Source organism: Fringilla coelebs, assembly GCF_963513975.1.
Source record: "Fringilla coelebs genome assembly, chromosome: 5".
Taxonomy (NCBI): domain Eukaryota; kingdom Metazoa; phylum Chordata; class Aves; order Passeriformes; family Fringillidae; genus Fringilla; species Fringilla coelebs.
The window spans coordinates 63,943,743-64,227,566 of NC_140033.1; the positions used below are offsets into that span (position 1 = coordinate 63,943,743).

The 283,824-nt window shown below is 40.2% G+C and overlaps 2 protein-coding genes across 5 annotated transcripts; one reads left to right on the forward strand and one right to left on the reverse strand.

The window, feature by feature from the left end:
• Positions 1-31,157: 31,157 nt before the first annotated feature.
• Positions 31,158-145,550, reverse strand: CCDC91 (coiled-coil domain containing 91). Of its 4 annotated transcripts, none has more exons than XM_084206022.1 (13): positions 145,440-145,550; positions 123,823-123,865; positions 123,639-123,717; positions 118,957-119,114; positions 115,854-116,021; positions 113,748-113,852; positions 94,152-94,229; positions 84,401-84,508; positions 71,332-71,424; positions 71,086-71,154; positions 69,213-69,389; positions 57,056-57,169; positions 31,158-32,535 (listed from the first exon to the last, which is right to left on the reverse strand). In XM_084206022.1, the coding sequence occupies exons 2-13, from the start codon at positions 123,850-123,852 to the stop codon at positions 32,416-32,418; spliced, it is 1,299 nt and encodes a 432-aa protein (XP_084062148.1). In that variant the 5' UTR covers positions 123,853-123,865; positions 145,440-145,550; the 3' UTR covers positions 31,158-32,415. The 4 variants fall into 4 exon arrangements, with proteins under 4 accessions (XP_084062148.1, XP_084062147.1, XP_084062149.1 ...); XM_084206021.1 differs by lacking the exon at positions 145,440-145,550 and adding an exon at positions 144,919-144,983; XM_084206023.1 differs by lacking the exons at positions 31,158-32,535; positions 145,440-145,550 and adding exons at positions 42,746-42,806; positions 144,919-144,983.
• Positions 145,551-233,317: 87,767 nt separating this feature from the next.
• On the forward strand, positions 233,318-244,032 carry PTHLH (parathyroid hormone like hormone). Its single transcript, XM_084206160.1, has 3 exons — positions 233,318-233,617; positions 239,116-239,538; positions 243,573-244,032. Exons 1-3 carry the CDS (start codon positions 233,517-233,519, stop codon positions 243,580-243,582), a joined length of 534 nt encoding a protein of 177 aa, XP_084062286.1. The 5' UTR covers positions 233,318-233,516; the 3' UTR covers positions 243,583-244,032.
• Positions 244,033-283,824: the final 39,792 nt, after the last annotated feature.

Sequence of the window (283,824 nt, forward strand, 5' to 3'; positions counted from 1 at the left end):
ATTCCATTCCATAGAGGGTTATGCTTTAGTAGTATTTTGAAAAGTAAGTGACAGAGAAAGTTTTTCCTCTTCTAAGAAAAAATAAAAGGATATTGCATCTTATGTTAGGGAGAGCTAACTCATGTGAAATAATCAAACAGTTGTTAAAATACTGGAAGTCCACCTCATATATGAGTTGAAAGAGAGTGACAACTAAAGGAGCATTTCGGTAGACCAGAATTTGGGCTGTATCCAAAGGTTTCTGCTCAGCAAAATGAGCTAAAGGGATCCTGCTCAGCCCTGTTCTTCCCCATAGGAGAGACAGCATCTTCCTCTTACACCCCCAAGCTGTTAAAATCAGCTGTTAAAATCCTGGCTGTGAGATTCATTGGCCCAGAATAAAGGGAAGTGGTGGTACAGTTACGCAATGACAGTTTTCCTTGGGAAATTTTTGGTCCTTTTGATTAAACAACTCAGTATTCGTCTGTCTCCTGGATTTATTGCAACAACTGTCTTTTAAGAAAGACTTCAGGGTGATGGGATATTGCTCACAGGATGCAGGTGAGATAAGTGGGTCTTTGTTGGGGAAAAGGTGTGGGAGAGGGACAGTTTCTAAATGCTCTGTTTTGGTCTCAAATCGCTTGGCAGCTGGAATTATTGGTGTGCAGAAATAAGACTTTAATCTTTAATCTTTGACATGAAATTGATAGTTTGGGAGAGACGTCCTTTTCAGCTGATTTGCTATAAATCAAATATTCCTATATGGAAATAGAATTATTTTAGAAACTGCCTTCTTTTCTTCAGCAGACATAAGAGCTCTGGTTTCAGAGCATCCGTCTTAATATGTTTATCTTCAGAGAAATCCAGAAAGTTTTACCACAGAAAAGTGATATGCAGAGATTAAATGACTCTCCCAAAGTCATGTAAGAAGTCTGTGGCAGAGCAAGGAAATGAATCCACATCTCCTGAATCCTTGGCTCCTATCTTAGCCACTTCTTTTCTTCCCTGCAAAACAAATTTTATGTTAGAATTTAAATTTCTGGGTGTACCTCAAGTCTCGTTGGGAGCCTGGCTCCATACATTTAGTAGGGTCACTGTAAATTTTATCCAAAGCTCTTCTGACTCAGAAAGTGGAAAAATAAAGTAGGTCTTTTATGTAACTGTGTCAGAGGCAACTTAGACAGCAGCCAAGCCTTTCAAGGAAAGTGGATTTCCCTTGTGTGTTCTGGCTTATAAATCCTGCCTCTTTTATTTTAGGAATATAATTGTTGCACCTTCCAAAACAACACACAAGGAGCCAACTGCAACAGTCAGTGTCTTGTGTGCCTGTAATGGTCTTGGCCAATGGAAGGGAAGAGATATAAAATTAATGAAAAGGAAAGAGAAAAACCAAAACAAGCAGGTTTAATCGCTACAAATAACTCACTTTTGGCAAGACATCATCTGTTGGGTGTACATAGATGAGTCATTTTGTCTCTTGTGATCACTCTAATCCAAGAGGAGGACTGGACCCTTCCTGATACAGATTCAGTCCTCCTGAGACAGGTTTCTAAAATAAGTGAGATGAATCATTTTCTAGCAGCTCCCGTCTCCCTTCACTGACTGCAGAGCACCTTACAGTGCTTGTGTCCATGACTTGGACACAAGAGAAAAGCCAGACATTATTTCTGTCATGTAGGTGCCAGTTGCAAAGCTTGTCCTAAGTTGTAGGTAAAGCGATTAAGGCGTCTTTGTATTTTTCACTCTGATTTGCTCCAGTCACAAGTTCATCTGTAGACATTGCCTAAGAGGAAAAAAAAACCAAAACAAAACACGGTGAATGAAAAATGTCCAAAATCTTTAAATTATGCAGAAGACATTTTCTTGTACTTAAATATCACTTCCAGACTGACGTGCACTTAAAATTCCTCGTGAGAGCAAAATCTGTTTAATCACTTAGTTGTATTTCCTCTTCAGTCAAAGCAGAATGAAATGACACTGTGCTGTAGAATCTTTTATTTCTCCAGGAAATCCTGTTTGTCACTTGCCCATACAGAGAAAGAACATCAAAACTCATGGACAGATGAGCTGTTGCATCCTTTTACGAGGACATCAGTGACCAACTGCTTCTTCTGCCTAAGGTAAATAAGTTCTTTTAGGGAAATGAAAAGAAGTAGCTTCCTCTAATTTCCTTTCACTTTCCAGGCTAGCCTTCACCCAACATTATCTTTTTTAAGGTATCCATTTAGGGCATTTTTCAGTTTAGAATCTTTCTTCAACCATTTGATTTGAGGAGAAATATCTTACCATTTATACTGCCTAACATCTAGCACAACAGCACTTTGATATTGCTACACATTTATGAATAATTATTACAAATATAAAATAATATACTGGAATGGATTTAACAAATATAAATGTTACTATTAATAAATATGCTCATAATGAATATTTTAATAAAATACAGACTTAAAGTAAATGAAAAATCCAACCCACAATGCAAAAGCCCAGTGCAACACCAGAACCCAGTTTCAGTCCCATGATGTTAGGAGTCTCCTTCCTGCTTTGAAAGTCTGTAGGTTTCTGTAGGGATTTAACATAACATGAACCTTTGAGAAAACTTCTGCAGAAATGCACTAAGGGCAAATGTGATTCTTTCCCTTTAAATTCTAGGGACAAAATGGGGAAAAAAATAATACTTTTTCTGTAATGATTGTGCAACTGCAGAACAATCACATAGTTCTTTGCTAACTGTTGTTTAATTACCCTGTTTTCCTAGGGAGCTCTTTCTGCCCTTTTATTTTGCATTGTTTACATTTTTGTGCTTCCTTTCCTAGCTGTTCTGCTGGTGCAGGTTCTTGCACCTGAGCAGCACTGGGAACCACCCACGCTGCCTCTGATGAGCTCACCAGTCAAGCTGTTGACTCCAGAACATCCTCTGGCCTCAGGATTCCCTTCTGGCAGCACAGGACCTGAGCTCACATTGTTGGGCAAAGACAAAACAAGAACCCAGCTTAAATTAGCAGATGATGCCATACAGATTGTCTGTGTTTTATTTTTAACTGGTCCAACCGTGTGCCAGTGGAAGTGATGACTGAGATCTCCATTTAAAGTCACAAAGTGATCTGGGCTTGCTGGTGAGGACCATCTCCTGCCAGGCTGTGCCAGGGTAACCCAGCCCAGAGCTCCTTCCAAGCCTGACCTTCCATTCTTTCTCTTAATATCTCTCTGTACCTTTGACCATACCTGCTATAACCTTTGCAGGGTGCCTCAGCCCCAGCTCACCCCTTCTGCCTGCTCTTCCTGTCCTGTCTGTCTCCCAAATCCCCTCTTCTCCCTCCTGCTAATTCTTCATAGCACTCTGACACAACAGCAGGAAGGCACTTCCCATCCCACTTGGGAATAAATAATTCCCAGTGATTTTGTCCGCAGCACTGTGGGTTGCTTGGAGATGAAACCGAAACATTCTAATCCTCAATGGGAAATTATCCAGCCTGGAGAAGGAAAAGCAGATGTGTACAGCACTCACAGTGCACCTGGGTTCTCTTCATTAGGAAAGGCTTATGCTCTTTTTCAATGAAAATAAAGTAGGTATCCATTCTTCAGACAACAGATATTAAACTGTGGTGATTGAAGGAAATCATAGTTTTTACTTGCAGGAATAGATAATTTGCACTAAAGAGTATTGAAATAATTGTCCAAGGATATCTCAGAAGCCTAATCAATATTGTTTTTAAGAGAAAGTGGGACACCAAGAAACTCTAGAGGTTTGATAAGAAAATGTTAACAGTTTAAAATTCAGGTGGGACAGGACAAGATGAGCCTGACACTGATGTTACCAAAGTCACAGAGAGGCTGCTATGCGACACTATCCAAGAGAAATGAGGAAATTGTAACATTAAGATGAAAATTATGCTGCCATAAAAAGCTTCTGATTGTTTTCTGATTATTTCCTTTCTTTTCAAGACTACAGGGTGGATGGTTAGAGATAATTGTGTAGACATAATTCTTTTAGTACTCCCCAAAAAATGTAATCCTGTGTGACCTGTTTTTATATCTGAAAATCAATTAGCACAATTAACAATGCTAGCAAAAGTGAACATCAATGTAGCTCATGCAAACATAGAAAAAGTTAACAGATTACAGCAGTTTTGTATGAAAATAGGATCACCATCCACTGCTGCTAATGCTGGTATCCCATGGGCTCCTTTTCCTGGCTGACTGCTACTCAGTGTTTTTATCAGAGTTCTCAAAGGCTACAGGCAAAATAAAAAATATGTACATTAACGGGTGTTGGAACTGCAAGTGATGCCATATTAACCTGGGTACAAATAAACAGAGATCACAGAGTAGAGTGATCTTACTAAAACAGGTGCATTCTAAACCCTGTGAACAAAGAGAGGTGATCATGCCTTTGGAACACCCAAATCAGTAGCTCTGAAAAACACAAGGATTCTAAAAAATGGTTATTTGTGAGTTCTAGTGATGTGCTGAGACTGCCTTTGCTGATATAAATTTTGGTTACAAAAGGAGCAGACAACTGAGTACAAAAATAAATGGAATATTTCTCTTCCATCTGGCACCAGGGAGAGCTTTTTGAGAGTCATCCATCTGGTTGGATGTCTACCCTGGCAAAAGAACATAAAACTGGGAAGTGTTTAGAAAGAGCTGTGACAATGACCTGAGATTACAAAACTGCTTTAGAAATGCCACAGCCTGAAAGCAATTTCATATAATAGATAGCTTTCTAATCCAGGACAGGACTTAAACAAGATTCAGTGACTGGAAGCTGCAGTTAGACATAATCCAGACTAGAAATTTGCCTTTTTAACAGGGTGACAACTCAGCCATTGGGATTATGGCGCTTGTCTCTCAGCTGAGAGCTTGAAATACAGCCCAGGCCTGGACACTTGGCCTCAGCCTGAACTCTGGGCTTGAAGCAGAAATTTTTGGGAGGGATGCTGTAGCCTGTACCATGTAATAGTCAGTATAATCTATAATTTTCCTGTGCAGCATTTGAGAACTCTGAGAAACGCTGTTTATTTGTTGTGGAAAACAGGACCCGAATTCTTGTCTCTTCAGAAGATAAGTGGCCATCCACTGAAGTGCACTCTGCAGAGCCAGAGAAGGGCAGGAATTTTATGTGGAATGTGCCCCACTGGATTGTTGAAACTCACTGCATCTGTGGCAGACCTGAATGAGGTTTTAATATACATTAAAATGATTCCGTAGGCAGTTATATACTGTGAAGCCAAAACATTTCCTTTCCTCCCCCTTTCCCTCCTCCTAAGCCCTAAGGCTTTTGATTTACAGTAGAAAAATGGAGCCAGTAAATCTATACTGTTCTATAAACAGGGCAGCACAATGTGTGTTAAAATTCTGGGCAATTTCTTGTAATTGTATGTACTTAAGTAAAATTTACATGACCATTATGGGCTGCTCTTGGGCAATGGCTCTTTGTCAGCCTATAGTGATTAGCACATTGGTGCTGCCAGGACAAAATTCTGTCAGCACCACAAGAAGTAATTTCATCAGGTTTCTTTTTTCACAGGCTTGCAGCTTGCACTGGCCCTGCAACCTACTAGAATTTTTTTTTTTTTTCCCTAGCCATGCAGTCTGACTCTTGGGATGGAAATTAAAACAATTTCAAGAATGAGGAGTTCTATCCCGTTCCTAAAAATAGCCCTGATCTTCAGCAGGGGGTGTGATTCCTCAGCCATGTGCAACAAAGATGACCTCTTTGTCAGGTCTAGCCTGCAGCAGGAAGTGTCTGCTCCTGGTCTACTTTTACATGGGTTCAAAAATAAACAGGCAGTTCCTCTGGCTGGCCTCCCTCTCTGAAGGCAGGCAAGGAACATTCTGTACAAGCAAGCACTCACAATCATCCGAGGGGCCAAGCCTAATGAAGTTAATTGATGCACCAAGGACGTGTGTTAATCATTTAACTACCATGTTCATGGGCTGCACAGCTACATATTGATCAGGGCACAGTAAACAAGGGGCTGTACATTTGGGATACCCTACGGACGTGGGTTGAAAGAGAATGCGTTTATTTTTGCAAAATGGAGTCTTTGTGCTCAGATCTGAAACTTATGTAACATGCCAGGGACACCAGAATATATCACTTTTCTAAAAACAGTTGAGTAAACCAGAAATGTGTGTGATATTTTACAGAAAAACAACAAAAAAAAAAAGGGTCACTTGAGTTCTATATGAATTACATCTTTTAGAAAAACATAACAGGGAAGGGAAAATTTTAAAGTTAAAGCAACATGAAAGTCATTGCAATGTGAACATGGTGGAAAATTAACCCCTCTTTTAACAATCTTTAGTATCCAGGAATTAGAAAACTACATTACAGCAGCAGAAGAGCAAAATTTGAAGTGAAGGATGGGTGTCCACTGCCCCATTCTGGCAATGCAAAAAAATTAGCTGGAATAAAAGAAGAATGTACATTAAAGCATGAGAGAGACACTCAGTACTGTTAGAACAGGAATCTGGGCGGGTCACTGACAATTAGCTCCATTAAAACGATTGGTGGCACCCATAAAAATATATTGATACGTTTAAATGTGATCAAAGTTCATCTCCACACAGATAGAGGTGCACCAGGAGGAAAAGGCAAGGAGGGGAGCCCTGGAAAAGCCCTGACATGGATACTATCCCAGGAGACATCAACCCCTCAGAGCCTCACCTCCACACACAGGGAGGAACAGAGAACCTCACCAACCTCCTCAGAGAAATGAAGCCTCAGGCTGAGCCCTGCAAGGGCTGCCACAGGGGACTGCCAGCCCCAGCACCCTCCCGGGACACCAGGAGAGGTAAAATCACCCAGAGCATCTCCCCAGGACACCTCACAAACAGGGGGGTCACAGCCTGGGGGAAGGGGATGCTTCACAGGATGCAGGGGAAGGGCATCTCGGGTCTGTACCAAACTTATGGGGTGCTCTGTGAAGGAAACAAAAGCTGGGAAAAGGAGAAATGGAGGTGGTTTGGGAAGGAGGAAGTGTGGGAATTAGGGAGGAAGTGGACAAAAGGGGCTGATGTATATGGTTTCTTGCCCATATCCTTTTCCAGCTGTGCCCTCTGCCTGGCCATCCCAGTCTGTCCTGCCTTCCCAGTACACACATCGCTCCTGAGGGCTTCCCTGTGTTTGGAGATCTGAGTGGCAACCACGGAGAGGACAGCACTGGCCCGGGTCAGAGGCACTGCTCGGTGCTTCTGATGATGAGAAGCAAAATCTGCTTTCCCTGTGAGGAAAGTAGATTTTCTTTCAACATCTTTCTTCCAGCAGTGTTAAAATTTAATTCAAATAATTGCAGAATTTCGTTTTTTGGAGTAATGATTGAATAAAGAACTTCAGCTGAAGAGACATAATACCCAGAAGAGTGAGTGTGACTGTAGGTACATTATTCAACGATTTTCTGTGTCTCTCTAAGTATATATATTTTTTAATCATCCCCAAAAAACCAAACAACCCAGTGATTCTGGGTCACTTGGCACATCATATGGAGAGCAGTTAGCAATAAATGTTGGTGTCATCCTATAGACATTTGAACAGAGGGTGGGAGAGTGAGTCCCTCCCCTGCCGCAGTCTTCAAGCGTGAGCTTAGATCTGCTGTTTAAATTCTTCCCACTGTGGTTCTCTCATTTGTAAAAGTGAGATGTAACTGCCCTTCCTTAACTCACAGTCATTTCATTTGAGGCTAAAAGTTGGTGTGGGGTGAGGTGCTGAAAGCTGTGCCACTGCAAAAGACACAAGCGGGTCGGTAAAATGACGGTCTGCATAAAAAGCCAAAATCTTCACTAGTGAACTTTGTAGAGGGAGGTGCTTGGATGAGCTGGACAGATAGAAAACTAGGTTCTCAATACTGATTGTTATTTTATAAAGTTTTTAATTGGTTTTTCTCCACTTGAGCATTCTATTTATCTCCACGTTTCCCGTTTTCTCTTTCTCATTTTTTTTTCTGGCACTGAAGCCACCATTTGAGCCAGAGAATCACAGATCTAAACTGTTTCAAAGGCTGGAAGATGAGGGATGAAAACAGAGTTTTGGCTCCTAAAATGTAAGGTCAGCTGGGGATTCAAATTCCACTGAGTTTCGGATTGTGTGATTGTGAGATTCCAGTTCAAGCCCATCTCTCCAGTCATAAGGTGGAATTCATGACATTAAAATTCTTTCCACAGCACGAAAGGGATGTCATCATAAACACTACATTATGACTTCCCTACAGGTTGCTGCAGAAGAGGAAACTAACCCAGGAACAGCAGAGACATTTAAAAAACATCATGACCTTTGAGTAACAGAAAACATGGGAAAATCTAAGTCTTAAAGAAACTAATTTGATTCTGGTTTGGCACTCTGTACAAATCCCTGCATAAAGAGAAGTTTAGGCCAGGGATTTCTACTCTGCTGCCTCTTTAAACTTCATGCACAGTTTTGCATATAAATGTTCTAAATCTGAGGTCTTAATTTACCCTAAACCAAGCACTGATGCTTCTAAAGTGTAGCAATTAATTGTGAGAAAGGCAACCACAGCAACACTCAAGCTCTGAATCTGGACATGGAAAAAATAACAAAGCAGAAACAAAAACAAAGAAAAGAAACAGAGTCTGTGTTGGAGCCTTTCTAAAAATCATATGCAAGAATCCAGATGGAGAGAGTGCTGGCTGCTGTTCATGTCTAACATGATCAGCAGATAGATGAGTGGCTTGGAGACGTGAGAAGCGGGCTAGAGAAAGTGCCAGACTGCTAGCTGGGATTTCAAGGAGTGTTTGTGGTAAGCCACAGCTCAGATCTTTTTTTTTTGCTGTGGCCTGAGTGCTGTCTTAGAGACCATGAATGGAAACTTAAGGACCAAATATTTTGGGGCTGGTCATGATTTCAAGATAGTGATCCCATTTTCCAACCTGTAAGCCATTTCGCTTTTAAATCTTGTGAGCACCCCTGAATCAAAAAAACAAGCCAGTCTCACTTCACCAAAATGCTTGTAGCACACAGGCCACAGTATTAATAAAGAAAAGGTTTGCATAGGTATTCTCCTCTTCCCAAGTTCTAGAATTTTCTTGTAATTATCTTTCAATTCTCCTCAGCCTTAACTGCCCCAGAGTTTGGGCTGGGGAAAGTCTCCTTTTTGCATCTCCCTACTCTGCTGCTGTTGGAAATGCCCTCAGCCTCCCAGCTTCTTCTCCCAGGGGACATTTTATGTTTTAGTGGTCACTTTCAGTCTGTGAGATTCTGTCCAGGCTTGCCCAAGTGGTTTAGACGCCTTTCTTTCCCCTTTCACCACTGCTGTTACATAAAGAAGCAGTGAAAGACAAACCTGGTAAAATTCCTGCTGTGAGTATGTGTGGTCAGGCTTTTGTGGACAAAAGTGGTGGTTTCCTATTCCCAGACTTGCTAGAGTGCAGAATTAAAAGGATGAGAGCCAAAAAGGACATGCAGTGTTTATGCCATCCAAAGTATCTCAGCCCTTTGGTCGGTGTCAGGTCCACCGACTCAGCCACAGAATTTTATTATTTGCTCAAAGAGAGAAGCTGCAATTACAATTTGACAGGTGACAATGTTTTCTTCCTTGCTTTCTGTATTCTCTGGAATATCCAATACTGCTTGCTTAGACCAACCCAGGTTCTCAGCACAAGAGCATGATCTGGAAAGGATTATTTGACATTCTGATTTGCAGCACAACCTGAACTAACCCAGAAAGTGAGGAACCAATCGGCCTACAGCTTATGCTTTTTAATCTGCTAAAAATTCTCTACCAAACGGGAAACACTGGGAAAGGCAAGGTTCCCAGATGTTGGAATGATGTTCCAAAACCCCAGGGAAAAATAGTCATTAAGGCCTCAGCATTTACTGCAGATGTCAGGTTGTTTTATAGGCTTGATTCAAAGCCCATTAAAGTCAGCAAGCATCTTTATCTTGACAGGTTCTGGATGAAGTCTATGCATGTGAAGGGGTCTAAAGCGACAGCTGGCCTGAGCAGGACTGATAAAAACTCTTTAGAAAGCATCATGGAAAGGGATTTCCAAGCAGAACACCCATGGAGTATTTCTGTCTCTAAACTCATGCCATGGGTTACACTGCTCCAGAAGAGGGCCCAGCACTCTGTGTCTCAGTGCTCCAGCACCATCTACGAGCTGGATAGGGAGAAAAGCCCTTTTCCGGTTGGATTTCCCCTTCAGCACAGCTTTATGTGCTTGTGTAATAGGAAACAGCCCTTTCTATTTCTGTTCAAGCTCCAGAGGCTTGGATTTTCCCCAGAATTTTTGATTAACAGCTGAGCCTAAATCAGATCTGCCTGGGGTCTCCTTTGCCTTACTTGACACATCATAACATCCTTTCATCTGCTATTCCAAGCCAGTCCCTGGTTCTGTCGAGCAGCTCACTCTCTCCAAGAGAGACCACATCAGTCCCTCTCTCTTTCTTAGACCTTCCTGAGCTGTTTCAAAGCAGGATTTCCATCACAACAGGGGAAAGCTCTTTGTTTGACTGCCTCTGAACCAGACTCCAAAGAACACCGGGTGTCCTATGCAGGCTGAGAGATGGATTTTGATAAAGACAATCAGCTTCTGGATGCTCAGCTGCGCTTCAAGTTTACCTGGGTGACTCAGGGGCCAGCATAGTAAAGCCCCAGCAGTGGATTTTCACAGTGTCTCATGTAAATTACAGCACTTCTGCAGGACTAGCTGGGATCTGTACATTATTCTTCACCATCAGTCATACAGAGAAAACCCCTCTGTGTGGTTTGAACTCGAATAGATTCATTTCTTGGAGGTGGAGGAGACAAGGCTAAACCAAATAAAACTCATTTGCAGTTTTATATGGGCTGCCATTTAATCATCCCTGAATTAAATGAGTCACATAGGATTTTTCTGTTCTATTTCTGTAAACTTGGTACGGCTTGATAGGACTGGCAATGTAAACAGTAAAAACTGTAAAAGGGGAATGGCAAAATGGTAGGATTACTCATGTGTGAATTGCACAAGGAGGAATGCAGCCAGGGCAAAGCCAAAGCTCAGATGGAGTTGAAACTATCAAGGAAGGTAAGAATTGGAAGGTTTTGTGTGTACATTGGTGGAAGAAAGGGCAAAGACGGCGTGAATCCATTGCTCAGTGGGTTCGGGGTCCTAGTGACAAACTACAGGGAAAAAAATGTAATTCACAGCTCACATTTCATGTGTGAGACTTGTCCTCAGGCCTCCTGAATTTCTGAGCCTCCTATTACAGTCTGCCAGTACCAACAGGAAAAAGAGCTGGAGATCCTCTCACCCAACAGAGGCGTGCAGGTCCATCAGGGGGACAGCACATCAGGGTCGTCCCAGGCTGCTAAAGGAGCTGGCTGATGTCACTGAGGAGCTAATTTCTATCCCCTTTGACAGGTTCTGTCAATGAGGGAAAATTCTTAATGTCTGGCAAAAGGCAGGTGTTGCACTGACCCCAAAAAAGGGTAAGAATGATCCAGGGTGTTTGTAGTTGGCCATCATAACTTGTATCCTTGGGAAAACTGGGGAGCAAATGCTCTGAGAAGCTACTTTTTAAACCCATGAAGGATGAGAAAGTACCTAGAGGGAGCCAGAATGTGTTTACCAAGGGAATGTGTTGCCTGCCCAGCTTGATTGCTTTCTACAACAGGGCCTAACATTGTGGACAATGGGAAGGAGAGGGATGCTGGATGCCCTGATTTTCATCAGGCCCTCAAAACAGCCCCTTGTAGAATCATGATGAGTTATGAGATATTGTGAGATACAACTGAATAGGAAAACTGAGTGAGCTTTTACTATTACTCTTTACCCTGAGAACTCAGCATATCAGACCCTGAGGCATTCTCTAAATGACATGAATAGTCCCTTTGCACTATTCTTCATTGAGGGACAGGATAGACAGTGGCTGTTCTAAGACCTTCCCAAACACAGAACCTGCTGCCTGACTGGAGCCATGTGGAGACAGCAGTAGATGGGACTAGAAAGACAAGAGTGTTTAAAATGCTTTGCCCTCTGGTTAGCCTCAGAGAAGACTGCAGTTAAAAAGGAAATTTGGGCCAAAATAATTTAACAAAGCACTTATTTAAGCTGCACAAATGTCACCCAAACTCATTCCTACCTCCAAGTAAGCACCAGTTAAAGCCAGAGGAACATAATGATGACAGAAAACCATCTTCTTCCCACTCTATCAACCCAAGTCCAGCATTGAGGAAAGCTCAGCCAACCCCTAAGCATTTTTCCCCACTGAATATTCTTCCAGAATGTCACATTTATGCTTTAAATGATGCTGGCCACGTTTTCTGACTTTTTCCCCCAAGGATACACATCTGTCCATCCTGCCTCCTAATGACTCATGGAAGTTCCAGATGTTTCATTAAAAAAATCCATAACTGACAATTACATTGCTCCTTCTTGCACAAGAAAAGGACACTCAGGTAATGACGTCAGCCATAAGCTCGCTCAAATTGACAGGAATGTAAACAGAGGCGTGGAACAAAACTATGGAAAGGAAAAGAGGAGGAGGACATTACTCTAGTGTTAAATTTTGTCTGGTTATTTAAACAAAAAATAGGGGGTTTTCTTCCAAAAAAATGTGTCTTCTCACTTCACATTCAACACTTTCATTACATAATGTCAAATATGTCAAAACATCTCCAAATTCCTTCATGCTGACAATCAAGTTATACTTACACAAAGTTTGTGTGTGTCCTTCTCTGGCAGATATCAATTAAACATCACTGTTTTAAATGCTGTTTTTAGAACTGGCTTTTATTTGTTGCCAGATGAGGTCACAAACTGCTTCCTGTCAGTTGTTAGACATTTTCCTAAAACTCAGAACTGACGGCAGACCCGCTTTCTGTTGTTTGCTTGATTGCTTTAGGTAAAAGGAAGGGTTTGGGGAGATGAGAAGCCATGGCACACTGGTTAAGAGGTTGGGAAATATTCATCCTCTCAGCAGTCCTTGCAGCCCAGGAATGTAGCTGCATTTCTCCTCACAGAGAAAAACAAGGCACAACTTCCCAAGGATATCTCTGGGATTCACATTCTCTGAACCTCAGAGAAAGGAAAAACAATTCTTATCTCATTTACTGCGCCTGTGTTGTTCACAAGTAGAATGCATTGCAGAAAATTGTTTACCTGAAGGGAATTAGTAATTAGATTCTAGTGAAAGTGTTTTGATTCGCTGACCAATAGAACCCATGTGTGTGTGTCAGGACTGTCTGCTGACAGTCACGAAATTCTGAGCAGTTAAGTTTAAATGTAGTGTAATATAGTATAGAATCTTATAGTAAAATAAAGTAATTGATAAACCTTTTGATAAAATAGAGTCAAATGCATCACCTTCTCTCCCCTCATCATGGATTTCCTTTTTCCTGATTTCAGCCACTCCAGGTTCCAAGCAGACAGCTGTCTCACTCCAAGTGTGCATCTTTCAGGATGTCAGGGTGCTTTATCACTGCTTGCCACAGCACAACCTTCTTACCTCACCCAAGCTCCTCACCCAGAATAAGCCTTCTCTATAATGCCCAATTTTTGTCCAGAGGCAAAGTACCAGAGAAAGTTCACAGTCCTGTGCTGCAAGTACGGCCTGATGACGTGACCCTGGGATACTTCCAAGGAACTCACTTCTCCCCATCCCAGCAAGACTGTAGCACCCCATTGCTCTCAAGGTGGCTGTCAGGATACATCCCAGCATTTTCCCACTCATACCTTCCATGGGCTGTTCATCTGAGGACCTTCTGTTTCATCCCCAGGGTCCCTGTGTAAACTAACCCTAACTCTTGATCCCCTGAGGTACAGGCAGCCCATAACTCTCCCAGGCCTCATGGAAGGGAAGGCTGTGGGAACATCTGCCAGCTGAACCAGAGGATATCCCCTGTCACACCCGCTCTAGGACTCTGACAGACCAGGCTAGGTGTGATATTGGCATCCACTACATCTGCACAGGCTGACACAGTGCTTTAAAATGTCTGAGACATCAAGATGAGACCCTAGCTGACAGCATGAAAAAAAAAAGCATTTTAGAAAAACACAAGAAAAATTAATTCTTCGGTGAATTACATTCTATTCACTGGGAAAGGGAAAGTTTTTCCCCAGTACTTTACCATCTGAAAAAACCAGTTAATCAAACACAGCTCCTGGTATAAAGCACAAATCAAAGCTTCTCTGAAGCAACATTTACCAGATTGATTCCATATACAAAACAAATTCTCAATGAAAATGACTGAAGACAGCAAGTGAATGGATGTAGTACAAACTAGTCGGGTGACCACCTGATTGCAATCAACTCATCCAGATGAGATTTTGTGGGATGCTGTAGTGAAGACAGAGGGTTTTCTATTTAGTCTCTTTGGAGAGTATGTGATCTTGAAAAAAACTCTCATTGCTCAGCATGTGTCTCTGAGCAGGAGGGCTTAGATGGCATTGTTCTTCACTCCTGCCACAACAGCGGTCTCTGCAAGAATGAAGCTGAGGAGCTTTCAAGAAACCAAAAGAATAAAGTGCTATTTATGCCATGAGAGATGGCAATGCAGTACTTTCCTTCAGAGTCCCATGCACACCTTTGCAGACAATTCACCTTTTTCCCAAAACAGCTATCATACCCAAGTCCATGAATTGAAGAGGACATGATGAATCCAACCTCACGGAGGACAGAGAGGAGGGAGATCCGGAGGGATTGCAGCAGCTGTGAGGAGTGTATGCTAATCCTCACAGGTGGAGTCAGATTCTCAGAAGCTGCCAGCTGATTCCAGCATCCAAAGGAGGCTTATGAAGATGGTGAAGGGCTAGAGGAGAAGCAGTATGAGGAGTATCTGAGGTGACTTGGTTTGTTCAGATGGATGAGACTGAGATCAGAGCTCACAACTGTTCTGCAGCTTCCTCATAAGGGGAAGAGGAGGGGCAGGCATTGAGCTCTGCTCTGGGACCAGGGGACAGGAGCCCAGGGAACGGCTGGAGCTGGGTCAGGGGAGGGTCAGACTGGATAGCAGGGAAAGGTTCTTCCCCCAGAGGGTGTCGGGCACTGCCCAGGCTCCCCAGGGAATGGGCACGGCCCCAAGGCTGCCAGAGCTGCGGGAGCGTTTGACACCGCTCTCAGGGATGCACAGGGTGGGATTGCTGGGGTGTCTGTGCAGGGATTGCTGGGGTGTCTGTGCGGGGATTGCTGGGGTGTCTGTGCGGGCATTGCTGGGGTGTCTGTGCGGGCATTGCTGGGGTGTCTGTGCAGGGATTGCCGGGGTGTCTGTGCGGGGATTGCTGGGGTGTCTGTGCAGGCATTGCTGGGGTGTCTGTGCAGGCATTGCTGGGGTGTCTGTGCAGGGATTGCCGGGGTGTCTGTGCAGGGATTGCTGGGGTGTCTGTGCAGGGATTGCTGGGGTGTCTGTGCAGGGATTGCCGGAGTGTCTGTGCGGGCATTGCTGGGGTGTCTGTGCGGGGATTGCTGGGGTGTCTGTGCGGGGATTGCCGGGGTGTCTGTGCGGGCATTGCTGGGGTGTCTGTGCAGGCATTGCTGGGGTGTCTGTGCGGGCATTGCTGGGGTGTCTGTGCAGGGATTGCTGGGGTGTCTGAGCGGGCATTGCTGGGGTGTCTGTGCAGGCATTGCTGGGGTGTCTGTGCAGGGATTGCTGGGGTGTCTGTGCGGGCATTGCTGGGGTGTCTGTGCAGGCATTGCCGGGGTGTCTGTGCAGGCATTGCTGGGGTGTCTGTGCAGGGCCAGAGGCTGGACTGGATGATGCTTGTCTGTGCCTTCCAACACAGGGTATTCTACATTCTGATTCTGTGAACTCACTACAACACCCAGCTCTGTGTATGCCAAAGCACATCCCATGGTTTGGTGCCTGCCATGCTGCTGAAGCTCTTTGTTCCAACCAGCACTGTGCACCAGCACAAGCCCCAGCTCACAGTTCCCCACCAAAAGGATTTGGCAGAGTGCACACCCCAAAGTTTTAGGTCAAACACACGCTTCCCACATTCCTTGCAGCTCCCCTTTGGTTCCAGGCTGTGTGGAGTTTGTGACAGGAGTACATCAGTTGTTTGTGGACCACAGTGGATAGCTGCATAAAGATAAACCACATAGAGCTTCCTTTGTCTCACACACATACCAGGCTTTTCAAAAAATCCACTAAAACACACTCACACATCATGAATTCATGATTTTAGGAGTAGTGGGGATTATTATGTTAATGCTCTTCACTCACTGACTCCCACAACATCTCAGGATCTGGTTCTCTCACCGAAACCTCCCCATAACCAGAAATTAATCTTTTCACTTTTCCCCAAGCACTTTAGTTGTACTGGAAATATTTTTTAATTACGAATATACTTGACTTAAAGTTGTCTTTCTGCTTATTCCAATCACTTTTAAATCTGTCCCCGAATTCCCCTTGGAAGTGCATGTGCAGCGACAGGGTGACTGAAGGAAACAGCCGTGCTGGTCTGAACATCTGCGGGATGGGAGCGAAAAGAAAAAGAGTTCAAGTTACCCCTCCCAAAAAAAGTGACAGATGTGAGTAAGAGGTACCGCTCATGAGACACCTCTGTGGAGTAAACATTTTGGAATAATATTCCAGGCAACAACTACAGAGGCTCTAACAACAGATTGACCAGCCATTTATTACATTTCAAACAAAATGACTCAAAGGAAAATGTTCCAAACAGGCACCACTGGGCATTTGACTCAGCCCAAGCAGTGTTTTAACTATTTCTCTGCCACACAGCATGCATGTGTCTCCTGTAACCCCCGCCCTTCTACACAGGCACAGCACATCTGACTAGTTTTCCCACCAACTTTCTAAGCCTGTAGCCATCACAGGGTGCTGTTGTTTCCTCTCAGTGTGGGATGCCAGGTCAAAACGAATTATTTAGCTATTTTAAACTTTTTCTTATTTTGTTTCTTTTCTTTTTCCCCCCCCTTTCTTAAATAACATTAGCATGCTGGGTTAGCTGAAGAACTAAAACCTGGTTTTAATTTAAATATAAATAAAACCAGAAGTGACTATGTGATTGTACTAAAAATAAATTGGTTTCTGTTCTAAATGTTTCACTGATCTCAAAACTGGGGGAGGAGGGAAACAGGACAGGATGTCCAACTCTTTTTTAGTCTGAGGGTGCCTCAAATCCCTGGCATTCTGTCTCTGGAGAAGTGGGTCATTTCTGAGATACTATCACTTTATCTGGAAATGTATTTACCTCACTTTACCAGCACATCTATTCAGAATGTGGTTCAGAAGTCATGAGGGGAAATCACAGACTGTTAAGATGGAGCATTCTTGAGTGAGCCCCAGTTATGGCAAACCCAGCAGCAGAAAGAGAGGCTGTGGTGAGCGCAGTGACTGAAATTTTCCAAATAAATACAGCAAACAAGTTGCTCCAGGAACAAACTCGTACCTATATGATTTATAACAGCAGGAGCTGGGCCGTGCAGGCAGGATGAACCCAATGAACCAGCAGACACAGGCCACCCGTGGGCTGCAGGGCTGCCTGCACTCCTTGTACCCAGCCTGTGACAGACCTCATCTGCTCCCAGGTGTGTGTGGCTTCTAGCAGTGCTCAGCAACTTCCACTGCCTTGCAGGCTGCTGATGAGCTCCTGTGTGGGTTAGTATCAACAGGGAAAAATATAGGGATCCTATTTACAGCCTGCTGGCAGCAGATAGGTTAAAAAAAAAAAAAATTTCCTTCTCCAAAATCAATGTTTGCTTTACTGAGGGCCTCCTTAGGTGTACATTGGAAACAATTCTGTCTGTCTTCCACCACAGTTCAGTCACCCTACAGTTTAGTGTGCCAGCCAGTAGTAGTTAGCAGTCCAGAATCAACAGGTTTCTGCTGTTTAGCAGTACCAGACCATACTGGCCAAAAGCAAATGGAAAATATTAAATGTGACATAGCACCTGATGAATGGTGATAAAGAACAAAAAGTAAAGTAGGGACTGTGGGCACCTTGGTTTTTTTTTTACCCCATTTGTGGCATGACACACTGGCCCACACCTCTGATGTGAGGAGAACTCTTCCCTGCAGCATAAATCAGCCCCTCCCCTCATTCCTTCTCATCAGCCACTCCAAGCTCAAAGGACGTCACAGGACTGATTGTCTGGGGCTGTCACTGTCCCCCTGTGCAATCATTTCATCCCAGGCAAAAAAAAAAAAAAAAAAAAAAAGAAATCAGTGTGAACTCTCAGTGAATGCCCTTTGATTTTAACCTTTAAATTTTTTTCTTTCCCAGTGTAAGTCACGTTAGGGGGTTCAAGTGCTACATACTCCATGTCCATTCTGACCTCATTCTCTGGATTCTAGGTGCTAATGGAAAGGTACTATTAAGGCCCTTGCTAAGGGGTATCTGTTTTCTCTCAACAAGTCAGTGGAGTGACCTTTCAGAACCACAAACTCTGTCCTGTTAGATTTGCTGCCTGCTTTTCCAAGTGGCAGATGCTCCTCAGACACTGCATTCCATTATAGGAATGTGCCCCTTGTTGACAGAGTGACAAAACTGTCTTTTGTCCCTTAAAAAGGAAAGAAGCCCAGAAGCTTCTCTCCTCAATTAGGTGAAAAGCCACCTCATAGGCCTAGGGGACTTCACCTGAAATTAAGGAGAGCTAATTGGACAGGAGCCAAAAAGTCCTGCTTGGGCAATTTACTAGAAAAAGAAGAGAACAAAGAAACGAATCGCTTTTGTAAGGTGTTTTACCAGGAGCAAGAACCTCTCGCACCTAAATCAGTTTTTCTGTGTAAGGAGTTTGTTATTTTGCCTTGATTAAAACCTTTTTGTTTCCAACACTGCAACAGAAGCCATCTTGCTGATTTTACACCTCCAAAGGTAGCTGAGCTGTCTTGGTTGAGAAATAGACCTCCAAGAGCTTATGAGACCTGGCTGGAGAAGGCTCCGATTACTTTCCCTGACGAAGGGTTTTGTGCAGGCATGGCAATCTCTGTGTCTGCAAAGAGCCTGAGAACCAAACAGCTCTGACCCTGCTGGAGATGTGGTGCTGTTTGGGGAGGCTCTGACCCTGCTGGAGATGTGGTGTGGTTGGTGAGGCTGCCTGCTGTAAGCAGCCAGGTGCATACACGGAGTGGAACAGGCGATGGATTTCTGGAGCTGGTCGTGAAGCCAAGCAGCGCCGGGCAGTGAAGGCAGGGATGGACTTTGCTCGCTGTGATTTCATTAGAGACAGAAGGAAAAGCAGTTACTTGCTACCTAAAAGCTATTTTCCAGCATTAGGTCCCCTGCTGCACGGCCTGGTCTGGGGCCAGTGGGTAAAAGTGCCATCCCAGAGACCGAGTGAAGCCAAAGGGACTCGACCCTGCGCCTCTCAGGTAGAGCTGATTGCAAGCTCAGGCTGCCAGTGTGGGAGGGTTTTTGTGCCACTGGAATCTCGGTGTGGGAGGCTGGAACTCCAGTCCCTTGAGCAAGGAACAACCCATGCAGTGCAAGTTGACTACAGGAGAAGAGTGTTTGGAAAAACTCCTCCCTTTCTGTGCGCCACCAAAGAAGCAAAACTGCCGGCCAGTGGACAGAGATGCTGCGTTGTTAAAATAGTTATTTCATCTCCAGCTCACTGGTGGCACTGCACACACCTTCCCCTTGGTGTTCTGCTAACAAACAACACACTCCTCAGGGCTGACCTTCTCCAGGCTGGCCAGCTCTGCCAGGGCTTCGTTTATGCACCTGGCACCAACTCCAGTGAGCCACACTGGAGCAGGCAGCTAAAACAGGCTTTTTTTCTCCCCAGAAAGAGAAGAAAGGGTTTGTTGCAAATCATTCCAGTACTATCAGAACCCCTTTTCCTACCCACCCCCATGTCTTACTAAAAGGAATGTGCATGGCTATTGTACCGATTCCATGTTGTCACAATTAGATCCTGAAAGGAGTGTCAAATGTGCTTTTCCACATAATTTACTGTTTCCCCGTGATTCATGAAGCCTCTTCTCACATGAATAATTGGTCACTTCTTGTTTATGTATTACCATGGTACACAGCTCCTAGCAGGCAAAAAAAATAGGCACAAAACTGACATTTAATCATGAGAGCCACATGCAACCTTCCCCCCACCCTCACTCCCAGCTCCTTGCTTTTTACCTCCTCCCATAAAAAGAAAGCACAGATTTTTTTTTATGGAGCAAATAGTTCCTAAAAAAAAAATCCCAAAAGTTTTACCTTCCTTAGCACTCATTAGCAATTTTTTTGTTCCATGCTTATTTTGCATTTCACATTTTCCAGTGTAAAGAAAACAACTGAAGAGTCCCTTACAAACAAAGTGAGAAGGTGGAGAAGGAGGAATGTTCTGAGTACATGGCTGTTGGGACTGGCAGCTTTCCAAGTACACATTTGTTTATTCCTCAGGGGAGATACAGTCAGGACATCAATTACCAATGGTCACCTGAATTAGAAAGTACCTGAGCATGTTCTCAGAATAGCATTTCAGCCTCTAGATACTTTAATGACACTTAGTTTTTACAGTGCAGTAAACTGAGGTACAAATTAATTTATTTATAGTGAGTCACTGTTCAAGCAACTCTGCAGTCAAGCTTTGATTTGCAGAGCTCCTCCTCTGCCTTCAACTACAGCTTCTTAAACAAGCCTGCATGATTAGCTCACTGTGACAACATCTGTGATGGGTAAGTGTGGATCTCTGTGTGTGTGTGGATATTGGTGCTTCCTGCCTGGAAAGTTGAGGACCACCTTGCGCAGTATTTTGACAGTATTTAAAAAAAAAATCAAAGAAACAAGTCTATTTATCTTGACAGCATCATACCATGGCAGGCCAAAAACACATCAGAAAACAGAAGTCAGCAGGGACACTTGACAGCATAGGAAAAAAACATATTGGCTTAAGACTGGGTATCAATCCAGCCCAGTAGGTCATGTGATTCCACAGAATGAATGCAAAAAAACTGAATGCAAAAGAAAAGAGAATATTTTTTGAGAATACACAAGGACATTAATCTCCTTTTAACCACAAACCAAAGCAACATCAGGTTTTAAGGCTGGAGAAAAAACAAAAAAGCTAAGTGGTTTTTACCTCATATAGACACGAGACAAAACCAAAGCCTCGAGATCTGATCTTGTTAAAAAACAGAAGGGTGAGCTGTGAGTTTTTGTTCTGCTTTTTTTTTTTGGCAGCTCGGCAGAAACAGAAGGGAGTGAAATTTTCATGAGTGTTGGGGGTTAGGACATGGGAGGAGAGAAAAGGACAAAGGAGAGAGAAAAACAACTGCTCAGAGTTGACTTTTCTGATTCAAATACACCTTAGCAGCACTCAGTGGAAAGCAGACTCAGAAGTGGAAAGAATTTCTGGATCCAGATCAAGACAGCAGAAATATCTTAATCTTTTCTGGGCCATAATCTCCTGAGAAGGCTTGTGAGAATTTGATCCTGTCATTCCCAAACTAGAATCTTAAAACTGATTTGGACCAGAACTACAGTTGGTTTGAAAATATTATTACTTCTTCCTGTGGAAAAAAAAAAAGGAACAAAAATGGAAAATAATTCAGCCAAACCCAAAGTGCATGGACTCATTACAAGCTCAGGAAATCAACTCTATTTAAATCCCTTTCAGCACCACTCTCCAACTGCAATAGTGCGTGAGTGGAAGCAAACATCGCACAGAAGTTCATCCCGGTCTCCTCCTCTCTGTCCCCACCCCAACCCGAGTTCTGCATTTCAATGGCCACTATTTGTTTCTTCCTTCTGATTAGCCTTGTCAAGACTTTCTCTCAGCAGCCACCATTTTCATTCTCTTCGGTAGTGCTCACTCCAAGGTTTCTGTGATCTTCAGTGTCTCACCCTTGCACTCTTGTCTTCGTTCCACTCCCAGCTTGGCTGATTTCTCTGGTGCCAGCCCCCAGTGCTGCGTGCTCCTTTCTTAGGAGCTGCTTTGCTGCTCCCTTATTTTGTCCTCTCTCACCCCATGTTCTGACCTTCAGGATGGAATATCTCAATGCTGGCTGAGTTCACCCAACTTTCTGTTTGCCGTTCTCCTGTGCTGCTGGGACCCTCATCAGGAAATGTGTGCCTAGGAAGGAAGGACTTGGGAAGAAGGAGCAGTCTTTCCTCTGGCACTGGCACTGCATGCCAACCCCTTCCTCTTTGCTTTCTTATTTTCCCTATGCCCCTTCCTCCCTGCTTCCCCTGTTCTCATTCTCCCAGCTTCTGATGGCAATAGAACAACAGTGTAGATGATAAAAGAGTTGTGGGAGACTCACATTGGTTTTCCAGCCCTGTTGACACCACTGTAGTGGGGATCCACTAAAAGGAGCTGTCACTGAGGTTCCAGCATCAATGAATGGCTGGTGGGTTGTCCTTGGCTGGCTCTGGATGCCCACCCAGCTGCTTGCCCACTGTCCTTCCTCAATAGAACAGAGGGAGAAAAACAAGAAGAAAAAGATCATGGGTTGGGGTACAGGGAACTCATCTTACTGTCAACAAATCAGATTCCTCTTGTGGAAAATGTATTTAATTTAATGTCAACTAAAATCGAGTTGGATGATGAGAAACAAGTTTTAAAATCTTCTCTTCCTTGCCCAGTTTTTTCCCCCGGGTTCAAATTCCCCTGTGGAGACAGGCAGGCTGTGTCTGGCACAAGGCAGCCTCAGCACCTCCCCTTCACCAAAATCTTGACACCAACACCCAGTACAATATGTATTTTACTATTTTATTATTTTGTTATTATAAAGGTCCAGGTTCCAGCATCCAGAAGTTCACCTTTTGCTCTGAATCAGCTCTAACTTCTGCAGGTGGATCCACTGATCTATGCCTCTGCATGTTGTTGAAAAGATTGAGGAGAACTTGTATAACTGCAAATTAGTAAATTTGTTCCTTTTCAAAGACTAGCAGCATGTTTCCTATTTTGGTTATAAATGTGTAGCCTTGTTAGTTTAATTTCATGCTCAGTGCAGTTTTTGCCTGCGACATTTTTTGGCCTTGGACGGTCTTTATGTTTAGGCAAATTTTTCTCAGATGCTCTTCATTTCTCTTTAGTGTTTGATACTACTTTCTTTAGGGAAATAAACAGTTTAAACTAGCCCTGAAAGTTGATAACCCCTGTATGCTGATAACTCAAAATCTCTTTTTGCAATAATTGCTTTTTTTCCCCTGTGCCTGACAGGTAACTCTCAGATACAGAATTCACGTGTATGAGGTTATCTCTCCAATGAGAAGAGCAAACCTCATACACGAGTAGAATCCACATGGCTCAGAATTATCCACAGCAATCCATGGTCAGATCTGGAAGTGGTGAAATCACCTTTCCCAGGGAACACTAAAAACCTACCCTGAGCAAGTTTACCTAGTTGTTTTTTAATTTTCCTCTAAGCTAATGATGATGAGCCATTTGCTCCACCTTCCTTTTGCTCCCTGCTGTGTTGCTGTCCTTGGGAAATGCATAGCAGCAGACCAACTTCAAAGGACAAGAAGAATGACTTTCCAGCATGACCATTTATTCATGTTTTCCATTATCTTACATGTCAAATATTGCAGCATTGGAAAAAAGAATGTTCATATTTCACATAATTAACTCGGTCTTAGTCCAGTATTAAACCATTATTTACTTCCAGTACTAAATTAAATCTTCTTACACTGCTGATGGATCATTATTTTTCCACAATTCTTCCCTTTTTTCCATTGAAAGACACAAGCTGCCTTTTGGTATTGATTTGTACAATGTACCGTCTAATTGTTTAAATTGTAATTTTCTACTACTTTTCCAGTCAATTCAGGGTGTGAATTGAATGCTCTGTGTGCTCTAATGAGCCAAAGTCCATTGCATTGTCTTTGCCTTAAGGAACTTTAGGAGGACACAGTAAGCTTGAAAATTTCTGTCTAAGTCTGCTGAGAACCTGTGATTAGCCACTTTTATTTATGTTCTTTGTTTTTAACTTTAGTTTAGATATCCATAGGGTAACCAACAGGGAAAAGGATTACTGCTTTTCCTCAGCAGTACCAAGCTTTCCTTCTATTCATTGCCAATCATATTTGAAACACAACTGCTGAGATTTAAGTCATAGATCCTGCAAATATATGTTTTGACCACTCTATCTCTGCACATTTTATCTTGTTTTATTGTGTACTGCAATGAGGTAAGACTTGGAATTTTTAATGTGTGGAAACCTTCCCTTAAGCAGGACCATTGACAGAAATCTGACACATGGAGCACATGACAGTTCCCACATTTTTGCTTTATCTGCATCCAAGCTGCCTAGCAGCCTGTCAGCTTTGTATGGAATGAGCTAAACAATATGGGAGTGATTAATTCAGGGTCTGCATGATTTTATTCACATTTGTGGCCAACCATCAACTGGTACTAGTGAGGACTCCACACTCCAAACACACAGGCTGCTGCTCTGGGAGCTGCAGCAGAGGTAGTTGGACAATTTTTTACACAAAGTCCCTCTGTTTTCTAGTGTATCCTACAGCAGTGACATTTGTGACATTTTCTTCTGCATAATCTTAGTAAAAAAAATGTTTTCCCAGAGTTTTGAGGTTGTTTGATGTAGGACAACTTGACAGAGTGTCACATTGCTTATGTTGTCTCATCAGTACCAGAAGACTGCCGGATCTGAAAAGAAGATGTTGTTAGTGGAAAGCCACTGTGCAAATTAGCCCCAAGCCCTCAGCCTGAGGGGGAAGTGAAGTTATGACCACATAAATAAAAGACAGGAGAAGCAGAAGTGTGACAGCTTCCTTCAGGAGAGCCACATTCCAGCCATGGCTACTCACCTGGTGATTTTATCACAGAATTTATAATATGTGATGTTTTCTTTAACACCATATCTCTTGCAATCCTGGACGTCTCAGATCCCATTAAGAGGGAAAAAGACTTTACAGCACTTGCATTTCCAGTGGAAAGCTTGAATCTTAAGGAGTTTAAAACCACAAAGCACAATAAAAAAGCAAGATTATTTAATTATTTAAATGACTAATGCCACTCTGTGACTTTTAAAAAATACATTAAGATCTTGGCATATTTGATGATAATGTTTGACTAGGATTTTCTAGCATTTTCAAGTAAGTATATATTGGGGCACGAGTTTACAGGCTGTTTAATGAGAGAAAAACACAAGGGTAGAAAGTGAGCAATTCCTCAAATCTGTCAAAAGAACTCCACTAATATACAACATTGCTACCGAATCTGAACCTAAAGTTGAATGATATGTGATACCATTTCTGCAAAAAATCACAAATTCCTAAATTGAGGAGGAAGCACTCTGTCCCATCAGCCAATTTTAAGCACTAAGGACAAAGGACTTGTGTTTGAAGATGTGCAGTAAGATCCACACCATACCTGTCACTACAAGAATGCCAAAAGTCTTGCAGTACTGACAAGCCCCACCTTCTCTGTGCAAAGACATATCAGAAATTTTTACTAATAAAAAAGAACAGAAAATTCGTGATCTTTCCAAGCTTTTTTTTCAGTATAGTATCTGAAGTGAGTTTAACACAATGCACAAGAGGCAGCTACAGAAAATTCAACATTAAAAGGCCAAGACAGTAGCACAGCATCTCAGGAGGCACTGCTGAGTACCAGATGTATCCTCACTGTGCAATTGTGCTAAAACAATTCCCTCTGAGACTCAGAACACCATAACCTATGCAAAGTGGGGGAGTTCCCCCTGCAAATTTGGAGTACAATGACAGATTTGGCGAGAGAAGTTGACAGAATTGTGTCTTTGGAGATGGAAGCACCATGTTCCCAGCTGGACTCTAGGCTCCAATACTTTTCAGTGTCTTTCTTCATCAGAGAGTCCTTTCTGAGGGTGGTATAGCTGACTTTCCCTCAAAGCTCCATTGTGAAGAAGGCCAAACATTAGCTAGAAACAATGAGCAAAATCCTGGCCTTGGTATTTAACAGCAGGAGTAAAATCCACTAGCAAACTTTGACTTGCAGAGTCAGCATACACATCTGTTCTGGCTGATTTCTGGATGCTTTCATAACAGTATGTATTCTTTTCAGAGCACTGTGAGAAACACAACTGACCAACAGGCTTTCTTGATTAATAAAACCAAACCAGTTGGCGCTTCAGTTTTGCCTTCTCTAAAGGAAAAATATGTTCATTTCATGGAGCTCAATAACAGAAAGTGTGGATCAACTCTTGCTATAACAAAGAAAACCTTTTTGGAAGTTGTTAACTGACATTTCTAAGCTTTGTCCAGGAGATGGTCGTGAGTAAATTTTGCATAATACCAAGAGTATACAAGGGATAAAAAAGACTTTAATCCACTTAGCAGTTTAACCAAGAGGAAAAATTTGATCAAAACATGTAATTGCTACAGACAACTGAGTTATATGATTCCTCTGTAAAAAACAAGACAAAATTCTGGATGCTTGTAATTCAAAATAAATATTAACATTTGGTCCCAACAATCAATCAATCAATCAATCAATCAATCAATCAATCATCCTTTTGAATATTTCTTAACTGTTGTGGAGAATGACTGTGTCACCCATGCCTTCAACTCACCTGGTCTTTGTAAAGTTTGTTGAAGAAAAATCATGTTGAAAATGTGCACACACATTGTGGCTATGACATTTATATTACAGATTGGTACAGCCAAATTGAGTGCAACTTGATGCTCACCTTGCTTGTGATAATCTCTATTCTTCTGAGTAGTCTTGTCATTCCTGTGCAACCATCAGTCCTTTGTAGACCTTCTGCACTTGCTGCCTGGAGCTTACAGGAATTTTTGTTCCAATCTGTGCAATTGAAAAATTATTTAATCTGAGAAGCAAACCCATTTCTAATTCCCAAGAAGATGATTAGACAATACATTATCTTATGACACAACATCTGGATCCTCTTCCATTTTATTTGGCAGACACATAAAGACTTCTCCATTGTGTATATAACTTTGTTTTCAATACTATTGTAGCAATCAAGCAAGATTATTCATCATCCTGATTCTAAATTGTTCTGCTCAGGATGCTCAGGAAACATTAATATTTGTCACATTGATGTATTTGAGCATCAACTTTGCAATGCTTCCAAGTTTTAAAAAGCATACTTTCATTTTTATAATTGATTTAATTTAATTCAAATTATTTTATTTTATTTGGGGGTTTTGGATATAATTTTGAAGTACATATTCTCATGTCATATTATTTTATGAGCAGTAGTGTAGTAATAATGACACACAAGTTTTTCCCTCACCAACATCTCCAGCCAACACCACCATCAGAAAAAGTGCTGACATTTTCTTCAAAGAACTGATCACAAAATCTGCCCTTAATTTCTTGGTATATTTCTAGAACCATACAAAGACAGAACTGTATGCATTATATCAATCAAGGTCACAATTGCAAGAAACGTGGAAGACTTTTTGAGCTGTAAATAACCACCAGCAGAATTCCTGCTGACTTCCTGGGAGCCAGTGCTTCCCAATCATGCTCTAAATATGCAATCTATGATCATAATAAAGGACTGAGATGTTCAAGTAATGGAATATTTAAAATTATTGCCACAAAAATAGAGACTGACCATGTATCACCATGACCAGCCATCTTCTGGAAAATTTATGCAGCAACATTGACGTGAACACTTAACCAGTGCCCTAATTTGGTAGTAGTACAAGAACTGGAATATCTTTCAAAGTTCATTGAGCAAAAACAGCTCTGTTTCTCCCTGGGTTAAAGAGCCTCCTACAGCATTGTGTAAAGGGGCCAGTTAGGACAAGTTTCATTTTAAATGCAGAGAGGCATTTGATGACCACCAATGGACCACTGTTGAAAACAGAATGCCATTTGCTTTGGCTTTTGAGAGAAGACAAAATATTTTAACATGAAGAAAGAGACCAAATGCCAATTATTTGACTTCTGATAGTGTTCTATACCTATTACTACAGATTCAAGATCAAATTTGAAAAAAAAAAAAAGATAAATTTCTAGCATTTTGTTGGAAATAATATTTTTAGGATATGTGTATTTATAAACATCTCATTGTTTTACTAGTGTACACTGCTGCACTGTTTAAAATTGTCATCTGAAAAAAAAAGAATAGTTTGAGTGTTTATTCAGTGATAGTTTGGGCATTGTGTTATTCATTCCAGACAATGGAAAGCATCTAAAAAATGCTGGTTGTGTAAGTCTGAAATGTGAGGGATTACAGGCAATATAAGCAAATGTGTATCTTTGATGTATATTAAATTGGTTACAACTACACAGCATTTAAGACATGGATAAAACATCAATACCACATCTACTACAGAAAAATATTGTTGCTATTATTGCTAGTATAATTGGATAATAACTATAATTATAATTATTATCACAAGAATGATGTATCACTGAATGGTGAAACAAATATAAGACCTGAGCAACTCAGCAAACACAAAACTTGATAGTGCAACTTGGGTGGTTTTTCTGTGAGGTTCTACTGTTCAAATATGACTCTAATTCAGCAGTAGGACTATTAGCTTTATGTGGGCTTTAAAATTAATAAACAATGAAAACAATGGTAGCAGATGAATCTTCTTGAAGCCTCAAAAGAACAATATTCTTGGACAGAGCACAGAAAAGAAAACATTTTTTTTTGTCAATTCCCACAAGAACATTAAATTGAATGCAAGGCATGAATTGTACCCATGTAAAAAGTGTTTTCCAGTGTTTCTTTGGCACATTTATGGACCATTGACAAAAAAAGAATGCCACAGATGTTATAAAATCTTTCTATACAGTGTTCAGGATGTCCATGTAAAAAAAATTTAAGACAATCTCATCCACACATTACGTCACTCCTGCAATGGAGCTTCCAGTACCTAAACTAATTCCATTTGATAACTGCAATGACACTGTATGTGATCTGAAAATGAGCATAAATTATATGAGTTCCCCTGATAAGCAATTTATATTGGTGGCTGAGTCCTTCCAGGAAAAAAGACAAAATCTCACTCATATTCCCTTCATCAAAGGGGTGAGAAAAATCTCTAAGCTCAAACGTGGGCACAGGAAGCAGAGGAAGAGCAGAGTCTCTAGTGCTGTATGGGAGTTTTGGTTTGAAAAGAAATTAGGCTCTCTAAAGTCATGTCTGCATGGATGATTCCAGACAGTCAGGAATTAACCTCACCATTTACTGAGCTGGCAGGACATGACACACTTCTGATCAGAAGCCAATGTAAAGATGCACAAAAAATTCAAAATACTAAAGTGATCTCAGCCTCTGGAATGACTACTGCTTCTTCCTTGTTCTGCCACCTAATGATGGCAGTGAGGGAATTCAATGCTTCAAGGAATTCAAGGGTAATTTGTTAATGAGATTCTTTGAGCAAGGCAAAAATTGAAATATTCCTGTATTGACAGTACACAGAAAACGTTGCCCATTGTTCCCTGACTTGCACACACGTGGTCTCAGAGCCAGTCTGGAATCCTGCAGTGGAAGCAGATAAGAATCCAACAGAAATCTACAGAAATACAACACAAATGTGTTGGACTGTATGATGCCACAATGTTCAGTATTAACTCTGTGTCATCTATTGGCTACAAATCACACAAATCACAAGGTCCAGAACTGCTCAGTTCCAGACCGTGGAGTAAAAGTGTTAAAACAGAGTGACCCTGCTAACACCAAGGAAAGACAGCATCCTAAACACTACATCTACTGCTGCCCTGCTTTTTGAGTCACTTCTAATACACCCTGTCCAACCCATGTCTTTATGGTTTATTATGGTGCTTTATCTCAATAAACCAAGATTTATGGTTTATTTCTAATATGAAGTATATGACCATAGAGATAAAATGTTTATTATATGAGCTTTGTTGATGTTCTGGTTCTTGCCTTTTGATTCTGAGGATTAGTTCCAGGGTTTCCTTCCAGTACAGTCTTGCCAATATTTAATACTACCAGCCAGGACTCGGAGGTGGATAAAGTTCTACCCCACAGACACACAACATGTATTTTTCCTTTTTTGTCATTCTCCAGTCCGTATGTAGGAATAAAAGAAGAATTTTAAAAAAAAGATTGAATTTTGCAAACTTGTCCCTGGCTTTAAACTGAAAGTGAAGGGGTTCAGATTGGATATTAGGAAAGAATTCCTTCCTGAGAGGGTGGTGAAGCCCTGGCACAGGTTGCACAGAGAAGCTGTGGCTGCCCCATCCCTGGAAGTGTCCAAGGCCAGGTTGAACACAGCTTGGAGCAATCTGGGATAGAGGAAGGTGTCCCTGCCCATGGCAGGGGGGTGGAATTCGACGATCTTTAAGGCCTCTTCCAATCCAGGCCATTCTGTGATTCTGATTCCCCTCTCCCAAATTTCCACACACTGCACTCTCCTATGGTTAGATAGAAGTGCTGAAAAATATCCCTAAGCTTTAAAGCTTTAGATGAGGTACAGAGAAGGTGGAAGTTATTGGATGCTGCAAAGCTCACCTACTGAATAGGTCTGGTTTTGCTGTACAAGTAAATCTCCTCTCTTAGAGTTTTGAATGTAACCCCAGCTCCCAATCTGGTCTTGCATGTCTGTGGTCCAGTCTGTAATTTTGCTTGCAGGATAGAGAGCAAGATAAAAGGACTAAAACTGTCAGAGGTAAGGAAAAAATACGTGCAGTTCTTTGTGACCATCACAATATTCATGAGCTGAAATTCAATAACTCGTGATCTAATGGGAAAGATACACCACAGTTCCCCATGAAATCTTACTGACTCCAATCATAAGCTTCTTCAAAAAGTGCTTTTACATAGTGTTGCAAGTCAGAATACAAATCTCTCCTAGTTAGGAAAAGGCTGATAAACAGGCTCTGGCTTTGAAGGGGAACACTTGGATGTGTTCAGTAAAAAAGGAATATTGTTTCCTGTGCAGGCCTAGAACAAAACCAAGAAATTCATTTAGGAACCTGCTCATATCACATTTCCACAACTAAACACACATTTGGAGAAAGCACCAGTCAATCAATTTCCTTTTACAGTACCTCAACATTCAAAAAATCCCATGGGGACATCTATGTCATCTTTGGTGCAGTTACAGAGACAGAGATACAAACAGGCTTAGGAACAGAAAATGAGTAGAAAACTTGTTAACACTACAAGATTTTCTTGTCAGCCAGAAAAAATGGAACGTGATCAGTCAATCAAGTATCAAATAGAAGACTGGATTTTAATCCATTGGCAGGGTAAGGTCATAATCTAGTAAAACCAGCACTGTTTACTTCTTCAGTGAACCTTTGTGTATACAAAAGACAAAACCATTGTGTTTGATTAGAAAAATGAAGCACAAAAAAAGATTTAAATAACAACCTTACCTTTCTGCAATACATATTTTATACTGCCAATACATGTGCAACCATTTGGTGTTCCTTATTACTTACTACAAGATAGCGATTTATGAAAAGTGCTGATGAAAAAAAAATCAGCTTAACAAAAAAACCCAAAACATCTCCAAATAAGAAGAGCCACACTTAAAAAACGTCCATAAGTAAGAGAGATCATTCTTAGTTTATTTACGTACCTAAGCATGAACACTAATTTTCCCTTATTTCATTCAGAGTTCTTTTACAGCTAAGGCCCCAGTTCTACAATCAATAGAGTGTAGGCACAGAAATTCCATTCCATCTGCTGTTAGCAAGACTAGAAAGGGCTATGAGTGATCCACAGCCCAGTAATGTCAGTGGGGAGTTTTTCTACTTCCTTCGATGCACTTAGAAAGGGCATGTGAGGTCAGCAGGCTGCACTCCTTGTTCTGTCAGAAATTCCACTGAGGCAGTGCAGTATCAGTCTCCACATAATTACATACATCTTCTTCCTGAAACTGAGGTCAGTCACATTAATCGTAATTCCATGAGAAAATGACTTTTGGATTGAACTAGCTCTGTGAAACAGAAATAAAATACATACTATACATTGGTCATGGCGATGTTTTACGCTACCCTAAACAGATGTACCGTTTAGTTTTTAAATTTTTCTGTTCCTAGAGCTGGATTTGTTTATAAATGACTTAAGAAAGGCCTGACAACACTCTTATGTTTCAGTACTGATTCTTCTGTTCTACATCAAAAGCAGTTAGAAATAATAAGCTACTCAGGTTCACCTGAGGCAATGGACTTGGGTAGATATTTTGGAAATAGAGATGGATTTGTACCTATAATCAACTAAATGTTTGTCTCCATTTTTTAAAATATCAAAAATAATGGTGAATCACATTAACACATGGTGCCAAATTTAAAACAGACATAACAGGGAAATGTTATAATTTCAGACATAACGTGGAAACTTTTGACATGGGCTACTGGAAAATATAATGGAAGCAAAATCCTAAATAAAACAAATCCTAAACAAACAAATATTTTTTTCCAAGGATTTTTCCCTCTCATATTTGCTATCTGGTAATAGTAGTAAAATAAATAAATAAATAGAAGAACATGATCCACAAACATTTCTATCAAGAATTTCAGATCAATCTTGACTCAATGATACGATCCAAAAAGATTGGAATATATTCCTCATTTGCTAGATGGAGATTTGCAGCCTCATAAATCACATTGTATCACCAGCACTAAGAATGTCAATCTCTGTCTTCTGCTGGGGCTGGCTCTTCCTTTAATAAAACATTTAATTGTTTCTGTGCACATGAAAGGAAGAGTTCCAAACTATGCAGATTTCTCTGACGGACAACTTCATCAAGCTGTTGAAATAAAAGATGAAAACAAAAAATCAATCAACTTCAAGAAAACTTGAAAACAAATGCCAGGGTTTGTCAGCAAAAATACAACCATATTAAACAAAAAAACCTCAATAACTAAAAAACCTAAGTAATTTCAATGTGTATTATTTAATAACAACTTCTCAATGGAGTATTTGACTTTCTCCAAAATAAAATGTACAGAAGGCTAAAGATAACTTTAAAGCTGTCAAATTCTATACAATCTATTTGAGAATGCTAAACAGTCTAACTGCCATGCTGGGTAAATCCCCATGGAAATTACAGCTGTTGCTTTTATAAAAACACTGCTTCAGGTTTAAAGTGACCATACATATGACAGCATATTCAAAATTTCAAAGCCTACTTGTAAATTAAAGGGGAGCATATTATAGTAGTTCCCAGAGAAAAAATTCTACATACTTGCTATTTTCTTTGCTTGTTCCTACATTTTATCCCCTAATGCCAAACAATGTGAACTAGATAGATAGATAGATAGATAGATAGATAGATAGATAGATATATCATTGCTGTATAGATAATCTTCCCCACCAAAAAAGATAAGATTTGGCAGGGTTGATAATATAAATGACAAAAATATGGTTTACTGAAAAGCATTTGAATTTTTTAAACATTAATTAATAAATAAAATGCACTGCAAAATTCCTTCCATTTGAATATTGAAGTTCAGATGTCAAACAAATATTATCACAACCGAGAGATGTTTTTCAATCTGACTATCCTTTAATCAGCCCAAATTCAACTAAATCTATTGAGGACACAGGGTGAGACTGAAAAGTAGTGGTACAAGGCTAATATGGCACAAAAATTATGCCCCTCAAGGGAAAGGAAGTAATGGAATTTTGAAGAAGTCAGCACTTCAGCCAGATTCTTGTGCACAGATTCATATGCAATGGAAAATGGAAGGTTTTTCAAAAAATGTATCCTGACTCATATATTTCGAACTCACAGCTTTAATTACAGCTTTCAACTAAAACTGATCTGCTTATCAATCAGCAGTCCAGTTAATTGCTCTAACAGACACTTGAATGCCCATTTTGTTTCATAACAGATAGCCTTTTTAAAAAAATATCAACACAGAATGCAAGGCAAGGATAGCGACAGCTTCCCACTTCACTTTGAAAATGCACTCAGGAAAAACTTGCAGCGCTGTGATTTAATACACAAATGAAAACATTTTTATCACCCTGTGCTTTTCTGTTCCATAAGTTCCTCTAATTTATGCAAAACTGGGTAGTTAGAATATTTTGGCAATTTGTTTCAACAGAGATGAATGTATCAAATCTAGCCACCAGCAGAAAACACACGTATTTTCTAAACACCCACAATCATAAAACTCTCCTTTAATAATAGAAGCACAGAATCACAGGATGGTTTGGTTTGGAAGGGACTTTAAAGATCATCCAGTTGCAATCCCCTGCCATGGGCAGGGGCATCTCCCACTGGACCAGGTTGCTCAGAGCCCCATCCCACCCAGTCTGCCTCTCTTTCTACTTCTGCAAACCTTCAGCTGTTCAAAATGTTGCATCTCTCTGCAAAAGCAGGCATTAGGGCTCCATACACGGCCTGATGAGAACCTGGCCCACTGATTTACAACAGATTTTAAAGCAGATCTAGTTCAAATAAATGTCAGAAAAGTCTGTTCTTCATATATTCAAGTAACAGCTGCTACTGACAAGAAAATGGAAGGAACAGCAAACTAATCTCTAAAGAAGTTGTTTCTGGAAGAGTGTGGAACAATGTAACAAAAAAACCCCTACTTTGTTGTGCTGATGCATTTTCTCTGATTTGAAAAGTATCTTGCCTCCTTTGTTATCTTCTGGGCCAAAACATTTTGCTTGGGAAAGCTTGCTTTTTTTTTTTTTTTTTTTTTTGCTTGTGATCCATATTTCTTTGGGGAATGAATGGCCAGACAGAGCACAGTTCACATAATATCATCTGTTGCATGCTAAGAAAGAACATGAGATACCTCTTTCTCTAATTAATATAATTCTCACATTATGTCATTATGCTTCTAGTAGGTATAGTAATTGGAGAAGCTCAGCATGAAAGTGAATTTTGGTGATTTCCTTTTATTGCATGTTATATCATTATACTCCTAGACAATTCTGTATTGAGCTTTGACCATAAGCTTTGGCTAAACTCTCCATTTTCTTTTCATGCAGCCTTTCCTTGCAAATTATGCTTTAAAGGCACCAGGGTAGCTCACCAGATGTGTGCTCTGATGTGCTGCTGCTCAATTTCTTTACCAAGGCTGCAATCTCAAATTGTATAGGATTAAATTTATTTCACCAAGTACTAAAGTAAATGTTTAATGTGTGTAGTGATTGGCTGCAGCACAAAAAACCCAGAATTTCTTCAGGCTTGAGCAAGATTTTAAAAGTCTCAAATGAATTAAGTACACATTTGAGGAGTCTTTGTTGAACTCAAGTGGTTAGTTGGTAGTCTCCATTTGTGCATAAGTAAAGTTTATTGCTTGTTAAACATTTATGTAAATACAATAACATAAAACTTGAGAATTCAGTTCCCCCTTGTTTGCTCAGTTTATGAATATGCATTGCCTTGAGCAGGACATTCTAAAAATCTTCAATGCTGCAGTAAATGACAAAAAGATGACAAACCAGAAAGACTTGGGATCTTCATATAATACAAAAAGAGAAGCAATGATGCTGTCTTTGAAAATGGTACTTTTGAATGTATTCAGAAGGAGAACATGCTTGTTAATGGGAAAATTGGCTTGGCTGGGAAATAGAAACAAATGAAGCTTTGTTATATAATATATTGCTTAATAAACTGTTAGCAATAGACAGAGCTTTCTTGAAGAGTGCCTCCACATTGCTGTGCTCCTGCTTGCATAATATACAACAAAATAGGAAAATTTATAAGATATTTTAAATCTCACTTTTCCAAACAGCCTTCTCTCTATATTTCTAGGTCCTGTTAATTTCATGGAATGACCTCATGATTTAAACAAACATAAACAGACATTTGGCAAATTTAAATGTGACTTTCATGCAAATGTAATTGGTATGAATCACATATTTGGGCTGGAGCATTCACACAACCAACCCAACCCAACTGCTCTTATTCTATAGATGCTGAAAAATGCATCAAGTTGGTTCAGATCTGCCAAGGGCATTTTCCTACACCCTACTGTCACTGGTGTGATTGCTAGTCATCAACATTTCTCTCTCATTTCATGAAATCTATTAGTTCAAAGTTCCCAAATTCTTTAAACTGTGTCTAGTTGGTGGAGCTTTAATTTTATCAAAGCTTTAATGTTCCAGAACTTCATCATTTTAAGTTACCCAACAGCATATTTTTACTCTGTACAGATTTTATTTTTTTCCTTAAGAACCAGAGGTTGTTCCTCTATGCATTTGTATGCATCCTGCTGAGAAAGTGGATATATGAGATTTGAAAAAAACACTTCTTGAATTCCACTCCTTAAATTCCCACTATCCTTCAGACATTTCATTCACCAAAAATGACCAGAGTCTTGCAGGACCGTCCAACACACTCAGTGCTGTTTGTTCTCCTCTCTTTAAAGCCTCAGTCCACTTTTCAGCTCTAAGTGCATTTCCACACTGTTCCTGGCCAAAGATGCCTGGATGACACACCCTCAGAAGTGGGGTCTCACCTCAGTCACACCCACAGGCCAGCCAGGATGCAAGGCATGACCTGAAGGCACAAACCCCAGCAGAACTGCTGAGCAGATGCAAGAATTTGACTTGGGAAATGGAAAAAAAAGGAAAATAAAAGGCACTGTATTACCACCAGGAGAATGTTTCTACCCCAGCCTGCTCTATTTCACTTTAAGTCAAACCATCACTTTAAGTTCCCCCCTGCATCACTTCAGCCACCCACAGCTCAAACCAAACCAAAGTTAACCACCATTCTTAGCTCTACGTTGTCCTAGATTTATCTTACCTTTCAAATTCTCTGTGAAATGGGGAGAAAGTCTACATGAGTGATGCCTGAAGTAGAAATTAGTTTCTTACACAAACAACTCAGCATGCACATCTTTCATACCTTCCCCTTGCAATATCTACTTGCAAATAGGTTTGTTTACATGGCATTCATACTCATCTTCCTCTAATAAATACTCACCAGCTTATTTAAATACTTAAATTACTAGAGGAGAAACCCAGCCAGAACTCTATAAATAATTGTTGTATGTCAGAATTATACTCTCCCTTTCTAGTAACTAACAAAATAGCACATGGAAAATATAATTTTAGGTTGAGCACTGAAACATATGAGATGAAATCCTGATCTCACCATAGATTTATGGTGAGATCAGGATTTCATCTCGTATGTTTCAGTGCTTAACCTAAAATTCAGATACACCAAAGGTGTATTTTCTTATTAATCTCACTATGGCCTGAAGTTCACCCAGGAAAGTGAAGAAAACAAAATTCATGTTAAATATGGCTGTTCAGTTTTCCCATCTGTATAAATATGACTGTTTAAAAGTGTATTTTTCAAAATTATCTCTCAGATAACACAACTTCCCAATACCTAATGTATTTTCAGCTGTAGGAATAATAGCTACATTTATTCAAACACATATTGAAAAATTTACCTGTACTTTGAATGATAATTGGAGGATTAATGTATTTAGTAGCAGTTCAGCTCATTACACTGGCTCTGTGATACTAACATGAGTAAAAACTGCAATCTTTTTATTATGAAATCCAACAAATACAATGACCAGAGATAAAAAAAAAGAAAAAGAGCAAAGATGTTGAGGAAGAAAGCTTTTAATTGGACTTTTATTACTGGTGTTTTTGTAGTTGATCACACATAAAAGAAATAAAAAATAATGCCACATATGTGAAGCAGAGCAATTTCCCTAACATCATAAAATCAAAAATAAGGGTTTGAGTCCTGTTATGTTTTCAGGAAAAATGCAAAGAAGTTCATATAGGAACTATCCCAGCTGTGATATTTACACTTAAGTTCATCCATACAGGAGGAAGGGGCAGTGGGAGAAGACTTAAAATCCTCAAAAGGATCCTTGTTACTCAAAGAAAACCATGTTAATGCAAAGACAGGAAAATTTCAAATGCAAAATGAATGTTTTGGAGAACTGAAAACACAGAGATGGGTGTGTGAAGAGAATGGGTTCTGAAGGTGGATTTAAGGGACTGATTATAAGGATTTCCATTTATTTAGTGTTTACAAGTAGCTGCTGGTTGGCTCTTGAATAGGATTCATCACCAAGGCATTTCTTTGAAGTTAAATATTTATTAGCCACAGGTAATTATTCACAGACATCCATCTGGCATAATTTCATATTTTTCAAAGGACTTGCAGTATAAGCATTTTTATACATTTCCTGTCCCCTCTCTGATGAATGTTCAATAGAAAGGGGACATTTTGACACCAGAGGTAAAACAATTGAAGCTTTGTTTTAATAACTGGTAAAGTAGTTTGCCCTAGTTAATTTAGTCTTAATTGCTCTTTGTATTTTAATTGCTGATAAATATACTAAAGCTTTGTCGGTTTGCTGTTTGCAAACAAACTGATTTCCATTTTCTATTTGTCTGAATGGTTTTGTATTATATAAATTTACTAACTAAAAAACCTTTCTCTTTCTGAGAAAGAAAATAGAAATTGAAGAATGATGACAGGCCTACTTCAGGCTACATTTTTTTATAATTTAGTTAAACATCTTTTTGGAAGTAAATGAATATAAGACTAAACTGAAAATTCCTATTTCTACTTGAAAAGACTGGAATAATTTTTCATTTTATTCTATAGCTCTGACTTAGCACTGTTTGATCAACACTTAGATGGATGTGTCCATGGAGAGCAGCACACCAGTAAAAACACTGATGATGACAGATAGCTTTTCTAAATACTTCTATACTTACTTATTAGGGACTAGAGGAGCAAATTTAAGTCCCTTTGAAATCAGTGGAATCAGGAATATACATTACTTAAGTGTAAGGCAGAAATTAGAGTGATGCTCGATTTGTTCATGTATATAAATAATTTGCTAAAAAATTTTGTCAGTGGCACTTCCTCCTCTGTGCAGGGACTTGTCTGAAAACAACAACATGTTAAAAACACACTGGGTTGCTCCTGGAGCAGGGAATCCAGATATAACACATCTTCTTGCTTAGAGTCAGCCATTGATGTTGCAACTGAATTTGCCTTTAGGTATTTCTGTTTCTCCCAATTACCTGTACATCTGTACCTAACAATAATTACCTAACAATAGGTAATTATTTTTAAATGATTTTGGCATCAGTCTGAGCTATAAATTACAGCTATGGTCTTTCTGAGCAATGGTCTGAACTTCAATTCTAAGTGAATAAATTGTTTTGCATTTTAAATACATGATACTTTCTAAATATTTTTGGAGGCAAAGTGTTTTGGAAAAATAATGGCTTTTAATGTATGATCAAAACCTTAACTTTTGCAGGCTCCTGCTGGCCCAATTGATGGTGAAAAGCACTATTGCACCTTAGTGCAAAGATTCCACTGTACTGGATATCATCCAACAAACACAGCCCAACAGACCCTTGCAGTGTAATTAAACACTCATCAATCTCTTTTCAGGGCTTGATTGGCCAATGTTCCTCTTTGAGGAAAATTCAAAGACAAGGGCTTTGCTTTGTACAATTTCTATGATATATAGACAGGTTTTGTTTGGGTTTTTGTCCCCCCACAACTAACCCACTCCAGTGAATGAGCCTGACACGATCCTGAAAGGTTCTGTAGCTGCAGAAATTCAGCCACATCCTAATATTTTCTAGTAAAACTATGGGTTCAGAACTCTTTCTTGGTGCACTAACATGAACTACTTCCCACAGATTCAACAGAAGGCATTAAAAAATTCCCTAGCACATTAAACAAGCCATATAGAAAAATTATTACCTTGAGGAACCTGCAAATCTGAGAGTTGGATGAAGAAACAATGAACTACTTCCTCTCATATCTATAATGGATGAGAAGGAAAACAGATCCATATGGTACATATGTGCAGCAGAGCTTATTTTAGAGTTAATCCCAGGACAGGACATTTTTGTCTGTCCACCTGTGAATTTCTGCTATTGATAACACTTACTAAGTATATAAAAACAAGGTTCTTCATGGCTGTAATTTATACAGTATCTCCTACACATTAGAAAGTCATCAGTGTTGAAGACAACCTCTAGGAAAGAGTGATGTTTAATAAATTATATTGCCATGTGAAAATGTTTGGGTTTTTTCCCCCTTTAAATAAATAATGCTGCAACTTCTAAACCTTAAGGATTTTATGCTCAGAATTTGATCATTAAAATAATACCATATGTTGGACACATCTTTAAAACAGATTTGCCTGGTTTGCTGAAGGTGGTGGGAAAACAGCCTGTCAAACCTCTCAGAATCTCCACTGTCTCCCAGCTGGACCCAGGAATGTAAGAAAACACTAACTTTTCTTTATATAATAACAAGAAAGAAATTTGCTTTCAATCAAGGAAATTAGATCAAGTGCAAAAAGAACTAAAATCCGTTGCAGCATCTGCTCAGACTACTGCAGAAGGTGGAAAATAGGAATTTTCTAAGCCCACAGAAAGAATAATGAGTATTTATATGCATTAGCACATGAGAAATCTCTGCAGCGACCTACCTACTTAACAGGTTACAAACCTGGGGCTTCTTCTTTTTTTAAAATTATTTATAGACTATAGCCATACACTAAAAATAGGAGTTTCCATAATTGCAGCTGTAATTGCTGATTGGTCCAGCAATCTGATTGTTGTGGTTTTAAGTCACGGGATCAAGCTTCTTAAAACAAACATACAGAAACACATGCAAACAGTGTCTTCAAAATCTCTGACTGACAAACAGTTTATATTTGGCCCTGGCAAATGCCTAAACAGCTTCTGAAACACAATGGATTACAGTTTCCACAAGGCAGGCACAAGCAGAATAACCACAATGTGGTCAAATTCATCAGATCACTTCCTCTGATATGAAAAAAGAGAACTAGAACTTTACAACAGCACCTAAACAAAGGATTTATAAGTGGCTCAGACTGATTTCTATCCAGGCTTGTCAGAGCCTGAATGCTCACAGAGTGTAGAAGTCCTTAATAGCTTTCTCCTAATCTCCAACTGCTTTAAGTAACCAAATCAGTCTTGGGCACTATCACATCCTGATTTAATACAGCTACAAATGACTTGGCAGAGATTACACAGGGCTTCTGTGGAGCTTCATAAGCCCAAATTGCCACCTTTCCAGGAAAATGCCTGAAGACTATCAGACTATGCTTCCTGAAAAGCCCTGAGTGCAGGGCTGGGTGACAGATCTGGTATCACAGATCTGTTTCATTTGTCAGTATGCAAACATGTTCCAAATTAATCCACAGTAACCACGCTTGGTTAAAAGCAGCAACAACCTTCCTACACATAAAAATTGCTATTGTTATCCAGCCAAATAAAAATAATGTTATCTGATGGGCTCATGTTGAGTCATGCTCACAGAATTGCCTTACAGTGCCCAGATGATATCTACAGAACTGGATTCATTAAGCCTAACTGAAAAGCAAACAGCAAACACAGACATTAATCAGAACAATATTTTTTTATTACTGTGAATATGTATTTTGCATTATCTGTGAATAAGTATGTAAAACAGAAATAATAATTGCATCATAAGTGTTTGCAGTGCATACAAATTGGAAAAAAAAATACCCTTATAATGTGCATGACTGTGAAACCACAGTTGTATGACTGCTGCTCCATTGCCATGGGTGCTTTCTGAACATCTATATCTAATATCATCCTTCAAACAGAAGGCTCAGCAGGTGCACAGCTGCCTTCCCTCTAAGAAAGGTAACAGCTGGTTGATAACACATGGCAGAGAATCACTGCTTTAGGCTGGGAGGTGAAAAAACTGTGTTCTATGGAAAGCTGAAGCTACAAATAACATAATGAGTCAGACTGTAATTAATCTACCTAGATATCAAGGAGACTGCAGTTGCACCATGATTATCTAGAGGTTCCTGTGAAATTTTGACACTGTCACAACCTCTAAAGCCAAGTGTCCCCTAACAACACACTGGAATTTGGTAAATAGAAGCAGCAGGAGAAAAATCCCACCTCTTGGTTTTGAGGAACACTTGATTCAACAGCCAGGTTTTCATTTCAAGGAAACTTTAAGATGTGACAGGATGAAAAAGGACATTCTAGAAGTCATGGGCAGAGGTGATAATACATGAAATACAGGTATCTTTCTAAAATTACCATTGTAAGTTACAGTTGATGGATTCACACAAAGAAATTAAATGAGGAAAACCAGCCTGCAGCAAATCTGTGATAAATTTAGCATTAAATCTGTGGCAATATATATGCATTAGGATAAGCATTTATACATTAAGGTTCAGGGAATACAAAATTAACGTCCTACTATTCAGACAGAAAATTTTGAGCCCACATTTACTACTGGACTTCTTCAGTATTGACAAGATTGAACTCAATGTCTTTTCTGGCAGTAACATTTTACTGAAAAACCTCAAGTTTGGTGTTTGAAGCCAAGCTACCACAGCAAAATTCAGGGCAGCTGCTGGTAAAACAGTTCATAAAGCTGCAGCTGCAACACTGTCATCAAAGGCAAGACCTCCTTGTTTCAAAACACACACAGATTGAGTGCCCACAGCTCTCAGCATGTCATCACTTACAACACCACAGGCAGGAAGATTCTAAAGGAGGAGGGAGAAATAACCAGCAGGACACAATAATCTGCAGGTTTTCTGCTCCATGCTACTCCAAATCCTTCCTGCCACTGCCAGCCAGTGGAGACTCCTCAACAGCAGGGATAGAGTGCATTCCCCAAAGCAAGGCTTCCTTTGGGTACCTGCCTGGCTATTCTTCTGCTTTTCCAGATGCAAATCTGTGTCAAGGCTTTGGTGAGAAATTACACCCAGAACAAACAATTTACTAGTTGAGATGGTGACAATACAAAGCAATGCTCCACTTTCAGAAGGCTTCAAACCCTGTTTTATTATAGCATGCATGCTTTTTATACATTCCTACAAAACTCCTGAGTTTGGAGTTTACTCATTGGCCAGGAAGGACAAACAGAGTGTTTATTGGAATAGACAGCTGCAGGTTTCTCTTATTTATCCTTCTTTCTTTCTTTGTTTCTAAGTCAATGACCTTGGTAGAAAATTCTTTCAGGTGTAAATGTGGATCCTCTTATCAAACTTGTCTCTGGCTCACAGAAGTTGCTGTAAAACTCTTTGACATACAACCACAAAGAGAACAGCAGTTTTTCACATTAGCAATACCTTGTTTCATATTAATTAAAAAAAACCAAAAAAACAAACCACAAGAAACTGTTGCTTAGCAGGGTGTGGTGGAGGGAAAGGGCAAGGGAGAGAAAAATATACTTGACCAAATTATATGAGTCAGTAGCCTGCAGCCAAAGCAGAAAAATAACATATATACTTATTAACTATAAGTCATTGAAGCATCTTGCTGAACTTCTAACACACAGCTAAATATTTGAATGTAAAAATTAAACAGGAAACCACATCCCATTGCTTCATCTATCTAATCTTGCTACTGCTGTAGGTAAGAAAATTTATTTCTTTACACGTTTCTCTTGCTTCACAGACAACTTGATTAAGTCTCAAATTTTGATCTGACTGGCTTTGCTGCAGGAATCCAATTGCAGGAAATAATTGTAGGAAAGATTCATCAAAACACATATGGTAAGGCAAACTTTCCCATTTACTTTTAAAAGATCTGAGTTCAGCAAAAAGCATACCTGATAAAAACAGGATAAAAACAGCAAAAAACATACCTGAAAAGAAAAGAGCAAAGAAGCTGCAAAATTTGGGGTAAAAATACTCTGAATTTTCCTGCATATGACCAACTACAAAAAGTCTCAAAATAATTCCCCAGCTAAAAGAATAAGCAGATAAAACTACTGAGGTTCAAGTACCTCCACATAAAAGACTTGGGTGTTAATGAGAAGCAGCACAAAAACCCCAAACAAACCCTGAACTAGGAATATTCCTCAGCTGTAGGAAAACACAGCTCAGAACAGAATAAACCATCCTTATACACAAAGTTATCTGCTCATTTTACTTGTGCAGTGAACAAGAGAAAAAAATAATACAGCCAAGACAATCTGCCAAGTAATGTGACTTTGTGGTGGTTCTGCAAGAACTCTGGGCTTATCCCATCCTGGTACAAGGACAGAGAAATTCTACAGAGCACCTCATTAAAATGACTGTGATTCCTGGATCTTTGCAACACAAACACAGAGACCACAAAACTGCCCCTGCTTGTCATGGAAACAATGGAGAAAAGGGGCTTCTGTGCTCTGCCTTTGTCTCTCTGGGCCTCAATTCCAGCGTAATTAAAATGGTATCACAAGAATCTAGGGATGAAAGAGACAGTGACCCAACTTCTGATCTCTGCACTGGGAACTCATAACAAAATCAATCAGAGTGGAACAATTGCCTCTTCTCTTCTGCACTGTGGCAGCCTTGCAGGTGCATGCCAAAAAGCCTTTGCTGAGCACAGCCGTCATTAACTCTCTAAGACTCTTTAGGATCCCCTTGGTGCTACAAGAATGGTACAGCAGGGACTTGGAAAAAGCCAAGAAGTTGACCTATGACTAAGAAAATAAAACTGCAGATGATATTCTTAGCTTTAATTAATCCAAGTGATCATATTGAAATGATTAAACTTTCCATCTAGTACAAAGCAATGTGGATTACACCAACTTAAAGATCAAATTTATGACTGCTGTTATGTTACAAAAATACCTAGTTGTACATTCTCATAAATTCTGAACCAAGAAATGACAGTGAAAAACAAATATAGTTACAAGCATATAGATGAATTTCAAAGAAAAAAACAGCAAATAATTAAGGTTTTATTTTAATAGGAATGACAAAAAAATCCCAAAAGTCCTCCTCCCCCATCTTCCAAACATTCAATTACTCAGTCTAATAGAATATTAAATGTTTAAACTTCAAAATTCAGCTGACCTAACTTTCTCACTAGTATGGCAAGATATTAATGCTCATTTGCACACATGGATGCATAGATTTTTTGGGGGTTTGTTGTTCTTGTTCTTTTTTTTAATACTTTAAATTACCTACTCTTGGTTAATCAAAATGTCTCTTGAAAATGCCCCTGGATGAGAGTCACAAGTTGTATTAAAAATGGTTAATCCCACACGCACCTAATCAAGAACTCTGATTTTTTTTTTCTCTACTCAATAGCAAAACATATTTTGAGAAAGTAATACAGAACACAAAACAACCAATCTCCAAGCAGATGATCTGGTTACAATTCTCACACTTCCAGAAGTACACCACGAAATCCTGACACTGAGGGATGTATCAGGAGTAAGACAGGAGAGCCTCCCTTGCAGGAGCCAGAGGTGTGTAAGGATGCCTCGCTTCCTCCTGTCACACACAGCCCTCCTGATGGACAACAGAGACATCTGGGAGCCTCCTCTGCCTTCTCATCAAATACCTGCAGAATGGAGGAACCCTGGATGACAGATCCTGCCTTTCCCAGGTGGTGCCCAATCACCTGATGATGAGAAAACCACACCACTCTCCCCTGACAGAGAGATCTGGGTGACATCAGTCCAGTGCACACTGCAAGTCTTTATTCCTGTGAACACTCTGTATCCACAGAGCCAGCTGAATAATTATGTGTTGGCAGAGCAAATCCAAAGTTACTCTTACAGTAATTAAAATGATACACATTGGATTAAAAACACAATACATCTCAATCACAAGAGTAGCTTTGGAATAGTGGAGTATCCAGTCATCTCATTGCTGAACATTGTAATTCCTCCTGCTATTTTTTTCCCTTTTTGGCTTTGATAGCACAATATTTTCTCAGTAATAATACCGCTTGATTTCAGTTTCAGCTGGAATCTCGCCTGACAAAAGAGTACAGGCATAATCTCAGCCTTTGTAGATTAATACACTGTGGCACAAAAGGATATATGAAACAGTTTTAACTTAAGTAAAGAATTTCAAACTCTGGCAATTTTACACTGAAGTAATTGCAGAAAACCCTACAATAGGCTATGTATGTAGTTCCAACTAAATCGCTTTCATCAGCATAAATGATCACTCAAAGAGTTTGGAAATTATAATTTTGGTTATTTAACAATTTTCTTTATTTTTCAATGAAACTAAGTGGCAGAGAATTGTATTTTCCCCTTTCCATTTGTTAAAAACAGAGCACTATAATTTCCAGGAAAATAAAAATTTTCTTGAATGCGTGTCGTTTTGCTATTGAAAAGTGGCAGAAAAATGCCAAAATGTCCTCTGAAGAAAAATACCTGATAGGATCAATTGACAGAAATACTACATTCCTCCACAGGAGACTATAATTTCCTTTTAATATTTGGAAACAATAATTTCAAAGCTTCTAGAGACCTAAAAGTTCAGGAAGGAATGCCAGGCTCACTTCTGTATCCCCTGTATCACACCGCTTCAGGATCCTTATCCACAGAGGAGAAAAGGAGAGCCAGGTGCACCAAACTCATCTTACACTACAACTTCCCATAAATCCCTGGCTTAATCCTCTGGATTTATGCTGCTCTTTGAGCTGGGTAAAGGAGCAGTGTGAAAATGCTCCTAAAACATCAATGTAAATGTTTCCTTAATCCTATCAAAGCCACAAAACAGGCCCAGCTGAAGGAGCAGGAAACTGAGCTAAGGAACTCTCAGTGACCCTACCACTGGAGTCTCTCGTGGTCACAAGCTCAGCCTGGGCATGGCACAGATGTCCTGACATCAGGTGGGTTCAGGACATCACCGTGGGGACCCCCAGGACACACTGGATGGAGGTCTGGAGTAACACCAAATTTTGCACTGGTAACTCGCAGCAGCTGAGTTATTTAAAGAGCTGATGCAGAAACAGAAGATAGGACTAAATATTTTTGAGTGCCCCTTTGTTGCATTACACAGAAATTTATGTTCTCCAAACACAACACTGAATTCAGCCCAGAATGATACGACTTCATTGATTTTCTTTAAAAGTCAGAAGAAGGGGGAAAAGTTGAAAGAAAAGTACTCAAGGTGACACCACACTTTAAAAACTGGGAAACTGGTCTGTTAAAATGTGTTGGTGGTAACGTTTAGGGTTTGGACTCCCATTAATGGGGCCCCAGGGAAAATATAAACACTCTTTCTGAAATTAAATCTTGAGTTTGCCCACCGCAGTCTTGTTTTCAGCTTCAGCTGCTGGCACGTCAGCCTGCAATTGAGGCCTTGCATCAAATGCCAAGCCAAACATTCAGCAACAAGAATGGTAATGACACCCTATTTTGTTCTAAGGCACATTAAAATATAGCAAGTATTATAAAAAAAAAAAAGGCAAAAAAATCACTCATTTGAGATTAATAACATAAAAGAAACTGATTTTCGTAACCTCTCTCACTAGCACTTGTCTTCAAATAATAAACCTTCAGAAGAAAGCTGTGCTTGACTCTTGAAATCAAGCACATTTGCAAAACAGTAACACATATCAAAGTTCTGATAATAACTGCCTAAGGGCATTAGCTTTACCTACCAGAGCTCAAAACTAAATTCCCTGGTTTTCATACACGATTTTGCAAGTGACTTGACAGGAATGGATCAATAAATGGAAGTCACTAATGTGTAACATAAGTTTCTCAGGTGGGATCCTTCCTATTCACAGAGATATGACACACTAATATCAGAACTCTGTTACTGGAACACCTCCTACCAGCATCTCTTTAAGCTATCCCTTGTATTCCCACATTCTTCTCCTAAACACTGTGTTCAAGGTAAGTGTGTTGCTCCAGCTATTAGTTTTTCCCTCTCTCTCTCTCCCTTCTGTAATCTCTCCATGTAGACAGATCTCGAGAAAGGGATGCAATGTAAGATACAGGATTGGGATCTCTCGTCCCAGAAGGGAATAGTCAGCCCTGCCCATCCTAGTCCCAGCTTCTGTGATGTCTCATGATGCACAGGAACTATCCCCTATGTGGGAAAATTGCAGTCTGGATCTACATGGGATGTATGGAGCTTCTGATAAAAACACAGCTCTAAGGCACTCAGTCCCTGATGTGAATCTGGGTTGAAAACTGATCTGACTGAGAGAGCAGACTGTACCCATGACTCAAACCAGGGATTAACAAAAATTTACCTGTCATGGGTAGGCAATTTGAAGAAGCTGCCAATTTACCAAGGAGACAGAGGAAAGGGTGCACCAAGAATCGGTACAGGGATTTGTTCCACCACTAACACACAATGTTAACTTGAATAATATAAGATACAACATACTCTAGCCTGCTACCCAATAAATGGAGCGAATTCCAAGCTTCATCTTTAAAATCAGCCCCTCAATGTGAATACCAAAGTGAGACCAAGCAGGTGTCAATTCATGGCCAACCCACAGCACTGGTATTTGCAGACTGAATGCATTCCTTTAACCAGAGGGTGGTGAGACACTGGAGCACGTTGCCCAGAAAATCTCTGGATGCTCCATGCCTGGAAGTGTTCAAGGCAGGGTTGGATGGTTCCCTGGGTCATCTAGTGAGAGATGTCCCTGACCATGGTGGGGGGGTTGGAACCCAGCATCACCTTCCAGGTGCCTTCCAAACCACACCATTGTGATTCCATGATCCAGCTCTGAAAGCAGCAGATTTGTGTGTTTGTCGTGCCTCCCCTGGAGTAAGGAATTACAAAGAGGGTAGAGTGCTGGATGTGTATTATTGTTCTAAGCTAGAGCCAAAAATGGTTGCAGCAGACACATTTTAACCACACAAGCACATCAGTCCTCAACAGGAATCACATCAGCACCCCTGCTGGAACCATAAAGTCAACCATAAATTTTAAAAATCTGAATATTAGATGTAATAACCTGCAGTAACTACAATACCAGTCTAGTTACTAAAGTTAATGTAGTACTATATGGGAACAGTTCTTTCCTGTTCAAGACATTTGTAGGTAATTTAGAAGCCTTTCAGAGCAATAGTTTCACATTCACATGGAATACTTTTCTGAAAGGCAGGTATAGAGGTTTCTTATTTTTTTTCCATTCATCATCATATCAGTTGTGTAACTATCTACTTTATTAGAAATAAAATAATTGAGCAAACTTACTTAAAAGAAAATAAATACTGGATGTGCACAGTTGAAAAAAATTGGGCAATTTAAGTAAAGCCAAAGCAGTAATTTCTAATCCAAATGAAATTAGCACTCGAAGAATCTGAGCTCTTGGGTCTAAAGCTACATTAGGATTCACGTTTCAGGAGGAGGTTTTGTGGAGTTGCAATGGTTACTGCCAGTAGATGTATCACAAAAGGAGTCACCACCATGCATGGAAGCACAGAGAGGAAAGCAAAGGTGCAGTCAACAACAGAAGGTGAAGGACTTCTCATCTAAATAGAGATGTTACCCATATAATGAAAGTCTAGAAAGCATCCAATTCAATAATTTCAGGAAAGACAAAATAGAGATAACCAGTAGTTGAACCCTATGTCAATTCTTAGTTGGACAGAAAGCCAAACTGCTTTTAAAACTGCTTTTTAATTTAAAAAATTTCCTATGATTGCAGTTAGGACAATAAGCATGAGGACTGGTGTATGGGAAAATGAAAATGGGCCCAGCCTCCTGACACTTCCTCAGGGGCAGAAACACCAATTACATATAGAGATTTTTCTACAACGATAAAGTCACCTTTGAAAGTAGGAAATTAAAAATCAATTGCAAGAAAAAACAGGTTGTTTTTTTTTTCTGTCTGATAAGAGGGGCCAAGAAGCCACAGTTATTTCCAATTAAATTGATGTTTGAAGGTGTTTTCTGGTAGTAATATTGTTTTCAAATCTTTTTTTACAATCACAGCAAGTTTCAGCCACCAGACAGACATCTGATTTCTCTTCCGCTGTACTGACCTTCCTCTTTAGTTTGATCTAATTCTTACTACTAAAAGGTTTATAAATTATAAGGTCTTTATAATGACTATATGCCCTATATGATAACTAAGGCATTTATACCAATATTGTGAAGTGCTAAAATGTTTTTTTCAATGGCAGCACTTGAAATGTAAGGGGAGAACATTTAGTCAGGTTTGTTTAAGAAAAATTTAAGAAAATTGACCATTTTCTGTGACAGTTCTGATGGATGAATAACAGAGTAACTATGCAGAGGTGCACATATCTTCTCATAATGTCAGATTTCAGGAGCAAATTACAGACAATACCTCAGACAATTTGAAAACCCAAATGAATTTGCAGCAGCCTCTCCTCCACAAGGTGGATAAATCTAATTAAACTTGAGCTTCACGCATTCTTTTTCAGTCTTTACCTTAAATAACTAAATGTAAGACATTAGTTTTCACCATAAAATCTTCTCCTAAAATATTAAAGGATGAGGAAACTGCACAGAAAGTACTTCACATTTTAGGGAAAAAGAAGTATTTATATTAATTATAAAATAGATCACCTGCCACAATCTGTACTGGTAAAGGCGCTTTCACAACAGATTTATGTAGCCTTTGCTGCTAAACGACAAAATCAAACATAAAACCCTCAAGAAGTTCTAAAAGTGCATTCATGATAAATCAGATCTGTATAAATCCATTTAATTATGAAACATAGCTCATGCCACTTAAAAAAAACCTGAAATGGGATTTTGTACCATAACCAACCCCAAAAGTCAGTGTATCAGTTAGAAGCCTACTCAAAAGGTGGAAACAAAGGTTTACTTGTTTCCTTCAGACAAAATAAGCATACAAAATACACTCCATAAACACAGTATGCTATTATAAATAACCCTGAAAAACAAGGATAACCATGGAGCAAATCAGCAGTTTTAATCTGATTTACTGTCAGATTATGTCAGATGTGTCCTGCTTTCTTGGATATAACTGCATCACTATTTTTCTTCCCTTCAAAAGCATTGTGACTACACTGCATCTCTGCACAGAATGAAATGCACAATTCCCCTTTCAAGTGGTAAATACTTGTTGCACTGCAGAATAATCCCACTGAAAGTGGGAAAAGGTATGACTTGCTCTTGCCTGGAATAAACTGACATTCTATAAAGGTGTTTTATCAGGGCAAAACAGTATTTTCCAAATATTCCGAGTCTTTTTCAGAAAAGAGCAAGAATAACTCTGGTTCTTCTGGTTATGTGGCAAAGAGCCAAGCTGCCTGTCCTGGCACATCCCACTCATCCTTGGGATGAGCCTGGAATTCTGTTTTCCAAAAGCACCTGCATTGTTAGCAAACTAAAGGGGTAATTCCTCTATGCAAAATGAGAAGAGAAACTTGCTGGCTTTTTTTTTTTTTGCTTTACTGTGAGACAGACATGGCTTACATCAGCTTGCTGGAGATTCTTAAATACAAATATTGTGGTTGAAATAGGCCCTTATTTTCTGTAGTATCAAAAAAAAAATTACCTATTAAACACAAAAACCCCAGAAGTATCTCTCTGGCTATGCTCAATTCTGCAGTATTTTGGTAAACATTAGTCAGAGAAATGTTTAGTTCTGTTTTCTTCTAAAGGTTATGAGGCACAGCTGCACAAATCATATGGGAGCACACAGTAGTACAGGGAGTTTTGTTATAATGGTGACATCTCTGCTCTCAGAATCCGACCCTTAAATCAGGATGGGAGTGCATTTATGGCAAGTGTCTGACCTTCAGGGAAACAGGGGCTGCATTAAAAACAGATCTGCCATTCCAGTGATTACTCAAGCCCTAACACGTAGTTTTTTCCTGACAGGCCAAAATATGATCTCTAAGCCAACAAGAGCTGTGTACAATTAGCAGACAAAAGGTGACTGATTAATGTCCTCAGCTTTGCTGTCAGAAAACAAGCAGCAGATTTTCCTGAGGGGAGATGAATGTAAACGTAAATAGGAAAAATTAAAATTTGCTTGTTGGCTAGCTACTCACCTCATGAAGTGAATCTTTGTGATTTAGAGAAGTTCTTTAAATAACTTATTCAGCACAAGATTTATTTGGTTGAAAACTTTTCCTCTTGTAACTTACTCTCTCCTTTGTATACCAACTTCAAGAACTATTTTTTATCTCTATATAGCTAATGGTCACAAAAAATAATTAGGCACAATAGTACTAGATCGCTTTTTTTTGACTGTTATAAATACATAATAAATAAATAAAACATATTGAATTAATATTTTTAAGCATTCAATTGGAGTGAATAGGCAGTAAATTACTGAACTATGACATTTATAAACAATTTGCAATCTGCACCACAGGCCAAATACCTGAATATTACAACAGAATACTTTTGTAAACCTCTCTTCTACAAGACTTCCTAAGATTTATGTGATTTTAGAATTAACTAAGGCTTAATTTTAACAAAAGGTTTTATTGAAAGTTTTTAACATTTGCAGATTATGTTCTAGAAGGCAGAATACTGTCCAAGTATGAAAAAATAAGAAGCAGAGCACAGAATTTCCTGACTTTTCTAAAAACAAATAATTGGATACAGATCTTGGTTTGAAGTACAGTAGTGATCAATCAATTGCCTTGATCATCAGAATTTTTATGAGACACCTGGAAATATGAAGCTCCACCAGAATTTTCTGGGTGACATTCTGGTCTGTATAGGTGTCCCCTGACAAACAGAAATACTTGCTTAAGTCAGTATTACATAGCTTTCAATATTTTCATTCAGTTATTAAAAAAAAAGTATCAAGTTTGTTTGTGTCTTTTACTTCATATCTGTCAATTAATTTTAAAAATAGTCTCAGCCAGTCATATAAAATATAAATATATTTCAGGAATTGTCTTCATAGAATAGCAGGAGTTACAGAAAACTGCACAACACCTGTATGTTCAAAGTATGAATGCAAAGAAAAGGCCAACACACAGCCTCAAAATAAGATTAAGAAACAAGGAGATTAATATACTGAAATACTGATTATATTATTCTATTCAGATATTGCTTATCTGCTACTTTGCTATTTCAAGCTTATTTTCAGTTCAGAGAGGAAACATTGCTCTCTGAAGTCAGCTGGCTTGGCTTCTCTCAGACCAGTGGATTCTGAGAATTCACCTTGCTACCTTAAACAATTCTTGTCTTCCACTCTTCATCTCCCTGGGCCATGGGGTGCAGGCAGCACCTCCTTCACACCCTGGACCAGGGAGAGGACACAAAGTGCAAGCAGGGGATGAGGGAAAAGCTGTGATCTGGACCCCACTTTGCACAGGGCATTATCACACTTCTCTTTTGCTCACATATCTGGAATGCTCGCAACACACCTCCAAAATTTCAGTCGACCTTGGAACTGCATCGCGTTTGGGAGCAAACAGCAAATGGGAAAGCTCCTTGGAGCTCTTACAAACTGCACTTTGGGAAAAAGCTTTGTTTATATCCACTTACCTCAGCATCAGCCTGCTCAAGCAAACTGTTCAGTAAATGGGCCAAAGCCCCATGTGAAGTCCATAAAAAGTGGAGCAGGGATGGGCCCAGCCTGTCTTTTTACTCCTAACAGAGCAGCGTGTACCCATTAATCAGATTTTACCCAAAAATATTGCAGAAGCAATGCAGTTGTACAGGTCAGGGAAGGGCACTGCCATGCTTCTGTTGTGTAGTCCAGGGATCAGGGTTTGGGAGCTCTAATCCTAAAACAGGATTTACAGGACATTAGGCTCTACTCCTTGCTCTGATGCCCAGGTAACAAACACAAACATGGATGCACACACCTACATGTGAGAGCCTATGTACAGACATGTACATATATTCCACCACATCGGCAAGATGTTTGAGCAAAATAAAACTATTAATCCTTTAAAAATTCTAGTGTTTATTTTATGCTGAATGCTTATGGAGGTATTTCCTTGTATGAGGTAGTACAGCTCTGGGGTTTTTTTTAAGGATTAATAGCTAACAATTAATGCAAAAAGCTGGCAAACACTTCCTGCACTCACTAAGGCAGGCACAGCCTGAGGGGCTGGAATGTGTCAATTAGTGCATCTTGGGGCAATTAATGTGCTGGGCTCCTCACAGGGCTGGGTGCTTCCAGAGCACTCAGGTGATCAGAAACCACAATGCAGAGCCAGAGGTTACAGCATGGTGAACATCAGGCAACAAAAGACAATACTGATAAATAGGTCTGTGAATCTTGAGCTTGCACCAAAACAGCTGGACTTTGGATACTCAAGGACAAGAGCTTCTTTACTCAATTCTAACCAAATTGAAAGATTTTGCTTCACTCTGCATCTGTGGCTCAGACAGAGCTCTATGGCACATGATATGCATTGAATCCAAACCAAAAATAACATTTGTTTGTACAACAGAAGTGAAAGCAGCGGCTTTCCACTTATCCCTACTTCAGTGCTGTCCTGGATTGCCAAGTGAATTGTATTCTATTTGCCATCTGTATGGCAGCTGTCTTCTGTTAATTGGGCAGGTTTCCTTATCTCTTCCACACCCACTCCTCCCTCTGGGGAGTCATCTGCTGATTAGGGGCTATTGAATGTCACTGCATGGCTGATAAGAACTACAGCATCCCACTGTGAGATGCTCTGCCCAGAGGGAGGAGCTAAGCATTCCTACCTGAATATAATCTGGAGATTCTGGGACACCAGCACAGTTTCTGCACTGGATTCCCAGAGAACCACCCCTGACACTCCAGGAGGGCTGCAGCCACCATTCCAATTGGACTGCCACCAACACCCTGACCCACAGGGTGCCAGGTTCTGTTCTGACTCTGTCAGTGTTGTTTTGGTTTACTGCATTGTTTATTTTATCCTTTTATTTTCTTCCCTAATAAAGAACTGTTATTCCTGCTCCCATATTTTTGCCTGAGAGCCCCTTAATTTCAGATTTATAACAATTTGGAGGGAGAGGGTTTACATTTTTCATTTCAGGGGAGGCTCCTGCCTTCCTTAGCAGACACCTGTCTTTCCAAACCAAGCCAAGTGCCTTTTTATCTGTGTGCTACCCTTCACCTCTGTCCCCTCACTGTCCACCCCACCAGCAATAAGTTGAAGCATTGTTTTGCTCTCCTGGTATTTATTGCAGATTAAGGCAAAGCAAGGCTACACAGCCAAATACACCTTCAGGCAATTAATAAAGATAACTTTCTGGACATAGTGTGGATGGACCTTTGCTGGGGAAAACAATTCTGGCTAACATGTGCATTTGAATTTGACTCAGACGGATTCTTCAAGGTGTTACAAATGTTGAAATAAATCTCTACAAGTTGGGTAGCTATGAAAAATGTCTTTGAACAGACAGGACAGCCTGACTCCAGTTCATTTTAATGTGCCTGCTTTGGAATGGTGGTGGCTATGAGATAAACATGACATAACAAAGAGTTAAATTCCTGATTGAAATTTCCTTCACATCTTAGATATCCACATTCTTAAGGTGTTAGCTGTGGCAGCATTAAAAAAACCCCACATTTTTACTATAAAAATCTTCATTTATTATAGAACAGAGAAAAGAAAACTAAGGCTGCAGTATGTAATTAGAACAGCTGACAACACAGTGCTATATATCTGTAAAAACCTGGGTTCATATGGCATAATTACAATACATGCCACATCTTCCTTTTTTGTATGAAAATACCTGCTTCAATCAGGTTTTTTTTTTCTTTTTTTTAGCTTCAGTGTTCTTTTTCTGAAGGTGAAAAAAAAGGCCAACAAAATTTTCCCGAGCTGAGGTGACTTTTTTTGACTTCAATACAGAGGAAGTTACATTTATTCTTGTCAGCATTTTAGCATGTTGCTATTGTTGCCTTTTGTTAGGCCACTTTCTGCTAATTCAACTAATCCCCTGCTAACCAAGTACAAATACTGCTGTGCCCATGGTTTGAAGGGTTCTACAAACAGATTTTCAAAACAGTCATGACACAGAGTGCCCACTATCTTTGCAAGTTGGTACCTGGGACGCCCCTGTCAATCAAAAATTCAAAAAAACACTCCAAATCCTAGACAAGGCATTTTCCCTGAGTTCTTTCTAGGAATTCCTTAAATAAGCTGCTACTTCTTAGCACAGTCCATAAAGTATATTTATAGGTGTATGAGTTTTGACCATTTCCTCTGCCTCTTATGTAATTACATAAAAGCTATTATGCTACATGATTTGGAGTTAAAAAAGTCTTTCACTTCCAACCTGAACACAGGCAGACTTTATAAATCTTATGCCAGAAAAATCTAGTTCTTCTTATGTATGGTTTTTTAAAAAATTAATGGATATGTGTCAACTGATCAAAAAAAGAAAAAGGCTGAAAATTTTGAATATGCTCTATAAAATGAAAGGAATTGATGCTCCTACCAGATAGACCAAAGATTTTGTTTCTTTGGAGGTGATATTTTCATACAGACCTGCACGGGAGGCCTTACTGACCCATTTATTTATGACATTTATGATAAGTTATGATAAGTTATTTTAATAGTAGACCTACTTTCACCTTCCCCACAGCTTATCCTTCATAAACTGACTTCAGATATGCTCAAACATCCTTATGGATCATGTTTTGCACTGGATTCTGTTTAAATTGTCTTTCCAAATCAAACAAATCCTGCTAAAAGGAAATGTCTCCACACACAGCATAATGGAAGGAACTCACCCAACTGCAATCTAAACTAACAGCAGAGTGAAACTTCTGAAGGTAAATCCTATTTCCCATAGTACTATTTAACCTATAAAAGCAGGTAATATAGAAGCAGAGGCCAAACTCATTATTTCCACCTCCTTCTCAGGACAACATTCCCCATTAGATTCAAGCTGAGCTATTTTATTTATTGAGATTACTGAAATTTGATCTCAGGCTGCTACTGCCATATGAAAGAGGTTTTTAAAAATTATTTTTTGCTTATGTTTGTATAAAGAGCTTCAAAGGGGAGAAGTGTGTTATTTTTTTCTCCTCCTACTGAAAGCAAATCAAAGTCCCTTGAGCTACATTTTACTGTTTATACACAAGCATGAAACTGCCAGGATATAGCATGAATAGAACATCTGAAAACAACTTTCAGAACATTGCAACATTTCATAACAAGGCCAATGCACTGGCTATAAATCACATTTAATAGAATACCAGTATATTTTCAGGTTCTCAAATAATATGGGTTGAGAGGAAAAAATTAATGGCCTTTGTGTGCATAAAAACTGCACAGTAAAGTTCATTTGTGAACATAAAATAGCACCTGTTATTTGTACTGAAATGTTTTCTATGATCTGAGCTCAGATCACAATTTAAATCTGATAGCATCTATGCCACATCTTTATGCTACTTTATGTAATAAGAAATGCTATAAATTTTAACTGAACTATTAATGTCTGCTTTTCAGCTTGTGATGGACTTAAAAGTCTACAAATATATCTGAAGAAAGGTATCATAATAACAAATTGTTTGAAAAAATGAGTGAAAGATCTGAAGGCCTAACTCCTGATTCTGTTTTCCTGTGAGTTTTAAGAGAGGTCTGAGATTTAGCAAACTTTATCAATTTCTCAGTTCAGGATAAAACCCATTGTCCACTGGTAACTCACCCTCTTCTGCTCTTTCATATATTCCATCAGTTCCTCTGTTGTCCTTTTTACTGCTTCTTCAATTGCCTTTTCACTTCGTTTCTGCTCCTCCATTAATGCTTCCTTGACAATTTCCTTTCCAAAAGAAAAGCAAGTAAATGTATATGAAAAAAAAAGTCACAAATGTGATAAAACTTCGTCCCTTTTCCTCCTGCTAATTTTATTGCCCCATGCTCTTTTCCCAGCTATAGTTATCCTAAATGTATGCAGTATCTTTATAAAAATCAGTAAGTTCATTACTAAAGGGTAAATAAGACAGAGAAAAAAAGAGAGAGATAATTACTTTAAAGCTATATTAATAGAAATACGATGTTCCCTGTGAGCAGAAAACAATAAAGCAATTCAGGTTTTACCTTCCATCAGGAGCAGGGGTGGCAGGGATTTACCAGCTGCTGTTATCAGGCCAGACAACTTCAGCTGGAAGAGACCTACAAGATCATCTGCTCCAGCCACCTGAGCCCTTCAGGGCTGCCCAAGAATTCAGTTATTAAGGGATTCTGCAAAAGGCTCTGAAACACTGACAGCCTTAGGGCATGACCAGCTTCCTGGAAGCCTCTGCCAGCATCTGACCACCCTGTTCTAAAGAAGAGCTTCACAATGTCCAGTCTGAGCCTCCCCTGGTGCAGTTTGGAGCCACTGCCACAACACCAAAGTCAGTTTCTAACCTGTGATACAAATTATCAAAGCTTTGTCTAAACTTATACGAAAGCTTATCAAAATCTTCATTTACTTCCAAACTTTGGGAATTGCCAGGGACAATCTGTGCACAGGAGTAAAAGGCAGCAAAAGATACCCAAACCCCCCCACCCCCTAAATCAGCATTACCCTGCATCAAATGCATTACAGCAGAGAAAGCCAGGAGCCACTTCTTGAAACATCCCTGTCACCTGCAGCACTTGGTTAGGGAAACAAATTGCTGAGCTAAAGTCACAAAACTGCCCAAAAATGAAGTCCCAGCTTCCCAAAGCCACTCATGGAATAAGTAATGACATTCTTAATCCATGTGCTCTGTTTCCAAGATTCAGGAGAATGAAATGACAAGACTCAGATTCCTATAAATCCTGCAAAAGTAACATTTTCAGAAAGCAAAAAAAAAAAAACAAAACACCCAGTAAAAGTAATCACATGACCTTAAATGATTTTTCAGGGAGATCAAGAGGAAGATGGAGAGTGCCTCAGAAATCAGAGAGAAATTGGCAATTCCTATGCCTTTGTTCAAGACATTGCAAATTGGAAGAAACAGAAGCACTAGTGGTGCACCTGAAGAATTAAGCAGGAAACGGAAAAAACCTCAGTGGTTCAAACAGGAACACAACATGACTTCTAGTTATTTATTCACGTACATGATTTATGATTTTTTTTAATTTTTAAATCAAAACTTTTAGAAAATCAAAGGTAAATATAAATGGATTCCTTATTACTCTTCACTGGTTAGAAATAACACTGCACTACCCACAGATTTGTTTACAGGTTTGCTTGACTGCAGAGCAATACAGACATTTTATGATACATATTTACAACTTGGATTTGGAGGAGTGGGGAAGGTTGGCTGGAGGACAGGTGGAGTTCCAAGGTTTTGGAAATACAAGATATTTATGAAGTTGCATAATTCATCTGTATATTTAAGGGTTGCGTTTTACAATAAGCTATTAGTGTACAAAATGAATAATCCACCAAATTGGATCAAACTAATTTTTGAAAAAAAAAAAAATGCCCCTTCAGTGGAAGTTATTCATCTGAAAAAGAAAGCTCTATTTCTTACCTTTAGTTGTTTGCTCTATTTCAGCCAAAATGGAATAGTTTCTGCACAACTACACTTTTGCTATTTTTATAGCAGAAAAAGTCTAAAATCCCAAATTTAAAATGTGTAACTATGTAGTCCCTAGTGTTCTGGAATGCAGTACACATGAAAATCAGTTGTGAAAAGTAATTATGATTTTTTTCTATTTTAATTCAGTTTACCAAAGAAAAATCCTGAGAAAAAGGTTTCTTTCACTACAGAACTCTGGCAAGACTAACAGAAAAAGTAGCAGAAAATTACATATTACAGAAATATGCTGTTCTTATAATTATATTCTCATGCCAGTTTAATTTGTCAAAAGGTCCCAAAACACTGCCTTGTGTTAGAATGGAAAAAAACCTCGGAATCTATCCCATTAAACTCTTCAAGCAAATTACAGAACTGATAAACTGCTATATCTTAATATCTGGAAAGTTTTACACCCACAAAATGCTTACAACCAATTGAAGTATGTTAAGTATCCTTGATACGATACTTGAAACACTACACAGTCCAGATAAAAACACAATTAAATTCTACAAGTCTAATAATAAAATGCAAGAAAACAGAAACCACTAGCAATATGGAACACTAGTTTATTACACTGACATTAAAACAGAAAAAGTAAAATTGGTAAGAATTCTTTTTCATTTCTGCTGGTATTGGAACAAGTCCCCAGGGCTGTGGTTAAATCACCATCCCTGGAAGAATTTTAAAAATGTGTAGGCTTTAAAAATTTTAAATTTGTGGCACTTGGGGACATGAGCTGGTGGTGGCCTTGGCAGTGTGAGGTTAACAGAGGGACTCAAATGATCTTAAGAGTCTTTTCCAACCTAAGTGATTCTATGATTCATCTACCACATTCTAGTTAACCAAATTAAGCACTGGTGTATCTTCCCAATTTATAAACAATTCTCTGTTTCAGACTCTGATCACCTCCTGTTACCACCTGAAAATCATCTCAACACTTACTGTCACCAGACAGATCCTGTGGCCACCAGACTGGACCATCTCATGTGACTGCACAAAAAGACTCCTGCTTCAGTGGGCTTCATCCCAGCCTTTGGATTTACCAGACTGCTGGCAGCTGTCCACAGCACTTTTGATTTGTTGAGGTTTTTCTGTGATTATTCACAGGATGAATCATACAGATCTGTTTCTCTGAGATCCCAGTATCTGTTTCTCATCTGAGCTGAAATGTTACCCTGCTGACTGGATTCAGGAGAAATGAAATAGTTCCATAAAACACACAGCTTTCTTCACAGGTTATGTCTTTAAAAACATAGTTCCATAAAACACACAGCTTTCTTCACAGGTTATGTCTTTAAAAACATAGTTCCATAAAACACACAGCTTTCTTCACAGGTTATGTCTTTAAAAACATAGTTCCATAAAACACACAGCTTTCTTCACAGGTTATGTCTTTAAAAACATAACCCTACAATGCTCCTGAGCTGGCTGATCTGGTTTGCACTGTCCCATGCCTGCAGTTCAAAATGGGCAGAGTCCTGTGAAACAATGACACTCCAGACTATCAAAAGACAGGTCTGCTGTGATATCAATAAATGGAAAGAAAACTCTTTTATCCCTTTCACCCAGTTCAGAAGTCTTCAAAGAACAAACACTGCACAATAGCTCCCTAGTCAACTCAGCCATATCCTTTTGATCTTAATCATCAATATTAGTTTTTCCTTCTGTGACAAGAATCCTCACTTCTTTTATACAACCTTCCACTAAGTGTTCTCCTCTAGGTACTAGGTCACTCTGTCTTTGCTCTATTTCTGTCATTAGAGTAAATTAGTAACTAATATAAAGGAATTTAAATTCAGATATTACCTATTACTGTTGAACCTGCAGGTACATTCTCTCAGAATGTGTCTATTTTTCCTTCATCTCTTTGCTCTTTCCTCTCATGCTATATCTACCTTTAGAGTCTATCCTAACTTAGAGTTTGGTTGCAAAGGTAAAAATTTGCCCTTATTTCATCTTTAACTAGAAAGGGTAGAGGGTTATTTGAGCCTCCTAGTGCTATTTTAATAGACTCAAGAAAATGGAAAAACCCAGTTTCCTGTAAGAAGGTAAGGAAGAACACTCCACAAAATGGCATTTGAGGTGCAATTCTTCTCTCTCCTCCCTTTATTTTTTTTTACATGTTTGATCAGTGGCTGGAGTACCAAATTATAGTCACAAAGTCAGCTTCATTACATGACTCTCTATACATGTGCTTGACATGACAGCAGTTTGAAGATTAAAATACCCAATCAAAAATAAAATACAGATATTCAAATACTCAATTGACAAATCACAGTCAACCATGTATCAGAAATGACAACCACACAATCACAACATATAAATTTGTATGAAGACAGAAAGAAAAAGCAGTGTACTTGATACACCAGAGAACTCCAGACAGTATTTAAAAAATAAAACAAGCCATATGTTGCTTTGCAATTTTATAGGAAAATTCTTTTGTTTCCCCACAAGGATCAGGTGGCAGCACTAAACTTTATCTAGGAAATGCAACCACAGACTGCAATGTTAGTGGTTTTTCAGAAAACAGTAACCCTCAAATTATAATGTCTGTGGTTACAAACTACTACAATCTGCTTCTGAACTCAGACATGGTTAAGGTCTGTAAGCTGTGAACTATTCCTTTTCCAGACTTTGCAAGCATATTAAAAATAAACTCATCTAATGGCAGGGATCTCTTTCCACCCAGCCCTACTGAGTTGTGTCCCTCCTCACACATTCAAGATTACATGGAATTTTCTTCTAACGTGTCTCTACAAACACTGGCCACACCATCCTGCAAGATGGTGGAAAAACAAGAAGAAAGTAAAACTAAAAATAATGGTTTGCTACCTTCCTGAGAGAAATGTAAGCACACACTCCCACTGGAAGCTGAGCAATAAAGGCAAGAGGAAGAAGAAAAGAGGTCCTTTGAAGAGCAAGTTCTTCTCCTGCACATTGTGTGATACCAGGTTATCAACAGACTATTTAGCTAGGAATTGGGAAATAGAGGAAAAAACCCCAACAACTTCTTGTATGAGTCCACAAAATGCTGAACATGAAGAGCAATGTTACCACAGTCCAGGCCTGCTACTGAAAAACTATTTTATCTTCCAAAGATTTGCACTGACCCACCCAATCAAAAACCTATGGGATCATAAAAAGTTATTCCTGAAATTACATTAAAAAATATGCCACTTTGCTAAGTACTCCAGAAACAGAATAGAGGGAATATTTCAAATTCTGACTCTACAGGACTCTGCAACCCTTGCAAATGATGAAAAAAATAACAAGTGGACAAAGAGATATTGATAAACAATACAGTTTGTATTCCCTTAACTGGCAATGTCCTCAAAGCTCTATATATCATAAACACAAAGCGTTTTGAGGATAAAGAAATTAAATTTCATGGAAGTTAAATTATTATTGCATCCTGTTAAAATCCTCCCTGGTAAAAAAAAAAAAAAATCATAGAAAAGGGCAAGCTATGCCAATACAGGTAAAAGTTGATCTTCTAGTAACAAATACTATAAACAGAATGATTAATGAGGAAAAAGAGACAACAACAAACCCTGAAACAGAGGCAAAAAGCAGTTTATAGCCTATTTAAGGGAGTAAAGGGCTGGGAAGCTGCAACAGTAATTACAGCAGTATTTACAAAGGAGAGAAAAAATGCATTAATAAAAATACAGGAAAAGTAGGAGCTTTGAAGATTGAACCTTGTTTGAAGAGTGTACCTTTCTTTTTAGATATGATATTTTATCTCCTACAGATATGATGCCAACTGCATGCTGTAAACAAAAAATTATATTTACTATTAGATCTGACACAAAACTATGATTTAGTTCAGAGCAACAAGCAACAGGGTTGGTCTTGAGGATGCAAAAAGTACTTGGGAAGTGGGAAAGGAAAAAAGAAAGACTAAGAAACCTTTGAGTGATAGTGGTACATTTATAAAGAGACATCACAGAGATTTATCAGGGTATTCATTGTATACAGAAATAGCTCACAAAAGGGCCATGGAGGAAAAAGTGAGTTAGGCTTCCAAATTTGATATGAACCAAGAGGCAACCTTGCACAGAACAAATTTACTGGACAATGAAATAACAAGGCAGATGTATAATCCCCATATATTTCCTCTTTTCCCCTCATAATGTCCACCAAAAAATTCCTTCAATACCTACTCATTTGATGCATGAGAAAAAGTGAATTGGTTTTTTACAGATTACAGGGCTAAGAAAGGGCCATTTAAAAGCTAATAAATCTGACTGAAAGCTAGAGTGGGAAATAACTTTTAAGAAAACCTTTTTGCCTTCTTAGTCCTTACAACATTCTCAAATGCAGGGCAGTGGGGAAAAATATTTAGACAAACAGTAATTTTCAACAAGAATTTAACAGCTAGTTTTAACACTTGTAGAAAAGAAACAAAAGCCAGATCCTTAGGAACAAAGGCAACAGCTCCATGTTTTTATTTACATATCTTTTATTCCCTTACACATCACTGGGCATGGAAATCCTTGAGAATTTCAATACCTTCAATTCCTTCAGGATTGCCAAACTACCAGCAAAAGCACTCCCTCAAGTAGATGAGAACCAAAAAAGTTTTGATAATGTAGCAGGTAAGAAGCCACTCATTCTTTAGGTGTTAGGTGATCTATACATTTTTATTTTAGGATTTATGTATTCTATACATTTTTATTATACCTTCTAAGCAATGGCATATGCTGATATCCATAAATCCATGGAAATTCATTAAACACCATTTAAATAACAAATTATTTTTCAACTATTCAGATGTTTTCCAGTAAGATTGTATTAATGCTTTCTAAGACCATAGATTACAAATTTATTGCTCTGCAAAGAACACCACAATATGAACCTTCAGAAATGTGAACATATTCAATCGCCTTTAATTCCTAAAGATTTACTCAGCAAAGACCACTGAAAAGTTCCTTTTTTTTCTTTTTTTTTTTTTTTTAATAAGTGTTTCAGCTAGCTTCTCTTGCAAAAATATTTTTTCTTTGTATATCTCAGTATATCTCAGTTGTGGCTTGGCTGAATGAGACACCACAGCCTCGGTTTTCCTGAAATACTTTCCCGTTGGTAAGATAATTTTGCCTTACTGCTTTTCCTCGTGTCCAAGAGGAAGCAGAGTTTATGTTAGTTCTTTTAATAAATTAAAGGGGTTTTTTTTTTCTTTTATTTCCTAAATATTTTCAGCTTTCAGAACACTTGAGCACTTGAGTCTCTAATGGATCTGCTGTGTGGATTATGGCAGAGATGAACTCGGGCTCTTTTTCCCTGGAGAATTAGGGTAAACTACACTAGAATATATACAGCGTTTTAAATTTAAGCCTTCAGGAAATGACAAAGGTGATTCTTTGCTTCAAATGCCTTCACAGAATTATTTATTTCAAGCTATGAGATGAACTTAAATTTCCAGGGCTCACCCTGCAGCTGCTAGCTTTCCTTTTACTTTTAATAAATTTATTTTTAAAACAAAAATAGTGGTGCATAAATTCTCTTCAGTCTCTTTTGCTAATTCACTTCCACACCCCCGTGGATTTCACCTCCTTTGTGTAGCTGATTATTTGGCTCTGTAAAATGATAACTGCCATGCAGAGAGCTCTGTGCATTACAGCTATGGGAGCTACTCTTCATTCCCCACTACTGATTAATTTAATACAGCAGCCTTCATTCAGAATTGTATGGATATCATCATCCTATATCCCCAAAGAACTTTTGGCCTTCAGTTTTTTCAGTGAGTAAAAATAAATGTAAAGAAAGATAGAGAGAACTGTCCATTGTTTTTTCAGTTTTAGAGTTGTACCCCAGGAGTTTCACTGCAATTTTGGATTCTGGGGTAAAAAGCTTCTGCCTCAGCCAAACTACCTCTTACACTTTCTCCTTATCTAGAGGATGCCCACTTTTTATTTAAATAGGTGCTCTAGAAAAAAAAATTCTAGTGGAGGAATTTCACCACTCTCAACACTGACAACAACCAGACATTAAACTCTTCTTCTGGGGAAGATGCCACTGAAAAAACACCAGAAAAAATAGAAAAGAAAATACTGGAGACATGCCAAGCTACATCTAGCCTGTTAAATAGATGAGTTCTAATCTATGATGACTTTTCAATGTGTTGAAAGAGGATCACGAGGTTCCTGTGCAAATGAATACTATCTTTAATCAAAAGACTACTAGCTCTTTTCAAGGAGAGCTTGTTCTTCCTGATTTAAAATGCAAGCCTGCTCTTTCCCCAAACTAAGAATGCTCTTCAGAAGTAAAAAAAAAAAATAAGAAACAACCAAAAACCCACAAAAAACTATTATAAAAGCATGAAGCACCTGAAAAACACAATTATAAAATCTGAAGATGCTGCCAGTCTCAACCAAAATGGAAGTCATCTGGACTTTTACTACTTCACAACCTCAAGAGCATGCTCTAAAAAACATTTTTCCATTTCCTTAGTGATGTAAAATATCTCATTTATCCCTTTAGACTTAGAAGGTTTCAAAAAGTAATAGCTTTACTTTATGTACAAATACTATGTCTCCAAAAAAAGACCCCAAGTCATTGGAACAGTCAAAGTTTTCATAAAAAGTTTTTAATAAAAATTTTTTCACAAAACAATATTCATATTACTGTAATCCCTTAATTTCTTAAAGAAAAAGCAAAGAAGGTGGCATGTCAAGTTGCTCCATCAAGTTGAAATATTAACTCAGTATGTTTTAGTTCCTACTTTCACTGGAAGTTTATCTTTACTTGGCTGTTTCATATTTGGTAACAAAATATTTGATATTAAATATGATTTATTTATTAAACTGACTCTAAGTCTCCCAATTTTTCTCTGGCAATGTTAAATTAGTACAATAAATTTTAAATGGAAGTAGTATTTCTTTATCTGCAGACTTGACAACAATTTGACGGAGGACAAACATTTTTTTTAGGACAAAGTTTTGTCAAGCATGGATTTCTCACAAATAGAAGGCATCTACATAAACCTTCCAGATTTGGATCCCCTCTGGTTCTCCTTCCTGGCCACTCTGCAACAACACCACCAAAAAAGTCTGAAACAACTAAAACCATACCTGTATCATCCCTGCATCTTTTCTTCTTCTAAACAAATTATTTAGGTGATGAAGGAAAATTTCACCGCCTGATTCAGCACAAGTGTGATCCTCAAACCTTTATTGTTCTTCTGCTAAAACTGCCTAACCAATGAAGTGCAAACAACATTAATGGGTCTTTTTCCATTTGCTTTCTCGTATATAGTCACATAACTTCTAGAGCATGTGTTTAAAAACTGGTGGAAAAAACCAACATATTTTATTCTAATAAAGAAAATTAATGGGTGGCAAATTAGTCTTTTAAACCAACGAATCAAAACTCCTAATCATGTTTCTCTGGTCTAGAGGGTAAAGGAGAAGCCAACAAATTCATTCCACTTTTACACGGAAATTAATTTTCCCTCATTTTCATAACCTAAATGTTTTACAGATACACAGTGATGCTACAGTTTTTAAAATACATCTTTTATAAACTCTTGCACCCTGCAGATGAAAACGCCTTTTTCTCTATGGGTTTGCATCTTGAAGAAAAAAATAAAATTTTCAATGTTTTTGAATTCTTCCATTAATTATTCCTAGAGTTATTTGTGAGCACTTTGACTGTAAGCCATTCTGCCTCACCTATTTGCAGAAGACCAGACTGACCCTTTGTGATCTTCCAATTTCACAGATTTACTGCACCAGTGAAGGAAAACTCCTTCCCTTTAATACTGTGCTGAATTTCTTTTTCAGTTCAAATCAATAAAGCAAATCTCTTTAAATAATTTACAGCAAAATAAAATTTTATTCGAGGATTTTTTATATTTCATTGTCTAAAATGTTAGACTCTGTGTTTCCATTTTGGCCTTTACAGAGCTGACTTAATATATTGCCTAAACAATAACTAGAAGAGAGTCAAGACTGCAGTTGTAGCTTTTGTAAGACAAATCTTACAGAAAATAAAACATAAATAAAAAACAACTCTGTGTGGAAGGCTCTACGCAGAAAAAATTACTGCCCACACACTAAGTGCCTTGTAGGCCCAAGTGTTTTTCATTGTTAAACAAAAGCTGTAGCTCACACCACATATAAGTTATCATTTGGCACATCAGCTCTGCAGGACTTCTTTCATTGACAGAAAATTTTTATGCTTTGTGTATGCTTATAATTGCAACGGCCTAAAGGAAATATGCAAGTTCTTGGCATAGGAAGAAGGGAAAATTTCTCCAAGAAACCAATTTCTCTGTGAAAGTCCATCCTCCCCAAGGAATTTTTACTCATTAATTAGAGAATAGAGAGTGTAACTTCATATATACCATAGATATATTTGATAGAATTTTTGAAATCTCAAGAAAAATCTGCATTTTTCCTTAATTAAAAATAGATCAGGTGTTTGAAAAATGAACCAGACATGAAGGAGAAATAATCATGTTATAACCAAATCAGAGAAATTATTCCTGTTACAATTAAAGCTGTCAGAGCTGTTTGGTATGAAAAGAAATGGAATTAACCAATGACACTACTAAAGGGTATTTACAACAGAATTAATCTCAAGAGCCTCCAACACCTCTGTGCTGCTCACCATCCCAACAAGTACATCACCAGGTACTTCCACACTAGGAACTACCTGATCTGAAAGAAGTTTGAGTGGAAAAACCTGGCCCTTGGAGAGAACTGAATCACTTCCTTAGGGAAACACAGACATAGCAGCAGATTTAGGATTTATCAAAGAATATATCCATCCATATTAAACTACTTCTAATGCCATCCTGTCTTGTGACAACTTCAAGGGCCACATCAACCATGAGAGAGTCTGCAGCACCCTGCAGAGTGAAGGCAAACCTGCCTCAAGTCGCTGGCCCAGCTCAGCCCACATCTCTCCCACAGCCAGGACACCCAGTGCCCCCAAATCCATGGATACAGAAGCCTGGCTGAACTCCAGCACCCAGACATGGGAATCTTCCCCCCAAAATCTTCAGCAGCCATCTAAACCCTTCTCAAACTTCATTACCATAGTCTTCCTCCTCCCCATCTCTTCATGTTCCACAAGCTACCATTAATTCCATTTCTTTATTCCAGTTAATGAACACTTAACCACTCTCCCTTCCAGGAAGAGATTCTCTACACCACTGGCACCAATTCTCCTTCTGGACAGTCTGAATTATTTATATCTAATTAAAGCCCAAGGAATTGTTCTCAGCTTGAATTCAGCTTTGAACTCAGCTGTTAATCCTGTCCTGAGGAGTTTGACTGTCTGAAGGCTCGCTGAAAGTCTTGAAAAGTGACATTTCAGCATTTGATACTTTACATTTGGAAGAAGTGAAGAAGATATAAAAAATAAAATCATTCTATTTACATTAAGAATTTAGGCAATACAGAGTATGATAATGGCATAGCATCAAAACTTTTTTTTTGTAGCTGATTAGGTATTTGAGGTTATTACCGCTGTTTAACACTGGAAAGGAAAATGGCATCTGTTTCAAAAGAGTACTTTTATTTTACTTCAAATTCTTACATTTTGGGTTTTATTTTCTTATGCGGCACATAAAAAAATCCTGCAATATCAAATTACAACACAGCAATGAAATATATATTGCTTAAATTTCTGAAGACTATAACATTCAAATATGCCACTAAAGTATCAGTGAATTCACAGGCTGCCCCTCCAAATATTTCCAGCATCACAGACCACAAAATGCAACTTTTGGAAGAATAATTTACTTGCAATTTTAACATACTTAATTTGGAATTTGCAGAAATGCTAAAAGCACTATTGGGAATGCCCCTCTCAATTTGTGTTAAGGGGCATCGATTTATTGTTATAGAAGCACCTCTCCAACCATTAGAAACATTTCTGGTTCATTACTGGTTTAGGTTTCCAGTTTTTATAACCCTCTCTCTATTTTGTACCTGTTCTGTAAGGAACAAATGTGACATCTTTAGTCTCCCACAGGTATGGAAGTCATCTGAACTGTTTACAGCATAAATACCACTCCCTGAGCTGCTCATCCTGGGCTCCTTTTGAAGTCAGAGGACAAAACCAGGCCTGACTTACATCATTTCAATATATGTAGCTTTAAAGGTCACAGGAATTTTGTTCTGTATGTGCCAGCCTCTCTCCATACACACAGTCTAGGTGAAGATAAACCGCTTGCTGTGCATTGCAAATATCAACTAAGTGACAGATGACACAGGAAAATCTACCACGACAACAGAGGACATACAAAAGTAAAACAAAAAACACACAAAGCAGGTGCATGGAAGGGCAAAACACACTAACCTGATTCTGCTTTCTTTGCTCTTGCATGGCTTCTGAAACAGCCTGGGCTATCTTCTCTCTGTGACTATCACGTTCTGCTTCCCACAGTTTTCTTTCTTCTGCATGAATCTTCTCCATATTTCTCCTCTCCTCCTCTACTGCTTTCAGAACAGCTTCCTGCACTACTTCTTGTTCAGCCTTTGAAACAGACCAGGCACAATTAGATGAGCAACACACCTAACCTGAATGACTCATATATATCATGGTCACAAGATATGGGATGTGAATATTTTCACTTCTGAACTATCTTACAGCGCTTGATTTATATTGCAGTGTAATACCAAGCTGGCATTACCTCTGGGCAATGACTTGTGTAGTTACAGAAAGCAAAAGGAAGTTACAGGAAGGCTCTTAAATTCCCCCTGCTGAAAAGACAGGCATTCATAACTACTTTGCTTAGTTAAAAAAACCAAACAAACAAAAAAATAAAAGAGCAGCAAAACCTGTGCAAGAGTACGCACATCATGGGCTTCCCTTGATATCCCCATGTCAGAGATATTCCTGCTCTTATCTACAAATATCTGAAGTGCAAAAACTCTCCGAGTCTTTTCTGTAGAAAATCAGCCAATATACATTTGTTAAAACAAATGTGTCTTCCCTCCCAAAGCTCCTTAGCCATGCTACAAGAAGTACTGTTTTATTCTTATTATTTATTATTTAGTATTGGTTATTTCATTATTTTATTTTTTACTATTTTATACTGTTTTCTTCCCAATCATTATATTCAACCATTATCTGAAATCACTGAGAATTTGAAGCCAGCAGCTCCATTCATGAGTAGTCACATTAATACATTTATCAGCAAGACAACCACTGCATAATATCTACAAATAAAAACTGTCAAACTGAAGTTCAAAATAAGCAAACATGGACTAACAAAACTTAATCACAAATCCTGCAGCTTAAAAACACTGTATTCATCAGATACCTACAGTTCCAACTAAAGCTGTTTCTTTCAATTCACTAGGACTTGATTTTTCTACTTAGATATTAAAAATACAATAATTAAATTAGGATGCTTTATTATACACACATTTTCCTGTAGATATCAACCATGTAAGAAATGTTTGTGGTACTACTGAATGCTATTCAGTGAGGTGTTCAGCCAGTGTTCATATACTACACAAGAAAGACATACAGAAAATTATAATATAGCCTGATTCCAGGGAATACACACTACTAGCTTCCCCAGATCATTACATGAAACTGACCTTTTGTACTGCATTCTACACCAGTATTAGAAATTAATTCCAGCTTAAAATTTACAAAATTATTGTCCAAACACAAATGCACTTAATAATGAAATAGACAGGAGAAATCATATTTAAAAACTGAATAGTCACTTTTAGCCAAACATCAGCTTATATAAAATAATTCAAAGCCTGTTAAACTGCCCCTGTTTGTATATTATTTTAATGTTAGTTCTCTCCTCATTGAAGATGACCATATTCAATTAAAGTTGAATAGGACATGATTGTTTTATTAAGATCATCAGTTGACCTGAGACCTAGCTCTTCAAATCAAGATGCACTGATGTCAAAGGACCACAAAAATAAATATTTAGGTAACAGCAGCAACTGAAGTGCAATTTTGTGACTTCTTGTTATAAACAATTCAGAGGCTATTGTCCAAGAGAAGGCAGATACATCTCTGCATCAAGGCATGGGGTATAGCAGACAGGTTCATCTTCAGTAGAACCAGCTTCTTCTAAGCACAGATGAGAATGCAGAGCTTGATAAATACATTTATGAAACAAAAGTGAGTGTCTGAGCTTGGCATTTCTAATGACACACATGGAATCCACATGGCATGTCCACTAATTGATGAGAGATACCTTTGCAGCAGCTGCCAGAGCCTCCTTGCTTCTCTGCCTTTCTTCATCCAAACACTTGTCCAGTACTTCCTGCAAATGTTATGAAAAATTAAACTGCAATAGACAATAAAAGAGTGGCTAAAACTAATTTCAAACAGCCAAAGTGTTTAAGAAAGCTTCCTCTTCCTGTCAGTAACTGTGACAGGACCATTCCCAATAAACTCCATGATGCTGGTGTCTCATTTTTTTGATAAACAAAAGCAGTACCTTGTGCTTCTGCGACTGCTGCATCATAGCTTCTTCTATCTTTTGTGATAACACTTCCTTTTCTGCTTCCAAAATGTCAAGAAGTCGTTGATGCTATTGGGAGAAAACATTAATATTTTGCTAACCATGGCCAGTGAGTAAAACAGACAAAAAGAATTCATCCAAGACACTTAGACTTGTCAGTTACTCACAAAATTACTTCAAATGTAGATTCGGTTAAATTACATTCACAGCACTCCTTTAAGTGATTTCATGTCACGGAAAAATTCCAATAGTAAGAAATATTTTGTTTCCTGAATAATTAATATTTCCTTTCAGTCTAAAAAGTATTGTGAAAGAAGTTGAAAAATGAATCACTATGTAAAAGCAACACTCACACAATTGATAAAGATGGTCTAAGCAGCACCACATTTTATTTAATTTAAACAGCTGCAGAATTTAAATTAGTCTTGCACTACCTCAGTTGTATGTACAGAGAATAGAAGTCAAACATATTTCTTTCAACCATTTGTGATATCATGACCCTGAAGAACCAGGAAATGTGAACAAATGAGAATTCTGCTTTTTTTGTCAATTTCTTGTCATCCCAAACATTTTTAAAGGAGAAAATGAACTCTGAAGTGACCACATATTCTATATGCAGATATAGAACTGTTTATAATCACATTTTTTTTTATTCTGTATCAAGTAAAGAATTTGCAGGATGTGGGTTTTCTCTCTAAGAGCTAAGCTGTTCCCCAAAACCAAAAATTATTGCTGGAAATTATTGATGCTACAAATTTGTCATATAATAGCTAGCAAGTCATTACATTCTTTTACAAGTTATTTGATATGATAGATGATTATATAAAAGATGATCTATTATAACCTGAAAGTACAGTATCAATGCAATAACATTTTACAAGATCACCAAGAGGAAAGTTACAGTAGAGTTTTATTTTAGTTTAAATGTATATAACAAACATAAATTTTTTACACATACAGTTAAGCAGGCAAATCCCCCTTTCACCAGCATATCTAAGAAACAGTCATTTCACAAATTTAATTATGTTTTAATTTCAAGAGTCTCTAATGGCAGCTAGAAATACATTACCAAACTGCAATACTATGTTCTGAAAAATATTTTTTCATTTGAAGAATAGAAAATTTTAGACTGTTTTATAAAGTAAAACGCCTATCTGCCCTTCCAGGATAAACACGTAAAGAGGCATTTCCTTGTGAATTTACTTAAAATAGGTCTGAATGTGGCAGACATATTCTAATGGAAAACACCTGTGGAAGGAGTAGCAAAATTCACATCATGTTTATACTTAATGATGTGCAACTCACTTTTCTTGTGTTTTCAGACATCAGCTTTAACTATCAGGACACTCACAGAAATTACATTTTCCCCGTAACTCAAAGATGAAACAATAAATGGGTTTTATTAGTTAAATGCTCTCCATGACTCCTCACTTGACTAACTGCACAGGTTACTAATATGTTATTTCACACTGACACAATATAAAACAAAAACATGCAAATATTTTCACAGACATATGCCACAAATCCAAGCTCACTACTCATGCCAAGCAAAATACTGAATCTTTATTTTGCTTGTTGAGAATCGGCACAGGAGACCCTAAGGAGAGTTCCTAAGAGAAAACCACCTCTATCTATAAAACACCTGCAATAAAATGGAAGCCAGCTTGTTCAGTGAGATGAGACTTTCCAGTTTACACCTGGCAGGCAGTGAATTCCAGCTTGACTCTGACCATCTGATTTCCAGGTTTTACATGAAGACTCTCCATCAGATTTCGGGGTTACCTGTATCCACATTTCAAGTTGCCACAACAGGCCAGCTATCAGATGTATTTCACACCATTCTCAATGGGACCAAAAATTTTCAGCATCTAAACTCCAGAAGAATTTTAAAATTTTATTTTCTATCTACATATAAAAAAGCATTCAAACCCATCCTGGAAGTCCAGGAATGCAGATATATGCAAAAATACAATATAGAAATTGTGGAGAAAATCAGTGTCAGTCCCCCTGATGATGAAACAGTTTGATGACCAGAGTCCTTCACATAATCTAAACCTCCATGCAGAGGTAACTTCTCATTAACCTGTCAGGAACCTGCAATCCTGAAAATACAGATATCACAACCAAAACTCTAACTACAAAAAGTAGTTCCTAGTAAGTGAACAATTCCAAAAACCTGAAGGCTGCTGTGACTGAAGTGATTACTTTGATTAAGCTAGGCTCTCCTGTTTCCTTGGTAGACTAGAAAATCTATATGGTATTGCATTTGGAGTTTTATGGAATTCACAGAAATTCAGCAAGAACTCCAAGAAGAATTGCATCTATTCATAAAAACATGTTAGTTCATATTTTTCAAGATACCAGAGGCAAGTATTTGTAAGGGCATTTAGAATGCTTTCTAAATGTCCTTACAAATAAAAACCCTAAATACAAACCCTATTAGCTTTCAAAATAAAAGCTAATAACTTCTGTCATAATTCAATACAACCTTTTTTACATTAAATAGTATCACTACTTCTCATGGAAATACAGAATTTATAATTTCAATACTCTAAGTCTCTTGTGAATAGTTTGGTAGGTCCTTTCCTGTTGTAATATAAATGCTTATTCATGTGGAATAATCCTTCCATAGATGATTACCTTCATATCTGAACTTCCAAAAGATCATTTATCATCACAAATGTTGCAACAGCTGTCCATACAACCCAGTAAAGCAAATTCTCTTGTATTAGTCCCAGAGAAATACCTTGGAGAACTGTTTATTTGGCTTCAGAATCTATATTGGGTCACCTCTTGTTTTTCAGAGAGAAACATACCTTAAGCTATTGCATTACATAAATTATATGGAAAAAAAAGTGAATGGAAATGGAAAAAACAGAATAAAATATTATGTTAATTGCTTCTCCCTCACACAGATCTTAAGTCCAGAAAAGCCATATGACATAATTAGTATGGATACAACATGAAAGCTTCCATTCTGCATGTAATTAATATGCAATTTTTTTACTAATAAAGAATGTCTTGGTTTTCTCCACAGTACTGTGCCCCACAGCAGTGTTAGTCCTCATAGAGAGACACAGAATGTCCCAGAAAACTGGGCTTATTAAAATGATGTGGAGTGATCTTGGTGGAATTATTAATCCATTTTCTAGACAAGACTGTACCCAAATTCTGAATTCCTCATTTCAGAAGCACAGATCTTTCAAAGGCATATTCAGGGATCTTGGTTATGCATATCACTTGAGTAGGAAATCTTGGAAGTTATGGATAGTAAAGGCTTCTGTCAAGAAAGAAGTTTTAGCTCTTTCTGTGTAATAACAGTGTTCAGACAGACTTTGGACAAAAAAAAAAAAAAAGGCAGTAATGCAAAGGAAGTTATTAACAATTGTATCAACAGAATTCCAAGCTGTTAGTTTCAACAGATCTGCATCACAAGCTATTCTAAGCCTTTTGGAACTATTCTTTAGTTTGGGCAGCTAGGTTTGTATTTCAGATTTTAAAACAATCCATACACCCTCTTAAGCAGAAATTATTATAGAGAAGCGTTTGGTACACTGAATTTCTAGACATGCAGAATGACTTTGGAGTCTGGTACTAAATGCTCACAGTGAACTTTACATACAATCAGTGCTTCCTCAGCTGGTCTTTCAGACAAATTTATTAAAGAGGGTTGAAGGTTAAAAACAAACAGAAGGTAAAAGTTTCACTTCAGCACTTCCACATTTGAGAGCTTTCAAGTGTCCTTGAAATTTCAGCTCACAGGAGATTACAAGTTTTAGGTTCATTTACTTGGCTTGAAGATTTTTGTTCTGCTATAGTAAAGGTCTCTGAACAATAGACCACTGCAGAAGTAAAGATCTTTTCTCTTGAGTTATATGGCTACAGCTAAGCAGCTTTATGTCACAAACCCTCCCTTTCTCACCAGGAATTAAAGCCAGACAAAGGGTGGGAGTTGAATCAATCACATTCAGCATCTGCAGTTTCCACAGGTAAGAATTATGAACATTCCTTCCTCTCTCAGACAGTATTAAAGGAATAAAGGAAGAGTTTTGAGACTTCAGGTACCACTCTGAGCTATATACACCCTGAACTCTAATTCCCAAGAATGGAGAGGCCACTTGCTCCTGGTAATTGTACCTGTCAAGAGCACAGTGCCCATGTTTCAAACAGTAAACCTAATAAAAGCTTCCAAGGCAGAGTGATCTGTCTCCTGTAAGTAGGATAATGAGTTCATCAGACCTAATAGTCCTGTGAAAAGTAACCAAGTGTCTTCCAGGTTTCCTGTGGAAGTTAGGATGGTGATTTACAAAGGAAGCCTTAAATTTGGAAAAAAGCAATTAACCCCTGCAAAGGTCCATGAAGTTTTTAAACAGAAGTTGAGGTGATGGTTTCTTTTAATAACCAGCAACCTAAGAAGCAGAAAAAAGGTAAAAAACCAATCTAAATATGTTGGAACTTTGAATCCAATTATTCAACTGTTAATAAACAAAAATACCTTACTGACTTTCTGGAATGAAGAGCAAAGATGGAAACTGATAAAAAGTGATGGCTACAGAACTGGAAATATGGTGAGGGACAAAAATAAATGGCAGTGAAAGCTGCACTTTGGAGCACCAGGGAACTTTTCACCCAGTTTTCCCCCAGTGTAAGTTTCCTAGGCTGCACATTCACACTGTGTGTGTTATTGATAAGGCAGAGAGATCTAAAGAACCTTTAGCTTAGGTACAACAAATACTACAGCTCTTCAATCCATCACTTTATCTGGTTTCCATAGCCCAGCACTCACTTCTTTCCAACAAAGCTATAATTTACCTTCTTTTATTCCTTAGATAGGGAGTATAGGGTTAAGAGTGCAAAATTCTGAGTTGCAAAAATTCTGAAGAGCAAATTGTCTCATGACATGATGGCCCAGTAAAACATAGGAAAGAGATTTCCAAAAAAAATAGAAGAAAACCCCAAACTTTTCTAAGACTTGGTATTCCACAGTGGAGAGAAATACTTGTACTTCTACCCTACCCTCTGGAAAGTAGCATGAGAGGGTCAAGAAGAGTCTTGTGAAAATCAGCTTAAAACAAAAGGCATTCAAAAATAGGTTATAATGTTTTCCTCCCTGCAAGAACTTCTCTAGGCAATGGTTCCAAATGAAAATCGTTTGATGTAGATTCAACTATAAATACAGAGGTCCTGTGGTTTTTCTTGATTCCTGTAAAAAAGAAATCAAAAAAATATTTCTTTTTTTTCCTGGAATGTGAGTCAGAGAAGACATTGTAAACAGATTTAATCACAATAGCAACTAGTCAGTCTTTTTTGTTATTTTTATATATTAAATGTATTTCTGAAGAATCGTGAAATTTTTCTTTCAGATGAGCATAATTTGAAGGATTACATAGAAGATATTTCACTAATTTATGGGGTGAATGAAATAATGCATGAGATGAGCTCCTTTACAGCTAAAAAGATGCATTAAAGCTATCAATAACTAATTCTAACTTAGTTAGATATGCAGTTATAATTCCTTGCATATTCCTATTATTCCTAAGCTCCAAATTTGAAGTAAAAAAAAAAATAATTGGGTTTCTTGCATGAACTGGAATGCTTTTTTAAAAAAATAGTTTCTTTCTGAGTCCTGTACTGTTTCATTTAAAATGAAATCTATTCAGGATTTCATCCATAAATAAAAATGTACTTTTTTTGCTATAGTAACAGACATCCAAATTATGTTTCTGCAGACTGGTTCCTTCTCAATATTGACTAAGTCATCATGCAAGGATCACCAAACTCGGTAGGGATTAATTAATTTTGTCAGCTGCTATTCATAGCTTATGGAAAGGTAGTCAGTTAGATAATAATCCAAAACTAAAGCAGCAAAGAACATCACAGAACAACCAAAGTCAATATGACTATCCTAAAACTTAACAGGAAAAAGAGTCCTTGCATTAATTGGTTCATCAATACAGTTATTCCTGTTTCCTTCTTCCACAGATCTTTCATCTGAGGAAACAACTGTCATACACTGAAGAAATGACACTTTTTGAAACTTCTTTGAATGCCATCATTACCAACACCAGTATATTGAGACATTCATATGTCTAATTCACCCTCAGGGAAAGTCCAGTTTTCCTTTTAACAAGTATCTACTGAATTTTTTAATCTAATGAGACTGCATTGCAGTTAATTGTTTAATAGAGAAAAACAAAAGAATGTCATCTGCAATACTGGGGCTTTTTTGTACCTTCATAATATATGGACATAGAACCATCCTCCTCCTTCAAGACTTGGGGAAAATTATCTTCAGGAATATTTAGTAAATGTTTCAGCACCTCTTTCACCAGCATGGAAAATAAAACACTGGGTGAGGCTTTTTAAGAATTCAACACTTCAAATCCGTTCACCTATTTTAAAAGAAACCTTAACTCACTAAGTTCTGCTTTTATTTCTGTCTCTCATGAAGGGATCTAACAGTAGGAAGAAATAACACAGGTCATGGGAAACATTATTATCTGTGTGAGAGGAAGGTGATGTAATGAAAACACATCATGATTTTGTAATGTTATCAAAATATTCCCATTTCTACACCCTATTCAAAATGTTATCCTGAGGAAAAAGGATTAAAACACTAGTAATGGTTTTCTGCTCCTTTAAACAAGGCTGTCTACATTTAACAACATTTTCTTTTATACTGCACCTTTTCTTCAGCACTGCTAAGCTCTGCCTAAGTCAAATGACAAGGACTGGTAATTGTAACTGGTTTCTTACACTGTCCTCACTATCTGTGGCATCTCAAGTGTTTGGCAGTGCAAGGTGGAAAATCTGTCTGGAGAATTCCAACATCTGGTACATATTTCCACTTCCTCAAATTATAACTTATTACTGCATGGTTGAACTGTATCTTTTTGCCAGTTTGAGGTCCCAGTGTCTAACAAAGCAGCAGAGCTTTTCCAAGAGACAGCTCAGGAAGCAGCAAAATGTTATTACGTGAGAAAAGCTAAAACAATGTAAATATAAAGGAAAAGTGTAATAGAGGTAATAAAATAACTAAGATAGGCTTCTACTCAGGGTTCCACTCAGCAGCATACAGTGAGTGCACAAACTGTATCATTTGAGCCACCTCAGAGGATGAAATTGGGTTTGAAACATTTTGCTGCACAAGTACTTCATTGTTTTTATAAATAACGTAGGAAGATATATAAAGACATCTAATAATGAAAATACTTTTCTTGGAAAGCATACATAGTAATAGAGATCATTAAAAACTCAACACACTTCAAGCTCCTGGGGATACAGAGATAAGCAACTTCATAAAAATGTGACAATAATGAAAAAGTATCAATGACTTCTTCTATTTTGTGATCTAATTCATTTCCCAAATGAGTTCTCCACAAATTGCTCAATTTATCAGGAAGAAATAAAGGAAATGAACTCCAAAAACATGACCAATGTAAACAGCAAAATATTCAATAATGAAAGACAGCAAAAAAGAACAAACCCCATTTTTTTTTTCAACTACAGCTGACAGAAAAATAACTGAGGAGAAAAATCATTCTGTATTGCTTAGCTGTTCAGAGTATACACAAGAATTGAGGGTGCAAATTCCTAACAAATAATGAATGCTTGAAGGTAACAAGTTATATAAGCCAAGGAGAGAAAGAAAAAAAAATCACCCTAAAGAGCTACTTTCAAGTGCCACTTGATAAATTCAAGGAAGCAAATGTAATTTTCAGATAAGATTTTTGGTGGGGACTCTAAAAGTGTCCTGGCTGAATTAACAGTGCACAGGGACTGCAAAATCAACTTCCAGCTAGCATGTGAGAGTGGGTGTACTGAAATTGGGTTAGTAAACTCTGGTAAGGGTTGATGTTTAAAAAAAAGCTACTAAACAGTTCTGCCTGTTACCAGGTTTTTTCAGGACAGAATCTCAGAATTGGTCAAGCTGGAAGGGATCACAGTGGGTCATCTGGTCCCACTTCCCTGCTCAAGCAGGATAAATCCTGAAAAAATTTCAGAATTTGGAAAAAACAAGCAAGCAAGCAAACAAACAAAAAGTCATCCCAGCACAGGAAAATATTATTCTTGCCCTTTTCATTTTGATTCTCCCTATATACATGGAAATCAAGGAGGCATCAGGAATTCAGGAATACATTTCTCAAATTTGCCACAGGATTTTAATCCATCCTTGTTTTTTGCTCCTTTAAGTTCTGAGAAAGTGTAACTTCACTCTTGGCAAAAGAGCAGCAAACCTGAAAACACACAACTAGATGAATTATGTGAAGGTGAATTACATGAAAATGTAACAGGAAGGACTGATTGGAAGTACTTGGTTTTGAAGGGAATGAATAAACAAATATTTCTATGGCAGCAAATGACAAGATTTCTGGGAATCGAGAGGAAATGCTCAAAGAAGGGGACATGGCAAATACTCTAAATAATTTCCAAACCTATCATAGTTGGAATTATTGAACTAGAAAGGTTATGCCCACCGCAGTGTTAGTATTTTCAGTCTGTAAGTCTTTAGCATTACTACTCTCACTGCAAAAATTTGGCCAATGTCTCCTAAAAATGCAAATATATTTACAAGACTCTCAGAATCTAGTTTGCATACGGCCCCTTCAAGATCAGGCATTAAAAAAAATTCACTATTACTACCATCAGATGGAAAAAACACAGAGCCTCTTTCAAGAGAAGAAAAACATAATCAAAGTTCATAAAATAAGCATTATTAGGGAAACATGAGGCACATTTTGAGTAGTTATAAAAGCAATTATGTGGAATGAAAGAAAATTATATCTCCTGTGAAACTAAGTTTCCAATGGAAGTAAACATTTTCCCTGGCATACAAACAATTGCTGTAAAAGAATAGTAATTCCTACATTCTCCATTCTAGGAGTTGTTGGGAGACATACTGGTACTTTTCACAAAAAGTTATGCAAAACACACCAAAATGAATCATCCAAATACTAAACAAAATAAGATACCTATCACCTTCCAGCAGTTCATGACTATTGTCACACCAGCCTCCTGATGGTCCACAGGCTGTTCCTAAAAGCATCATAAACTTTAAAAGAAGAGCTCCAGCCAGTGGAATTTTTATTCTGACTGACCCTTCAGCAATTGTTTTCATATTGAAGATAAACCAGTACTTCTCTGAGTGAGTCTCAAAGAGACAAAAGATTTCATGCAGAGATTTTGAACTTCTATTTATCATACAAATGACAGCCAACATCATGGTGGAGTGGAAAAAGCATTAAAGACATGGGAGTAATTCTAGTTGTCTTAAATGCTGCTGCATTTACAAATGTGAGATGTTTCAGACACAAAAAAACATAATGAAAAATAACTGCTGTGGGTATTTAAGATTAAATTTGATACACAGATCATTGACTGTTTTAAGAAGAATAAAAAAATGTACCTTGCTATAGACACATTTTAACACCATCTGCTTTGATTGAATAGTATGAAAAATTTCTGAGTATTAAAAAAAAAAACTATTCAGAAATTTGTTGATTATGTTTTTCACCGTGTATTTTTACACAGCACATGAGTAAAACCACAAGATCACAGCTGATGTTCATTTTCAGAAGGCATCAAAGGTTTGTGTCTCAGAAAAAGCTGAGGATGAAATTTGTGATTTTCCAACTTGTAAAGAACTGATATGTTTTCTACTGGCATTTTCTGATATCATCAAACTCTAGAAAAGTAAAACTGACAAGCACAGCTTTCCTAAATATTCAGTATATGACATGACTGATTTCTGGCACAGATAAAAAGAATTCTCTTTGCCCTGTTCATTGATGGAGGACACCATGACACTGGTGTCCTTGAATGTGCCCCAAGAATGTGCCTGATTTGCTTTGTGAAATGTTGGCATGATGGAATCACAGAATGGCCTGGGCTGGAAGGGACCTTGGATGTCACTGGGCTCCATGCCACTGGCAGGGACACCTTCCACTATCCCAGGCTGCTCCCAGCCCCATCCAGCCTGGCCCTGGGCACTGCCAGGGATGGGGCAGCCACAGCTGCTCTGGGCACCCTGTGCCAGGGACTCAGCACCCTCACAGGGAAACATTTCTTCCTGATATCCACCCTAAACCTGCTCTCTGTCAGTGTGAAGCCATTCCCCCTGGTCCTGTACAACATCCCAGTAGTGTCAAGAGTCTCTCCCCATCTTTCCTGTGGGCTCCCTTCAGGCACTGCAAGGCCACAGTTGGGTCACCCCAAAGATTCTCTTCTCCAGGCTGAACAATCCCAATTCCCTCAGCCTTTCCTCCCAGCAGAGCTGCTCCATCCCTCTGATCCCCTGGGTGTCCCTGCTCTGGCCTGGCTCCAGCAGCTCCCTGTCCTTCCTGCTGGGATCCCAGGGCTGGGGGCAGCTCTACAGAGCAGAGAGGGGCAGAATCCCCCCTCCCCTGCTCCCCACACCACTCTGGATATGGGGATGAATTATGTGAAGGTGAATTCCTTGGGAAAACCAGCAGCTCTAGAGGCCGGCACCTGGGAAGGAACCATTCCAGTGATCACCACCCAGGATGCCACCTACAGAGAGCCAGTTTGCTGACAAGCCTGGCACATAATGATCAAATAACAACTGCAGGTATTTTTCCAGCTGGAAAATTGGGATAGGACCATGCAATGAGGTCATTCACTTCTTTCCCCATCCTGGCAAACACAACCTCGTACATTGAACATTATCAGCAGGATAGTTCCTCTCTGGGCAGGATTTTAACCTGCACCTCCACCTGATATAAGTAAGCCTCAAAATCAGAAACTTCAATAAACTCTAACAAAAGGTTAAAGACAAACAGAGAAAAACAGCCTTTCTTCTATCTCAAAGAGACTTTTGTGAGAGAGGGGCACAGGAATTTAGGGGGGAAACGAGAGTAAGTCGAAGGCATGACAAAGGCATTATCATGAGATACTCTTGTTTGTGTGGAACTAGAAATAAAACAGCAGAAAATTTAAAAGGAATGGCAAATGAGCCCAAAAAACTATGTGGTTTGACAGTTTCACACAGGCTTAAAACTTTGAAGGCAAAATACTGCTTGTAAGGCACGAATATTAGAAGAGAACAAAAAAAGGAAGCGTTTTTTATGTTGAGTGAATACCTGCACTGTGGGATTACTGCTGCAGCAAAGAAGTTCTTTACAGTGATACAAACACTCACAGATCACCATGTAAAGGTGGCTATGAATGAAGAATCCCCTAACATAAAACAACAATGAAATCTGTGTATAAATATCAGCAGTAATTTTATCAAACTCAACTTTTGTTATGTTAGCACATAACAAATTCATTTGAAGAAAAATAAGTGTGAAAATAAGCAGGAAAATATACATTTAAGAATAGATGTGTTCAAAAAGAAAAAAAAAATATACCTCCTATTTCTCAGCTCTTTCAACAAAGTTTTATGAGTGAATAAAATCTGCCAGTATAAATCACATTTAATTAAACCTGATAGCTCAACCACAAGCACCCACACTTGTCTATTTGATTAGGCTTCAAAATCCCAGTGTTACATTACAATGAGAGGTGAAAAACCTCAATTGTATTGAATGAGAAATGTCTTGGAAGTTAGTGAACAAAATTTACACTTTTTCTGGGATCCAAAGGGGTGTTAAATGCAGATATGATGTGAACTGAGCAATGTGTTTTGTCATAACCACTCCCTGTCCTATGACCAAGAACAGTTTTTTACTTTGTTGGGTTCTCCCCAAGTAAATCTGAACCTCTTCAGCATGTTTCCACACTTCTGCCCCATTTTTGGGGTTTTGATGCAAATCTGACTGATCACAGGTGCAAGTTATTGCTCAGTCTGTAAGAACAATCTCAAAACATCTTCCTGTGAAATTTCTGTATTTCATGAGGCTCGTTCCTTTTTAACATTTAGAAAGTGATATCAAGTTAGCAAACGATGTGTTCATTTCAAAAACACAAAACATTTTTTTAAAAGAAATCATTTTTACTTGCTCTTAGACAGAGCTTTATAGCAAGCATTAAATAATTGCAATTCTGTGCAATAACCTCACCCATGATACAATCAATTTCACCACATTATGACATCTTTCCTTCTTACTGTTTACACAGATGCTTTTGTTTTTAACACACATTTGCACTAGATGTTAATTGATATGGTTAGCACAGTCAAATGGTCATAAAACACTTCTGGAAATAGTGGAGTCCTTCAAGGGGACTTTTGTAAGTATTCAGGACTAAGATACTCCAAGGAAATTTGAAAAAATTATCCTTGGTATTTTTTTGCAGAATTGTTGCTAACAGTACTTAAAAGGTAACTTAGTTGTAATATAAATTACTCCAGGGGGCTACAAACAAATTAACTTCTTGGTTTTTAAACTTCCACATGGTCATGAATAGTTTGATTCAAGTGCTGCACTTCAGTGATCTTATTGATAACAAACCAGGTTGACACTGTTGAGAGACTCATCTCTAATTGCTCTGACCTCAAATACTTGCTGTGCAGTGTGCTTTGACTCCAGTCATGCTAAATGAGCCAATTTTAGGCACTAATGTATGTATATATTTCTGGATATTATATAACTCCTCATAGCTTCTTATTTTTAGGTAAGATTTCTATGAAATAAAAATAGGTGTGGACAACACATGTTTTCATCTACCATCAAAAAACCATCTCAAAATTTGGACCAAAAATTCATAGAAATCCCACACAATCAAATCCTCCATTACTCTACATAAATGAAAAATAATTCAATGGTTTTTCCAAGACCACAGAAAATGGCAGCTGTTAAGAAGTATTAAGTTGCTCTGAGACTTTTTCTCAGTGCTACACTCTCCTTGAATCTGTTCCAAGCAGGCTCCAGTGTTATAGAACATTTTTGATCCCAACAGATGAAGAGTTTCTATTTATATAGCATTTTTAAATACTTATGTTTAGTGGCATTCTGAGGAGACAAGGTGAGAGATGGATCATTTTCTTTGGGGTGTTTATATTTTTACGCGTTAATATTTTTTTCAAACAGGAAAGAATTGACACTAAAAGAAAATAATGTAAATTCTTGCACGTGCACATCCATACCTGAGCATCAAGGAGCTCTTGACATTTGTGAGAATGCTTTTCAATGGTTAATATATACTGCTTTTCAATAGCTGCTTCTTGCTGCTGAACTGTAGATTGTAGCAGTGCCTGCAAAAAAAAAAGGCACAAAATACTCAACAAAGATATAACTGGGATGTTCATTGGTAACTGCAGATCCACTAAGACTCATCTAAAACCAGAATGTGGAATGCTGTTATAAATTTGGAATGTGCAATGATTAAAGTACCTTTCTATGTAACACTACCTTGTTTTCAGTCATGACTAACATTTTTTGTATCTCAGATTTCTTATACAGTCTGCCTAAAAGACAGCAGCGCACAGAAGATAGAGAGGGAGAGTATTTCTGTTAAATATACTCAGTTTAGTGGGACCACACAAGAAGAGGAGCATATGAAAGCTGCTGAAGAGAAGAAAAAAAAAAAAAAAAAGAAAAAGCCAGACATATTTCCCTGGCTGACAAAACTCCACATCCTCTCGGCACTGTGTAAGATCCCATGGGCCAAGCATGATCTTCACAACCACAAGTCAAGTAAAAGCAGATGGAAATTCTGAGTAACATAAAACATGAAAGAATGCCCCCCAGGATGTTCACACTTGAATGTGAAGCAGTGGAAGTCGAAGTGTGGAAAGTCAAAGTACCAAGGCAGTAACAAACAGCTGATGGGAGCAGGAGCTGTGAGTGTGTGAGCATGTGTTTGTGCACATGCCTGAACTCACACACGCTTGGCTGAGCCCTGCAAAACCTCCAGCATCTGAATGCAGAAACAGAAACAAAAAACTCGAAGATACATGAAGAAACAAATTATCATTTGGAGAATTACGCTCAGGCTTCCCTAAACAATGATGGTAGCTAAACATTTACCTGAATCATGTGATTTAAGCCTTTTTCCCTGATAGTATAAAGTCTTTTTGCCACTTTTCAAATATTCATTGGGTTATTTATACACAGTGTACCAAACTATTCTTAACTAGTAATCAATATACTGAAGTAGTCAAAATGACTGGGTAAGTTAAAACAGACATGACTTTTACAGAAAACAGACCTTTGGCCCAAATGCAGACAAAGAAAAAAAAATCCCCATCTTTCAAACAGTTTTTATTTTAGAGATACATTTACTTCATGGAACATAACACACACATCAAATAAAATTTTGAATACTTCAAAAAAAAAAAGCCCAAGAATGTATAAAAAAGATAAAATCTTCTGACAATTTTTCAATTACCTTTCCAAATTTTTCACTAACTATCCTCTTATGCCAAAATCACTGTTCTTCAGTAATGCTGCACCATCTTAGCAGTTCTTGAAAGTTTTGAAAGTTTACTTTCAAAAAAGCCAATTTCTTTCTTACGAAATTAAATTCTTTCATTCATAGAAATTTGAGCACTCAGAAATACTGAACTCTCAGAGAAGTGTAGCCTCTGTACATGAATCTTTATACTCTGCCTAAATTAGAACAGCCACATAACACTGGCAAAAATTAAGCCTGGACCTTGGGGTTTGGGTTCTTTCTTTGGCCTAAATTATTGTAGCAAGGAATGCTTCATGCAACCAGTACAAAAGAAAACAAAATCTGTTCTTAGGGAACACAGCACCAGAAGGGTCATTAGGCTGCCATGGCATTTCTCAGACAGTTTCTTGCTCATGCCAAGGGTTGGGTCACCTTATGCACTTTGCTGTGCAGACTTCACTGGCAACTGCTAAAATCCTATTAAATGGTATAAAGAGCTTTCAGTGTTCAATGAAATAAATATTATTCATTGGATGGCATGTAGAGGCTGTTAAATTTTTTAAATTAACCTATTATTACTATTTTTCTTTGGAAAATGAATAAAATTCCACATTTATAAACAAAAGCCTTCCTTTTATGTTGTACTCACTCTTAATACAGTTTAAATAGTACCACAGGGTTGATGCTGTATCTGACTGTTCCACTAGTTGGCCAACTGATGAGAAAGAGAGAAAAATCTCCTTACGTAGCACAGTACTACAGGTTTCTCAATGGGAAATACAGCACAGATGTGATACCCATCCAAATCTCTGGCAAATTTCAAGATAATAAACTACTCAAATTTAATAATTTAAATTAAAAAAAAATTACCAATTAGCTCATTTGCTAAACTGAAACACACATTTGGCTACTTGATGATCAGCATCTCTAATCTTAGAGTGACAATGACAGCGACACTAAAAGTCTTTTGATTAATTGGGCAAATACTCTTATCACTGCTGAAACACCCTTAATTAATTCAGGAGGAGTTATTAATTATGCTGCTGGGCTGACATTCCATAAATCTACGGCCAGTGACCCAACACCAAGCTGGCATTCTTGAAACACTCTCCTTTTAATGGAATCATTTCAAGCAAAGTTACAGCAGGATGTAGCCTATGGCACCTGACATGAAGTCAAGGGTAGGACTTCAATATGAGTGCTCTTGTTAATTAATTTTTCCTTCTATATATTGTGAAATGAATTTCCTTGACACTGGTTGGGAAGGATCATCACAGAATCACAGGGTCATAGGATTTTAAGGGTTGGAAGGGATTTTAAAGATGATGTAGCTCCATCTCCTTGCTACAGGCAGAGACACCTTCCACCAGACCAGGTGGCCCAGAGCCCCATCCAACCTTGGCTTCTTCCCCACTTGCTGATCTCTTTACTAACCCCAAAAAACTGGCAGAGAATTGATGCTGTTTTCCTTCAATAATCAAAAGTCAATGGTGGCTTCTGACATAACAAATAGAGTGAAACCCCTTAAGTTCTCTATAGAGTCTTCATTTTAGTTTGATACACGAAGCATTATCAAAATCACAGAAAAAACATTATTTCCTCAAACCATCATAAAAATCTTCACACATCTAAATGACTGAAAATAACATTCTTAAATTAAATTAGGGAAACTAAGTAAATTAGTCTGAACCCCTTGTTTGAGCTCAGATAAAGAACTAACCTTAGCTTTAAGTTTCATACATTGAAACAATTTTAGAAGACCTTGAGCTGAAAGTAAATTCAAATATCATAATAAGATCCATGATCACCCTGGGAGGTTCTTAAGGGAATACACATCTATTTGATGTCTCAGCACTGGTCAGAGTATTTAGTCCTGGAACTGACAGCACACTACCTGTGTGGTGGGAATCCTGGAGAATGGCATTCCTGCACACACACCAGGGACTGAAAAACTGCACTGTGCCCAATAGGAGAAGAAAAGCTTAAAATCACAAATGATCACAACACTTCATCCTGTATTTCTACAATGTGTTATGTACTGAGTACCAGATTGTGGCTAAAGTTTCTCCTCATACTTAAAAAGGCAAAAGTGCAGCAACTACAGTTTTGCCAAAAGCGGACACCCCTGCCTATTTTTAATACAATTTTTAATACTTGCACAGCCCTGGTGAATAATGTGTTCATTCTACTGGCAATAGAAACCACAGCTACTTGCCCAGACAGAATTTATTGTAAGGCCAGAAGCTAGAATTTATGAGAAACCCTCTTGAATTAAATAGCCAAAATAAAACCATTATCCCAATTCTTCCCAAATTCCCTAAAAGTAACAAATTACCAAACCCCTTTCTTTCAACTCCTTCTTTTTATTATAGGAAAAAGCTAGAAAGAATAAAGGCAACAGGAAAAACAAAGCAGAGGTCATTATCCTCTCCTATCTCTTCTGAAGAAAATAAAATTAAAAGCAATTCTGACACATGCAAAACACAGGCTTCCCAGACACACAGCATTGTGTGAAAATGTCAAACCTACTCATATGTAACATCAGTATGAAATACAAATCATGGGGTACACATTGCTGGGTTATGTTTTAGAATGTTTCTTGAAAGCACTGTATCAAAAGCCATAGTCCACCCAAAAGAATATCCTGCTCAAGCATCACTGGCTTGTTTAAGTAGCTAAATGGAAGGCAGGACATCAAACCACTTCTTTACCTCAAAATTGCTGAGTCAGGATGACCAAAACAAGTCATCTTTAAAAAAAAAGTTCCTAATGGGAAGTTACCACACTGCTTCAAACATGCGAACTGCATTAAATACAGCAATAGTACTTTGGAATTTTCATGCTTTATAGCATTAGACAATGATTCATCTAATTCAGCATCCTGTCTCCACCATTTAATAACTTACTGCTACTTAATTTAAGGGTGAAATGCAATTAAGCAATTGCTGAATGATAGAGCAGAGGACACAATGCAAATTCTTTCTTGACCCATGGAAAAGATGCATTAACTCAAAAAAATGCAGTATACGACTAGATGGGTTTTAATTCTAATTTGTTTTTAATTAGCTAAGACAAAGAGGATACAAATAAAACTATTTAGAAGATTTCTGAAAATGTCTTTTTCAAAAGAATTCAACTTATCTACTTCGGCCCAAAATACTGATTTGGGCAGATTTTCATGACTGGGCTATTTCCTGGTGAGTCTGTCTTTTTAATCAAAATGAAACATGTCCATTTAGATGCTGTGGAATAAGGGAGGTTAAATTAAAAAAAAAAAAAAAAAAGAAGTAATGTAGTTTTTGCAGTGATATAAAAAAATTGAATTTTTTGTATGTCAAATATTTGTGGATATTTGTTGAATATCCACAAGCTTATTCAACTGCTTGTGGTTGAAACTGTTGATCCATACCAGTAAGGATCAACAACTTACAGTTTGAATACCATGCTGGGTTTATCTAGATAGCTCAGTTTTACTGGTATGCAAGGGCAAAGGATTTATTTCCCACAAAACAATGTTCTCACAGACTCCTGCCAGAAACAAACTGCAAACTCACTCCTAATCTTCCATTAACCTTCCAATTTTTATAATATTTAACACTCTCTTTATTATTTGATAGTCAGAAGCACATACAAAATTCATCCTTACTAGAAGGAGTGGAAGAGATTCCTTGCAATTTTCATAATTGCTTTCAAAAGGTCATTTAATCAATGATAAAATATTTTTGATATTCAGATCTCTGAAATCATGAGACTTGATTGCACCTGGCTTTTATTAGAATTCTGTAGAGAGACTTCCATGGTAGCATCACTGTTATACAGAAGTACTCTTATAATGTAAAATGCCAAGGAATCTCTCCTTTTCCAGCCACCAGCTCTCCATGAGAAAAAACAATGTTGTTTTATGTTCTAGGCTCACTTGAATTCTAGTGCGACTTGCACATAAAAAAGCACAGAAGTTGGAAGTGAAACACAAGCCCTTGCAACAATTTTGGATTTGTCCTTTTATTCGTGTGTCAGGCCTTTCTGAGCCAGGATGTCAACTTGGAAACTTAATAAGCTAAGCTGATGTTTAAAAGAGCTGAGAACTGGCCACATTTCAGAGCTTTCCCTCACTAGGGATTAACTATGTCTAAAAAAAGATATCCTGATTCTAGATTAACTTCTTTTGTAATGAAATCCTTTAAAATTTCCTTCGTTTATTAGAGGGTAACCTTTCAGTTCAGAGGTGTATTATTGGCACAAATATTTTTGAAAGAAAATCTTATGGCCCCCACATATTCCATGCTTTTAAAATCTGTCTGCTCTTACTTTCTGAAAATCTGAAAAAAAACCACCACCTTACACTGAAAACTGGTGGACAAAACTCTTACTGCAGCAAGGGCTGGGAAGAACTTTGCACCTTGAAGTTCATTTCTATAAAGGGAACACACTTCTGATTCATGCAGGTTGTCTTTTAGAACACTATTAATTGCATAAAATAATCAAAGGAAATAAAACCCATCAAATAAATACACCTGCCTGTAACCTCATATTCTTTAAAGCTTACATTAGAGGATAGTTCACAGGATGAGAAATAAAACAGATTAAAACTATTAACTCATCTATTTACAGAACTGTGACAATTTCAGAACAAAAGCTTGACTAAACAAGCACAGGAGAAATTCTTATGTTGCTTGTGGTAAATATCTTAAGATGTGATGTGATCCCACAAGCAAAACTTCCAAGATCTACATTTACTTTTCTTTACCGTGGTTAATTACCAGGGATAAAAGTTTAAAATAACAATGACATGAAAGACAGAAATTAAATAAAATTAGGTAAACATGAGAAGGGGAAACTTGGCCTACCCAGAACACTGAGTTAATTTTTAATTTGTTTTCCTGTGGTTTTTAATACAAATTTCGTGACTGTGTTGTGGATGGTTTATTTGTTGTAAGGAAGATTAGAATGTGAGATGCTTAACAATGGCCAAGGCTTTTGAGGGTTTGTGATACAAAGCATCTAATGGTCTCTATTAATGGATTCCCAAACACATTCAACAAGTGAACATTCCAAAGATAACTGAATTTAATTCTAAGGGCTTTGTAATATCCAGGTCCTTGAAAATAGGTCATTCAATATTTGACTTCTTGTGTAAGCTGCATTTTCAGCACTGCTGCCATATTAAGGACCAGTCAGGAGCAGGAATTGAGGGGGTTTGTCCTCAAACTTGAGTACCTGGTGTGCCCAAGGATACCACATTAGTGAAAGATGCATGTGGAGAAATACTGTCCCTTTCACAACAAATAAGTGCCCAAAATGCAGGAAAGGGACTAGAAGGAAGTGCAAGCCATTTGGAAGTACAGGAAGAAACATCAACAACAACAGAGGTCTGCAGCTGTACATCTGGAAGGAGTGGACTTAAGGACTGAATGAAAGAAAACTCTGGCTTTCTGGTGACCAGCTTGGCAGCCTTGGACACAGAAGTTACAAAATGGCAACTCTCTTTTCCTTTGTAAACCAAAAGGAAGGCACATCCACAAATCCACCAACAATAACACATACCTATGCCAGGAATACAGAAAAGACAAGTCAGTCAACGTTCTTCCACTGTTGTTCCACTCAAGGTTTCAATAACCAAGTTGCAGGATTTGGGGTTGGAGGCATTCTGGGGGTTGTTTCCTGGGGCTGAGGATGAACTGCTCATACTTTCACAAGCTATCCTTAAACAACCCACGTTGGGCATTGTAAGTTGTGCTGTGGCTCTGCTTGGAGCAGCACCACAGGATTGTAACTGACTGGTTTCAGAGAGGATTAGTCAGAATTCCAACACTCCTGACTGCTACACAACCTAATTAGGGCCTGAGCAATCCTCTGATTGGAATAACCCTCTTCAGTTCACTTTATTAAATCCCCAGGAATGCAAAATGGGCCTGTTTTCATCACAAACAAGGTTTTCCTTCTCGTGCCTTTTTAAATGACCCATAGAGTTGTTTAGGTGAATTTCCACACCCAAGGTAACTCGGGGATTAATTAGGTATTATTTACAAGAAACCTACTGAAAATGGAAGTTACTTCTGCATATAAACCATATGTATTAGAGTAACACAGTCTAAATTCCAAAGAAGACATATTTCAGCACAATATTAACTCTGGCGAATCATGAGCAAATTAAAAGAGTTAATGAATCTCACGATTCTGTCTTTTACTAAAGGGACTAATCATATTTACTCTACATTCCTAAACAAATGCTACATTAGGAACCCTTGTTTGGTTATCTAATTGCCACCATATCTGAAAAATAGAATAAACTGCTAAGGATCTGAGCAGTTAAAAAGCCCCAAGAATGCAAGACACTACTTTTATAGTTACAAAACCACATTTGAAATGCTTACTTAAGAAAAAATAAATCTTAGCCCTTTTTCATATTGAAATATTAACAATGAAATAACATTTTAAAAGAATCCATAAGATAATTTTCTCAAACAAAACTACAGAACTGATTTTGTCTCCACTGATGATATAGTGTTACTCTTTCATTTAAAGTACATGGCAAAGGAATACAAGAAAGGTATTAAACAACTAACCAAAAAATGCTTGGGTTTTTTTAAAAACCCTGATGAATAAGTAACCTCATGTTTGCAGACAGGACTGATTGCAGTAATTTACTCAGAGCTTAGCAGATCTGATATTATTTCTCATCAGAGTGTTCAACTAACCACACGAGGCAACGGGAAGGCTTCTATGAGGTATATTCATGTCATGGTTCCATGGTATTAAAAAGTGACTTTATGTAACTTGAATATAAACATTCTATGAGAAATAATACACTAAATATAAACATGGTTTAGAAACACAGGGTTCAATTAACTCCCTAATCTTTTGTGCCAAATCACGGAAAATGATAAACATAAATCTTATTTTCCAGAAGGCATGTCAGATCTACCCAGCTGCTGCTGACTGGTAAAACAGCTTTCAAAAATTCTTATGGCACATAAATGTATCCCTTTACCCAACTACACAGGAAGAAATTATTCCTTTAAAGGACCAATATAACCCATGCAGAGCTCTCCTTTAGTTCACACAAATCCATTAAAATGGTGAAAAATTACACGTCAAAAACATTCAAAACTTTCATTCAATACCATAAAATTGTTGGATTTCACAATTTGCTTATATTTTCAGAGCTAAGAAGGAAATGTAAGTGCAGCAATTACCAAAAGCTTTTTCAAGCGTAAGTCCACACAGGAACAGACATTTTACACATATCTAGAACAAAACAGAAACTAAAAATGCTGCCACTGAAGATGTTCAGTGGCACATCCAAAGCTGCACACTCCAAATAAAATTCCCTTTTGAGAACTTCTCAGGCAAAGGGGTCCTCAAAGAGTTAAGGGAAGAGGAGCAAAATTCTCCCCCAGAAGTGAAATGAGGGAGGCATGGAGAAGTGGGACACCACCAATGGCCATGTTTAAGTGTTCTCAGGAATGGAAACTTTTGAAATATTTTCCTGGAGAGGTTCAGAATGAAATTAGTATATTGATGGAGACAGACATATTTCTACAGAGAGCCAATTTCAATATTAGTTAGAACACTACCAACAGTTACTAGCAATATTATTAAAAGGCTTTCTTATTATCATAAAATCATTAATATTGGAAATCATTGCTAAAATCCATGAGTCCAACCTCTAACCCAGCACTGCCAAGCCCACCACTATATCTTCCTGCCCTCCATGCCAGATCATTCTTTGGTTACAAATTACTGCTACCAAACAGTTAAAATCTGAAATTACCCTCCACTAACTACATTCCTAGTTCACAGTTGCCTACCAGGTCTTAATTTTCCCTTTTCATTTTCAAAACCAGCCTTAATTTCCATTTCCTATTATGAGTTTTGAGTCTAATTAGAATTCTTAGCTTTACCTTCTCCTCCTAACTTGATTCAGTTTTTGTCCTTTGTGAGTTTCCTACCCAATAGTTTCCATAACAAAACAAAAGACACAGATTTATGCTCCATGGTAACGTCTAGCTCTTCCATTTCTCAAGCTGACAGGAACTAAAACAGCATGAATGAAGAACTACAGATTCAGCTTTATTTCATCCATAACTCCCTCCCTTAGTGCTGTGGGGATAAAAACCTGCTGAACTGCTCCATGATGCTGCTTTCCTGCAAGTGCAGCTCTGGAGACTGAAGAGGTCCAAAATGTGGATTTGTGATAAACAATCCAACCCAAAGTTTACCACAACTGACTGAGAATTTTGGGTTTGTTCTGGTTTTAAGTTTCCTTACTGAAAATGGCTAACCAACTCTATCTGCAGTTTTCCAAAGTGCAGACTGGGAAAACATGTCATGCAAAATTTCAGACCAAACAATCTAAATTGAAAGCAACAGAAAAGACAGTGAGAGAGGTTGAGCAATCAGCACAAGAAATACTAATAATTGTGCACTGCAGGCAGTCGTCCTGTTCACTACTACAACAACACCATTTGGAAATTGTGTTAGCTTGGCAACTCATTTACCTTGAATTCTTCAACAATAATAGTTAAGGCTTCATGTCCAGCTTTTCTCATGTCTTCTAATTCCTGCTTATGCTTTTCCTGTACAAAATACAGAAAACATTAGGCACATGACATAATAATTTTAAATCAGGAGAATAAATAAATAAATAAACAAATAAATACCAATTATTTTCCTGTTTTGGTATCTTTCATGAAGAAATGCACACAGCTGGATCCTTTAGATATTTTATATATATATAAAATGTATGTGAATATATATGCATATATATATATGTATGCTAAATTCAAGTAGGTACTGAATTAAACTTATTAAACTTATTTTTATTTCTTATTAAACTTATTTTTATTTCTAAATTTTACTTTATAGACCCCAGATGGTTCTAAATGGTTCTTCTATACTTTTTTTCAGAAATTTTTTTTGTTTTTGGTATACCTGTGAATGGCAGGACTCCCAAATCACCTTCTTAGTAAATGTTATTTACTGCCTCTACCAATAAAAATGTTAAGATAAAGTAGTATCAGATTGAGTTTCCTCAGAAATGCACATTTTCTACTACTTATTATGTGGCTCCTCTTTTATAATTTGTTTTATTCTTAAGATTCCAGGGAAAATCTTCTTGCAAAAGAAAACCTGAATAGATTTTTCAAAAGAAGCTGAATTGTTCACATTTTATTTTCTGCACAGTTATGTGAAAGGAACCTGGACAGAAACATTCTAGCATTTTTTCCTTTACCTAATAGTTTGCTAAGGCTGCAATGTGAACACCTCATTGGATTTTCACCAGCATTTCCCCCTTATCAAGGAGCAGCACCACTTTTTCCAATCACCAATTAGTAAGAAGATGAAAAACATTCCCTCCCTCCTTGTTCTTTGCTTCAGGGTCTGTTCTTGTATCAGCTCATATAGCAGGATGCAGTTGCTTTAAGTCATTCAAGATTTAAATAATTGGATTTTCTTGGGGCAGAAAGCAGAAACACATTAATCCCAAATCTTACTTTGCAGTGATCATAGGACAAAACCATACACATCTCACATATATAAATACATAATATAAAAAATAATTTATTTTTTTTTTTTGCTTTTTGGGTCATATTAAAGTTGAAATTAATTAATACAACTCTATGTTTCCTAAGACCTGTGTGTTTGGAATAAGAAAAACCTAGTGTCTAACAAAGCATGTAAGACCTTTAAAAATTAATTAATCAGACTGTAACTGTATTTAACTAAAGATTTCTGCTCTGTCACTCAATTCCTTTCTCCTGAAAGAGCCATTCTTAGTAAAAACTAGGAAACTATAGCTGCACAATCTACCTCTGACCCAAATCTAATGAGACATTTGGACTTTCTTTAATAAAACTGTGGATTTTTGTGAAGCCCAGCAAGAACAACTGCTAAGCAGAAGAAGAATCAAAGATGGAAATATTTTGCTGTGCACATTAAAAACTACATCAGCCAACAACACACAACCTGTGGCTACTTCATTTCAATCCTACTGTGATGCAATAATGTATCACTGCCAACACAAATCGTTCAAACTCTGATAGTATACAGGTTAAAAAGCCCCAATTGTTTGGACTGAGGAAGTAAGACATCCCATTCTGGTAGAAAGCACAGTGCCTCTCACTCACAATACCAGGAAAAACACAGAGCAAAACATGCCATTTGTCCCTTTACAATCAATTCCTCAAGTTTTCAGAACCAGTGGCTCGTTCAAGGCCATGTCCTAAAGGTGAGCTGGTAACACAAGTAGAAGTGCCGACACCAAGGCATCCCTGTGACACCTGTACACCTCCTCCTGCTCCTGGAGGGAATGCTCAGGGCAGGAACCTGAGCTGCTGCTGGCTCCTGTCTTCTGTCAGGCTGTGGTACCCTCAGAGGGGGCTGCCAGTCTGAGCCAGTATCTCAGACAGTAAGGCACTCTCTTCCCTCTTCATTTCTGTTCTCACACAAGGAGGCAAACTGGAGCTCCCTGCAGGGAACTGAAGTGGAAGATAAATTTCAAGTCCATCTTATGCAGCTTTGCTTTACGCAATTACATCATTTAAAGTCCTCATAGTGGAGTCCAGTGCACTGAGATTTTTGTCTCCATAAAATCAACTCTTAAGACCACCATTTAAAAAAAATACAAATAACATTTAGCATCATAATGATTCTGTTAAGAATCAGGTACGTTCTTATTTGAAGATATAAATATTTCCTTCAATTCACCCAAGTACAGTGAAAAAATACTGAATGCAAAATGCAAAGGAGAAATTGAGGTAAACATGATGAGAATCAGTCCACAATGGCTAATTAACATACACACTAGAGTGTGCTATTGTGTATAAAATAGAGATTGGTCACTATTTCTGTTCATGTGAAATAAGAATGTGAGCTCTAAAAACTAAGACACGGGAGCATCTCCAGGTCTCTAGCAAAGCAAGTATTTTCACTTTGGTCCTATCATCAACATCCTAGTGAAAGATACAGCTAAGAACCTAAAGATAAGGAAAAAAATTCATGGAGGAGAGAAAGATTTCAGATACCCCAAGATAACCAAAACCCCCACATTATACACAACCTGAAGCTCACCACAGGAAGCAAGGAGACACTGATTTATTTCATACAAGTAAACATAATTTGTATCTGAAGCATAACAATGGAAGACTCTGAGGTGAAAAATGAAGTGAGGTAGCAAATAAACTTTCACAAGCAACTGCCTAACATGGTGGTGGTGAGGACATTTCCTGCTGAGTTAGAAATGAGTTGAGCCAGAGTTGAGTGAGTGTGAACAGAGCAGCCTGCTGGGAATATTATGACTGATTAAATGTGAAAAACTATGCAAAGGAAATAGTATGGAAGAGCCTGCACACGCCCCACACTGAAACATAATTATAGTTCCCACACCACACTCTGAGTATTTGAGGGGTATAACAAGGATCTCTACCCTGTCACATTTAAGACATTAATATTTTGTGACGAACAATTACAGTTTATATCTGCTCTTTCTTCTTCCCTACAGGATGTGCATACAGAGACCCTCCACTGAAGAGGACATTAAACAATAAAAAGAAGTGCTAATGCTAAAGTGTTGTTAGTATGAAAGCACATTTTACTACCAAAACTGTGTGATATGGTAAATAGCACCTACGCTTGGCTCAGGAAGCCCTCTCTGGCTGCCTGGAGGTTTTTAAAATATTACACAGATAGTTCTTTGGGAGGAAGCTACAAATGTGCCAGGGCAACTTTTGTCCTGGATATTTTCCTACTTCCCCCACATAATCTAAGTGGTGGGACAGGATAGCAAGAGGAAGCAAGGAAGGAGGAGTGAACAGGAGAACAGTGCCAGGGAAGCTGACAAGAAGAGAGCATTTCCATTAAACAACACAGTAAGCAGAAAAGGAAGTCTGAGCTTCATTAGGATATTTTTATGCCTCTTATCTCAAAAGCATCAGTCTTCAGATCAAATTAAATTCCACCATTGTCTGTAAAGAACAAAATATTAATTTGGAAAGGGCTGCCAGCTGTTATCAATGGCTACTGATACTGAAGCCAGTTGTAACACCCAACACAACTTTACATTGTGCATGTATTTAAAAATATATCAGTATTTATGTAATTCTTTACTGTAGTACACTTCATGACACATACAGATATGTATGAAAAAACTACACTAGGAGAGTTTTCCTTCTTTCTATAGACAGGAGACTGACACATTGCAAGGGTCTGGAAAAAGGGCAGCTTAAGGGAAGAGGATCATGATAGGAAATATTTCAGCAAGCAGGACCTAATTAAGTCTAGGATGACCCCCCAAGTGCTGAGGGAGCTAGAAAATGTAATTGTGAGGCTACACTCAATACCTGTGGGCTGATCACAATGACTGGAGAAGTGTCTGAAAACTGGAGGTAGTAAATGTCATCCCTGTCTTCAAGAAATGACAAAAAACCACAAGGAGCTACAGGCTAGACAGTCCCAACTCAGGACCTGGGAAGGTAACTGTGCCAGTTTTTCCTGTGACAGAGGGGAGTTTTTCAAATAGGAGGCTATGCTTTGGATTTGTGCTGGAAAAAGTATCCATAACTCATGGGTATTTCAGTTTCTGCTGGCTTTCGACACTTCCCTAAAATCCTCATGAAAAATAAGTGTGGTCAGGAGAAGCTGCAAGAGAGGTGGACTGAAATCTGGCTGAACTGCCACATCCAAAAAGAAGCTGAACATCAGGCCATCAATCCTGGACTGCACTAGGCTAAACAATGCCCCCAGGTCACAAGAGGTGATCCCACCCCAACACTCAGCACTGTTAGGGCCATTCCTCTGTCCAGCTCTGGGCTCCCCACTAAAAAAAAAACCATATGGGCACACAGTAGAGAGACCAGCAAAGGGACACAAAGATGATGATGGGCCTGGATCCTCCTTCACATGAAGAGAGACTGAGAGAGTTCAGACTGTTAAGTCTGGAGAAGGCTCAGGGGGACCTTATCAATGTACATAAATACCTGAAGGGATGATAGAGCAGAGTCAGGCTCTGGAATGGGCTGCCCAGGGAGGTGGTGGAATCTCTGTCCCTGTGGGTGTTTGAAGGAAGACTGCATGTGGCACTCAGTTTAATTGATAAGGTGGTTAGGCTGGACTTGACTATCTCCAAGGTCTTTGCCAATTTAGCTGACTCTGTTTTCACCAAGTCCTAATACACTAGGTATGAATTCTGAGGTTTTTCTCAAAACTTTTCCACAGAAAGCACTAAAAAAGATCTTACAAAGCAAACAAGAATGGAGTGCTGCATATTTATCACAGGTGAGCCCCTCCAAAGGACCCACTGCATACAGCTCACTACAGTACAAATGTTGTTTTCCAATATTCATTCTGGATACAATCTTTTATTACCAGTTTCAAACATATGAAATGTCAAATGTCAAAACTAATAGTAATCAAACCCACAATTTATATCAAAAAAATTTTAAGTTGCACCAAAAATTGGTAACAGTTATGCACCAAAAATTGGTAACAGTTCCATCTACAGCTCTGTTAACCTTTAAGAAGTAACTAACACATGCTTTAAAAATATAACTAATTGAAAGAATGTATATTGAATTTTCAAAGAGCTGTACTATTTGTAACACATAATGATGTTCACAGCACATTCCTAGAGGATACCTTCAGTCTTTTCATGGATGTTTAAAAACCCAAGACGACTACAAAGAAACTTGACACTCAGTCAAGTAGCTTCAAAAGCTACTTGACTGGAATAAATTTCACTTAAGCATTAATAAAAACTCTCCAAGATTTACTTCCAGAAGATATAAAAGAAGAACTCATAGAATCATTATATGTAAATACTCTAATAATTTTATGTCGAGCTGTAAGACTACCATATCTTTGAAATTTTTCCAATGCAATAAAAAACCTAATTGTTTTCTTCCTTGTTTTTGAAGCATAGAAAATAAGTTTCATTATAACATAAACAATCACACCTAGCAGAAAATCAGCAGAAAGATAAGTTACATCTTTACATTTGAATCTCCTTTTCAGTTACAGTATGTGGAATACATTTCAGTATGCATTTCCTTTGTCTGTCTTTTAATTAAAACCCTGGGAGCAAACAATAGTGATGCACTTATCTCTTCTTTCAATCTTAACTCTTTTTCTGATTTGTAAAGACATTTTGGAGCACTAAAAGCATTCCAAAGCAGACATACTATATGAAAGCCAATCACCAGTTATTTTCCCATCAAAGAACAAGCAAAGCAGCCTCAACACAAATTGTTACCATGCTCATTCCGGGCTACAAACATATTGTTTGTTGGTTTCCAGAAGACAATGATGATGTACAAGTTGAACAAAACTCAGAGAATTCTCCAGAAAACCAGAGACACAAGTATCTATCTTTGCATCAACTTGCTGTATTTGTTTCAAAAGAAAATTGACAAGAATTTAGATCGAAGATAAAATAACCATCAGCTTGGGAAATTGGGCATCAAATCAAAGAGTGTGGGATAAAGCAAGAAATACAGGCACTGAAGATGACAATACAGCCTTTTAAATTCTTTTTTAGCTGAAGATCTGCATGAAAAGCTTCTCCTGACCCTGTTTCAGAGAAAAGAGGGATATGAAATAAAATCAGATGCTCATCAGTTAGACCATATTGTACAAACCAGAACACAAACATCATCTGCAACTGAACTCCCGAAATTTTCTTCCATCAGAGAACTATCAAGCTGAAAACTTCAAGATTAACTTGTTGGTTATTTGTTTTACTTCCTGAAAAAGTCATTAACAGTATAAGCATGAAGGGGGGAAAAAAAATCCAAAGAGATAGAAGTTACACCTTTACCAGAGAAAACAAAGAAGTACATAAAGAAAAAAGAAAAACTAACTACCACTCACTTATTTTAAGATACTGCTATGAGTCCTGCAAGAAAGGGATGTTTGCCTAACCTCAGAAATATTCCAGCTGGAAGGAAGCATCTCCCACAGTCTAGAAAATGGTATCCAAATCACAGATACACAGATTTTATAAGAAGTCCATTACACTTCCATTGTATCTTAGGGAACTTGTAATGCAGCTGAACGACTCTATTTTGCTTCCTGTAAAACCTCACACTGAACATGGATAGGTTTCATAGTACAAGCTCCTATTCTTACATGGCAGATACACTGAAAACCACCAAAAACGTTATATTCCATAGAACAATTATTTAAGTTTACAGTAACTGATACTTTGACTAGTTTACCATTTCAAATACTGCATTAATCAGATTTTTGGTTCAGGCATTCCTGACCCTGCCCTTAATTGGCAATGAGGTAGGCCAGATTGGAGTAAAATATTCCAAATAATTCAGCCTGGGGAATATCCCCTGGACTAGAATTATAACTTTAGTGACTGGGAGTAGGCTATTTATTTTTCTCAGTTTGTGACCAAAGTATTAAATCACAAAATCACACAATCATTCAGGTTGGAAGGAACCTCTGGAGGTCATCGAGCTTAACCTCCTGCTGAAAGCAAGATCAACACTGAATTCAAACCAGATTGTTCAGATCCTTGTCCAGTGCGATCTTGAAAAACTCTGAAGATGGGGATTTCACAACACCACTGGCTAAGACATCCTAACACTTATCTTCATCACAAAACACTTTTTTCCTTATAACAAGTTGCAACTTCCCATGCTTCAATCTATCACAATTTCCTGCTACACACCTCTGCAGAACGTGCCTGGCTCCATTTTTCTGACAATTTTGTAGGTATCGAGAGCCTGCTATTGGGTTTCCTCTAAGCCTTCTCTTCTCCAGACTGAGTCAGTGTAGACCTCAATCCTCTCATCCAAAATCTAGGAGTTTCATCACAGAGGGCAATCACCTTGGTCAAGCATAATTTGTCTTTTGGTAAATCCATGTTGGCTGTTTGCAAATCACCCTGTGCCTGGAAATGGCTGCCAAGAGCACCTACACCTTGATATTCCAAAAGACCAAGAGGCTGGTGTGCCTGGATCCATCCATCCATCCATCCATCCATCCATCCATCCATCCATCCATCATCCTTCCTGTCTCTTTCCAACAACCAGCAGCTTCCCCCAGCCTGTGAGTGGATGCAGAACTCTCTCACAGTGACAGCCAACTCTCTCATCACTCCTGAGCTCTGTGGGCTGAAGCTGCTCGTTTTTGCAAACGACACCTCTTCTCTCCCATTCCTTTTTGCTGAGCTGGTGAGGCTCAGGTTCTGCTTGCTGCCCAGACACCGTGCATTTGTGTGTGTATGTTTGGCATGGGTCCCCAGAATCCAGTCACTTGTTGTGCTGGTTGAAGCATGAGAGCCTGTTTTGGGTTATTTCTTTCACCACCTCCCACCTCCGAGGTGACTAAACCCCCACGTACAAACAGATGTCAAATTCACACGTGGGAGGAGAAAGAAAGCCTTGCTTTGCTCTTTTACAAGCAAACACATGAGATGGACAAATCAAGATGACAGTATTTAATTCTCAAGAATGTGTTAAAGAACTTGGGCTTGATTAGCAAAGATGATAACAACATCCTGACATCATCAAATTGCCTGACATCAGTGAAGTTCCAATTCTACAGTATTTGTAACAAACAAACAAACAGCACCCTGACCTCTCCCACAAAATTCTCTTATACTTTGGAGCCTAGGTATAAACCTGGGCATCTAAAAAAGCAACCCCAGGTGAAAACTATAAGATGCAATTATTGCTGTCTCTATTTTAATTACTGTGAAACACTAATGGTACTGAACTAACTGCAAAACTAATTACTTCAGAGGAGAAAAGTTATGTTTGAGGATGTGGGGTAAGTAGTAAATCTAATCAACCTCTTAAAAAAAGATAAATTAAACCTAAGCTCTTCCTCAAAGCAAAGTAGTCTCACTAAAATCACTAAACCAAAGTCAAAATCAATTTTTATTTTCTAAATTAAGCCAGAAAACATCAGATGGAACATTCGGAAAGAGTCGGCAATGACTGATGCCACATTCAGTTTCTTAGAGGTAACTAAAAGCTATGTTGGGTTTTAATTGGTTTTTGGTGTTTTGGATTTTTTTTTAAATTAAACTGTGATTTAAAAAAAAACACAGAGCTATTAATTTTTAAAAATGACATATCATTAAGCTACGTCAACTAATCTTTTTTTAATATGTATTACTATTGACCACAAAAAGCAACTGGATACATACAGAAAAATATTCAGAATTCTAAAGGTACAGTGAAATTAACAAAAATAGACATATACCTGTGCTTTTCAAAATTTAGTCTAAGAATAATATAACTCAAGATTCCTGATCTTTTTATACACTCCATTTACTTCTTCATCTTGATGATATTAACAACAGTTAAACAAAATTGAAAGAAATATTCTTTGACAAGTGCATAAATATGAGGAAGGGACTGACTTTCCCATTACTGCATCTGACAGTCATTCACCCTCCAGATCTTTTCCTTCTTGCCTTTTCCCTGTTTCTAGAACACCCTTCATTTTCTTCCACCCCTCACTCTGTCTTTCCCTCCAACGATGTTAAAACCACAATTCTCATATTTTAATTTTTTATTTTGAATTACAGAAATTCCACAACTCCCTCTTTATCTATTCAATATGCTGCAGTTAAGAACAAAAAAGCAATCTCCCCCTTTCCCCCCTAAAAAAAACCCCAAACCAAAAAACCCCACCAAATATCCCACAGCAGCCAAAACCTTCCCTCCCCAGTAAGAACCCTGTTGTTACTGAAAGAATGAGAGGGAGAAGCAGAGGGATTCTAATTTGGACACAAATATTGTTACCTCTAACTCTACAAACCCAGACCATAAAAACGCTGCCCCTTTCAAAGTCCCTCAGTTCCTTTCTCCAAGCCAACTGGCAAAGAGGCAAAAACAAGCTCACTCTTCCTTTGTTGCACATGAGAAATTAAAATGTAAATACATTTTTAAAAAGCTGTAGCATTAGGACTGAATTTGATAGAAATCTTGAGCTGTGTTTTAGCTTGGTTTGAAACTTCTTGGTATTTTACACTACGTCAGACCTCCCACAAATTGGCTTACCCAGATGAGAAAAATCATGATTAAGACACGTTCTTGTTCTGAGCAGCTCCCCTCTTCAGAGGGGCACAAACATTGCTTACAGTAAGGCTCTTGGCTAAAAGCATTTGCAAAAAGGGAAAGCAAATCCTGCTGTAATATAGCCTTCTCAACTGGGTATATGCAGATTTATTAAGCATGTGTAAAGGTATTTAAAGGACTGGAGGCCACATTTAAAAATGTAAAGTAGTGCAGCACCAGTTAAAAATACAAAATATGGTAAAAATGAATAAAAATTTCATTCTTCCTTAAAAAATGCTACTGTGTTTCTGTTGTGCAATGGAAGATTCATCAGCCATGTCAGTGATTGGTCCAGGAGAAGATAATTTAATTGGTGGTGACAGAATGGGACTGTGCTGAAAGTTGATAAAATATTGTCACAAGAGTTGCAACACGCTTCAAAGAGCTGCTATTTTTATTTAACAAATAATCATTTCGCAAAAAAATGTGAAAGTAAAGACAGACAAATCTGATGTAAACAGGATGGCAAGTGCCACTAGACCCCCATTCATGAGAGAACGCTCTAATAAAAATATTATGAGAAATATGAGACCTTTTTAAACTATTCCTGTAGTCTTTGTTAGCTACAATATCCCCTTTCTTCTGGCATGGGAGATGTCCACTGCATTTCTGGCTGAATTCCATAAAGCCCTGAATCCTTTTCCTCAGCTGACAACTGTGACCACATTTATAGAAAATAACAGCATAGGACATCTAAGACTAATCTATCTTAAAGCACCACTGAACGTGTTAGAGAGACACAGAGCTGAAAAGTGTCTTTATAAGCAGTGAGTCCAAGTCCCAGGGACTGGGGAACTCCCCAACAGCCCAGCTGAATGCAGCTGTTTCCCACTGGGAATTCTGTGCAGGTAACAGAACCCCCAGGGGGCAGATGGAATCACACTCCATATGAAACCCCAGAATTGTTCCCTCTACTGACCCTTCTCAGTTTGCTTTTTTTTTCCTTTATTTACTGTTTTAAACAAATTACTTCACAAAAGTATTTCACAAAGTATTTTCTCAAAAGGAGGCATCACACACTGTGTGGAATTAGGTTTTAGCTCAAAAAGATGAAAATGGATCTCCTCTTCTGCTTATCGCTAAGAAGGCTCTTCAAGCAGAAAAATTACCTTTCCAGTTATAAAGTTTGAATAAAAGGGAGCAGGACATTTTACATTCCTCGTTGCTTATGAGCTCAGTAGGTGTTTTCCTTCTGAGCTTCCCTGAAGTTATCAAGACTTACTGCAAATTCTCTGCCTAGCAAGTCTATGGAAATTTGCTTGTCCATGACACACTCACTTCTCACTTATCTCAAAAGGCAGACAAACTCAGCCCTGTGAAAACCTAGCACGGAAACTTTACGTTCTCCCTACATAAACAGGAAGCACATTAAGCACAGATTTACTGGCTGAAATTATTCTTAGAATAGATTTTAAAAATTATAACTGAAGAAATTCAGAATTTCTCTCAGTCCTTCATCGCCATGCCTTAGATTGTTTTTTAAGCATTATTCAGACCTTCATTTTCATAATTTCATTTTATCATTATGGTACTCACTTCTGGAAATTAATGTTGATCACCCTAACTAATTATTTGCCTGAGAATGGTTTAATTTGTAATACATATCCAAAACCAAAACACTGCATTGTGTTTAAAAATACCTTCAAGTAAGGTAGGTTTATTTTTAAGGAATTGCATAGAACTGGGAAAATCTGTTTTATCTCAATATCCTCCAGGTTTAAGAACAGATGTTCTGGTTCTCATTAATATCAGCTTTCTTTCAGTGATAAAAGTTTTGCCAAGAATAGTAAAAAAGTTCTCAGTAGTTTAAGTACATGATTATTTTAAATGTCACATGCCCTTCTGGACCTTTTAAACCTTTAGTGAGGAAAAAACCTTATCCTCAAGTCTCAGCAGCAAAATGTTATTTATTTATATAAGGGCAGCAACAATAAAGTAACCAATACTTTGTCTCTAGAACTGCTTTCTTAATATCAGGAGTTATATAGAAGTGACCTGTTACACACCTTTAGTAGTTTAAAATATTAGTTATTTGTTGAGACTTTGCTTACATATTAACATTTTGGCAGTTCACTCAAATAAAAAAATGTATAGCCATAATTCATAAGGAAGTTTCCAAGGGAACTTAGAAGGGATGAATAAATTCAACTTTGATATGTAAATCACTTGAGTTTCTTGGCTATAACTTCCAGTGTGTGAATTAGTTAGATTAGAATACATGTAAACAAATAAATTTGCTTAATGCTTGGCAAATTACACATTTCAGCTGGGTTTAGAAACACAGGTAAACTGTGTTTCAACACCATGTGTATACTGTAGATGAATAACATTCAATACAGACTGAAAAAGTAAATTTAAAGGTGTAGCAGGTTAATTTAGCAATAAAAGTTTCAGTAATGTATTAAGCTGCATTCTGCAGTCATTCATAGTTTATTAATGAATTATAAACCAAATAAGATGATTTAACAGGTGAAGACAATGAAGGGACAATCCTTCTAATTTCTCCCCAAAACATCATCCTGGTATTTGCTGTGCATTTTATGCCTCCAATGTATAAACAGGAAGTACAAATTTTTTAAAAAATATTGACTAATTTTGGCTAATATTGGCTAGGATTTACTATTTTGAGGGTGAATAATGCTCAGGTACAATAATTGCCCCGTCTCAGATGCCTCACACTGAACACAAACAGGACAAGAGTGGACCCAGGGACATGGAGATGCTTTGGCACCATTCCCCACATTTTTTAAGGAGGTGCATGCCAAGTAACAGGCAACTGTCCTGCAAGCATTGCAACATTTCCCTTTAACTGCTAAATCACCTTGTCTGGTTCACAGTTTGTTAATAAACTATGAGCAGCTGCAGATTGCTGAAAATTTTATAGTTCATTAACCTGCTACACCTTCAAACTTTTTCCATCTCTATTAAATTTTATTCATGTAACAAATAACTGGCCTTAAGTATTGTCTTAGCAATACAGCTACCCAAGTTCCTTTCTATTCTTTTTAGACAAATTTTGCACATTTTCATTATTCCCTCAAAAATCCAACAAGATACTACTCCTACCTAAAAAAGAAAAATCTTGATGTGAAAATCTTGGTGAGACAAGACTGGTGGTAAAGAACTCCAACCAACCAGCGCTAAATATATCTGGGCATTTCACAACCTTCTTAAGTAGAATTTCCATATCAAGTAGGAGAAAAAGTAAAAGATGAATCCCTCTGAATGCACTCACTGTGAATGTGCAAATGAAGATGTGCAGCAGCTGTCACAGATTTTAACACACTGAACATAAATCAGTAAACTCAAATCCAGGATGCGTTGGCAAAAAGCAGATCAGGACACCTACAAAGCAGTCAGGACACAACACTTGGTTTTAAAAAAAACCTGTTTTGCTAGCACCTACTTGCACACTAAGAAAATGATCATTTAAGCCCAATTTTTGGAATGCTTTTAAAATCGGGGAGGCAAAGGAGGCACATAAGTGAAAAAAAAATGTTTGTCATGCCCTATGACTGAGTATCAGACTATAAGGCAAGTTGGGCATCTCAAAGCAGTTAAATAACAGCACAACAGCATAAGAGAGGTATATTTTTAAAACAAAATTAGAATGCTTAGTCTTAGATCCACTCTTCTAATTCATAACCCTGAAAAAAGACAATAAAACAATTAATAAAAGAATTGAAGTCTAAAAGGAAAGCATAAAGCAAAAGAGCAGAATCTTTCTGTAATACAAATAAAAAGTTATTTTTCCTCATGAATGGAAAAATAATTTAGAGGAAATAAGACATCAAAACTGGGGGGGAAGTGAAGGCAGGGGGGAAATGGGCCAAAATGTAAACAGCTCTGAAATGATTAATAAATAAAGACTTTGAATAAAAATGAATGTCTGAAAGAAGAGTACAGAGAGTAACATTAAAAAAAATTAAAGGTGAATAAATAAACGTGAGGTATCTGGCACTCACTTGAAAAAGAGGTGGGCAAGGGATTGTTGCCATATCCAGAAATACCTTTAGCAGTCCAGCAAAAAGATGCACTGCTATCTGTTAAAGTGTCTTTTCTGAAATTCCCCCTTTTTTTCCATATTCCATAATTTTAAACCCTGCTGTGACCCATGAAATTTCCTGGAATCTCATTTATAAATTTGTTTGCAGGTACAGTACATAAACTTTTTTTTCACACCTATTTTTTTTTTTTTGTTATTAACATTCTGTCTCCTCTATGTCTGCACCTAAAACCAACCTAAATATTTTCTTAGAAGATAGTGTTTAACAGGATGTAAGTCATATATTAGTTTTGTAAGAAAACATACATTTTCTAGTACTCCAGCCATAAAAACCACCTACCTCCAAGACCTGTTTCCAGCCTCCTGCAGAACACCTTTTCCAGGATCATAAATGCACTCTCCTGGAAGGAAAGGCCGGGAAGGCGATGACAGGGCATCGCCTCGTGCGCGAGGGAGGAGCTGGAATGTGTGGAGCTCTGTCCTGGGGTAGGGGATCAGTGAAGGATTTGGGGGTCAGGATTAGCAGCAAAGTGGGAATTGCTGTGCCAGCCAGTCTCCAGATGGATGAGGGCAGGTGGGACCTTCTCCAGACAACAGGAGGGAGCCTCCTGCGATTCCTCACAAGGAACACGTCCAACCCTGTAGCATCCCATGAGCTCTGCTGCCTCAGCCAGTTCCCAAGCCCTCAGCCCTGGAAACAGCAGTGACTACTTACCCTAGAGTCAGCCCTCCTGGGGAGAAAAACAGACTCCCCCATGGACTTCTGTGCCACATCTTCCCCCAGTTTCTCCTTTCCCCGTCCCCTCACTGGCTTAGCATCCCTGGTGGCTGCCCCCTTTCCCCTGGAGGCCAGTCCCCTCTGCCCAGCCCTTAGCTCTGCCTCCCACCCTGTCCTAAGTCAACTCTATGATGCTTTTATCCCCAGTCATCCGTTCTGTTTATTGCACCTTTAAGACTTGTGGGTGGCATATAGAGGCAGGGGGGCAGGGGGACAAATCAGCAGCTACCCCAGTCCCTCAGGCTGCAGCCAACACCCCAGCTGCTGAGGTTGTAGCTAAATCAGTGATCCTAAGCCACTGGCAGTTGTCTCCCAAATTTGCCCTAAACCAAAACAAATACACACCCATTCCCCTTCTTAAACTGCCTGCTCCATGCAGTTCTTCCTCTTTTTCCCCGGGTTCCCCTTCAGCTATATGAGACCCTGCTGGAATAAAACTTTGCACAAGAGCCTTTCTTGCCTCTGTTGCTGAGCCAGTTGCAGTGAGTGTTGAGTTTTGACTGCGTTGCCTGAATGTTCACTCAGCTTCAGCTGGCTTTTCACCAGGAGAGGTTTGCTGGGGACAAGAAATAGGCAGCAGCACCTACCATTCTAACACCTGCATTTTTACACCCCCAGAATGTGCCAGTGGGACAAGGCAGCGATCCTGGGGGCTCCTGGGGCACATACATAACAAGCCCTGGAACACAGGGCAGCTGAGGAACAATCCACAAGGCACTCTGCTGGAGCCAAGCCTTAAAAACACAGGAGGACTCTCTGAGGATGTGAAGATCTGCCCTGACTGCAGTGACTATGAGATGGTGAGTTCAGGAGAAGGACAAAACCAAGGATCACAACACTGGGCTGGAGGGAAGAAAGCCTTGGCCTCTTTGGGATCTGCCTGGGACATGGGACACCAGCCTAAAGAGAAAGCTCCAAAGGAGCTGGTTCCTGCTCAGGGATTATCTCCTCCAAACCCAAGAATGGTCCATAGGGACAAGCTGGAAGTCAAGCACAGGCAGCAGGAGGCGTGCATGGATGAACATCACTAAACTCTGACATTAAAAGGGAAGTGGAAGTACTAACCTCTAAAATAAGGAGACAGACACCACCAAATATGCATCCTGGTTCATGTGAATTTGTGTGATATATGGGTCCAATATATAAAAACCTCCAAAATAACAAGAGATATTAATCCAAATAAAAATAAAGTCATCCTGCAGAGTTAAGAGGGAACAAACTGGCCCAAAATTGCAGGTTTACCATTTTCTATCTTTATGTAACTGCATTTAAAGACTATTCCTCATAATTTGAAGCTGTATAATTTAAATGTGACATTTGTACAGGTACTCAAATGAAAAATCTCCCAAAACACCAACAGCCATGGAAATAAATGAAACGCCTAACACCTGAAATGACTGAATTTAGGTTATTGCTACTTTTAATCCCAGCTAGGTGTTACTGCAAGACCTAGTGAACTTCCTTTGGATCATTCTGTACTGTTCTGTCAATGTTTTCCTTAGGATAATCTTCCTCCCCTGCCCTTCTGAAAAACCACTCAAACAAGGAGTCTATCTGACCTTCTTTCTTACACACAAAAATGTTACATAAAGTGAAGTCACACTAGCAACCAATTCATTTCCAATCATGATTCTTTGCAATAAGAGTAATATAATACTGCTACATAAAATAAGCATAATTAAGTCCCTTTTTAAATAAAAATGGGATGTTCCTAAGATGTTCCCTAAAGAAAGATGGAACAGAAACAATGGTTTCCAAAAGAAAAAAAAAACTGTCGGTGTTTTCATAACTACTACAGGTTTGAGAAGTTGGAAGAACAGAAAGTCTGTTGTTAAAAGATAAAAAAGAAGTTTATTTCAAAAAGAAAGGTCACACCACAGCAACTATATTGTTCTTTAGAAAAACAGCCTGCTTAACTTCCAGAAAGGGATGATGATGGGAAAAAATGTGTATAACCGCAACGAGAATTTTCCAGTGCCAATGCAGCACTTCTTCAAATGGGAGTGTGTGGTAAATCAAACAAATAGCAGTGAAAAGAATGATCCAGTTCTCAGTGAATCATCAAAACCAGTTGTCTGTAGACAGACCAAACATCAGGGCCCTTATCAGTTAAACAATCTGTCCCAAGAATTAAGCTCCTGTTCAGAGCAGTGGAAACCAGGCACTACTTTCCCTTCTCAAATGAAGTGTTCCCTCGGTGATTTGTGAGCATGAGAACATCACCTGCTGAACAAGAATGTTAATTTTGCTATTGGTGGTTTTCACTGTGTTACAGATTGGAGTTTGGTAGTTTTACAATGCAGCCTTTGCTTATCTCTACAACTTCTTGTAATGTGGCTACAACCAAATTTTAGATTTCTAGGATTAAGTGACCACTAAATCTGCATTATTTCCAAAACCTTGCATGACTTACTAGCCCCAAATGACTTAAAAATATGTAGCAAGTAACACCTAAGGAAGAGCTGAAGTTAAAAGTTGACATGAATAGATATACTCTGATCAAAAAAGTGAAAAATATAAAACTGACATACCAACCAAGAAAATATAAAAAACAGACAAACACTTGCACCTGTTTCTCTGCTGCCTAAAATAAGCAAGGAATTATAAGGGAAGATTGCAGCTTTATAGTTGCAACACTGCACACAAGTCAAAACACCTAAAATTACACTTCCCACAGCAATTTTAACTCAGTTCAAACTTGCAAGTAAAGAAGTTAGAAATATACTATATTATTCTGCCTCTTAATAGTACAAACACTGAAGCAGGAATGTGGGAGTCATAACTCTAATTTTATTAGCTTATATGAATTCAAGATCTCAAAGAGACCATTGCATTGAATATCCAAGCAACTCTATAATACCAGTTAATAGAAATTTGTTTATTCTGTTTATGAACCCACTGCTGCCCCTTTACTGTCTCTGGTTGTTGCAGTTACATATGGAAATAATGTTAAGAATATGAATATACTACATGGTCTGTTCAATCTTGATTTCTTTTAAAGCTGATTTTATTTAGATGAAACACAGAACTTTTTACTTTTTGGTTTTACACAATGATAGATGTGGTATGATAACTCTATTGTCATCCATTGGTCAAATGTTAACACATAACATAGATTTGGATGTCTGCCTCCATGCTTAGGAACAGTTACTATCACTAGCCTTCAATTCTTCAATTTTTCAGAACTACTAAATTCAGTTTTGGGCTTTTTTGCACACCTATGATGAAGAAAGTTTGTGACTAGTCCAGAACAAAACTTGCTTCATTAGAATGGTAACCCAGCTTAGAGAAAATACTTTTATGTTCCTGCCTTGTCTTTCAGAGTTATTTTTTTCTATATCAAAAAAACTAAAGCATATTTAATTGATGCAATTTTCTAAGAACAAAACTGTGGTAACATAACTGTCACCCTTGCCTGAGGCAGAAACCAATAGGAAAATATGTAAAAAAAATTAGATTAGTGACTCAGTTGACCAAGATCATTGAAATCTTCTCTCAGAACTAAGCACAGTAACTTCTTCTTCTTCTTCAAAAAAAGGGTCTTATCGAAACACCACTTTGTAAAAACAAGGTTTTAACAGATTAACTGACTGACTTTGTTATATCTAGAGCAGCTTTTGAGAATTCCCTGCCACAAGTCCCAGAAGCCAGTTAATTAGTAAATATAAAGGTGCATGAAAAAGTGCATGTTCATGCAAAAGACAGTGAGAAAAGTCTCCAGAGGCATTGGTTTTATACTTTTTACTCAAACATTAACACAGCAATTTCATTTAAAAGGAATTAAGCCAATGCACACCTACAGCTTTGGATGCTGGCATGGGTTCCATTGGAAATCTCATCCTGAGAGTTCCCAAAGCTGTGCCAGAGGCACCACTGCAGTCTGCTTTAAAGCTTTTCAGGTCAACAGCACTGATAGCCAGCACTAATAACCAGTGGAAAAGGCAGAGCCAGGGACAGACATCTGTCCTCAGGAGCTGCCAGCTCTGCTCCGTGTGTGGCCACAGGTGGTGACCCCCGTGTTGCAGAGGAGAAAGACAAAAGGAACTAAAAGCTGCAGTAACAGAAGGCATCCACAATTCAAGTCTCATGGAAGTAACTTTACCAGGCAGCTCTTAGAAGCATGACTCACTTTCCTCCTCTGGTTTGATTCTGGTTTACCCAGAAGATATCAAGAGGAATCACATGAGCATTTCTGCCAAGTTAGAGGTCATGACCCTTTTATTGCCATTTTTGAAAACTGCAGTACCTGACTCAAAGAGCTATGATATAGGCTGATAGCTGCAAACCTCAGCAGCATTTCCACTATTCAGATTCACAGTGATCTCCAAGCAGAAGTATTAGCAACATGAAATCCACCCATTCTATTGTTTAGGATAACCAACAACTTTAACGACTGTGGTACTCCATAAATCATGAGGGTTTTAAGTTAAAATTCCTTTTCTGTCATGGTTAAGCAACATTTATTTCATTGAGTCAAGTGTTGCCATAAAAAAGGGGAAAAAACCATTATTAGATTATTAGATTACTGTAAATTCCAGAATGCACTGCTATCAGGAATTTAAAACAAATTACTACAGCAACCCCTTAAATAAAAATGAGAAACAATGCAATAGCTATTAAAGATCATCCACAACAGCAAAAAAATTAAGTGAAGCTGAGTTACAGACAAAAGCTTCTGAAATGCTGAAACATAGTTTGCTTTGCTCAGTCATCTGGAAGATGACTGAAAACTTCAATGAAAATTTTGTCTGGAATGTGAAACTTTACACATGTATTTAATGGAAGATGTTATCTTTTACAATGGAAACAATTCTAATTCTACTGTCCATCATCTAATTACACCTAGCAGATTTTTGTTGTGCAGCATGAATTATTCCATACTGAAGTTAGGTGAAACAGCACAAAGAGTTGGCCACAGCACCCTAGAACATGCTAAGTCATGCTGTTAAACACAACCACTGAGCAAAGGGGTTTTCTTTTCATCTGTTTAATGAAATAGGTCCTAACAAGGAAGAGTGTTCTGAGTTACAAAAATGTAGTTAGGCAAGTGGGATATTAAACTTACATTCCTGCTAATGTAAAAAATCAGGCTCTGATCTAAAAACCTTAGAAATTCTTGAAATTCAAAATGCTTTGGAGCAGGCCCACAGATGCTGGAAAGAATATTTGTTGGGACATAAATATACTCCATAAAAAACCCTCCTGAAAAACAAAGATACTAGAAGAAGGAAATTACCTGGAGTGTCTTGTAATGATCTTGATGTGGAAGCACTTTGTCTTTTTTTTCCTTCAAGAAATCCATTTCTAGCATACTATGTTTTTCCAGCAAATATTCCAATTCCTATAAAGTTTGTAAAACAAACACATGAAATTACATTTGCAAATTGTGAAAATACAGATTCATTAAACCATTCCAACTAATTTAATTTCTGATAAATGTGATGATTCCTCTATTAACTATCGCAGAGATAAAGTCTGACTGCAGTCTTTAAATTGGCAGAGTATTCTCACATGTGAGGTATTTCAAACCCAAGGCATGTCTCATGTATAAGGAATGACCTATGTGAAATGGCCAAGGTGCCCTTAATAACATCTCTAACTTCTTCTGAACCCTGAAGGGCTCAGGCAGCTGGACCTGTTGTTACAGGTCCCTCCCAACTGGAACTATTCTATTCTGTTCCAATCATTTTTATATTTTTAGTATCTTGCTCTGCCTTCCTGTACTTGAAAAGCAGCATATTAAATGTACTGTCAGCAAATGTTTTCACTGAAAAGGCAGGAATCCTATGACATTTATGCATGTATGCAATGATCTCTATCTACATCTCCAAAATGAATAAAATCTTAAAATATTCTGGGATCTTGCAGAGAGCCACTCTGGAAGCCTGCTCAACATGAGAGGAAGGAGAATAACACCACTGACAATAAAATTCAAAATTATTTGCTGCACAAAGAGCTAAAGATTTTTACTTTTCCTTAATGCAGCCATTGCTGTTGTACATAAGCTGCTGGCACCCTTTCAGTTGCTCAAGAGCAACTATTTCTCCAAGCCATGCAGGAAGCCAGTATAGAAACAAATGACCTGCCAGGTCACTGCACAGCTATTCAAACAAAGGCAGACTGAGAGGGTCATGAGGAGGACAGAAAGAGTAGGTCTTCTTAGTTCAACCCTGCTTTTGGACAAAATAGTCAAAACAGTTTGAGAGACTTCACTGATGAGACAGAAACAGAGTGTGGAACAGCAACCTAAAGCCTCTCTCTCAACCTGTCTCCTCTTCCAGCTTGTATTCCTGCTTCCCTTCAACCTTTCCTTCACACCTGTAGCCAAACCAGCCCATTGCAGACCCCCTCATCCTTGGCTCGAGTTATTCACCCTCATTTTCATTTCCAAAAAGCTGATTTCTCCTTCCCCAGCACAGCTTGAGGCCTCCCAAGAAACAGTATTAAGAAAAACAGAAGTTAAACTCACTCTCCCACGCCTCAGTGACCTTTTGCTAACTCAAATGTGTAACTGCAGGCACAGCCCTGCTTGGTGCCCATACTGTTCAGGTCAGAAGGAATATGAAGAATTTAGCTACTAGAACCCCCAAAAAATCAAAACAAAGCTCATGCTGAGAAAGCTTGTATCTTCTTGTTTTGGTGTTTTTTTTTTTTTTTTTTTGTCCCTTTTTTTTATCAGTCAGGCTAAAAAAGTTCTGGGGTTTTGTTTTTTTTTTTTTTCCTGACAGTTTACAAAAATTCAGCTTAAAATAGACACCAGACCTAAAAAAAAGTTTTTCAGCTAAATTGAGTGGTGTGCCCAGTTCTGGCCAGTCTCTAGAGAGCATCCAGAAAAGGACAATGGAGATGGGGAAGGGCTTGGAGCACAAATCTGATGAGAAGAGGCTGAGGAAAAACAAAGATTCAGAGGGACTTTATCTCTTGCAGCCAGGTGGGAGTCAGGCTCTGGTCCCAGGACAAAGGGACAGGACAAGAGGAAATGGCCTCAAGCTGTGCCAGGGGAGGTTCAGGTTGGACATCAAGAGGAATTTCTCCATGGAAACGGGAGTCAGGCACTGGCCGGGGAGATGGTGGAGTCCCCATCCCTGGAAGTGTCCAGGGAATGCCTGGATGTGGCACTCAGTGCTCTCTGCTGGTGACAAGGTAGGGATCTGGCACAGGTTGAACTTGATAGTCTTGGTAGTCTTGGAAGTCTATGATTCTAAATTTGGCCAGTTTCTCTGGAATTTGGCTAATTTCTATGAAAAAAAAATTCAAATTAATTTTAAACCTCTGCCAGCTCCGCCTATATTTAATTCCTATATAAATGCCAAATGTTTTCCTTCAAAATGACTATTCATACCTTTTTGATTTTTAGTTTTTCTTCTTCAGCACTGCAGAGCTTGATTTCGAGGTTTGCAACAGCTTGTTGAAGGCAGCTCTTGGGTTCGTTTGTTCTCTTTGTCTCAACATCAGCTAAAGTCTTGTCTTCAATTACATTTGAAGAGGCAATTGGAATATCTGCTTGAGCCTGGTTCATAGGAGAAAAGTGGAGCTGAATCATCTCTCTCAATGCCTCAAGGAAACAAACTCTGCTTGGATTAGTCATTCCATGTTTTCACCAAGTGCACACTGCAATCAGTGGTAACAGGGAGGGAATACAAAGGGCTTGTGCTAAAATAAATTTCTCATCCTTAGGCTAACAGAATAAAAGTAATCCAGACATCTCTAAACATTTAAGGACTGCTATTTCAGTAAACTGTGGAAGTACAGAACACAGGTGAAACACTCATAGTAAGCCCACACTTTCAGAAAAGAACACAAAAACCTTTGTTTAAGATCTTTTAAACATTTTGTGGTATAGATAACAAAATTCAAAGCTTTATTTTCCCCCTTTTAAATAAATAAAGGAAGGGGCAAAAACTTGTCCTTTTCACCACAAAACAACTCCAAGGAAAAAACTGGTACATTAATTCAGCTGCCACTTTTTCAACAACCTGAAAGCCAAGCAGGTGGCTTTGAGATTTGGGTGGTGAAAGGAACATCTCAGTGTCTTTATTAAAGAGAGGCTTGACTGATCTGACCTAATCCACCCCCGAACACCTTTTATTCCAAACATACATTTAGATAATGCTCTGACTTTCCCATAAACATCTCTCAAATTATTCAAATAAAGTAACAAACAAAACCAGCTGAGATCTTGACTGTATATATATGTACAATATATATAAAATACAGCAGACAAAACACAGAGAGAAAACTGCAGTTTGTGCTCTGAATTCTCCTGTAAGAAGCAAAGAGAAGTCATATGTGCCAATTCCATTTCTGAGTACTACTCAAGGTGAGAGTCTGGCATCACCAAAAACTGTGAGTATGGAACCTGTAGTAGGGAAGGATTTTTTTACCTGAAACCTCAAGAGGCTCTGGAGATAGAAGTATAAAATACATTTCTACTAACACCACCCTCTAATAGGTATGAGAATATTTTATTTTAGTTTTCTGCCCACCATTTTCCTTTTCTTTACTCCTTAGTGCAAAGTCATCTTCATCTCAAAATAATGTTAAAGGATCTGCTCTCAACTCCCTTCAACAGGACTTGTTAATTAAGTTTTTCAATTTGAACTATTTCCTGCTTTACAGAGAATTTATAGAATGATGGGTCTCTCAGTAGCTGAACAGAACAAGACGAGAAAAACTGAAACAACTAGAATTTGCACACACACTTAGTCTGAAGTAACAAAGTGTATTTTTGATTCTTCTGTAAGATTACCTAGCTAAATGACTTTATAGTTTTAAAAAATACCCCTAAGCCTAAGTGTTCTGGAATAACCCAAGTGCTCTTTCCAGAGAACACAAAAGCTAAAATTGCTGGCCTAGCTCAAACAAGAAAGGTTGAAGGTTATTCACTGTTAGCCAAAATTTAAAAAGGCAGGATCTGTGGTGGATGAAGAAAATCACTTTTTGATCATGCTTCCAGTAAAAGAAATTTACTTATCAAAACTTTGTCAAAGAGCCAGATGAAGAGCCTTCAACACAGAAAATTACTATGGTTGGCATCAGTCAAAAAAGAAAACAAACACTCCTCCCTCTCAAGAAAAAAAAAACCATAGCTTTTGGATTTATACATTTCTTTGTTCTCATTTGCATCTGGGCACATCTCTTCTTCACTTTTTATAGGCTTTCCACAGTACATGAGCCTGGGTACAAACAAAATGGTAACTTATAAATAAATTAATTCACAATTTGTGCCATACTCTTTCTGGAAGTGTGAACCTACAGATGCCCCTCAAAGGAAAAAGATAAGGCTCAGTTAAACCAAAACCTGTATTTTGTGAATTTTGTTTAAATAGCTCTTAAGACATGCATTTAACTGATCAGAAAATGAAAATCTGACTTAATCATGAAATTCAGCTTTCACCAGGAGCAGCCTTAAGACTTGATAAATCTACCTGAAGAAGAAAAAACCCAGGAAGTGCTGAAAACAGGAGGGTTAACAAATAGCCCAAAACACTGACTGCTTCACAGTGAGGCAAGAGCTTTTTCTAATGGATGTACTACCCCACATCCTGAAATAAGGAAGTTTACAGTGAATTAACATGTCCAAATGGACGTCACTGCAATTAATGGCAGTAAAAAAAACTCAGAAGGGTAAGTCTATTTAAGTCTCATCTGCAGCAGCTCTTGTGATTCTGATAGAATTCTTATGATAATCTAAGCAGAAAGGCTTTTTCCTTCCATGCTCACCTAGATGTTTAGTTAAAAACTAAACATTTTCACACCCCAGAAAGAAACAAAGCTCAGTTCTCAGCAGCACTGCAGCCACCTGAGATTAAAAACCTACAACTAGACCACCAAAAAAAAAAAATCAACTTAAAAGTAATGGGGAGAAAAACAAAGTAAAGCAAAGTACAATTTAACCCTCCCTAAAATTAATTTAATTATAATTAGGTAAAGATTAAATGTTAATTCTTTAATCATAGAATGGTTTGGATTGGAAGGGACCTTGAAGATCATCTTGTTCCAATGCCCTGGCATGGGCAGGGATGGGATGCCTTTCACTACTCCAGGTTGCTCAGAGCCCCATCCTTGAAAATCCTAAAAACCTAGTTGAGAAAACATACAAGTGTGACAAGCTTTAACAGTAGCCAGTTTTTTTTTGAGAGAACTTTCCTGCTGATATTTCCTTCATGCAAGGAAAGAAATCAGCATGGAAATCACCATCAGCGTGCCTTTAACTTTTAATAACACCAATAGAGTTATCTCTCTTGCAGTTCAGATCAAAGTAGTATGGTTTTTATCAGTTATAGGTTTCATAAACAATCTAAAAATCATTTTACTTCAAAGTCTGCATCACAGAAATCCAAGGACCTTTTGCCCTTAAAAAGCATTTCAACATAAATGTGCACAGAAAAGATGCAGCACTGATATTTAATACATTGAGATCTCACTGAAGATCAAAAATTTACCTGTTCTTCAGGAACAGCTGGATTTATCACACTCTTGCCTGTTTGAATAACTGTTGCCACATTATCACTTGATAAAATGAAAGGGTCAGAAGGAAGCAGGCAGGATGAAGACACAGAGTGCTCCAGAAGAACATCAGAAGATCTATGGACTTCGGGTACTGGAAACAGAAAACACACACAATATGAAGAAATACCCAAAAAACCAGTTTTGTTTCTGGAGTCCATGCCTAGAAAAAACCATCACAAGTCTAGTCATACCACTGTAAGCTTATCTACCTCTTATAATTCAATTGCACTGAAAAGTGATTCCACTCAAAGTGCCTGTGTTTTACAGTAGTATTGACTTAAGGACAATCAAAATCACAGTCACAGTAAATTTAGACTTTTAATTTACACAGAAGTTTTACAGCTCTCAAAAAGGATCAGTTTTAACTTTGTCTCTTTTGATTCATACAGCCTTACAGCTTCAGCATGATCTTTAATCAGTTTCAGTCAATGGGAAAACTATACTCATAGTTTCCCAAGTTTTATACATTTTTAAGTTTAAAAAATCCACAACTGTCTTAGAAGCCACATACAAACAGCTTGCCAAGAGACACAATAAAACAGCTTTTTATTTTTTAAGAGATAAAAAGACAACAAAGTAAATAACTCTCTAGCTAATTAAATTGAAGAGGAATCAACTCTGGACTGAGAGCTCTCCTATACCAAATTACAGTTATACCATAAAAAGCTTCAACAGTGGATCAGCATTACCAACCCAGCACAACAAAAAAATCTTGGTTTTAAAAAAAGACATAAACTAAACAAACTAATAAAAAGAAAGAAAAAGAGAAAGTTTTGCATACATTGTTAATTCAACAGCAAAGTCCTGCAAGCTTTGACACAGTCAGCTCCAGGTGTGTCTTTGCAATAGGCCAAAAAGCACATCCAATTGTTTCAGAAAAAGCAGCTCCCGCTATTATTACAACTCTGGCAACAAGTAAAAGATGCCACTAGCCTGGAGCAAGGCTCAGCCTCTGGATATCCCTGTTTCACACTGCACAAGTACTCAGCACACACCAGAGGGTGTAAATGGCCCGGAGGCATTCAAAAGGACACACTAATCCTTGAATCCAGGCACTGTCTGTCCCATCTCCTTCAGCTGCCAGCTCTAGGAGTCAGGTATAACACAGAGGAACACGCAAACCACACTGAATGAAAGGAAGAAAGAAAATAGACCATGAGGCAGAAAAGTATCAGTAGGGTAACTGCAATGATGGTAGATCTGGATGTGGCCAAAAAAATAGAAAAAAAAAAATCACAGTTCAGCAGAAGATGGAAACTTGGCTAAAAAGCCTAGAGGAGATTATTTCAGCAAACCCAATAGCAACCAGTTTAAGTAACTGCATTTTAATAGTTAACTCTTCTCCAGAACTAGAAACAGGACTTCTTTGGCTTTCTTTTAAATACCTTAAGATAAATACCTTAAGATAGAACTCCTTTCAAATGCAGCTTCCTATAGCAATTACCTACTCTGTTACTTAAGTGACAGTGAAGTGACATAGAAGATGACCTTTTGTATCTAAACAAACCTCAAACTCTCAGCTTTATGCTATCACTTAATACCCTGAGTCTCCGTTTTAAATCAATTTCAATCTGATGGAAAAACAGCTAAAATAATGTACCAGGCAATTTCTGACCAAGCAGGCAAGTGGCTTTCTTACTAAAACTGTCAGCTCACATGGAAAAACTGACCATGATCCTTGTGATGAGAGTGTTCAACCTTTGGTGAGGATTACCATGGCACAGGCATAGTTCACATATAAATGATTTATCACAGAAGTAAAAACAGCCATGGAGACTGGGCACATGTGAGAAATGTAGACTCACTGAGGTTACAGCTTTTGGGGTGTCAAATCCTAGAGATAAAACTCCATTTTTCAGATAGTGGAGTTTTACGTGGAATCTTCTACAATCAGGTGGAGCTTTCAGTAGTTTAATTGTAGGAATGAATGCCTTGCATCTTGAAGAGGAGAAAAAAACAAACCAGAAACAAAATCCCCACTCCTTAAGTGGTCAAAATGAAACCCAGGAAATGAGGAGCAATCACTGGTGAGCACCTCTGAACATTTAGGTTTAAAATTTTCAACTAAACACATGACCTTGCAGAAGACAAGAAAAAGTGGCAACTTTCCAAGGTATCATTCAAACGTCTTGTTTTTACAAAACCTTTTCATTTTTCAGCAATGCTAAAGATTCATAAATTAGACATTCCTAGAACTACATGTGCTATGTCTGTAATTCAAGTTCTCTTAATTCATTCCTCTTGTGTATATACTGGTGAAATTGCATTTAATTCAGCTCAAAATTCGCTTATAAAGAGAACTCCTAAATCATTCCTGCTTACCATGCCTTAGTTACCATAATGGAACAGTTTCACAACCCCTGAAACAAAAAACTTGCTTCTGTTGGAACTACCTGACCTGACTTCAACAGGCTAAGTCTGATGAATTGTCAAATAAATTTACTGTTCCATGATCAGAGCTGCAGCACTATAGAGAAAAGAAGCATTCACACAATTACAGGCATATCAAAAATCATACACCTGAAAAGGCTGAAATAAGATGCAGATATAAGTTATTGCCAGAATTGTACTTTAAAAGTATCTAATAATTTCTGAAGACCAGGCTTCCCAATAGTAAGAATATTCTGTCATAAATTTGTATGCAAGAACTGCCAGAACCATGCAGTTTGTTAACAGCAGCAGAGATCAGGGGCAGCCTGCAATCTTGCTAATGCAAGGAAAATTCCACGTCTTTATGCTGGTAATGAAGCTTAAACAATTATTAAAATTCCCTGGGGGATCAGAAATTCTGAAAACAAAACCAAATGGATGAACATGAACTGTTAAATCAACATTCCAATTGAGTCTCATCCTTCGTACTGAGTTTCAGCATGAAGATATCAAATACCAAATGTACCACATGGGTAATATTTACTAATTGGATGCTACTTATATCTAGCAATTAAAAAGTAATATGACAGCAGGGCTCTGAGCAAAAGACCATATAATAATCATTTGACATATTTTTGTAGAATGTTGCAAACTACTTGTAGCACAGTTCCCCTACATGTAGGTTTCAGCTGTTAAAAATAAAAATAAAAAATAATAATAAAAAAAAAACAGAAATAAAATTAAATTTCCTTCCTCAACTCCCCTTTCTTGATATTATAATTCAAGGACACTTTCAGTTATACTGCATACACTGAAAGTTTATCAAATCTTGGTTGTATACAATGTTTTCATCCCCCAAATTTATCAAAATCACCTCAATAGCACCATAACACATTTGAATTTTTCAGCAAGCCTTACTAAGAAATTTCCAGGGTAAGACAGGAACATCTTTATATACAGATAACACCGGGCAGACAATTCAGTCATTTCTGTTAAAAAACATCCATCTACAAGTCAATGCCCAAGAAGCACTTGGCCAATCCTTGCCTATTGCAATAAACTAATTTATTCACTGCAATATTTGCATGAAAAAGTCATGTCAAGATTTTACAGTAACAAAATATCCAGAATACAGGAGTTTTCTTTTAATTTTGAAATGCTTAAAATACCTTGGTATCACTTATCCTAGGACTTCTGTGTCACTTAAAATCATAAAAAAACCTCTGTGTTATGTACAAATAATTTCAATTCTACACACTTTACAGGATTTTAACTTGACTTCAGTGACAGACACTGCACAGCTATATTGGATTTAATTTATTAAACACATTAAAACATGCTACTGAATTTCAGCAGTAATTTTAAATACCACTCAAAATGACAAGATGAATAAAGTTATCTGGAAAAAATATTGTTTCCTTAGTATTTGTTTTCCTCCTTTTCAATGACAAAGAAACTATTCTGTAAGAGATAAAAGCCAGAAATAAATTAATAAAAACATTTTAGAAAATGATTTATAGAGAGCTCATGTTAAGAAAAATCCCTGCCTTATTTTGCGTAATTTATTCTTCATAGCAATACAATGTGGGTTGTTGGCCATTTTTTCCTGGTGCAGCAAAAGAGCTGTTTTGTTTTGTGAAAAGAGTGAAATCTAGACCATAACAAAATCAGTAACACCTCCATAATATTTTTTTTTCTACTGATAATATACATTTATTAATAGACTTTTATCAATTTCTTAAAATCCAGCCAGGCACCAGGCACTTGTATAAATTAATACAACAGTTCCCTATTGTTTATTCTTCTGCTTGAGATAAAGAATATGTAATATATTTTTCAACTATATAAATGGCTTAAGTAAAAACAATCATTCTCATCCCTCCCCTCTTCCCCAAAGCAAGTAAAAGACTTCATCACAATCCTATTTTTAACTTTTTCTGTTACCATTTGCAATACATCTTCCACACTCAGTAGAAAAGAATATCCTTTGAATGAAGAAGTTCCATTCCTTTTCTACTGTATAAACTGAATTTCCCTTTCATTCCTCAATAAAGTTTAACTTTGAGAAGTGCAGCTTCCCAAAATAACTGCTCAGGAACATTCTTATGCTCAAGTTTTGACTGCTGGCTATTCTTTTATTGTCCATTATTTTATTGTATACACCCTTCCAAGCCCTAATTTTTACAGTGAGTACACAAGGACAGGAATAGAATATTAAGATTTTTTTCAGTGATTCTGTCAATACCTGTAGGAAATGCTGCCCAAGCAATAGCAGGAGACGTGGTCTGCTTTTCACCATTTCCAAACTCGTAACTCTCTGCTGCCTGGAAACAAGAAGAAACTGTTACATATTTTACAAAATGCTATAATTGTCCATAAAGTAGTTGAAAATTGTTACATTTCAAAGCAAAGTTATCCAAACAGCATACCTCAAATCCTCCAAAGTCATCATCATCCATCTTTCAGCAGGCACTAGAACACAAAAGAAATCTTGATTTTAAAACATTTTCATAACCTCATCCCCTGCTCGCTCAGAAATGAGCATTCAGTCCTTCCCTCCAGTCTCATCTCCACAGCCCACCTGAAGTTTCCATCATTTGAAAGTCCTAAAACAGATAAAGGGGTCCACATAAGAACTTTTTCACACAGAGGATGCAAGGCCAAGAACTGCAAGATCTCGCTTAAGAAGCGCTTTTTTTATTGATCGATTAAAATACAAAACATTGGGTGTTTTACAACAGAACTTGAATAACTTCAGGGGAAAACATAAGCACTGCCCACCAACATAGTCCAACATCTTTTGAAAGCAAAAATGCAGGAAAAGGTTCTTCATAGAGGAAAATATGAAGATGTTACCAAAATGTTATATCTAAATATTTCAGGTATAGCAAACGGGTCCCCAGTATCTCAACAAATGGTACTACAACCATTAAATAATCTAGTCTGGAGATATATATATATATATAAAAATTAACAAATAAATACATAAATATGTCTAGGAAATAGGATTTCTGACCACCAGATTCCAAAATGAAGGGTTATCTTCACCCATAAGGAAAACAATCTATCTAAATGCAGTCGTGATCTACCATGGACCTCGTATAGTTTTGTGTTTATAATTTAACGCATAAAAAATACTTTCCATTGTTAAGTTGCTTTTCCAAATCAGCACTGTGATTAAATCCAAGAAGATTTCCTGCTTTTCCCATATCTTCTTAGCTGTCTGGCAACATCAGAACAAACTGCAGCTTGGAAAAAGACTGTGGTGAATTTCTGGAAATTTTTCTGCTACCACAGAGGTCCGTCCCTAGGTTTCATGGAGGGACTGATTAAGATTTTACAAACTGATCAGCATTTTTGACTTGCAGCCCTGAATTCTGTGGCATTTGGATATATTTATAGTGAAATTGCAGTTCCTTTTAAAAAAAAAAGCAGGCTAAGTTACTCAGCTAATGAAACTAACTCAAGATATACAAAGCTGTTGAAAGAAAGGTATAATGTATTAATAAAATATATATATCTGTACTTCTGAGAGGTAAATGAAGGATGATCCAAAAAACCTACATGGTCTTTATAGGATGTTAAAATATTTATAAAGCTAACTGACTTCAGTTAAAACAGTCTATAGGCTGGATAAACTTTCATTACTGCAGAAAAGATGGAAAGGGACTGTTTACAAGAGAGTAGGCTCAGATTGGATGCCAGGAAGAAATTCTTCCCTGCGAGGGTGGGGAGGCCCTGGCATAGGTTGCCCACAGAAGCTGCGGCTGCCCCATCCCTGGAAGTGTCCAAGGACAGATTGGATGGGGTTTGAAGCAGCCTGTTCTGCTGGAAGATGCCCTGCCATGGGACTGGGTGATCTTTAAGGTCCCTTCCAACCCAGACCACTCTGTGATTCAATGATAAATCATCATTATCACAGTGTAACTAGAAATATCTGTCTAAATTGAAGCATTGTTCAATAGCCTCATGTGGTATAAGAACTTTCTAGGGAATGCAAGGTGTTTTGTTGGCTTTGTGTTGGTTGGGTTTTGGGCTGGTTCATTTTCCAAGAGAGAAAGAAGGCAATTGGATATTTTTCCAATCAGTGTTAAGGTTAATTGGTCAAACATTCATGCAGTCATCAACATTCAGAGCTTGAACACACAGCCTGTGTGTGCACAAATGATGGATGGAGATTGTGTGGACAGCACAGGGCTGCAGATGGAGACAGCACAAACTGAGAATGTCACTGTATTCATGCCACATTCTGGGAAAAACCACCCAAACCAGACTGGTGATGGACACAATCACTGCACAACGCAGCGTCCAGGCACCATGCAGAGCAGCCAGCTGGACAAAGTGAGCCTTTAGAAAGGCAAACAGGTATTCTATCTATTTTATCTGTGATACATTCTGTATCACATCAACAGGCCTTACAGGCTCTACACCAAGTCCTTCAAAGCAGATTTTCTCCACTAAGTGCATGAGACATTACTCCCATCATCTCAGAACTGGCTCTGTCTCAACCAGGGAAATTACATTCAGCACTGTATTTTAAAAACACAAACTGGAACAAGTTCAGAGGAGTTCAACAAGAATTAAAGCAATTTTGGAAAGGCATGCTAAAATGGAGAGTCTCTAAAATAATAAAAGGCAAACAAAAATAGAAAATATGTAAAATCATGCTCTAAGAAGTGATTAACTACTTTGATTTCTCTTCAAATACAACACTGACCTGAGGCAGTAAAGACAGAAGGCCCTGTAAGGAAAACATGTGAGGATTTCCATTTCTCCTTCAAGAACATTTATAAGAAACTATGCATAAATAAAAGGGAACTTTTGATAGAGAAAAAGAATGTAGGGCAGAAGAAAAACTGGAGAGCAACCTGTTATTGAATCCATCATCTTTTTTACTGCATTTCATGTACAGTTTTTTAAGCCTGGTAACAATCCCAGGACTATTCTGACCTAAGATTACCTTTACCCCACAAATTTTAAAGACAGACATTTTGTGGCTGTAACAGCATGATTAATTTATGAATTATTCCACATATCACTCCAATGGAATAAAAGATAAACAGACCCCCAGCAAGTTTCTGTAATACCAATGGTGTTTTCACACCTAGATGCTAATCCTCCAATTTCCAGTTCTTAAGAAACCCCACAGGAATTCCAGGCCAAGTGATTCTCCCCCAGGTGAGAGAATTCTAGGTCTGTTTGCTCTTTGGGTGTGTATAATATATAGTCATCACATGATGTATATGCACCTCTGTTTCAAAAGGAAATCCTGATTTGTTTCCATGCTTTGATTGCTGTGGACAAAAAAAAAAAAAAAAAACAAACTAAAAATACCAGAAACTGGCAAACTCAACATATGTCATAAATATGCAGGCAGCAGATTAGGAATGAAAGCATGGAATAAATCCTGAGGGATGCTGATATAAGGCACTTCAAAAATTCAAAGGCTGAGTTTCTCTTCAGAGAGGGGTGGTGCAAGAGTTCTTACTAGGTGATGCATTTCCCAAAATATGATCTCTTCTTGCATAAAAAGGGAGCCTTCTGCAGGAAAAGGGGCCACATCAATGTCATAGGAAATGTTTAGAAAAAGAAATAGGAGACATTCACAGTCCTCAAAGTGCATGTGCATTTACCTATAAAAATGTATTAATAATTCATGATAAATTTAACTGATAACAATGCTGAAAATTTGACCAAATACAAAATTTCTCAATTTTATCCCTTATTCTCATGATGGAAATGCATTTCTGGTGCAAATAAATAACAGAAGTAGCCTAACACCTCTCCTTAGAAATGCAACAAATCTGGGAGCAAGCTCTTTTAATCAACCATCTATTCCAAAATGGGGAATTTTTCTTTCCTCTCAGGGTAGGAACATTATTTGTGGCACCGGAATAGGAAAGAATACATTAAGTGCTGACAATCTCCAGGATTTGAAAAATAACAGAAAAAGACAAAACAACCCACAGTCTTACCATGACTAAATGTGGTCTCTTGAAATATGCCCGATACTGGAATTAAGTAACTGTAAAATTGGGCAACAAGAAGTCAACCTCAAAATTACAGAGTCATAGAAATTATGGTTGGAAAAGACACAGTAGGTCATCCAGCCCAGGTCATTTCCAAAACATTGCAGTTCTCAGACAGTCATGTCCTAAAATGCTTGAGAAGCTCTCCAGTCACATGCCATGAAAGGAAGGAAACTTTCCATGCACAAGGAAAATGCAAGCCACTGAATTTTGAGAAGGTTTTATCAACAAGTTTGAATCCACCAAATGGAACAGTAAATTCTGCCAAAATTCAGACCAGCAGGTCATCCAACCCAAGCTCCTGCTCAAAGCAGGGTCAACACTGTATTTCAGATGAGGTTGCTCAAGGCTTTCTCCTGCATGGCTGGTAAGGCTGCATGATGGATTTATTCAGATTGATGTGCATACCTGAGAAACTCACAAGATTTACTGTGCCAAATCCAGTCACCAAAGCCTGGCCAGCAGCTTAAACCAGGTCATGAGAACTTTGTGAAATGCACTTGCCTAACAGACACACCAAAAGCATGTTTTTATACACAGGAAGATCAAGAGCCATTCCCAAGAAATAAGGCAGAAAAATGTAAACTGGGGAAAAAAAAAGCCCCTTGTTCCCATTTCAACAGTTAGGGGGAGAAAGAACGTTGTAATCCCACCAGAAATCCTGGTATTCTTCATATCCAAAAGGCAAAAGTGGTGGAAAGACCAAATGGTGAATTAGGACGAATTCATATCCACCTCTGGTTAGTGAGAATTCAAATTAATCAAGTCTTGATAATCTAAATTTGTCTAGGTAATAGAGATCTGATTCTGCCAGGTACAATCAAGTGACTTCTGTATAACCTGTCCTGTAAGTTTGAGTTTGGGGCCGAATTTTGTACATTTTAATAGAACACCTGACTGCACATACTGCTTTTTGTTTTGTCAGTATGGTGTGTGTGGAGCTGCCTGAGGGTGGGGCTGCTGCATCTGTATTTCTGGCAAACCCCAGGGTAATTCTCTATCTATGACAACCTATCACTTTTATTTTCATAATTTTCATATTTCACTTTTATTTTCATATTTCCTATATTTCCTAAATGCCTCAATGCCTCATCCAATGTGTTCAGTCCAGGACAGGCTTATTAGTTGTCCCTTGACTAGACATATTATAGGCCACAGCACTTGAAGAATAAATCTTTGGCTAAAACTGCAGGTTCCAACAGGTTCCAAAAAGTCTGCTCAGGATAAGTATGAGATGTGGAAAAAAAAAAAAAAAAAAAAAATCACCAAACTAAAAAGACATAATTTAGAAAGCATGTACAGTGGCAATACCTTTGTGATAAGAGCAGGACAGACTAAAAATTTCTGTATCACCAAGTTCTAACTAGCTCACATGCACTTTTCCCCATGGCTTTCACCAAAACTCCAAGTACCTCTTACAAATGTTAAAGTTCAGGAACAAACTTCCTTCTTTTTACCTAGCTGATACAGGTTTTTGTCCTGATCTATACCAATTACAGCTGCAGGATAAGTACTTGGAATCCTAAAAACTTATAATAGCTACTAAGCCATTAATTGGAAAAATTTAATTACAGAATACACATATCCCAAAAGATACCTAGCTCAAGAAAGAACAGAATATGAATGCAAAGCATGATGGAAACTAAAATACATTTGAGTATTTGTAGAATTTCCTACAGAAGAAAAACCACCCTAACAATTCTGCATGCTGTGTGTCCTGCCAGGACGGACGGACGGACGGACGGACGGAAGGAAGGAAGGAAGGAAGGAAGGAACTTTTTTTACCACTTAGTCCATTTGTCAGGACACCCCCTGAAGTGAGAGATTCAGATCCTGCAAAAAGCATGTAAGATTCCATATCCTATGATGTGATGATCCACACCTAGCATCACCAATAATTTTGAAATAACTCTACTTTCACATGCCAATGCTGCAACTAACAAAACAGTTCCAGAAAAAGCTGTGGCATTTGCATCAGCTTCATGTAGCAAGACCATCTTACACGATTTGTAAGACTTCCATAACTGCCTTTCCCAATGTTAAAAGCCTTTTTAGAAGGAAAAAGAACCATATTGTATAAATAAACACCTTAGCTTCATATAACCTTTATTAAAGAAACTTGAATAATCGCTAGAAATAATATTCTCATCTTCAAGGTACTGAATTTGTATGAGAAAAAACCTCAGAAACTCCACAAAAACTGGTATTAAGATAATCTAAAAAATCAATTCCACAAAAATTTGTGGTTTAGAATTTGAGGGCACTATTCTTTGGCATATATCTTTTGGCTTTTTTAAACACTGAGCAAAGCAGGAAAAAGCAATAAAGCACAAATTTGAAGTCCATTTAACTTCCACAGTTCCACACAAACACAACCACAAAAAAAGAAATTAAGAGTTCCACCTTTAACCACAAGAGGAAAATGAGCTTTGAGAGCTCCTACAGACAGGGCAAGTACTGGTTTTCAAATCCCCTTATGACATAGGAGGGGGGGAAAAAAACAACCCACAGCACCACAGCCTTGTGTGGAAAACATATTCAAGAACTGTCAATTCCTCAACCATATCCTAGAAGAAACTAACAGAGAAAACTGGGAAACCCATGTTCTGTGAAATTCCCCCAACTTTGACAATCATCTACTTAAAAAATATCAGCTTCTTCTCTCTGGATATTTAAAGATGGTTTCAAGTAATACATTACCTACTCCAGCAGAAATATTAAAATACAGTATAATTCAGCATATTTCAATACCTACACAACCTATCTTTCCCAAGACTTAATTCTAACAATTTCAGGAACTCAAGGGTTAGCGCTTCAGTCTTCGCCTTCTTAGATCTTCAGCCTTCACTATAATTGGTTTCTTGGGACCAGAACATGGAAAGGCTAGTTTTTGCTTTATATATATAAGAAAATAAGAAATCACACAGTTAACTATTTTTCACATTTCCCTATTGGCTTCTATAAGCTTTCTCTATCACAAATATCCTTTTAATTCAAAAGCCACACATTTTTACAAAATGCACATAAACTTCTGTGAGAATTCTGGCAAAGTGAATACAATTAAAACATACTGTGCTTTGGAGGAAATCCCCCCAGCCAGGCAATGCGTATAATTAATCAATATCAAATCCAGAACAACAATCTCTGAAACCTGATTCAGACTAATGATAATCAGAAGGTCTGGAACTTAGTTGGTATTCTACAACAACAACAACAACAACAACCAAAAAAAAAAATAGAGAGGTGAGAAAAGCCTGACTTGTCATGTGCTAATTAGGTAATCCCACAAATGCTTGAGAAAAAGTGACCATGGTAGACTAAAAACTCTCATACTTGAAGTATTCTAATTTTACTGGAACCCATAAATTGAACACAGACCTCTAAAAGACAGAGCCAGGCTCTTCTCAGAGCTGCACTGGGATTAGGACAAAACCCTTAGGACAGAAGTTGGAATAGTGAAAATTGTGACCAGATATTGGAACAGGCTGCCCATAAACATGTTGGACGTGAGGATAATCACAAAGAATTACCCTGAAGAATTACCCAACCACAAGAATTATTCCTGGGGATAATCACAAAGAATTTGACTGGACATGGTCCTGACCCACCTGTTCTAACCAGATCTGCTTTACACAGTGGTTTGGATTAGAAAACTTCCAAATGCACCTTCCATGGATGGTCTGTGTTTCAATGTATTCCATTTGATCCAGAACAGTGTCATTAAAAGAAAAAGTGAATCCACTTTTGACATTGTTCTTCAGCTGAACTGTACTCATAACTACCAACATCTGTCCAAGATCATTTATGACTGGGTTTGCTGATGACAGAAGAACCACCCTCAAGAGTGGAGCATGAAAGGGAAAGAGTAGCCCTAGAATCTTCATTGCTCCAGGAGGAATAAAAGGAGTGAAAGCCTAATGAAATGTGCCTGAAGGGAGCCCACAGGAAAGATGGAGACAGACTCTTGACAAGGGCCTGGAGTGACAGACCTAGAGGTAATGGCTTCACACTGACAGAAAGAAGGTTTAGATGGGATATCAGGAAGAAATTCTTCCCTGTGAGGGTGCTGAGTCCCTGGCACAGGGTGCCCAGGGAAGCTGTGGCTGCCCCATCCCTGGCAGTGGCCAAGGCCAGGCTGGATTGGGCTCCAAGCATCCTGGGATAGTGGGAGGTGTCCCTGCCCATGGCAGGGGTTTGAGATGAATGAGCTTTGACATGACTTCCAACCCAAACCATTCAATGATTTTATGTTTCTAAGAAATATTTTCATCATGAGTTCAAAGAAAAAATGTCCTACATAAATCTTTGTATCCAACAGAAATGTTTCTTGAAAAACGCTGAGGTGAACTTTTGGCATTAAGGAAAAAATATCCCGACAAGAAAGCAGAACTGCATGGGGATGCTTCTTCTTTGGAAACGAGAAATTACTTTGTTGGGTAATTCATTAATTTATTCAAAACCTTTCCTAAGAATCATTAAATGGTACTATTTGATCATGAACATGGCAAGACAATTACAAATAGCAACTCTTTTTCTCAAGAAGAAAAGTCAAATGCTTCATAATGAATCATTGGCTCTTTGAGCCAGTTTCAGTAGTCTCAGCTTTTATCTTCCTCTCAGCTTTGAACAGACACAGCGCTTTGCAATTCAGGGGTTCCCTCTCAAGAGGAGAGCTGACATCAGTTCCAAGAATTTCATGCAACCAGTCACTCCCACTATATGCTTGATTTTTCTACTGTGATTTAGGAACACAGTCTTTTTACTCAGAAGCAAATAGAGAGTACAGAAACGCCTCCTCAGACTGGGAATACCAGAACAAACCGTGGATTTTCTTCTACAGTTCATGTCGGATAAACTTAAGAAATGGAGGGTTTAAAAGCCAATAGAAAGGGTCTCATGCTTCAAATGCATTCTTACTCAAAATATTATTGAGCTTCAAGAACTCAGACTGACAACTGAAAATCTCCTACTTCTCCACGTTAATAAGCAGCATTAGCAAATGCAACCAATTCTTCTTACTGCAAATCACAGTAATGTGCTTTAACAGAACTTAAAAAGAGGTGTCTGCACAATGGAGAAGCTTTCCAAGAGTAAAAGGCATCAAGTTCTGCCTCAAGCGAACTTTGTCACAGAACAGGTATGTGAAAATAGATGGTTTGACACAATCTTAGTAACAGTAAGAGCATCACAGCAACAAAATTTAATATAACAACATGTCAAACAAAAATCTAGGTCTTTGAATGCATGCTCATATGGATGTGTGGTAACTTGCACTAATAAATGTCATTAATGTTATGAAAAGAGTGCTCAAGACCTTTCACATTAAGAAGGAATATATGCTTTACAGGAAAACAAAAAGTAAAAAAACCCAACTAAACAAAACCAAACCCAGGGTAATACCAGGTTTTGGCACGATGCACTGCCTAGGAAAATCTGGTGCTGAGTGAATCACTTATTCTAAAAACCAACACTCCTTCATGGGAAGAATCTGTAAAGTAAAAACAGAAAAAAAAAAAAACCTTTAAAAATTCTCGAGATCATCTTGTTATGCACTTAAAAATGAGGCTTTTTTCTCGTAATTAAAAGCAAAATAAGATAGTAAAAGTCTAAATATAAAGGATAATCAATACACCTGATAGTTAAATATTATGAAAAAGATACTCTTTAACTTACATATAGACAGTTAACAAAAACTGTGAAATGTCAGCATGTACAGGCTATCATTCTAATCTTCTGTCAGAAACGTTGACATCTGACTATGGATACTTAAAAAAAAAAAAAAACAAAACCAAAAGAACCCAATAAACCCAAAGAACCCCACAAATTCAGCAGCACATGGTAAGATAGGATTATACTAAATAAATACATTATTTAAGATAGGATTGTACTAAACAAAAGACACAGCATTCTTTTTTCATTCCTCCTATGGACTGGAAGACTCACTTTTCCAATTGATAAAACAACTCCCTCAGCTTCCTCCAAACCCTGAAAGTACAGCACCTCTCACAGAAAAAGGTACTCATTTCAGGCAAGAAAAAAGATACTAATCTATTTCTCTGACATGGCATTATGTCTCAGATTTTCAAATCCTTCTGATTTTATATCACTCAGTTGTTGGTCTTGAAAAAGAAAACCTTAGATAACGCTAATAATATTCATTTCACCCCAATCACCTATTAGAATTTCAGATTTTATGGAAGTTTAATGCAAAAACTGAAACACAACAAAACTGGTCATTTAAAAAACCCTTTGATCATTTGTTTGCAAGCTCTAGATATACTGTTAGAAGCAGAAAAGGTGAAATATTACTCTCCCTCCCACACAGAAAGAAAAATGTATCATCATTGCATCTTTTGGTCCCTTTACTAATACTGAAAAAGAAGACTTGATGCTTTTGTGTTCACATATTAAGCAGATTAACTTGATTTTCCATGCTCTCCAAAGAGATGGTGAAGTTCATGAAGAAGCAACTCACTATGTGACTTAAAATTCCTTTTCATATGACTGTTACAAACCAAACTGGAGAGGTTTCACATTGTCCAACTCCCAACTCATAAACAAGTAAAATCAAAATGCTGATGTGCTTTCCAACAGAAAACACTGCTGCCAGAATGTCTGTGCACATTATCTTTCTTTTTTTCATCTTTGTTTTTGGTCTGCTCCTAAGCATGCAACACAACACTTTTCATCACATGACCTTTGACCAAATGGATATTATCATAATTGTATGTTCTCTGTTGCAATCAAAAATATAAAATATTTATTTCTCACAGAAAGGGCTGATTGCCATCAATGCCTTTGTAATATGCTGAGAGAGCTGCAAACTGAGATTCCAGATTAGGCCAGAGCGAAAACAGGATTTGAGTTCAACACCTAAATGCTTTTCTTTTAATCAGATCACAGTACTTTAAAATAATTTATCACTTCAGGTTGTAGTGGACAGTTATTTATACAAGCACACAGTGAAATTAGAAATAATATACTTGAGAATTCATGGAATTATTTAAGGTAACAAGGGCCTTATATATTCACAGAGGCTAATGGCTTTTGAAACCAGCACTATTTAAAGAGAACTACCGAAATTTATTCAAATTACTATGCACAAGTATCCCTTCTGGCAATGCTGCAAAAACCGACAGAAGGTTTGGGTTCCAAAGTGCAAACTACACGTAGAGTGATATCTTTTAACTATGTTAATTACTGGGCAATTACATAGTCTTCAGTCAGCAAAATTCCCAATGAAAACAAGTTCTGCTTGACTAAAGTCAGCAAGAAAAAACTTGAATGTTACAACAATAACCATTAATGCCCTACACTTACACTCAATAGTAATTAAAAAAAAAAAACATATTTAGCAATTTAAAGTTTCAGGTGATAACTATAATTTTCTGTAGAGGCTTTGACAAAGAAATGAATGTGAATGGCCAACCTCAAGCTAATCCAGCCATCTTCTAAAATATATGATTGTTAAAAAAAAAAATCAACTGAAAAACTCACAGCTATCTTCCTTCACTCATAATTAATAGGCTATTCCTATCATCAAATGACTACTTTCCCCAGGACAAATATTGCACACAGCCCAACTTACACAGAAAATTAATATTGTAAAAAAAATGAATATTGTAAAATTAATATTTCACTAAATAGGAATAAAGAGAAAACCCTTTAAATGCTAAAATAATTTTAAGAAATTCAAACCCAGCGCATTTCATGAGAGCAGCTGCTCAGGAGGGAGCCTGGCTGGCTGGCACCAGAATTCTGACCAGGAGCCTGCCTGTTCTAGTCTGCCTAAGACTAGAACTAAACTCAACTCTGAGACTGTTGGTCTCCTTTCAACTTTCCCTCACTTTTTTATTTGGTGTGTGGGTTCATAATTCAAACCTTGTGGAGGAACCTAGACTGGATTTATAAGCAAAAACTAATCATCAGCCCCTGCTGTACCAAAGACACTGTCAGTGTTCCATCCTTTGTTAGCTTTAGCAACTTCACATGTTCTGCAGTCATGTGGAGTTAAACCAGGTTAAATACACATAAGTTTTTAAATACAATAATTTTTCTATGGGATTGAAGGTTGACATAAAATTTAACATTTAAAAAAAATCTTTTTTAAAAAAACCCTGTTACAACCCCCATTTATTAACTAGAGACTCTAATCAGATTATGGTGTATTTTACACCATGGGGAAATTGAAAAGATTTTAGCATAGATGCTACTGGAAGACAACCATTTAAAATCAAAATGTATTCTGATTTTGAAACAACTTTGTTAACTTTTTTCCTTTTTTTTTTAAAGAAAAAATATTCAAGTACGTTAGAAGGAGAATTACTTCATTTCCGAGTGTGTATTACAAATACTACATCTGGATCATAACTTGTAAAAAGTGATTTACATTTTTGTAACTATTTTTGAGTACTCTTGCTACTCAGAATTCATCTCTTTTACTAAAAACAAGTTTTCAATACAGTTCATATCACAATAATTCAATAAATTAACCCCTTTCATCTTTCCTTAACACACTCTGGAACACATTAAGGCAATTTAGCAAGCCAGAATCTTGTAAAAACATTTTGAAACCTTTTACTGGTAAGTTCATTTTTTAACAGTATTACTTTGGTCCCTCATAAATGAATGACAAAGGTGGTTAACTTCTATAGGTATGCTCTGAAAATACTAGGGATTTACACTACATTATTTCAGCTTGCTATAAGAAAAAAACAAACACCAAAAAAAATCTCAAGAAACAACTACTAGCTTTGCTCAACTGCGAAAATACCACTGGGGCAATACAGGTGTGTGTACCTAGATATAGGTGTATATAAATATATAAAGACAAAGAACACATTTTCACATAGTGAAACACAAGGATCTATGTATAGCAAAATCTTCAGGGCACACAGTCAATTTAAATGAAATAGTTTCCAAACATAATTATAATTTTACTCAGTTTTTGAAATTTTCAAGCATATTAGTTCTTGTCTCTGTTCCACTTAAGGATTCTTACACCAATATGGTTCTTTCATCCCCAACAAAAGGGCAAGTTAGGCCTCTTTATAAACATTAAAGGCAGTTCATAAATTCGTTTGCAAGGATAATTTTACTAAATCCCAGGTACATTTCATATTGATGGAAGTTAAATAGCTGTGTCACACAATTTTGAGTACTCTTTAATTTAACAAGTACTTATGAAAGTCCTAATGCAGAACCTATTCTTTAGCTCCTAATAATCAATCTCATCTGGTCTCAGAGTATCAGTATCTCATTTTATCATTCATCACACGGTGATTAACCTTAAATTTCTGCAAGAATAATATTTAAGTGGATTAAACAAAAGTGGTTTTGAAGTTCTCAGTTTCTGAGACCCCCTCCAGAGTCAGTTTACAATGCTATTGTCCATCAGTGCAAAACAACTGAGACCCCTTCCAGAGTCAGTTTACAATGCTACTGTCCAGCAGTGCTAAACAAATGTGCAGGAACTTGTCCAGAGGGGAAAAAAAAAAAAAAAAAAAAAAAAAAGGGGGAAGGGGGCAGAAAGTGTTTTGGGTTAAAATCAGAGGAAAGGTGAACAAGGCAGATATCCCAGTGGGAGTGTGTTACAGCCCACCCAACCAGGATGGAGACAGATGAAATATTCTCTAAAGGACTTGGAGAAGTCTCGCAATTAATTGCTGGCCCTTTTACTGGGTGTCTGCTAGAAATCCAACCCAGCAGAGGGGAAACAGGACTGCAAGGAGGGCATGAGGTTCTGTAGGGAAGAATTCAAGAGGGTCCAAGCCCAACTAAAACTTAACCTGTCTACCACCATAAAAGACAATACAAAAATGATTTTATAAATACAACAACAAGAAAAGGAGGGCTAAATCTCCATCCTCACTGGATGCAGGGGAAAATAAAAGTGAGAAAGAATGAGGAAAAGGCTGAGGTGCTTAGTGCTGTCTTGGCCTCAGTCTTTAGTAGCAAGACCAGGTGTCCCCAGGGTAGCCAGCCCTGAGCTGGAAGAGAGGGGAAAGGAGCAGAATGAATCCCACATTCCAGAAGATGATGCTGCTGTGCCTCTCAGACACACACAGATCTACAAGGCTGGCTGGGATCCACCTGAGGGTGCTGAGTAAGCGCTGAGAGAGCCCACAGAGCAACTTCCAACCATGTATCAGCAGTCCTGGCTATTTAGGCAGGTCCCAGTTGGCTGGACGTTAGGAAGTATTCCTCCCACCTACAACAGAGAGGGAAGGAGGATCTGACCTGATCTCCCATGACAAGGTGACCCATGTTTTGGATAAGGGAAAGGCTTTGGATTTTTTTACCTGGACTTTAGTAGAACTTATCTTTTTCCAATATCTTCACTAGGAGAAACTGGCTGCTCCTGACTTGAACTTGTGCACTCTTTGCTGGGTAAAATAAATGGCTGGGTGAACAGGCCCAGAGAATTGTGAACAGAGTGGCTGAGGGAGCTGGGAATGTTGATATGGAGAAAAGGATGCTTGGGGGGACCTTCTGGCTCTTCACAACTCAGGAGAGTGGATCCAGATGGAGTCAGGCTCTGCTCCCAGGTAAAAAGGGACAGGAAAAGGGGAAAGAGCCTCAAGCTGTGCCAGGAGATGTTTAGATGGAATATTGGGGGAAAAAAATCTTCCACCAAAGGGTGGTCAAGCACTGGAAAAGTCTGCGCAGGGCAGTGGTAGAGCCACCAACCCTGGAGGCATTGAAAAGACATGGGGATGTGCCAAATGTGGACAGGGGTTAGTGTGAACTTGGCAGTGTGAGGTTAATGGTTGGACCTCACCATCTTGAAGGTCTTTTCCAACCTTAACAATTCCATGATTTCAAACAAAATACAACTTTTCTTCAGTCTGCAGTGGATCAGGCCAAGATACTGATTTTTCACTGTGGCAGTTGTGAACTAAAAGCAAGCTGACTGTGGCTTGTGCATCGCGTGGAAACCTTTTCAGAAACTCACTATTACACTATTTCAGAAGCTGCACCCCATGGAAAGTCCTTTTAAAAGCTTAACTGGCAAATGCATGCTAAAATATTTTGGTTTCCATCTAAATCTACATTAAATTCCAATCCTCAGAGACAGGATTTCCACTTTATTTCTCTCTATACACACACACTAAGCTCAAAAACGGTAACACAGTAATGTGTTGTTAAAATCTTGAAAAAAGCAAGCCTAGCACAAAGAACTTGACTGTAGGTCTCTCCTCCTCAGAAATTTTTAAAAAATCCCAAACATCACTGTGTTCCGCAATAAACAGAAGATACTTACATGAAAACATAGGTATTAAATATAAAAGGATACTAAAACAAATTCAAAGTAAAGCAATTCCATCTTTCTGTAAACCCACCTCAAGATAAAAAAATTCTAGCAGTGGGTTGTGGCAAAGTATTTAGGAATAAAAAACTACATGACCAAGTATTCACAACAATACACAGAATACTGGATAGCTTTTACCTGCATTCACTTTATTCAGAAACCTTAAGGAGACACAGAATAAACATTAAGGAAACACAGCATGAACTCATCATATTTAGTACATTTATTTATTTACAATCCAACGGAAGTTTAGATAACAAAATAATTTCTAAACCTTTGGAAGTTTTGTATTTCGAATATTTAAATTTTATGTGCAATCATTTAACTTGAATATAAACACCTGGGAAAGAGACAAAGAAATTACTTATGAGCTTTTAATTTTAAGGCTTGTAAGGTTGTTACAAAGAATCCTTTCATAATCTTGTATATTGAGATCAAATTGCTTATGAATTGATGTAATGGATTGTTAGTTTCTACTTCCCAGACGAAGGGGGTTTGTTCAGCTGGGTTTTTAGACGTTAAACTACTTCCAGCACTAGCTTAGCTCCTATTTTGCTGCAGGAGATTATATTCTCTTTTTGAGAGCATGGTTATTAACTGATGAAGCACCTCTAAACCTGTTCACCTTCTTCCAGATTTCTTCTGCCTCCAGCTGATGTGCCTGGCACAAGTGCAACAGCAAGGATGTCTACAGCAGTGATTTTCTTGAAATGTCCACAGCTTAGGGCAAGCATCTGTCATCCCTTTCAGCTCGTATTTATTCAATATCCTCTCCCACAGCTGCATCCCCTCCCCAGAGTATTCACAGAACAGAATAGTTCCAGCTACAACAGACCTACAACAATCATCTGGTCCAACAGCCTGAACCCTCATCAAAGGTCAGAGCACATTAGGAAGGGCATTGTCCAAGTGCCTCCGAGACATGGACACGCCTGGGGTACCGACCTGGGAGTCTCTGCCCTGCCTGGCCACCCTCATGGAGGGCACCCCTCAGCCTCCCTCCCTCCGAACTGGACAAACCCAAAGTTTGTCTGGCTGCTCCTCACAAGACGTGCCTTCTATCATATCCATACTGAAGCATGGAATTTCCACTCCATTTTCATACACACTTGTTATCACTTGAAAAAAATGATTGCCATTTATGAATCTTTCATCTTCTACTCAGATCAAAAGGCGCAGTGCTTTGGTGTGCTGAGAGTTCTCATGAATGCCATGGTCCATAGCCAGAGTGCAATTCTGCAGCATGTACAGAAACGAAACCCAATCAGCCAGCACGCTCAAACACTGACAGCAATGTCCCTGTGAACTGCTGTTCTGTAAGTAACATAGCACATTTAATCCCTTTTTCAGTCCTTTGCTGAAGGAAAAGCAACAGCTCTAGTAACAGATCGGAGGCTACAGCCTTGAAATTACTAATTTTCACACTGGAATAATTTGAGTTTGGAAGTTTTGCACTTCAAAATGTGCTTGCACACCCTAAACGCTTCATTTCCAAAGACACCAAGTTTTAAGTACTGTCAGCCCCTAGTGCCAGATTCCAACTGTATTCCTGCAAGCAACCTACCCTCCAGCAGAGATTACTTTGACTCATCTGCTACAGCCTTATAATCCAGAGGAAAGATGAAGAGAAGCAAAAGCATCAATTTGGAACCACCTCTGCTATCAGCTTAAAAAATTTAAATTTTTTTTTCTGAAAGGAAACAAACAGCCCTGACCATTCCTGTTGCACAAGCACCTAAAATCAATTTATGTGCATTCACAAAAATTTGCAATCTTTTCCAGGACTGCAGTAAAATGAGAGGAATATTCCTGGAGTCTATGGAAGAATGGGTCTGAATTGGTCTTTGGAAGAATGGGTCTGCACCTGACTTATGTTTCACTGCAAGTGAAGGCTTGCCTGACTATTTAATATTAGAGTATTATGATGCCATATGTTATCAGATAAAGAGGTTCAAATTTGGTTCTTTAATCAAGAAAAATGCTGAATAGGTGAAAACTCTACATTCTAAAACTTACCACAGTTGTTCATGGGAGCCCTAAAAATCAGGATTTAGCCCTATACCATTTTCACTGAGTGAAAGATTTTTAAAGACCTCAGAGTACTACAAACTGCCTGAGATTTTAGGGATTTTTTTTTGTTTTGTTTTTTGGGGTTTTTTTTGGTACTAAATTAGCTTAGACAGGCTTTCTTAAAACTAAAACATAGAACTTTTGTATATATAACACAAGACATATTATTAAGCTAAATCCAAATTCTTTTCTGAAAAACATTCAAATGAATGAATTTTTATCATTCCAAAGACAAATACAAAAACCTGCTTTTCTCTTATGAGCATTATATAGGTATGATAAATAGTTCTCCTTCTGAGGATCCAAAATAACTTTATAAATATTATGCCTATTCCTCTAGCTGTGATTCAAAGGATGGGAACATTTACTAGGCAGTGTCTGTAACAAGGTAATCACAGGAAATTTCAGCTTCATGAACGCTTAAGGCAGACAGAGATGTCACATAAATCTGATGGGAAACTGCAGAAAAACTCCATAAAAATTACATCCCAGAAAACCACTTGAGGAACATCCATTGCCACTTGTAAGTGTAAGTAAAAAAACTTAATTCACTTTTTTCTTAATTCAGAAAGTCCTCTGTGATTACTTAGAAAGAAATTTATGGGTACATAATTCTTTTTCTCCAACCACTCCCTAGAATGGAATTTACATTTTTAATAGTTTAATTGAAAGAGTGAACAGAACCCCCAGAATTCATTTCAGTCACACCTAAAATAAATCTGCCAACTGAACAATGAAAAGGAAAAATAGCCTGCTATGTCAGAAAAGCAAAATTCTTCACATTGGTCAATCCCAACTCTTCAGGATAAAGTAATATCCTACTGTATACCAAGAAAGTTTAGATAATATAATTCTACATTAAGAAAATTACAAAGCACTTGATTTTTATATGTAAAATAGTGCTACTTCTGAAGATTCAGGTCTAGAGAGCAGATACCTTTGCTTAAAAGATGCAAAGTAATAAGGGAAAAATTGGGCTGCAAGAGGCCTTATCAGAAAAGATAAATCCAACTTTCAAATTTAAGGTATTTATTTTAACTAACACCAGCAGGGGTTATTTCCACATAAGTCTTAAGTCATTAGAAGTATAAGGTAGAAAAAAGAAAAACAAGTCCTGCACTTTAAACTTCTGATGTATTCTTACATTTACAAATATCAAAGTAACGAAGTAACGAAACATAACAGATGTTAAAATACAGGGCCTGAAAGTCACCTTGAAACACTTTTCAGATGATCTGCCACTTACACTACACTTAAAGGTAGATTTAGTCCACATGACTTAAAATTTAGAGTCTGTAGCCTGAGACTTGGAGTGTACTGATGGGAAAGCCCTACACAAAAAGCAAGCAAGCAAGCAAACAAACAAACCCAGCTGTAAAAGTTCTGAGCATCAAGACTGGTTTGACAAGAATTTTTCTCTTTCATTATTATAACCAAATTAGTTTTCTTTCAGCAGAAAGAACTTGACTGTAAGGGCATTTGAACATGAAGCACTGCACAGATGGACAGCAGCAGATTACACCACACATGAGGATGTGGGGCCCTGCACACACAAACCACACCTTGAGCACCTGAACATGGGCAGGAAGGCACTGTGAACTGTACATTTAAGGACCCACAGAAAGCGTGTTTCCATCCTTTTCCCACTTGGTGTTGCAAGCTTTCCTGGAAGCTGGGTTTTCAGCAGCAATCCAGCCAAGCCCTCAGAGAGACACGCTTAGGTAACTGTCTCAGCAGCTCCATAAAGATTTGGGGAGTTATTGTCCATAAGATTGCAATTCCAATTGTTCCTCTGGAGCAGAAATATGCTTCATAGCATAACTGCATTTTGGCATCTCTAAATTTTTGTGGTTGTCATTAGCCTGACACCACAGAAGCAGCTAACAGTACCTAAACAGCAGATACTCTTCACCAAGCTCTGGCAGCAGCTGTGTCACTTGGAAAGAAATGTGAAGGAGCTGGCCCAATAGCCCATGGTGCAGAAAACAGCCAAGGAGCTCCAAATCAATTGCAAAAGGACTAAAACTGCACTGGGAGTTCTAGTGAGACATGGTCTGATCACGGTGCCTCCAAATCCTCATGCAGGTTTCTGTGTGAATGCGACGGAAGCAAATGTGTCATCTGGTATGCTCAGTTTTCAACCACAGGTAGAATCAAACTGGTAGGAAGCCTTAAACTTAATTATAACAGTGGTCAGAGAAAGATCTGGATGAAAACAAATCCAAAGGCAACAGACCCTATTTTAATGCCAATTGTCTCAATCTGGTATGCACATGACCCACCCATCCCCTCAGCTGAGCTACAGTAAAACATCATCTCAGCTTCAGTGTCCCAGACTAACAGCAGAAAGTGTTACTGGTGGAACAATTCACAGAGACACACTGAGGCACAGGGCACATAAACTTATCTCCCGTATTTAATTGTCTTCCTTTCAAAATATGATTAAGAATCTCCTTAAGAGGCCCTGGAAAAAGGCTCTGGGATTATCTACCCTTCATTGAGCTTCCAAGCATCATCTGTTTGAACGCTACTGTGATTTTCTTCTTTTAGATCCTACCAGCCTGAGGATCACTACTGCACTCAACAGACACTGTCTGCCCTGCAGCCTGTGTTTGAGGATGGTCAGCAGCCTGCTTCCAGTATTAGGGAGGGAGAAACTGATAGCCCCTGAAGGAAAAACAAGGAAGTAATTACAACACTTGCATCAACATTTACTTTAGACAGTCAAGCCACGGATGTGGAGGCCCTCAGATCATGGTCATATATTCAAAAAATATATGTGGAAGAGCAAAACCTGAAGAACAGAAAGGCAAACAGCCAGGAAGTGCTGAGAACAAAAACTATGAAGCAGGTGTACTGAAACAGGAGTCCAAGCACTGTGACAAACACTACCCGTAGTTCCATTAAACTGCTGCAGTGAGGCAGCAAAAGATGAGTTCACTGTGTGCAATTGATAGGCAAAAAGGATTGCTAAGAGAGAAAGGAAAAGCTTCTTATGAAATAAACTAGAGTCTACTGACAAGAACCAACGCTGCAGGCAGAACTCATCATGACAATATCCCAGAGCAGAAGGGTGGGACTGGGCACCAAGGTATCAAGAGTACACAGTCAACCGTGTTACACAGATCAGAAGCCTCAAAACTCCTAAAATATTTAAAGACCAGATTTACAGAAAGTGGTTTAGATGCCTGAAGATTCTGAGAGATTTTCAGGAATACTTCAACACCTAACTCTGTTTACAATAACAAATACTAGGCGCCCACGCACCTCTGAAAAATCACGCAGGATATTTCACAACTGAAAGATTCTGGACAATGTTTGAAAACTTGGCCACGTACAAAGAACTCATAGCCAGGATTTCCAAACCTCTGGGCTAGAGAACTATTCCAAGGCTTCTCCCGTTGACAGGAACACCAATTTTCTGGTGCAGTGACTACAGCTACAACTCTCTAGAAAGTTAAAGAGAAGGAAAGCACAGGGAAGGAAGGCAGGCCCCTGCTGCTCCTCTGAACTAACTCTAAAATCCCCTTTTGTAGCGACCCTCATGCCCCATCATTAAGGGCATCACCAGTGCCACACACGGCTGTCAGTGCTGCGGCACAGGGAGGGCTCGACAGGGCAGGCAGGTGAGAGGGCAGATGAAGGAAAGAGAAGGAAAGTGCAAGTAGGAAAAGGCAGGAGAGGGCAGGTGCTGGCAGGAGGAGACAGGTGAGGGCAAGTGAAGGCAGGTGGAAGCAGGTAGAGGCAGGAGGAAACAGTGAAGCTGCAAGCAGCTGGAGGCAGGAGAATGGCGGCAGGTGGAGCGGGACCGCGAAGGGCCCATCCCTGCAGCCACGCTCCGGCCGGGCTCTGCCGCCCGCTCGGCCGGCGCAGCTCCTGGCTGTGAGCCGGGGCTGGCAGGGCTGTGACCCGAGGCTGGCAGGGCTGTGACCCGAGGCTGGCAGGGCTCGGACCCAGCCGGGACCAGCCCCCGCTGCTGCCGGCCTGCCCCGTCCCCGCTCCCGGCGGCGCGGCCTCACCCGGATGTGGATCCGGCCGCCCCCCCGCTCCCCGCGGCCGAGGTCACCTTGATGCCTCCGAGCGGAATTGTCTGTCCCCAGGCTGGGTTGTCTCACCTTGTGTAAACGCAACTGATGGCGTCAGATAACTTCTACAATACGAGTTGCTTAATGAAGGAAACAACCTTGTGTTTGTAGCATTGCGTAAGATTGCATCACCGGATAAATATGCATTAGGTAGGCGGAGAGCGTGGATTAGATAGGCGGGTCCATGTGAGTTTTGCTTTACAAAAGATTGCGAGCTCTTACCACCTGAGCGTGGTTTGTGGAAACCCCCGCTGTGCGCCCTTTAGAGAATAAACAGTATTCATTCTGTAAACTTTCTGGACTTCTCTGTTTGTGTTTAGGGAGCTCCTGAAGTCGGGAACAGCCCCCGCAGCTCCGGGCGCTGCTGCTCATCCCGGCCGGGCTCGGGGCCGCCCCCGCCGCTCGCTGATCCTGCCGGGCAGCTCTAGAATCACGGCTGGCTGGAATCAGGGCTGGCTGGAATCACGGCTGGCATCACCTCCGGCATCATCCCCGGCCCTCGATGGAGCCTCTGCCCCTTGCCCTTGGGTTCCCGGTCCGTGTTTGCTCACCCAGCCCGACCGTAGGCTCGGTGCGTGGCAGAGCGCCAGCGGTGTCTCTTCAGTGTCATCCCAGAATCACGGGATCCTCAGGGTTGGAAGGGACCTCTGCAGAGCATCCAGTCCAGCCTCTCTGCCAGGACAGGGTCACGCAGAGCAGGTGGCACAGAGGTGGGTTTGGAATGTCTCCAGAGTGGGAGTATCCACACTCTCCCTGGGCAGCTCTTCCAGCACTCTGCCATCCTCAGTGGGAAGAAGTCCTTCCTCGTGTTAGAATGAAATTTCTCGTGTTTTAGTTTATGGACTTTGCTCCTCATACTGTCAGTGTGTACCACTGGAAAGAGTTTGGTCCCTGCTCTTAGCACTCCTTTGCGATACTTATCTGCATTAATGAGGTCCCCTCTCAGTCCTCCCTTCTCCAGAATAAACAGCCCCAGCTCCTGCAGTCTCTCCTCACCAGAGACCTGCTCATCACTCATCCCCTTTGTGGCCCTTTTCTTTCTTGTACTGAGAAGCATGGAAATGAGTCAGGAGCTGGCAGGACAGTGAGGATCACACCAGCCCGGGGCTGGGCAGGAGGAGATAAGCCTTTGTGCCATTCTAGGAGAAGACATGGCATAAAGAGGCTGAAGTAGGGCAAGCAGCCGAGCTGTGAATGACACATTGTGATGAACTGGAAAAACAACTGGTTAATTTCACTACAAACCTCTTTTGTGAACAGAACTGTGTCAGTATCAAGTAGAAAGGTACTTAATGAACAGTGCATTAAGGGTCATAAAATTAAAAAGATGTAACGTTATGCCACTGGAGCAGTACCTTGCAGCAGTTTCCTATTCCATACTACATGAAGAAACATAAGATCACAGAATTACAGACTGGTTTGGTTTCCAAACAGGCAGGGACACCTTTCCACTACCCCAAACTGCTCCAAGCCCTGTCCAACTTGACCTTGGACATTTCCAGGGATGGGGCAGCCGCAGCTTCTCTGGGCAACCTGTGCCAGGGCCTCGCCAAAATATTACTGAAAATGAAGAGATATTATGGTGTAGGTTTTGTGTCCCATTACACCTGACTGCAGTGCTCCTGAAAATTAGCTATAGGACATGATTTTTTTGAGGGGTAAATAGCATACAGCTTTATCAGTCTTCTTTTAAGATACACCATGAAAATAAAAAAAAAGCTTGTGCCTGTGTGCTGAGCACTATAAATTTTGACAGTTTGATAGAAGTTTCTGAAACATTCATACTCAGGGGACAAAAGCAGCAATTAAGGGCTTGTTTTCTGCATCAGTTAATCTTCTACTGCAGTGTTATTCCAGCTAAAGACCATTATATCAGTCAGATGGTAGAATTTCTTCTTGGATGTAAAGGGGAAAAAAATCTCCCTGAAAACACTTTCTCAATATTCTATATTAATGTTGGTACATTCAATACATTTTATAAAGTTTTAGTCAGTAGTTATTTGGTTGGTTCCTGTAATGCTAAAAGTGAACATTTATATTCTCAGGACTTCAGGAGGTTCTTTCCAGGGTGGTGTTCAAACCTGCTCTGAGGCCTGGAGTGCCTGCTCTTGTTTTGTCAATAAATTGAAGATTTCACTTATTTTTACTATCAAAATATTATTCTCTTTGTACAGATTAGTGTAAATTTGGATTACTGAAGGCAGTAATCCACAAGTATGTTACGTTTATCATCAATGTGTTCTTGTATTGCATCTCTGTAGCATGTTCCTTTTCTGTTTTAGAATTTGCTATGCTGTTTTTTGCATAAGGAATAAATGTATTCTGGGCAAAAACCCAAGAAAAAGTACCTCTTACCAAGCCAAATTAGATAATTACAATTTTACTCTGTCTTTAAAGCACAGCTGTGTCTTTTGGGTTGTGAAAAGTAGTATCTAGTGCACATAACTTTACACTTTTCTTCTTATAGGAAGAAAAATGTCCCCTCAAAATGCAGACTCCTCTAATTAGCTTATTTTCTCCATTTTGAAATTTAGTAGAAGTAAATGTATTGTTAAATTATTATTATTATTATTATTATTATTATTATTATTATTATTATTATTATTATTGTTGTTGTTGTTTTGTTGTTGTTGTTGTTGTTGTTGTTGTTGTTGTTGTTGTTGTTATTATTGTTATTGTTATTCCTCCTGAGTTTAGTTAATCTTTTTATGACCAATATCAGATTTCTCTTACTTTTTTCTCCATGTCAGAATTTGGTAGATGAGAAAAATGAAAACACTTAGGTTTTGATTTTCCACTGTAGCGGCTGCATTAATTTTGTATCTTCTATCCTTAATTTATATACCAGGAGCACAAGAGGAAAATGTGCCTAGTATACTAGAACTGTTCCAAAAAAGAATTCAAATATTAAGGTTTTTTGTATATGATTATATTTAGCTTGTCCAAAAATCCATTTCAACATCTCTTCCACACAATTTAGATCTTTGTAACACAGGCCTCTATCTCTGGTTGGGATTTTTTGCTTACTTGTTTATTGTGTTTTTTTAATGCTATAATTTTAAAAATATCTGTATTTTTTGGCTTCCTTGGGGTCTGATGTGGTTTTGTTTTGATAATCGTCTTCCTATCTTCCCTACTGATTTGCCACACTGCTCTTGGTGAATCTACTTCAATTTTTACTTCTGACCTGTCTCAAGGCATCCATAAGCTCACTTTGAGAATCTCCCTGGATAATGCCCCTTATATTTTAGGAGTATTTCTTGTTGAAGCACACCCTGAGGAGATAGAGCCGAATTTTTTCTTACTGTCCTGCACTGCATTTCATTAAATACCTCAGTTTGGTCAGTACTGACAGTATAAATTGTTGGCATTTTTTTCCAAAGCAGTATTGATTCTCAACAGCCGCTGTATTTTGGGAAACCCAAGGGCAAAGAAGCAAAACGGAAACAAGAAAATCCATTTGTCTCAGCCTCATTCCTTGAAGTGGACAATTTATTAAATGCAAGTTCAGCAAGTAGAGAAAAAAGCAAGAGGAGAAAAGAAATTGCAAATTATACACTGATTACAGCTTTTAGAAGGAATCAGGAAGAAGAAGCTGGATGGAGGGCTTGTACTTTGGCTTAAGGTTGCATGTAGTAAATAGCAAAAAGTTGATTGTTTATATTTTTTTAGCTGTACTCAGCTTTAAACAATGTTTCTCTCTAAAGCTTTATGAAATATGAAAAAGACCTTTCATAATACTGAAAAACAGAAAGTCCAACATAATTGCACCCAAAATAGTTTGAACCAATATAAGACCAAAAAACATCTTAATTTGGGCTGAATGTTATTGTTTTGTCTCCTAGAGAGCAAAGTTTATAGAGATTCCTGTCAGTTCTGGAACTTTTTTTTTTTTAATTCATTCAGCCTTACATGGTAACCCTGGATGGTTATAAATAGGTGGATGATACCCCCCTTCATTTGAGCATTTTTGTGTGGTATGAAGCCAGTCATATTTGTGGGTCTTCCAAAGGAAACAATGCTTGTAATGCTGTTGGACTGGAGGCTTTTTTTAAATCCTAGTAGAGAAATAAGCAAAACTGCTAAACAAGCATGATTTTTAAAGTAGATATGGATTGATTTACCACTATTAAATGCCATCATTAACCTACAGGGCTGACTTCCATACTGGGGAAACTTGGTGATAGAACACAACAAAATGAAGTATTTACTTTTCTTACCCTGAAGCAGATGGAGACAATGGGGTGTGGGACAGTGAGATTCTTTATATGAAAGGTAACCTTTTTTTTTTTTTCAAATACAGCTTAGCCTTAGGGAATCTAAAGTCTTTATGATCCACTTTTTGGTGATCAGCAGGGAAGAATGGACCAAGTTCATCTTGTTGCAAGACTATCATTTCCATAACAAGAGCCAACATCCTCTTTCATTCTTGTGGTCACTATTAGGAGCAATGTCCAGTCAGCTTGAAAGGGCAGGAGAAGAAAATTAACTGTGAAAGTAGCCATCATGTGTAGGATAATTTAGTCTCTTTCAAGTTAAATCTCTGATTTTTACCCTACTGAGGTGCTCACATACTTCAGACCTCACAACTGGCAATAAAGCAAGAAGTATATTTGTTGCTAGACCACAATCCAGCTTAGCAAAATTCTGCCACCCTTTTCTACCCTCTAAAAAACCCACAGTGAAGCATACTGTACTTGTTTGCCTTTTAGGGCTTTATAGGAAAAAACATAGTATCATTGAAATCATTGTCATTTCCTTTCAAGAAAATTTACTAAAAGTAGACAGTTAAAACTCTTGCTGTAAAACAAAAACCACTATAGAGTAACATTTCTCCTCTACTTATTAAAATATTTTTTTTCTTAGATGACAGTAGCAGAACCCAGAGGCCACATTCTAAAGTGTTGGGTTTTGGTTTGATTTTTTTTTTCACCATTTATAGAATCTGTTTATTGGCAGAAAAGCCAAGGTTTCTGCAGCTTCACCAAGAATCATTCTGGTAACATGTTGTACTGTACCTGCCATCTTGAGTCATGCAGTCCTGTCCTTGGAGTCAATTAGTACTATCTGCCAAACTAACCTTCTCTAGTTATCACAGCTTTTGTGCATCTAAATAAACACTGTACTAGGTGGCTTGGTCTTTTTCTGTGTTGAGTGTTTTTGTTTTAAATATTGGATCCTGCTGTTTTTTAAATCCCGTGGAAGTACTTTTGAATTTGTAAACAGTGATCTATTTTTCAGCTACCTTTTTTTCCTGGTTTTATTGATTTGTATGTTAAGTGCATTTATATAAGCAGCAATGCTACACTGGAGACATCTTTTTGAAATCATGTTAAAAGGTTTAAGACAGATTTTTGGGTCACAAGCACAATTCTTTTTAAATCAGCTTTTGCTTACATCTGCAAGAGCAATTATGAATGGTGCTTTTACTTCAGGTAGTAATTTCTTACAGTATTTTAGCTTCCCTTATTTAATGTCAAAATATATAAATATTTGAGTTCACAGAAATTCCAGTGTAAACAATATGGCACAAAGAGGTCACCTAAAAACCACAGAAAACTGCACAAGTGCTGGGAGAATGGTTTAGCTGTGAAGGAAATGTCCAAGCAGCTCTTTTTAAAGCCATTATGAACATACTTGGGGCGCTTAAAACCAGCCAGACCTCATCAACAAGAAGTAGGGCTGGATTCTTCTGCTGGCAGCTAATGTACACATATTTTTAGGGTGTTTGAAAGAGTGGACAACCAAGGTCCATAAATTCTCTCAACACCTAGGGTAAGAACTCCCAGAAGAAATCGTTTTGGAGGACAAATGTATTGCCACTTGAAAACAATTCTATTTTCGCACTTGGCTTTCTTAGAGCTTCAGTATTCAAGACTTCTATGGATTGAATTGAAACACAACTTTATTTATGACATCATCTGTATCTTCATCACACCATTGCCAAAATATAAGAAGCTAAGCATATGTTGTGGGTTAATGTCCAGTAGCAGAGAAATTCAATGAACCAAAAGTTTTCGTAAAGCTTTTGGTCCTCTTTTTAAGTTTTTGCTGTGTTGTTGTTCTTCTGCATTTATTTTAATTTTAAATAAATACTTGAAAAGAAAACGACAGGCTTTGCAGCACTTCTGGATTTATCCTATTAATGTGGTTTTGTGGAGAAGATCTCAAGAAACGAGAGAGTTAAATCATGCCACTTCCTTACATTTAGTACCTCTAATCAGAGTACCTATAGTTGAAAGATAGAGCTTTATCATAGGAATTTTGGTTGTTTATTATTATTTTGCTAAAATTACTGAGAAAATTTATAATAATAAGTTTGCTGTTAGTAGTAATGACTCGAAACAGACATTAGGTAATTTAGGAAATCATGCAGTCCATCCTGAACTTCCCTTAAGCAGGAACTGGCACAGTTTCCTCCAAGCTATGGAAACCCAGAGCTAAATCTCAGAATTTCTAGAATCTCAGAAATGTCAGGTAAATGATCCAACAGTTAAAAAGGTGGGTGTAAAATATTACAGAGAACTTGCATGAGCAACTATTCCAGTTACTTAGAGGATGAGCTGGAGCCCCAAAGAAGGACAAATACTATTGTTTTGGAACAGCTGCTTGGAATTGTCTGTCCTACTGTGCAATCATGACTCTAGTGCAGTAGTTGAACCAGATGTAGTGCCACATTATTCAGTCCTGGAATCCTCTCTGACCAAACTTGCTGGAACCAGGTACTGCCTCAGATTGTTCAGCATATTAGCATGCAATTCCTTGTGAGTGTCTTAATATCCACTGTTAAAAATAGCTTGCGGTAAGACCTAAAAATCTTCAGACTGAGCGTCTGAATGCAATCCTGGGGTTATTTATAACCACCTGTGAATTTGTTATGTTTGAGACAGACTCAGGCAAACAGCCAGAAAGGTTCTGGAAGAAAAAAACCATCAGTTAGCTCTTGTTGTAAAAAGCGTGCACCTTTTTGTGAGTCCTGGACTTTGTCAGCGGCAGTGGCTGCAGCCATCCCTGCTGGACAGCTCTTAGCCAGGGAATGGCATTCCTTCCACTGGCAGTCAGAGGGGACTGACCATTCCTTTCTCCAGCAGTAATCCAACAGTGTTGGGCCATTGCACCGCCAGGAATGTCATCTCCATGTCTACTTATAGTCAAAGACCGAGCTTGAAATTACAGAGCTACAAGGAACACGTGTTCCTGTTCCACTTCCCTTCCTGAATGAAGACATGTTTTGCCATCTCTTCACGCTAAATTTTAGGGAGAATGATTAACCACATGGTCCTTTTTGGGGAGAAAATATCATAGTAATAACTGTCAAGCAAATAGGTGATTAGTATTCTGATCCTGATTATTCATCCATATGCTAGAGTTTGTTTTCCTATTTGAAACACTTCCAAGTAGTTAAGCTGCTATGGAAAAGTTTAATTAAGACCATAAAAAGATAGTTTGACCAGATATTTTTATTGAAAATAGGTAAATGCTGGCTAATGTGCAAGTGTATCAGAGAAACCTCCTGTCATGCAAAGAATTACAAGTAGCTTTGGAGACTTCTGATACTCATAAATTACATTATCACACAGGGAAAATGAATGAAAAAGACACTCCTAATGATTATTTTTTAAAAAAGGTTATTTGGGCAAACCCAGAAATTACTAAGCAGGTTCTAAGTGCTAGCAACTCTTCCTGTTTTTAGAGAGGAAAATCTTCTGTTGATGCCGCTATCAAGATACTGCAACTTTAAAAAAAAAATCCAACATAAAACTCTGTTAACCATTTAGGAAGTATTTTAATTACAAAAGAAAAAGTAAAGTATTTGCTATGCTGTAAACTAAGATTCTTGCATCTAATCCTCAAAAAATGCCATTAAAGTATTAGAAATTAACCTCTACTCATGATCTGCCAGTGGTACTTGAAATGCTTGGCAATTATTTTTACCAAAACAAGCAACTTAAAAAAATGGTTTGTTGGCTTTCTGGTGAGAGATTTCAGTGGGCAAATTGTGATGGCCACTACTGTTGGTGGCTTTCATGAACCAAAATTTTCATTTCACAATGAGCAAAGGAATATTCCTGTTGGGAACACTGCAGATAAATTCATGGCACCAGAAGGTTGAGTCCCAATGTTTTGTAGTTTTGTACCCATTAGGATCATAGAATCATTAAATGGCTTGGGTTGGAAGGGACCTTAAAAATAATTTCTTTCCAAACCCTCTGCCATGGGCCACATTCATTGCATAGAATTACTTTGGGCAATCAAGAATTTTTGAGAAAGTATTGAACACTTGGCATGACCTGAAATGTTACAATCTCTCGGTTTACTTTGCAAGATGTTTGTAAGAAAACTTATGCGTATAAACAAAATTAGCATTTTTCAGTTGTACAAAAGATTATTAAACTTTTAAAGTAATTGAAACATTTTTCTTTTTGAAAATATGTATTAAGAAATGTGTCCACATGTTAAAAAAATTAGGATGAATGCTTGAAAAATTACTCAGGAGAATTTTGACCTTAATCCGTTGATCCACATTTTAGTACATTATGTACTTTAGAAATAACATTATTTATTAGCATATTATAATGGAACATCACACCAGTATATTGTTTTCATGAGTGAAGAAAGCAAAAATGTATTTCCAAGCTTGAAGATTTCATGATTTAAACAAGAGTCTTGGAGAAGCAGTTGTGCTAGAAAAGTCCTGGGAATTCTGGTGGACAACAAATTGAACATAAGCCAACAGTAGGCTCTTGTGGCAGGAATCTTAGTTTCTAGTGTAGCAAACATTTTACTATTTCTTTTGTAATTAAAATACTTGCTTAATGGTCAGCAGGTTGTTTTTCCTTTGGTTTACGTTTGATTTGGTTTGTTGTTTGTTGGTTTGTTGGTTTTTTTTTTTTAAGTGGCAATAGCTTGATAGCTGCATCAAGTGCTTAGTAGTAACGGGGCATTGCCAGCAGCTTGAGGGATGCTTCCTCACAGATCTGGTTTTATTAGCTGGGATCAATGGAATCACTGGGAAGTTTCATGTGGGAGAGATCTCAGACCATAAAAAAGGACTGTGCTAGCTGCTCCTGCTGACACTCTGCAGGTACTTTTCTGTGGATTATGAGCTAAGTATCAGGACAACCTAAGTTCTCTTCATTGTGTCAAAACACTGCTTCCTTTGCAGCTGTGTATAGAAGATTTCTTCTTCCAATGCCCCAAAGCAAATAATCCAGCACAGTGGTTTTGTGGCCTATAGCTGAGATGGAAACAAGACTTGAGTGTTAAATACAGGAGAATCAGATCTTGTAACACATAATCACCTCAAATACTCAGTTACTATCAAATGTCTGTGTATTGCTAAAGGAAGGGGATTTCTGCTCATTTGTTAGAGAATGAATGAATGACTCTATTGTTAATTAGAATCAGATTGCAAAAAGTGTTTGCATTTCTGTGAACAAACTTCAGTTTGAAAAGTGGCTGTTCAGTCTTGCCCACAGTTTTGTGCACATACTTTCTGAAGTCAGCAAGTGTTGGCGAGCTCTGTAGTGCATAAATGACACTTGCATGTGTGTCTCATGTGAGATTGACCCCACAGGCTGTAGGGCTTGCCTCCACCTAACCCTTCACATTCCATAGACACTGCAGGGATAAACCCAGCTCACACTCATAAAGGTGCCTGTATTTTTTAAAGTTCATGGTTAGTAAAGTTCTTCTACAGAGCTTGTACTGCTGTTTCTGAAGCAAGGTGTGATATCCCAGGCAATGTATATTTTCTATTCACTCGGGTTTACTTTGTGATGGTTTTGTATTTATCACACTATTCTAACTAGGTTTGTAGAGAATTCATTTTCAGTCATGCCAAGGAAATTAGGAAATGTATGTAGGATAAGAATTTTCACCAGATAATTGTTTAAATACCTGTTTTCTATAGTAGGATACCTGTTCTCTGGTACTTTGCCATTCTAGTCTGTCCATGTAGTTGTGTTTCACAGAGATGTGAAAGATCTGAAAGGTGCAGCCCCCAGAGTTGTGCACAGACTGTCCACACAGCTTATGTTTATTCATCCTGGGATCAAACGCTTTAAAAATTTCCACAATAGGATTTTAGATTTCCCAGTTTTTCCTTATGTGCTGCACCTTTCATGACAGACCTCACACCTGTGCTCACCACTGCAAACATTTGCATTACACCTGTGCAGTCAACAGTCCTGCCATTGAATCACAAGGGCTCAAAAATTAAATCATGTAGGTTATATCCACCCTGCTTTCCATGGAGCAGGCATGTGCATCCCTGCAGGGCGGGTTTATATTGAGGATCTGTATGAACAAATATTAAATTCTTCATTTTTTAGTCTTGTATTGTATTCTCCTGTTGCATCCAGATCAGAATCATATTCCCTTTGTGGCCTTCTTTGTTTGGTGGTTAGAGGAAAACTTTTTCTTCCTTTAAATATTTTCAAAAATTTTATTTTTCTCCTAGGCTCACATAATTCTCTTCTATATTGTAATTCACTAAACTGCTTCATGTAAGAGTTATGTAATCCCATTAAGACTCCCTCAGGAGGCACAAGTGTGTTTCATGCCTAACAGATTTTTAATAGAATTCTGAGCTTATGTTGCTATTGAGTCATAGTGGAAGGACATGGCAAGCTGATATGGTTTTTGGAGGACTGGAGCCAGGACAAATGAATTCAGCCATGCCCATTGCTTTCTGTAACAATAGAGATGAATCATAAACTATATCCCAATCCTCTGATCATGTTCCTTCTCCAGCACAGAGTTTCCAGCCAGTGAGCATGGTGGTATATGCTGAAGCTGAGTCTGAACATGCATTTACACATAGACAATAAAGCTGTTGAGGAAACTACATTTTAAGCTTGAGACTGTGCACACATGGCAGTGCAGGACTATCCTGAGGAACCAGGAAATTTTATGCCCTGGTACAGAGCCTGCTGACAGAAAACATCCTTTATTCAGGAGACAGCTGTCATTCTGAAGTCCACTGAGACATTTCAGGTCTACTGCTCTGTTCTAGCAGGCATTGTAAGAAGCTGTGAGAGTAATTATGTGGTACTGATAGAATCTATCCAGCTTCAGGAACACAGGACCGAACCTGTTCTTGGTTTTGGGAAGGGATTCATTCTCAGGGATTCCATTTTGTTTAGGGTGGGTTGGTTTTGGCTTTACTCCAGCAAATATCCTGAGGTTTGACTGAAGTCAAAATTTACTTTTTTTTTTTTTTTTTTAAAAAAAGCACATTCATTAAGTACATTCTTTTGAAACAAATGTTAAGGCTTACATCAACACTGCCAGTTATGATTCTTTTGTGCAGCAAATATGAAATGAGAGAAGAAAACCCCCATGAATGATGTGTCGACAGTGTCTGGTTGTGACAGACTGGCAGTGGCAGGCATGGCTTCTTATCAGGGATTTGAAAGGAAGGGTACTATCAGTAATCATACCAAGGACCTCTTCAAATAACATTCAAAGGCAGGGGTTTTAGTGGGAAGGTGCTTATGGGCTCCAGAAATGGGTAATAACTTACACTACTGAAACTGGAGAATCTTGAAATTATTAATGTCCTGTATTTTTACCTATATTTCATTTTACTTCTTTTTTTTTCCATTTTTTGGTTTTTGTTTTTTTTTTTTAAAGCTGGGTAGTTGAAAGAGACCTTTTCCTTAAAAAAAAATCAAATATCCTGCCCAGAGTCCCACGAAAGATGCTCTTCTATGTAAAGACAATAAATAGAGCAGGGCATTTGTGAGACAGGCAAGTGGGAGATGCTGTTTTTCTATACTTGCTTTGTCTTACCATCATGGAACTTGGATATTATTAATTATGATTAATTACTGATCACCTGATTATGCTGCCCTGATCAACCTGAACCATTAGTGGTTTAGCAGTAAATAACGTGGTGCTGTAATAATAATGATTATATCTACTTGAAGTTAATGACATTTATTTACTGTATCTTTCCCTTACAAATTACTTTAAAGTCAATTCCATTCTCATAGACAGCTAGAAAAGGAAGCATTTAATGTGTGGCTATGTATGGGCCATAATAAAGATATTTTATATTGTTGGACCATTCTCTAAATAAACTTCAGGGGTTTTGAGCTTAATTACAGCAGATAATAAAATATGTTGCCACAACACTAGTGAAATAGCTTCTTTTTTTTTCACTTGGAAGGGAAATATTCTTATGTTAAGAAGAGGTATACTGCATTTAACATTATTTGTTTATCATTGCTTTCCTTGATTGCTCCTACAAGCCTTTCAGAGAGCAATAAAAGAGAAAAGCACTATCAAAACATGGTTATGAATCATTATATTTAAGTACTAATATTTCAAGTTCATTCTAGAAACACACTGAATTTCATTCAGTTTTTCACATGGCACATTTAGATTTTTATTTCCCTTGAAAAACAAAATAATCAGTCAGTTTGTGAAATGTTTTAAAACAAATCTGAATTGCAGTTTCCTTTTCTGAGCCCATTTTGTATTTTCAGTGGAAGCGTTATCAAGTTACATTTCATTTTGGATGCATGAAAACAAATTTAGCAACTACTTTCTACCAAAATAAACAGCAGTAGAGGTGATTTGTCATGGAATTATCTACTTAGCCCACGCTGTTATCTGTGTAGAAGATGTGTCTGAATGGCTTCCGTAGAGCTTGAGAATGCAGCATTTGTCTGCAAATATTTTAGTTGGGGTTTTAATTGAATATAAACATGAACTGCATGAACTTTGGCACTTGAAGGACTCCTGAGAAAAAGCTACCACCAGGAATATAGAAGTGTAAGTACTCATATATTGTAAGGATATTGCATCAAAGCTGTTGCTTGGTAAGCAGATCAGCCTTTCACTTCTGTCTCAGAAACCAACAGGATGCTATCTAAGTGTGTTTAGCCAGCTGAAAGCTATCAGAGAGTTCCTCCAAACAAACGTTGTTTGAATTAATATGTTATTTTCAAACCAGTTACATTGGCAAGGTATAAGGTAACATGTGGTTTAGAAAAATAAACCTAAATAAAATGAAAACAGAAGCAGCAGAAACTCTGTTTGAGTCTTCTATGAACTGTGTGTGGATTTCGTCTCATATGGCAAATGACCGAAAATTAGGAGCAATATTCTGAGGAGAAAAGGTCAAATCACACAGGGAAAATTTGAATATAGTGGAAGCACCCATTAAGTCTGAGTCAAGTGTGGAAGTATACATTTGGTAATGTGTTAGTTAAATGGCTATACCTTGTTATACAGGTATTTTTCAGTTCTCATGGTGCTGCTGCCCCCTGTTCAAACAGATTTCCCTTAGATTTGAGACGTGATCCAAAGGTCAACAATGTCCATGGGTCGTTTCTGTGATTTCTAATGGCCAGAGGTGAAGATTTGGGGAAGCTGAGAGTATTGTTTGTAGATCAAGGATGACTGGCAGTCAGGCTAGACTACAGACACCTGGGTTCCCTGTAGCTTCTCCAGTCCTGCCTTCTTCAGCTTTGGTTCAAGATGTTCTCTGATAAAGCATTTGTTGATCAGATGCTTCTCATGCCAGTAGCCCTGAGTTATGAATAAAACAACATTGTGAAAATTACAAGAAATTCCCTAAGTGCAGATTACAGTTTGTTTTGTTTTGTTTTGTTTTTTAACCTGAAAACGTGGTGAGGATGGTGATAGATGACGTTTTGGGATAACTGGGGAATGAATCTATAAGACCACATTTCTTTCAAGATGCTTTTTCTATACAAGTGCAGCTCGTTCAGAAAGATCAGAGCTTTGGAGCTGCAGCTTCCAGGATCAAACCAGTAAATAGTGCAAGAATGGGAGATGAAAAACACAGCATACCTCCTTTTCTTATATAAAATAATATTAATGCGAGAGAGGTTAATGGAACAATTGCTTTTTACTGGATTTAACTGATTTTCTGTTTGTGTGTGAACTCCTGTTGATAGTAAACATTAATTTCTAAAACCTGTACAAATACTTGAAAGGTTCACTGAAAATCATTTATATTCTCTAAAAGTTGCTGCTTTTTTAAAAATAAAATCACATTACTTTAGTATTTTTCATTTGGTGGAATCTGTCAGTTAATGACATAATATCTTTAACATTCAGTAGATACCACAACTCAGTTGCTGATAAATACATAAAAGCATCTTCTTGAAGAACAAGGCACCATGTGGTTTTGAGGACTTTTTTGGAATTTAATTATTTCTATTAAGGTACAAAGTTTTCCTGTTCTCCATTTCATTATGAATTACATTTCTTTTCATGGCCATGAAAGTAGACAATACAGGTGGATTCTCAAAATGATCTGTCAGAAACCATTTGTTAAAAAGAAAGAATTGTCTTTTGCGTTCTTAATCACAGACGCACACAAACCAAATGGATATTTATTGTTCTTTAAAACACCCCAATCTTCTCCATATATCATCTCCTACCACAAAGCTGTTTACAGAAATTTTTTGGATCCCTTGATGAGAGACTGTGCTTTGACATTCTTAAAGTATTAAAATCTATTGTAACATGTTTAATCGGTTGAATTAAAAAATGCTTCTTTACACTAACAAAAAATCAGATCAGTGAAAATATGTTTTATTTTGTTTCATTTTGTTTCTGAATAATCTTCCTTGTTTAATAAAAGCACAAACTAGTAAAGGATTAGGGGGAAGAGGCTGAGAGAGCAATTAAAATAATGAAGGAAGAGGTGAAAAGTTGTGTTACCCAATTTCTTTCAAGTTGTTCAAACACTGTTACACACCTTTAGGTCTATTTGGAATTACACAGCAGGTACTGGAGGGGAACTGACCCCTCAGTTTCTGATTTGCTCTAACCTTTTTTCTGAGCTGGTTTTGTTTGAATCTATCTGTATTTATCTAGAGTCTCTCACTGTCCAGCCTGTAGGCATGCCACTTCCTTTCCATGAAGCATTTCTCCCCCTGGAATCAGAGGAGTTCAAATTCACTGGCTAGAAATATGTGTTCAATAAATTTTCAGTGGAGCTGTCCTTGGGAAAAATATCAGTGTAAATTACTACCAGAGGCTTAAGGGAATATATTTCCAGTGTCCCCTTGTCCTTCCAGATCTTACCTCCTTTCTTTTTGTACTTCTAGTCTTAAAAGAGCTCTCTTGTACAGGCTAGGTAGAGATAGCATGATCTCCTGAGGAAGCCAGTGATCACAAGACGAGAACACCCAGGAAATTACAAATAAAGTTGTTCTTTGACAATGCTGTAATTATTTATCCAAGCCTTATAGGCATGATTGTATGTCCATGCAGGTTTTACATACCGCTATTTTTACATTGTCTTTTTGAGAATTTAAGAATTCTCTGGGAAATATTTTGAATAATTTATCAAGCTTGGCACTTTTATGAATTCTCTTTTCCATTTTGGCTTGTATTTAGTGTTCATTCAATTTCATCAGCTGCTAAAAGATATATTTTGGAGACATTTAGATCAACCAGTGAAAGTTTAAATTCCCAGCATCTTCCCTCTAGACCTCATTTTGATACTGTTGCACTTTTTAATCTTCCTTTGGTTACGGTGGGGTGATGAGTGCATAGGTAATTCCATGTCATCCATTACATGTACAGTGCTAAGGCAAATTGTTTTGTCACATGCTTCTTCTGCATTTAAGGAGGTTAAAATGGCCTTGGAACAAATGACTGGATTCGTTAGAATTGTACCCAGCAGCAAAAATGGTAGCCAATCTTTATTTTGTAGCCAAAAACTGAGACAGCTTCAGCCTGAATGTGATGTTTGACTGCTGTGTCTTGCTCCCCAGAACACTGGTTGGAGTTGTATCTGCCTTTTTTGGACAAGTAAAACATATTATAGGTTGGAATCCACGTATTTAAGCATATTGCTGCCATCATATGGCTACATACTTATTTGTCAGAATGGTGTAATGAAAGCAGTTCTGCATCTGAAAAGAAAGGTTTTTACATAAGGGAGCAGAAAGCTGCACAGAGAAGCAATAATGGGTGTTGTGGTGTTTCTAATCCTTTTTCATGTTTAGGCTGTAACAACTCTGCCTGTCCCAGAGTGTGAAATACTTGTCTCCTGAAGCTAAATGAGTAAGATCTGTGTGATCCATAACAAGGTGACATGGAGATAATGTACATAAATATTAGTCAGACCGTGGGAGAGAAGTTAGTGGGAGTTTTGCCTGAATAATGAGTGAATAAAAACTAGGAAAAGCTGTCAGAACTCATCCCAGGTTGTTACAAAAGTAGTTGTGTCAGTGTATTACAGTAATTTAAATCAAATTCACTCTTATTCCTTTTGTCTCTGATCATCCCCCTTTTGGAACTTCTCATGCAACTTCCATCAATTCATATGTTGGCAGTCTTTGATTTAAAAGAATGAAATAAATTGTCTTTCCAATCTCAGGCCTATATTTGTGCTGGCAGGCACAAGTCATGTTGAAGCAAACTCTATTTCCTTTCTCCTTATTTGTCCCATAAAGGTGATAAGCACAGCCAATCTGGCAAACACAGTAACAGTGTGGCTAGTAAGGAAAAACAGAAAGGATGGGGACAGGAAAGGAAGTGTATACCCTTATGAATATGTTATATAAAAAGTTTACTTGGGATAGGGAAAACTAGTTCCAAAATTAATGCAATTTTTGAACATTTTTGGAAATAATAACTATCAGTATGATGAAAAGGGTCAGTAAAAAATTGCTTTTTATCTTTTAACTTCCAATAGTATAAAATTTCACATGACCAGACCTGTTCAATTTACCTCAAATCATCTACCCTGCATTAATTTTTACCACATATTATTATATATCTTGAAATAATTCTATAGGAAGTGACAGATTTAGGGTTAAACTAGATGGTTTATAGGGTTGTATGAAATATATCCAAGACAACTTACTCAGCCATCATATTATGGATTCTGACTCTATAATCATAATAGAGGAAAACAGTAGAAGAAAAAAGTGATAGGAAGGACAATAATTAAATATTCTGGTCCATCAGTGTAATGAAATTTAAAAAGTTCAGAAAGACATTTATGTAACATAAGGATCTATCATTTCCACTTGAACTTTTTTGGATTGGTCCAAAATTCCAGATCAACAGAACAGTGCATTCAAAGGGGATTTAAATCCCAAATAAAACTGCCAGACTGAAGCAGACAACGAAGATAAGCCCAGCTCTCACATATATTGGAAACAGATGTTGAAAGGATGTAACAGTTTTATAAACATGAGTTTGGAATTGCTACATTGCTCATAAGTGATGAAATAACAAGTGCAGATTCTCATAAGTTTGCAGGGTTTTATTGGTCCAAAGAAAGGAATGACAGAAATAAAAAACATCTCTGTGATGGTGTTCTCTCCCTACAGAAGGATTTCCTTCACTTTTTTTTTTGTTGTTTCAATTTATGGGGTTTCAATCTGAAACTGGTTTTGCGTCTCCCCTTGCCCGAGGACACTCACGTGGTGGAACCTTCTGTGTCCCAGGTATCTTCAACAATTGCGTTTAATGAGACCTACAGGAAAGCACTAGAGGAAGGCTGTAAATCCTCTAGCTATCCCTGCCATATATCATAGGAATATCATCCCAAATCTCCCTGAAAATCCCACTCCTGTGGCAGTCAGCTGTGTACTTCTGGGGGTCAGAAGGGGGGGAGAGTGGGTCCTTCCCAAGCTGAGGCGTGGCAGCAGAGGATACTCCATGGATTACCTGCTGTCCTTCAAGTCAAGAGAGATTTTCCAAGGGTGTTCCCACTGAGACAGCCTTTGGTGACTTAGGTCAAAAACACACAGTGTGTCTACTCAGGCCATGAGAAGCCAGGTCCTTGGGACTGACAACCAACACCTTACAGCCAAAATCAAATTCTTCTATTCCAGCTAGGAATCATTCCACAGCAGGGAGCACCAGGGGCATCTATTGATCTGCTAACAGCCACAGGTCTTCCTCTGGTGCTGTGTTCTGTAGGATTTTGGATTGCCCCCAGTGTAGTTTACTTTGAGGTAGTCCAGTTCTGAAGTGTGAAAGCAAGGATCCTAACAGGAAATTCCACAGTTAAAGGTAATGTTTCAGGCATAGGCAACACAGCATTTTGGTAGTTTCTGCTCTCTGACCAGAGAGCAGCTGCTGTTCATCAAAACCACAGGTTTACAAAAATAATGAAAGAAATAATGAAACAATGAAAGATTTAGGGGTTTTACAAATTCAGCTACCATGCCCAACCATGCTATCAATTTAATCCCTGTGGCACTGGATGCATCAGCAGATTTCATCCTTCTGCAGTTTGCCAAGACTTTTGGCAGGGCACTACTGCTCTGATGGTTGGAGGAGTGATAAAATTGTGATAACACCCTAGAAGCAATTTCTGGATCCTAGGCACCTCCCTCTCACCCAACAGTCTCAAATACACATTGGACAGGAAAGATGACAATGCAGATCTCCAGTGCAGTCCCTCCTCAGAGAGCCTTCAGGAGAAGGAAATGAATTTTGAATGAGATGTGCTGGGAAGAACAAATCAGGGGAGAAAAAAGCAATTCAAAAGCAATGCCCACCTCTGTTGTGTAATATGAAAGCCAGTGAAATGTGGAAGAGAAGCCTTGCAATGTTACCATAGCCATGAAGTCATAATTCAGCCTCAGACTGATGGAGCCAATGCAATTTCCATCCCATACCTGCACAAATAAAGGGACTGAGAAGGATCATGGGGCTCTGACACAGACAGGTCTTTGAGAATTTTCTTTGATGCGATTTTAATGTAAAATAGGGTGCAAATAACAGGTTGATAGTTAATGAAGTCACTCAACATTGTGTCCATCTTTCTTTGTTACAAAAGAACAGTTTTTTCATATCGTCACACATAGGTCAAATTGAGTTAAAAGCCTTAGAAGTTTTCATAGTATGATGAAATCATAAGGTACTTAGACTGTCAGAATTCTGTGTTACCTTTTGTATATCCATTGAGATTGTGAGATTAAAGACCATATTGTTTTTTATTTTCTCCAGGGAATCTCTGTCTCATTGAGGACAGAGGGTGGAGAGACTTCAGTTAATGAACAGGCATCTTTAATACAGGGTTTTCTTCAGCATGTGATTTAGTGCCCTGTTTATTGCAAGCCTCTGAATCCCTGATGCAAACCCAGAATTGTTCCTTTCTCCCTGGCCTATTTTGTTTAATATTCATGCCTACACTTTATGAATGCTTCACAAAAATTTCTGGTATAATTTTAACAAGACATTCTCATGGAACACAGTATTACGGGTAGAGAAGCACAAAGGTCTCAAGGTCAGAAGTTTTCACGTATTGTGGGTTGGATCTTGCATGACTAGAAATCAATCTTTTCAGAACTATCTGCCACTTCATGTGCTCAAAGCACAAGTTCCAGCCATACCCAATGTAGTCTTGAGCTGCAGGCATTTCTGTAAACCAAGCACACACCTAAAAAATGGAGAACATACTTGCAGATCATCTGGGAAAGACAAATTTAAAAGTCAGCTGTCTGATATTCCATGGGAAGTACCAGAGAGTCTAGAAAAGAATCCTCCAGGCTGGTATCTGATAGTCATTAGGACATTACCTTAAACTGTTTTGTCTGCCTTATGACTCCCTTTGCCTTGGACTTCTGCTGTAGCTAGTTTCCTTCATTATACTGAAAAAACCCTGGGATCTTGTGTATAAACAACTCTTCAACTATGTAATTACATATGATATTGCAACCCTGGATATGGTGGCCAAATGAAGGTTGCATAAATAATTCTAGTTTGGGCTTTTCATAAATGTTAACAGTTGACATTATGACCATAGTGCATAATTGCCATGTAATGTTTTATTTCTTCTTAAATTTTTAAGAAATGAATTGGAAAAAAGTACTGAATTCTGGCAGCATGTGAAATGTCAGCAGGATTGGAACCCAAATCCACTGTACTGCTTTGCCCTACATGAACTGACAAGAGTGATTGATTGCAGGATGACTAACCATTGTCTAGGTGAACCAGCATAAACAGAAATAATACTTTTTTTTTTCCTACCAAAAAACATGATGCCTGATAAATCCTGATTCCATTCAGGACCAGTCTCTTTGTTTCCCCCTGGGATATATTTTTTTTTTTTGATCCAGATTGACTTTCTTTGTGCAGCTACTGAGAAGGCCAGCAGATATTCACTGGACAGTTGTCCAGCTCTTTCTCCTCTCACTCATGCTTGTGTACATCCAGCAGACTGGGAATGTCTAGGCCCAGCTTTCCTTTAGTTGGAATTTCAGGCAGTTGCAGTTCCAAGTTGATGGGAATGCGTGCTTATCAATCCCTTCCTCTGCTGTGCCCAGACCTCACCATTATCTCCCATGATATGCCCTTTTTCCTGTCCAAGGCCAGTTCAGAATTATTCCCTCCTCCAGTCTTCCATGACTTAACCCCTCTTCTTCTCCTCACCAAGTATTCAAGTATCCTCCTTCCCTCTCCCTGCCTTTCCTTACTAAAGGGGCAAAATATTTTGAAATGTGCCTCCAGGTTACCTAAACCTGACCTTTATGGCTAGCACAAAGCAATCCTGGCAAATGAATGTGGCCACTGGTTCTCCTTCCAGTACATCCCTGTTTCCCACAGTTTCTGTAAATAGATAATTCTGGGGTTTGGGTTGCTTGGGGCTTTTTCCCTCCCCTCTATGCATTTTTGCTGCTTTTTTGTTTTACCTCCAGTCAGCATTATTTTGGCTTATCTGTTTTCAGACATGTATAGGACACTTAGTGTGCTGTGGAGTAAAAATGCATTCTCAACTAGATATAATCAAAGTTTGATCTCTGCCTTATGCTGTAAGTGTGAGCAGGACTCGTTCTATCAGTCCTTCTAGTCCCCACCTTCCCTGAAAAGAGAATGAGATTTTACATGCAGAATAGTAATGTGTAAATTTGAGGCAATGGAATAGCTTGCTATTATGGGATTATGCTTATAAGGATGTGCAAAGAACTCCCACAGACAAAACCTGGTGATTAATTGGGTATTATGAGTGCTTGATGTTTTTAAGTCAGGTTTTCAGAAGTTCATGAGCCCTGCTGCCCTGTGGTGGACATCTTTCTTCATCACAACATAGTAAGTATTCACAGCTTTTGAGCCTACAGACTACTGAGTTATGGAATTAAAAAAAAAAAAAGAAATGTTGGTCTCTATATTTGGGAACATTAGCCCTTGCATTCAGACCAATTTTCAACAAAACTGAATTGAAAACTCTGCTTACTTGATTTTTCTGTTATTATTTTGAAGTGAATGGGGTGTTATTCATCTGTTTTGAAATCCTGTATGTTATTAAATGACTGCATTTCTGTGGGCTTGCTTTATGAACTCAGCTTCTTTCCAACAGCAAAAAGCCTGGGGCCATCTGCTCTGCAGCCACAAGAAGGCCTTTTGGGGAGAGCTGGGGGCAGAGAAGGGGAGGCAGTGTCAAAGGTACTCCAGGTTTCCCTCTCCTCTGGGGGAGCAGCCAGCTCATCCCAAAATTGCAGTGAGGACTTGTCCCCACTTACTGAACATCCTGGGCAGGCTTGGCCAGAGCAGGTTCACTGGGACCCCACCCCTCTCTCTACTTGTGGTAACTTTTCATGTGCTTCTGATTGCCTTTCCACATTAATCAGATGTTTTTATTAAGCTCTCCAAGGTGACACATAGGTCATTTTACTGGGTGGTTACTGTTAATTCAAAATTCAACAATGTGTGTTAGTAATATCCTTCCAACACACCTTATTTTGAATTTTCCATCGTGAACTTCCTCTGCCATTGTGCTGCCTAATTGCCTAGGTTTGTCTTGACTAACCTAAATGACTGTTCAGTTAAACAATTGTTCCTTATTATAAAAACAGTTCTGTGGCAAATCATGCCACCATGCTGACTGGGGCCTTTTCCAGGACAGCCATGAGTACAGTGAAGTTCTGTCAGTGCTCTGCTGCTAACCACTGCCATGTTGAAAACTGAGCTTTTTATTCCATTCTGTTCTCTTCCAGCTAGCTTGTGATCAACACACAACTACAACTCCCACCTCACAACCTCTCAGTTTCCTTACTAGCCTCTTGTGAGGTATATTGTCAAAAGTGCTTTAAAAATGCCAATAAATTATGTCAGTGAAACAATTCTTGTTCCCCGTCCAGCTGAATTCTTTCAAATGTTCTCTGAAAACCCTCAAAATGCACTAATCTAATTCAGAAAAAGAGTCAGGAATGCTAGTAAATTATGGTTGACTTGCTTGTTTTTAGTAGTTGGCAGCAACTCTATTGATGCTATGACTGGCTCTAAGCCATTTAGATTCCTGTCAGAAAAATTAGTAGCATTAATTGTTGCTCTGGGATTCTGCTGAATCCCAAACAATTTCCGGTACCAGAGGGAGGCACAGAACTCACTGCACACCTGGTCTGTCTGGGAACTCTGTGTTCTGGGCAGTAGCAGCAGTGGAGATGCTGGGCTGGAGGTCAAGGAGCACTTTCAGAGACTGGATGAGGTCAAAACTCTGTGTGAAGTGAGTCCCATCACATCCCACAGTGTCTGCCTTCCCACTGCCAGGAAGACCTAATTGCTTCCATGGAAACCTCTCCCAGCTGACCCAGCTCCTCGCTGCCAGCTCCCTGTGTCTGGGGGACAGGAAGTGTTTTTGGCAGGGAGAGGACAGAAAACATGCTGAAGGTACTGCAGAGAAAGTGCAGTCAAAAAGGGCTGAAATTATTTTTGGGGAGTTGTTGAACTTGTGGTGGGGCTAAGGGAAGGTGACCTGGTTCTGCAAAAGATAAGATGTGAGATAGGAGTGATGGTGTCATCTTTATTGCTAAGAGATGCAGTAATCTTTAGGGAGAATTCCTACTGTCTGTGGGACTGAGTTCCACTGAGCCTCTCAATTTCCAGAGCTGAATTGACATTGCACATCTCCCCTCAAAGATCTGGCATGGAATGTCTGCATTGTATCAAAGTGGTCTGAAGAAACAGTCACAGCTCTTTTAAAATTTCATTGTCACTCATCAGTATGCACATTTGCTCAATAAACTTCCCTAGCTCCACCAAATCCATACATTCGAAGCAAACCTCAAAAGGAAATAACTTAATATCATGGAAATAATTTCCAGGAAGTCATGTTATGCTTCCTGCCAGTTCACAAGAACCCTATTTTTCCAAAATGTGAATGTTATGTTGCTGCTTAATAGACTCTAAACTTCAAAAGAAACGGTGAAAATCTTTTATCTTGGCAGAGAAGAAAGGCAGCTCTGCCATACTCCCCAGCTTTAATCTAGAACTGCTTTAAACTGATCCAAACCCTGTTAAAAACTGGAAGGTGAAAATTGTCTAGACTGTCCTTCTGTATACCTTTAGTTTTGGTGATATCAGGGAACACTGCTCCCACATTTCATTCAGTTGCATTTCCTATTAAGTCAATTTTCCTACAGAGAGAAAGTTGTCTTTTTTTTAATGTACATATAGATGATACCCTACTCAATTTTCATCTCTTTAGTTTCTTCTATCACACCACTGAAGCCTCATAGAAGCAGTTAAAAATGTGGGGGTTGAAGCCTGGCCTGTCATGCTGAGGGGAGTTGCACCATCAATTTCTTTTGAAATGTGATTTATCAAAGGATAAATCAGGCTATGAGTGGTTCTTGTGCAGTGATGCAAAGCAGGAGCAATGCCTCTGAGGTTCTTCACACAGTGCCAAAGCAAAGTGGATGGAAACCACTGCAAAGCACAGCTGTTGACTCAGTGGCATTTGTTTTTCTTTGCTAAGGCATCTGCAGTTTTGTCAATAAGGGGCAAGATAAATTAGTGTTTGTTGAAATATTTGCTGCCCTGTGTTGCACATTACTGGCAGAGGAGCTGAAGTGCCACTGGTGCTCCCAGCAGAGCCGTTCCAAACTTGCTTGGGAACATCCCTGTCGTGCTGCAGGCAAGGGCTGTGATGGATTGTCCTTCACCTCTTTTATTCTTGTTTTAACATAGAGTTTTTTTTTCATAGTCCACAGATGGCACCTGAAAGTACAGTATGTGTTCCAAAAGAAATTCCAGGCCTTTTTTTTTTCCCCTCATCTTCTTCCAAGAGAAAAAAAAGTACACATATTTTTTGTGTGTTATGGCCTTCTGTGGGACACCACCCTCAACCTCACCCTTTTTTCCCCTTCCATGGATAATCTTTTCACAGGGTGGAGAGGGGATGGGATGGGATGGGAAAGAAAGAGTTGCTTTCATGTTTTCTAGCAATGATTTTGTCTACAACTATTTCCTTCTTGACTTCTTACTCACTGTTTATAAAATCTCCCTGTACTTTAACAATAGTATTGTTGCCACAGCTGCACTGATTATATTTCTCTAACTTCTCTCATTTTGGGGCTTGGAATCAGTGTGGTTTGTTTTCATACATGGTAACTTGGAACAGCCTATAATAACATTACAGAAAGCCTTGATAATATAATTGTAATGTGCACACACACTACTTTCTCTGCTTTTTTGTCTCCAGGATCAAATATCTAATTTGTTGGGGTTTTTTTTTAATACTCTGCCTACAACAAAAAAGGGAAGAGTTGATTCCAGATAGGACAAAATGCAGGGTTTTGACAAGCATATTGATAAGGGGTCAGTGAATGTGTTAAGTGTTTCATTGCATAGCCATGTATCCATGTATCCATATATCCATGTATCCATGATACATATCTAGGTATCTCCATATGTGAGATTTGGGTTGGATTTTATTTTTTTGGTTTGTTGGTTTGGTTGGGTTTTTTAAGGTTTTTTGGGGGGGCTTTTTGTTGGTTTTTTTTTTTTTTTGGTGGAGGTGGGCTATTTATTTATTTATTTCAATCTGCTATACCCATTCCCCTCTTCAAGATAATAATAACAATAATACCAAGAAAACCATTAAAATGTGTAATGTGTTTCAATTAGTTTTATTTTAGGTTATAAAAAAATCTGTTCCCTCCTAAGGTGCTACTCAAAATGAAGGTATGGTTATTGTTTGTAGTCAAAACCCACAGTAGAACTTTTACAAGGCAAAGGATCCTGATGATGCAAGGTTCCTCCCCACATGGACTTCAGGACAGGTCCCCCTTTACTGGAACACCTCTCAGTGTCCTTGATGTCCTTAAATAAGAAGCATGTATGTTAAATATGTAGATTAGAAAGGCCTTCCCTGGCTAGATTATGACCTGGAGGTGTAGAGGTGTAAGAACCTCATGAACAGCCAGTGCAGTCAGCAGCTCCCCAGCACCAAAATATGGGTTATGGGACATTCCTTTAGACGTGTTAGGCAATGCAGCAGGTCTGTCTCCCTCTCAGATTGCATCAGACACCTGTGCAAGTCTTAACACACTGAATTCCCCTTGGTTTTGGGGCTGATTAATGCTGACAGACAAGAGAGTCAGGGACATGGGGTTTCCTTCACCTGCAAAGCCCAGGCAGGGTCAGGGAAGTCAGGGATTCACCCTCCTGCCCTGCTTTGCTGCTCAGATACTCTCAGAGAGTTTTAAGGGGTGGGGTGCCCATGTTCTGAGCTGCCCTGCTGCAAACCAGCCTCTGGGATGGCACTCAGGGACAAGAACCTGGGGCAGGCTGGGCAGGTCCCTTGTCACCTGCAGGGGAGACAGAAGGAAATATCTCCCAGCACTCTCCTCCCTTCAAAAGTTCCCTCCTGAACACTGATGTCACCTGGAAAAGCAAGAGGAATTGGACACTAATGGTATTCCATTGTTACCACTGGATCAACCATTCTCACACAAATATCTTAGAAGCAAAGCAGACTGGTGGTTTTTAAATTATTCCATCAATTATTCCATTCCTCATGTTTTATATAATCCATCCCAATTACAATATTTTTCCTAGCATGTGGGATATAAATAAGGTAGTTATTAAATCCAGAGTTGATGAATAGCTTTAAATGCTGGCTTGGCACCATTTGCTTTTAGAGATGCTCCCCATATGACGACTTCTAATGAACTAGAATTGCAGAATTCACAGTTGCTTTTTCTGGTGTCACTGCAAATATTTAGCTGATAAGAAGCAGGAGGCAGCATGCTCAGATTCCTGGTACATTAAAGGAGAAAGTGAATTTAAAATCCATAGGGCAAGTTTTTCTGCCTCTTGCTAGTAATTGCTTTTTGGCAAATCCTATTTGAAAGAAGAGCCAAAAACTCTTTAGATCCAAGCCTGTGAAGCAAGCATGTTTCCAGGTTAATCGATGGATCAAATCACCAAATGCTCTCAGGCACTGTCTAGCAGATTCCAAAAACCCTTAACACAATTAAAAATCTGGATTGTCTGCACAGGCCATGATAGATTTTACTCTCAAATAAGTAGCTGGTTAAAAAAAAAAATTAGTGTCTGATGTTGACAGAAAACATTTGCACCGAACGAATTAGAGAGGTCATCAGTCAAGACTCTTTAATACAAGTCAAAATATCACCATTGCAATAAACTGGCAAATTGAACATCAGTTTGAGTTATCTCTTGTTGTAAGCACACAGGTTTTATGTGCCTGAGGGAATCTGTTGCAACTTGCATATACTTAAATCTTTTTCAAATGATGGTTTAATTTTACTTTATGAGTTTTCTATTTCTCTTCTCTTCACAGGTTGGGTTGCTGGTTACCTTGTTGAAGGTGTTTGGGAAGTACAAGATGCACATCTGAAGAGAAGCCTGGTGACTGCAGGCTAAGGCCAAATTATAAACCTGTTGTGAAATCAATGTAATTCCTAGGAATACCTTACACAAAGTTGCTTGATTTTTATTGACGTCCAGAGCTTTCTCTTTATAATGGCATCAAAGTTTACAACTTCCCCTTGAATGCACTGCTGTTATTACTCCAGTGGAAAAAAATCCCAAGAACCATATGTATGTTACACTTGGGATTCAAATATCAACCAATTGTCACAGGCTTTGAGCACAGCCTCAGTTCACCTACAAGCTCTGAGCAATTCATTTCCACAATTCCCTGGCTGATCCCTGGTTTTGCAAGCATCCGTGCTTCCTGCTTTCATCCAGTATTAGAAGCAGGGATCCTGATACACACTGAAACAGCTCAGGGAGGAAATCATGCTGATTTACCCTCCCCCCACTAAAATTTCAAAACTGCATGCCCAAGAAATCTGGGCAATGTGTACTTGCTTCAGTACTTTCCTGAACATAAGCTACCAGACCTTTCAATACTGAACAGTTCTAATAATGTAAGGGAATTCTTCCAGAAGAGACACTCTGGCAGAGGTTAATGTATAGCTCCAGGGACATGAAGGTCTCAGTCCTTTTTCTTTCTCTTCTGATGTTCTGAAGAGAAGGACCTAAGACATCCCTAGGCTGTGTTCTATTACCCTGATATTGACAACCTGGGGGAACTATTGCAAAATTAGGTCCTTCTCAGTGTTAATGAAAGGGCACCAGGAGGTTTCTCATTTTTTAAAGGCATCCCAGAACTTTGATTCAGTGTAAATTAGACCTTGGTGCCTTTGGTACTCAGAGTCTCTCTCTAGAAATTTGGGCTAACTAAACTACTTAAAAGAAAAACACTGACAGCTTAGACTATGGGGCTCTAAATGTTTCTGCAGATGCTCAGCTTTAAGCATATTAATTGATTCTTTTATGTTACCTGGTCCCAGATGCAGCAACTCAGAGGTTCATGTAAAAATATAAATATTTGCAGAGCAGGAATTTTATTTTCCTAAAATCAAATAGCATTCAAGGCATTTTGGAGGATGTTAGGAGCTATGGATCCCTTTGCAGCCTTCTTAAGGTGTGATGTGATCAATATTCACAGAAGCAATCATTTGGTGTAGCTCTTACAAGCAGGATTCAAATTTGAACTCAGAGGTTCTGAATGAAAAGATAGAACAACTTCTGCTATTGTATGCTTCTGCTTAATGGGAAGCAATTAATTGTGTTCATTTATACCCTGATTTTGTGATGAAGACCCAGCCTAAAGGTGAAATTTTCTGTGTATTTGTCTCTTTTGCTATTTGAATGTATTAAAATAGTAGCCACATGATGACAAAATTGCCAGGTTTAGAATGAAAATGGCTACTGTAGACCTGGGAACAAACATCCTTTTTAACCCATATTAGCCCTGGCTCTGTCTGATCTGGGGCACAGGATGTCCCTTAAATGTAAATGACTAGAGTAGGGAAATATTGTCCTGCTCACATCACCAATGTTTACCAAAAAGAGAAGGAAAAGGTTACTTCATGTGTCATTTGAAGATCAAGTCAAGACTCTTTGTCTTGATGTTCCAAGTGTATAGATTTTGTTTACCACTGGAAAAGGATTCTGAGTTATTGGACCAATATCACTGCCTGTGCTGTTTTGCAGTTTCTCCAGTATTAGGTGCACATTTTGTTTTCCCCAGAAAATGCATTTATAAATTTTAGATCTGTTTCCCTTCTAGAGGTAAAAGTTGCACAGCTTGACTTTGTAAAAAAATGAAGTGGTGCTGTGTATCTTTTAGGGCTTTACTTCTGTACCTGAAGGTATCCTTAGGAAAGACAATTCTGCTGTATACATTCCTGCAATAACCCAATATTCTGTCTAATTGGAAAGAAGCAATATAGTGCTTATTTTAAAAAGATATTATAAAAATTGTGGTATTATTTTTTGAAGCACAGTCAGAGAAAGGCTAGACTTATTATTTTTCAATTATAAATACAGGATGTGGCATTTTCCTTAAAAGATAGGTTCAGATTTCCCGGGAGGACTCTAAAATGTGGAAATTGCTACCAAAGGCTTCAGCCTTAAGAAGCAGTCACAATGAGTAGCATGCTTTGCAAAATACAGGGAAGCAGGTGATGTTCAGACAGCCCCCTGTGAGAGAGGGCAATTGCATTTTAGAGAAGTTTGTGTGGAGAAAAAGAAGATCTGACCTGGCTTTGCCGCGATGCCTTTGGGAGGGCAGTGCAGCTACTGCAGGCAGCCTGTGGGGAGCCTGGCAGTGCCTTAATCACTTTCCCTCTGTGTTTCACTGCTCAGACATCCAGGCTTTGTCAGGAGAATGTTATGACTCCTTTGCTCCATCGTTGCCATTTACCTTTGCCAGACTCTCCTCTATCAAACTATCTGTCTTCTATTTCACGCTGCAGGAAGACAAAAGCCAGGGATGAGTCTCGTCACTAGAAATCTATCTCACTAATCTCGAGCTTGTTTCAACAGGAATCTGCTTTCCAATAATGTTACCACTGGGGCTGGTTTTTTCACATCACTTATCTTGCCTGTAGCAAAGAACACACTAGAATTTAGACATGCCACAGAGGTAGGTCTCTCAGAGCGGCTTGCACTGCGCTAAATCACAAAATAATCTGGAGGGGCTGTTTCAGAGCATGCTTCTTTTTGGAGAAAAACATCCCTCTTCTGTGCTGCCTTGATGAAGTTAAGGACTGTAGAGCCTACTGGTGTTTTGACAGATATATTTTTTCCCTCTTTGTCCAAAACAACCTGGTTCAAAGTTCCATCTTTCTTCCATCTCTCCCTCAGTTATGACAAAAGAGCCCTGGGGGATTGCAAGTGGTCAGGCAGGGAAGTGATTATATTTTCATATGCCATCCATAAGCATTAAGGTTTTTTTCTGCAAAAAGAGAGATGGTGAATATTGGAGATGTCAAGAAAATTTGACTACTTTTGTAGTTGTGAAAGTCTCCTTGGACATGCTGTATCTAAAAAACATATGAAGAAAGGGGATTACACAGCCCAAACATTACCAGCCTGTCTGCTGCCTTGCTGAGAGGTCTCACCATCAATAAGTGAGGGCTTGGCTTTTTTCTGAAGTCATCAGTTACCATTACACATGGCTGGGAATGTTGCTGAATAAATGGACCTAATGAATTTTTTCCTACCTGGATAAATGATTAGGAAGAAGAAGAAGTGTCTCTGGGGCTTTTGGTGCTTACCCCAAAAGGGTTTGCACAGGACCATTGAAAGACCTGAACTCTTCCACAAGCAGATCCTCCCTACCCTGTGTCTGGTGGGGATCTCACCACAGATGGCCACAGCAGGCAGATGTAAGAGAAAAGAAGACACAAGACTGTATCTGTTTGTCTGATCTTACTGATTACCTCCAATGTTTTTATTTTTAACTCCAGTTCTAGTTCAAATATGTTCATAATAGTGTTGGAGTGGGGTAAAATCTTTCTAAGAGACTCCCCTTTGTTTCCACATCTCCTGGCTTTGATTAGATTTTCATTAGTTCCTGTTCCAGCATGGTCAACATTGGCACCACCTTCAAGGTTTTTTTTAAGTCTTTTTTATGCCTTCATGATGATCATGGAATATACTACTCCTTCTGTAGGAGGAAGATACAATCAGAACAATGAAGACTGAAGTGATATGGAAACAAAGATGGAATCTATAGAGTGAGGAGGGGAAGTGGAGGAAATGTTGAGTTCAAGAAACTTTCACAGTACAGTGGGAAATCTGTGGGTTCACAAGAAAGGACTTCAAAAACAAAGAAGTTTGGAATATTCAAAGACATAATAAATTATATTCTAATAATTATCCTAAGGAAAACAAACCCAAATTGGGGGGGGGGAAAACCCCAACAAACGATACAAAATCCAGAACAACTCCACCCTCCCTCCAAAAAACCAGCAAGGACAAATAACACAGAGAGAGCAGGTTATTTATAGCTGTCCTGCCATGTTAGTCATGCTGCATAACCTTAGTTTGCATTTAATATTTAATAAATAGTGCTAGTTTCTAACCCACAGCAATTTCCTCCGTTGATTTGAGGTGGTGAATGTAGTAAGGTTACTCATCACTTAAGATCTGAATTCTTTTTGAACAGTATCAAAAATAATAGTGAAAACCATAGATTTTCTGACACTTGCTTAGAGTTCTAAGGTAAACTAAAACACTTTCTTTACTTTTCCCACACAACTTCTAAATTTAAGTGAGGATAATCACCATCCCTGGTAAGAACTCACCTCCTTTTTTGGCTGCAGATATTACCATTTTTCATTGCTTATTATGTTACAGCAGTTTTCCGATGGCCCTTTCTGTGAGACACACTTCATGAACACAGAGCCCTTGTCTTGAACAACTTCCAATCACTGGATATTTGGACTGACCCCAAGTAACAAGGAAATAAAGCCACCACTTATAACACTGAAGAAATTCAGGGTGGGAGCGCTGGTGCAGAGTCACTATCAGATTTTGCCCCAAGCCTGCACACATATCCAGAGTTACATTGAAACAATCTTAAATTATATTAATTTCTAGAAAATAAAATCTGAGAGGAACCTTTTTTTTTTTTTTCAAATGGAATCAGGAACCATCCAATACTGCCATGTCTGGCATGCCTGGATCATGACAAGTATCTTTCATGATTGGTGTGCAAAAATAGAGCTTTCATGTTACTCAAAGCACCTTAAACAAGGGGGACATCAGAAAATAATAGTAGACTTGTTCATATTAGGGCAGAATGTATAAACCACAGTATCTCTGTGAGGAAATAGACTTCCTGTCTGCTGGTTTTGTGTGTCTAATTAAGTACAGATTTTTTGGCTACTAAAACATTTTTCCAGAGCTACCAAGAAATAAAACCTAAAGAAGTCCAGTAAAGCCATGAATGGATAAATACTGTGGGTGTCTTTCACAGTAAACCTTGAGACCCATGCAGGTGAGCCCAGTTCTTCTAACATGGCTATTTTTTAGTCACAGTATTTCTAACGAGCTCTTACTTAGCTCTCGTGGGAGAACCATCTCTAAGGAGTTATTTGCTCAATAAAATCAGTGTAACTCACCTTTTGATCCTGCAACTGCCTCCATTTTAAAATAAATGCTTGTACCCAGCAGACAATCATGCAAGTGTCTTCCAAGCCACCTAGCAGATAAAACAAAATTTAAAGAGGGATCGAAATGGGCAGAGGGAATGGATGGAGCAGAGAATTAGGATTCCTAGGAATCTAATCTAATCTAAGGAACTGCTCTAGTATTTGCCCCCTTTAGCTGACTGACATCACATGGAGCAGGGCTGTGCTCCCTGACTCCTACCAGAGCTCTGAAGGGTGAAATGTTGCCTGGTAAATCCTCCAAGCCCCTGTGCACTTTTGACAGGATGACTTTCACTGCACACCACGTTCTTGCAGTACTTCTGCACATGTGTTCTGATCCATCAGTGAGGAAAGTCACACAACTTCACAGCTGAGCTTTATGCAAGTCTTTTCCTCCCAGGAGATATTCCTGTGGCCCTCCAAGCACATCTGACTTACAGATGAGGCTGGAGAGTACATGAGGAGGTTTTCAGTGAAGAGAAAATGGCAGTGTTTCCTTATGGAGATGTGGGAAGCAGCAGGGTTTCCAAAAAAGCCTAGCTGACATAAATCAAAGGAAACAATTTACAGACATTTTGAGAGTACTATGGAAATTGGGAACTCTGATTACAGTCCTGACCACTGTCCTGTAGCAATTTATCTATTCAATTTGGTAGACACAGGCTGGTCGTGCAACGCGTAGAGACTCCCTTTTCTGCCTAAGAGGTAACCACCTTCCCTCCCTTCAAAATATTTGAAATGCTTTTTGTACTGTTTTCCTTCCTCTCTTATCATGCAGCAAGGACACCTGAAGGAAAGAAGAACTCACTAAAAGGTCTTCAAAAGCTGATTACCACCACTGGCTGATGGGAGTATTTTTGCAGAAGGAAGCAAAGCACCGAACTGTCCCAGAAAACATCTGAAGTGACTCGTGCCTTTTCTAGAAACTCCCACAGAACCCAAAGCAGAAAGGCTTAAAATACTGCTAATGACAGCAGAAAGCCCAGTCTTGGGAGATTCTCACCAAAGTTCTGAAGGGAAGAGGCTTCTTACCAATGATGTCAGACTTGGTTTTACAGAGGCACACAGAGAACCTCAGGCAGCTGACACATTTCTTTAGTCCAAATAATTCTTATAAGTTTATGTAAACTGATGGGTCAGGGAGGCACTTAGTGCATAAGATAAGAAGTCAAAGGATGCTGTGCTAAAGGAGGAAATGATAACAAGCTCCTTTTCTTGCTGGTTGTCCACCTTTCAGTGCTCTGGGACATCCTTGCAGCAGCAGCACGGGGCTTTCTGCACTTGCACAGTTTCGCAAAGGGTCAGGTCCTATTCTGCTCCTTAATGAAATAACAAGCTCATTAACTCTTCTATTTCCAGTTCCAATGCTTTCAGAGTACAATAGACTTCAAAATGGGGCATTTTCTTACTTTTGTAAGATTTTCACTATTGGCCAGGGAGCGAGTCCTCAGGTGAAAGTTTGCCTCACTTACTCTACCGATGGACTGAGAACTTCGTCGAATCTCCAGCTCTCAGTTTTTACAAATGGGAAAACTGTAAACAAATGTCTTATCCTGAAACTTGGAATTTATCTATTCTGCATCCAGACAACATCAACAGGAGACTAGTCATAACAGTCAAGCTACTAATTTCATTTTCAGATAGGAGTAAGTTGAGAACTTGGATGCAAAAACATGGGATTTTGAGTATGTGTGGTTAGTGCAAGAGTGAAATAAGATGAAAGGTTCATCTTATTCATCTTAATAAATGCAGGGAAAGCCACAAATAGTATTCTCATGTTCTTTTGTTTTTGAGCCATGGGCCTAAAGGGTATTTTTAATGCAGAGGAACGTAACCATGCTTGTCCAATGTATTTTCCATCAGCTTGAAGTTGTATATCATTGTGCACATTTACATGCATTCAATCTTTCTGCTGTATCTTTGTGGCTGGTAGCCAGTGGGATTAATGGAATGTACGAAATAGCAGAGAAGCTGTGTAGATTGAGTCCCAAAAACAAAAGCTAAAAGGCAGGGTGGTCCTCTGAGTTCAGTTTTCACTTAATCTACTGAGTCATTTGGTGACCTTGGACAAGCAAGCTGACCTCTTGGCACTGTGGTGAGGCCAAGTGTAAAGCAGTGTAAAACCAAACAGGGAAGATTAATTGCTGCAAAAAGAACTGAGTCGGTATGGCAGCATAGTACCCCCAAAGCACCCCTCCTGCTCATCAGAGAAATCCTAGATAAGATAATATACCAATTTCTGTTTGCTTGTGTCTGTAGTGATCAAATTTGAAAAAACAGTTATTCTTTGAAAGGATCTGCCAAGCCTTACAGAGCTGCTTCCTCTCTCTGCACTGTTTCTTTTCTAGATCTCTTCATTGCCAGACTGAGTTATAGGCTCAGTGAAAAAAAGAGGAAAAGATACATGTCTGCCACCAGGCCTTTTGATGATCCCAATTTTCCAAACTTGGGAATCAGAAAAACTGTTTCAGAGGAAGCTAATCACTAGCTTCTGAAAGCAAAATTTTGAGGTTTGAGGGGTCCCTCTGGTTTTGCTTGTTTTTGGTTTTGATTTTTAATGTCTGTGAGGTGAGCCCAAGGCCAGACTGAGGATTGCATCAGGAAAATGGAAAGATGAAGAAAAGAGAGAAAGAATGGCCTCAGCCCTAAAATAGCACTGTAAAGGGCGTTTTACTTGGAACTTTCTTCAGCTGACATCAGTCAGAGTAAGAAAAAGATATTAGTTCAAAAGTGTAAAGCTAAAACAGAGATTCAAGGCTGGAGGTAACACTCGTAACTATTTGGTGTTGTGGGAAAAAAAAAAAAAAGATGTTCCACCTGGACCATAAAGATGTTCCACCTGGACCAGAAGCTCAATGTTTTTTCAACTTCAGAAACATTTGTTTTGTTTGGATGTCTTTGACCCTGGACTAGACAAAGGCAGCACACACATAAAGACACACTCAGAAAAACAAGAGGAACTTAAGTGCAACAGAAGCTATTAGCTTTATTTTTTTTTTTTTTCTTTTTTCATTCCTGGTGAGCTGGAAATTTCAGGAAAAGCTAGTTTAGAATGGGAGGTTTTCAAGCCAGGCTTCTGATAATCTCTGATGTCCAAAGTCAATGCCAGTGGGATTTTTCCATCAAAGCCAACAACGCTGAAATTTTTTAGTGCAATATATAAACAAGAAACTATTTTCTTTTTGTCCAAAAACTACAGTTTCATCTGTGGAGCTCCTTCAGCCATGACTTGTAAACCAAAGTGGGTTTTTAATACATATTTTCACTAAGCAAGTCAACACAGCAGGCCTGGGAGCCACTGTGGCTGCGCTCCTCAGCAGGAAATAGGTTTGTTTGAATCAATATTTGCAATGATGCCTCTAAGGTCTACCCCATGCTCAGAAAATTGAATAAAACTATCATGTCACCCAGACAAAATAATCCCTTTCTTCCACCAATTTGTCTGTCACAGATTCAGATTGTAGTGGATAATACTGACAGCAAGCAACTTGCACGTGAAATTTCACCTAAACCTCAGCAGTGAACAGCCTCCATCCACCTGGAGCAATGGGTGGGAAAAACAATGCCAGCATGATGTTCCTAATGGGAACAGCAACAGCAGGATCCTGGCCAAGGGATGAGACCCCTCAGTGATGAGGAATGAGAGGATTTGGGGTTGTTCATTCCATTATTTTGCGTTTCCCACATGGTTTTATGCACCTAGAGGTGGTTTTCAACCCTGAATAATTCTTGATGGGCAAACCCCAACTGTAAAGGAAAGCTGGAAGAAGTGTTCTCAAATCAGGGTTCTCAAAACAGCGTCAGCTCCTTATTGTAAAACATCTACTTACAAAAATTAATCTTATCTCCAAGAGGTTGGTTTCTTTAATGGGGATGACTTATGTGGATGAAGTGGTCCACTGACAAGTGAACAGATTGAGAATTTGCTGATCAAAATTCTAACAATTGTGCTACTCCTTCTGTGTTTCATCTTTGTACCAGCATTAAACAGAAAAGAAGGGGTGAGGGAAAAGGAAAAACAAGTCTTTTCTTAAGGCAGGTTTGTACATGTTTAGCCAGCTCTTCTGTTCTGGTTTTAGGGCAAAAGAAAAAAAAAAAAAAAAGCACTGAAACATAAAGCAGTGTGGATTGTATGGAAAATTTGACTCAGATCGAGTGCCTGGCCAACACCACAAAATGGACTGGAGACAAATCTGATAATTAGAAAAAGCAGTGAATAACAAAATATTTTTGACTCATGCCATATCAGGCAGCCTCTGAGAATTCCCAGAGGCAAGAAAACAGGGTTTAATTCCCTGCAGCTTATTGCAGTTTTATGTTAGAGCAATGCCACTGATTTCAGAGGCATTATACTGGTGTAATACTGGAGCTGGCAGGTAAGCCAAAATTCACCTTATTCTTCCATGAGAGTTGATTTTGACAGCAATTTGCCCAAACTGCACAAAGAGCCAGGTAAAGCAGGAGGGACCACACTTACGTCAGCTTGGTACAGCTGGCACAAACAAGGTCAGAAACACTCCTATTGTATTAATCTAATTTACAGTGCCTGAGGTTTGTTTTTGGTTTATTTTTACACCAGGTGGCCAGGGAAAACACATATGCTGACCAGTCCACAGCAAGGGTGGGATAAACATACTGACCATCACACCAGGGATGCCATATAGGGGTAAGAATGTCTGATGCCTGTTTTTCATCTCATGCTGCTGCCACTGCCTCTGCCAAGTCCAGCAGGTAGTGAAGGCTGGAAGGCACAGTGATAAGAGCTAGAAAAGACAAAAGACTTGCCAGAAAACAGCCAAATAGGAGCAGGAGAAGGGTAATGCCTGAGAAGGAGCCAGCACACACAGCAAGGACAACACAAGGAACAACAAGGCAGTAAAGTGAAGGGATGAGGAAAGCCTCCTGGAGAAGCCAGAGCTTAGAGGAGATGAAGCAGGAGGAGGTGTGAAAGGGGAGAAGAAATGCCTGAAATCAGGTAAAAGGATGCACAACAACATCTTGTCACAGCAGTTGCACACGAGATGATAGTAGCTGTCCTTACCTGGGTGCTTGAAATGGCTACAGAAGATTAAGGTCAGTCTGTAGAAATCAGTTCTGTGTGTTTGTGTGTTTCTGCCTGAAGAGAGTCAGAAAATCCAGCATGGTCTCATGTGGCACTGTTTTTGCTTTGGTGATATATTAGGAATTTATATTAGGATATGTTAGTCAGGTGAGTAGAGATTGAATTCATGCTGTCCTTCTTATCAGAATTTTTGAATTTTATAGGATTTTCAACTGGATTTTCTCACTTTCCTATATATTAGTGAGCAATCAATGCTGGAAATGAAGGAGGAGGAAGAGGAGGAGAAGTAGGATAAAGAGGAGGTGCTTTAGGCAGCAGGCAAGAGATTCTTCTGAAGACTGGGAAAGAGACCACAGTGGAGCAGATACTCACCAAGCTGATGGAAAGGACTGTGTTGGAGCAGATTTCCATGCTGCAGCTCAGGAAGGATGCCATGCCTCCTTTCACCATCCCAGGGGTAAGGGGAAGGATATAGAGAAACTGGGACTGAAGGACAGAAGTTGTGATTGAAAAAAGAAAAAAAAGAGGGGTGGTGGAGTTTAATTTTTTGTCTGTTTCTTGCAATAAATGAATTTTCTCTGTTGAATCTGTTTTGCCTATTGTGAGTAACTGGGAAGTGCTCTCTGTATTTACCTCAACCCATAAGCTTTTCCACCTTGGGGAGGGGTAGGGAGAAAGCCTCTGGATGTCACCTGGCTGGTAGACAAGGTCACCCCACCACAGTGATACACGTTCTTGTTCTGCCCCTCCCTTCTTCGTCTCATGTCCTTTACCTTCCTTCCTCTGAAGGAATACTGAATCCTAATAAACAAAGAGAGGTACCTCGTAAAGTAGTGCCAACAAAGCATCAGGTAACCTGGAACAAAGAGCTCAAAAACTGATGAAGATTTTGACTAGGACCGCATTCAAAAATAAAATATAAAGCAGAAAAATTACAAAGTCTGAATAAAACTTCCCCTTGGGGATTTGTGTCCTTGTGCTTCTGTTGTTGGAGGAAAGGGAAAGCCTTTTTCCAAGTGAGGCACAGCTAAACAGTCACCTGCCAAGAGCTAAGTACTCACTGCTTGGGAATGCTCACTTGCAAAGCAAGTGAAGGAGATGCAGAAATGCTCTTCACCTTCGTGTGCTATTCTGCCATCTACATACATCACACATGGAAGCAACAATGCCGAATTTGAAGAGAGTTTTGGCTCACAATTATTAAAAAAAAAAAAAAAAGCAAACTGTCTATGAAATCCAGTAGATGGAATTAAATTGGATCCTTCTGAAGCTCTACCTCAGCTGCCAGTGCTGAAGCCTTGCTGTGACCAGTCTTTCCAAAGCACTTGTAGTGCTGAGAAAGTACCCACAGGGATCAGGAAATTTCAGACCCTCTGGATGCTGGCTGTGTCCATGGCACTGAAGCAGTTGGAGGTCCACTGCACTAGAAGGCATTTAGATGTAAATTTTGCTGTCAGCTTTTAACAGCTGTTAATTGCCATCCATTTCCATCCCTTCCCATCCATTCCCAGCCATTCCCATCTGCCCTACATACATTTGTGTGATTGTAATCCATGACTCCTTCAAGATTTCAGCTCACACCATGACGTGCCTACAACCACCTTAGGCTTCTTTTACCTGGACTCCCTTGGAGTCTGTATTTCTATCAGTTTAACTGATTACCAGGTGGTTGCCACTAAAAAAACCCCACATCTCCATCAACTTCCATGAAAGTATGTTACAAATGTATTTTTACTTCTACTTTCAATTATTCCCAGTCGTATGACAATGCTGTTGTAAGTAATTTGCTTCTGTAAGACTGCTGTAGATATTCTAGATAGCGACTAGAGAATGTTGAATCATAAATTTAGAGAAATAAATTAATTCATATCTCCATTTTCAAATATCATTTCCATTTCTCTATAATATTATCTGCTAACTTCCTTAGATTGCCCAAAGATTTATGGCCAGAAAAATGATTAAACGGAATATGCCTGTGGTTCTTTACTCATGGAAGGCTCCCCTCAAATGTTGCAAACGCCTTCTGAAATCTTTAAATTCACTACCCAGAGGCTGGCCTGACACAGGGACATTCTAAACCAAATACTTTTTCTTGTCACTCTCTGTTATTCAGGACTACACCTAGGAATGTTTAACAAGTGAGAAGAATCTGCAAATGAGGCACAGTGTTTATTAGAATACCTTTTACCATGAAAACTAACTGAAAACTGTTTAGCAGGCAGTTATTCCATTTAAATAAATCTGGTTAACTTCAAAACAAGTCTATAGTCCTTTCATCATTTGTGGGTTTGATCTTTTTTCAATCTCTATTAATTGTTCAATAATGGATTAACAAAATAAATGAATTTAAGTTAGTATTAATAGGTCAAGTGTTGATGTTTTCATACTTTCTACATTTTAATGCAGTAATTTATTTAATTAGTCATAATTTCAATTTCTCCAGCGTCTGTATCTTGGATGACCTTGGTTTCTTGATGTGTGGTAGTTCTTTACATCAGACTGACAAAATTACCAGCATCATAAAATTTTCAAGGCTTTTTGACTTCATTCTGATTTGGATGAGAAACTAAACATGTCAAAATTCTGCATGAAATGGAAACAAACTACAAAAAAGATTACTGGGAAAAAAGTAAAGTTTTAAATCCAAGAATCCTGTCTGAATGATATCTGTCCAGATTTATGCAATGAATGTTACTCATGCAACATCCAGATCTCACTGAAGTCACTGAAGTGGTGGGAGTTTTTTCACTTATGTCACTGAAATTTGGATGACACCCATAACACTTTATTAGCATCTATAAAATGCTTTAAAAATAAATGAGGTAAGGAAAATTGTCAGTTATGGAGTTTTTCCTTCTCATACTTTGTGTCAGAAGCAAAAAATGTATTTCTGTGTTGGGAAGTGTTTTATTAGCATATGTGAGGGGTAGATGGAACAAAGGTTTTAAAAAAGGAGTTTTACTATTCTCAAATCAGGGATTAGGGTATAGAAAGTGGTTTCTTTGTGACTGGATGGACAAGTTGCACTAAAGGGTATAAAGAAGGTCTGGTTCACTATGAAAAAAATAGTAAAATTAGGTTAATTACCACTTTTGACTTGGCATTATGGCATATTTCATGATCCTAGGATCTTCTGAAAGATGAAGCATTTTGCAAATATTCCTGTACCGTTCATCTTCTTGAAATATTGCAGCCTTCTACATGTTCAGTTGTACATTCCCAACACAGAAAACTTTCCATTCTATGGCTACTCTACATAAAAGGTTAAACAGAAGGTAGAAAAGAATGGATTTTTTAGACCCCTTAAAGCTGGAAAGCCATAGCTTTCTGCCATGATCTAAATGCTGAGAGGGCAGTCGTGCCTGCAGAAGACATTCTTCAGATTTAAAGGCAGAAAACAGGAGAGCAGAAATTGATGAAGACCTTTCCTTGTCCTTTCTTGGCTCCTGACTTCCTCATCTGTCATTTTTTATCCTCCAGCCAGCTGTAAATATGTGGGTGGAGTACTTCATCCAGCCTGTGAGCTCCTTGTGTCGCCTGGTGGCTCCACACCAGTAGTGCCAACCGTGTTCCTGGGAGATAACTCCTCTTCTTCCAGGGCCTCTGGCCACAGAAGCTGAATGTCAGTGTTTACAATAACCTCTGCTGTGATTGCTTTGAATAAATGGAAGGAAACAAAATCAGCAATCCTGCCCTGAATTTTCTGTTCTACGTAAGTGGAGACAAGCCTTTGCAGGAACATTATTCTTGGGCCAGTTACAGGCAATGCAGACTTTGAGTGCTTTTCAGACAGCAGATGAAGTTAGGTCAAGAATAGCTGGGCTTTTTAAGGTATGTCAAGTATATGAAGAAGCTGCTGAATTCTGATCTGTGACACTTCTGCTATTCTAATCTTTAATCCCCATATGGCTTTGCTAAAGCATCGTAATTTTAACCAACAAATAAATCAGCTGCCACTGAAGAGGCCAACACCACCTTTGGATTTTCAGATGGCTCTTTCTTACATTATTAAGGAAAACCATGCAGTTTATACCCAAATATATCTATCTGACCCATATTACTACTAGGTTTTTCTGGCACCTTGTTTTTGCTGCTTGCTGCCACTTGGACTGTGGTTCCATGATCTGCTTAGAGGCAATGGTTCCAAGTGCCCTGCTGTGACAGAGTTATAGTGTTACAGAAATGGAACCGTTTACCTCTCCATAAATCTGTTAAAATTATCAGGCGTGACTTTTTTTTCCCTAATAGTAGATGTTTGTAAAAAGTCAAAACAATACACTGGGAAAAAAGAGCAAAAAAATTTTTTTTACTTTCAAAAATAAATTACTTCAAAACTTTGCCAATAGGAAGAGAGCAGGAAAAAAAAAACCCCTAATCCCCTAAGGTCTGTGTCACCTGCTATGAGATTTATGAGAGTAAAATAATATAGTCAAGATGTGTTTCCAGTTCACCTTCCTTGCTCCTTTAACTGCCATTCTATTTCACTAACTCCCAGCATTTACTGAATATGTTAGACTTTACATCTAATTACAAAATACAAGGTCTTAAAGTTGTTTACATTGCATTATTTACAGATGGGAAGGTGATGGAAAAGGACAGTTATGATGATGTATAGAGCTGAAGCTGGTAAAGCGGGAAACAAAAAGCTGAACATTTTTATATATATTTGCACAACCTCTCTTCCTACTAGTTGTTTCCAAGTTCTGGTCAAAGCACTTATTTTTATTTCAGCTGAAGACTGGCCCTTTTCCTGTACAGACATTGCCAAATGTGACAAACCATAAACTGTTTGTCAGCAATTTAGAACATGGTGAACACAGGGCTCCATGCTGAGTTTATGGGTGAGTTATGCTGACTGCTCTATTAAAGAAGTCTGTACTCAATCATTTAATCAATTGAAAAGAGAAACACTTTCAATTTTCATGTGATCAAGCCCACAGTTATGTCAGACTGACAGCAGTGTTTGGCAAAAAACTCCTTTTCCCTTTGGAGAACTGCAAAGGAAAAATGAAGTAAGTTAGAGAGCAGGGCTTTTTGCATTGTCAGTGAACAATGGACAAACAAAGGTGAATTCTATGCCTGGGATACAAAAATGACCATAAGGGAGTTTGAGCTGAAGATGCTGGCCTCAGCTGAGATTGGAAATGAATTCCTAAATAATGGATTAAAAATCTGTTTCTGCCATAGTGTGTGTGGAAACCACAGAAGATGCCATCCATGAAGAACCACACTGCAATCCTTTTATTGCCTCTGGTTGCAGTTTGGACCACTCAGGACAGGCACAATCAGGAGCACTGAGATCCCAGATCTGTGTGTGCTGGTTTAGGGACACTCCCACGACTGGTACCCTACAAGCAGCTTCAGTTCATTTCCTGACACAATGCTGGCTTGCATAAGCACAGCTGCTTTGCTGTAAAGCAAAAAGAAGTCTGGAGAAGTCTTGGAATAAAACACCCTGGAGCTGAAAACCTTTCATCAGTTTGCAGCAATATTTTAAACTGATACTTCTAAAGTATTTATGTTTACCTATCCGTTTTTTTGCATTTTCCCACAGTACCCTTACAACTGCCTTTCATTTGATGTTTCCAGTTGTGCTCTGAGGTCAGAGCCTGATTTATTAGCTTGCCCTAAATAAAAATTGAAAACGTTTGGTGGCTGGAGCCTGCCACATTTATGCTGCACGCTTGTGGAATCAGCCTCTTGTTTATATCCGGAAATCAGAGTTTTTTGAATCAAAACTGAGGAGGCGTGTTTGCTGCTGGTTTTAATTAGTTCAGATCTGTGAAGTTTGCTAGGATTCTTTCTGAATGATGGGTGCAACAAACTGTGGTGAAAGATCATCACCTTCTTTTAATGGTTAGGGCACTGTCAGAAAACGCAGAGCAATACAGAAATCTCAACCATTTATTTGCATTAAGTTTATTTTATGCAGGAGGAGGTAGTAAAATGAGATACAAGTATTCTAATACATTAAAGTTCCATGAAATATGGCCCCTAAGTACATAGATGGAAAAGTTTCTGTAATTCTGGGTCATTCTGACACAAAATTAGCCCGCCTTTACAAATAAAACCAATATATCAAACCTTAGCAAAACCTTGCCCTAGATTCTTATCTTTTTGTTAACTACCTCTACTCCTGCTGAATTCTCTCCTCAGAAGATTTCCTGGCCTTTTACTTTTCTCCTCAGCCTTTCTGGTTTTCTCTCAGTACAGAAGTCAAGTAGGACTTCTGTTGGTGCAGAGTTAAATAGTATTGAACGGCTGGAAAGTCTCACCTGTGAACCTAATCTGGACAAGCCCTGGCTTGAAATTTCAGCATCAAGCCTTTAGTTTTGAATTCAGTAAAAATTAACCTTTATTATTTTAGAATTGTTCCATCCTTCTTAAGTGATGATCCTCTGCGTGTGGGACTCGGTGTCTTTCAGAGGAACAGAGAAGAGGGAAAGAACAGCAGGACTGCTTGATGCCACTGGAGAGAAAATGAATTCTAAAATAGATGTCCAAGGACAGCTAAAAAAAGGATCAAGCAGTGATAGAGAATAATCACTCTTTCTGCTGTGGAAGGGAATCCCCACCCAGCTTTGCAATTGCTGCCAGGGACTTGCCCTGAGCTCCCTGTCTTCTTGTAAGAGGGGAAGTAGAGAAGCAGTGAATGACTAATTCCAATAAGGTGTTTACCTCCATTTCTGCTAGCACATTTCCAGGCACTAAAGCCAAACCAAAACTTTTCTCACAGGGTAATGTTTTACTCTCTAGGTCCTTTTCAGTGCAGCATTTTTTAAAGAATAAATCCTTGTGCCCCTTTCTGAAAGCTGCCCCTCAAAAGAAGAGTGATTGGAGCTAACAGAGAGCAATGTTAAAGAGAAATGTAACATAAAAAACAGATGATGAAAGAAACAGCTGTCACTGGGCTAGAGTAAGTCCTTTCAAAACAGCCCCAGGCAGGCTTTACTGGGAGTATATGAGGGTATAAACTGAGCTCACTGAATTCCCTTAACTACCCTTTCCTTTTCCACGAGAGAAATTGCCCATGACAATCACCATCTGAGGGCAGCTGGTGGGAACTTTGGGAAAAGCAGGATGAGGAAGGAGCTCCTTCAATATGTCCATCAGGTACTTTTGCCAAGATCAAGAGTTCAGCTTTTCATCCCAGTGCACTTTTTTTCAGTTGAAGAGAACAAACTTCATTGTTCCCAGGGTCTCTCTTAGGTTGGGTTCAAAGACAAAGTTTTTGTTTTCAAGATAATATTTGAAGCTCTGAAGGCTATGAAAGAAAAAATCACTCTTGAATGCTGATGCCATCTCCTTATGCAGAAGGCAATTGCTGCAAATGCAACAGAAGTCTAGCCAGGACTAAAAACAGCAAAAAAGGAAAAAGAAATCTCTCACAGCCTACTACATATTTCCAAGCCACCCATTCATTCACCAGAGGTGTGTTTATTTCCATCCTCCTGTCTCAACAAGACCTACACAAAAAAGCTGAATGAGACTGTAGGAATGCTGGAAGCATTTACTCATGGAAGACTTTGTGGGAAACATTTTACAAAGAGAAAAAAAAAAAAAAAAAGATCTGATGGGAGATGCTCTGGACTGAGCCATGTTCTGTTTTCACTGAGCTCTGCATGCAGCCAGACCCAGCTGGTAAGGTCAGAGAACCAGGCAGTGTGTGCTGTTGTTCCAAGATGCCAGGAGCAATGGCAAAAGTACATTTTCCTCCCAGGGATCCATGACAGACAGGTGTTTATGAGAGATTTTTGAGGGCAACATGCACACCGTGTTTCCTAATAGGCACTGCCAGTTCCTCAAGAACAGCAGAAGTCAGAGAAAGGGCAACAATGTAATTTCAGAAAAGTCTATGGAAAGGTCTCCTGAGCTTTGTCTTTCTCTCCATCATTTTGGGCCATGGGCTTTTGGGAGGTGAAGAAGCAGCTTCCACCTGCTTATAGCAATTGCAGCTCCCTCCCTCATGTGGATCATGATCCTTCTAACACTGGCCACACATCTGACAAATTGGAACCACGTGGAAATTAGTGTGCATTCATTGCTGGGCACGATGTGTGTGTGTAAATAGATGCAATATATAAGTAAATATCCATGAAGCTATTGATAATGGGTTTCTGGACTGCAGTGAGCTGTGGCAAGGCAAAAAGCAGATCCAAAAAGCAGAAGGCAGGTCTTTGATTTGGCATCCTGGGGAATGAGACAACAGAGTAGTTAATCCCTTTGTCCCTTCTTGCCCTAAGCTTGCTGCAGTGAGAAGGGTGTGCAGATTCAGGCATGTTATGATTCATTCTCTATGTGTCATCTGGTAGAACTTAGCTGTAAATGCAGCAGTCCAAATTACCACACAGTTTATAACACGGCCTGAAGTGCTGACCTATATTACTTTTCCCCTGCTTTTCCCCCCTTATGGCTTGTTATAGGATTTGTCAGGAGTCAGAGGAAACCAGATGATCACTAAGCCTTCTGGGAGGAGGTGAGAACTTGAGGCGCAGGCATCATGCCACTCCTGACTACCTGACACAGCCCCAGTTTGTTTCCCATCAAGGACAGCAAAGATATAAAACCAGATCAAAGATTTCTCCAAGGAACAAATGAATGCCCCACCCTAATTCACCGCAGGAAAATTACCCTGTCTAATACTTCCTGTCATTCTGTTTCTCAAGGTTGTTGAAAAACAGCAGCAGCCAGTCTGCCAAAGCAGAGTACCTGTAGAAAAAGAAAGAAAAGTTTTCATGATCACACTCAATGAGCTCCTAAAGAACTCATGAACCTGATCCAAACTCCATGGAAAGAAACAAAATCCTTCCCATGACTCGCTGGACCATATGTACATTCTCTCCCATATCTGGATCTTACTGGAGAAACAGAATGATAGCAAAACACTTGAACCAAATACTGCTCCAAGCAGAGTGCAAGGGTGCCCCTGCCAGCCTCCCAAAGCCTGCAGCTCACCTCAGCTGCCGCATTCAGACATGCCTTTAAACAAACCAGGGGCTTGTTCTGCTGTGGCTTGCTTTGAGGTCTCTGAGTTTGGCCTCACTTCCCACTATCTGGGGTTCATTAGCAAGGATCAGAGAGCTGCTCTTTTCAGCCCGAGCTTTGGGAACCACAACGTAACCACAGGTAAACTTTGAAGCAGACCACATTGTTCCCCAGCTAGCTGGTGCTTCAAGCCTTCACTCTGAGATTTTGGCTCCTCCTGTACTTTCAGGCTTTGGCTTTTGACACCAGACTCAGGTGCTTTTTGGTTCCTGCCTTATTTGTTCCACTTCCAAAGAGCAGCAAGGGACCTGGTGAAGGTGTGGAGCACAAGGAGTGGCTGGGGGAGCCGTGGGTGCTCAGCCTGGAGGAAAGGAGGCTCAGGAGTGACCTTATTGCTTTCTACAGCTCCCTGACAGGAGAGTGTAACAAAGTGGGTGTCAGTCTCTGTTCCCAAGTGGCAAGTGGCAGGACAAGAGGATATGGCCTAAGTTTGCACCAGGAAAGGTTTCAATTGGATGTTAGGAGAAATTTCTTTGCAGAAAGATGTATCATGCTTTGGAACAGGCTTTCCAGGGAAGCAGCTGGGTCACCAGCCCTGAAAGGATTCAAAAGATGTCTAGATATGGCACTTGGGGTCATGCTTTAGTGGTGGACTTGGCAGTGTGATGTTAATAGTTGGACTTAGAGGTCTTTTCCAACCTAAACAATTCTATGATTCTATGACACCATGATTTTTTATTTCTGTCTTGGCCCTGGCCCTAGATATTGTGCATTAAAAGGTTCTTCTTCTTTTCATGACTAGTTTCTGCTGTTTTCCTTTCAGGTGACCCTTTCATGTGTGTGTTTCAGTATTTCAGATCAGGTGTTTGGTGCTTGCCAGCAGCCTTGGAAAGGCACTTGCAGATGTAGAAGACTTTTCATTAAAGCACTCTGGCATAGCAGTGTCCACAGGCCCAAGCTCTATTTTTATTGACTAACAGATATCCCCTGAGAAGTGGGACTCAGATTCCCTTAGGGAGACTCTTTCAGCAATACTATCCACTTCAGGGAACAGAGATTGGCAATTTGAGCACTGATATTCCCACGGGTTTTGCTAGAGAAAAATGAATCTGGTTCCCAGGGAAAGAAGACAATCTGAGAAGTCCCAAGAGTGAACATCTCTGTTCACAGGGAGCAGAAGCATACATTCCATCAACTTTATTTGGACAGTGCGGCTGAAATTTGCCTGGACAAACCTTATCCAAAGAGTAAAAGAGTAATTTATTCCCCTCATTCATTAAATCATTACTTTCTCTGAAGCTGCTTGAGGAAAAACCAGCCCATTTCAGCATGGATCATTTTGTTAATGGTACAGACAGCCTTCTTCTAGAAATTGAATAAATTCTTACAGGCTTCCAAACAGCTGGGAAGTGTTTGGCATGAGAAAGGAGAGCATCAAAACAGAGCTGAAAACTCTCTGGTCTTTTGATAGGCATGATATTCCATGATTTTCTAATATGGAAAATCTAAAGTGCTGTTTTAGATACCTTTCCTCTTTGTATTTGCAATCCCACTGCTATTAAATGGTTATTAAGTTGGATGGACATTTTAGTTGGATGGTCTCAATCTGAAATGCTTCAGCTATCTTGTTTAAGAGTGCAGTGCTCAGCATCTTTGCAATGGTTTTATGAACTTCTAGAAAATTGATTTGAATTTGGTGCCTGTCTCTATTTATGTGTCCTGAGAAAGAAAAGTTGTTTGCAATAAGTAATGGCCAAGCACTTGTTTAAGTGAGCTGCAGCTGGTTAGAAGTCAAGATCTGTCTGCACATGGATGTGACAGGAACGTGAGTGCTGCCCTTTGCAAGGAGCACTTGAGGCTTATAAAGATGCTGGTTCAAAAGGGTAACTAACATCTTTCCTTGCTTCATTTTGAAATGTGATCTCCCAGCCACGTGGCCTCACAGGGAAGTGATGCAGACTGGCTCTTGAGAAATCATTGCTTATGTTGATTCCAACGGGGTAGAGTCAGGGCTGAGGTGTCTCTCCAGCAGCTGTGGGGATTGCTTTGACTGGTTGGACTAACAACAGCTCTGTAAACAGAAAGTGCCCTTTTCTGTCTCATAACTAACTCATATCCTTCCATTCCCTCTCAAATCACAGTATAGAACAAACCTCTTATTTCTGATTGCACACAGAAATTTTCCCCTCCCTATTAAATCTTCCCATTGGTTTCCTGCAGAGATATTTGTGGCAATATTTTTAGTGGATTTTTGTATAAAAATAAAAAGTACCTTTTTGGTGTTTTCAGCTTAAACCTCAAATCATTCTCTAATGATATTATGAGTTAGCATGAATAAGCAAGTCTAGTTATAATTGTTTCTACTGTTGACAATAATGTGTGGTTTACACATCCTGAAATAAAACAGTATATATTGCTTCAAGGACTCATGCCAAGCACAAAAGTAAATTGTGTCACCCTTTTAGCCACAGTGCTTCCAAGAAAGCACTTTTATGGATTTAACTTATGTGTCTAATTAGCAGAAAAGAGCCCTGAAGGCCTGTGTGTCTAATAAACCCCAACCATTCTGCTTTAAAACTGAGTGCCATAAAAATGGCACAATATCCCATACCTTCTATAGCTCATACTTTAAAAATGATTTCATATTAAGAATCCAGCTCATGCAGAATAATTTATTTTTAAAAATCCCTGATATTTCTTTCAAAATACAAGTACTTAAAGGTCAGAATCACCTCTCTTCTGACCCTCTCTGGTTTTTCCCCAAGGATAGGAAGCCCTCGCAAGGTCTTGCACTGAGTATCTCTTTTACAGCCACCTTCTTCCATTGCTCAAAACAACAAAGCACAGTCTGGTACATTTTTGAAAGATGAAAAAAAATTTTGAAAATTTTTTTTTGAGCTGCTAAAAAAACTATGTGTGTAGAACTGGGTAAAACAATGATGAGGTAGCAGTCTATGAATAGTCAGAAATTTGTGAACAAGGTCAAAGATGTAGCTGCTGTTTCTAGGATCTGAATGGTGCATGAAATACCTGATTTCTAATCTCTTGAACCTCTCTCCTCGTTGGAGAGAGGAATATTCTAAATTTGGAAGAAGTGAAGATAAAAAAGAGGAAGACGGGGAATTCCCAAAGAGATGTGTGGCAGTAACCCAGGGCTAGTTCCACAGAGTCACAAGACAGCTGAGGTTGGAAGCAGCCTCTGGAAGTCTCTAGACTGGCCTCCTGCTATCTGTTTTGTAAATAAATTCAGTTGCTCAGGGACTTGTCTGACTGATTTTTAAAGATTTAAGGAAATCCAACAGGTTCTGTGGGTACCTTTGCCAGTGTTGTGCCTCTCTCAAGTGAATACATTTTTGTTATGTCTAAGCAGGACCTCCTGAAATCTGTCACATTTCACTGCACAAGTCTGAGAAGAGTTTTGTGTTCTCTGTAATCCTTCTCTAGGAACTTGAAGACAAAAAGGAAAAGCCCTCCCATCCTCAACTCAGCCTTTTCTTCTTCAAGGCGAACAACTCCAGCTCTCACTGCCCCTTTCACAGCTCCATGGACTACCTGCAGTATGCCAACATCTTTCTTGCATGGGATGCCCTAGACTGGACCCAGTAGAGCAGAAGCCACCTCACAAGGGCTGGGCAGAAGGGAGGAATCACCCCCTGGCAACACTCCTGCTCATACAACCCTGGATGTGTTCAGCCTTTGTCATCTCAAGGACTTCTTCAGCCACGGTGGTACCACCCCAAATTTGGGATGGGGGTGGCAGGCAATGGGGAGATACCTGATAAGAGATGAACATTTGGGTTGTTCTATTGCTTGGAAAATTTGAGGCATGAAGAACTAAGACCACTGTCACAGACCTGTCAGCACACCTTTATCAGGGCAGAAAGAACAATTTCTCCAATCAAGTCAAACTGTGCAGCAACGAAGAGAGATGCCTTTTCTGGAGACACATGGGCATGTCTTTCTTCTGGGACAGATCTATTTAAGACAGAGGTTCCTCCAGTATCAGGAGGTAAGAGTTAAATTCATTAATACCCTTCATGAGTTCCCTTTCCCCATATGAATTATTAGTCTGGTTGTTCCATCCAAGAGTAAACCTTGAACTAGATCACTGAAACTCAGGGAGGATGATTATTCCAGGTCACAAAAATAAACATTTCCAGCTTTATTGTTTTCAAACTTAACTCTAAGCTTTTTAAACACAAACACAATAGCCCTGAGAGGCCATATAAACTAAAGGCTGTAGTGAATCAAGTGTATTTGCTTTGTTCTGCAGATATTAGAAGGATTGCCCACAAAATATAACAGGTTCAGTTAATTTTATCTTAGACAAATGTAAGGAGCATCTGTTTTGATTTTTCTCAGTCACTGATACGATTCCTTTTGAACTTGATACTGGCTGGTTTATACAAGTGTGCAAAAGTTGTAAGCAGCCAAGGATGAATCTATTCCAGTGCTGAGGAACATTTATTCATTCCACTGTTATACTAATAAATATAATACCAAATTAATGAGAAAAGGAAAAGCCAGGAGTGCTTCAAAACACAGCAGGACATGTGTCTCTAAATAGGGTCCTGTTTACAGAAGTGTTTTATTTTACTTTGTAAATATTATATACAACATGTGCATAAATGCATTTGTGATGTTATCCTCCCAGCAAGATAAAGTGAAGAACCACGCACTACATAATATTTATAACATGGCTTCATAATTTATTATGTGCTTCTGAAAACCTCATCTGGCCTTTCCCTACTCACTTCCCTCTTCTGGGACTATTTCTACCATTCCACACTTCTTGGCACCTTCCAACAGCTGTTCTCTTCTCTCTGGGTAACCCACAGCAAAAAGGTGGGGTTTTTCCTCAGAATATCCCTCTGCAAAATTGGTGAAGGTGGGACAAGCAGGTGGCACCACCAACCTCTGCAGGTTTCCTGAGCCCAAGTGCCAGCACAGCCCACGTCTCTCATCACTCCTCCCCTCGCACATCAGGTGGGATTGGAGTGTCATCCCCTCTGCTGGATTCCTGTCAGCACTCCACAGCACACACACACACACAGAAGGAAATGGAGGGGCTGCTTTCCATGTAGCCACAGAGTCTGGACTCTGCTAAGTGGTGGATGTGAAACACCACAATGCTTTGTGCTACAGAATGTGGGGTTTTGACCTGTTTCCAATGCCTCCCCTAAAAAAACCCGACCCAAACCTCCCATAGTATCCAAATTGTGGGCTGAGGAATGCCTGTTCCACAATTATGAATCAACCAAATGTAAGCTGACATTTTTGGAACCCACAAAAGGCACCTCCCTAAGCTGGGATTTTTCCTTCCAGGAAATTTTCAATCATACTGTGAATGATAGAAATATCAGGATGATAAAAAAGGGATGAGTTTATGTGTGCTTGCAGGCATGAAGGTGCAGCAGTAAATACCACTCTTCTAACAACAATCACAGCGGGGAGAAGAGCACTAAATGTCTTCCCAATGACTTGTGATGCAACATCAGCTCTGACATTAGATATTGCATTTGTTTGCCTAGCATTTCAAAAGCTCCTGGCTAGAAATCCTGACCACATGGCAATTTTCAATCCCTTTGTTCCACATCTTTGGGGTAAGGAAGGCTCACTCAGATTGCCTGAGTGCACTCAGCTGTTGTGAAGGGGAACCATTTTTCTCCCCCCCATTCAAATTCCAGTGGATCTTGAGAACAGCTCAGAGGTAAAATGAAAGATAGAGAGAAGACGGGGAGATAGACAAGTAGTATGTAGATGAACAGAACAGAGAGGGAGATAAACCTGTAATTCAGAAATTCACTCCTGTATTTTGTAAAGATTGTAGATGCTGAAATATTCTTGTTTAGCATTAGTGACAATGCATGATGAAGCCACTGATCCTCAGGGAGTGTAGCAATACCTATTAAGGTCTTATCATTCTTGCTGTGACCCCCAATGGATGAAGAGACTGTGCTTGATTTCCTCAAGCAAAAGAATAGAAATAGACCCAGATACTTCACAAACAAAATTTTTCTGTTGCATAATAAAATGTCTTTAAAAGCTACATTTTTAGAGCTACTGTCTCTAATTATATGTTAAACCTCTTTTGCAAAGATGTTGCTTGCTTTCTTTACTCTCCTTGCTTTCCTTGCTTTCCTTCCAAACCAATGCAAGGGAAGGTGTTATGATTGTTTTAAATTGAGTGGAAATGGCTTTCTCCTTTGAAGCTAATAGCCATAATTGAGACTTTGTTTATTTAGTGGATTATCATGCTCTCAGTTTCCTCCAGTAGAGGTAGGTTTCCTTCAGCATGTTTATTGCATATGGCATGGATTTTGTTTATTTGGGACAAGAAACAGTCTTGCATGGGGAGGCAATCTGTATCAATAGTGGGTCAAAGGGAGAAGATTGTGCAGCATTTGTTTGTGTATTTCTTTGATTGAATTGCTATGGCATCCCTGTCAATCTGTATGGTTTTTTCCTTTCCATTAAACTGGGTGTGTTATGGCTGCCATCTATATCAGCCACAACTTGGCCCAGTAATTGTGCATATTGCTGATGAACAGGAAATATACAGATTGAAATATCAACAGGTTGCCTGACCCAGATTAACTACCTGAAAGGTTCTTTCTTCTGCCTTAAGGACAAATGGGACAAAAGAAATACCTAATAGAATCCTCTACAGTGTGCAATACATAATATATAATAATCTCCATATAGGACAACACAAACACTCTCAGTACTCAATTTCATGTGTCAGCATAACCAGCTTAGATTTTCAAGGGGAAAAGTAATATTTGTTTATGATTATGTCCCAGACTGAAACTCCTCAGAAGTTTTATAGGTAAGCATTTCTTTCCCCCCTAACAAAGCTTTGTTATTTAACTGGAGGAGTCTTGTTAATGATCCTGTGTGATTACAGGGTGATATCCCTATTAACTGGTTGTATACTTGAAACCTCTGGAATGAACCTTCATTTTGGTAAAAAATGTAAACACAAGAAGCTGAACCAAGATCCCAGCCCTGCAATCAGATCTCTGCAGGTGGTCAAGTGCTCCTAGAATGCAACCATGGGGGGGAAAAAATAAGGTGGCTTTGCCATTGAAGGTAAAAAAGTCTCTCTAGACAAAGAAAATATTTGTTAAAGAACACAAGTATGTGATCATATCTTCTTCTCAGACGCAAGACAATTTTTCAATGTGTTTCATGTCATCTCTTGCTGATATGGAGCAAAACAATATATCTTGATTCTACTTGGACCATTCTTAGAGTTAATAAATGTTACTCTGATGGAAAAGCCTTTCATGCCTTGTTTAGGGACATATTCCCTCACTTTCTGCAGCCTTCTGAAATAGCTCTGACAAATCAAAAATTTCTAGTTAACAACCAGATCAATGAAAATGCTCTGTTTTACTCACTGGCCACGGGTACCTGCAAACCCCACAAAGCCTTACAGCTGTTAGAGCAGACCCATGTTACCACAGCTCTTTAGGATTTATCACTGCAGCAGTCCCACTCCCAGAACAGCCCACTTGTTTCAGTGAAATGTAGCTTTCAGTTTCATACTGTAAAGCAATCAGCCTCTTCTATAAATTACCCATTTTTCTGGAGTAGAAACCTGCATTTCCTACACAGGGTGTGCTGAAGGAAACATATCTGGAAAAGGCATTCTCTTCCTGTTAGGGGCACTGCTTCTGTGGAGCTAGTAAGAATGTAAATCTTTAGGCAAGTTTAGCAAGCATTTTCCACTTCTTTGCATCAATCTTCAGTGGCTGATAAAAAAGAAATGCTGTAATACTGATGTTTTAAATAGCCATGTGAAATGAGGAATGAGACAGCAATCTACACCTCTCTGTCTGTCTTTGTAAGGATTTTTGACTGATTGCTGTCTGATGATTTACACAACTCCATCCGTGGAAAATTTTGATACACTGTTTCCAAAATTCACACTCAATTTCCAGGATTCATTCATTCATATTCAGCTTAATCACATTAAGATCCTGTCTTCAGGAGCATATTCTCCCTATTAGCATATTTCTCCTTTCCAATTAGGGGCATATAATCTGCTAACAAGTCTTTCCATATCATCCTTTTTGTTAAACTGAGCAGTTGGAGATCCTTTCTGTTTACCATTTATCATTCATCATTCTCCTGTTTCCTCTGTGAAACACCTGATTTATCAACATTACATTTGTATTTTCTGGCCCAGATGTAGTGGCTGTGTCTGGTCTCTTCTGCTAGAAGCTCTCTCCTCTCTCCTCTGTGAAACACCTTTTTATCACCATAATATTTGTATTTTCTGGCCCTGATATAGTGGCTGTGTCTGGTCTCTTCTGCTGCAGGCTCTGCTCAAGACTGGGTTTTGCAGCAAATCTGGTCGGATTGACTGCACCTTGGTGTCATGGTCCTGTGACTCGGTTCTGCCTCACCTCCAGAGCCCTTTTCCACCTTCTCCTGCCCCCCTGCAAATTTCCCTAAGCTTCTGCAAACTTGATCCTCCCTTGCCACAGTGTTGGGAAGCAGGTTAGTTGCCCTGCTCATGCCAGAGTTCCATGCTTCCTTCATCAAAATTACTTGTGATTTGAAAAACACTTATCCCCTCCTGGACTCTTAATACTTGAATTAAACTGGAGAAAAAGGTTTTACTTCTCATTGCCATCCCCAGCTTAGAGAATGTGCTTGGCAACACATCACATTGTCCCCCAAAATATTCAGCTATCCCATCAGTGTGATTCCTTCCTCTCCCATCAGTGTAATTCCTTCCTATCCCAGTGCAATTCTTTCAGACATGCCTTCCTGGTAGCCATAACCATGGATAGAGGAAGGAAAAGCCATGGTCTGCTCCATGTTTAGCATTCCACAAGATAGGTAGAATCTTACATATCTGCCAGATAATAAACTCATTCCAGAGGATGCTGTCATCCCGCTCTCAGTCACATATAATTTGCACATGAATTAACTTTGCTTCTTGTTTGAAAGCAAAGTGATATATATTAATATTTTTAATATATTTTCAATTGTGTGGCTAGATCAACAGGTGTTACCATTCCTTAAAATTCCTTTGAAAAGAGGTGTGGTGAAAGTGGCCACATTAAATGTCTTTTGCTATTGTACAATGAAGTTTGTGTATGTTGCCTTATAATGTATTCAAGTGTGCTCAGTTTTAGGCACTAATGTCCTGTTGAGTCCTAAGAAACACTAACAGTTGTAGGGCAAATCTTTCTTGCAACCCTCTTTCTGGATGACAATATAAACATTTCCAAAGAAAAACACATTTTGTAAGAGTCAATACTATTCATTTGCCATTAAGCAACACAATAATTATTATAATAAAGTGTAGCTTACACCAAGTGACATTGTGGTTCTTAAATGTCTGCCTGGCTTTAGTAGTTAGAGCCAAATTTTGCTGCCCCTCAAATCAATGGGGAATTCTGGAAAGTTCAATGAGAAAGAGGCTAGAACCTCCATCAGCTCCCAGAGCTTCTTTGTCTCTTCAAGAACCATCGCTTTCAGTTGTACAAATCTGAAAACTTGTAGTTTTTTAACCGTAGCCAAGCAGGAAAAGCTTCCTCAGAGGACTTAAAGATGCCTAGTTAATTATCTTCATTTTCCTTTTACTCCTGAAGCAAATTTGAACCCCTCTGTGGCTCATATTGCAGTTTTGAGGTCTTTCATTGTGAGTTAGCAGCAACATCCAACTCTTGGTTCTTACCTGCTGCCCTTTGCTGATTTCTTCTCTAACGCTTAGTTATTCACTGAAGGAGCCAAACTTTCATACTCTACCTGATGTGAAACAGAGGGGACTTTATTTCTGCAGAGATGGCCCAAATTCAAGTATCTCAACAGCAGCCCCTCTCTGCTGCCCTCCCCAAGGAGCAAGGATGGGATGCACGTCAGCGCTGAGTTACTCAACAAGCGCCCAAAAAACCTTTCTGCATTCTGTGCTTTTCCTGCACTAATGAGAGGGTGATGATAAGGTGTTACAACACACGTGTGCAAGACTGGGCACTGCTTGTTATGACAGAAGGACTAGCTAGGTTCATTGGAAACAATCTAACCTCTCCCTACCAGAAGAGTGAGTTCTTAATTAGCACGATGGGCCCAAGTTTCAGTCACCACCTCGTAGATTTACAGACCCTGATGCTCGTGCAGGTACAGCACTAATTAAAGATCCAGGCTTGCAGGCTGGGTAGTGTAACAAAGCCATGCCACCTGCATATTGGCCAAAAAAGGAAATTTGTAGCACAAAGCTACCAAAAGTAGACATCCATTTTGTTTTATCGTCTGGAGGTGGAGGTAATCTCTCTATGTGCTCATGTTTGTTTTCAACACCAGACAAAAAATGAGCTGGAATGTATTTCTGTTGAAATAAGATGTGTTCACAAGGAAGGCCACCTGGTTATTTCTTACTCTTCAAGGGATACGAGAGACGATTGGTACCATCAGGTAAAGTTTTAGATTTTCTGATGGCAAAGTTTTAGGTTAAAGACCTGAGGTGGTAAAGCTCTTTTTGTTCACACTATGATCAGCTTTGCCAAACCTCTGACTCCGGAATGCGAATCAGCACACTGGTACCATTTTCAACTCTTTCATGACTGATTCCAGATCAGCTTTGGTCACCAGGCAGTCCAGGCACAGCACTGGCCCTTAGCACACCATAATCTTGCCAAGGACCCTAAAGGCTCTTTCTTCTCTGTGAGAGGTGTTGCCACAAGGGCGCATCAGAAAAATTCCCATCTGCTCCTTCTGCAGGTGCATTCACCACGTGTGAGCAAAGAGAAATTGCGTAAAAAAATCTGGTGAGGATGAGGGACTAAACCCTCTGAGCCAAGCAGCTTTTGTGTGAAAGAGGAAGCAGGGAGCGATGGAGGGGAGGAGCAGCGAATCCAGACGTTACCTCAGGCATTAACACCCTGAGGGCTCGTGAGAGATATGTTGGTGTGTTTATAAAGACAGATTAAAATCAGATTTCACACATAGATATCTAGCACACCAAGGGTTATGAAAATCCTCCTTGACTGGTGAAAGAACAATAGAATCGTGCTTGGTTGCCCAGCAAACCCGAGGAAGCTTGGCTCTGCTCCATGCCAACAGACAATACAGAAACCACACAATGAACAATTGGTTTTGTACTGAGCTGAGGAAATCTCAAGTGAAGGAGGACAAGATCTGAAAGGTAAGCTTGTAGTTACACAAATCCACCCTATCTTTTACGTACGGCTCAGTAAACCATTACTCAGCCTGTGAAACCATGCGTTCACCTCCTGTGCCTTTTCACAGTCACACACACTCAACCACCTCTTTAGACCTTTGAGCAACCCTTTTTTTTTTTGCTTTTCCCAACATCCCGAGCTAACATGGTGGGAATGCCGACATGCCATTTGGTCTGCAGGCCAGAGCCAGCATTACATGTGCCTTGAGCAGCTGCCAGCCCAGCATGCTGGCTCTCCCAGCTGCCCAGAGCAGAGGCAGCCAGGGACCAGAGTGTGGTCAGTGCTGAGCACAGCTCAGGCTGCTGGGCCAAAGACAACAACACTTCTCTCCCAGCTGAGCTCATGGAAGCTCCATGGTGGCTCATTCAGTGGCCCCAACAGACTCCTGTCAGCCTGGAAAATACCACGTAGACAAAGCCAGAGTAGCTTTCAAAGGAGGCAAGAAATGTGTGTGCTCAGGGGTGGAAGAACGAGGTCCTCACATGCCACTGGATCTCCAAAAGCGTTTAGCAGGTATGATGCCCACCAAGTCACTCCATCTGAGCTCTGTCCTGCCCCAGCAGTCATGTATTTCCTGTTATTGACTGTGTTTAAAACACTCCAGCAGGCAGACCTGAGCACTGTGAGTGAATCAGTAACTGTTTTTACTGTCTGTATCCCAATTACACAACCTATCTGTGCTCATAACTGAAAATAATGTGGGACTTGGGCATGACATGACACCAGAAGGACTTTCTTGTGCTAAGAATTTAGGAAAAAAGAGTGTTTAGCATCTCTCCTTCCTCCCAAAGTTACAAGAGTTGAAGCCATACACACTTATTTTTCAGTCCTAGAAACTTACTTGGTAAAATTAGACATTTCAGGGCTGTCTCCCAAAGGAGCACTTCTGGATGTTTTCCATTCAATAAAATGAAGAGGTAATATTTCTCATTTATGTTTTTATGTCACTTCAGCTCAAGGAAACTCATAATCATGAGTCCCACTGGGGCCAAGAAGCAGGTATGACAATGTCTTGAACTGTAGGGACAATATTCATGTCCCACAGGCAAGAAAAAAAGAGCATTTTCCTATCAAATTCCTGAGAGCTAACAAAACCATGTACTCATGGAGATGCACTTATAGACAGTCAAATCACAAAGCTTAACTCACCTTAAGCTTAGGGAACATCAGTGAGGCCAAGGGAAGCACTTACATATGGTTAGATGAACTGGAACACTGTGTCACAGCTATAAACTATCTGACTACCCTTCAGCCAAAGTTTTACTATTAAGACAGCATCTTAACTGACTTCCCCTCCTGTTTTTGTGCTTTGCATGAGCACAGATATTAAACTCACTCCATATTGTCTTTACGGACACAGAACCTTCTGTGAAAAAAATACAACAGGTCCATGAGTAGAAATTTGCTTATCTCTGGAACATTAAAAATGGGTCATAAAAGAGTGGTTCTGCATAATCTCACTACCTGGGGCCAAATCTCTGTAAACCACTTTATGGAAAAATTGTCAGGGGGTTACATGTCAAAATGTCAGTAAAGTCACACAGAGTAGTCCTGGAGGAGGCCTGGGTGGGTTATGGAGTATTTCCTGCTGCCCAAAACAGGACCAAGCACCTTCAACTCAGCTGAGGCCTCTCCAGTCCCTTCTCACAGTCACTAGACTCCAGAAGTAACTCCTCCTAACATTAGGAAGGGTTTTTTTTCCTAGTTTCCAGATTAAACCCATCCCCATTAAGTTTGCCCTATTTTAGTCCTACCCAGTAAAGACATAAGAAAATTAGTTATTCACTTTGTCTTTATAGAAATTTTTGTATATATCAAGATGAGCTGCCTCATTTTTTCCTGTGGACTATTCATCCCTAGTTCACTCAATTTTTCTCTACATTATCTTTTTCCTAAGCCTCCAATCATTTTTGCAGCTGTCCTGCTGACTTTTTCAGCCTGTGAAAAATCAGAGTTGGAAATGTTTCACATATCCTAGTAGGAATTTTGACCTTTTTGAAATTGTATTATTATTGACTTTTTTCAATTTGTAACCTCTTACCTATAGTGCCTCTGTGATCCTTTCAAACACCAACTTTATTTCATTCTTCAGAAGACATTCTGAAAATTTTCTCCTTTGTTTTGGAAGGGGTTGCAATAGAGTAATTAAATTTCAGCCACATAATTTGCTTCTAACACACTAATCCATCTTCTTTAATATAGGAGATGGAAACCACAAAAGAATCTGATATTCTTGCAGGAGGTTCAGCTTGGGCAGGGCTCTGTCACAGGCCACAGCTTTTGTACCTACATGTGCAAATATATATATAAACAGGTAATTATCTTAAAGTCTGATAAATTGAAGCCCTCCAGGGTTAGATAAGTGAACTTTATATCTTTTGGAAGAGAGAATTTCCCAGCATCCCAGTGAAACACACAACTGTTGCTTCTAGCTATGTCAGAGCCCAAAATAAAGCTAATTAAATGTGAAGACCAGTGTAGATAATTTTTTTCTAAAAAATAGCCAAAAATAGCCTAGCCTGGAAGATCTGTGCTATTTTATTCTGCTCTTGAGTTTCACATGTATTTACAATAGATAGGATATTATATGCTGAAAAAAGAAAAATATATTTCAAAGCTTTCTAAAAATTAATTTTTTGTAATTTGTGCACATATTTACATTTTTTAAAACTACTCAGCTGAGTTTATCTCCACATTTACTGTTGCTTTTTTTCCTTGATCCATCCAGCCTTAGATTTTACCCATCAACTTGATCACCACATATATGCAAATATTTTAGATATTTGGACATACAATTGATGCACAGGGAATTTCTGGGCTATGGGTGAAACTTTCTGAATTGTTCAACACAAAATGTTGAGAATTTTGAAAACACAATCCAATAATTTTCAACATGTGCAAGCTCAAGTAGCACTTCTTTGTGGACTGATTCTTCTGGAAGCCCTACAACTAGACGTATTGGCTTTTTTACCTGCCTCGTGCCAAATGAGATATAAAGTCTTTCCCATTTTGGGGATATGCCATCTTCACATTTGCTCTTAGTGTGATCTGGGCTCCTTCTGCATGGGCACTACTTATTCATACAAGTACAAAAGTAATTAACAATTGCAATGAAACATTTCAGCTTCATTTGATCTGATCTTTACCTCTGTGATGTTTTATGTCTTTACTTTCCACCTCCTTTTCCTCCCTAGGTAACATTAGCAATTTGTACAGTAGAACTAACAATTTCCAAATGCTCTGAATTAGTTTGAGATATTAAATTATACTAAAAAGCTCTTTAAACAGCAAAAGATTTGTTTAGAATAGTGCACGTCCAGCTTTTGGAAGCACAGATTAAATCAAAGTATCCATGTAGTAACTTCTCTAAGGTCTCCACTTCCTCAGTCTGAGCAGAAGCACTAAAGTTATTAAAGTCTTTCTGTTTAGTACACTCTTCCAAAGACTAGAAAAACTCTTAGTTTGGCTCTTTTCTTTTGAGATTACTTTCAGAGGAAGGTAAAAATAGAAAAACACAAACAACTGTGAGGATAATTCAGCTGAACCTTGATGGATACCAGAGATGCAAATCAGCTTTTCTGTCTTTAACAGTGTTTGGAAACAGTACTACTGTTTCCAAAAATGAGTCCCATAACAGTTTGGTCTTTCCAGTACAAAGGACATTTAGGGTCAGTAAAAGAAAGAATTCATTGCAGTAGATTGAGGGTAATCAGCAGAGCTCAGAGGCATCTCCAGCAAACTCTCAGATGGAAGAAAATGTGTTACCTTACTTCTGTCGATCCTGGCACATATTGTGTTTGAGGTTTAACTTCATTTACTCCCAGAGAAGAGATCTGGCATCAGAAGATGATTTGGAAGGTGAGAGAAATGAGAATTATTTAACTTTACTTGCACACAGACCTGCCACCCATGTTGTGACTCCAAGTTTAAACCCTTACTGAGAGATACTTGCATGGAAAACAAGTAGCATGCGAAACATCTAATATGTCCTGAAAATCAACAAATCTTCCTTCTTGCCCTTCTTCTCTCTTTGCTTCATTTCTTCTTCGAGGTTTCAATAGTATAGAGCTAGGAACTGCTCCAATGTGTTTGGAAAACTGCTTTGCTCAGCAGACACAACTTTCACACGGAGGCTGCAAGATCCGCAAGCAAATCCCTGCTTTGCCTCCTTTAGATCAATCCACTGAGCCTGCATCATCTGTGTCTGGCAGGAGCCATGTGGGCCAAGGCATTTCATTCTTTCAATCCTTTTTTCTGTTCTTCTTTCAGTTTCTGAGAATTTGTTACTGCTTCTTATTTCCTCCCAACAAATGTAGTTCCGCAGAAAGAGCCACTTCAGCAGGTCAGCAATTTCAACAAACAGTAAAATAACCAGTGGCAGATAATTCTCCACTAGCTCTCTAAGTGTTTCTCCTGATATCTCTTTTTGGATAAAAGATCCTATCCCTGTGACTCCAGGGAGAGAAGCTCTGTGTTTAGTTCATGCAATTACTTGGAGCCTGGGAGCAGAATTTGGCCCAAGCAGAGGAGTGGAAGAGAAATTACCAGCAAAGCACTTGCTTCTCTTGAATAATATGAACCACATCTCAGAATAAACAGTGTCTCCATTAACCAACAGGTCACGCTTGTTCCTTCTCCTCAACCTTAAACAATGCCACAAGGAAACACCTCTTCTTTTCTTCTTCCTACAAATACCATTCAGAAAGGGGAAGTAGCAATGAATGGTGAACATGCAGGTGAAGAAAAGTGGATTTGTTTGGATTTTTTGATAGACAGGCTGGCAAGAGGCAGTGACAGTGTCAGAGGAGGAAGAATAGAAGGAAATCTGGGAAGGACACCAAATCCTTGGGATTATATTCATCCAGTTCCGAGCAGGATTTACCTAATAGCACCAGAAATGTATTACCTAGAAATCCCATTTCTTACTCGTACCCGAACTGACGTTGAGTCAGTTATGAGATTTCCCATACCACTGCTCTGTAATCACTCAGAATAGCAATGACTTCAGCCATTTCTTGAGAAATAGCCATCATGGTGTTTTAAAAATTGGCAAGAGGTTCCTGAAAACTACTTTCACTGTGGCAAATTTAAAAGGAAACTGGATTACTTCAAAAAACTCTACCCCTTCAATCTGTATGGCAGCCACTTGAGGACTGGACAAACTGGAAAATAAAAGTGGTTTTTAAGCCTTCATTTTTCAAATAAAGTCCCTCATGTTTGACCATAGTTTTAATTGTGTTTTTCTAGTTATCAATCCCTAGGAAATGCCCATACATTTGTTTCTCACTTCTTTTTGTTGCTAATTCCTATTCTACAGGAGGAGGGAAAAAAAGAGGTGCTCTAAGATTTTTTTGGTTCTTACAACTGGTTTCTCCCCTGATCCTGCACAGAGGTGTTCTTAATGAAACATTGTGTGAAGCACAGATTAATGTCCTTTTATTCATTCAAGGAAATGGCATCTCCATCTGCTCTGAGATGAAGTGAAACAGTGAAAGCAAACCCATATTGCAACCCACATTTTATGTGGAGGGAAATGGACCACATAAAATACAAAAATGATAATAAACCAGGACTCTGGTTATGAGCTCTGTCTATTATAAATATCCATTAAACCTTTTTTTTTTAATTCCTCGCAGTCTTATGAACTCACCATGTACCAGCTTGATGAAGTCCAAACACTTATTATTACTTTAAAAACGGGGGGAAATAAAAAAGACACTGGACCATGAGAAAAAAAGAAATTTTCTGCTTTGCACCACACAGAACAGTCAGGATACTTCTTTTGTTTCAGGATACTTCTTTTGTTTTAAGGAATTAGAAGATTAGGCAATGTATTTAATGTTTAAGGAAATAACTTATTTGGTTGAACTCCCTTGAAATATGATAGATGGCAATTAGGTGAATTCTAGCCTACAGGATGATACATTTTATTCATTCACTACCAAACAAACTCAAGAGTTGAAAAGATCTGAAAGAATACATTTCGCAAAGCCAGCACAATCCTATGTGAAGCTAATCTCTGCTAACAACCCAACAATGTTATCCAAATTGCCTAAGGTGAAGAATGAATATAAAGGGAGAATGCACATTATGTATCACTAAAGAGAATGGATGTTAATTTAATTAAATAAAAAGGCTTCACAGTGCTTTCAAAGCAACCACAAATATAAACACATTTAATCCCTGGGAAAGTGTCTGTTATAGTAGGCAGTGCAGCTCAGCCAGGGAAATGCCGTGGCAGCGTGACCAGAGCCTCCACGTGCAAGCAGCCCTGACCCAAATCCCTCACTGCAGAGTAACACTTGTGTGACTTCTGGAGCTCCCCAGGACCACACTTGTGTCACTGCCACGACCACAGCTCACTGCTGTGGGAGTGCTTCCTCAGAGCAGGGCTCTCCTAAGCCACGAGAAGCAAGACTGATGCTTTGGGGGTTATTTTTATTTAGCCCTTATGTGTCTGAGAGCCGAGTCTGACCATACATCTCTAACACAGGAATGTTTTCTTATGCCACAGGGACAAACTAATACCCACTGGCTCTAGAAATCTGGTAAATGTGCTTCAAGTTATACTCCAGTTTAGCAAAAATGATCCAACAATGCTTAGGAGAAATGCATGCCTGAGCAGTGCACCAACACAATGTATCTAAGCTCTATTAAATATTCAAATTCAGTATGAACAGAGAAGATGCCTTTCCTTCATGAGCCCTCTGTATAGGGGCTGAAACAGGGATTACTAAAACAGACCACCAGAGGACACGTAAACATGACTGGAACAAGCACATGTAGCTTTTTGCTCTTGTTCCCCTTGTTCCCCTTTTTTCCTTTTTCCCCTTCTCTTCTTTCTCCAAAACATTTTTAGCATGATGAGCAAGGACCAGATTTTTTAAACTTTATTACTGCCATCTCTAATTTGGTTGATCCTATTGGTTTTCTCAGCTGCAGAAAATAGGTATTTCACAAGGTTCTCTGTACCACTGTAGGGTCACAAAGGGAGAATCTGCCACCCTTCCAGAAAGATTTAATAGATGAGAAGGAAAATGCACGTGGACTTGCCTTGTTCACATTGCCATAGCAGGATAGAAGAAAAAGAGTTATTTTTCTGTCATGTTTGTAAGTTAAATCAGTGAAGTCATGTGTGTCTGTGGAATTTTAGGAAGAAGAACAAGGGAGGTGAAGGAAAAAACACTACTTTGAAATGTTTGAGAATTACACTAACAAAACTGGTTAAGTGACAACTAATAAAACTCTTCAAGGATGGAAAAATATCCATCAAGGGTTCACTACAGTTACTAGTCACCACCATATTGAAATTGCTAGGGTGTTTTGAAGTGCAAACAGTGAAAGACAGTTCTAGGTGACCTCCAGCACATTCTCTCACACATATTTCACTAATGTCTCTTTATTAAAGGTAAACCTCTTTCAGAATGAATGCAAAGCATTGAGCTGGAGGACAGCTCAATGTCATTCCTGATTTCCACACTGCATCATCCACAATGGGCAAAAGGATCTTAGAGGGTGGTTGGACAGCTCCCTTCCCCTCCTCAGCAACTCTGCTCCTGGCTATCCAACAGGTCCTGGGGCTGTCAAAAGCTCTTCATTTCCAAGGCCTTTACTTTCTAATGGAAGAGAATCACCTGGGTTGGAAAAGACCCTTAAGATCATCAGGGTCCAACCAGATCCAGATCATGGATGAAGAGATTAAACAGAATGGGCCTGGGGAGCACCAGTGGTGACTGGGCACCAGCTGGATCCAACCCCACTTCCCTGCTCCTGACCACCCAGCCACTTTTTCACCAGCCATCTGTCCACCCATCCCAGCCATGAGCAGCCAGGAGAATTTTGTGGGAGACAGTGTCAAAGGCTTTACTCAAGTCCAGGTAAGCAACATCCCCAGCCTTTCCCTCATCCACTCAGCAGGACGTCTTGCCATGGAATAGCATCAGACCAGTCTTTTAGAGCTCTGGGCCGGCTGGGACTGATCCCCTGGCTGTCCTGTGTGTGCTGGCACTCAGGAGGATCTGCTCCATCCTGTGGTGTTTTGGACTCTTTACTGAGCTGGGCCACTTTTTCAACACTAGAGACAAACAGCAACAGAAACTGAGAAGCGTCCTGTTTCCAGCACGCTGGGTTTTGTATTTGAACATGCTCTGAACTAAGTGTAACACAACTGCTCCACCCTTTCCCGGGGGCAGGGAGTTAAATGCTTCCTTTTGCCAAGTTTGCCATGTAAATCAGGGTGGGTTCACTCACCTTGGGAATGTATTCAGTGTCCTTGTCCTTGAATTCTGACATTCCATGCTCTGCAGTAAATGTATTATTAGAGGAAGGAGAGACTGGGCACTGTTTCCTGAGGACTTGAGAGACCCAAACTAGTTTGAAGTCACGCTCTACTTTAAAAAAAAAAAAAAAAAGAAAGATAGTGAGGAAATGGATGAAGAGTGAGTAAAAGGGAGAAAAGGGTAGAAATGGAAAAGGGGAAGAGAAAATATGGGGGGGAAGCAAGAAAGGGAAAAGGAAGAAAAGTGGAAGTGGAATGGTAAGGGAGAGGAGGGAAAAGATGGGAGAAAAAAAGGGGAAGTGAATGTGCAAGTAGAAGTCCAGTCAAGACAGCGAAGATCTGTACAGCTCCGGGTCTCACCTATTTTAATGTTTATGTTTATCCATTTGGAGACCCTGACTGCTCTTCTGTGTAACGTACCAGTCTCTCATCCTTTCAAAATGAGTAAACACACTAAGTCCCTGTGGTGCCTGAGAGCCAAAGTGAAACATAAGGTCCTTATCAGTCACCAGAGATTCTTCCTGCTGCAAATACAAGATACAGTTTTGATAGCAGAGCTTCTGCTGTATAACCTTCCAGAGAATTTAGAATCTTTCTGACTAGCCCAGCACAACTTATTGCAAGGGAGGAAATCTGTCTGGATTATTATTATATATTTATGTATGCTAAATCTCAGGAATTCTACCTTAAGATTATTTTTGAGGTGTTGCATGAGCCCCGTTCTGACTTCCAGCACAAATAGGAATTCCTTTCTCAGTCCTGGCAATTCCATTCACTGCTATTCAAATATATATATATATAGTTTATAAAATGGTTTCCTTCATAATTTGTCTTCATATACACAAGCAAATACACAGACATTATAGATTTAACAAATGCCAAGCGTCAAAGGAAATACTCATTGATTAATTCTTTACTGTGGCCACAAAGCAGAGTTTCAAGAGCAATTAGTTGATGCAAAGATTAAGACTTGGGAAGACAAAAACATAATTCAGAAGAGGTGTGGCAAAAAGGAATTAATAAAACAATTCTTCCAGACTTTCATGTAGATGGACCATGGCCAGAGGCCCCCCATTTCCACCTCCTCCTTCTCTTCCTCCTCAAAAATCCCTAAACCACAAAACCTATTCTGAAATAAAAAAATACCTGAACAGAAACCAAGACTCAGCATGCATTCATTAACATGGTTTCACAAGACTATCCCGTTCTGCTTTTCTTTTCTTGTTAATAAAGTTTGATAGCTTTTATTTAAATTGTGTAAAAGTTAAAAGATATTATAATTGGCATTTCAAGAGGATTCTTCAAAAATTTACCATAAAAGACCTGAGATGAGGAGAAGGAGGCAGGGAAGTGAGAACTGTACAACTGAATCCAGGATTTACTTTCTCCACCTCCTTCTAATTTTCTTTTTTTCAAACTGTGGGGAGCAATGATCATACCAAAACTAAAGAAAAGCAGCAACTGGAATGTACCTGTGTGATGAAATGGTCATGGCACCATTCACTGGAATCCTATAATTCCACATGGTATTGAGGAGGTGTAAAATAATAGTGCAGACCTGGCATAATTATGACAATTGCTACTTCAGTCAGGTATTAATTCTGAGGCTCCTCATGAGGCTTTTTTCTTGGTTTTTTTTTTTTTTTTTTTAACAGTGAGTAATGTCCCAGACCATACAACTCCTCTGTCTCCATCACCTCTTTAAATCAAAACTGCTGTTAGGACACAGTTTATATTTAGAAATAATAATGTATATAGTCACAGGAATCCATGAATGAACATGGGCAGGCAGAGTTTTCCCTACAATCATGCTTGCCTGGGCAAAGTACCTTAATGCAATAGAGCTACGTGAAATTCTTGTGCTACGTGTTGCTTGAAAGTCTTTTTTTTTTTTCAGCATAGGAAAGATGGCATGTGTTGATAGTTATTTTTCAAGCTACCCTCATTAAGGCACCAAGAGTTAGCTGGAAATGGTTTCCCTCCCCTTCCTCACCATCTGTTATCTAAGTATTTCACCAAAACCCCAGGAGACTGAGGGGTAGTGCTGGAAAATTCCCCTCTGCTTGGAGGTGTAGATTTCACCCTCTGCCAAATACAGTTTTAAAAAATAGCGATTTTGAAAAAATCAGCTTCACCCTGCGCATCTGGATTGAGGATCTTGGCAGAAACATCACTGGGATGAGGAGTTCTAGTAGCCTGCTATTGCATTCACAGCAGCTGGAATTGCAGACCCTGATTTGGAGTTACAATGTAAGACTGTAAAGGCAAATGCGTATTTGGGTTTGGTTACAGCCCTTCAGCTTTCACAACATCTGTCCCCACCCACACAGGGCCAGTTTCATCTTACAAAAGTGGGGGTAAGCCCTGTTACCTGTATCCTTGTGTCAGGAGACATTTGCAGGACCTACATTTCCAGACTCTGTTCTGGCAATGCTCCTTCTAGATGAGTTCCTGTCCCCTTCAAGGCTTAACTTCAGCGAGTTGCTTGTCAGCTCTCAGACAGCTCCCCTTCTAGCCAGCCCTGATCCTTGGCATCCCTGCTCCTCTGTGGCCCCCAGGTCCTTGGGGCACCCCAGCACTCAGTGCTCAGCATGAGCAGAGAGCACAGTCCTGCAGCCTGGGGACCCTGTTTAATATGGCACAGCAAACCCTTCTGATCTCACCAGCTCTTTCCTAACAAGGGGCCCTTCAGCACTCAAAAAGAAAAAAAAAAAAATTTAAAAAATCCCAAACATTAAAAGCAAACAAACAAACAACTTCCTTGAAATTTTAATAGCTCACTTAGCGGTGGTGACAGATGTCGGATTGACAGCGCTGGAGAAGACAGCTTTCAGTGGGGCACGCACAGGTCCTGCTGGGCACTGACAGTCCTTTCTGCCTCCTGTGCCACCCCCAGACCTCCCCTCATGAATGCAACGTGGTGCTGAAGCCATCACCTGGAGAGACCACCTTGAAGGACAGTGTAATCCCCATGCCAAATTAATGCTTAGGTTCCTGGCCGACACTGCCAAGAGAGGTGCCAGTCCTGATGGTCTTTTTAATGTAGATACCTGCCACCCACTGAGAGCCAGACTGAGAGACCATCAATTCATAAATTTATTCTATTTATTTTATGACATCACATCAATTAAACTCCTATTCCAAAACCTCGGGTTGTAGCTGAAAATACCTCTAGGCAATACCTTCACATTTAAATTAAAAAAATATCTCACTTCATCTGGCTTCTTCTGTTCCTCCTTCCCCCTCATTGTGGCTCGGAAATGACATACAACAGATGAAGGACTATGGAAACAAACTGAAAGTCACCGTTTTAGACATTATCCCGGCAGGTGTGCATGTTTTTCTTGGAACTTATGAGAAGTAGTAAATATTGCTAACTCACCTCTGCCCATCTTGCTGCAAACAGTGGCCAGCTTATAAACACCATCCCATTGCCCCTGGATGCAGTGGACATGGCCATCAGAACCCACTGTGGGAGACTCTAAAGAGCTAACACCTTCTAGTGTTGCCTCCCATTGAGGCTTTAAACTTTTCATTAAAATTTTGGGGTTCTTAAAAATTTTCTCTCTTTGAATTAGCCAGCAGCAGAGCAATTCTCATGGAAAAGTAATGGTTTGGGGCCCTCTCAATTCAGATGCGAATCACTTGGCCTAAATAAGCAGCCTGTCACTGCTGAATTTCATTACTCATTTCCTGTCATTAAATTAAATGAGATTAATAAATAGAAACTGAAAGACAGTTGGCCAAATTCAGCCCTCCAGTGAAACTCATCCCCAAAGGAAGCTGTGAAGGGAGCCCAGTCATTCACTGCATGTGCTGTGGGGTGCTTCTTGCACCTTTTAGAGATGCTCAAACAGAGTGGGGTTGCTTTTCCTAATCTCCCCTCTTAATTCCATTTGTCCCAGGTAGGCATCCCAGCCTGACAGAAAGCACTGCTGCACACCTGACAGGCTTTGAAATAAAAGGGAAGAGAATCCAGCCCCACAGCAGAAGGGAGATGGATTAGTGACATTCCAATGAGACCCTAATGCGCAGAGAGGAGAAAACATCCAGGAAGAGAAGCCCCAAGCAGCCTGCACAGCCTTGGAGGCTGTTTTCTCTGCCAGGGGATCCTGTTCCCCACGCCCCATCAGTGCCCATCCCTCTGAGGTCCCCCACCCCCAGCTCCCACTCTCCTCTGTGAGATGAGAACCATTTGGATAAGCAAAGGGAGTGAGTGAGAAAAGCTGAAAGAGGAATCAAAATCAGGCTGCAGTTGACACTTTGCCCCAAATCTGATCCTGTAGTGCCTGGGCATGGTGAGACAGACGAGACTGTTATTGTAGTGGGAGCTGGCACCAGCCCCTGGATGGAAGTTGCTCAATGCTTTCCATCCTAAGGTTATTTCAATCAATTCTCAAATAACGTTAACACCTCCATTGTTTGTCTTTGAAATCTGGCAGAAGTGGGGATTGCCCCAGGGCCAGTGTCATGCCTTTCACTGGTACTGTTAATAAATTCAAATTTGGACAAATAACAGAGGTGTTGAAAATCATCATTTTTTTCTCTGTATTTTCCAGAACCCAGAGTTATTTTGGCAAGTAGCAAACACCCCCAGAGATTTGCTGTGTCTGCCTTTGTGCTGCACCCTGAACATCTCCATGCATGGCAATGCCTTGGGCTGGTAGAGGCAAAATCCCTCTGCCAGTCCACCAAGGGGACTTGGTGTAACAGTCACAGGATTACAACAGCAAGTGTGGGGTCATGGAATGGTGGCAGGAAGCAAGGAAGGAAGAACAAGTCACTGGGATGAGGTGTCTGGAGTGTGGGAGCTGTTGACAAAGAAAAGAGAGTTGAATGAAAGGAAGAGGGAGGGTTACAAGCAGATATGCAATAAAGACATCACTTAAAAGCAAAATTAAGAACCAGAACTCACTGTACATCTCCCTCAAATGTCCAGTTCAGACAGGGGATGACGTTGTGTACTGAACTGGATGACCTCTTTCTGTCTCATGACACTCAGTTGAAAATTGTTAAGCCTGCAGGTCACTTGTTATCAATGGGGAATGATAAATGACTGTTTAGAGTAGAGCTTTTTTTGTTGTGACATCTGTTAATTAAATGCCTGTAACTAATGTGAAATTGCATACATATAGCTAATGAGAGAAGGCTGTGGTTTTAGTTTCCACTGTAAGGCTTCCAAAGGTGGAGAGCCAACGAATTCACAATTGCCTTCTGTAAGTCAAAGTATTGCAGACCTCAATGGCAGGCAAGCATTGCTATTTTGTCACAGGAACCCCAGGCCCATCTGGAAAATGAGGCAGCTCCTGGTGCCCCTGAAGATGTGACAACTTGAACTAAATACACCAAATTAATCTGGACCTAATGCACAAAATGTTGGGAAAAAATGGTGGGGGAAAAAGAAGGGAAAACCAGCACACCTCCTAAGGTCAGGCACACGGTCATAGTTCCCTTCATCTATTTCTGTGCTGAGGACCCTCAGAGCAGCAACAGAGAGTGATGGGAAGCAAGTGAGCACAGGGCTACCAGAAAGCAGTGAACAGAGGTTCTGAGGAATCAGTGAACTGAGGCCCTGCTGCTGCTGGAAGGTGGAAGCAACAGCAAACCCACAAGGCATCAGGGAGAACAGCCTGTGCTCCAGGAAATGGGAGCAGAGCTGCAACCTGGTCTGCTCTGGATTGGGCAGCACTGCTGCTTTTGGGCTGAGCATCCCTGGGGACAGCCCTGGGGACAGACACCCACCTCCTGCCCAAGAGCAGTTCTGGATCCTTTGTCTTCCCAGCATCCCAGCAGGAGCTGTGGTTGTGCTGGGAGCACTCCCAGCTCTCTGGCAGGCAGTGCTTGTCTGCTGCTGCCCTCAAACCTCGGCAGAGTGGATGGAACAGGAGCTGCAGGAGCTGAGTGCTGCCTCCAGCCCTGCTGGGGCTGCTCAGGTGTGCTTACAGCAAGCTTTTGCAGTTGTTCAGCACAAGCTGGGCTCAAAACATTCCAACTAGGCAGGAGTAACAGCAGCCTGCTCTGGCATGGGAAAGGAAAACACAATTCCCATGGTTTCCGTGTCATCTCGAGAGCCATTTGTGTGAAAATCTCAAATTTGGCGTGTTGGAGCAGCTGATATTCAAAGGCCATCTTGAGAGCACTCCTGAACTTCCATGATCCGTCTAACCAAAGGGAAGAATCCTGCAAGGAAGGGTCTGGAAATTAAAAATTCTCCTTCTGGCTGAGACTATTAGGATTACCTCTAGAATTATTGTTTACTCACTTTCCAGCAATGCCTGTAGATTAATTATGTTCCAAACTTTTATCCCAAGAAGCCCTGTTAATGTAACCTCCCTTAACTACTCTTTTGATCCATATATTCCAAAAAAAGGCTACACAAAGACTTGAGGAGGTAGAGGAAAGCTCTTTTGATACCTAAAATTCCACAGTTCCTGTAGGCAAAAATAATGTTCATGTCCCACTCAAACTTCTCTCAAGGTACTGCATTTAATTTTGCTGCAGCTTTTGAAGGGTGTTTTGTTATCTTCCTGTGTGCTTTTGCATGAAATATTATGGATAACTGACGTGCAGTGTTGAAATGCTTTTTGTTAACAATTAATAAAGTTATAGCATCTGGGGGTAATGTAGAGACATCAAAGCTAATGGAAGTCATTCCCTGGGCTATAAAGAAAACTCATGTTAAGATCTCCCAGTTATATTTTAAGTCTGCATGGTACTTGGGAAGGCCCCTGAAGAAGATGCTCCATAAAGAAGAAAAATCATTGTGAGGTGTAGGTGTTCTTGCAGCATAAATTATTCTTCAAAAATAGAATATATAATGTAATTCTTGTAGAATTGTGTACAACAAAATTTTTAAAAACCTGCACACACTTTGTTAAAACACCCATTAATCACGGTTTCACAATTTAACAAGACAGTAATTTTTTTTTTATTTTTAATTAATAGTTTCCTACTTTCCATTCAGCAGTCAGAGCATAGCGGGAGAACTGAATCAGCAATGACATGGAAATAATGCTCAAATAAATATATTTAACTTGAAGGAAAGGGCTTGTTCATGTCTGCATTAAAAGGAGAATGATTAATACTTCAGCTATTGTTTGAATACCTAAAGGGCATCAGCTACTATTTTCCCATTAAAGCTAGCACTGACTCAGCGTGCGGTTGCATGAGGTGTTTCTTTTTGGATGTGTCAACTGAAAAGGAGCCTGCAGCAACTGCAGCCCAGCTCTGAAGTCAGAGCAAATGGAAAGAGGCACGTAGTCAGGGCCTGATGGTGCTGAGAAAAATATGGTAAAAATAGATTTATTTTTCTGCCAGTCTGCTTTGCCATTAAACACCAGTTTGGTTTTAAGGTTTTATTTTTTAATCCTGCATTACAGTCACACCTGTTAGTCTTCTCACTCACCAGTGCTGTGCACTGCTAGGTGTGTGGCACCCTGGGAGAAAGCAGGAAAGCCTCACAATGGATGCTTTCTAGGTGCAGACGTGCAGTTTGCACAAGCACAGTTTAGCATTTCGGACCGTAAAATTCATTTCAAGTGGATTGACTGAGAGAAAGGACTTTCAGCTCCCTCCAGTACTCATTGGTTGCTGTGGTGAATGTTTCTTTACCACAAGATGCAGTCCCAGACATGAGGTTTCATAACCCTTTGCCAACCCTTTCTCACTAACCAGATCAGTCCTGGGCCCTCTCCTTCTCTACACATTTTTAATCTTTAATTTTCTGTTGCCTAAAGCTTTCCCAAACTAATCCACTTCAGGAAGAAACACCCTGTGCTCACTTTCTACCACTGGAGAATTTCCTCCCTAGATGGGTTTCTATCTGAGAAAACCTATGTATATCTGTGTCTATGTATATCTGTGTCTATGTATATCTATGTATATCAAATTAATGTGTATCTGCACTCTGAATTCATACACCTCCCATCCATTCCAAGGAAGGTCTTGAACTCACACAGCTAAAAATGACAACCCAAGCTGCACCTTTTGCATGTGGACACCTGGAAGGGTTCCTGAGTCTCCTGCTGATGTGACTGGTGGCATCAAATAATAGCACTGCAGCTGCAGTTATAGCTGCAGACTTCAAAGGGCATCTCATGGAGGTGGTGTAACAGATATCCACCCTAAAAAGACAGAAGCTGGGAATAAAAGCATAACATGAATTGAGCAATATGTGAAATTCTGTCAGATTCTCAAAAGTGGAGTGAGCATAAACACCATACCTTGATTCTTTACCTCCAAGAGGGCCTTCCTAGACAGAAGAGTTTCCTGTTACATCCCAGACTTACTATTGTTTGCAAATAGGTAGATCTATATATAAATATATATCATGTGTCTAACAAGTATAAACATATGTACACATATCTCCATATATACTATACACATGCAAAATACATAATAAACATTTTTTTATATTACATTTGAAGCATCTAGATCCAGAAGCAGCCCATCTAGATCCACACATGTATGACAAATCACATTTTCTATTCCTGTGTCACAGTCCCATAAATGCAGAGGATTAGGGCTGAGCACCCTGAAGCAGAGGATTCCATTCCATGCCCAGATCTCTCTGTGATAAGTGGGCTTCTCAAGAAAGCTGAGCTTTCCCCCAGCAAGAGACAGATTAAAATGCTGAACATGGCTTTTTTTTTTCCTCTAGCCAGACCACAAAACCCTTTCTCAAGGAAGAATGACCTCATATTTTATTAACCCCAGCACAAAGCGAGTGAGCTCACACACACACACACACACACACACACACATATATATATATATATATATATATGCAACCACACACCCAAGAAAAAACTGAAAGACAGACTTTTAAAAACAGGACTTCCAAGGAAAAGTAAACACGGATTTTGGAATCTAAGTTCCTTATAAAGGCAATGCCTGACAATGGTCCTTCAAAAGCTTTGAAAAATACATGAGGAATTTGCAGACATATTTTATATTTTTCCATTTCCTTTGCCTCCTCTTCTTTGGATCTAACAGGCAAATAAGTAAAAAATACATATTTTTTTTCTTCTTGGATTGCTTAGAGGGAAAAAGCAATTTGAGATTTTCTTTATAAATATTCCCATAGGACAGAATACACAGAAACCCTGTGGGACCAGAAGCACTAAAGCTGCACAAACCCCGCAGAACAGCAGTGAGTAGCAGGACTTTGCCACAAAAATGAAATCCTATAAAAGTGTGAGGAAAAGCAAGCTGAGTTCTGCATAATCTTTCAAGGTGTATTTGCACCCTTCAGAATAGTTTCCTAATTCTGATTGTCCTTTGATAATTATGAAATCAGTAGAAGTGGAAAAGATGTAGAGATGCAGGGCATAACTCTGCTGAGAAAAACAACTTAAATAAAGAAAAGCTTGCACAGGAAGATAAAGGAAAAGGACTACAACTTCCCTGCTGGAAAAAGAGATGACAGAAGAGAAATATAATAGCATCTACAAAATTCTGAATGGCAAAGAGAAGATGAGCAGAAAACTACTGTTCCCTTTTTCTCATGACATAAAACATGAGGGAGAATTCTGTTCCCTCTCTATAAAAAACAAACAAAAGGAAGTACTTTTTCGCACTACATAATAATTAAACTGTGGAAGTCAACCACAGGATGTTGTGGAGGCCAGCACTTTAACCAAGTCCAGAAAATGTTTGAGTAGAAGTCAGGAAAAATAAGTTTTATTGGTGGTGCAATGCATCTACCAGTCCCTCTCTAAATCAGCAATTATTGAGAGACAGGAGAATTTAATTGGGAGATGACTCACTTTATAATAATGTCTGTGTCTGCTGTTGGGTCCTGTCACAGGAAATCCAAAGGTTTAGCTACACCTTGGTGCTGCACCTTGATTCTGATTTAACAGGATGATTTTCAGGCTCTTTGAAGACTTTAAATGGCACGGTTGGTGTAGGCGTAGGTCCTATGAAATAATGCACAAACACAGAGAGCTACCACATTTGCCTTTCATTTTTATGAAAATTTAATACCCCCAAATCAGTGCAGAGATGAAGGGAGCATACATGTTAACATGAAACCAAAATACATATGAGACAGGGTCATTTTTCCCCTTAGTGTCTACCCAGTCTCACAGCTGGCTTGCTTTTGGCCCATGCTCCTGTTTTAGCATGTGACTGCTCATTTTAAAGGGAGTTCTTGTAGGCATATGCTCAGTGTGGTTTCTAGCACTGATTTCATAACCATAGCATCATCAACAAGTTGCTTTTTACGAAACTGAGGAATGTATAGTGAAGGGGAGACTGTGTGATTTCAATGTTCATTGGAGAAGTCAACACTGTCTGAGGCCAGGCAAGCATCAGAAGTTTTCCACTTAGTCCTGCAAATGCCTTTCAATCCTTAGGCAGGTTCCAACCCTTTTGATATTTTAGCCTCTGCTGTGCTTGGTTCTGAAGCAGAACAGCTCAGCTGTCCTTCCCTTGAGCACGTGGGTCTCCCTCTCCTGGGATGTTTGTACTCCCAGTGAGCTTTGTCTTCTGCTGGGTGCAGAGCACAGCTCTGGCTCCCAGCACAGCTTCTGCTCCTCTTCTCCCCTTTCCTCCCAAGTATGGGTTTTGTAGCACCTGTATCTGAGGAAACCCAGGTCTACTTCATGCATCCTTGTTGTTCATTATGTACCAAAGTTAAGAAAGCAAATTCCTGTAATCCTACACAGGATGTTAGCCCGACTCTGGTGAGATGAAAAGCCAGCCAGAACATAACTGAAAGGGTGCAGCAATGTCCCAAACTCATGGTTCATTCCTAGCAAATCCTACTGCAGTTTTCATAGGATTCCCAGAGATTTTCGAGGATCAACCCTATTTCTGAAGTACAGACTATCTAAGCAAGGATTCTATATGAAAAATGGGAGTGATAAGTGGTAATTTTTAAATTGGGTTCCTTAGAATTTCTGGAAGTGGACCTTGTTTATGATCTTGTCATTTGCATTGTTCCTTGAAATGCTGGGAAGTTTTCTGCCAGCCTGTAATCCATAGTAGCTGCTCATATTTAAAACCTGTCACACTCCTGACATGTTGGGAAGTATCTCAGCCCAGTATAATATTTGGCTTTCAAATTTTTATTTTGCAACAAGAGGACCAACAGTCTCGATCAGCAAGAGCAACTTTGGTTATTAGAGTTTGGACACGGACTTGGCTTGCTAATGCCAGAGAAATACAAGAGCCTCCTTTCATGCTCTTAATGAAATCATTAATTATGTCAGCAGCTCAAACGATACATCTCCAAACACTTTACATTACTTTGCAAAAGGGTAGTCACATCGAAATTGTAGGGGGAAAAATATTCTTAACTTCTAAATTCATAAATTCTAATAATAAATACATTTCTGGTTCCAGGCATTTGTACAGTCATTTTCTCTCATCCTCCCTCCTATTCTGTCATACTGTGTCTGAGGATTCTGTTATTGCTTGTGGAAAAAAAAATGAAACTGAACAATATATCCATATACTGTTGCCTTGTTGCAACCTAAATGAACTTCCTGAGCCTGAAAATTTGGCATGCATCGGATTAGCAAAGAAACCAGCTCAATAGACTTCTTTCTTTATAGCTAAGAATTTGCTGTACCTTACTGTGACCCTCGCTATATTTCCTATCATTACTAAATAGCTGTTTTGATTAAATAATCAACTTGTTGACAGTGTTATAAATAACAATTAAATTATTTATCTTTCAGAACTTAAGTAGACACAGCTTTATGCTTTAAAACAGCCTCCATTACAGAAATGAGCATTTATAGATGATAAATAAAACCAGATTCCAACTGCTAAAGTCAAAAGAAGTCTTGGGGAAAACTGTTTCCAATCACAGAGCTACGATAATGCTGCCTGTGCTGTAGTACACTTGGGGAGACAGAGAACTTTTGGAGCAAAGCAAAGACTGACATTCAGATTGCTTTTTTAATTTTCCACATAAAATATATAATTTAATTTTTTATTCCAATAAGGCCAGCTCCCCTGTTACAGATTGTTTCAGTAAGCAGCCATTCATTGTCTTTCTCACACCATCAAAGCTCATCTGTTCTGTGGTGGTATAAGTAGAATAAAAACCACAGTAGGACGGAAAAGATAGCAAAATTAACAAGAAAATATAAATTCATCAAATTCTAATTTTCTTTATGACCAAGTGCTGTGTTCACATGACCCGTCAGAAGAGCATGAAACCTGAAATTTCTGTGAAAGAGGCTGGGATAAAAGTCCCAGAATTCCTTCACGCAGCAGTGATTTCATGGAACTTTGTACATGGAAATTTTGGAACTTTAAGGTGTGATTACATTATCTATAATGTGCTTCCAACAAGGCCCTGGAAACAATGAGAGAAATTCAGAAAAAATTCATCTATGTCCCCATGCCAATATTATTGGGGAGCCTCCCAGCACTGAGGGTGGATTAAGCAATCTCCTTTAGCTGGGATTTGAGAGAATGGTTTCAGGTTAGTGAGCTGGCTGATGTGGTTTGGTTCTTTGGAGAGACTTGAAAGACTTGGTACCTCGTGTGAGTTATTTCAGCTGGTAATGTAAAACCTGAGATGTTTCTAAAATAGCTCCGATTACAGAGGGGTATGACTGAACTGTACACAAAAATAAAAAACATGGAAAAGCTTGGGAATCAAGGTATAAACCATCTGTAGGAGGTAAACTTATTACAAAAGAGAGACATCCACAAAAGGCAATGATAGACTTGAGAGATTAAAAAAAAAAGGCAGAGAAAATACCACTTTTCATACTAAGGGTAAAGTTCAGGAACAGGAAGACTCAAATATGCTGTGTTGTAACCCAGCTGTAAATGACTGAGGTTCATAGAAGAGTTACAGTTCCAGCAGAATGACTTACCTGTGAACTTTGCACTTGGCAAAATATTTCTGTCCTACACCAATGGGATGAAATAAGACAGAGAAAGTCCCAACATTTTTTTAAACATGCTGTAGTTCTTCCTTTCTTTAAGTAACCCATACTTGAAAACATTCCTGTTTCTTTCCCCCTGCAAAGGAGGTTGTGTGACTTTTGCAACACCAAAGGAAAAAAACAAAACAAGCCCTAGAATTCTTCTCACTAATGCTATTCACAGCTGTCTCTAGTTTGACTTCTAGCCTCATCTTTTGGCTAATGCAGCTCTCAGATAAGTTTCCAACCCTTTTCTCTTGGCTAAGTCCCAAATCTCCTCCACCATCCACATGCTCATAAACAGCTCATTTCTTCTGTTCAGCAACACCCTGTTTAAATTTCACTTTGCACTGGGCACTGAGTTTCATTACATTCCTATACCTGGCCATTTAGAACCATATCCAGATGATCTTTCTTCCTTTCCCACTTTCCTTTCCTGGGTTTTTCTTTTCACTGTCCTGTCACAACCCTTCATTTGTGGTTGTTGTGTGTTTGCATTACCATAAGAGGTAAAACTTCTCAGTGGACTGAGACCCCACAGTACAAGGCACAGAGCACAGAACCTTTATTCTCTCTCAAACTGCCTTTAGAATGATGATACAGGAAACTGCCTCTGTCCAGTTCCATCCTTCATTCCATCTCTCACTTGTATGCTCTTGAACTTCAGCTTAACATGCTTAAAATCTCAGCAGAGCTCCAAATCCACACACTATTTTTATTCTTTCTCCCTGTTGATAAAAGGCTTATCAAACACGCAGTGTCTTGGGTGATGGCTCTGGACTTTCATTTTGGTGGTGGGGAAAGGGGGTTTGAGGAATTTTTTTCGTTCAACACTTGTTCTGTGCTCAAATATTTTCCTCTTTCAACATCTTCAGAAGGTATCTTGACCACAAAAGCTTTCACCAGGATGCTTCACCCCTAAATCTTAACCCTCAGCCACTGCAAATTATTTATCAACTGGTCTGTTAAATGAATTGTTCAAATCATCCTTTTTCCTAGTAATTTCAGTCCTGTAATTTATATAATTCACAACCTTCTGCTTCCTCCCACTTATTTTCTACAAGGGGAAACAAACAAATAAACAACCCCCCAATAAACAACAACAACAAAAAAAAACCCAAATAAAAAAAACAAACTACCTTTTATCCCTCCTTTTAGGTCCTTTCACAACTGAACTTGACCTTATCTGGCTGTTCAGTTCTTTCTATATTCATGTGTTCACACTAATAGCACTTCCCTCTTTCCCTGTCTGATCATCCACATCAATCCTTGCATTATACCATTAAAGCATTTCCTTGCACACCTTTAAATTCCAAATGATTTACAGACAGCAGGCTGGACTGATACTGAGCTAGCTGAAATGGATTTGGGATTATTGTTATCCCTTTTTGCTCGTTTTGTTCCCCTCTTGCAACTTGTCCTTAAAGTGTGTTGTTCAGCAGAAGATATTTTTGTAGCCCAGGACTCCACACAGCACCAAGTGCAGCAGTCCTTTGGCTCACAGGAAAATTTTATATTGTGCAAAACTCTGTAGAAATATTTTATATTGTGCAAAACTCTGTAGAATATACAAGGGATCTCAGAGGCTTGGCAAAACTTAACAAGACTGTCTTAGTTCAGCTTCTGTGTGTTTATGGGGAAAGGCCCTAAAGTTTAACAAAGGTGTTGTTTTGTGCATTCTTACACTCAGGTTTTTTTCTTTTTTGTCAGTAAATGTATTTTGAGGCATAACAAGTAAACAGCTTATACAAGCCTGAGCCTGAAGCTGAGCACCTGCACCTCGAATAAGATCATTGTTTGAGTAAGGTTTAAATAATTTAGTACAAATTGGCTTTCCTATAGGTGTTGACAAGCACATCATCACTAGTTACTAATGAGTGCAGGATTCCAGAGGTCTGCACAGATATCACCCTCCTCCTCCTCCGAGTGCGCATGTGTCCCTCGAAACAAAGTATTTCACAAACAAGCACCTGGAGACCTTGATTAAAAACCACCTGCTCTGAAGCTCTTGGGAAGACAGATTGCACAGTGTGCAGGTGGCCTCCAGAGCACAGCTTGCTGATATTTCTGATAGCTGGAGTCACTGATAGAAAGTTTGCTTCCCTTCCTCCCACACACATACCCAGCCCTTTGTGCTGGTTGGCCTCATGAAAGGAGTTTATGAGTGTGCCCTCAAAGAGTCTGACACAGCCTGGCTGCAATGAGGGAGCTGATGAGTCTAACAAACCCTGCCTTTGTGACAGGACAGGCCTTTCTTATCACTGATCACCTTCCAGCCTGATACTGCAAAAACAGTGATATTTGGACAAAAGCATCCCAGGGATAACGAGTGATGAGCAACCCTTTGAGAAGCTCCACCACCTGTTGCACGGTTTTTCCCTATTCCTTCCTGTGCCTCTATGGATGGTTAATGAAAAGCCATACAGATGCAATGAGATCTGACATTCCTGAGTCCTGCAGGCTCTTTTTACAAATGGGATCCCTCCACTTTGTTGCCATTTTTTTCTGCTCTGCCAGTCTTGGCACAAGGTTCTTGTATGAGTTTCAGTGCTGTGCTTTCAAAGATGGAGCACAAGAACGTGACGGGGAGCTCTGCTGGGTCTGAGCTCACATGAGGAACTTCTGCTGTGTCTTGGGTCTGAAAGATTCCCTGAAAAGGACTGGAATAGCCTCACACCCTGAATGAATTAACTTTTTGTGGGAAAGCCCAGGAGCCTTTTACGTCCATGTGTAAGCATCATTTCAAAACTGATGCATTACTCAGAGCATCACATTTCCATGCCCAGCTACAGCTTTTTGCCAAAAGCAACGTGAAGCAGAGACCTCTGGATCCTTCAGGTCTGCTTGCCCTGCTGCAGACAAGACAAGGCTTATCCAAGAGGGCAATTCAAGTTAGTCAGACAGCAAGGGCAACGCTTCCACAGGACAAAGATGGGAAACCAACTTAAAGATGGGGTTTCTAACCTGGTAGCCTGAATAGCTGTTGAGAAACCCAAACATTTCCAATGCAAGAGAATGCAAGCCCTTGCTGGTATTCTGACCTGCAGGTTGAAGTGATGCTATGCTCATGTCCAGGTGTGTGTTAAAACCTTGGACCTCAGTTCCTGGCAGCACAGCCACCTCCAGCTCTCTGCTGGAGCTGTCCTCAGGCTGCACTAAGCATAGCTGGCTTTGTTTCCACACGTTGTGTGGGCCCATCCCTGAGTCATCCAGGAAAAACTCCTGGCTGTCACTCCCTCACCTGCCAGCTCCAGAACCCAGGTTAGACTCAAGGTGTCTCAAGGGCTTGGAAAATTAATAAGAGCAGCAGAACCCAGGAATTCTGCCTGTAGACATCCAGTCCTGCCCAGAACCCTTTTGGGCTCCTTTACTCTTCCATCTCCCACAGCCACTGAAATTTTGTCAAGCGTCTGGCAAAAACAGTCTAAATTCCTAAGAAACAGAAAACAGCTTCTAGAGAGCACCATTTCTAAGTCAGAGCAAACACAGAGTAATATTTCTAGTTTTAAGAGAGGTGAAATCTGAAGGTGAAGGAGCAATTGACTTAATCTCAATGTAAGGCAAGTTGTTATAGGAAACATTTTCATTATCTTGAGATAAACAAATAATAGCTAATAGCTTTTATAGTTTATCCTTACTTATTTCTTCAGGTTAATTGAATTTCAAATTTGATATTCTAGTAAATTTAGAACCATAACCTGCAAGGGTTAATTGAAACTCCTAAAAGGCATGATTGCTCACATCTCCTGCTGTCCAAGCTTATTATGCATTGTGTCATGGGCAGCTCTCCAGGCTACATTTCACTGTGCAAGGCCTGATTAAAGCAAGTGAGGTGGTCATTCCACTTTGCTCATTGCAGCCTAGAGTTCACAACCTATGGGACATCATGTCTGGAAAAGAAACCACACTGAGATTAAAGGACATTCCATATTTAGAGAAGGGGTGGCCATATAAGATGCTGACCACCATCCAAATGAAGTGAACAAAGAGAAGCAGTCTGGCTTCAGTGAGAGCTGGACTGCATCCCATGACTTCTGGGAAGAGGTTAAAGATTCAGCTTGTTCAGTGGGAGTTAGGGATATGAAAGCAAATAATTAATGGAAGAAGAGAATACAGGATCATTTTACTTGCATAGGAGCAAAGGAAGGAAGAAAGCACATCTGAGTCAAAGCAGAGGATGCACGTAACATTTGCGGTCATCTCCACTTTTTAAAACATACAACAAGAAGCAGAAAAATTCCTGGAAGGCAGACTGGAGATTACCAAAAATAATTAGATTAGCAAAACCAAAATGCATAAAACAAAGATATGTACTTCAGGAAAGTTAGCTTATAAAGGCTATGCTCAAGGTAGGGCTTGTTGCAGTACCTTGCTGCCCAGAACCACAGGCATGACTTCAGGCTTCACACAAACCAGTTCTCTCCATCAGCATGGAAAGGCAGCCTGTCTTCTTATCTGAGAAGTCAAATGAGACTAGATGATCCAAACTACAACTTTCTCTTGTGCTCTATAAGCTAAAGGAATAGCAATGGTTGATCAAAACCACATCCAAGGAAAACACACCCCAACTCTACTAGACCTGTGCAGCTGTGGGACAGCCACAGCCTTTTTGCCCAAATAATCTGCAAAGATAAAGATAAAGATAAAGAAAGTATGTCTTAACAACACCAGCCCTGTGTGCCACCAGAGAAAAAGACTTTTTCTTAGCTCACTCCTTTTCTCAGCTTTCAGTTCCTTTCCATTGTTGTATGATGGCTGGCTAGACTTCTCCTTGTTAAACCAAAAAAAAATCCAAGAATAACTTCTCAGAATAACTGTTAGGTGGGAATTTTTCCTTTACTAATCATTCGGTTTTCACCCATTGGAAAATATCAATTCATCACAAATGTAATCAGGAACGGTTTTAGGTCTGGGATGGGAGGGAACTGAGAGAAACTGAGAGTCCAGGAATTGGGACTCTGAATCAGAGAAAGGGAGGACTTGACCTCTGGTGTCCCACAGTCTGGATGAGTACATTAACCACTAAGCTATTCCAAGGCAGGAGGTGAGTCTGTCTCATCTCAGAAAAGTGTCTAAAGGGATGGATTTTGTTCCAACAGAGCACAAAAACAAATTGCAAGTCTTCCCCCCTCCTCTTCTTTAAATTGAATTCTTGTTCTCCAGCCAGCCCAGCTTGGTATTAGTTTTGTGTGAGTTAAACAGACCAGACACGTTTCTTCCTGTTGGTATTTGATAGATATTCAGTAAAAGGAAAAAAAAAAAAGAAAAAAAAAAAAGAAAAGAAAAGTTCTCAGTCTGTGTTTAGATATATTTCAAGCTGAAGACCAGACCTAGCCAGAGAGGGAACGTCGGAGCTCCGGGCCGTGGCCGCACCACCATGGACAGCGCCCTGGGGCTGGAGCCGGGCCACGCTCCGCCGGCACCGCCGGGCGCTGCGGGGCAGCGGCGGCCTCGGGGATTCATCACCGCCTCCTAGCCCTCAAATCTGAAAATTGCTCCTTTCGCTGTCTGCCGGATTCTAGGAACCAGACAGAAGATTTGGCAAAGCTCTCCTCAGCTCCACGCAGCTTTTTGTGTTTTTGCTTTACCCCCTCCCGGCCCCGCCCGCCCTTTCTCGAGTGCGTTAAATTAAATGCATATTGTCTAAATAAACGGCGCCTTGTGTCAATAGCTGAGCTGGGGAACTCCGGCCGCCCCTCGGGTGCGAGAGGCGGCTCTGCTCAGCCACTCTATCGCTGTTCAATAGAGGACATCACTGTGCTCGCATAGAGCGCCGCAGAACGTCTGGGGCTTGCTGATGGGGAGGGGAAAAGCGGGTTTCTCTTTCTCCCCGAGCAATCCTTTCACCCAATGCGAAGATGACACCATGTCAGGCGTGGAAGAAGGAGTTCTCCTTCCCGACGGGGAGTCAGAGGAGAGGAGAGCGCCCGTCATGAGAGCTGGGCACTGCAGAGCACAGCAGGGCTAGGTCCTGGGCAAGAATGAGTGTGTGCTAGAAAGCCTGCCCCAATCTGCGAGCAGTCGTGCCTGCTACCAATTACACCGCAGCCTTGTCCTCAAGCCCACCCTGGGAGCCTTGGAAAAATATTTTGGGGCTTCGCACCTCGCCTGCAGAGAGCCGCGCTCGCTGGTTTTAACCTCGCCGGACCAGAGAGGCTGGGCAAGTCAGGGGATTTCTGGTCCTCGCAGGACGAGTCCAGCAATCGCTGTGGTGCCGCTCCCTTCCCTTCCCCGCCAGACTCTCCAGCCGTCAGCACGCCTGTGTTTTTTTGCTGAACACCATTTTTTCCACCCTGGGAAGGCTGGGGAGGTTAAACTCCCCGTCTGAACCGAAGCCCTGGACGGGTGCAACTGAGGTTATAGAAATCCGGGAGGGGAAATGACGAAAATGCTTTATTGTGAATAAAACAAGAGGGAGGAGGGAGAGGCGGAACTTCACGGAGGTGAAGGATGGGAAGTTCGCGGAGCTGAGGATTTATCCCGTCTCCGAGCGCCGGGCGGGGGTTTAGTCATTATTTCCCTCTGCCTCCCTGAGGCTGCAAGGGCACCTCCTCCCCTGAGAGCTGAACCTGTCCCACTCGCTGGCTTTTGCTTCTCTCCTTGAGCTGCTCTGGGGCAGCCCGGTCACGCACCCGCCCGCAGTCCCTGGCCCTACTCCCCGCTCGGGAAAACCTGGGACAGGGACTTATCTCCCTAGCCAAGCTCCCAGGTCAACTTCCTCCTAGAAAAGCTGATTTATGCCTGTTTATACGTATGGAAAAAAGGAGGCAGAAGCCAAGCGCGGCATCCCTCCAAAATCTCATCGAGTCTGAGGCGGGAAGACGGGAGATAGGGGAGGCAGAAAACTTAAAATGATAAAGTTTGCCTTGTCGCGGCAGAGAGGGCTTGGCCAGAAGGGCAGACACGGGGTTTTGCCTCAACTCTCCACGGCTGAAGCCTTTCCCGGGGCAGACCAAGCCACCGGTTCTCTCCGCGCATCCCGGCTGCAGAAACAGCCGGCGAGCAGCTCGCCTTGGCGGGGAGCCCTGCCGCCAGCGGGGCCCGGCAGGTGAAAGCCCCGCAAAGGTGCGGAGTTTTCCCTCTCCCAGACACCGGGCCAGCCGTGCCCCAGGGCGCTCCGTGAGCGGAGCCATGCTCGGCGCAGGTGTGGGGATTGGAATCGCTCCTAAAGCTCCTAAAGCCCGTCCATCCTAGCCCAGCCTCCTCCCTTCTCTCCCCTCCGAGGCCGGGGGACACCGGGAGCCGGCCGGGCCGGACCGGGAGATGCTGCAGGTGGCGGCGGGTCCCTCCCGGGAGAGCATCTCCCGCGGCATCCTGCGGGGAAGGGAAGGTTTAAACCCCAGGTGAGGGGTTTTTGTCCCCGTCCTGCCACGCAGGAGGGCTCAGGCTTGCGGTGAGGCTTGGGACCAGGAGTTTGCTCACGGGAACGCGAGTTTGCTCCTTTGCGTACGTGGCAGGTGACAAGACGCCGCTGCGCCCGTGGTTGCAGATGACAGCTCGGGGAGCAGGGGGGCAGGGGGGGCATAGGGTGAGAGTGAGTGTCCTAAAAGCCTTTGGCATTGCTCAGCCGTATTAGCACTGCCATAGTTGGGTTGTGTTATTTTTTTTCTCTTCCCTCTTCCTTTTTTTTTTTTTTTCCCAAGCCCACTGAGGCAGAGAAGAGGCAAACTCAGCCATAGGAAGGTGGTTAGTGATGTCACAAGTTTGGTCTTTTCAATAAAAGCAATGGAGAAGGGTCTCCCTCACTATATATATTAGGGGAAGCTTCTGTTCTTCATAATAAAAAGAGCAGCAAGGGAGAAAAGCACCTGCTTTTAACACCCTTTATTTAGCCCTAATCAGGCAGAATCAAAGCTTTGTAAGCTGGATTTTTGAAAAGTATTGCCTTTATTTTTTTTTTAATTCATTTTACTTCTTTTTTCTTTCTTTTTCTTTTCTTTTTTTTTTTCCATTTTCCTCCTTCTTAAGCCTAGAACATAGTTTTGGAAGCGATTGCTGAGAAGAGCAACCACTGTTGGCCAGAGTGATCTCTGAGAGGCACAGACAGCTGTAACTCAAGGAAAAGGTGAATTGATAAATTGAGAAGAAACTTCAGGATTCTGAGTTTATAGAGGCTATTTATTTTTCCTGAGTCTGTAAAGGATGATGTGTGTTGGTTTTTGGTGTTTGTTTTTTTTTTTTTAATCATTTCTGGGGAGAGGAAATTCTAAAAATATTTGATGGAAATTTTACTTTTAACATGAGCAATACACCTTATGAGTTTGTGGGGGTTGTTTTCTGGGGATGTCACAATTATTTTTAATTAGTCGAAAGGGCAGTGTAAATCAAAGACGCCTATTAGCTATACATTTTAATTTATAGCCTACCAGGTGTTCAGGGAATTTATTTACGGCATAAACGATTTAATGTTTTCAGCATGATTTCTATTTCAGCTCTTAAGCTGTCGGTTTTATTTGCCTGTGTGGCGTGGAATCTGAGCTTTTAAATCGCGTCTGCAAGCGTCGTTTAACTTCAAATAACCTGCAGGTAGAAAAACGCTTTGCTTTGCACCTAAACCTTCTCGGAGCGCCTGCCGTAATTCGGGGGCAGGATGAGAAGGAGCAGCCAGCCGGCACGCCTCAGTGTTTTGTTGCGGCTGGTGAGGGTGTTGGGCAAGCGTTCCCTGTAAATCAGGCTGTCAGCGGCACAACCCCGCTGCCCGGCCGCGGGCTCGGGGGAGGCTCCGGGCTCGGGCTCCCGGGATGCTGCGGGCACGGAGCGGCGTCCCCAGGTGTGCGCTGAAGGCCAGGAGATGGGCGAGCAGGGCATTCCCTCCGGGAGAGCCGCGGGGCCGGGGGCGAGGGGCGCGCTGCCCCCGGCTCTGTCCCCGCGTCCCCTTGGAGCAGCCGGGGCAGCTCCTTGCACGAACAGGCTGGAGAGGCGGGCGGGCTCCGTCACCTTGGGCTTTCACACCAGTGCTGTCCCGGCGTGGAAAAGTTTGGTGCCTCCGTCGGGGGGTGCGGGGCTGGCCGGGGCTGACCTCCCGCCGCTCCGGCCACCGCTGTCCCCGCAGCCCCGCGGCGCTGCCCGCCTCGCACGGGAGCGCAACCTGACGCAGCGGTTTGCAGCGCCCTGGCCAGGCTGAAGGAGGGCGAAGTGGAAGGCGAAAAAGGGAGAGGAGGAGAAAACTTTCCACTAGTTTACTTTTTTGGCCAGGAGCGCCTGTGTTCATAGACCGCGAGTCCTCCCCCCAGCCCTCCCCCTGAGCTCCCCCCCTCCCTTCACTAGCGTACAATTAGCATCATTAGGAGCCGACCCTCCGGCTAATAGGGGAACGGCGACCAGCGACGGTAGGTGCGTGCAAGGAAAGGCGGCGGCAGTCCCGGGCAGCGCTTTGGGGCTTGAGCTAAAAAGCGCTCCCAGCGATGGGAGGAATCCCCGCGGCAGGGGAGACGCTGACCCGGGGGTAAACACAAAAAGGGAGAGCTGGAAGGTGAGCGAGAGAGGAGTGCGGCTGCGGAAGATGCGGAGAGCTTGGTCGGAGTCCTTGGGGTCCGCCGAGTGCATGCGCTGCCGGGTGTTTCCCTTTCTTCGCTCCTTTTTGATTGCGGGCCCGGGAAGCGCTGATTCCCAGTCTCCGTTTTGGCTCTGGGTATCCCGCCCGGGCTCTCGCTCTCTCCGCACATGTTCCTAGGGCGCCATCTCTTTGCAAAACCCTCCGTCCTCCCGCAGGTCTCCCAGAGGCTGCTCCGGAGCGTGTGAACATCGCAGGCTGCAGCCCAGTCCAACCTGCCGAGCCAAGCATGCTTCCCAGCCCCTGAGCCTCCCGGGGCTACCGCTCCTCCCAGACCTCTCGGGCTCTCCAGACAGGCAGCGACCTTTGCTTGTCTCTCTCCTTGTCACCGCTTGTCTCTCTCCTTGTCACTGGTGGGGACCAAAACTTTCTGGCAGCTGGAGACGTGAACCTGACCCTTTTTTTTTGCAGAGGTATTACTGAAAGACAGATGTGGAGATGCGCTCCCCCTCCGCCTGTGTGTGTGTTTGTGTGTCCGCGCGTGTTTACAGAGAAGCGAGCAGCTCAGCTGACTTTTGGGAATCTTTCCTTATCTGCAAACAGGGCTTCTGCTGTAACATAAAGCCCTGAGAGGGTGGCTTAGCGGACTAGAACTAAGCCGGGCTCAGGAAACTCACTGAACCCCGCTCTAACCCTGCTCAACTGAGAGCTAGATGCTTTTTGAACTAATACCGAGAGAGATCTTGCCTGCGGGCAGCGAGAGACAGAGAGAGGGAGGGAGGGAGGGAAAGAGGGAGGGAGGGAGAGGCAGACAGCAAGGAAGGGAGAGAGACAGAGCGAAGTTTGGAAGGAGTGAGCCGAGAGCTCAGAAAGTTTGTTTTTCCTTCAGAGCCTCGGAGCTGGGAGAGCCGAAGCGGGGACTCCTCGAGGACGGCGCTGGCGCATCTGTCCCTCGGGACTGACCTCTCTTTCCTTGCAGGTTTTAAGCCCCGGAGGATACAATGTTCGCTAAACTCTTCCAGCAGTGGAGTTTCGCAGTGTTCCTGCTGAGTTACTCCGTGCCCTCCTACGGGAGATCAGTAGAGGGGATCAGCCGCAGACTGTGAGTTTCTCTTTTTCTTTTCTTCTTTGCCTTTACTCGCCCTGGCCGCGGCGGCGGCGCGGTGGGGATGGAGGGAGGGATGGAGGAGGGAGGCAGCCCGGGAGGCTCCGCAGCGCTGCCGGCTCTGCGCGGGGCCGGCCCGGGTTACCTGCCCCAGGTGCTCACCTGAGAGCCAGGAGGAGGCGTTCGGGGCAGGGAAAGGGCGATTTGCAGCTGTCTGACCGTACAAAGCTCTGGGGGAGGCGGTGTGAAAGCTCAGGGGCTTCTCTTCCCACACACCTGGGTGATTGCTGCGCAGCTGCCCGGGACCCTCGCAGGGAGCATCCCGGTTTCTCCAAATGCTGGGTGTTACACTCGCTTACAGACACTTCCCCGGCTCTGGCGTGGAGCCAATATTGATAGGGGTAGGGGAAGCAGGCAGAAGCGAGGGCCATCGTGACACTGATGTACTGAACAATTTCTTTGGACTTCTGCCACTTCAGGGGGAAAAAATATCCAAAGGGAGTCCAGTATCTTACTTATAGGCAGAGGCATATTTTTTGATAAATGATAGTGTAACTTAAGACAGTCTGTTCAGGAAATGACCTTTTTGCTTCTTCCAAAATAATCAGCCTGGTTTATAGTAATACCCATGCACAAAGTGCAGGAGAAGCCTCTGTGCTGATGCACACATCCAACTCGCTGGCTTTCTCTGGACTTGCATCAGATTTTCTAAGGAAGAAACACCTCAGTCACACTGGGGAGGGCTGTATTGTTATTCAGTTCCAAAGGAAGCCAAGTTGGAGAAAGAGTGCTGGAAAATCCGATCACAGCTTAGAGGGAAACATGACACAGCAAACAATTTCAGGTGGATTTCCTTGTAAATGTTTTATTACATACATAAGGACAAGATCTCCAAATAACATTTCCTCTGCCAGTTAAGCAACACACAATAATAATAATGATAATTAAAAAAAAAACCAAAAACAAACACCCAAAAGAAAAAAAAATAAATACCCCAGGTGAAGAGACTTCAGACACACCTAAAGTTTGGCACCAGCAGAGAGCTATTACAAATCTCCTACAGCAAATTGTGTAGAACATGTTATTGCTGATAATGTTACAGTGTATTATTCTCAGTCCATTAACGTTTAAGTGCTTTGTGCTCCTGAAAGCTGTTCTTGGGCTCTTTCTTTCTTTTGGGACCATATTATATAGAGAAATCAAACTTCAGTTTCAAAAATAGATAAAAAAAAAAAAGAAAAACGTTGAAGTGCAGTTAGACGCTGTTATTTTCTTGGCTAGGAAACTCTGAACTGGATCTAAGCCAAAATTGGTTGCAAAAAAAAATAAGACTTGCAGAGAAATACTCTTTCTCTTTTTGAAGTTAGCGTAGTTCTAACACTTGTTTTTAAAGGTCAGGATTAGAGGTTTTCCCAGCTTCCCCCTTCTGTCCTGACAGGGGGGAAGAAAAGTGTAAGCTAACCAGTGAAAACTCATTTCTCAGCTCCCTCTTTGCTCTGGCATGTAAAACACACACAAGAAACCAGTCAGCTGTCAGTTAGTGGCATTCATGTAGTTTTGTTTGTGGGCACAGCACAAACACAGACACCACACTCAAACATGTGTCCTGTTTTAATATCACCACAAACCATTCCTAGAGTTAATGGTTAATAACTCATTTAGGCTTTGAGATTTTTTTTTTCTCAGTCAAAAACTTAAGCCAGTAATGGATGAAAATACTGAAGCACATTATTATAGACATGCAAAAATAATCAAAATTACATAGGCCTGGTTCTACAGACTTTGCTGAAGCAAATATCTCATGGCAAGCAATAGCAAATTGTCCCAAGAAAAGATTTCCAGACATGCTATTTGTTATAGGAGTGCTTTAGCTGCTAAAGGACTTCTGAGAAACCAGTAATGTCTCAAAATGAAATTACATATTTTTATCATCATGTCCAGACATCGCAGCATCATGTCCCTAGATCTGTTCAAAATATTTTTCTGAAGCCTGAGATAGGTTGAGCAGATTTCCCTCCCTTTGCAGTCAGTGGCAAGGGCACTCACAGTCTTGCAAAATACAGAGAGCTGACTGAATCCTCCTCAGTTATTTTGCTGAATTTAGGATCAGACCCAACATGAATAGTCAAGGATAATACCAGCTAAATAAGAGCAGCTCTCTGAGATAGAAAGTGGTAGCTTGAAGGATGTTGCCTTTTAGAAATGCTGAATGTCTCAAGGAAAAAAAAAAAAAGGAGGAATGTGCCTGAAAAGAGCAGCTTATCTGGAAGTACACGAAGTCAGGATAGTCACAAGTCATGGATTTCTGCTGCTCTCCCCATGATGAGACACTCAGCCTCATATGTACACAGTGTACACAGTGTACTTGGATCCAGTAATTAGTTTGGATGCTCTGGTCAAGTACAAACCATCAACATCCCTCTCTCAAAAGTGTCTGCCACATGTAAGCTTAGCATTTACTGCTCTTGGTTTGGGTACAGGATCCTTTTCCTTGGACGAGAGGTGTGTTTTATAGAAGGATGGAAGGGACCTCTAGTGGGTCATCTTAACCCTAACAGCCAAATGTTTTTTTCCATATTGTGGCCAATATGTGAATGCAATCATTGCAGTCTCCATTGCCTTCCTGCTCTGAGTGTGTGGGTGAGATATTGTTGATATCTCCATTATGAAGCGCTTCTTACATCAGTCCTCTTGGGCAAGCCTTTCCCCACGGCTTACAAACATAGGAGTTGTTTGAATAACTGAGGCAGAAGGAGGCAGGAGGTCACAGAGATACCTATCTACCACATCTTTGTTTCAAGGAGGTTTTTTGGTCTAGAGTATACAAAGGAAGCTGGTAGGCAAAATGTAATCCTTAAGTCTGGCTGAGTAATAGAAGTCATGTGAAATGTAACACTACATAATGTTATACAATCATCTGGAATAGCAGAATGTTATTTGGGGCCAGACTTGATGCTAAATATCATACAGACATTTAAAGAGAAACCTTCCCTCTTTGGCACACCAGTCCCTCACACGTCAATCCCTGCATTATTTTGGAAATGCATACTCACTCAAGATGTAGATCTTGTAATGCTCTCTGACTGCCTTGTGTGTACTGGAACCAAATGTTTAGCTTTCAGCTCTGTAAAATGGAATAGGTTTTCAATCAAGAGGACTTTAATAACAGGCTTTGGAGAGTCAAGATTTTGTCACAGTGGGGAAGTTGACCAAATACACATTAGAGGATTAAGGCAGCTTTGAGTTGTCTGTGATAGAAGGAATTATCCTTGGTAGTTCACAAGAGGCAGTAGGAAAGCTTTGCTCATCACAGGAGACGCTGGTTTACACTCCTTAAAGCATGGAGATTTCATACACTTTCTATGAACTAGAAGGGTGAAAGCAGAACTGCATGTCCCATGCAAATTTCCTGAGAAAACAGACTGCTGAATCTCAGAGTGTAACCTGAGTCACCCTGGGCAGCCTGACAGGCAGCACAGAGGCAGTCACACAGAGGAGCCCAGGGTGCTGGTTTTATTGGCCTACTTGCCAGTCAGACTCACCCTAATGAGAAGGGTGTTGGAGATGGCTCTTGTTCAAAAAACTCCTTCTGGGATGTTTTTTGAAAAGGGGAGATCACGAGCTTGTGCTAATGGTCACAGCTGCACTGAAGAGAAAGACATGATAAATAATTCATTATCACATTGCATTTTTGCTTAGGGACATTTAGAAGAGGGGCATAAAATATTTGTCACAAAGGCTGAAGTCATCCAAAACTGATTTTGGGACACTTAAAACACAGACAGTATTTGATGACCTGTACTCACAATCCTCTGTATAGGCAGAGCTGATTTTGAGCAAGATTTTGACAATCATCTTCCAGTCTCTTTGTGAAACAGAGGAAAGTTGCTGTTTGAATTTTGCACTGAGCAATAGAGATGAAGTGTCACTTCAATCCACCACTTGAACCCAGTACTCAAAAAGTGCAGCCCTACAAAGGCAGAAATTGAAGAGGACGCTCTTAAAACAGGGCTACTTCAAATTTCCAACTTCCAATAGCTCTACTGTTGATCAAGTCATAAACCTGAAGAGTTTGGCTGAGGGCACTGAGAAAGAGAACCTGCAGAACACTCCCAAGTCTTTTGCATTTTCAAATCTGGTAACATAGCAGGAAAAAGAGGGATGGGATGGAAGGAAGGAATATTCACTCCCAATGATGCGTCATCTTCCAGTTCCCCTGCCTGCAGAAACCACTTCTTACCCAGCTAACTGACCAAATGACTGTAGGACAAGCAAAGCAGTGAATGGAATTTCTTTGGCCAGGGAGAATCCAATCACATGCCACACCCTGATGCAAGAGGAGAGATTCCTTTGCCAAACTCTGCATGCTGGAGTAGAGCAATTGAAAGGATAAACTGTATTATTGTATTCATGGGAATGTAGCTAAAAATCCCAGCTTGTGCTCTGTCTGTGGTTCCCAGCACAGCTGTGCATCTATTCCAATTCAAGAAAAAGGCATGTATTTTCTCACATTTTCTCTGGTTATTTATTATCCAGGTGTCATTGATATCTTCTTTCCTCAGATGTTTAATACACTCCTTGCCAGTAAAACATCTCTAAAAGACAGATAGCTGCTCAACTCCCAGTTCCTTGAAAACTAGACAGAGCTCAGTGTACCAAAAGGTCAGGATGAACTCTGGAAAAACCACTCTAACAAACCAGGATGCTCTTGAAGTTCCAGTGAGGAGGGTTAGCATAAAATTCAAACAGCACAGCAGACAAGAAATTTGGCCCCAAAAGTTCACACTTTAAGCAGTACCAGGAGGGCATCTAAAACCATAATTAGACACAAGTGACCAAGCAATGAATCCACAGGAGTGGCTGAGGCTCGTTTCTGCTGATGCTCAGGCTGCCTCATTGGATAGCTCATTATGGACTGAAGTGCCTGTGCTTTAGGCAACCTAATTCTAACATTTTCCCCTTACACTCCTGCACTTGCACTTCTTTAAATGTAGGAGTAAAATGCGCATTTATGTGCCTGTTTATGTTTTTGAAGTACATGACTGAGCAGAAGAAAATCACTAGAATGATGCTGTATAAACACTGCTTCCCACTCCAGTGCAAGGGCTGGCTTTTCCCTCTCTTGCTGCATTATCTGACCCTTTAGTTTTCCTATCTCTGACAACTGCCCTCCTGCTTTTGCTGCCTCAAGTGTGATATATTAAGAGTCACGATGCTTTCCTAGAACTGAGCAGTGACTAATCCAGCTCCAGTGGTGTGTGATCGGTCAGCTGAGGATTATTACCCGCTTAGGTCTTTCTCTTCTCTGCTGAGAGCAGCTGCTCTGAGGATGAAGCAGGACTTGCTCCAGCAGTCTGGCTTCACTGGATGTTTCCAAGCCTGGTACACGATCACTGTGGCCACCGCAGCCAGAGAGGAGAGGAGCTCTGCCAAACACACTGGGCAATAACCAAATCCTAAACATTTTTTCCCTCTCCTCTCTTTTCTTCCTTTAGCAAACGGGCTGTATCAGAGCACCAGCTATTGCATGACAAGGGCAAGTCCATCCAAGACTTGAGAAGAAGAATATTCCTTCAAAATTTAATCGAAGGGGTCAACACTGCAGAGATCCGTGCGACGTCGGAGGTGTCACCGAACCCTAAACCCGCCACCAACACCAAGAACTACCCTGTCCGGTTTGGCAGTGAAGATGAGGGCAGATACCTCACTCAGGAGACAAACAAATCACAGACCTACAAGGAGCAGCCCCTGAAGGCGTCAGGGAAGAAAAAGAAAGCAAAGCCTGGAAAACGTAAGGAACAGGAGAAGAAAAAGAGGCGAACCCGCTCAGCTGGGCTAAATTCTGGCTCGTACGGAGAGGTCGTGACCGAGAGCCCACTCTTGGACATCTCTGTTACTACACACAATCAAACTTTAAGGTAATTCTGCTATGTTCTTTTGGGGAGCATGCCATGTATTTAACTGAAGTTGTTAATCCTTGGTGTGAGAGGCTGGGGCCAAGGTCTTGCTCAAACTGGGAGTAAAAGGAGATTTTTGTGCTCGTGACTGGGCAGTGGCTTTTCAAGCACAGCCTCAAGGTGCTCTCTGCAGGTAAGTGCCTCTTCCACCTTGCTCTGGGGACAGAGCCTTTCTTTCCTGTGAGACACAATTCAGATAAACAACTTACTGCCAAAATCTGCTTCCTGAAGCTGAGTAGCAAGTGAAGGTAATTCTGTAAAAAGGAAGCACATCACAGTCACTAAATCTTCCCCTCCTGCTTTAACTTTAGTGTATCTCACATCATATCTTGGTCCCACGTTTGGGCCTCAGCAGATTGAAAGCTTTGACTTTTATTTAAGGATTTGCATCTATAAAATGGTGAAGTTTTCTTTCCTTCCTCTCAACACCTCCCCTTTTTGGCAACTTTCCTACCCTTGCTTTACAGTTTTTCAATTCACTGTTTAATCTTAGGGGAGAGCATGGAAAAATTCTCGCTCAGTAATATCTGCAAACAACGCAGACCAGCCTTTCACCATAAAATTTTCCCTGCCATTAGGATTTTTTAATTCAGCTCCATCCTTTTGCCAGCTTGTGAAGGAATTACATTGCTGCTTAAAAATGTTTGGCATTGCTCTTGGAGAGGGACATGCTTCCCTCATGCATGACAGTGAAGGGTTTTTAGGGCAGTGGCCAGGAGACATCAGCCTACATGTCCCAAGTGAATCATCCCCTTGCAGTCATCTCAGCTTGAGTGGAAATCTGCACACTTGCAGGCAGAGCCAAGGATTCCACTCTTCATTTCTCCTCAAGTGTTTGCATTTTACCAGCAAAACCCCATCCTTTTCTCTGCTCCTCCCCTTCACCCTGGCAGAACAGAGACATCTGAGCAGTGCCACTTGCTTGGAGTAAATCCCTTGGAAAGAGACTGTGGGATTCACTAAAAATCCAGCCTGGAGTTAAGCTATACAGGCCACAGTTTGCAATGTGCTCCATCACCTCAGCTCATGCTGGCATCTACAGGAGCACCAACACCCAGGGCTGGGCACTCAGACCATGGGCCAGGATACCCCAGACCATAAACCAGGGAATCCCTGACCATAAACCAGGATATCCCAGACCATAAACCAGGGAATCCCTGACCATAAACCAGGATATCCCTGACCATAAACCAGGGAATCCCTGACCATAAACCAGGGTATCCCTGACCATAAACCAGGATACCCCAGACCATAAACCAGGGAATCCCTGACCATATACCAGGGTATCCCTGACCCTAAACCAGGGTATCCCTGACCATAAACCAGGGTATCCCTCACCATAAACCAGGATACCCCAGACCATAAACCAGGATACCCCAGACCATAGACCAGGGTATCCCAGACCATAAACCAGGATATCCCTGACCCTAAACCAGGGTATCCCAGACCATAAACCAGGGTATCCCTGACCATAAACCAGGGTATCCCAGACCATAAACCAGGACATCCCTGACCCTAAACCAGGGTATCCCTGACCATAAACCAGGACATCCCTGACCCTAAACCAGGATACCCCAGACCATAAACCAGGATACCCCAGACCATAAACCAGGGTACCCCAGACCATAAACCAGGGTATCCCTGACCATAAACCAGTTGGCGTGGCTGTAGCAGGTGGGAGGGAAGTAAGGGACACTGGTTTGTCTCAGCAACTTAAGAAAGGCAAACTTCAGGATTCTGCTCAGGAGGTGCCTGAGGTTTCAACAGCTATCAAGGGACTGTGTTGGTCAGTAAACAACACTTGTCTTGAGCACAAAGAAATCTAGAATGCAGGGAGAAACATCCTAGGGAATTTCAACAAGTACTTCTTCTTCTTGCTGCGCTGGCTTTGGTGTCTATCTAATGGGATATATAAAAGAGCTACAGGTACACCCCTGTGGATTTTCCCAGTTCAGCCTTTCTGTTTGAAGTGTGTCTGGATGGCTGAAGGCTCTCAGCTTTACTGTGGAGTCCCACATCCAAATGCAGCATTTCTCACAGATTCCGAAAAAGAACCTATATTTTAGATAATTAACTGGAGATTATTAAACAAGGAGAATCTGTTAAGAAAGGAAAAGGGAATTCCTCCTTCACAAGTACAGAGAACATGTCGGTTCAGCCCAAACAAACTTCTAGTGCCTGAGTTTTTAGTTATCTCAGTAGGCTGGCAAAGGATGTAAACTTTAAGCATGATTTTCACAGTATCTCTGTGCTTCCTTTCTGCTGAGCACCCTGGATTCTTCATGCCATTTCTCTCTGATCAGTCTTGAAAACAAAATTTTGGGTTTAGGTCCCAAAAAAAGGACAACAATAATATAAACTCTAGATCTTTTGACTTACTACCAGGAGTATCTCATGGAAGATACCGATCTTGCAGAACCTAGGTCCCAGTCACAGAATGCAGCTTGAAAATTATCATTAGTACAGAGCCCACTGCCAAAATGTGGCTTAGCTTAAACTTTAAAACCAAGCCTAAAATCCAGGCTAAATTGAAAATGTCACCCTCTTGGAAATAGGCCTGAGTAGTGCATACACACACACACACACACACACACACACACACACACACACACACAGAGCCATACTGTATGAATCAGGTGCCCTCGTTTTACCTGTTGGAATATATCCTGAAATGGACCCTAATATTGTTGCCAGCTAATTATCAAGGAGCTTCATGCTAGCATTTCCATCCCAGGCACTTTAAAAGTTATTTCTCATGAACATTCCAGCTATAGTCCCATTTAAATTAAATTAAGGTGCTCTTACTTAATTTCCAAACAAACCTTTTGAATGAATAAACTCCCAAATGATAGATGCAGCTTCCCTTTTAATGTGCATACTAAGAAAACCTTTTACACTCTCCAGGAGCTGAGTTCTGTTGTGCCTCACACCCCCACACTTTTGCCACATGGGATGTTACTGCTGATCAGTCCTGCAACAGAGGGAATCCCACTGCATCCTGTATCTCCCCATCCCACCCTTAGGTGTTTCCCAGGGAACCCCTAAAAAACAAGTGCTGTCCACAGGGACAGAAGGGAGAAAAAGCCCGAGCCTTCAGCACTTCCTGCAGCACCTCTGAGCAACTTCATGTTGGAGTACAAGGAATAGACTGAAAGCTCTGCTTTGTTCTCGTGGGGAGAGAACTCACAGCAGCCTGCAGCATCCCCTGGAAAACCCCCAGGTCTCAGGACTGGGTGCAGCTGATTGCTTCAGCTGGGCTGGATGCAGCAGGACCTGGAGGGTAACAGGATGGGGTGGTTGCTCTCCTTCAGGACCAAGCTGTCTGGCTCCCAGAGGGAAAGTTTCAGGATTAGAGGGTCATTATTCAGGATTATTTTCAGTCAGTCAGGCACAGGAAGAGATGCCATCAAGGGTGTGCTGGCTCCAAGCCCTGGGCAGCCTTTGCTCACACACACACCTCAGCCCCCTGCCTAGGGGTGGTCTGGTCTATCAGTGGGCAAAAGAGACCAAATAAGCTCCATGGCACTGTTTCAATCAGAACATGGCACCACACCCCAGCAGTTAACACAGCATCCCCACAGCATTAACAAGGACTCAAAACTATTTGTGCTTCTCCCCAACTGTATTTTTTTCTTTACAGCACTTGACATTTTTATCATAGGGGTGATACAATTCTTCTGCCTGCAGCACTCAGGAATCTTCTTGCATGAGGCTCTAAATAAAAAAAAACAAAAAAGCCCCTTTCCATTCCTCTGAGGGTACAATGTGTGTGACAAACTGTGGGTCATCACACTTCTAGAGGGGTTGCATTGAGAAGAACATAAGAGAGATCTTGAATAAATGTCTAAAACTGTGACCTGTTATGGCAGACTGGCAAGGCACACCTGTTACAGTCTGTGGCATTCTTGCTATTGATTCTATGTCCACTCATTTGAAGTGAAAAAGTGAAAATTAATTAATTTTTCTGTTTTTCCTGTCCTTTCTTTCCTTTGCAGGAGACGCTGACGTTTTCAGCTAGAGATATTTGGAAGACACATTGCAGTATTCTGTAATAGTGAACATATGGGAAGTATTAAAATATTTATTACCTGTAAATATTGTAAATGCTCAGAATAAAACCTTTCCCCCCCCATTGCTCTCTGAAACTGCACATTTGGTTATTGTGAATTTTCCTTTTTTTTTTTTTTTTGGCTAAGGCTAAGACAATTATTATTGTCACATTTACCATAATTTATTTTGTTGACTGGTGTATTTATTTTGTGAACGTATCTTGGTGCTGCTGACTTTCTATATTTTTTGTAACATAATGCACTTTAGATATACATATTGAGTACATTGATAACTGACATAAAATGTGCCTGTTTTGTGGTTGATTTCAATGAATGCCTACATACAATTGTTCAAACTGATTTTCCTTTGTGCATGTATAATAGCAGTATTTTAAAATTTGTAAAGAATGTCTAATAAAATATAATCTAATTAAATCATGACTCAGAAGGAAAATGTGTTTTTTGGGAATTTCAAGAGCAGGAACAATTCTTTTATTTGCTACATCTGAAAATTGTTTTAAATGTAATGTGTTTACATTGGTCTAAACTCCCACATTTTCACATTAGCTTTCACTTAAAGATCACTCAGAACGTATTTTTGTTCCAGCTCTCTATTTCAAGTTAGCTCAGTTGCTGAACAACCTGGGGGTGGAAAAAGGTCCCAGTGCAGGGAAGCAAACTCCCAAGATGCCCAGGCCCAGAACCCCAAATTTTGACCCCCTTCAAGAGTTCGTGTCCACTGGCTGAAGGAAACATGAGAAAAAAGCCATGGTCTATCACTTCTTGTTGCTTTTATCCCTTTCGTGTTCAAATCACAGCAACCTGGGTAAAGGAATTGTTTCACAGAGATATCTGAACTTTGCAAAGTCCAACTGAGTTTCCTCTGTCCCACTCCTTTAACACCAGCAACATCAGAAAAACGCAAGCATGGAAAAATAAATTACAAATCCTGGGAATTTTAAGATAGTTCTTGTAATTGTTGCTCTGTCCTGTAGTTGCCAAACTTTTCTTTTTTTATTCTTCTTTCCTTTTTTTTTAAGTGCCATCTTTTTCCATTGCCAAAGTACAGCCATCATGTAATATAAACCAGATGTATTTCTGCTCCCTACCCAATCTTGCAGAAAAACTACCTCCAAGAAAATACTAAAAGCAGGAAAACTTGAGAAAAAAATTTCCCATCCTTCCCAGTCTGCTTCTCTGAAGTGTGAAATCCAACGCTTCATTATGTCCAGTTAATTACAGCAGCCACAAAGCACGTGCATGCTGTTTCCTCCTCAGATGAAAAATATTATACATGATGAAGCATAGCACTAAGGAAAAAAGGCAGGGTTTCTGCACATTTTTGACTTGGCCTCCTTGCACATCCTGCCTATTTATAGTATCCAGCTAATGCTTGGATTTATACAGCTGAAGTTAACTGCAATATATTCAGGAGACAATTTTGTATCTCAGGATCACCAGCACATCCCAGCTGGAACTAAAACTGAAATCTCTGGTGGGCAGAGGCAATTTATCTTCATCAGAAAGGATGAGCCTTGGCAGACAGGGGCCCAAAGGGCATAAACCAAACCAAAAACCCAAGTGCTTACCCTTGGCTCCACAGAAGTGGCCTCCTCATAAGAGGAAAACTGATTTTGAAGTGTCTCTCGTCCGCCCTGTATCCTTCCACTGTCCATTAAGGACTTGTAATTTTTTTCCTAGTTTCCTATAGGTAAAATCTGCACCTGTAGAGAGTTTAACAAAAGTCCTGTTTTTCTGAAAGACCTTTGCACAGGCCTTACAAGATCTGTTTGTGGAGCCTGTGCCTCCCAGATTCTGGTTTGAAAGTCGATGCTGCAGACTCCACCAAGCTGAATGCAATAATTTTTTTGATCTCTCAGCTTTGCAGGAAAATAAATCCTGAAGATCCCCATTTCTGAGACAAACTAGAGCAGCTCTGCCTTTCTTGTGGTGGGGGGGTAAGATCCTGGCTAAGCAGGAGCTGTGGGGGAAATCATCCTTTGCCTTCATTGTCTCTGAGCATGAGCCTGCTCAGATGGCAGGGTCAGCACTCCAGGAGGGCGGTGGGATGTGCACAAAAAGTCCACTCATGCACAAGAGCTGAGACATAAGGGAGGCTTTTGCTGAAAAAGGAGATTCCATTAAATTAGTGTGATTTTTCAGAGGCTTTCAGCATGCCCAGATGTTCCTCAAGGTGATAAAAAAACACTCACTATGCAGAGGATGCCCTTCCAAATTTCCACTTTTTCCTCTGTGAGCCATAGAGGTGCTAGGGCTTCTCAGAAGAAATTCCAGAAGATTTTTGACTATGGACAATACAATTGGTATTCCTTGGTTTACATTTAAACACATAATTTTGGCTGAAACCTCCTGAAAGGCAGTTTCCAAGGTTTCGGCTGGAGAGGTCAAATACGAGTCAGAATTACAAAGAAATTTGAAATTTGAAATTTGAAATTTGAAATTTGAAATTTGAAATTTGTAAAGAGTGAGGCCAGAGTGTCACACCAGGACATGGTGGCCTCTCTCAGGTGTGCCTTGAGCAGCACTCCTGCCTCCCAGATCCATCCAGCACAGTCTGAAACTTTGTTCCTGCCCAGGACCTCCAAGGGGAGCACAGGTTTGGCACCCCACCGCTGCTCTGGTTTTACAGCAGTCCCCGTGTTTACTACAGAACTTAAAAGTGGTTCAGAGACATCAAATGCTGACAGCTCTTCCCAGCAGCTCCCCTGAGCTGGACCTCCATCACAGACCTTTCCAGGCTCCGTGCACTTGGCACAGGGAGCTCATCCAACACCAGAGCTCCTCTCACAGAGTTTGTTTCGTGGTCCTTTGTAAATACAGACATTTATCTGGCCTTGGAGACGCACAAAAAACAACCAGTGCAGTTTATGCCTGTCCTCTGGAAGGGCTCTATGCTCTCAAGGAAGGCATTTCAAGCACAGGAACTGCTTGGCTTGGTTTGAAGCATTCCCACCCCAACCTGGGGACAGCACTGTCCCAACACAATGCAGCCACAGTGCAGTGACCATGCCTGCTCACTCCTGAGTGAGTGCCCTTGATCTGCTGAGCCACCACAGGGAACTTGGCTTTCTTGCAGTAATTCAGAAAGGGGGGGATTGCTGGCTGTATTTATTTACAGCCTTTGAGAGTTTGAAACGTTTTGTTATTTGGTCGTAATTTACTGCAGAGAAAAAGTGATGTGATAATTTCTGTGGAGTCTGAGGAGCTTTATTTATTTAATAAAAAAGAGATACTACTGGAGGAAGCACAAGCTACCTTTTAAGCACTACAACATGATACCTCCCAAAATAAAATGGGAACCATCAGCCTGTGGAGTTGGGTCTGGTGAACAACAAAGTCACTAAAAAGTACATTTTGTCCTCTACTGAAACCACCACTGGTTTTTGCAAATAGATTCAAGAACAAAGCAAGGAAAGAGGCACATGCATTCATCCCCAATTTTAATGGGGAGGGCACTGGGACTCCTTGGAAAAGTAATTTCCTTTCTTTATCCTAGTTACTATTCAAAATGGAGCCAGATTTGCCCACTTTTCTGAAGGTTTGTGAGCTGTGTGGAAAGCTTGGGGCAGAAATGTAAAAGCATTGGTGCATAGCCTGTCCCCCTCCCCCTCACTGGATTGGTTGGTTGGTTTTGGTGGTGGTAGTTTTGGTTTGATTGGTTTGGTTTTGTTTGTTTTTGTTTTGCTTTGTTTTGTTTTGTTTTGTTTTGCTTTGTTTTGTTTTGTTTTGCTTTGTTTTGTTTTTCCCCCTGGTTTCCTATTCCAGTTTTTTAACCCGGCTACGAACACAGGTGATAAGTGACAGGTTTCATATTCACCCAGATAAAGGTGACAATGCTCAAAGACATTTTCTCATGAGTCCATCCATCCCCCAGATGCCCCTCTGGACCCTGACTTCAGTGGAAGCTATGCACACAGCTTCCCACACAGCTCTCTGAGTGCACACCCCCTCGAGTCCACTTTTTTAATTGGTTTCCTGGACGGTTCTCCTCACAAATAATTTTTTCCTGCAGTTAATGTTAACTAATTTGCTGTGGAAAATGTCTATGATCTAACCTTCTCCGTGCCTTTCTTTCCAGATGTGTGAGTGATCCAAAAGGGTGGTTTGCAACGCCTGTGCCATGGATCCAACAGCTGGATTCTGCTCTCTGACAGGGCAGGTGAGCATCCTCTGCACATTCATGGGCTCACTGCTGTGCTGCACAACAGGCCTGGACTTCAGAGAGCACGTTTGAGGCCACTCTGCATATTGTGGACCAAGTTCTCTTAAGAAAAAACTTCTGAACATTTGAAGGGATTTTTTTTTTCCAGTGGAACTTAGAGGAAAGCCCTACACACTCCCCAAGGAAAATCCTGCTTTATGTATTGGAACCACCTTCCTTGCCATGGCTGTGCATCTACAAGCAGGTTACAGGCAGGAGGGGTTTGTGGGGAGTGCTGCTGTTAGAAACACATTTTACAAGATCTGGGTCACTCAAGCAGAAAACCAGGGCACAACAAAAGGCAAAAGGATCTCGTCTTGTCATCTTGTGTCTCCATTTTCCCCGTTTTGTCACTGCACTCGAGGAGTGAGGATCTACTCTGGTTCAGCTCAAGTTTTCACACTGTTAGACACTTCACCTGTTTTCATAAACTTGCTCTTGCCCTCCCTTACCCTTTACCAGCTGAAAGCCATGGAAACACACAAGCACAGGGTGCAGCTAGCTCTGATCCAAACCAGGGCAGACCTTTTCCCAGTAAGAGGAGAAGTGTCTGTGTAACATTCTGTCAGATGTTCTGGTCAGCACTCAGACCAACCCCCAGTGTGAAATGGGAACTGCCCCCTGGCTCCTCTCCTCCAGGCCAGGGAGCACAGGGGTGGTGGCCCATCCATGGGATAACTGGAGCTTCAGTAGCCAATTCCTCAGCCAGGCTTTCAGGCCAGTCTCCTTTGGAATTCTGAGACAAAACAGGGAAGATTTAGGGCTTTGCTGTACCCACTTTAAAATGTCTACAGTTTCCAATGCCAGCAGGCCAGAAGAGTCTGTAAACAGATTCTTTTCCTTTCTACCTTTTGCGTTGCTCCTGTTCCAATAACAACCAGGAGAGATTTACCAGGAAAGCACACGGGCTTAATACATTTTTCATAAAGTAAAATGGGTTTATCATGCTTTTGGGGATAATGATGGATCTTCTTCTTATTGTGCAGCCATGACATTCTGCTCACACACATCAAATCACCAGAGATGAAGGATGAGCCTCCTTGTAACTCCCCAAATATCCTGAGAAATGCACCTTGGATTGGCAGGCTTGCTGCACAGCCTCCAGCAGTTTGAGTCTAATGCACCAACATGAATCCCACATCATTCCTTACCCATAAATAAGCGAGGATTGCATGTTCTCCTGGACCACAGAAGGGTTTCTCACATGCACAAGGGCTCAATCCCTGATCACAGGGAGGCTGTGGAGTTTTTGGATACAGAACCTGCCAGCCACTCACAGCAAAACCACAACAACACACGGCCTCTGCAGAGAAGGGGGGAAGAAGAAGGCAAGAGCAGGGGCAGAGCCAGCTCCAGAGGCTGGGAGGATGTGTGGGCTCATCTCCTGGGACAGCCAGGACAGAGTTACTGACAGCCACGTGAAGAATACAACGTTCCAAGTGATTGCTGGGAGGAATTGGCATCGGTATAGAAACTTAACAAAAGTTTGGGATTTTTGAGTGTGAAAGATCCAGAGAAGCTGTGCTTCAAAAGGCCTCTTCTCAAGCAGCCTGGATGTTGTGCAATGGCTACAGGAAGTTCCTTACAGGACAGAGTAGATTTGTTAATATCTGAAACATCAGATCATGAAATAAGATACAGAAAATGATATCCACATTAATGAAATGCAGCTGACATCTACTGATTTTGGATTTTATTTTTGTATTGTGCTTACTCTTACATCAGGACTCCATAGGGCTAAGCAGATCCAGAGCTCTCAGCTTTTCTCAGTTTTAGAGGCTCATTATTGGCACAAGAATGAAAACTTTAAATAAATATATCACAATCACTATGACTGCATCTGAGCTGCTCAGATAATGATAAGATGACATGGGGTAAATACTTGGAGTTAAGAGCAGCTCTAACAACAGCTGATTCGTCACTTACATTTAATCCATTTAAGAGACGTTTTTATCAGACAAAGATCAACCCACTGGGACCATTAATAGTTACACTTATAAAAAAAGCCAGCAGCCAGAGACCAACAGAGACAGACGCAGCAGTCTCACGGTTGAAAATCAGCAGTAAATTTAGAGCACGCTCACATGAACATTTTGCTCTGTGTGTTATTATTTAGGCAGCATTGTAGTAAGAGCATATGCATGCATAATCAAAACCATGCCCAAGGATCTAATGAAAATACTGGGAACAAAGGAGCTCAGGAGAATGCCTGGCTCTTCCTAGGTGATTTTAGCAGATGAAGAGGAAAGGGAGCACAAAGGCAAGTTGCCTGGAAGAGCAGTGGTGTGATTTGTCAGAGCCTAGGTGGGATTACATGGAACAATCCTCAGCGGAACATGCAGTGTCTGTTAGGTACCCAGAAAGGAATGCTGCTCCGGGTGCACTATAAACACCCTGCAGGGCTTTTGTTGATGTTAGCAGGAGCTATCCCGGCCCAGCAGACAGTCCCGGGCACTGCTGGATGTGCTCACAGGAGAGGGGGGAGGCTCACAGAACCACAGAGTCACAGAACCACAGAGTCAGAGTCATAGAGTCAGTCACAGAGTCACAGAGTCACAGAATCACAGTCAGTCACAGAGTCACAGAGTCACAGTCACAGAATCCCAGAGTCAAAGAATCACAGAATCACAGAATCAGTCACAGAGTCACAGAGTCACAGAGTCACAGAACCACAGAGTCACAGAGTCAGTCACAAAGTCACAGAGTCACAGTCACAGAATCACAGAGTCACAGAGTCAGTCACAAAGTCACAGAGTCACAGTCACAGAACCACAGAGTCACAGAGTCAGTCACAAAGTCACAGAGTCACAGAGTCACAGAATCACAGAGTCAGTCACAGAGTCACAGAATCACAGTCAGTCACAGAGTCACAGAGTCACAGTCACAGAATCCCAGAGTCAAAGAATCGCAGAATCACAGAATCAGTCACAGAGTCACAGAGTCACAGAGACACAGAATCACAAAGTCAAAGAACCACAGTCACAGAATCACAGAATCACGGAACCACAAAACCACAGAATCATTCAGAGTCACAGAGTCACAGAGTCACAGAACCAGTCACACAGTCACAGCATCCCAGAGTTACAGAATCCCAGAGACACAGAATCAGTCACAGAGTCACAGAACCTCAGACACAGTCACAGAGTCACAGAGTCACAGTGACAGTCACACAGTCACACAGTCACAGAATCCCAGAATCACAGAGTCACAGAGTCACAGAATCAGAGAATCACAGAACCCCAGAATCACAGCACGACAGATTCATGGAATCCCAGAGTCACAGGATCCCAGAACCACAGAATCCCAGAATTCCAGAATCACAGAGTCACAGAACCACAGAATCAAGCCCAGAACCACAGAACCTCAGGATCACAGAATGATAGAATGCCCTGAGCTGGAGGTGTGGAGCCATAAGGGTCACTGAGCCCAGCTCCTGGCCCTGCAGAGCACCATCCCCAAGAGTCACACCCTGTTCCTGAGAGTGTTGTCCAAATTCTCTTTGAGCTCTGTCAGGCTTGGTGCTGTGACCAAGCTCATCTCACGGCAGGCTTTTCATCCATCTCAAAAAAATATCAGTTAGCCCAGAAACCAGATGTGGATCTCACATTGGATTCTCAGAACTCATCCCTCATTTCACCAATATTTACCCTTCTTCAGCTAGACAGGGCTATCAAGAATGAGGAAGGTCACAGCAGATCAGACACATAAGCTATGTCCAAGCAAAACTGTTCACTGCAGGCATTTCCAAGCTGGGAATTTATGTGTAGATTTCCCTCAATACAGTAGACAATAAAGTAGTTTGTGAGGATCTTCCTTAAACACCCAGACTTTTTTTGATACTGTTGTAGGGCATGGACAGGCAGGGCAAAGGAGGCTGTAGGGCAATATTCAAGGGCCTTTAGTCATGCAGACCTTCTCTTGGGTTCACTGGTAGCATTACCTTAATAAAAAATACCCACAAGGACCCCTCCAAATCTGACAGCATTTGACTAATTTTCAACACAATTTCTCTTCCAGTCTGTGGTGATCTGTCTTTTCTTTGCCTACAGAGGTGTCTCAGTCTTAACCTCTGATGCCCTCCCCTTTCATCCCCATCCTCCAGGGCTGTCCCATCAGCCCTCTGTAGAGTACAGATTTATAAGCTGTACATATAAGGTGAGCAGGCTTATAACTTCAGAGCTTCTGGCACAAGGTACAAAGTAAGAGCAACAAAAACACTGACATATGCAGCTGTTTCTTTAAATAAGGGAAGGCCAAGCAAGGTGACTGCTGCCAGCCAAGTCTGAATGTATAAAGAGAACCACTTCCAGAAAGAGGGCTCACAAAGTTCTTGAAAGTGGGACCACCTCAGAGATGAAGTTAGTCCCTTCCCCTCCCCCAGTCTTCCCTGACCTGCTTCAAACTTCAGCAAATAAGTTTTTCCAAGCCTCTCTCCCCCTCCCTCCCCTTGAGCAGTCTGATTTTTCTATGTGAACATTTTGGCAGATCTGAGAACAGTTTTACTCATTCATTTAATAGTCACAAATAATGGTTCTGTTTCACCAGTTAATTATTTCACCAGTCTCAAAGATGCATGCCTTTTCTTCATGTTCAGTGGGGAGGAATCCAGTGCCCACACAAGCAACAATAAAAATCTGATTAAAAGACTGATCCCTTCAACACATTTTGCTCTGCGGATGTTTAAAAAAAAAAGAAAAAAAAAACAAAGAAAAAAGGGAAAAATTAGCTCAGCTTTTTAGAGGGTCACAACACGAAGGACATAAATGAAGAGAACCACTGGAGGTCACTGTGACAGAAAAGGAGAATGAGTCAGATGAAAGCAAGACCTCCAATGCACCAGGCAGTTTGTGGTGGTGGTGGTGGCTGTGGGGCTGAAAGGGTGAGAGAAGAGACAGTATCTTCAGTCTGACTTCCCTGGAATTCGGAGCCACTGGCTGCAGAAGCAAGGCAGGAGGTGAGGCTTGGGTCCGCATCAAAAGCTTGACTTCTGACCAGGTTTCCCTCCAAAGAACATCAAACTTTTATCTCCTTTGAGTGTTTACCATCTTCAGTCTGACTGTGAGCTGTCCTGCTCTGCTCAGAGCCTCCCACCTCCGTGCCTTGCTGGATGGGAACTTTTGCAAAAGACAAAGTCACCCAAGTTATCTCTGATGTACATAATACCGATCTGCCTTCGGATATAGTGCTTTTCTCAGCGCTGAGGGAACTTCCAGATGAGACTTTGCCTCTTCCCCAGCTGGCAGAGAGGTCCCAGAGCTGTACACAGCGCATGGGACTCGTTCCTAAAAGGAGAATCACACGCTGGTTACAGCGCCGTCGGCTCCCCAGCCTGTTTCCAAGAACTGCACAGCTCCAAATCCTCGTTTGCTTTACTAATGTGTGTGTAGGAGGGAGGAAAGGAAGCGCTGTGGGGGCAAGGGGGACAAGCAAGAAACATCACACCTTTCAAATGTAGGGGGTCATTTTCTGCTTTTTCCACCCTTCCCCCGGCCAGCTGTTAAATCCCACGTTTCTCCAGCCATGCCTGCTGCCTCTTGGACAGAGGAATGTGCAGCAATCATCACTTGCAATGGCTGAAATCAATTGGCAGGACCCACAGGAGAGGAGGCTTGCAAGTTCATTTGGAATAAGAGCCCAAAAACCTACACAAGTTTGCTTTTTGTTCCCTTTGGAAGTACCCCCTCTTTACCCTGCAGCTTCCTTCCCACCCCATAGACTCTCTCTCAGTTTTTGATGTGCCCTGTTGCCCTCCACAAGTTTCTGGTGACTTCTTGTTCAGCTCAGAGTACCTTACAAAAGAAGAAGAAAAGTGAAATATCTGCTGTCAAATACAAGAACAAAAATCAAGCTGTAAATGCTGCATCTTGTGAGCGATGTCCCCTCCAAAAGCAGCTTCCCTTTCTGCCTTGTTTTTTGGGTCTGTCTGCATGTATTTTTGACTAATAACTATGCATACATGCACATGCACGTACGAGTGTGTGTGGGAGTGAGTGCCAGGGAGCACATAAAGGGTATTTGGGGATTCTTTGGTTTTGGACTCTCACACACAGTTGGGGAAGGCAAGTTATAAACATATAGGTAGGTCCAAGAATGAATACTTTAATATTTGCAGATCCTGGTGGCTGCCAAGTGCTAGCATTTCAGGGATGCATATTCACATGCAGCTGGAGACACACGTTGGAAGGTGCCCAACGTCTTGCCAGTCAGGTTCCAGACTTGAAATATCTCAGCAGACCCACATGTGGATGTTAGCACAAAGCAGGGAATGTTTCCCCTTATTCTACATACTCATTAACTAATCAGCAAGCAAAACAGCTTGCAGAGAATCGGAGGATGGAAATCATGCCTTGCTAGAAATCCTTCTCAAGGCCTCCAAGTCAACCTTCTACCTCCCCAACCTGGAGAAAGACACCAAAGCTTATTAAACTCAATAAAAACCAGCCCACAGTACTCCCCCTTTGGGATGCCTCACCTTCAGGATATTTTCTAGGCATTTGTGCTAAATGGTTCTTTGCAGCTGGGCTTTTTATTTGATTTCAGTTTCTTAGGGCCATCTCCCCGCTCCAACATTCCCCAGCTTGTTTACGGCCAGTCTCACCAGTGAGCTGGGTGCCAGTTTCATTTAATTTGTTTTTCCAGTGGCAGCAACAATCTGTGTGGAAAGCATAAACAGAGGGAAAGAATCTGGAATCAGCAAATGGTGTGCACAGCTGCACACCATAATTTCTGCTAGTGAAAGTTTTAATTCCGGTCATCAGAAGAAGAGCAGAAGAGTTGGAGGCAAAGAAGAGGTGGAGTAGTGGAAGAAATATAGCAAGAGGAAATAGTAAAATCCAAGGCAGCTGGAGAATCTTGGAGTCATTATAATTAAGGCCCAACAGGTTACAATTTCTCCAAAAGAAGTAAAAGCCAGAAAGCAGCCAACAGGTCTTCAGGAGGAATTGCTCAAAGATGTGATTCTAAAATACATAGTAGTAGAAACAGGGAAATTTGTTCTTTTCTCTTGCAGATAAGAATGTTTCACCAAGACACAAAGTGAGGGGAAAAGAAGTGGTAAGAGAAAGAAAACTGCATGAATTAAAAAAAAATCTTCTTTATTTCAAAAGGGAAGGGAAGGGAAGGGAAGGGAAGGGAAGGGAAGGGAAGGGAAGGGAAGGGAAGGGAAGGGAAGGGAAGGGAAGGGAAGGGAAGGGAAGGGAAGGGAAGGGAAGGGAAGGGAAGGGAAGGGAAGGGAAGGGAAGGGAAGGGAAGGGAAGGGAAGGGAAGGGAAGGGAAGGGAAGGGAAGGGAAGGGAAGGGAAGGGAAGGGAAGGGAAGGGAAGGGAAGGGAAGGGAAGGGAAGGGAAGGGAAGGGAAGGGAAGGGAAGGGAAGGGAAGGGAAGGGAAGGGAAGGGAAGGGAAGGGAAGGGAAGGGAAGGGAAGGGAAGGGAAGGGAAGGGAAGGGAAGGGAAGGGAAGGGAAGGGAAGGGAAGGGAAGGGCTCACCCCTCCCAGAACAGGATGTATTGGGTGACCTTCTCTCTATGCCCTCACTCCCTTCCCAGTTAAGAGCTGCAATTGGCCTTGTCACGTTCAGATTATTGTCCAGATAATTCTTCTTAAGCACTTCATTTAAGAACCTAAATGGCTGCTGATATCAGCATTAGGTGTTGGCATTAGTACAGAGGGAGGTGATCTCTGTGTGAGGCCTCTAAACCTGTGGTAGTTGAATTTGTTCATGAACTGACATCTATGTTGACAGCCCTCACAATCTTCTTTTGATCCACCATCATTCATGCCTGAAGACACATAACTGAATGAAGACTTTACACTTTTAGCAGTGGCTGATATTCATATTAGTTTATTTAAAACAAGGAGTGATAAAATATATAAGTTCAAATTCTTGCATACCAGACATGCAGAAAGAACTCTTAAAAACTAAATAAATTAAATAAATATATAATATAAAGACCTTTGAAGTAAACAATGTATTTTATTATTATTATTATCCTGTAGCTCAAAAGAGCTATAGATGAACACAGACAAAACTGTATCTGAGTTGTAGCAAAGATTTCAAGGTATTGCCATTAAACTTCACTAATTTATTTGAAAACTGACTTGAACTTCTAGACTGGAAAGTGGCTGAAAGACCATAAACAAAAAGGCAATAAGAAGGACTGCATTTTTGTCACAGCTGTCATGTGAGTCATGGATTTTCACGTGCTTTCAAAGTATCCGTGACTTTTGATATTTAGGGATTCTGCATGTGGGCTGGTAAACGTGATGGCAAAAGACCTGAACCAATTTCTCTGAAAACCCTGAGTTCTGCCAAGTGAAACCCTCGACTGCACGGGAGGCTAACAGAGAGCAGGAGCTCAGCAGCAGCCCTGTGGTTACACAAAGGATCAGAGCAGTGAATTCTCACTGAGAGCTTTAATTCCTCCAGGGATGGTGAGATTTCTCTCTCCCCACAACATTTGCTGTTAGGTTGGATTTGCAAAGGCCAGTTCTGGCAAAACAATGACTAAAGCTAAATGGGTTCTCACAGTAAAACACAGCAAAATAATTACTTGAGGGAAGGAGGAGGGGAGAAAAAGAGTGAGGGAAATAAAAGGGGAAAAAAGATGTGTTATTTATAACAAAAAAACCCCACAACACTTCTTCACCTGCATCCCTGCATCTGTCACAACTCTCTCATGACACTTCCATACAATTGTAACAGCAGTGAGTCAGACCAAAGATCTGTCTGGCTCAGGACCCTGTCTCCAAATCTGGCCAAAGCAGATGCCCAGGGAAAATTATAAGCAAAAGATACAGTGATACTTCCTTGGAACACTCTTCCAACTTCCAGCAATTTGCAGTTTAGGGACTTTCTGGTTTTGTATTTAATAGCCTTAGTAGATTTTTCTGCTATGAATTTGCCCACACACTTTTTGAAGCTGTGTATTTTTTTTTTGTGGTTGCTGTTACTGAAGATTAATCAGGGAATTCATTACTAAACAATGATACCAAATAAATTTTCAGAAAGCACAGGCAAATGTGCCAAAGGAATTGCCCTTGGTCCTGTGGTGAACATTCCTTACTAAAAAAACAAAAAAAAGATGGGGAGAAAGAAACATTTCTATTACTGCATCAATTGCCTGGTCACATAACCAGGATGAAAAAGTGGTCAAGTGTCTCAGGATACACTTGAGCTAATTATACACCAGAACTTCTATATATACAAAATATAGGAACGAGAAATAAAGATAGGAAAACAGTGTTTACAGTAAGAAAGGCTGTTAATAGCTATGACAGCATGGAGAGGCATTTCAGACAGACAGATGATGGTTTCCTGAAAAAGCCGTGCTCAGGCTCTTCATCCTTTTCCAACTGCACTTGTTCAAACAGAAGATGAGTTTTGCAAAGGGTCACTGAGTTTTCTTCAGCCAGGGCACCAAAGGCTAAATTGATCCAGCCAAAAGTCCTGCTGTTCCTGCTCTGGAGACTTCTGAAAACTCCCACTCTGAAGAGTCTTACCACATCAGCTCATGAATTTGTCATCAGACTGGTTAAAGAGGCCCTGTATCTTTGTATCTTCCTTGTCAAGCTCTCCCTCTCTGTTAGAAGGGTAACCCCGTGCTCATGCACTATGTTCTCCACTAGCAAACAGACCAGTTCTGCTGTCAAACCACCTAGAAACAAAATAAAATTGATATTTTTTTTTCCATTCAAGCTGACATCTTCTTTTCATAAACACAGGTAACAAGAAGTGGCAATCAAAAAGACCCAAACCAAAAGCTGCAGGAAAGGCTCATACCAGGATTGCAGGGAGATGTCTTGCATAAGCTTTTAAAAAAGACAGGTTAAACTGAGCAAACTGAAATTCTGCTCTGAAACCCAGTTCTAGAAAATGTCAGGGCAATTCTGTGTCCTTGATTTGCACATACAGTCACAGACAGCATTCGTGCATAGAAAGGAATATTTTTCAGGGGAATTATTGCAGTGAGACAGCAGTATGAGGCACTTTAAGGGTGTCATGTAAAAGCCATCCTAACACAAGCTCCTTATTCTCTTTATTTACAGTCACTGTGGACACAATACAACTCAGAAATAATTATGTGCATTGAGTCAGACCACAGAGAAGATGTCAATTAGGTTAATCAATTCAATATTCAAAGTCCTCTACAGACAGGACCTTACAGACACAGGTAATGCTGCCAGCTCCATCTTACCTGTCCAAACTGTACTTTTCATACCAGGCTTTGGGAAGTCCTACTGCAAATGATCTTTCCTTGGGCTCCAGGACTCCATGAGCCTGAGGCTGCAGCTGCGGTCCAGTTGGAAACCCAACATGGAATGGCTTCACCCAGCTTTGCCTGCCTCTGCCAGTCAAAACTCTTTAGTCAATGAAAGAAAGGTTGGGGTGGGGTTTTTTAGCTGCTTCCTGAATATATTATTTACCTTTTGATATCAACATTAGTTTTCTGTTCCCTTTACAAATAGTTAAGACTCACATAGACTCTTAAGTGTCGATGTGCTCACCAATATTCTGCTTTTAAGGCTATTTCCCGCTCATGTTTTCTGGGTTTGTATGGTTGTACGGATTTTTATGAAAAATGCCCATTTTCTACGTTATTTGCTACCGATTCTCTTTCGGCTAATTTTTAGTTCTAACATCCTTGATCACTCCCCTTGGAGAGGAAAAGGAGGGGTTTTCCATCATTCCTGAGTCAGCCCAAGAACACAGTGGCCCATGGGAATTCCGCAGTGCCATCTACTGTGAGGTACCAGAACAACTGAGAGGGCAGCAGGGCTTTTCCACTGGATCTCACCTTCCTCACTAAGCCTCTTTTGCCTCTGTGCAGATCCCAGCAGTTTGTCCCCATGCCAGTTTCTCTGGCTCTCTTTTGTGCTGTGCCTGTGGTCACAGCACTGCGCTCCTTATTTCCAACCCTAATTTTACCATCCGTGTTATTATTTTTTTTCGTGGGTGTGGTGAAGCCATGCTGGTTTCCGAGGTATGACTGCTTCCCCTTGCCAGATCTCTGACATCATCTTTCCTTCAAGAAGACCTCGAGAAAATTCCCTTGGGAGCCTGCCCATGCTGAGAGATCGTTGGCCATAGGGCGAGGTGAAACTTTCAAACCAAGCAAAGCACTGACATCCTTCCGGAGGGAGCTGAATGTGCTGCCTCTGCAGCTTCTGCTGGCCTTGGGAGCAGGAGATGGGGAGAGAGGAATCCACCTCTGCTTGGTCTGAGAGCTAAAGAGCAGTGCCTGTGTTGGCTGACCAGCTGAGCATAGCCCATTGCTCAGCAAGGATCAAAGTAACCAAGGTTCTCAGGAGCGATGCTTTTCCCTTTGGCACCCCAAGTTGTTCCATTAAGGTAAAATCTGGAAGCCCATTGCTTGAGTGGCAGGTAAGGGGCTTGTAGGGTTAACACTGTGGTTTTCAGCCCTGATTTTCAGGCTTTTAGTTTCAGTTCAACTCCAGTGCACAGTGAGAAATGTTCATCAGTTACCCCGTCACCAGCTGACAATGTAAACCAATGTTTTGAACACAAGCTTCTTCATTGTCTCAACAGATTATTAGCTCTAATATCTTCTAGAATTAAAACCATCTTTAAAAAACTAATGTCTCATACAATGAGACTCCACTGAGGGAATTATTCTTTCTTGCATATTCCTGATGGGTAAGCAGAAGGGAACTTCATGTTTGGCCATGGAGTAAGTAGCCACAGAGGCACAGCCTAGAGCTTGCCTAGAATCTGACTAAACTGAATTAAACTGAACACTTTTCACTGCAGCTGCCAGCAACTGGAGTCTACAAATCCCCACAGAATAACAAAAAGGAAAAGCAATGGAATGGAATGGGGAAAATATTAGGCTGCAAATCACAATATTCCTCCAAGCCAAAGTAAGGCATGTTTATTCCCCAGACCGCTTCTCACCTCAGATTTGACTGATTGCTGTTGTGTTCTGAGCAGATTAGAGAGCTAATAATGAATTATGGATAATATGCAAACACAGGAAAGAGAATAGTGTGGTTATCTGTCTATATGGTTCTTTAAATCATAGGCTTTTTTGTACACTGGTCATATACAAATGTTTGAACATCAGTGCCTGTTCGACAATTCCAGGCAGGAAGATTTCCTTCATTACTAAAAATAGATCTGCAGCCTGTTAAGCACTAGCACAGTCATTAAGGAGTTATGTGCATTCTCTGATCAGAAAATAGTTCTACCTTGCCATGCCAAAATGACATTGATATTTCTAAAATTAGCCAGGGGAGGTCAGTAATCTTTTAATAGCACTGTTAAAAATTGGCAACCTAATTAAGTTATGAATTGCAAAAGGCTTGTCAAGTGGGAACTACTTGCTCAAGGACCAGATAGATATATAAGGAGAGGCTCCTCAACAAGTCTCAATTCCTTTCTGTGTAAGTAATGCCCAGGAATCCTGAGTAAGGGCTGATCCCAGCTAGGCAAGTGTCTTGGGAGCTGGTTAGCTGCTTAATAGGTGATCTAAGGAAAGAGTAATTGCAAGTGTGGTTTCATTTTATTTTGGTGTGTCTGTTTTGTTAATCTTGGAGGAAGAAGAAGTTCAGTCATTACTCTCACTCGGTTTGGTGATTGATCTTTTTTTTGTTCCGTGGAAAGGGCAGCTGGCAAAGCACTGAGGAATTTCAGCAGGGTTGGAGGATTCCTCAATGGGGAGCTGGAGCACAGCTGTAGTGACCAATGTTTCCAAGGAATACTCGGGGTCACCCAGCTGGTTCCTTGCTGGGCAGCATGGAGGCCAGCCTGCAGGCCAGTCTGGCAGGGCTCCCTTCAGGAATTGCCATGGAAGTGGGGCATGGCCATCCTGTCCTCTCAGCAGAGCAGTGGTTTCAGCACCTGAGCCTTAATGGTCACTCAGTTTCCAGCACACACAGAGGAAACCGGACCGTGTGATAGTGTTTACCGCAGCATTTTTTAAAACGTTAAATTACAGCTTCCTACCCCTAAACAAAGGATCCCCTTGGAGGTTCACCCCTGTAATTCACTCTAAATAACCAGAAAGGCCATACAAGCTCCATCTTCTGCAGAGCTGTGCAACTTTTCCTTGGGCTGGGGGCTATTTTCCCATGCAGAAATGACCCCTTGGGCATTAGAGCATATTTTCAGTTCATATTTACCTGATCTATTAGAGGCAAAAGCAGTTCTGACAAAAGCAGTAATTACAAGAATGTAATGTTCATTTCTACAGAAGGCATGGTGTCTGCATGCCTGGGAAGGGCCCAAGATGCTTACAGCATTTCTATTTTCCATGCTGTGGTGAATTTGGAACCTCTACACAGCTTAAGACAGAATAAATTTCACTCCAGCACAAATCTCTTGATCATTTCTCCTTCAAATGTGGGAAAACAACACTGAGAATGTGGAAAGTGTAGAGCACATCATAAATCCATGGACACAGGAACTCAGAAAGCTGCATAAGGCACATAAGGTCTGCTATAAAGGAAGCACTGTGCTTTCATATTATTTTCTGTTTAAAATCTACATGTGTGGTTTGGGACAAAGGTCTTTTAGTGTGGAAGAAAGAAGGTTCAGTGTTTTTCTTTATTTTTTTTTTTTTTCCCTGAAGAGAGGTACGTCTCTGGAGAGACAGTGGAGAGATGTGCTCCAATCTCTAGCACACACTGCTGCAGGAAAGGTGGAATTTTTGAAACCACAGAAAGAATTCTGGGGAGAACTCGGCACCCAGGAAATATTCAAGTGTGAATAACCAACAGGTGTTTAAATAAAGATACAGCTTTGCATGCTGGCTGTCATTTGCCAGGGTTTCACTGCAGATTTCTGATGCTGGAATTGGGATGTCTTCCCCTAGCACCTAATCCTGTGTGAAAGCATACCTGATCTCTCTCTTCCCAGGAAGGCAGAGGGTAGCTGCTTCTCCTGGCACAGAAATATGACACCTGCATATTCCTGCTGCTGCTCCAGGCAGCATATCCCTGAAACCAAAGAGGAGTTTCTGTATCACCAGATTCCTTGGGGCATCTGACTCTGTGTTCCACAGAGCCTGGGAAATCTGCAGGTTCCTATATTCATGTTTTCCACATGCCTGCCCTTTTCCTTGTCCCAGCTGAAATGCAGAATCGAAATCCCCCAAGGACTTTCGGTACAAATAATCCAGACAATCTAAAAACAAATTGCAGGTTAGTCATCTCTTTAATGAAAGAAGTCAAATCCCCAGCATCAGCTGTCACAATAAATGCCATCAGCTCTATTTCTGCCCACATCTGCTCTGTACTGGAGAGAGATGTGGAAGCTGAATTTTGTGATTCATGTTCACAGTGGGAGCAGGGGTGGGGCTCATCTCCCCTCACTTTTTAAAAAATATTTAAAATATTTAAATATTTAAAATATTTTTTAAATATTTACACTGTGTACTGGAAAGAAAAAGTAAGATAATATTTTCCTCAAGAAAGTCTTGCTTAGGTGCAGTGAGCTTCAAAAATTATTGTTGCTTTAGGAAATAATGATTTTGCTTGTGGCACAAACAGATAGAAATGCCAGAATGCAATTAGAACTACAACTATGTGAATGATTAATCAAATTCATGGCCATCACAAAGACTATTTCAGTGTTCTTCCTGCAGATACTCCACAGCACTGCAAATGGCAGAGCAGTGAGGCAGCTTGTGTGGAACTGCTGCTGCTGCTGTGGGAGAACAATTGCTCCTCTCTGCTGCATAAATGTGGGGTTTTGCAAACTGGGGGACTGTAGAAAAGCCAGGTTCTCTGAGGTTTGTCTGTGCTGCCTTTCTGCCTGGTCATTTATGATTCAGAGTCAGAGACACCCAGCAGCACCTCCTGTCGTAAGCAACAAAATCCTCAGTGGGATCAAGAAACAAAATCCTCAGTGGGGTGCGCACACAGAGGGTCAGGGAGAAGGGATGACATAAACAAATATTTGATAGCTCTGGCAGTCATTGTCCTGCCCAATTCCAGGAACCCAGTTCCCCTGAGAGCCTTCTGCAGGTGCTTCTGGGGCAATTATACCTGCTTTGTGCCAGCCCCAGGAGCATCCTGGCACTTCTGTCCATGTCAGGAATCCAGGGACACAGCCCACCTTGGCTCACCTCCTACAGCTGGACCCTCCTAAATAGTTTAATTTGATTTCTCAGCAAAGAGAGGAATAAAAGCTGCTGCATATCTGTGAGGTGCCAATTTTCTGTTGGTCTACAAAGATCTGGCAGTTCAGATCCTTGCTGTTTTATCCCTGTTTCTGTGAGTTTGTGGCAGAGAGGGATACATGAATGCAAGATCTCACCCCAAATTTTTCACACCTCTGGATTCTAGGGACAAAAAAAGAACAACACAGCACTGATGCAAATACCAGGATTCATTTATTCATTAATCTGTGCTGATATTGGATTGGAAAGCACTTGTGGGGACCTCATGAATCACCACTGAGTTGATGATGTTACTCAATTAGAGGTAAAAAGCTCCAGCCACAAATCAGGAGGAAAGCAGAAGGTGCACTTGGGCCATCAAGCTCAATAATCTCTGTGCCCACACCCCTACACAAGCACAGTGCTGTCTGCAACAGGGCATCTTAATGCTGCAGAAATCAACACAGGAATCTGTGTCAAACCAGGGCTGTGGTCTCTCGTTCTGCAGGATATTCCAGATGCTAATTTATTCTAGGTGCTATTATTTGTTTAGGAACTTTTATTGCATTGTGTGTAAAGAAGGAAACAAACAGATGCTCTATTTAAAATCCTGCCTTAAGAACCCAGGCAGCTTCCAGCAGGCACCACAAACCTGAGCTAGCACTGCAAGCTGCAGGAGACAGGGGGTTGTATTGAAAAATTTTGTTCTACCATACCATGTAATAAACAGCTCTTAAAAAAACCTCTTTTGGTTACTGGCAGTGTAGGTAGGAGAGCTAACCTCCCACCTACTGGAACTCTCTCAAATCCATGGAAAGAATATCAGTGATTTTGCTTCGGAGCTGGCTTTAAAAGTGTGCATATCTTACATAAAATCAAGAATCTGCCTTAAAACACGAGCGTATATATCTTGTCAAGCTTTTCCAAACAGAGATGGCTCGTTCCTCATTGAAATCATGGCCATCAAATATCTGAATTTATTTGTTCCTGTAATGAACTTTGCAATTCCTAGAATCCACAGTTAACCCCTAATGGTAAATTTGCTGTATTTCCTACAGATTCTTAAAAGTAAATATGTATTTTCCTAAAACTGTTACCACGTTATCATAGTCGACCAGCCTCCACGGTTTTCCAAGAAATCTTTGGGATCCTGTGTGGAAAAGTGTGTGTTACATATGGAAACATGTACTGGGCTTGGAAACTTCCATGGCCCGGAAAATTTGCAGCACTGAAGGATTTATTCTATCATCCATAGAAATATTAGACCCTTCTGAGAATCTTTCATGGACGTAGGCTCTTTGGGTCTATAAAGAGAGGGAATTTTCAGCTCAAACAAGTGCCCAGCATTAAAACCTCCACCTTGAAAGGACAGAGTGAGGTTTAATAGGCATTTCAGTGCCAGGACATGTCAGTCAAATTATTATTGGCTCTAGCTGCACTCTCACAAGCTGTTACATTCTTTACCTGCAGCGGAGTGGCGCTCGAAAAGGTGCAAAATTCTTCTTTGCTTTTGAAAACACCAATGAAAGTGAAAAAAAAAAACAAAACCAAACCCACACACCAAAACCAAACCAACAACCCAAACTCCCCAGTCCAATTCACACAGCTGAAAACCTCTGATCTTCATATAAGAAGGGTAGACCCACAAACTTCAGTAGGAAGGGTCCTTTGAGAGGTAGAAGCAAGTCCACAAAGCCCAGACATTTATTAATTAACGTGAAATCCATGAAAGCAGCTGATTCCCAACATAAGTGGCCATGAATTCTGGCCTCATTTCTCCTGTTACCACTCAGGGATGTTTGTGCCTGCTTCACAGGGTTACATAACATTGCACAAATCACAATAGTGACCTCAGGCTTGCTCTCAGCCCAGATCCAATTCATAGAATCAGAACTGTGCCTTGCAGTAAAATCAGTCTCACTCAAGTGTTATGTGGTTCATAAATTCCCAGGATGGGAATTTTTCTTCAGAGAAAATGAATCACATTTTACGGAAGGGCAAGGAGGAAAGAAAGAGAGGGAAGGGGAAAACAAAATTATTATTTTTAGATCACAATGTTTTGAAATGTGATCTGCTCTTTAGTCTAAGATTTCCCAGCTGCCCTGTCTCCCTTTTTTTTTCATTCCTTTTCCTTTTTGTGAGGAAAGGGTTAAGACAAGAGAGAAAATAATATATACACAAAACAGCTTTGTCTATAAACTCAAAAAGTGTGTTTGGCCTTGCAGAAAAGAAGTCCGACGTGAATTTGGGGAGTGGAGGCCAGGGGATGTTTTGTGGGGAATCACACTGCTCTGTAATTAGAGATCTTGTGTATGTATAAACAAACTCTGCTGTAAGATCAGCAGAGAAAAGATTTGCTCACTTGTCTGATGGCCAAGGAAATTTAAACCAGAGCTATAAATAGAATGAAGAAGAAAACAGAGGGGGAAAAAATGCTCTAGTGGCTGAAAGAAAAGGCTCCTCCTGGCAAAAGGGTTAAATCTCTGCTTACAAACTTTGTCAGACCTGCTGTAAGCCTCTTTTTCTTTGGACTTCATAAGGGATATCATGACACAGACCTTTCCTGTGGAACTTTTTGGCCATCCCTTAGGCGTGCTGCAGACGAGTGTCAATAAAGTTCATTTCAAGGCAAGGGCCAAAGTGCATTTCAGATAAAATGAAACGACCACGGCTAGAAATTCCACAGACTAAAGCTGCCAGCCCGTGTCCTTTTCCCAGGTCAGAAAGGCACAGGCTGTTCCCGTTCCCAGCCTTGCCCAGCTCCGGAGCCATCCCGCCCTGCTCGCTGCGGTGGTCTCGGAGGGGTGATCTGCCACCTGAGAACTTCCAGACACAGCTACATCATCTGCTCTCAGCCAGGGCTGGAGCCCGTGGCAGGAAGCACCTGTAAGAGTTTTACATCCACCAGGGACAACACCTCCCAGCTTGCAGCCTTCTCATCTGGCCAGCACGGCCAGGGACCTGCCCCCTCCTCCTCCTCAGGTAGCCAGAGCGCTGGGAAGGGGCCACAGCTGATGGATGAAGGCATTTCCTCTCTGCCATAAAATGCATCGTTTGCTATCACAACCTCTTTCTCCGTGGGGAGCGGCTGGCGAGGGATATTCGCTCCTCTCACCCTTCCTGCTCTCCTCTTCTCCCTGTGTTTTTCCACCACCCCCGCACATGTCAGCCCCGGGAGGTTTCACGGGAAGGAAGAAGGAGGCTGTGCGTTGTCTGGGAAGGGTTTATAAGCTGCCCTTCTGGCACAGAGCTGGAATCAGGACATTGTTCAGCTACATGTCTGAACTGGAGGAACAGGCACAATTGGATGCCATTGGGTGGCTCACAGGGAGTAAATTAGAGAATTAACCAGCGCATCAGCCCAGCTGCAGCTCTCCCTGCCTTCCTCTCTGCCTTTGGCTTTGCCAGGCAATATCCTCACCACGCCAAGTGCACCTCGGATTATCCCGTGTTTACTGCACAACACAGCAGCCCTTGGAGACAGGGCTGGAGACAGCTGGAGACAAGGCTGCCCAAACTGCCTGGGGTCCATCCAGGAGCTCAGGGCACCTGGTGAAGACAGACTCAAAGACAAGACTAGCAACATTGCAGCTCAGACCAGACACTGGATCACAAACAGGGCTGGAGCCCAGGCTGGGAATCCAGACAGCTTCTCAGGACAGCAAGAGACAAACAACACCTCTCAGGCACCCTGGGAGCCCAGGACTGAGCTCAGTGGAGCTCATGGACAGACTGATGGGCAGGGGCTCCATGGATGGAAGCTCTTGCCCTTTTTAGGAATAAAGCTGCAAGTGGAGTACAGGAATAAAAGTGTTTAGATTGTGTCCCTCATCCCTTTACCCCCGTTTTCAGCACCAGCATATCTAACACCTTGACCAGCTCCTTGAAGCCAACTGGAGGAAAAACATCAGCCTCATTTGTTTGGGTTCAGCCAGACTGCTGAGCAACACTGTGATCACATTAACCATTCAAAGCAACCAGAATGTTCTCCCTTTTTTTAATCTCTGTGAGATAAGGCCATGAGATGCTCCTGCAATTCTGTCTGAAGGCACTGTATGTCTGCCTGAAGAGAGCCACCCTTCACCCTGTTTTAAGTGTAACACCCTTACTTACAGTACTGTCTCTGCTCTCCCTCAGCCTAAACACAGTTTTGCAGTCTAAATCCAAAGTTTCACTTTGATAAAACCAGAGCCTTAAAGTTTTAATCTTAATCTATAAATCTGAGAACAAAAACCCTCATCTAAATGGTGCATTTTTGAGTCTGAACCACACTTGCTGTAAAGTGTTCCATTTTATAAACCCCAGTCCTTGAGGGCAAACAGCTAATTGTTTAATGGTGTTGTGCAAAAAATTCTAGAGGTGAAAAATCCCCAAAACACCTGCTGCTGTAGTTAATGCCTGTGCATTTACTTCTAGCCATGACATGCACACATATAATCTGTCTGTGAAGAGACAGTATGGAAAGTTTCAAAAAGGCAGGAATGTTCAAGCCATTTTCTTCTAGCTCCTCTTTCCCAAAAAGACAGAAAATGTGCAGACAGGTGTGATCCCATAACAAATGGTGAAAGGGTTTCATTCCTTTAAAGAAGACACACACGCATAATGGAGGGTTTCTGTCTTGCATGGAAAAGTGGCTGTGCAGTAACTGGATGATAAATCACAACCCAACCTTGACAGCTTTCTGAGAAGATGATTTAACACAAGGCAGCCCGCTGGCTGTGCTGCTCTCCTCCCACGTGGGCTGGGGAATCCCTCAGCTCAGGAGCAGGGGGACCAGCCCCGTGCTCCACTGCAGGTTTTATTGACCACTGGGTTTGCTGTCCTCCCCTCAGGCACCAGCTTACTCAGGTGCCCCACACCCTAGGAAAGCATCCCACAAAGGCCCTGAGCAACAGGCAGGAGCAGAGATGAGTTCTTTCACAAGCTGAGATGGCAGTTTATGCCCAGAAGCAAGAGAACTGATAAACCTCATAATACTTTAACCTCCTGAGTTAACTACAGGTATTATTCCTATTCAAGGCCTTAATCCTACCCTGGCTCTCAAACTGTTTGTCTCCATGTCCCACAGCAAAAAATTCCACAGGTTGATTAGATGCCACTTTAAGGTTTACTGCCTTTCAAGTGCTTTAAGCACATATCCTTCGTTTTACCATGCTGATCCAGCATGAGGAGATAAATGGAAGTGTCCAGTTAATTACTGCCCAGTCAGCTCTCATCCTGGTGGGATAAGAGCTGGCCAGGTAGCCAAGAGCTGCTGATGGCAAAGAAGGATGTTCCTGAACTAAGGAGGTAAGGGTTGGGGCTCCAAGCATCCTGGGTGGATGTCAGAAACAACAAGGAATGTGTTTCTGAAGTGGCATGTCTTTGTTCCTACAGAAATTTTATTGCATAGTTTAGTGAGAGTGAGTTGTTTTGCTGGAAGAATCCTCATTTAAATTAACACCAGAAATCCCAAAGTTTATCCTATCTACCAAAATCAAGTAGGTTCATCAATGTATTTTTCTCTCAGAGGCAAAACAATAATCCTTTTTTGCTCAGGTTGGGATGTTCACCTCACTTGTGAACAGAAAAACACAAACACCCATAATGTGCCTTTTGAAGATATATTTAATTTCAAAATTAACATTTACATAAAACCAGAGTTCTTAATGGGGACACCTTAATTTAGCATAACCTTGATTCTCAAAATTGCTTCTATATTTTTAATGGAAATTTTCCATGAAGTCTAGTTTCGGTGATTTGACACTCACCTGGAACCTTTGTTTCATTGAAAAATTATTTATTTATTTAGATAAATGGGACTGCTCAGTGATGACAGAAAGACTAAGCTACAGATCTGCCTATACACTCACAGCCAGCCTTCATCCAAATGAGCTGTCAGTAAGACACAGCAGAGCAGCACAAAGAAATCCAGGGAGTCTTAGGCCTGGCCACATACATGTATTTAAAAAGGCAGGAATATTCAGTAGCTGGGGGGGACCATGAAACAGAATAAAATTGCTGTTTTTTAAATCTTGGTAGAACTTTTTCTTTGTGAAAAGTAATTAACATGGAAATCCTCTTAGCATGCATCAGCGATTACTGCCTGGGAAGGAGGAAACCCATGGACCACAATGACATGAGACAGGAGAGGCTGACCAAATAACCTCAGTGTGGATGATAGCCTACTGATTGGGGCTGTCAGCTGGGATATAAAAACGGGATTTAAACCTCTGCTAAGGCATTCTCTGCCAACCCACACTACTGCCCTGAGCAGACAGCTCTCAGCTGTCCCAAGGTGTCTTTGCACACGTGTGTGAAGATATTTTACAAAGCCCTTTAGTCTTCATTGGCCTCACCACGACACAAGAACCTTTCTTGAACCTCAAACACTTCTGTGGGATGAAGCACTCATCTTCCTGCTGTTGAAAGCTGTGCACTTTTAAAGCTCAGCCTCCTGAAGATTTTGACAGCAGGAACTGGCTGTGTTAGATCTGCAGAGGATTCTGCTATGCAAACGGGCACTGAAGTACTCAAACCATCAAAGCAATGCTTGCTATTCAACAATGAGCTGCCATTTGTTGCCAGAGAAACACTGTGTTGAATGAAATGCATTTAGGAAAACATTGTTACAAAGGGAAAATATGAATAATCAACCTAAAGCAATGAGCCATGGAAGCTTGTTTTATGAAATGTCTTCCAGACTGTCTCAAAACATCAGACATGCTGACAGAGATACCAGAGAGGTTTTCTACTATTTCCTAGAGAGGTGGTTTCAATCCTAGATTCATCATCCCAAAACTATACCAGCTTGGTCTACCTGTCAAGTTGTGTTTTTGAGTGGAGGAGACTGAAAGTCTGAACATCCTGAGAGAATCTGCAAGAACTTCCTTCCAAACAACATGCTCATGGTTATGCCTTTTTTTGGTGTTTTTGTGTGTGTGTGTGTCTATATATGAATGTGCTTCTCTAACTGTCCTATATTTCTTCCTCCCCCTTCCTTGAAGACAGGGAATCAAATCATGCTCCCTGCACCAAGCAGAGAAACTCTGGTATGAGCAGAGAAGGAAAATTACATTCCAGGAACTTAAACTGAGCTCCCCAGAATCATCTCCCATCTTGAAGCCTCTTGTTTTACTAAATCCATTAATCCAGGCATAGCCTGACTTTTCATGAACCAGGAATTCAGTTTGCACCTAAGCAGCTTTCTTCCCAGCACACCTGCCATATTCTGCATGCAGTATTGGAAAGTTGTTTGCCACATCCCTGGAAGTGTCCAAGGACAGGATGGATAGGGCTTGGAGTAACCTGGTCTAATGGAAGGTGGGGTGGAAGGCCCATGGCAGGGGGGTGGAACTAAATGATTTTCAAGGTCCTTTCCAACCCAAACCATCCTGTGATAATACAACTCAATATATTCTATATAGTCCTTATTTTCTATGTATTCTGCAGGTTAGTACAAATGTAAGACTTTGTCCAGCAGGGGCAAGTAGGCAACAAAAAAGGAACTGTGCCTTATTAAATCATGGTTTTTTTGTTGTTTATTTTTTTTTTTTCTTCCCTCAGGTGCTCCTGGAGTTACACAATTTTGGCTTGCTTTAGTTAAGAAAATCTACTGGGAATCTCACACACACACACACACACACACTGTGGGGCTCATTAGCCTGCTGGGTGATTTTAATAACCCACAAATACTTGAGGAGGAAAAAAATTTCCTCCTTACAAATGAAATTATGGCGTTATATAAGCAAGTCTGGTCACATCAGCATTGTGCATAGAAGAGCCTGCAGTGGGACTTTGGTCATTGCATGGAATAAATAAGTGCATTGGTGTGTTCTGTACAGATGAGCAATATCTGCAATATAGCAACGTCAAGAGGAACCTTGAACCCACTGCAGTCGTCTTTTAGTCTTCAAGGGGACAAGGTGAGTTAACAAAGGACATTTTCATGGGGGCAAAGAGAAATCATCAAGGGGTATGAACTCCCACCTGGGCCTGGAGACTTTTTGATTAGCCAGTCAACAGGCAGGGAAGATGGAACAAAACAAACTTAATTCTCTTACCCTTTGTGTCTTAATTAGCTGTTAAAACACAGACTTGAAAACACTCAACAAATAACAAAAATACTGACTCATACCAAACTTTTTTCTTTCCTTTCCATTTGTTTTTCTTTCCCATCATGTTTCAAGCCTTCTTAGCTAATTTAGGTGTCAACCTACCTTGTAGAAATGCTGTCAGTTTTATGACATTGTTTCCATTAGGGTGTGCACTTTTCCATTTTGATGTCTCTCCTTAATAAGAAGTTCCATCAGAATTAAAACACTTGAGGGTAGGATTATGCCTAAGTATATCCATTACTTTTGCTCAAGGAAAATAAACTGTTGCTGTCACTTGATGGGTACTTCATCTGTTACAACAGGATTTCTTTTTTTCACTGTAATTCTGCCTTTTTCTGACTGATGCATATTCTCTTATGACACCTTCCTGGAGAATTTTTCCTTTGGCCATATGCATTGGTCGTCAGCAAAACCCAAAAATACCATTCCAGGCATGCAGCTGGCTCTGACACATTTCAGGCAATCTGAGCCCTTCCCCAGGCATGGTGTCTGCTCTGTAGGACCATCACACCTCCAGGACCTGCTGTCCCTCCTTGGGATGCTAATCCAGAGAGCTCTGAGGACACAGGAACAGCCTGACAAAGCACAGTGAAACAGAGATCTGCTCTTCAGGTTTTTCACTGCTTTTATCTCACTCTCCAAGACCTTTCCTTACTTTCCTAATGACATGGGCAGTTTTTGCTGCTATCCCAACAGTCCACTGAAAGCACTCAACTCCTTGTTCCTGTACTAAGTGGAGCCCAGCCCAAAATGCAGTGATGCCAGATGAAGTATGGCCTCCCAAGCATCTCTGAATGGATTTGGGCAGCTGGGGGAGAGGGATTAGTTCAATTTTCTCATTAGGCTTATGCCTGTTTAGTTCCTCATGGTCAGCTCCAGGCATCCAAGAGCTGTGACTAAGAACTCTGCTGCCACAAAAAAATGTTGAGATTTAGTTCCTCTGAAAGCAGAAAACAATAAAAGTGTCTTTTGTCCATGTTCAGTTTTAAACTCCCACCAGCTTGCTTGTGACATTTAGTTTTGCCAGCTCCTAGAAATTTGCATGAAGTGATCTTTGGCCTCAGCATCCCCACACAAATTAATTATGCACTCCTTCAGACCTATGCTGAATCCTTCAGTGTCGAAAGAAATCTGCCCTCTGTGTCCACCACACATTTGCTGCTTCTGCATCTGCAAAAGATCTTCACCTTCTGACCAAACCAGGGAATGGCTGTTTCCAGAAGGCTTCTCTGCATCTTACTTAATGACGAGGCAGAAATAATTACTTGAGAGGTATTTTGTCCCATTTATTTCCTGGAATGGAAATTAAAGGAGCATGGTGAGGAGGGAAGAGAGAACCAGAGTGTAAACTGACTCATTTTTTATTTTTTTTTTGCCTAGTGATGGAGCCAGTTCAGATGTCCTAAAATAGCGGGTAGTTTCTGTTCCACTTCCATCCCAGGAAAATAACATCGATGCTGTCTCTCCTTGAGGTTCTTGGGTAGCCTGAGCACAAGGAGCAGAGGGAGGGATGGCTCAGGCTCCTGCAGGAACTTCACAGTGCTCTGCCCCACCAGGAGAGCAGTCCCTGTGGAACAGCCAGCTTGGCACAGCCCCTGATGGCCAGCAGCAGGGTCAAAGGTGGTTGAGGTGAGAGGTGCACAGCTGGCACTGCTGCTGGAATGAGCTCAGACACCAGGGAGGCTCCACATGGAAGCAGTTGCTGATGCTATTAATGCTATTAATAAATCCTGGGCTTTCCGTCCAACCCTGCAGCTCCATCCCGCTTCCCAAATAGCCAACCAGACCAAAAATGTAGATTTGGGCTTCTTTGCACAACTCCAGTGATCAAGAGAGAGGAGCCAACCCTGCAGGGTGTTCCTGGCCTGTAGAACTTCCCTGAGGGGTCCAGGGAAGGCATTGTGACCCAAGGCTCTCCCAGCTTTGGCATGACAGGCATGGCTGAGGAAGAGGAAAATGCCTTGGGCTGAGGGAAATTAACTTGGTCTTGTGGCTCTTCCAGTTCTTCCCAAGCCAAGCAGGGATCTGACCTAGATGGGAATATCAGAAGGTGGCATAAAGCCAGCTGTGCCATCCCTTTCTGAGGGCTCCAAAGTCAGAATTCAGGATTTATTTGGCTGGGTTGCTGTGCTCCAGCATCACTAGGCCAGACATCTTTTTTAGATATTAGATTTTACATGTATGTTTTAAATAAATAGCCTGTATTTTAGGAGCACTTAGCCATAAGTATATAAACTGCTCTGAGGTTTACCCCATTGGAATTAGAATGAACCTAATTCATAATTCAGACATCAGGCTAGAAACAGCTCAGCTTAGCTCCATGGACCTATAGCTTGATGTCTGAACTGCCCACGAGACGCCCTCTAATCCCAATAGCTGTAACCTAACCTCAGAGTGGTTTCTAAACTTACTAAATAAATATACTTTTTAAAGAGGAATGCACCATATTTATTAGGGTTTTTGCTCCGTTCAGGCAGACTATCATTTTAGAGCAGTTCCTATGAGAGAGGCTGTGGAGAGACATAACTATATTAAAAAAAAAAAATTCAGAGCCTATTTTGTTTGGGTTTTTTTTTAATGTAAAATAAAAAATCCAGCCTATTCTGTTTAACTGACAGCAGGAAGTATCTGATGGTACAAAGTCTTAAGCATAAGCACTTACCCATGCAAAAACTCGCTTTGCATGGGTAGTTACACTGAATTCACTCTCCCTGCCAGCTTCAGAAGGTAACCAAAGAATGGGCCCAAGATCTTGTTCCGTTCCTCGATCAACATCTTTTTTGCATGTTCACACGTGGTACTCGGGTAAATCAAATAAAAAAAATCTTCCCAATTAAAATGGAGTGACGGCATTTGGTTTTTCCTCAACGTGTGCATTCAACCCTCACTCCCACTTTGCAACAAAAACCTTGCTCATTACCCAGAATTATTTTAGGAGCATCAGTGTACGAAGACAGAAAAGCTGAATTCTCAAAATAGCGTTTTTGCAAGAGGAAGGAACACATTAATAGCGTGAAAGTCTGGCTGTCTGATCAGATCATGGCATTCAGATTTTATCTTCATTGATCATTTTTCAACTTCACTCAACACTTTGGATACTGGAAAAGGGCTGTGCAGCAGGGACTTTTCTGAATGCCTTAATACCACAAACTGTATCTGGTCAGTCTGTCTGCTCTCCATGTGTGCCTGGCTTCACAGCAAATAAATGCCAGAAATAGCATTCCTACAGGATTTCCAGTTCAAAAGCCACAAGAATGTTCTTTCTCATGGTATGGCACCGTGCAATAAAATGGTGTCATCTGGAAAATCACAGCCTTGGAAACAAATGTTTTTCCCTCTTGACTGATTTAAATCATCTAAAAATAGATGGGTTGTCATGTAACTTTTATATTTGTCAGGGGAGCCCCTCATTTCATCTTGTGACAGTACAAGAAATGTATCCCATAACAAGACAGACAGATCTTCCCAGGGAATCCCCCAGGAATATTTTTTTTTTTCTCTAACTGCGCAAACTCCTCAGAAATAAAACCTGAGACCAATTCATCAAAGACTGAGAACCCATTCAGGGCCACTCTGAGCAAGGGTTTCAGGGAGTATTTATAAAGTACAAATTTAGGGGGATAAGGAAGGAATTGTCACAGACTAAACTCCTCTTCAGTTCTTCTTTCTGCTTTCCTAAGTAAGACTTCTTAAAGCTGACTCCATATAAAAACAGGTTGTCACATCTGGTGGCTGAGAGAAACATCATCTTAATCCATCTCCCTGATCTGTGCAGCTGAGCCACTCAGGAATGGTGTTTGTCTGTTGACTTCAGAAACCAGGAAAACCTTGGAGCTGAGAAGTCATAGGATAATTTAACATAAGGAACCGAGGCTTTCAGACCTGGCAAGGAAGAATCCTTTTGGATTCTAACTAAGACAACAGCTCATTATGGATCATGTATTGATTAAGGAAAGTCACCTTAATTACCAAATCTACTGGTATGTTCTTCCCTTTCCATTATTCCTGCCTCCCCTCCTCAGACTTCCCATAAAGCAGCTTCTCAACTCTTTTGTCACCGTGTGAAGCCAATAAACACAGATGCTTGTGAAACCTGCTCTTCTAAAATCAGCTGGTCATTGATGAGCAGCAGTTCCCATCTCCATGTACTTGCTGCCTTTTGCAGAAACTCAAAGAAAAAGCATGGTCCCCATTCTGAGAGTGTTTTATTCCCATTATTTCAGATCGTTTTTTAACAATCAGCACAAAAACTTGAAGAATGAGCTACTTCATTACAAGCCCAGCTCTTTATTTCCATCTGAGAGCCTTCATGCTTTCACTGTTTAGAGTTCAAGGGTTCAGGCCACACTGATGGTCTGAAGCTGTGCAGACACAGGAATTCTGGCAGCCTCTTGAATACTACATTTACAATTCTATACATAATCTATATCACATCAAGGATCAAACACTCCTTATAAGCAAAGTAAGAAATAAATTGTAATGTCTGAAAGTGTCTTTGCAGTTTTCAGTGACTCACTTCTGAAAAATGTTAATGATGGAGAAAAGAGCAAGTTTACAGGTATGGAGTAGAATGTCAATTATCATGAGTGGCATGCTAGATTTCAGGTAATAAAGTGCACTGCAACAATTAAAAGGACATTTATACCCATCCACCTGACAGGAGGGTGCAGCCAGGTGGGAGTCAGGCTCTTCTCCCCAGCAACAAGGGACAGGACAAGAGGAAAAAACCTCAAGTTGTGCCAGGAGAGGTTTAGGTTGGACATCAGGAGGAATTTCTTCCTGGAAAGGGTGGTCAGGCACTGGAAGGGGCTGCTCAGGGGGGTTTGGAGTCCCACCCCTGGAGGTGTCCAAGGAAAGACTGGATGTGGTACTGAGTGCTCTGGGCTGGGTGACAAGGTGGGGATTGGGCACAGGTTGGATTTGATGACCTTGGAGGTGTTTTCCAAACCCAGTGATTCTGTGAATTAAAGGCTGAATTGTTTCTATTCTGGTGACAATCCTGTAATTACTTCTTTCTACCCTACTAAAGACATATATACAAGCAAAACTCCAGTGCACCTTAGAAGCCTTTAAGCCTTCCTTTTCTGTTTGCTGTTTGCTTTGTTGGCACCTACCTTTCTGTCCTACGTTACAAATTGCCCAATTAACTCTAGAAACAAAAGGCATAATCAAACTTAATTTTTCTAAGAGGGAAAATCTGCCATTCCTGAGAGCAAAAGTCCTTTGCTGAAAGTACTTCCTTGCCCAGCCCCAATAATTAACATCTCTTGGACTGAAACACCTCTGTTTGGCACCCATAGAAGAGATTTGCATGCAAGCTTTCTTCCACATACTTTTCTTCACCAGCTGCATACAAGATCAGCCAAGACAAGCACATGACATGCTTTCACATGAAATGCACATGTGAACCATAAGCCTGCTTGAAATTCCCAGAACCACAACATTTCACTTGTCATCTTACTTGGCCTCCTTCCTACACTGCTGGAGTATCAGCTTCAGAGCCCCACAGGCATCTTACATTTTGGTTTCAGGCATTTGGTCACCCACATTCACAGCAACACTGCAACCATGTTTTGACCATCTATAATTATTTTTCTTCATCTTTCCTTATGGTTTTGAAAAGTTATCTGGCATTTGTGAGCGGCAGACATATCCTTCTCTTACAGGTGCTAGCAAAATGATGGGTAGTGACAGTTCTGATAGAGGAAGAATTGGCCCAAAATCTGTATGGAAAGAGAGGTCTGATAACTACATTTTGAACAGTAACTAAGCATTTGAATGAGCAGGCAGACACCAACCAGGATTTTAAATCACTAGATTTTTAATAATCTAAATGCTTTTAAAAATCTCCCTTTGAGGAATGGAAGATCTCACTAAATAAGCCTGAGGGCTTGGTTACTTTCTGTTTTCTGTTTGACTGAGTCCCTTCTCTGAAGCCCATATGTAGTTGTGCATTGGGCTTTGTGCATTTATTTGGGAAAGGGCAACCACCAAAGGAGTAAAATGGGCGTTGCTAAAACCTTGTGAAGGTCAAAGCACTTTGACCACAGCTCTCCACTCTCCCAAACCAAAACTCAAGAGGGCTTCTTGTAGAGAACAGCACTAATTGCAAAAGCAGAACCTCAGCCTCCCAGCACAGGAAAGCTTTGGGGTAGAGGGGTAGGCATGATGGAAAAATAAGAGAAAATGAGACATTCCCCACTCCTTGACCTACAGTAGGGACCTTGAGCCCAGCTCCAGCTTACAAACATGAAACCACGCACAGACTTTCATTGCCAGGTCCCACCTCATTCTGGAGCTCCTGCAAGGTCACCTCCTTCCTTTCTCCCCTGCACAAGGACTCACTGCTCCCTCAAGAATAGCCAGGATTGCAAACAATCTGATGGGAGGAAGAACCTCCCAGCTGACTGTCAACATTTGTATCTCCCAGAGGGCCAAAAGGAGGAGGAATGAGAAGGAATTTTCATCCCCAGGAGGAAATATCTGAGTGGACACACTGGGGTGATGGGCACCAAAGAAGCTGTGTCCAGGTGTGCCTCAAAGGGGATATTACCTTTCCAAGGGGCCCTTCCATGAAGATCAAGCCTTGTAGCCAGCTGGGAGTTTTCTGGTCAAAGTATGAAAATATCTCAAATGCAGATGTGACATTGTACCCATCACAGAGCGACGTTGTGCTGGCTGGAATTTGTGAGGATTTCACACAGAATTTCTTCCACTTGTAAACAGCTTTCTCCTAATAAAAATTAACCTGAGTGCTTCCTGCAGGGAAAAAAAAAAAAGGAACAAAGCTTGTATCTGCATCCAGAAGGGAATTGTTGTTGCCCATGTAGGTGCCTGTGCTTGTAGCTTTATTTTTATTCCAGATCCACCAAGCACAAGTCTTGCAGCACTGCCTCTTCATTTCCTAGCACAGGTCACCTTGACCATCACAACACGATGTGACAGCCCTCAGCATGCTCAAGATGTTACTATTATTTGCAAGAAAATACATCCAAAAAGTATTAATTAAAAGTATTAGTTTAATTGTGGGGGTTTTGCACGTGCTTCCCAAGCAAGGCTGCAGATTGTGTGCAAACTCAGGGCTTGTATCAACATTGCCACTTCAGAAAATTGCTGCACCCTGCTTGTTTGAGAGCAGGGCCTGGCCTTCCTTACCATAAGAACCTCCTGGGTTGATGTAATTCTGCCTTCATGCAGGCATTGTTGTTCAATAATTTAGTGCTTGCTCCCAAATTTAAGCTTAAATATATATTCAGCTCATGTCAACACACATCCTGCCAACATGAAAAACCATGCACTCGAGGAAAAAAAAGCAGAAGGAAAGAGCATTAAGCAGGAGGAAGAATACAGTACCAAAATAAGTGTTTTCCTCATTAGACTGTGTTTTTGTCCATGATTCTGAAAATTGGAAAAATGCAGTTTGTTACACTTTCAAGCTTTCTGCATAATTAGTCTCCTGCAGGAGAAGTTTGTTAGTGAAGAAATGGCTGAGAGTTTCAGGGCATTTTCAGAAATAATCCAGAGTTATGTTTAACCAGTGTAAAAGTTGTCTGGCTAAAGAATCTGAATTTATTAGAAATGTCCATCAATAGCTTAAGGTATTGTAAATTTTAACTAATAAATAATCTTGCTATGGATAGACCAAAATCCACTTCAATTTTCAGTGATCACAGTGTAAGGTTTCATATAAGTTAGTGGGAAGAGAACAGCAGTAGACCCTGAGAACCACACTCAGGAGGCCACAGAAACATGGAACTATTTACCTTAGAGAAGACCCATGAGACCACCAGGTCCAGCCATTGACCTGACACCACTTTGTCACCCCTAAACCACGTCCCCAGCTGCCACATCCATACACCATTTAAATCCCTGCAGGGCTGGTGACCCAACTGTTTCCTTGGGCAGCCTGTTCCGATGCTTGGCCACCTTTTCTGTGAAGAAATTTTTCCTAATATCCAACCTTAACATCCCTTAATGCAGCTTGAGGCCGTTTCCTCTTGTCCTGTCCCTTGTTCCCTGGGAGCAGAGCCCCTGGCTTCCCCCTGATGTCACACCTGTGCCTCCTTTTCTCCAGGTTAGAAACTAGAAGTAGAATAGAACTCTATCAAGTTATAGAAAACTTGATAATTTTCATAACTTAGCAGACCTGGGCACTCCCACCTTCAGTGCAATGTCACTGACCACTCTAATGCTTCCTGAATGTTTGCAATAGGTAAATTTTAAATTATGAGTTCTTGTAATTGCTTTTCATACATAGTTGGATCCCTTCTTCTGTATATCTAATACAGATCTTTGGACTGAAAAAAAAAAAAAAGAGAATAAAGACAGACCAGGGAGGTTTTTAAATGTAGGAAGCACAAAATGTAAACAAAAGTTACACTGCTGGAAAAAGAGACAATTCTCTTAAGAAGTGCAGTGGAGACATTCACTGTTGGTCTCAGAACTGAACTGGCTAAACTTCAAAAAGCAAAAGAGACTCCAAATCTGGTAAAGCAACTCCTCATCCCGCCTTCCCTCAACAAAATGCCCCCCTGAATTCAGAGGAATTTTCCAAAGGAAGGAGCAAAGGAAGAGAAAGTTTGCCAGAGGTTACATAGGGAATTTGCTGCCGAGCCAGGAATGGAGTTAGCTGCTTGCTGAGGAGTTAGATGCAGGTCCTCTCCTTAGACCACAGCAATCTCCACATTTAGCTAGACCAAGAGTAAAGCCAGTCAAACAACACCCATCTCTTCAGTGCCCTCAAGGTGCTGAGACTTCCAGACGAAAAGCACGACGTGCCCAAAGCCTGGCTGGCTCCTGGGGATGGAGCTGGGCAGGGTTTCTGCTCCAGCTGAGGACTGGGAAGGCAGCACAGGGGTGTTTCAGCTGCCTGGTGTCCCACTGAGGGTTGTGCCCCCCTCCTTGCTGTGTGAGCCAGACCCCTCGCCCCACTCCATCACCTGTGCCACGCGAGCTTTCTCCCACATTTTGGGCTGGCCAAGGTTAGGGAGAGGGGCTTGTGTGGAGTTCAGGGCTTCCTGAAGAGCAATGACCCGAAAGAAAGAGTTCAGCCCCATGTCTGCTGCTGTGCTGGAGTCCTGCAGCTGTGGAGTCCTGAACCCAAGCCACCCCTTTGGAACAAAACCAAGTCAGTGACAGAAATAAAAAAAGGGTTAAAAAGAGCTAAGCTCTTCCAAACCTGTATGTAACCTTAAACCAAATATTAACAGAAAAAACCCCCTGGCATTCAAGTTGGCGCTTAACTCTAGTTAATGAGGAGTTCAGATTTCCATTCTAACCCTCTTTTTCTGTTGCTTGTAATTTTCTCAAATAAACTCCGTTTTGGGCTGAAATTTTCCGTGCTTGAGATTTTTTTTGGAAAGTTTATACAAAATCAGTTAAACAGTTTATTTATGTTAGCACTGAAAACAAAAAAAGCCGCACAAAAATATTTCCATGTATGTTCTGATCAGATATTTTCTGCTCAATGAACTCAAAATCAGCCATAGTATGGAATTTCCGAATTTTGCTTGTGTTTATCCACAAGAAGTTTAGGGAAAAACCCAGCAACAAACAAACACAAGAACCTCAATCTGGACATTGACAGCTTGAGTCTCTAAAGCCCTTTAAATTTCAATTTCAGGATGTTATGAAAGTACTTTCTGTCTTTCAAGAAGTGGGAAGATTTACAAATAGTTGGAGTGGCACCATCATACCCTGTGTGGGTATATCATGGGCTGCACACTGGGTTTGACCACGGTGAGCTAATTCCACCTGAGGATGTGCCAACCAGCCTTGTGGACTCAGAGAAGCTGAGTTCCACTTGTTGCAGCTGTGCTTTGGCTGCACCAAGTTGTCTTGTAGACCCATAAATCCAGTTTTAATTGCCAGTGATTCTGAGATAAGGGAAAAGATAAATTCCAGTAGTGCGAGTTCTCTGAAGGGCTATGCTCAGAAGCAGCAAGTCTTCCCCTGTGTCAGTAATTCATCCTTGAAGACTGCACACAAAATCAGTCTGTGCACATTGCAGTCTGGTCCTTTGCGGGGAAGGAAGTCAATTTTTTGGTCTAATTAATCTAAATACCTAAACATGTGCATAACTATATCCATACTTAGAGGTATGTACACATCTATACGTACAAAAAGTATATATGTTAATTGGTTGAACATGTCTCATGGACAGCAGTGTTTCCTTGCTGACATGAAGTGAGGAAAAAGATGCTAAAACAGAGTTTAGCAGAGATTTTGATATGCTAAAAACACAGGAAACTAACTATGCAAAACACTTCAAATATGTGTGACATTTCTTAACACAGACAACCAACCAAAGCAAGATAAATCAATTTCCCTGCTGGCAATCTGTAATATCCTTTGTTTTATTCACCACTAAAAATGTTATTAATGGCTGGGTATGTCCAGCATGCTCATGAAGAATGTATTTCAATCCCTCTGATGAACGATCTATCCATAGACAAAATAGCTTATTTCCACTGAGAAATCTTGCTAGTTGGAAACAACAAAAAAAAAGACAAAAGAATGAGAAAGAAAAAGAGATCATTACTTGCAAACTCCAGCAGTCAGGAAGAGTTCATTTGTTCATTTCCTTTGTATTTTATTTTCTTGCTGGGGGCATTTCATTTTAGGGAGAAAAAAATCACAAACATTATTCTCATGAATGAAAATCCCATACTCCTTTGCAGACTAGTTTGTGTGAAGCTCCTCTTTTACTCTCATCTGATTAAAGCCTCATTTCACCAGTGAGAATACTGAACAAAAATACCACCCTGGACATAATTCACAGCTGAAGTTACTGGGTCACAGTTCCACAGAGCACATCAGTGGCAGCATTTCTGCTCTCCAAACTCACAGCCTTGGCACTAGTTCAACTAAATATTTAAGCACACATGAAGCACAGGCACAGGCATTTTTTCTCCACTTTTCTGCTCATGCTGATATTCTGTTGTTTTTAACCAGAAGTCTCATTACAGTTTGTCTCTGAGCAGTTTGGAAGCAAACAAAGGGGAATGGTGCTGCCTTTGGGCAACCTGCTTTCACAGAACTAGTAAGCAAATGATGTTTGGCAGGATCTCATGTGAAGGAAATGTGTTAACTCAAAACACAAAAAGCTCCTACTTAAAAAAAAAAAAATCCATATCAACATATTTTGCTTCCTTCAGAGAGAAAAAAAAAAAGAGAGAGAGAAAAAAACCAGGCAGACTGTCTGAACCACAGACTCCCTCCAGTCTCTGAAGCCCACAGACACACACTTTGTACAAATATATGATCTTATCCACAGACACACAGATACTCCCCCCCTTCCCCTCTCCCTTTGCTGCCATCCTTACTCACAAGGGTGGTATGTGGGCTGTGCAGAGCGAGCACAGACACTATAGCCTGTCTTGGCACACGCAGCTCCCAGCGCTGGCACAGACACACAGGAGGATGTGCACATGACTCCCCAAGCCAAGATGGGAATAACACAGCCAGAGGAAGCAGAAAACCACCATACTCTCCTGTGTTAGTACCACTTGACACTTCCAATGGGACAGCAAATCCAGGAAACTTGAAAAGCTTCCTCCAAACACCAGGAGAATTTCATGTCACTCGTGTTTTCTCAATAAGAACCGTTGTCCAGGCAGGAAAGCTGAGGAGCATGGAAGTCAGAGGAACTGGTTTCCCTCTGAGTTCAGGCAAGTCAGTGGAAGGGCTGGGATAGAAGATTAGATTCCTAATCATTTGTTCATTCATTCATTCATTCCTTCATTCATTCATTCATTCATTCATTCATTTGTTCGTTCGTTCGTTCATTCTTTCATTCTCACCCCTGCAAGATCCAGGACAATCTGAAAGCAGATCTGGAGCAGTGCAGAGCACAATGGGCACCCCAAAGTCACAGCACACCCCAACAGGTGGCAAATGCCACAGGCAGCTGCAGGAGCAGCGAGTAGGAGGGCACAGGAATTTTGCCAATGTCCTGGTCAGTTCCAGATCCACAAAGCTTCCTTTATTCCACAGTTCCTCCCACTCCACACCAGCTTCTAGCATGGAAGAGGAAACGCCTCTTAAAGGGTTGGGAGACACTCATGGGATCAGGGAGGGGAAGGAATGCAGGGGAAGAATACAGGGCTCAACTCTGCCCATCCCAGCTGCTCAGCCTCCTGACAGCTCACAGACACTGTGCTCTGCTGTCTCCCCTCAGCCTGCACAGGAAGCACCAGCTCCCATTCATTCATCTTTATTCTCTCATGTCCTCACATAAGCCTTACTTGGCAGAAGATGGGGCATTTTTGGTATCTGGGAGAAATACATAAGACTATGAAAAAGTTGGATATTAGCAACAGCACCAAGACTTTTAAAATGACATAAAATGACATCTCCCCCCCAAAAAAAATATGGACAATTTTTTTCCTCTTGATCAGTTTTATTCTGTATTACAATTTACAGCAATATATCTAAACGAGTGTTTAAAATCTTTTATTGATCCACTTCAGTTGATATCAGCTACTTCTTTACTTCACCTCCTTTCCTGCCAAAGATTCTCCACATTGCAACCTGAACCAGAGGTGGGAGAGGTGAAACTGCCAGCTCAGTGCTCAGTGCCACGGCAGGAACCGTGTGCTGGGAGCCCTGGAGGATCAGCAGCCCAGCTGGAAGAGGGACACTGTTCCCAGGGTGGACAATTGCCCCATGTTAATCTGCACAATACTGAACAGCAATCCATTTCAGCAGGGAACACTTAGCTAAAAGAAGTCACTCTGCTTTTGGCAGGGGAAGGCTCCTTCCCCCT

Bases quoted from the DNA above. Each gene is read 5' to 3' on its own strand.
- CCDC91 (XM_084206022.1), bottom strand. From the start codon at position 123,852: ATGGATGATGATGACTTTGGAGGATTTGAG. The intron at 94,230-113,747 runs GTAATTTCCTTC...TATTTTGTACAG, and splicing joins ATCATTACAAGACACTCCAG to GAAAAGCATAAGCAGGAATT. The intron at 69,390-71,085 runs GTATCTCTCATC...TCTGTTTCAAAG, and splicing joins CTCTGGCAGCTGCTGCAAAG to GCTGAACAAGAAGTAGTGCA.
- PTHLH (XM_084206160.1), top strand. From the start codon at position 233,517: ATGTTCGCTAAACTCTTCCAGCAGTGGAGTTTCGCAGTGTTCCTGCTG. The intron at 233,618-239,115 runs GTGAGTTTCTCT...TTCTTCCTTTAG, and splicing joins GAGGGGATCAGCCGCAGACT to CAAACGGGCTGTATCAGAGC.